The sequence below is a fragment of the Diceros bicornis genome, chromosome 27, assembly GCF_020826845.1.
Source record: "Diceros bicornis minor isolate mBicDic1 chromosome 27, mDicBic1.mat.cur, whole genome shotgun sequence".
Taxonomy (NCBI): Eukaryota; Metazoa; Chordata; class Mammalia; order Perissodactyla; family Rhinocerotidae; genus Diceros; species Diceros bicornis.
The window spans coordinates 26,879,157-27,122,949 of NC_080766.1; the positions used below are offsets into that span (position 1 = coordinate 26,879,157).

The 243,793-nt window shown below is 38.7% G+C and overlaps 4 protein-coding genes and 1 non-coding gene across 7 annotated transcripts; 3 read left to right on the top strand and 2 right to left on the bottom strand.

The window, feature by feature from the left end:
• The first annotated feature begins 42,924 nt into the window (after positions 1–42,924).
• On the top strand, positions 42,925–43,031 carry LOC131393045 (U6 spliceosomal RNA). Its single transcript, XR_009215836.1, has one exon. It is a non-coding gene; the product is annotated as a U6 spliceosomal RNA (small nuclear RNA).
• Positions 43,032–75,368: 32,337 nt separating this feature from the next.
• Positions 75,369–95,269, bottom strand: MRPL39 (mitochondrial ribosomal protein L39). Its single transcript, XM_058522954.1, has 10 exons — positions 95,188–95,269; positions 94,268–94,474; positions 92,275–92,414; positions 89,850–89,949; positions 88,757–88,824; positions 85,706–85,818; positions 82,855–82,920; positions 81,451–81,604; positions 77,378–77,425; positions 75,369–75,472 (listed from the first exon to the last, which is right to left on the bottom strand). Exons 1-10 carry the CDS (start codon positions 95,252–95,254, stop codon positions 75,425–75,427), a joined length of 1,011 nt encoding a protein of 336 aa, XP_058378937.1. The 5' UTR covers positions 95,255–95,269; the 3' UTR covers positions 75,369–75,424.
• Positions 95,270–119,508: 24,239 nt separating this feature from the next.
• On the top strand, positions 119,509–180,723 carry JAM2 (junctional adhesion molecule 2). The gene is made up of 10 exons (XM_058522956.1): positions 119,509–119,820; positions 155,717–155,782; positions 161,131–161,238; positions 163,165–163,317; positions 165,527–165,729; positions 168,886–168,985; positions 173,330–173,437; positions 175,220–175,235; positions 178,030–178,072; positions 179,718–180,723. Exons 1-10 carry the CDS (start codon positions 119,754–119,756, stop codon positions 179,748–179,750), a joined length of 897 nt encoding a protein of 298 aa, XP_058378939.1. The 5' UTR covers positions 119,509–119,753; the 3' UTR covers positions 179,751–180,723.
• A 6,663-nt stretch (positions 180,724–187,386) lies between these two features.
• Positions 187,387–196,304, bottom strand: ATP5PF (ATP synthase peripheral stalk subunit F6). Of its 2 annotated transcripts, none has more exons than XM_058522963.1 (4): positions 196,208–196,304; positions 192,467–192,640; positions 188,134–188,258; positions 187,387–187,568 (listed from the first exon to the last, which is right to left on the bottom strand). In XM_058522963.1, the coding sequence occupies exons 2-4, from the start codon at positions 192,625–192,627 to the stop codon at positions 187,531–187,533; spliced, it is 324 nt and encodes a 107-aa protein (XP_058378946.1). In that variant the 5' UTR covers positions 192,628–192,640; positions 196,208–196,304; the 3' UTR covers positions 187,387–187,530. The 2 variants fall into 2 exon arrangements, with proteins under 2 accessions (XP_058378946.1, XP_058378945.1); XM_058522962.1 differs by lacking the exon at positions 196,208–196,304 and adding an exon at positions 196,069–196,151.
• Positions 196,207–229,429, top strand: GABPA (GA binding protein transcription factor subunit alpha). Of its 2 annotated transcripts, none has more exons than XM_058522961.1 (10): positions 196,207–196,289; positions 201,864–201,966; positions 206,079–206,223; positions 209,382–209,466; positions 211,748–211,993; positions 218,991–219,185; positions 223,020–223,073; positions 224,044–224,184; positions 224,429–224,621; positions 228,980–229,429. In XM_058522961.1, the coding sequence occupies exons 2-10, from the start codon at positions 201,890–201,892 to the stop codon at positions 229,206–229,208; spliced, it is 1,365 nt and encodes a 454-aa protein (XP_058378944.1). In that variant the 5' UTR covers positions 196,207–196,289; positions 201,864–201,889; the 3' UTR covers positions 229,209–229,429. The 2 variants fall into 2 exon arrangements, with proteins under 2 accessions (XP_058378944.1, XP_058378943.1); XM_058522960.1 differs by lacking the exon at positions 196,207–196,289 and adding an exon at positions 196,349–196,805.
• Positions 229,430–243,793: the final 14,364 nt, after the last annotated feature.

The window sequence follows — 243,793 nt, forward strand, 5'->3', positions numbered from 1 at the left end:
TCATTGAAAACACAGTCTCTCTTCTCCATGAGCAGATCAGCCAGCATCCCCAACACCAGTAGTTCTGTATCATTTAACCAGAGATGCCTTCTGCTTCCTGAGCCAAACTCCAAGGCCCAAAAGAATCAGCTGGAGTCCTGGGCCATCCAGATACTGCCCCATGTGCCGATTCCTGCAGAAACGCACTGAGTTCCTGCCTTAGCTCCAGGAAAACACAGCAATAGCTGGATCACATGTCATCCAACCACAAGCCCAAGCTACCTCTTCCAATGTTGGAAACACCTCAGTCCATAAAGTGGGAATGAGCTAGAACCTTAGACCCAGTGCCAGAACAAGGGAGACTGGTAATGGGCCGGCCTCGTGGCTTAGTGGTTAAGTGCGCGTGCTCCGCTGCTGGCGGGCCGGGTTCGGATCCCGGGCGCGCACAGACGTACTGCTTCTCCGGCCATGCTGAGGCCGCGTCCCACATACAGCAACCAGAAGGATGTGCAACTATGACATACAACTATCTACTGGGGCTTTGGGGGAAAAATAAATAAATAAATAAAATTATTTTAAAAAAAAGGGAGACTGGTAATTTGGTTCCCCTTCAAATCAATATTGTTTAAATATTTTTTCAACACTCCTTTAGCAGGAATATGGAGACACTAACTTTTCATTCTCAAAAATCATATACAACTTTTTTATTTACTATTTGTATTATTACAATGAGAAAATTTATTGAGAAACATATGAAACCATTTAATATGTAAATAATAAAGTAAATCGCATGTTCCTGGTAAATTGCACCATAGTGGGCCTTAATTGCACAATGTATATAAAGCCATCATCCATATGGTCCAATCTGAACAGTGTTTCAGTCAAGGAAACAAAGTCTAGCAACTAAAATAACTCATTTGTCACTCTCTGTATCAGTTAGGATTACATTTGATTGAGCAGCTTAATTTCGCTGCATTGGCTTTTTAAAATCAACTTAGTGAAATAGTTTTAAAATAATTAAATTATTTTTTAATTATTTTTTTAAAATTTAAATAAAATTTAAAATTAACTTAATGTAGTTATTTACAGAATTGCTTAAAGTATTAAAGTGTGCTGATTAATCTCAATCTCCTCACTTACCTTCACCAATCTCTCCCCTGTTCTGTGTCCCAGGAGGATGACTTCCATGAACAGCATCACCCAAACTCTTCTGCCCTCTGGCTTAGGTGGGAAGAGAAAGGATTACATATTTATTTCCCATAATCTCCACCCCCTTACTTGCGTAGTTATAGTTCTGGCAGAGTTACTTTCCTTTGTAGCCACAGGTCATATGAGACAGCACCTCTTCTCTGACTCAAATTCTTGCTAGCACCGGTGAATATTGTTCCCTCCATTAACCTGTCAGAATCCCCACCATTTCTAGTCCCTGGCTGTTGCACCATCTCTTGTTATTTCCTATGATGGTTAATTTTATATATCAAGTTGACTGGGCCATAAGGTGCCCAGATATTTTGTCAAACATTATTCTGAGTGTGTCTATTGAGGTGTTTTTGGATGAGATTAACATTTAAATTGGTAGACTGAGTAGATTTACTCAGTCTACCTAATGTGGCTAGACTACCTCATGTGGGTGGGCCTCATCCAATCAGTTGAAGGGCTGAATAAAACAAAAAGACTGACTGTCCCCCAAATAAAAGAGAATTCTCTGGCCTGATGGCCTGTGAACCTGGACATAGCTCTTCTCGGCTCTACAGCAGCCTGCCAGCCTTCAGACTCAAATTGGGACATTGGCTTTGCAGATTTTAGACTTGCCAGGCTCCGTAATCACATAAGCCAATTCCAAGAAAGAAAATGAGAGAGAGAGAAAAAGAAGAAAGGAAGGGAAGGAGGAAAGAAGGAAGGAAGGAAGGAAGAAGGGAAGAAGGCAAGGAGGGAGGGAGGGAGGGGGGGAGCTTATCAGTTCTACTTCTCTGGAGACCCCTAAGTCAGTTCCCTTATCCTTACTCGCATCTCTGTACATAGTCTCTTCATTAAATTATTTTTTAAAGACATTTGGTCCACCACTGCCAGGACTCTATCTGATACATAAAGTTTTTCTTTTTTTTTTTCACTCCACAATGTCCAGAGGTAGGCAATCTAGTTTCAGTGCAGGAGATCTACCATGTTGCTCCTTCTTTCTCCCTATCTTGCCTTCCTTGGCAAATGACTTTCATCACTATGTTTCCAAGTTCCTCCGTGTTCTAGAGGGATAAAAGAGAAAAGGATCAAGCGCTTTCTCCCAGCAAAGCTTTATTCGGAAATATAATTTTCGCTTCCCCCATACACTTCAGCCCACATCACACTGGTCAGAATCACGTCCACGGCCTCTCCTCCCTGCGAGGGCACTCAAGAGATTGAGCACATTGTTTTCCAGTCTCTTTGCTACAGAAAGGCAAGGGATACAGGGGCAAAGTAGAGTGTCAGATCGCTAAACCCTCAGTACTTGGCACACACAGGGTTCTTGAACCTCATATCCACTTTCCTCACACGCCACAGCTGCTCTCGTATCTCTTTTACACACAGTTCCTAAAACAGGAAAAAGGAAACTTTTCCTCCTGCCCCACCTGCAAAATTATTGTCCTTTTTCTGTCATCATCCTTGCCTTCTGGTTCTGCAACATAAGAGCCAAAAAGAATTCTTCTGTCAAGGCAGCCCCCCTCAAAGGGTGCAGAGAGGGACACGATGGACCCAAAGAAACCAGAATCCTCTTGGCAGGCAGAGGGAAATGAAAGTCTGGAAACACTCACACATGAATAATGTGTAAGCCATCATATTTCACTTCAGAATTTGAGCTGCTGACAACTGCCAGCTTCAGGTAACTATCAACTGGCTGATCATACGCTGGCAACCCTGCCTGTAGTTACATTGTATAATTTGCACTCGCACAGCACCAAAATTCTATACAGAGAAATTACATATGTAATTTTTTTCTCTCAAAATTTCTAATATCATTATGGTCACAAAATGGCTGCCTGATCCCCAAGCATCACATCTACGTTCCAGATAGGCTTTATAGCACAGGAGAAGCACTCCCCCAGTTCCCAGAAAGAGATACAAATTCATACATTACCAACTATTACATATTAATAGTTATTTTGGGTGTGCTCTGTAGAAAGCTGTGTTAACTGGCACCAAATTTCCAATTTACTCTCCTGGCTGTTTAGTGACCCTTATAATCAGCTCTTTGGGCAGTTGCTCCCTACCACTCAAGGAATCAAGGAATACCAGGCATAAAAAACAGTAGCCAGGAGAAAGGAATATAAGTCAAGCAAGGAAAGAAGGTAAACCTTGTCACTGAATCAGCTTCCGGTGTGTGGTGCTCTTCCCAGACATATCAGCCTTACTTACGTATTCCTCTCTTAGGAGCACCGCCAACACTTAGATGCCTGAAATTCTGGCCTCAAATATTCTGAGGTCAACGCTCCAGAAAGACTTCCTGCATTTTCAAAGACCAGTGCATCACTTTTAAAATAATGACCTAGGAAATATCTGGAAATTAGCTTAGAGAATCAGAGGCCTCTTAGAAAAGGTGATGTTCTAATTTCAGTAAAAATATGTTGATCTTCCCCATTATGACACCTTCACATAGAATTGCTTTGGTGATTCCTAGAAGTGTTGTTCTACTGGTAACAGAACATATTAAATAAACATTCAGCCAAAATAAATACATTTAAGAATTTCTGTCAATATTTTACAATTTTTACAAATATTTACAATTTTACAAGTTTACTTCGTAAACTTGATCACGACCTTTGAATTCAAACAACATTATTAATCAACTTAGCATAATGCTGGGTACTTATTAAAATTTGATACATAATTGTTAATATAGCTATGTTAGGTAACTTTGAGTTATCAGGTAAACAGGAAAGAAGTCATGCTATCAGAATCCATACATATTCCTTCAAATCTGTGCCTCTATTTACTATTCTCATGTCTACACACTTCAGTTGCTACTGAAAACCAGCTGCTTTTTATACAAACTACCCTGTCATTTCTCCTTAAATCAACTGCAACTTCTCTTGATTAACCAAGAGTAGAATAACTCACTACGTCAATAAGTGTTCTGAATCACATCGCAGTGTAGTGGACATGGCAGACAGCAGTGGAACATACTTAAAAATCACACTGTAGTTAAAAGGCATAGATCCTACAGTGTGTGTCAGTCTCTGGACAGCAACATTACAAAAGTGTAGCTTCCCTCACTCGAAATTTACATTTTAATGGAAGCACTTTTGTACAGTACTAGGTGAATCTTCTTAGGCCACTGCCAAGCCTCATTGCTTTGCAATTTCCTACTGTTTTAGAAACCCTAGTCCACTAGATTAAAGTGGTGCCCGTAAGTGGTAAGCCTTAGTGGTATATTTTAAATAATCAGGAAGCATTTTCTCTTTAACAAAAATAGCTTCAATATTTATGAATCATTTGTAACTTACACGGAAAATAAATTGAGTAATAAGTATGACCAGAGAAAGACAAACACCGTATGATTTCACTCATATTTGGAAGATAAATGAACACATAGATAAGGAGAATAGATTAGTGATTACTAGAAGGGAAGGGGGTGGGAGGAGGGCAAAAGGGGTAAAGGGGCACATGTGTCTGGTGATGGATGGGAACTAGACTATTGGAAACTAGATGATGCAGTCCATACAGAAGCTGAACTATAATGATGTACACCTGCAATTTACACAATGTTACAAACCAATGTGACCTCAATAAAATAATTTTTAAAAAAATGAATAACCAGAGAAATTTTCCTCTGCTTATACAGGAGGAAGAACATTCTAGCCTTAAATTCAAGAAGGCTACCTCTCTGAATTCTGATAAGAATCACTATACTCTTGGTTCCACCATAGGATTGATTAGTACATCAAAAACAGACAACAATTACAAATTCATATCTCTTAGGAAAAAATGGCTGTAAAACTTTCAGCACACATGCAAGATGCCAAAGACTACAGCCAAGTAGTCAACTGTGACATTAAGTGTCCCCTATACCAAGAACAGCATACCATCCCTCAAGACCAGTGAAAGTAAACATGATAATATAGATGGCACTTCCATAGCACTTCCTTTGTGCCAGCTATTATTATAAATCCTTACATAAAATAACTCAATCACCACTATAACCCTGTATGGTAAGAACTATTACTGTCTCTATTTTTAAGATGAAGGAACTAGGTACAAGGAAGTTAAGTAATTTTGCTCACAGTCAACAGCTAGAAATGAGCAGTCTGTCCTCAGAGTCTGTGGTCCTATCTATCATGCTGACCTAAAGGTATATATTCCACCATCAAGAAACTTACAATCCTCCTGAAAAAAACATTTCAGATGAAAAAGATGTGAGAATACTCACCAGGTAAGGGATTAGACTGAACCAAAAAGAAAAAGACTAGTAAGTGACACACTATGATAACAAGGGAAGCATTTTAATTGGAGAACTCTCTGATTCTGCATGCATTAGAGATAAAGAATGCAAATACATCTTTGATTAATATGACAAAATGTTTTAAATATTTTAATATGTAAATATTTTATCTAAGAGTTCTGAAGTTATGCTGAAGATTGAGATTGATCCACAAATAGCAGTCTCGAAGCTCCCTATGTGTCAAGAGCTCGCCAGCGCAGTTATCCGGCTATTCTAGGAGGCAGCTCTCTGAGTTTTATCTTACTGATTAGAGAAATGGCCTCACCGGTGCAGATAATTTAACAGGAATAGGAAGCTTCTAGAAGAGCCGTATGGCCTTGCTGACTACCCCGTAGCCATAGGAGCATGCCTGCAGATAAAGTGACCCACTCGCCTGGGTTTGCCCAAGTCTTTCTCAAGCTTACAACTAAAAGTCTCACATTGCAGGAATCCTTCTTTCCTGGGAAAACCAGAATAATTGGTCACCCTAGAGCCAATGCTGTCTTTGGTCTTGGGCCAGGCAGCTAAAGGTTGAGGCAAAAAAACAGAGGCTTCAGAAAAAGACAGGCTTCTACTCCAACTCAGCCTCTGCCACTTCCAGTACAATCTGGGACAAGTCATTTAACCTCTGAGGCTCCACTTTCTTTATCTGTAATATGAAGATAATTGCCCCAGGCCTTTTTGAGAATTTAAGGAGAAACCATGAAAAGTTTCTGGAAAAGTGTCTGGCATAAAGTAGTTGCCCAGCAAATGGTAGGTGTTATTACTATATTCCAGGAATTCTAAAATCAAACAGTAACTATATAAGCAGCTGTGTCGAGACAGGTTTTTTTTTGTTTGAAGTAGGGGGGTGTATCTACCACCACGATTATTTCGGTTTTTAAAAAGTCAATTTATTTGATGAGATTTCTTTGTCAAAAATCCATGTTGATTCACGCCCAATTATTGTAAGATCAAGCTCTTTCAAGACATATTTATGACTAAAATTCAAATTATCTTTTCTAAAGTAAATATTTAAATTAAGAATATAATTGCCTACTATTCACAGAAGTATTTTCTTTTCTGTGGAAGTTTAGGAAGAATGAGGTATGAAGAAACAAAGTTACCTAAAATATCCAATTATCTCAGTTAAACTAAAATGTTCCACACTAACCTGGGTTTTTATCTAATGAAGCTTTGGTTCATACTAAGTACATTTCTAAATGTTAATTCAAAGAGAACCAATATATAATGCCATGCTTTAAATTCTTTAAATTGACAAGCAATGATAAGTTTCCCAGAATAAGATCCATTAAAACCTATGATTTTGATTTTGTATTGATATTAAATAATTCATTTTTCACTGATAATTACTTTTGTGTCTTATGTTGTTCAATAAATACCTACTAAAATGATTATAAATTGTTATACTTGAATTTTTAATTACATAAATAGGAGGCATTTTGACTAATTAATTTTAAAATTTAATCTATGATTATCCATCTTCTACTATACAAGGGCTTTAATTCACACTCCCAGCCAAGTATGGATGGAAGGGTGAGGCCCTGGAATCTGTTTTTATATATCTCTGAAGTCTTTTCTCTTCTATTGAGTACTACATTCAATAAAAATTTTCAAATCTTACCAAAAGTTTTTATTACTAAAATAATTTTTCTACTTTATTTTTAAGAATCATTTTATATTTGAGGCCATAAATGTGTCAGTTTATGACAGGAGACAATTTAAGCTAAGCAGTTAAAAGATTCTGGGAAGGAAACCTGAATTGCTCAGAGAAAGTGTGAAATCCCATGTGTTACTAAAATCAAAGGACTGTCTTGATCAAAATTTTCTGAATACGTTGCAAGTGGATAATTTATTGTAAAAACTCCCCACCCACATTGTTCTCTGAAGCGTGTCTCTAAGTCCCAACCCTCCCATTCCTTAGTATAGAATACATGTTGGTTTCTTTTTCTCAACATGTGCTTTCTTTAAAGTCAAATATATAACATTCGATCTTGGGACATTACAGGAAATGTGATTTAGATTCTTCTCATTACTGCAACATAACACACACAACACATAAAAAATCCCCTCTCCATCCTGTTCATGTTCTTTCTTAAATATCAGCTCTTTAAGAATTCTGTCAATATTTTAAGAATTAAAGAACTGCCTTTCTTTAAAAAAAAAAATTTGTAGATTTCATATCATGTCTTATTTGTTCTCTGCTCTCATGTTTCTGATAACTCCAGGACCTAGGAGATGAGTCCAGGTGATACATTCAATGACTACTTTAAGCATTTTTCAGCCCAGGGCTCAGAAAGTTTGAGCTTGTTTCAAATTGAGTAGAGAAGGCTCTGAATAAGTCTTTCTCTTCCTCATATATTACCCTTGTGCAGAAGCACATTAGATCTATCAAATAAGTATTTACTAACCAAATTTGTTGCCGATGTTACAAGCAAATTACTTTACAAATGGCTGATTTGGAACTTCAGGAGCACTAAAAATTGCTAATAATTGTTAATAAGTGACTGACTTACTCAGATGCTTTTAAACCGTATTGTATTACCACATTGCAGTCCCATCCAGTAAACTGAACCAGCCAAGTAAAACCAAACTCACCTGAATGCCCGAGAGAGCTCTTCGTAGATCTGTAGTTCAGTTTTGATCCTTAAGGAAAAACCAAAATCAATTAAATGGATTGCTTCAACTCTTCTCTAGTGCCCTCAGGATTTCAAATTTTTACTAACATCAAACACCCCCCACCACCAAACAGAATTCATTTATTGGAGAGACAAGGGTTAGTGGGTGGGTTTCTGAGAGGTCATAGTGAGATAGTTCTTTTCATCTTCCAAGGTTTAACTTAACTCTTTTCTGAATTGCTGTTTATTGGCTATGGAACCTGGCCTTAGTTTTAGAGGTAGATAATTCCACATGAGAGTAATCAAAGAAATAAAATCAGGTCTACTTCTTTCATCTAGTACTTGTTACAGTATATACATTGCTGTTGCTGATATCTTGAAAGTATCATTTTTCCTCATTTCTCACTTTTCATTGAAATACTATTGTATATTTCCGAGAACTTTGAAATTGGTTTATTGTAGTAAGAAAATTTAAACATTTCTAGGTAGGTTTAATTTTTGTCCACAACAAATTTAAGGTTTAAAAACTTAATTTATAGGAATGAACATTGCTTTGCCTATTGAATAAAACTTAAAGGAAAATGAGTATTACCTGTAATTAAAATAGAATATAACCAAATTGTTCAGGTTGCCATTTCAGAAAGTTGGTATCATCAGTGTGCCTTTAGGTCATTTTTCCCACCTATTGTAAATCCAGATTACTAATAGAATTAAATAAAATACTTAAATTGTATAACAAAATATTCCCATACCACTGAAAACTTTTTCAGCCATGAACTCAGTAGGTTTTTGTGATTTGGTGTGAAATTTTCATCTAATTTTTCATGTTTGCAAGTGTAAGCTAAAAGTTTCTTCAGTGTTTTCATAAAATTAATGGTTTATTTGACTGGTATTTTCTCTTAATGTTTTTTCTCTACTATCCTTTCGTCTAAGTGCAAATAGAAATAGTCTCCTTGATTCTAAGTACTTTGCACACCTTGTAAAATTTAAAATGATAATGTGCACTGCTTCTCACACCTCCCTGGCTCTATAAATCCTTCTTCATAATCCATCTCTAAAATTGTTCTCACTGTGGTAAAGCTAATTGAAAAATAAAGCAATGAATCAGCCAGCATTGAAATTTTAAGAACAGCAGCTATTACTGCATAACACTAAGCAGAAGGACAATACCTGTCCTTTCTCACAAATGGAAACTATAGGAGGGCTCATTGCAATCACTCACTATGATTAACTCTCTACATTTTAACCACGGAACTCTCAACATTAGGAAGAAGTTAATAAGGTGACTTGCCCAAAGACAAAGGATAAAATGTGTGCCCAGAATTCAAAACTGTGGTTGATAGTAGATGATGGGGAAGGCAGGCCAGAAAATGTCAGGCCTGGGAATCAGCTAGACTGATGGGAATGGGAGTGCGTGAGGTACAGAAGGGAGGAGGGGCCCACAGGAAAGAGATCAAATCCTCTAGAGAGGGGAGTGCCTAGAGAAAAAAAAAAAGAAGAAATCAGAGTTTCATGTCACCCAATAAGAAAAACAAGAAGCAGATTCCAAGGGATCATGTAGTAGATGGAATAATGACTCCCCAAAGATGTCCATGTTCTAATCCCTAGAACTTGTGAACGTGTTCCGTTACACGGCAAAGGGAATTAAGGTTGTAGATGGAATTAAAGTTGCTATTTAGCTGACCTTAAAACAGGAAGATTTCCTGGATTATCTGGGTGAGCCCAATGCCATCACAGGGGTCCTTAAAAGTAGAAGTGGGAAACAGAGGAAGGGAATCAGAGAAAAAGATGTAACAAGGGAAGCCGGGTCAGAGAGATGCTACGTTGTTGGCTTTGAAGATGGAAAGGGGACCCCCAAACCAAGGAACATGGGCAGTCTCTAGAAGCTGGAAAAAGCAAGGAAATAGATTTTCCCCAGAGCCTCAAGGAAGGAATGCAACCCTCCAACACCCTGATTCTTAGCCCAGTGAGATTGGGGTCAGACTTCTGACCTATAGAACGGTGAGATAATAAATGTATTGTTTTAAGCCATTAAGTGTGTGGCAATTTGTCAGGCAGTAATAGAAAACCAACAGGTCTGTGCCCAAGAATTGAGAACAAACTGAAGGGGACAAACAAGGTGTTCAACAAATGTTTGTTGAAAGAATGGAGAAATGAGTGAATAAAGGAATATGGGGCTGTTAGCAACCACACTCTGGGGTCCATCAAAGATAAGAGAGTCTTCAGAAACCACAAAACTTGATGATAACAAGTGATCCAGAGACTCACCTTAGCATCCTTTTCCCTGAACTTTCCCATTCTATTGAGTGTGGATAAAACATGCCTAGTGAAGATTGTGTGTCAAAAATCAGGCCTAAACAATTACATGAAGAGGTGCTCAACATAACTAACCATCAAGGAAATGCATATCAAAACCACAATGAGATATCACCTCACATCTGTTAAAATGGCTATTATCAAAAAAAAACAAGAGATAACAAGTGCTAGCGAGGATGTGGAGAAAAAGGAACCCCTGCACACTGTTGGTGGGGATGCAAATTGGTGCAGTCACTATGAAAAACAGTATAGAGGTTCCTCAAAAAATTAAAAATAGAACTAGCATATGATCCAGCAATAGCACATCTGGGTATATATCTGAAGGAAATGAAACCACTATTTTCGGGAGATATCTGCACCCCCATATTCACTGCAGCATTATTTACAACAGCCAATCATGGATACAACCTAAGTGTCTATCAATGGATGAATGGATAAAGAAAATGTGATATATATAGGAATATTATTCAGCCATAAAAAAGAAAGAAATCCTGCCATTTGTAACATCGATGAAACTTGAGGGCATTAGGCTAAGTGAAATAAGTCAAACAGAGAAAAACGAACACTGTATGATCTCACATGTGGTCTAAAAAAACCAAACTCATAGAAACAGAGAACAGATTAGTGGCTGCCAGAGGCAGAGGGTAGGGGCTAGGGAAAATGGGTGAAGGTAGTCCAAGGCTACAAACTTCCAGTTATAAGATGAATAAGTTCTGGAGATGTAATGTGCAGCATGCTAACTATAGTTTACAATACTCGATTGAATATTTGAAAGTTGCTAAGAGAGTAGATTTTAAAAGTTCTCACCACAAAAAATTATAACTATGTGAGTGATGGATTTGTTAACTAACCTTTTTGTGGTAATCGTTTTGTAACATATATATATATAAAATTACTACGTTGTACACCTTAAACTTACACAACGTTATATGTCAATTACATCTCAATAAACCTGGAAAAATAAAAATCAGTTTTATCTCCCAATTCCCTAAGTTATTGTGGCAGTTTATCAAGACTGACAAAATGCTATAACCTTATAGCTGCTGATTGTTTGTCCAGCAATTAGCCCAACCTCACTCCACTCCCTTCCTCCCACCATATAAAACATCTGTCAGTCATACCACCTTACCATGCTCTCTGTATTTCCTAGGTCTCAAGCTTGCTGCTGCCTCTGCCTGAAGGCTTTCTGGGTCTCTCCTCTGGCTACTGGTTAACTTTTAATCACCATTTATCTTGCAGATTTCCTTGAAGAAATCTTCATTCGTCTACTGATTAGGTTTAGTCCCCTGTTGCATATTTCCATAGACGCTCACATACTCTACTTCATGACATTTGTTTAGCAACTGGTATTTCCCAGTATACTCTAAAGCAGGAACACGGGTACAGCCCAATAGTACAGAAGAATGCCTGTATTCATATCAACACACTTCCAGCCTTGCTGATTTAATTGGACCAAATTCTGCTTTCCTGGGCTATCACAAATGCTCCAAAAAGGCAGGGATAAAGTCTACCTTGCTCATCATTGACTTTTCAACATTAGCACTGCATCTGACACAAGATGGGTGCCCGGCAAATTTTTGTGGAATGAAAAAACTCAAAGACCAAAACAATAAAATCTAGGGTCTTTTCAAGAAATTCATTCTTGTGTTCTAATTTTCATTCTTGTCACCAAGATGAGTCTTTGGTGTGACCATTGATATTCTCTTCAAAGTTAAAGTGATATTGCTTTTTATACTTTTCCTTTCCAGCAAGAATATTAAAAAATATTTTGTAATCTATATTTTGAGCTTTAATATATGAATAAACTGAAGGTATATCATGTCATATGCATGTGTACATATACATACATACATACATACGTATTGGTCAGGGTTCTCCAGAGAAAGAACCAATAGGAGATAGATAGATAGATAGATAGATGATAGAGATTTATCATAAAAAATTGGCTGATGTGATTATGAAGGCTAAGTCCCACAGTCTGTCATTTGAGACCCAGAAAAGTCTGTGGTGTAGTTCCATTACAAGTACAAAGACCTGAGAACCAAGACAATCAATGGGGTAAGTCCCAGTCCAAGAGCAGAAGAAGACCGTTGTCCCAGCTCACATAGTCAGCCAGAGAGAGCAAATTACCCCTTACCCCACCTTTTATCCTATTTAGGCCCTCACCAGATTGGAAGATGCCCACCCAAATTGGGAAGGGCAGTCTGCTTTACTCAATCTATGATTCCAATGCTAATCTCTTCTGGAAATACCCCCACAGATACCCTCAGAAATAATGTTTAACCAAATATATGGGCCTCATGGCCTAGTCAGGTTGACACATAAAATTAATTACCACACACACATACATGTATATAATATTTTATTTTCAAATAGTCTTTATTTTTACTGATGTGTTTTGATTCTCATGGAATGCTCTTTCACTCTCATTTCTGGTGATTTGGTGAACCAGACATTTCAGGATTCAGATGGCTGAATGAAGTTATAATGATTCTCTCCCCTTCAATACCACATGAATTAAAGCACATATACTTCAAAATTAACAAAAGGGATAATTAGGCGCATGTGTGTGGTGATGGATTGCAATTAGTATTTGGGTGGTGACCATTAGAACATGTAATCCACGCAGAAATAGAAGTATAATTATGTACACCTGAAATTTATACAATGTTATAAACCAATGTCACCGCAATAAACAAAAAAACACAAAAACAAACAAAATAAGTTCGCCGATAGTACTCAAAAAAAAAGAGTATAAACTAAATATATCAATTTCCAAAAAAAGGTGCCCAAGAAGAAGAGCCTGAAGCAGAATCAGGTACCACAGCATGGTGAGTCCTCCCCCACCCCCTCACAGCCTGATCACAGACTAGTCAGTCATCGAAATCATGACGTTTCTAACTAACATCTCCATGTATTTACTTTCTATAGCTACCATAAATTACCACACATTTAGCCACTTAAAGCAGCACAAATTTATTATCTCACAGTTCTGTAGGTCAGGAGTCTGGTGAGCTCAGCTGCTTCCTCTGGCCTGGGTTTCACAGGCTGAGATCGAGTTGTTGGCAAGCTGGACTAATCGGGAAGCTCTCAGGGAGAATCTGTTTCCAGGCTCGTTCAGACTGTTGACAGAATTCAGTTATTTGGGCTGCAGAGGGGAGGTCCCTGTTTTCTTGCTGGCTGTCAGCCACGAGCCTCTCTCAGCTCCTTAAGGCCGCCTGAATTCCTCATCATGTTGCCCCTTCCATCTTCAAACCAGCGACTTCCTGAGTCCTCTTCACGCTATGAATCTCTGAATTCTCCTGCTGCTGCGTCTCTTCTGCCTCCAGTTGGAGAAAGTTGTCTGCTTTTAAGGGCTCATGTGATTAGATTGGACCCACCTGGATAGGACAATCTAGGCTAATCCTGTTCTGGGTCTGTAAACTTAATTACATCTGCAAAATCTCCTTTGCCTTGTAACACAACACATTCACAGGTTTCAGGGATTAGGGCATACACATCTTTGAGAGAGAAAGGAGACATTCTGCTGACCACACCCTACATCTAAAAGGAGCTAAAAGCAGAGGAGTGGAGGTATCATCTTTCCCCTCTTCTGACTCAGGAATACTATAAATGATTTCTAGAGAGAAATTGGTGAAAAATTGTCAAGAGAGAAGATCCAGAGCTACATACATCAAACTGGGGATCCCACCTGAAATGCAAAGATATTCTTCCCCAGGAATGGAACACAACCCCCAACTAGGTAGAGTGGATCCTGGAGTGGCTCCACTGGGTTGACACAATCTTGGAAGTGACAGCAGAGCTCAGGTCTTCCAGTAATGGAGGCACACTCCCTTAGTTGAGCTCTTCCTACCAGCCACCACTGTGCTTTGTTGCTACAAAAAGTAGATGGATCACCAAAAATCCAACAGTCAAACTGTGGAGCAGTGGAGGAAGTAAATATGTCAAAGGCATGGCAGAAAGGGAAGTAAGAATCCTCCCACACTCTATCAGATTAAATAAAATTTAATCTAGTAGCAGAGCCACCCAAGCATGAGTAAGCTAGAAAAAGGAATGGCCTGGCAAACATGTAAGCTACACATAAAAAGGAAGGAAGGAAGGAAGGAAGGAAGTAGGGGAAAGGAGGGAAGTAGGTAGAAAGGGGGAAGTAGGGGGAAAAGGGGAAAGGGGAAGGGAGGAAGGAAGGGAAGGAAGGATGGAGGGAGAGAGGGAAGAAACTAACATATAGAAAACAAGAAAAAATATATATATAACCTAAGGGGAAAAAATTCTCTACAAGTGGGGGCTGGCCCGATGGCGTAGTGGTTAAGTGTGTGCGCTCCGCTGTGGCGGCCCAGGGTTCGCAGGTTTGGATCCCGGGCGCGCACCGACGCACCGCTTGTCAAGCCATGCTGTGGTGGCGTCCCATACAAAGTAGAGGAAGATGGGCACAGATGTTAGCCCAGGGCCAATCTTCCTCAGCAAAAAGAGGAGGATTGGCATCGGATGTTAGCTCAGGGCTAATCTTCCTCACACACACACACAAAAATTCCCTACAAATGTTTCAAATTAATCAGAATATTAACAAAAATGCTCAAACATAGATTTTTTTTTAAAAAAGAATGACATCACCCCTATGTTCATTGCAGCATTATTCACTATAGCCAAGAAGTGGAAGCAACCTAAGTGTCCCTCGACTGATGATTGGATCAAGAAGATGTGGTATATATATACAATGGAATACTACTCAGCCATAAGAAAAGACAAAATTGTCCCATTTGCAACAATATGGATGGGCCTGGAGGGTATTATGTTAAGTGAAATAAGCCAGAAAAAGAAAGACAAACAGTGTATGATCTCACTCATATGTGGAATATAAACCAACACATGGACAGAGAAAACTGTATGGTGGTTACCAGGGGCAATGGGGGTGGGGGGTGGGCACAAGGGGTGAAGGGAGACATATATATGGTGATGGACAAACAAAAATATACAACCCAAAATTTCACAAGGTTATAAACTATTAAAACATCAATAAAAAAAGAAAGAAAGAAAGAGAGAGAGACAAGAAAGAGAGAGAGACAAGAAAGAAAGAGAGAGAGAGGGAGGAAGGGAGGGAGGGAGGGAGAGGGAGGGAGGGAGAGAGAGAGAGAGAAAGAGAGAAAGAGAGAAAGAGAGAAAGAAAGAAAGAAAGAAAGAAAGAAAGAAAGAAAGAAAGAAAGAAAGAAAGAAAGAAAGAAAGAAAGAGAGAAAAAGAAAGAGAGAAAGAAACAAAGGGAAAGGAAAGGAAAGGAAAGGAAGGGAAGGGAAAGGGAGGGAAGGGAAGGGAAGGGAAAGGAAAGGCAGAAAGGAAGAAAGAGAAAGACACGAGAAGATTGCAGGTTTAGTGAAACAATCTGAGGACCTAAAGAATATTCTCAAACGCCTAATGGGTGAACCAAAAAAACAGGAACCATAATATACATGGCTACAGACTGAATAATTGACATCGAGGAAAGATGGAGATAGTCACACTGAAGACAGATGAAAAAGATAGAGATTAAAGCAATAAGAGAGAAGCTAAAAATGATGGAACCTAGGTAAAGACAGTCTGGCATAATTGATGTCTGAGGCAAAAAAAAATCCTAAATAATGTCGGGGAAACCCCATTAATGAAGAAAACATTCAATGACACTTGTTAACCATGGTAAGACAGAACCCGTTCAGGACCACTGCAATGGGATTTTACAGTGGGGGAGACAGATTGAGCTCAACTCCAAATACAGCATGGGCAGATGGGAATTTATAACCAGGGAGTAGGTTGGGGGTTCACTGGGTGAAAAATTACTAAGAGGAAACATCAGGGGTCGGGGGGATTCTGGCTAAACCAACTTGACAGGATTCTTTGCTGAAGACAGGCCAGAGTGATCAATATCCTGGGGGATGGTAAGGAGTGAGGAACCTGATCAGATATCCAAGGCGATCAGATATTGAGAGTGAGGGGTTCTAGTTAAACTGAGCTGTCAGGGTTCTTGCTGAAACTGAATCTTACAAGGAAGGGTACAGATGAGCCTAGGAGAGGGTTCATGAGCCTAAGTTTTGGTCAAGCAAAGAATCTTTGCCACTCCTCACTTCCCCTTGCCTCATCTCTCTACGGAGAGGAGGGAAGCTCTACTCAGTTCCCCAAGAGGAAACAATACGGAACAACAATTTCATCTCACTCTGTCCTTTCATTCCATTTTCCCCAGGGACAGAGTGATTTACCTGACAGGTGAATTTGGAATAAAGGGCCGGAAACGGGTGGACTGTGCCTTTTGGCTCTCGCTTCTGATCTGTCTGTTTGTGGACACGTACAGTCTGCTGTCCATCTCAGAGCAAGTTAGAGGGACATCGGAGGGACACAAGACAGGGCGAGTAATCTGTCTAATTCAGGAGGAATATCATAAATCCACTTGGCTTCAGCTCTCAAGTCATAATTTCAAGCCTTACAATAATAAAGATAACATATTCAACTCCATCAGTCTGTCTCCTGGGTTTTATTTCTTTCTTGCTTTCAAACTTGGGAGGGAAAGAAATGGGTGATATTCACTGGTCCTCCTAAATCCAACAAAATATTTTATATTAAAAATATTCAGGGGCCGGCCCAGTGGCATAGCAGTTAATTTCTCATACTCCGCTTTGGTGGCCCTGGGTTCACAGGTTTGGATCCCAGGTGCAGACCTACGCACCGCTTGTCAAGCCATGCTGTGGTGGCGTCCCGTATAAAGTAGAGGAAGATGGGCACAGATGTTAGCCCAGGGCTAATCTTCTTCAGCAAAAAGAGGAGGATTGGCAACTGATGTTAGCTCAGGGCTAATCTTCCTCACAAAACAAAAGATATATATCTATTGAGAAGTTTGGTGAGCCAGGTTCATTATGCTGACTTCTCTTCAATACATCATTGATCATAATTAATATGCACAAACACACACACATCTATTTCTGGACTTTCTACTCTGTTTCCTTAGATTGACTGCATAGTCCTGGGCCAGAAATGCACTATTTTTATTACTGTAGCTTCACAATATATTTTAATACCAAGAAGTTTAAGTCCTATTCCTTAAGGTCCCCTCTCCACATACACACACACACACAAACACACACACACACACACACACACACGTATTATTCTTCTATTTAAAATTTTCTTTAGCTATTCTAATTAAATTTTCAAAATGAGTTTTAGGTGCATGAAATTAGATTAATCATAATTTTTGGTCAATAATAGTTATTGGAATAACCTATTTTACTTCATTTATTTATTTATTTAGCATTTATTCTTTAATAATGAAATGGATTTCCATTAATCCATCACCCAGCCCAAGAAGGAGAACATTAACGTTAATTTCCATCTACCTATGTCTTCCTCATCCTATTCTCCTTCCTCACCTTCCCACACACACACCTGGAGGTAATCACTATCCTCAACTTTGTGTTTCTGATTCCCTTACTTTTTAAAACAATTTTTACCTATCAGCATATTTAATCAAACACTGTTTATTTGTTTTTTAACTCTGTAAAACGTTGGTTTTCTAGATGCCTTTAAAATCATTTTGTCAAATCTGCCCCCGAAAAATTTTTACAACTTTAATTGAAACACATTATATTTATAAATGACGTGGGGGAAAATTACTACCTCTATAATAATGAAACATCATATATTAGTGGTTATGACCATTTTCATTTATAATGTGTATCTCTCTCTCTCTCTCTCTTTCCTGTTGCTGTTATTGTATTTGTTGTTTTGGTTGAAGTTTGCCTAATAATTGATCCTTTAATGAACTGTGTTTTGAATGCATATACTAGAATTTGTTTTTGTTTTTGTTTTGTGAGGAAGATCAGCCCTGAGCTAACATCCATGCCAATCCTCCTCTTTTTGCTGAGAAAGACCGGCCCTGAGCTACCATCTATTGCCAATCCTCCTCCGTTTTTTTTTCCCTTTTTCTCCCCAAAGCCCCAGTAGATAGTTGTATGTCATAGTTGCACATCCTTGTAGTTGTTGTATGTGGGACGCCACCTCAGCATGGCCGGACAAGCAGTGCATCAGTGCGCGCCCGGGATCCGAACCCGGGCCGCCAGCAGCGGAGCACGCGCACCTAACGGCTAAGCCACGGGTCCAGCCCCTAGAATTTGTTTTCAAATTCATAATTTTCTGCTTTAATCTTTTTAGTTCTATCCTAGTGATGTTCTTAGATTCCTTACATTGCCCTCTTTTAACTTCTCATACTAACGCTCAGCCTGTTTAATCTTCATTTTTTCTAATTTAATAAATAACATTAAAAATTCTTAAGTACAATCTTACTATTCTGGTTGTCACTCTATTCTAAACATCTAGTTGTCGCAATTTTGTTTTCCTCTAGACCTTGAAGTTACTTAGGATAATTTTTTATTTCCAAGTGATTGAGTCTTTAAATCAAACTTATGCTGTTGATTTCTTTTCCTACGTTGTGTCCAGGGGCTGTGTTCTGCAAACTTTCAGGTTTTTTTTTTTTTTTTTTTTTTTTTTTTTGTGAGGAGATCAGCCCTGAGCTAACATCCGCCAATCCTCCTCTTTTTTTGCTGAGGAAGACGGCCCTGGGCTAACATCGGTGCCTATCTTCCTCCACTTTATATGGGACGCCGCCACAGCATAGCTTACCAAGCAGTACTTCGGTGCGCGCCCGGGATCCGAACCAGCGAACCCCGGGCCGCCGCAGCGGAGCGTGCGCACTTAACCGCTTGCGCCACCGGGCCGGCCCCTTTCAGGTTTTTTTTAACACATTGAGTTATGTCTTCTAATATGTGATCATGTTTTAATGTTCTATGACTATTTCTCTGTGTATAGGATACAAAAATTGATAATAATATCTACATTATTTAAGTGGTTATTAGTGAAAGAATAAGATGTCTGGAATATGATGTAAAACACAATAGTGATGACTCACTAACTAAACACACACATACATAAAGAGAGACAGATGAAAAAGGATGGCAAAATGTGAATTTTACCCCTTTTCAATATACATTGGTAACGGTTTTGCTTTGAATGCCAGCTTTCTTTGTGTTTGCATCAACCTTTGCTCATTCTTTAACTTTTAACTTTTTAGGTGATTTTATTTGAATGCTATCTTTTTTTTAATATTATCTTGTTGAATTTTTAAAATCCTACATGAAAGTGTTGTTCTTTTAATAAAATTTAACTCATTTATAAATATTGTCATAATTTATATATTTCATATTAATTTTATCCTTTGATGCTGTTTTTAATCATTTCTTGTTTACTCTTTACCATGTGATTCAGCTATCTATAGTAGTCTGTAATATATAGGAAAAAATGTCCTATTTTTTAAAATTCTATTTAGAGTGATGTTTATGTTTTTAAATGACTTTTTAATCTATAAATCCAAACTTCAGAATCAAGAGTGAAACTCATATACTCAGCCAACAGATACAGACAGTCCCCAACTTACAATGGTTCAACTTATGTTTTTTCGATTTTATGATAGTGCAAAAGCAATACACATTCAGTAGAAACCGTACTTCAAATTTTGAATTTTGATCTTTTCTTAGGCCAGTGATATGCAGTACCTATGCTGGGCAGCGGCAGCAAGCACCGGCTCCCAGACAGCCACATGATCATGAGAGTGAACAACTGATACACTTACAACCATTCTGTACCCAGACAACCATTCTGTTCTTTACTTTCAGTATAGTATTCAACAAATTACATGAGATATTCAACACTTTATTATAAAATAGACTTTGTGTTAGATGATTTTGCCCAACTATAGCCTAACGTAAGTGTTCTGAGCACATTTAAGGTAGGCTAGGCTAAGCTATGCTGTTTGGTAGGTTAAGTATATTAAATGCATTTTCAATTTACAATAGTTTCAACTTACGATGGGTTTATCAGGACATAAATCCATCATAAGTCGAGGAAGATCTATGCATATGAGTCCTTACTCTATGCCAACTACTGTGATGGGATTTGAAAATCAAACAGCAAAAAATGATAAGCCTAATCCTTGTCCATACATAGCTTAAAATCTAGTTGAAATATAAGTAAGTGAACAGGTGTTTACAACTCAGTATTTTAAGAGCAATTATGAGAAACCAAGAGATGCTGTGGAAGCATAGAAGAGACCCCACCTTGACTACGATGTTCGGAGAACATTTTGTGGAGAAAGTGACGTCTAAATCAAGACCTTAAGACTGAGCATGAGTCAGCCAAGATCTTTTAGGCTATCTTATTTAACTTAGAACATGTTTAATCCTCACTCCTACCATCACTACTTCTCAGTTGTTATTAATATTGTCTTATGTTTTATATTTAGATATTTTCTATTAGTTTAACATTTTTGCATTTTATATTCTCACTTTCAGGAGAAAATGTTGACATTTTTTCTCATATTTTAACAAAATAAGTTAGATGTATCCTTATTTCAACCAGCTTTAGTGCTGACATCTAGGCCTTTTAAGCGGCTATCTCCCTATTCTTTGGTTATTATTTTCCCTGGGAACTTCTGGTTAAGTACTTTTCCCTGAGCTCTCATTCTAATTCTTCCTCCACATCTTCAGAGATATTACTAAATTAATTATTCCTTCTTGACTGTATCTCTAGCTCTCTCTAGCTCTCTCTCTCGCTCTCTCTCTTTTCCTTCAGCATAGAAATATTCTTATCATTTTTTCTGTTTGAAAAGTCTGGCTCCTTGACCCTCTTGTTTCTTGTAGCCACAACCTTATATCATCCTCTTCAATGCCAGACTACTTCCTATATGAAAAAGCTGTCTACTCTTACCCCAATTTGTAAACATCTATCTGCTCTTCACACCACTGCTGTAAGCCAGTTTCGATCCTCACCTCTCTCCTGACACTGCTCTCGCCAACATCACCAAAGACCTTCTTGCTTCCAGATTCAAAGAAAAATTTTAAATTTTTATGTTACTTGACTTTCCTGCCACACATAACTCTGTAGAACATCTCCCTGTGTCACAAAATTCCCTCCTCAGTGGTTTTTAAGACTCTTCTGTGGTTTCCCTCCTTTCTTGACCCTCTACATTTTCCTCTTCCTTCAATCATCTCGTAAGTATTGGGGTTCTCAGACTTTTGACAGGCCTCTCTTCTCATCTCTTCTCTTCTCACACTGACACTTTTCCTAACTGATATTATATAATCTCCATGGCACCAACTAACATCTATACGCCAGTGACACCAACATATATATCTGAAACCAAAATTAATGCTCTGGGCGCCAGACCATTATATCTAATTGTGCACTCACCTCTCCACTTGGATGTCCAACAAGCATCTTAGTTCAGTGTGATCATCTTCCTCCCTACACCCTTTTCACAATTCCCTGGGATTTCCTCTTCTCCCAAACCAGAAACCTTGACTCATCCTTCTCCCTGACCCATATGGTCAGGCATAAATTACCACTATTTATACCTTTCAAATTTATACCTTCTTCTCTGACTCTCTGCTAAAAATAAATAATTAAATAACAATAAGAATGATAAATTTTCAGGTTCTTATAATTTACCAATTGGATCATTGTCAAGGTCTTCCATTGTCTCCATTCTTGCTCCACTCCAATGCTTTAATTAGATTCCTCACAAAATTGTTTCCCTAAACCATAAAAATGATCATGTCACTTATACACTTACATCTTTCAGTAACTCTTAACTGCTTTGAACATAAAATTCAAGTCCCTTAACCTAGTGTACAAGATAGTTCCTGATCTAGCCCCTTCCATTAATTGCAGTCTTATTACTACCCAACTCACACACAGGCTCACACAGCAATTTTCCCTAAAAAGGCACTTTCTCACTTTGCATAGGTAGTTCCCTCTAACTGAAAAAAAAACTACCTTTCCTTCTTTACCTGACCAATTCCCACTTATCCTTTCAGATAGTTCACATGTTATCACCTATCCTCTCTACCAGGAGGCTGTGTCTGAAAATTCCATCTCCCAATCTGAGTTATATGTTTTTTTCAAGTGTTTATATCACTCTTATAATCAATTTTATTGTAACAGTTATAACATTTAAAATTATTGTCTCCAATATTCAACTAGGAATTCCAAGAGGGCAGAAATCATGTCTTATAAATCTCTCTGTTTTGAGGGCCTATCGCCAGTGCCCTGCAATCAAGATATAGATATATATTTTTACATGAATGAAGAGCAAATAGTTTAGCATAGATGTATTATAAGGACATACAGGAAAATGGCCAGATCATGAAAAAGCTTGTAGGTCAGATAAGGTCTTTGCAAGTCATCAAAGTTATTTTAACAGGAAATGATAGGATCAAATGTACATGTTTGAAACCTCATCCTCATGGCCATGTGGTGAATAGACCATAGAAGGACAGAACTGGAGGAAGCAAGAGGCTTTGAAAGGGTAAGAGTGAAGTTATCAAAACCAAGTTGATGCAGTGAGGATGGAGAGTGCCAGGTGCTAAGACCACAATATAAATAAATAAAACACAGACCCTGCCCTCCACAGTGTGTAGTGAAAGAGATATGCAATCGAAGGTAATAAATGTCATTATAGATCTATAGGCAAGGTCCTATGGGGAGAAAAAAAGAAAATGCTTAACTCTGCTTGAAAATAAGTAGTACATAAAACTACTCAGAGTCAAATAAATTCCAAGAAGAATGAAGTATAATCAACTGACATAAGGAATTCAGGAAGTGGAGCAGAATCTGAGGAAGGAAGGGATAATGTTTTCTATTTGAAGTTGAGATTGAGTGGCTTGTTGGGTGATCCAGTGACAGCCACTCAGGATCCGGGGTTCATGGAAAAGAGCGGAGCCAGGGACCTCTCGTGCCAGGATTATCACAAGGGCCTTGTATTCGTTTCCTGTAACTGCTGCAACAAATTACCACAAAGTAAGTGGCTTAAAACAACAAAAATCTATTCTCTCACAGTTCTGAAGGCCAGGAGACTGAAATCAACGCATGGGCAGGGCTGTACTCCCTCTGGAGGTTCTAGGGGAGAAGGCTTCCCTGCCTCTTCCAGCTTCTGGAGGCTGTCAATATTCCTTCATTTGTGGCCGCATCCCTCCAATCTCTGCCTCCATGGTTACACTGCCTCCTCCTCTTCTGTCTGTCTCAAATCTCCCTCTGTCTTTCCCTCATAAGAACACTTGTCATTGGATTTTGGGTCCACTTGAATAATCCAGGATGATCTCCTGGTCTCAAGACACTTAATTATACCTCTAGAGACACTTTTTCCAAATAAGGTAACAGTCACAGGTTCTGGGGATTAAGATGTGGATATATTTTAGGGGGGAACCATTCTACCCACTATAGGCATCCCAACGGAACTCCTGTTTTCACCACTGCCTCCTTCAGGCAATTCTCAATACTGCAGCCATCAGGACGCTAAAAACTTACATTGAATCACTTTTCTGTACAAATCCCTCTATTGGCTCCCGCCCTGAATAACAGCCAAATGGCCTACCAAGCTCAAGTATATCTGGCCCCCATTACCTCTCTGACCTCATCTCCTCCTTCCCTCCCCCATGTTCACTCCACTCCAGACACACCAGCCTCCTTGCTGTTCCTCAACATGACAGACACACTCCATCTAATATACCATATTGTAATAATCAATTTTAGGTATCAACTTGGCTGGGCCTTGAGATGCCCAGACATTTGGTCAAATATTATTCTGAGTGTGTCTGTGAGGGTGTTTCTGGATGAGATTAACATTTTTTTTAATTTATTAATGATTTATTATCAGTAAGAAAGACTGGCTAATGGTAGTTTTCAGTAAAAACCTTTATAAGAACATTGAATCACAAATATACAGACACTATAAAAAACTGTGTCCTGGTGGTTTTGATTCCAAACGGGTATGCAGAAGGTCCCCATTACACCTTCCAATAATGAAAAACGTTTATAGTTCTGAAATACAGCAACCCATTTAAGACATGTCCACTTGTCCACATGTCCATGTCAGATTTTTCCTCATCCCATGTTCAGCTAGAAATGAATGACTATATTGAAATGTATTAATAAAATGTCATACTTCAGTGGAAAAGAATGTATAGTGACACCCTTGTTATATTAAAAAATCCAAATGCTAGGTAATGATACCAACACCACCAAAATTCAGTCAAAAACAAATGCACAAAATATCTTGAAAATCTAGTTAAAACTATGAAAAATCAAATCTGTACCTAAAATTTACCCAAAAGAAGGACAGGAAAATTAAAATAATCAAATCTATATAAATACATGAATCATGCTAACAAAATGGTAGAACTGGTTTTCATTTTATTATATTAACACAGACAAATGTAAATGCAAAAAGAAGTTCAGAAATGGCACCACCAACATGAATCTCATCCAATTACAGTAGGTTAGGAAACTGGAAATGGCGAAAATGTCAAGAGGCACACGATTCAGTGCAGCCATGCTCATTTTAGGTCACCAAAAATAAAGTGCTTAAGCACTGCTGCAAAGAACAGTGTAGAAGATTATTTACGTAATCTCTAGGTTCATTAAAGTCCAGGCACTTTGGGGGGAATTTGAGCATCAGACTTTTGTATGTTGTTGCAAATGCAGTGGAGGAATCGTCACCTCTTCAAAGTGGCCATCGCCTACATTCTCATGGTCACTCATCATGACGCAGACTCCACGGCAGGCTGACACACCAGAGCAAGAAGCTGTGAAAGCATACACAGACATGGGCATGTTTCCTACAGTGGGGGCTTTGAAGTTTCTGTGATACCCTGGAGGTCAAGGGGCAAAGGGATAGAAAGTAGTCAGCTACTCATTCAAATTGAACTTCTGCTGGTTTCTCAGTGAAGAACCCAAACTACCTGCAGCAGGCATGTCTCTTGGCGGGTCTATGGATTCAAACTGATTACCGAATTCTGGAGATAATGGTGGCAGTTCGTCAGGTCTGGGAAAGTCTTCTGGTGGTAGTAGAAGATCACTTTCAGTGTCGTAACCTCCAGGGCAATAGTCTGTATAGATGGCATTTCAATCTGCTGAGTACAGGGGTGTCTGCTCATCCAGAACCTCATAATTGGGGAATTCTTGTATATCTGGCAGAGGACACTTGGCACCCAATCCGACGTATCCCAGGGATGCACACAGTCGCCATATGACTCAGACTGAAAAGAGCTAAGGGATTGCACTTCAGACAGGTTTTCCCAGCACTGTGAGGGTGAGAAGGCCTTTCCTCTAGAGGTTTTTTGGAGAGGTGGGCACTAAGATCCAATACTTAGTATCATAGTCAAAGTCCCAGTTAGGTTTCTGTATTGAGCCACTGTCAGAAGGAGAGTTTAAAGGAGGAGAAAAAGTAAAGCTTAAGGATACACTACAGATGGATACTGCTTTTCAGTGTCTGTGCACAGGATTGTTCCTAGAGTCACTTAGAATGCTTGGAGGTTAGGAAACAGGATGGACAGACACCTGGGGTGGTATGTCTGAGCAAATGTTCTTATTTGGCTTTGAATCAAAATATGGTCTCTGCAAGAAAACTCTATTGGTCCCACATGTTCGTCTTCAGGTTCAGCCTGGTGTTTCTTCTTTCAACTAATCATCTTGAGACAAAGGACAAACACCACCACCAATAAAAATATTCCCATTATAAAACCAGTAATTCCTATTCCTTCAGTCAATCCAATATTCCATGGCGTTGACACATATTGATTGGGAGTGGCATCCTCACAGTGTTTTCCTTTGTATTCACAGCCGCAGTGACAGTGATAGAGGCCATATGTAGTCTCACAAAGGGCCCTGTCACAGCAAGGGTTTCCAGCACATTCATCAATGTCTCTCTGACACTTTCTCCCCTAAAACCTGAATCACACTGACAAAAAGCACCATCCAAACTATCAAAACATGTTCCACCATTTTTACAGGGTTCGTTTTTGCAGCACGGACTAAGCTGGCACCTCTGACCAGTAGATAATCCTCTACATTAGCAAACAAAGTCTCCATTGTCCACAGTGCATGTACTACGGATTGACACTCACTTCACAATATGTCCCCATGTTTAAAGCATTGCATTTGCAGTAATAACCTCCAGTAGGTGATGGATTGCAAACGCCTCCATTCTGGAAAGGGTTACTTGAGCAGTCTTCTGTAGCTGTTAATGAGCACCCAGGAGACACATGCACTGATTCTCCAATGTGTGCATAGCTTCTTGGTTTGCTATTTAAAGGGAGCTCCTGCCCATTCAAATAAATGGAGTCTATACAACCCCTGAAACCATTACCAACTTGGGGGCGTCTTCCATGCCTTGTGCCTTGCTGACCGATATGGCCACCAAAAATCATATGACTGGTTATCCAGGTTTAGGGTTTTCAAAGTCCCTGGGGCTGTGCCTGTTGCAATGTGAACTTGGTCTAGAACAAATCTAGCATAGTTTCCATTCACCTAAAGAGAGAATGCATGTCACAGGCCATCATTGACTTGAATGCTTTGAACAGAGACAATCCCAAAGCCACTTCCACAATCAAATTTGTGTTGTAGTCTTCCATTATGAACCTCCAAGATGCTATAGTTAGTCCCTTGAGCATACATTACAACTGCATGAGTAGAATATGTTCTAAGCCTCACGGTCAGTTTCATCTCTAATTTGTTTTCACTATCAAGATTAACATTTTAATAGACTGAGTAAAGTAGATTGTTTTCTCTATTCTGGATGAGTCTCGTCTAATCAGTTGAAGACCCAAATAAAACAAAAGGCTATCCTCCCACACAACAGGGAACTCCTTCTGCCTGACTACCTTTGAGCTGGGACATTGGCTTTTTCCTGCCTTCAGACTCAAACTGAAACTTAGGCTCTTCCTGGGTCTCAAGCCTGCCAGAACTATACCTTTGGCTCTTCTGGTTCTCAGGCCTTAAGACCTAGACTAGAACTAACCCATCAGTTCTCCTGGGTCTCCAGCTTGCTGACTCATCCTGCAGATCTTGGGATTTGTCAGCCTCCATAATCACATGAGCCAGTTCTTCACAATAAATCTTTTTATATATATATACACATACATCCTATTGATTCTTTTTTCTCTGGAAAACCCTAATACACATATCTTTTACTTATTTATCTTGTTTGTTGCCTGTCTCCCACTAGACGTGAACATCATGAGGTCAGCGATTTTTCTGTCTTTGTCACTGGTCGCTTGGTCAATTTTGGAGCCTAAAATATGTCTAGCACATTGCATGCATTCAAAAAATTTCTTGGGGCTGGCCTGGTGACGTAGTGGTTAAGTTCACGTGCTCCACTTCAGCGGCCCGGGATCCACAGGTTTAAACTCCGGGTGTGGACTAACGCACCACTCATCAAGCCACGCTGTGGCAGTGTCCCACATACAAAATAGAGGAAGATGGGCACAGATGTTAGCTCAGAGCCAATCTTCCTCAGCAAAAAGAGGAAGATTGGCAACAGATGTTAGCTCTGGGCCAATCTTCCGAACCAAAAAAAAAAAAAAATTCTTATTGGATTAATTCATGGATGCATACAGATCTAAGAGTGTTCAGTAAAACACTATATTTTCCTTTCAGTTTAAATAACATAATATACAGAATATTTCTTATAATTTTTCATCTATTCTGGTTCACCTAAATTATCAATGGTCTTTGGCAGAAGAGTCATGTAAGAAAAGAATTAAAAGTACAGTAAAATTTCAAAGAAAGAGGGGAAGGTTTTGAATCATACAGTATTAAGGAGTTAAACATGCAACCAAAAAAGGAGGAGATAGATAAGAATATCTTGTGAGAAGAAAATAAGTTAAAAGTAGAATGTAATTGATAAGAAGTTTTAGATTATGTCTTCCAGATCAAATACGTTTAAAAAGAAGTTAATTAGAAGCTTCTGTAAATGTGTATGTATAATTATATTTTTCGACTGCTTTTTCTGAAAGCTTTCTGATTTATGGACTATGAGGATTTTATTAAAAGAGAAAAGGTCATTTAAAAATTTGAAAGTTCCAGCTTCCAGTTGAAGATGGTTGACTAAGCATACACATTTTCTTTTCTCCCCTCCACAATCCCTTTGAAATGACAGAATATAAAAATATGAATAAATATAGTGGTACAGGAAAGCCAGAAAGGTTTGGATAGAAACAATGAGGAATTTCTTGAAGATATAAAGAAGATAAAACAGATGCTGAAACTTAAGAGCTGAATGTCCTCCAAAACAAGATATAAATGAATGAGGGTTTCACTCCAAAAATGAGTTTTTTTCAGAAGAAATCCTGGAAAACCCCTAAAAGCATAGGCAGCAAAAGCTGAGCCATCTATTAAGCTATAAGTTGGCGGGTGAGGAGATTAAAGCATCACAGGGCTCCAAGTTCAAGGTGCAGTTGAGTACACATTAATTTCCTCCATCCACCAAGGCCCTGTTCCAGCATAGTAAACCCAAGGCTGAGAGAATAGGAGGGTAACTACCAGTAAATAGAGAATTGCAATGAATTTCCGGAGGATACAAAGAATGAGGATCAATAGCTATTGATGATGCAGAACTGAGGAAGGTGCAGCCAGAAACACACACAAAGAGGCTGTACCAACAGAAGGAACCTACCTGGTCCGCTGGTAAGACTTGAAACTACTATACTGTACTTGGTATGTCAGATAGCATACATGAGGTGCAGGCCCCAAAACAAGAGGCTACATGGGGCTGGCCCCGTGGCGTAGCGGTTAAGTGCGTGGGCTCGGCTGCTGGCGGCCCGAGTTCGGATCCCAGGCGCGCACTGACGCACCGCTTGTCAGGCCATGCTGTGGCGGCGTCCCAAATAAAGTGGAGGAAGATGGGCACAGATGTTAGCCCAGGGCCAGTCTTCCTCAGCAAAAAGAGGAGGGTTGGCATGGATGTTAGCTCAGGGCTGATCTTCCTCACAAAAAAAAAAAAAAGAGGCTACAGAAGAAACAGTCAATCCTCTCCTGACAACGAGGTGTTTCTCCCTAAGAAAGAAAAAATGGGTAATTCTTCTCTTTAAAAATTGAGTGAACTTTCTGCAGAGAACTGAGGCAGCTGGGGGTCAACACCTCAGAGACACCCCCGCCTTCAGATTCCCTGAAAGAAAACTTGCAGCTCACAGTTCCCACCCATGTTCACAGACCTTATAGTCAGCCTTTCTATTTTCTCACTTTTAAATATGAATGGAAAACCAAGGATCATTGGACATTTGTGGGGATAAAACCTAATATACTAACCAAAAAATTACCTCAAGGAAACAGATAAAACTCAAAAAATAGAAAAGAACTTAGAAAGATGCTAATTAGCACCCTCAGAGAAATTAAAATAAGATGAAAATCTAGGTTTTATGTAACCTAAAGCTTAATCAATACTGGGGGTCTTCTATAAAATAAAAAACTAGAAATACAGAAATTAGGTGCAAAAATGAATATTTATGTATGAAAAATATGTCACAGTTTAAATTATAGAATCAGAGATTCCAATCCCTCTCTTTTGAGATCTATTTAGCCAGAAAAGCTTTCATAGAACTGCTTCCTGATTGTAACTTAGTTTTACCTTCCCACTGGGAACACTCTACAACTCCCAGCAACTTCTGGAACTCAAGTGTCGCATCACTAGCTTCTTGGCAAATCTACTCTGGCCAAAAAAGAGGGGAGGGAGAAGGTTAGAGAGCAAGAAAGCAGTATTTTAAAATGTTACTGCCAAAAAACAAACATCAATAAAAGTTTTGAGAGATATAGTTGAGGAAACCTCTCAAAAAACAAGATAAATCCCCCTCCCAAAAATGAGAGAAAAGATTAGATACAAAGAGGATTAATCCAAGTGGCTCATCATCAAACCAACAAAGGTTCCAGAAAAAAAGATAAGAGACAACAGAACAGAGATAAGTATAAAGTAAAAGTGGAGAATTTCCCTGAGCTGAAGAAAGACTCAAATTCTCAGACTAAAATATCCCTCCACATGCTCAGAAATAAACAGCCACATCTGTACACATTATTGTGGAATTCTAGAATGCAAGAAATAAAGAGAAGATTCTAAATGTTCTCAGTTAGGGGGAAAAAAAAGGAAGCCACATACAAAGAAACAAGGATCCGTCCAGCATCAGACTTCTCATTAGCAACACTAGATGCTAGAATACGAAACATGTCTTCAAAGCTCTAAAGCAGGGAGTCACATACTACATCCCAGGGGCCATACCCAGCCTGCTGCCTCTTTTGAAAATGAAGTTTTACTGGAACACAGCCAAGCTCATTCACTTACCTCTTGTCTATAGCTTCTTTTATGCTACAGGGGCAGAGTTGAATAGTTACAACAGAGACCACATGGCTCACAAAGCCTAAAATAGTTACTATCTGGCCTTTTACAGAAGTTTGCTGACCCCTGCTCTAAAGGAAAATGATTCTCATGCTAGATTCCTACAACTTCCCAAATCATCATGCAAGCTTGAGGGTAAGACGCACTTACAGACATTTAAGAACTAATACATTAATCTATCGTGTGCTCTTAGGAGGTTATTAGAGAATGGAATACACAACGTGGGGACGTACACAGGAAAGGAAAGGATATGTGAGCCAACAAATGATGGCTTTAACCTGGGAGAGTAATGAGAAAGGTGTCAGGATGACAACTGTGTGGCAAGTCATGGGCACCTAGTCTGTACTGGATTGGGACGATGGAGGAAAGGTCTCTAGGAAACATAGGGCTTGACAGAATAGACAATATGATGGAGAGATTGGGGTAGGGGGTAAATGAGGCTATGGTGAAGACAATACTATTGAAGGAAAGAACTCTATCATCTCTAAGAATTTACACTAATAATGTAAATACTGGCTATTGAGTTTCAACTTGTAGCATCAACCTGTAAGCAGACACAAAAGATTTAATCATGGTCACAAAACAGAAAGTAAATGCCATCCATCATCACAGCATAAAAGTAAAAATACAGATCAAAGAAGTTGAAAGATTAAGGGGAGAGGAGACTTAAAAGAAAGCTCTCTCTCTTTGTAATATCTCTTCTTACAACGTGAGGCATGATTCTGATGTAACAAGTAATAAAGGGGTACGACGGTAACTAATACAGAAATCAAAAGTGATGACAGAACCACATCGAGAAGTGAGGAAAGAGGGAGTGTATGGTGTAAGTGAGCTAAAATGCCTAAATATAATCAAGTAAGTGACAGTGGTATAAATACATCATTTAGAAATATGGTTGAAATCACCTGGAAAAACTTGCAAAAGTATTTAAAATGGCTCTCTGGGAAGCAGAAGTGGGAGCGGACTTAGAGGACTGATGTCTCTAAGTATAAGTCTCTCTGTATTTGATTTTTTAAATGATGTGCTTGGTAAATGTTTATTTTAAATGAGTAGCAAAGTTGTTATTGACTTCTGGATAATTAAAAAAGAAAAGAAAGAGAAGAGAAGAGAAAAGAAAAAAAAAGAAAAGAAAAGAAAAGAAAAAAGAACTGCATGCAAAATAGATTCACAATTCCCACCCTATGGCCCCTATGGCGGCTGGCTGCTACAATTGCCTCTAGAGTAAATAAAGTAAATTTGCTCCAATATTGCTTCTGAACTATAATTATCAAATATATATTGTCAAATATATATTTCTTCAAATGTATATATTTTCATATATAATATTTACTCAACAGTATGGGGTTATAATTATTTAATTATTGATTTAAAGATTCCTATATTTTTTAAGAAAATTAAGAAAAAAATAGAAAATATATATATGCGGTCTTTTATATGTACCTATATATTTCACATTTCCTATAGTCTTCATCTTTCCTGTGGACCTGAGTTATATCTGGTGTCATTTCCTCCCATTCTGGAGGACTTCCGTTAGCATTTCTTGTAGTGAAAGACTGCTAGCAATGAATTCTCTCTGTTTTTGGTGATCTGAGAATGTCTTTATCTCACCTTCATTTATGAACAATAGTTTTGTTGGCTATTGGCAGGTTTGTTTTTCCCCAGAACTTTGATTATGTCATTTTACTGCCTTTGGGTCTCCATTGTTTCTGATGAGAAGTCAGCTATTTACTACTGTATTGTTAACACTCTGTGTGTGGTGGGTTGTTTTTCTCTTGCTGCTTTCAAGATTTCTCTTCATTTTTGGCTTTCACTAATTAGACTATGATATCTCTAACTGTGGTTCTCTTTCTAACTATGATATCTCTAACTGTGGTTCTCTTTCTGTTTAGACTAGTTAGATTCATCAAGATTCTCAGATGTGGAGGTAAATGTTTTTCATCAAATTAGGGCCATTAGCTCTTCAAATATTTTTTTCTATTCATTTCTCACTCTCCTCTCCTTCTGAGACTCCCACCTCATGTGTGTTGTACACTATATGTTGTCATAAAGTTTTCTTTTTCTTCAATCTTTTTTCTCTACATTTTTCAGATTGAATTATTTCTATTGACCTTTCAAGCTTCTTATTTTTTTCTCTGCCATTTGAAATCTACTGTTGGGTCTGTCTAATAAATTTTTTATTTCAGTTTTTGGATTTTTCAACTCTAGAATTTACATTTGTTCCTTTTTTATACCTTCTAGTTCTCTATTTATAGTCCCTGTATGTTAAATCATCCTCATCACATTTTCCTTTCATTATTTGAACATAATTGTCTTTAATTCTTTAAATATTTGCAAGAGCTGCTTTGAAATTTTATCTATAACCCATCATCTGGGCTCACTTTGACTGCCTTTTTTTTTTTTTTTTTTACTGAGTCTAGGTTATATTTTCCTATTTCTTTCATGTCTACTAAATTTTATTTTAAAAAATGAACATTTTTAGATAAAAATTGTAACAATTCTTGATTCTGTTTTATTTTCCTTAGAGTAGTGGAGTTTTTTAAATAACTTTTTTTAGTAACTTACTTGGACTTAAAGTGTGGAATCACTGATGTCTCTACCCAGTTTTTAATTCTTATTTTTGTTTTTTAGTCTATTTCCTGAAAGTCTCCCTTTTATGTGCATAGCTTAGAGATAAGCCACTGATTTGGGGAGAGGTTAAGCTCAAATACTTCATTCTGATACATCTTCCACCTCTGTCAATTGATTTTTGTGTTGCTTAGGAAATATATGCAAAGTTACAGCCAGTTCTCAAGTCTTCCTTGGCTTTCACTTTTCACCAGGGTCTCTCAGGTCTCCTTCAAGCATGTGTAGTTTTCTAGTCAGCCAAGAATGTATGAAGAGATTATCTTAGTCTTTCTGTAGATTTCCAATTACCAGGATCTCCCCATTAAATTTCTGACTAGCCCACCATTCACTCCAACCAGGACCACATTGTCAGGCTTTCAAAGTTCTAGCTTTTCCCAATTTGTTCCCAACCACATCTACCCCTTTTGAACAACAAAGCCAAGTATTTTCACCCCCACTCAAAGTGAATTCACCTCCTATGCAGCAAAGCTGTCAGTTTTCATGATCATCCCCATGCTGATAAAACTATCATTCTTGCCAACCAAGTTGGGGTGGAGGGTAGGGGAGAGGAATGAGTGCAGTCCCAGTCCAAAAGGGCACACTCCTACTGTTCTTACCTGAAGTTCTAGCAATTTTTCAAGAATAAATGCTTCTCAATTTGTTATCTGCCTTTGGTTGATTTCTAGCGCCCAACGTCTTCACAGCTCCATAACTGAAAATACCTTCCCTCAAAGATATTTGAGAAAAAATTCTACCTAAAAACACAAGAACACACTGTTATAAAACAAACCGCACCAAAAAAAAAAAAATCTAACCACCTAGAAATGTTTAAAAGTCTTTTATAAAGTGCTTGAATTAGAAGAAATCTAAAATCTAACTATGGACTAATTAGAAATTAATAAAATCAGGACAACATAAAACTAATGACATTGTGCCAAAGTGGTACTCAAAGAAGTATTTTTAGCTTTAAGTTTACTTATAGGGAAGAAAGGAAGGAAAAGAAGGAGGAAGGGAGGGAGGGAGGGAGGAAGAAGGAAGGAAGGAAGGAAGGAAGGAAGGAAGGAAGGAAGGAAGGAAGGAAGGAAGGAAGGAAGGAAGGAAGATTAAAATTCAACATCAGGAATTAGAAAAAGAATGATAAAATAAACCAAAATAAAATAGAAGGAAGAAAAGCATAAAGTAAAAAGAAGAAAGTAATGAAATATGGAAGAGAAAACAAGTCTTGGAAAATAAATACAATAACTGGTTCTTTGGAAAAGATCAATGAAATACACAAACTTCAAACAAGTCTAATGAAGGAAAACACCACTAGAGTTAAGCTCCATGAGAGGCTTGTTTGCCACTGTATTCTCAGCACCAAGAAAATTGCCTGGTACATATGGGTACTCTGTAAATGTTTGTTAAATGAAAGAAAGAATGAAAAAAATTAATTTTTTAAAAGAGTACAGAACAAATACCAAAGAGAATTTTTACAGCATTATAGGACAATGCTACAAATCTTATAAAACACTCCTCAAAGACACAAAAGCAAACTTAAATTAATGTAAATACACTTGTATTAATCAGTCATGGTAGCCATAATGCTGCATAACAAATAACTCAATGCGTTAAAATAATAACCGCATGTTTCTCACTTGTGGGTCTGCAAGTTGGCTGCTTATCTGCTGGACTATGTTGGGTTCCAGCCTTGGGGTCAGCCTCAAAGTTCCAGGCTCAAGGCTAAAGGCTAGGTTCAGTTCTAGTCCATTATCTCCATCTTCACCTTGCACCAAAGACTACTCATTGCATGCTCTTCTCATGACAGATCACCAACACGCACAAGACACCAAGCCAAATCACGCAAGCACATTTAAGGCCTTTACAAGCATCCATCCGCTAACATTCCATTGTCCAAAAGAAAACACTGGAGCAGTGTCTTAATCAGTTCGGGCTGCTATAACAGAACACCATAGACTGGTATTAAACCACAAACACTTATTTCTCACAGTTCCGGAAGCTGGAAGTCTAAGATCAGGATGCCAGCATGGTTAGGTTCTGGTAAGAGCCGTCTTCCCAGCTTGTAGATGGCTGCCTTCTTGCTATATCCTCACATGGTGAAGAGAAAGAGCGTCTCTTTTGTGTCCCTTCTCATAATGACACTAATCCCATTCATGAGGGCTCCACCCTCATGACCTAATTACCTCCCAAAGGGCCCCCCTCTAAATACTATCACATTGGGGATTAAAGCTTCAATTTATGAATTTAGGGGCATTGGGCCGGCCCCGTGGCTTAGCGGTTAGGTGCATGCGCTCTGCTGCTGGCGGCCCGGGTTCGGGTCCCGGATGCGCACCGACGCACTGCTTGTCTGGCCATGCTGAGGCCGCGTCCCACATGCAGCAACTAGAAGGATGTGCAGCTATGACATACAACTATCTACTGGGGCTTTGGTGGAAAAATAAATAAATAAATAAAATTGAATTTAGGGGCATAAACATTCAGTCGATAGCAGGCAAGAAATATACCACACCCACTCTAGTGAACAACATGGTTATGTGCCAGAAGGAAGTAGGAACAGATTAAGAACAGCAATCCAACCTACCACAAAGCCCAACTTCATACATAATAAGAGATATGCAAAATAAAACTAGAGTGAGGTAACATTTCTGACCTATCCAATTGAGAAAAATCCTAAATATATTTTCTTAGTGAGGCTGTGAGGATATAGGCATTCTCATACATTGGTAGTTAACGGGCAAAATTGTCCAGTCCCTCTGGAAAGGAATTTGGCAATCTCTAGAAAAATTATAAATGTATTTATCCTTTGACTCAGAAATTCCACATCTAAAAATCTATCCAAAAGACACATTGGTGTGACTGTCAGTTTTATGTGTCAACTTGGCTGGACTATTGTCCCCAGTTTTTCACACTAATCTAGGTGTTGCTGTGAAGGTATTCTGTAGATGTGATTAAAGTCCATAATCAGTTTACTTTAAATAAGAAAGATTACTCTAGATAATTTGAGTGGGCCCAAATCATCCATTTGGAAGGCCTTAAGAGCAGAGGTTTCCCCGAAGAAGAAGAAATTCCACTTGTGGAGAGCAGATTAAGCTTGTGCCCAAGATTTCTAGCCTGCCCTTTCTGACAGCCTGCCCTGTGGATTTCGGACTTACCTAGCCAGTCTCAACAATCACTCAAGCCAATTCCTTGCAATAAATATCCTAGTGGCTCTGTTTCTCTGGTGGAACCCTAATAAAATTAGTAAAAATACCAAATGACATAACACAGGAGTATTCATTAGAACACTGTTTATAATTGTAAAAAATTGAAATCCACTCAAATGTCCATCAATATGGGGACTACAACGGAGGACTATTGCTACAGACTAAACGCTTGTGTCCCCACAAAATTCATATGTTGAAACCCTAATCCCCAATGTGACGGTATTTGGAGATGGGACCTTTAGGAGGTAATTAGGTCATGAGGGCAGAACCCTCATGATGAGATTAGCGTCTGTAAGAAGAGACAGGAGAGAGCTTGCTTCCTCTCTCCACCATATGAGGACACAATAAGGGGACAGCTATCTGCAAACCAGGAAACGGCCTTATCAGACACTGGATCTCCTGGCACCTTGATCTTGGACTTCCAGCCTCCAGAACTGTGAAGAAATAAATTTCTGTTGTTTGCCCACCCAGTCTATGGTATTTTGTTACAGCAGCCCAAACTGACTAAGACAATTATGCATCTGTAATAAGGAATAAAGACTAACTCTTATCTTCTGCTATGGTGTGATATCCAAGATATATTGTAAATTAAGAAAAACAAGACGGAGGGGCTGGTCTGGTGGCATAGTAATTAAGTTCACGCAATCCACTGCAGTGGCCTGGGGTTCACAGGTTCGGATCCCGGGCGTGGACCGACGCAACACTCATCAAGCCATGCTGTGGCAGCATCCCATTTACAAAATAGAGGAAGATGGGCACAGATGTTAGCTCAGGGCCAATCTTCCTTGGCAAAAAAAGAGGAGAATTGGCAACGGATGTCAGCTTAGGGCCAATCTTCCTCACACAAAAAAAAGAAAAACAAGATGGAGAAAAATTTAGACAGCATACAGACATTTATCTAAGAAAAGAAGGATGAGATATATATGCATATATTCAAAAAATCAAAAGATAAATTATAAAAATACACTTTTAAGGAAAGGCAAGAAAAAACAGAGAGAAGACAGAGAAAGAAGACTGCTCAAAACATATCTTGTTTTATAAATCTGAGTTTGAAACCATGCAAATGAGTTATGAAAATACATAAAACAAAATAACTCAAAATAAAAAAGCGATATTAAAAATTGAAAGCAAATTAAACAAGTGAACTTAATCGTGTATTAATAACTTAATACAACATGGCAAACAGGGAGAAATTACTTCAAAACAAAATAATTGGACTACACATCCCCTATGAACTATATTCTAAGGACAAAGAGCACTGAAACATAATTTTAATGTTTTCAGTAGCAATATTCAGCAATAGTATTGGTGTTATACGTTCTGGAGTGTGTGTGTGTGTGTGTGTGTGCGTGTGTGTGTGTTTCTGTGTGTGTCTGCGTGTGTAGTAGGATAAAGCAGACATGGTAATGTTGACGCTTTTGGGAGCCAGGATATTTGACATAAGAAAGAAGAAATGCAGGTGTAACATCAAAGTTAAGTAATATTGTGTAGTTCTAAATTTGAATTAGGAGTATTAGTGAGAGGTAAGAGTTAATGATAAGGGTTGACTTGTCCAAGAATTGTCACCTGCAGGGGGAAGGAGCTGGCCTCTGCAAAGCTCTGTGACAACTGGATACAACCCAGCCACTTAAGGGAATCAATTCTGGTCAAGCATGAGGTTTATACCTCAGCAACTCCATCTGTCTCGGTTTCCTATGCTGCTGTAACAAATTCCCACAAACTTAATGGCCTAAAACAACATAGATTTATTAATTTACAGTTCTGGATGGCAAAATTCTAAAATGGGTCAGCAGAGCTGTATTCCTTTTGGAGGCTCTAGGGAAGAGTCTGTTTTCTTGCCTTTTCCAGCTTCTAGAAGCTGCCCACATCCCTCGGTTCATGGTCCCCTTGCATATTCAAAGCCAATAATGGCCAGTCATGTCTTTTTCACATTACTCTATTAACTTTTCTGCTTCCCTCTTCCACATTTAAATGACCCTTGTGATCACATTGGGCCCACCTGAATAATCCAGAATAATCTCCTAGTTTTAAGGTCAGCTGATTAGCAAACTTAATTCCATCTACAATCTTAATTCTCACTTGCCATTTGACATAACATATTCACAGGTTCCAAGCAGTAGGAGGAGGACATCTTTGAGGGGGCCATTATCTGCTTACCAAGCCACCCCACCCAGAACATGCAAGGAAAGAGGTTTATGCTTCCCCGACTATGAAGGTTAATGTGATGAATTCTGTCACTAGCTTGTTATATCATATAGCTGCAACCATAAGGATGGGACTCTGACCCCTGATCACATCAAGAGAATGCCAAGTGCTTCCCTAGTCACAATGCTTAAAGCCTCAGAGCCCAGAGGTCAATGCCATTCTCCCAGAATCTAACATCTTGCCCTATCAGGTTCCTGTGTGAATGGCAACAAGAAACCCTTACATCTGCTACTGCCCATGTTCCCATGAATTTTCCCCTGTGAACACTAATCCACAGGTTTGGTGCTATTAAACTATTTGCTCCATGGAAACCAACCACAGCCTAGTGCATAACACAATCAGTCATGGTCAGCCACAATGCTTGGACCCTATTCCATTAGATAATTTTGATGAGAGCAAATGAAGGCACTTAACACTCCAGCAAATTAAAGCAAAAGTTTTATTACAGAAGATAGTAATGCAGTAATGGAGAAGAGAATAAGAACAATGACAGAAAAACCCACACTGCATTCAGATCCCATATTCACATAACCTAGAGAGACAGGAGCGGTAAAACTAATGGGTAATCAGCTGCAGCAAGAAGGGGGCGCTATAGCTTCTTTCACTGGGATGAGACAAAAAATGATCTTAGTACCCTCGCGGTACTGGGCTTCTTATAACCCCAGAAATCTCATAATTAGGTACACACGTAACTAATTACACAGCCATTTCTAGAGCCAAATTTGCCTGTTACATAACAGATTTTTTAAAACTTCAGAGTATGCAACATGCACAAAAGTTAACTCAAAATGTAGCCTAGACTTAAATTTAAAATGCAAAATTGTATAAGGATTCAGATGATGGTAAAGCATAATTATGTATAATGTATATAAAACTTCTAGAAGATAACATAAGAGAAAATCTAGATGATATTGGGTATAGCAATGACTTTTTAGATACAACGCCAAAAGCATGATCCATGAAAGAAATAATTGACAAGCTGAACTTTATTAAAATTAAAAACTTCTGCTCAGGGGTCCGGCCTGGTGGTGTAGTGGTTAAGTTTGCTCGCTCCGCTTCAATGGCCTGGGGTTCGCGGGTTTGGATCCCGGGCACGGACGTATGCAAGACTGATCAAGCCATGCATCCCACATGCAAAATAGAGGAAGGTGGGCACAGATGTTAGCTCACGGCTAATCTTCCTCAGCAAAAAGAGGAGGATAGGCAATGGATGTTAGCTCAGAGCCAGTCTTCCTCACAAAAAAAATTTAAAAAAAGACCACTTCTGCTCTGTGAAAGACAATGTCAAGAGAATGAGAACACAAGAGAAAATATTTGTAAAAGACATATCTGAAGAAAGACTGTTATTCAAAGCATACAAAGAACTATTAAAACTCAACAATAAGAAAATAAACAAACTGATTAAAAAATGGGCCATAGATCTTAACAGACACCTCACCAAAGAAGACATATAGATGGCAACTAAGCATATGAAAAGATGCTCCATATCATATGTCTTCAGGGAAATGCAAATAAAAACAACAATGAGATACCACTACACACCAGTTAGAATGACCAAAATCCAGAACACTGACATCAATACCACCAAAGGCGGACAAGGATGTGGAACAAAAGGAACTCTCTTTCATTGCTGGTGGGAATGCAAAATCGTACAGCCACTTTGGAAGACAGTTTGGCAGCTTCTTACAAAACCAAACATATTCTTACCATATAATCGAGCAATCATACTCCTTGGTATTTACCCAAAGGAGTTGAAAATTTATATCACACAAAAACCTGTACATGGATGTTTATAGCAACTTTCTTTGGAATTGCCAAAACTTGGAAGCAACCAAGATGTCCTTCAACAGGGGAATAGATAAACTGTCGTACATCCAGACAATGGAATATTATCCAGCACTTAAAAGAAGTGAGCTATCAAGCCATGAAAAGACATGGAGGAACCTTAAATGCGTATTACTAAGTGAAAGAAGCCAATCTGAAAAGCCTTCTTACTGTATGATTCCAACTATATGACATTCTGGAAAAGTCAAAACTATGAAGGCAGTAAAAAGATCAGTGGTTTCCAGGGCTTGGGGTGGGGGGTAGGGATGAATAGGCAGAACACAGAGAATTGTTAGGACAATGAAACTACTCTGTATGATACTATAATGATTGATACATGTCATTGTCATTTGTCCAAACTCATAGAATGTACAATACCAACAGTGAACTCTTCAGGTAAACTATGGATTTGGGGTGACTGTGAGGTATTATTGTAGATCCATCAATTGTAACAAATGTACCACTCTGGTGAGGGATGTTGATAATGAAGAAGGAGATGCATGTGTGGAAGCAGGGGGTATATGTGAAACCCCTGTACCTTCCTCTCAATTTTGCTGTGACCCTAAAGCTTCTTTTAAAAAAATAAAGTCTTAAAAAAAAAAAAAGAATATGTAACTTGTCCTGGATTCTCTTGTTCACCCTTGGACGCTTGCCCAGTAGACACATGGTCCCAGAATATTTAACTCCCTGAAAGATTATATTAGTGTTCACACACAATTTATTTCTTCTGGGGGCCAAAGTTGTTTATAGACTAATCTATACACACCTTTTCTGCATATGAGGTTGGATCTTCTGTTTTCTACAAATTGACCCAATGGGATAGAACTTCTTGAATTCTTTTATACATTTCTCAATTAGGATAATTTGTGAATACGATTTCAAGTATAGTGGTAAAGACAAGATGTAAATACAGCAAGAGTGATCATTTAAAGGTTGGAGAAACAACAAAAAGAGAACAAAGGACTTTAAGAGTTAAAACTGCAAATTTAGATTACCAAGAAAAGTAGCCAAAATTTTAAAAAGTAGACAGGCGATTTTTCTCATCAGTTTCATTTACCTCCTGTTAATAATAATTTTTCCAATGGTCATAGGTTGGCAGTCTACTTCTGGAAGTCATCTGTTCTGTTGATCTGGGGTTAGCAGTCTACTTTCTATCAGGAAGGCATTTGTTCACGGATCGAAATATTCCTATAAATCCTGAGACTTAGAGTCTTGGTACAGCCCTTTACTCTATGGTTCTAAGTCAGCCTTTCTTGGGTGTCTCTTTCAGAAGACACAATCACTAGCCTGTAGCTTATGGTAGAGGCCTTCTAGCAGTGTGAAGGGAAAGCAGAAGCCACATCACTGAATGGCTTGGGTTAACCGATTACAGTAACTGAAAAATACAGACTGGAGAAGAGGGAAGTCCTCTATTTGGGTAACATATAAGTATGTGGGCCTATATTATTTCTTAAGGACTCAGATCATGGTAAAGCATAATTACATATTAGAAAATGTTTTGTAGACTGCAAACACGTTGACAAATCTTGAGGACTTTTCAATTTGACCTCTAAAGTATGAGCCACAATGGTCACTAATGGAATTATTTTCACTTAGAAATGAAATTTTCTTATAACTCTGTTGCATCTTTGTGTCAGTTCTTGCACGTGAGTAGGAGTATATTTCTACCCATCCTAAAAAAAAAGGTATACATCACTGAAACATGTTTATATATACATTTTCTATGTACCTTTTTTAATTCACTAACTTTCAGTGTTTATCTCTAAACTATAGAATAGCTCTTATAATATTGTTGAGATAATTTAAAAATATGGAGCATACCAAATACATTTCTATATTTACAGCATTCTCCTTTTATAAAATGAGGGGCTAAACCTTTAGTGCTGCCTGGAAACCACCTGGGAAGCATCAAGGATGAATTGGGTGTCAAAGACACCTGACACTTTTATTTTTCTGAATTTAGCATCTGATCTTGGGAAGGCAATATCAAAAATTATTGTTAGAGAAGATTGGTCCTACTAACAAAAGATAAATATAGCCTTAGCTATTTCTTTAACAAAGTGACGATGCAGTATTTTAAAATAAACAGAGCAGACAATAAATTATAATCATTAAGAACTTGAGTACTTCCTGAATAAAGAGTCCTTGTTGTTTAACTTAAAACAAGCCAGGAGCATGATAAGGGGCAGCGTAAAAGCACAAAGTTAACAAGCGCTCGAAAGTTGAAAGAATTCATAAGGTAAAGCCGAATGAAATTTTTGCTATCTGAGTAGAATATATAAAAGATAAAGAACAATTACTTCTTCACATGGAGAGCAGACTGAGATCATTTTGTAGTTATTAGTCCTTTCTTTTCTATTATATTTAAGCATCTTTTGTTTATTATCTACATAGCATTTTGCCTGATTGTGTGTGTGTATATTATGCATATAATATGCATATAATATATTAAAAAAAGACAGAGATTACAATGTTAAATAACTTATAAGTAAAGGACTCTTGTGCTCACCTCAGTAGCACATACACTAAAATTGGAATGACACACAGAACATTAGCATGGCCCCTGTGCAAGGATGACACGCAAGTTCGTGGAGCATTCCAAATTTTGTGTAGTTCCCGAACGTCATGCCACCCTTTGCTGGTAGCTCTGAGGAAATGATAAGAGTCAAAGTACAACATGTGGCATTCAATAGTGAAACTGTAATTTGTCACTATTAAATATACATATAGTAATAAACTTTTGTTTTAAAATATGTAACTACAACAACTCACTACAGGTGGGAGTGGGAAGGGTGGACCTCTGTGGGGCAGCCCATGGATAGGTTGCTCCCTGAGTCCTCAGAGGTACCTGGTGGGGGATACGAGTCCTGCCATAAGCTGTCCTCACAAGGATGTGACCTTGTGATGTGTCCTCACAAGGTCACATCAGCACAGTGACATCCTAGAAATGAGCAGCTTGTGGGAAGCAGTGCCTCTCTGATTAGCCACCTTGCTGAGGATTTACCTCACTTTAGGCTTTTTGTGACATTGCCTTCTAAAGACATTCTAGCCCTGTGATGTTGGCGTATGGTGTAGGGAGCAACAAAGGCCCTCCCCACCAGAATCTGTAACCTTCCATGTGAGCACAAACACACTTAGGGGACTCTCCCATTACCACCTTGGGACGCTGTGTTTGAATTGGGAGGTGAGAAGGAATATCTGTGGTCTGAACCCAAACCACTTTTGATGATTAATTCTATGTGTCAACTTGGCTAGGCCATAGTACCCAGATATTTGGTCAAAGAATATCCTAGATGTTTCTGTGAAGGTTTTTTTTTTTTTTTAGATGAATTAACATTTAAATCAGTAGACTTTGAGTCAAGCAGGTTACCCTCCATAATGTGCTTGGGCTTCAGACAATCTGTCGATGGCCTTACTGACCTCCCCCGGAGGAAATGGGAATTCTGCCAGCAGACTGCCTTTGGACTTGAACTGCAACATCAACGCTTCCCTGGGTATTCAGCCTGCTGTCCTGCTCTGCAAATTTTAGACTTGCCAGCATCTGCAATTATATGAGCCAATTCCTTAAAATAAATATATCTTTCATACATATACAAATACATACACATACATACATACGCACTTACAAATATCCTATTGGTTCTGTTTCTCTAGAGAACCCTGACTAATGCACTGCTTAAATTTGCATTAAGAGAATGCTAGCATTAGATCTACAGATGGGCCCCGACTTACAATGGTTCAACTTAACAATTTTTCGACTTTACAATGGTGCAAATGCGATATGCATTCAGTAGAAATTATACTTCAAATTTCCAATTTTCATCTTTTCCTGGCTTAGCAATATGTGTACGATACTTTCTCATGATGTGAGCAGCAGCAGAGAGCCACAGCTCCCATTCAGCAATGTGATCATGGGATAAACAAATGATACACTTAGAACCCTCCTGTACCCATACAACCATTCTGTTTTTTACTTTCAGTACAGTATTTACTAAAGTACATGAGATATTCAACACTTTATTATAAAATAAGCTTTGTATTAGATGACTTTGCCCAACTGTAGGCTAATGTAAGTATTCTGAGTACATTTAAGGTAGACTAGGCTAAGCTATGTTGTTCGGTAGGTTAGGTGTATTAAAAGCATTTTCGACAACGATATTTTCAATTTATGATGGATTTATTGGGATGTAGCCCCATCATAAGTTGAGGAAGATCTGTCCTATTTTGCCAATACCCAGGAAATGAGTACTCAAGACACTGAACACTTTCGGCATGAAACTGAGGAAATGGTCACTTCGTGAAAACTGGATTATCCTATGGGAAAGAAAATTTAATCTCTGAGCATCGAGGATTCTGTGGGGCTTCAGATATACTCCTACTGTGTAAAATGTGTTAATTCTTAGAGCAGAAGACAAGTGCTGGGAACAGCAATGACCCGGGACCTAGGAACTGGCTATCCAGCACCAGGGGTATTTGCTTCCTCTGCTTTGAGGTAGAAGGCATATGTGGTAGAACAAGATTCTGATCTCTATCAAGCTACATTCCTCAGATCTCTCTCTTTACTCATCCTTGACCTCCTTTGGATCACTATGTCCTCACAAAGAAGCCAACTTATTTGTAAAGATGCACTAAAACCTCTGAAAAGGTTTACATTACCTTTTCAGAGAAGTCATGTGGGTCTCCCGCCCAGCTTAACCACGGGGAGAAATTCCACTTTACTAGGAACAGTGAAGTTTATTCCCCTAGAGGACCAGGGTTAGCAAAAGTGTCCGTCCCACAGTTTTGTTTGCTTATCTTCTCAGAAACTTCTCTCTTGTTGCTTAGAGAACGTAAAGTCGGACAGAGCACAGTGGTCACGGTAGTGCAAATTCTTAAGATAGAGGCAGGGTCAATGAATTCCAGGAATAAAAGTAAGGCCACTGTGGCTGAAATACAATAAGAATGGGAAATGCATGGGAGATGAGGTCCAAGGGCTGAGTGGAGCCTAGATGGAATAGAACTTTGCAGACTAGGTTGGAAGTTTGGAATTTCTTCTGAGTGCAATGACAAGCTATTGCCGAGTTTAGAGTAAGGATGTGACATCTGACTTAGGTTTTTAGAAGACCACCCTGGCTATGTATGCATTACAGGAGGGGAAAAGGGGAAGCAAGACAGTTGACTAAGCAAAAGAGGATGGTGGCTAGCACTAGGGTGGTAGCAATAGAGATGGACAGAAGTAGGTGGGGTCAGATGATGGTTTAGAGGTAGAGTCTACAGAACTTTTAATGAATTGGATATGTGGAGTAAGAGAAAGCAAGAAAGCAAGGATGCTTGAGCAATAATGTGGATGGCGGCACTAATTACTGAGATGAAAAAGACTAGAGAGCAATAAATTTGGCCATGTACATCAAAAGCTCTGAGCATTTTCACCTGAAAACTAATTTCTGCTATTCTTGAAAATTAATTTCTGTTATTCTTCAAGTAAGGCATTCACGAATCAATGCAATTTTATTAATATACATTTACAAAAATATACCAAATACTTTAGTGTATTCTAAATGCTTTATCAGCATCCATAGACCTTCAATTGGTTGACTCAAAATTGTACTCCTGTTTAGATTACCATCGAATATATACACTTGCTATCCTTCTGTTGACCTGTTGTCTCCTAGCAAAGTTAATTTAATTCAGGACTTATTAATTAACTACTCTGTGCTTAACACTAAGTACTATGCTAAGTATTATGAGAAATAGTAATTTAGTAACTAAAACATACATCCAATTCTTGAAGATGTTACATTTTCATCCTCAAGACAAAAACAAACACTGAGAATGCAGCTAAATAATGAAATCAAGTGATACACTATTAAATACAAAAGCTAATAATAGAGAAATCTGGGCATCAGTGCCATAAGAGTTAGGACAAAAAGTTTAGACTGTGAAGGCTGGAGAAATCAGGGAAGACTTTTTGGAAGAATAAATATATGGAACTCTAATGAAAAGCTGTGTTCAAAAAGTAAGATAGAAATCAGCATGACTAAAGCTCCATTTCTAATATCAAGGATATTGGTCAATTCTATGAAAGGGAAAATTTTAGCCACACAGTCCTCTGAGGCTTGGGTGAATATAGTATGTGGGAAAATAAGGTCTTTCTATTACATTTATTTAATAATAGAAATCACCCAAAAGGATTTTGTTGCTATTTCAGAGATAATTGAACCTGGAACACATTGAGTCATGTGTGTGCGTGTGTTTCCTACTAAATACAGGAATGCTAAGTTATCTTCTGGGTATTTCTCTACTATGTCTATTACCCATTTGTCTCCACCAATGATAACCTTGCAGCTCAAGACTAGCTCTCATTTCCACTGTTCACTGTCACTACTTGTGCTTCTCTCTTGGATCCACTTTTTCCCATTCCCTAGGCCCAGCACTGGGGTCATTCTTAAATTATACTCAACAGAATGAATTAGAGTACTGTTCTTCAAACAGGCCTGCAACTGCAGAAGAGGGTGCAAAGGAGCCACTGGGAATATTTAAATAATTTAAAAATAAATCTCTGTAAAGAGAAAACTGGGATTATTTTATTTATGTGAAAGAATACAAGGAGAAAACCAAACACCATTATCATAGTCAGTGAGTGCTATGGGATGAATTATGTCCCCTCAAAATTCATGTTGCAGCTCTAGCCTCCAATGTGATTGTATTTGGAGATGGGGCCTTTAGCAGGTAATTAAGGTTAAATGAGATCATAAGGGTGTGATCCTAATCTGATAGAATTAGTGACCTTAGAAGAACAGAAAGAGAGAAAGAGAGAAAGAGAGAGCACTCCATGTGCACACACCAAGGAAAGGCCACGTGATGACATAGGAAGAAGGTGACCATCTGTAAGCCAGAAAAAGACCCAGGAACCAGGAACGGAATCCGCTGGCACCTTGATCTTGGGCTTCCCAGCTTCCAGAACTGTGAGACATGAGCTCTGGGAGTTGAACTGCTGACAGAGCCTTGAAGGCAGGGTCACCCAGAGCCTTGGGGATAGGACCTCTGCCCCACAGAGCCTCAGGGGTGGGACCCCCAGCTAGAGCCAAAGGGGTGACATGCCACCCCAGTGGACATGCAGGGCAGAGCATTGAACCAAAGAGGATTACTCTCAAGCCTTAAACTCGAATGGAATTTGCCATGCTATGTTCTGAACTTGCTTGCAAGCCGTTGCTTCTTTCCTATTTCTCCCTCTGGCAGTGGTAATGTCTATCCTATGCCTGTCCCACCACTGTATTTTGGAGGCACATAACTTGTCTTGTTTCACAGGTTCACAGTTGGAGAGGAATTTTGCCTTAAGATGAATCTTACCTTACATCTCATCTATACCCGAATCAAGTGATATTTAGATGAGATTTTGGACTTTAGACTCTAGAGTTGATGTGGGAATGAATTAAGACTTTGGGGGCTATTGGGATAGAATGGATATATTTTGCATGGGAGAAGGATATGAATTTTAGAGGGTCAGAGACGGAATACTATGGAATGAATTGCATCTCCCCAAAATTCATATATTGAAGCCCGAACCACCAATGTGATTGTATTTGGAGATAGGGCTTTTAAGAAGTAATTAAGCTTAAATGAGGTCATAAGGGTAGGATCCATATCCGACAGGACTGGTGGTTTTATGAGGAGAGAGAGAGAGAGAGAGATCTCGCTCTTTCTCTGCGTACATGCACCAAGGAAAGGCCATGTGAGGACATAGTGAAAAGGCAGCCATTTGCAAGCCAGGAAGCGAGTCTTCACCAGGAACCAAATTGGCCAGCACCCTGAACTTGGACTTCCCAGCCTCCAGAACTATGAGAAATAAATGAGTACTGTTTAAACCACCCAGTCTACAGTATTATTATGGCAGCCAGAGCTGACTAAGACAGTGAGCAACATCTGAGTGGCACTGAGTCTGCAGGGGTCTAGGTGCCTGGTTTGTAGACATTGGTCTTCAGGCAGAAACAGAACACAAGAACAGACAGTGCTGGTGCTAAGAGAAGTCTCCCTGTTCATTTCAGGGAGCAAGAAAAAAAAGAAAAGACGGTGGAAAGTGATTTACTACGAGTGATTCATCAATTCACCAACTGAAGCTGAGAACACTGGGCCAGGCCAGCAGAGATAAGAACAGGGCTGAGGTCAGATACTGAGCGAAGTGAGTGCCGGGGGCGGGGGGGGGGTGACGGAGGAATTTGCTCTATATGCGGTGACGGTAGACAGGGAAGCAGAACGGTTCCTTGCCCACGTTGTTCATGAACCGAAATATTTTCAGAATCTCAGTTCAGTCCCGAGACCCTAACTCTTCCTCCATTATATGAAATTCTCCAACAGACTATGACAACCTGGCTTCCCAAAACATAAAAAAAGAAAAAGTGGGCCAAAAGCAAAAAATCTTCAATACCAAAAGGTTTAACTATTAGGGTTATAAAAGAAGTTATCTATAGATAGAAGGCGGGTGTATATATAGACAAAAGGATTCTCATGAGACAGTTGGTGCATACAAATGATTACACAGTTAAGCATAGATAAACAGAACCCATAACTGGTTGCAATAAACACTACTCTCCCATTCAGAGGTTTGCCTTCAGTCCACTGTGCTTTGGGAGGGAGTGAACGGGAAAGATCAAGTTGAAAGGCTAATTCTCTGCAATTTGTAAATTTCATCTTTTTGGCAAAAAGAGACTTGAAGGGAAAAAAAAAAAGGTCACTCCTTTACCGTCTCCAGGAAAAGGTGTCCCAGCATTTACGAGTGTCGCATAACATTCTAAACCAGTAACCCATTTCCAGAGGAAATGTGGATGAGAAAAACACAGACTTCAGATTTGAGCTTCCAGGATGTTATAGACAGCGAAAGGAATAAAAATTAAATTACGGCAGGAAAAAAAAAAAACCAACTTCTGATGCTTTGCGTGTGAGAAATAAAAACAAACGCCGTTTATTAAGTTTAACGTCTTATGGAAGCAACAATTTTTGGCGCAGGCATTAATTATGGTTACGCCACTGACGGGGTCTAGAGGAAGCCAATTCAACCACTTCTTCCCCAGGGACAGAGAGCATCCACAAGTTCACAGAGTAATGAGTTATCTCCATTCTACTGTCCCACAGCGGAAAGAGTGAACCGAAACCTTGGGCTACCTTCAAGAAGCTGTGCAAACCTGAAACGTCAGCCGATTTGCTTCAGCCACCATCTAAAAAGGATTAGCCACTCAGAAGTGTCTCTCTCTTATATTCCTCCAAAGGGGCGAGCTTCAAGACGAGCTTAGTTCTAAACCTCCAGGAACTATTTTTAATTTTTTCCAGGATTAATTTTTTAAGGAGAGAGATGGTAGGCTGGTTCCTCATCATTCCCTGTGATTATTGTGGGTTTTGTGGCACGTCATGAACATCTGGTGTTCACAGCAAGACTTCTTCATTGGTATGCGGTTCTGCTGTTGCCACGATCTAGTCATCATTCTCTATAATAAGTAATATCATGAAGTGTCACTCTTATTTGGGAGGTCTTTGGTCTGACCTGCTCAGCCTCAGGTGGGCATGAGGAGGAACAAGGATACTAGTGGAGGGCCGGCCCCGTGGCTTAGTGGTTAAGTGCACGCGCTCCACTGCTGGCGGCCCGGGTTTGGATCCCGGGCGCGCACCAACGCACTGCTTCTCCGGCCATGCTGAGGCTGCGTCCCACATACAGCAACCAGAAGGATGTGCAACTATGACATACAACTATCTACTGGGGCTTTGGGGAAAAAAAAGGAGGAGGATTGGCAATAGATGTTAGCTCAGAGCCGGTCTTCCTCAGCAAAAAGAGGAGGATTAGCATGGATGTTAGCACAGGGCTGATCTTTCTCCCAAAAAACAAACAAAAAAAAAAAAAACAGGATACTAGTGAAATCAGCCCTGGACACACACCTGGATTAGTTTGCTTGGGCTGCAGCAACAAAGTACCACCAACTGGATGGTTTAAGCAACAGAAATTTACTGTCTCACAGTTCTGGAGGCTACAAGTCCAAAATCAAGGTATGAGCAGGGCTGGTTTCTTCTGAGGGTTGTGAGGGAAGGATCTGCTTCAGGCCTCTGCCCTTGGCTTATAGATGGCCAGCTTCTCTCTGTGTCTCTTCACATCAGCTTCCCTCTATGCATGTCTCTTTCTGCACGTATGGCTTTTTTTTATAAGGACACCAGTCATATTGGATTAGGTGTCCAGTATGAGCTCATCTTAACTAATTACATCTGCAGTGACCCCATTTCCAGATAAGGTCACATTCTAAGGGACTGGGGGTTAGGACTTCAACATGTAAATTTGAGGGAGATGCAATTCAACCCATAACAACATCCATGGGACAATACTTGGGCCAGCAAGTGGCCCTTCCTTTCTCAAGCTTTCGTGTGGAGCAGGCACTCTGTATCCATCATCTTATTGAATCATGATATCCCTGTCTTAGTCTGACAAGGCTGCCATAACAAAATGCCATAGACGGCTGGCTTAAACAATTTATTTTCTCACAGTTCTGGAGGTTGGAAAGTCCAAGATCAGGGTCAAGCAGGATTTGGTTTCTGGTAAGGACCCTCTTCTTGGTTCGTGGAGGCCACCCTGTGTGCTCACGTGACCTCTTCTTCGTGCAAGTGTGGAGAGAGAGAGCTCTGGAGTCTCCTCCTCTTCTTACAAGGGCACCAGCACTATCAGATTAGGGCCCCACTCTTATGACTTCATTAAAAATTTACCACCTCCTCACAGGCCCTATTTCCTCATACAGTCACTTTAGGGGTTGGGGTTTCAACATACAAATTTGGAGGGGACACAATTCACTCCATAGCATCCCTAATAGAAGACATTATTATCCTCATTTTACAGATGAGGAAACCGAGGCACAGAGAGCTTAACCCCCAGGTCTCAAAGCTAGAACTAGTATAAAATGCAAATCAGTTTGACTCCCAAAAACCATTTATCTGTCTACCATCAGTGGGTGGCCCAAACTAGGACCTAACATGAGAAAAGGGAAATTTGGAAAGGCTTTGCAGGTGTCTGTAGCCTGGTAGGGATCATGATTCTTTCCCCCCTGCACACTGCACTGCTCCTCAGCTCCCAGATGCAACTAGATCCAGCAAGCAGGGAGAGTGGACTATGGAGCCACAGGCCTGGGGCGGAACTGGCTTTAAATCTCAGCTTGACTTCTTACTATGACCTAAGGCAAAGTGCTTCATCTCTCTGTGCCTCAGTGTCCCTCCCTCATAGGATCATAGTGAGGACTGAAAGAGTTAATACATGTAAGGAGTTTTAGAACAGGGCCTTGGGGCCAGCCCGGTGGAGGTGGCACAGCGGTTATGATCACGTGCTCTGCTTTGGCTGCCTGGGGTTCGAAGGCCTGGATCCCAGGTGTAGACCTACGTACCGCTCATCAGGCCATGCTGTGGCAGGGACCCATATACAAAATAGAGGCTGATGGGCACAGATGTTAGCTCAGGGCCAATCTTCCTCAGCAAAAAAAAAAAAAAAAAATAGAACAGGGCCTGGCACATAGTACATGCTTTATAAATGTTACTTGTTATCATTTTGGTCGTTCTTTTTTGAATTATAAGGAAGAGGAAAAATATAAGCCTTAAGAACAGAGAGTTTTTAAATGCTCCCAAGTTCTTTAACCAATCTGGGCCATCTGTAAGTTAAGGAAAATGTGCCCTGACACGCAGGCAGGGTTTCTAGAAACTAATTTTCTGACAATGGCTTAATACAAACTATTCTAAAATGTGTTCTGCCCTTGGGATGGAGATCCAAGTATAGCAAATGTGCTGGAAACCAGCAGTGGCCCCGTCTTATCTACAAAAAGGCATGAGTCACATGCTGATGAGGCTAAGTCCATTCCTGACTTCCCTCTTCCTCCTCCCTCCCCCTCATATTTCTTTCTTCCTCCTCAAGGTCTAAAAGTTTATTGAACTGAAGTTCAAGAATGAGTTACTCAACCAGGCTTGCAGTATACACGTGCCATCTATTACATCTATTTTATTCATTTCCATCCAATGTGTCAAACGACCGGCTCCAGGAAAACGCCCTCCTTTTGGTGGGATGGGGGAGGGTAAAGAGGGAAGTGATAAAACCAAAATTAAAACGACTGAAGTCCTATATGCTCCAGGAATACATCCTGGGGCGTGGGATGGGGGTGAGAAGGGAATTTTAGGCCAAAATTAAGGAAGATTCCAGCCCTATATCCTCGCATCGCCAAGTATAGATGTGAGTAACAGGCGAGGCACGAATGTACTCAGATCCGAGGTGTACATCCCAGTCCAAACGCTGACTCCTGAAGGGCACCGAGGGGAGGGGTCACGTGGAGGAGTCACTTGACCATTTCCTCCTCTCTTGGGGACCCGCTGGCATCCAGCTGATTCCGTGGGGGAGGAAAAGTCTCCCCCTTGCTTCTCTCCGGCTCCCTCCTCTTTCTCATCTGCAGGGATTGTGTCAAGACACCCCCGCCACCCAGTTGCAAAAAGTAGCAACTTCCCCTCGGGCCGACGGAACGCTCGGGCGACACGTCTGGGCCGCCGTCATTTGAATGCGTTTCCTTTTCATGAAGAACAAAGGTTGGAGCCCGAGCCTGGCAGCGCGGGGGCAGGAAAGTACACGGCGTGTGTCGAGCGAAACACACACACACACACACACACACACAATGACCCACGAGAAAGGGAAAGGGGAAAACACCAATCCTCGGGGCGCTGGGCTTTTTCGACTTTTCCTTTAAAAAGAAAAAAAGTTTTTCAAGCCGTAGGTTCCAAGAACAGGCGGGAGGGGGGCGAGGCGGGGGGTTTTGCAGAAAAGGCGCCTGGTCGGTTATGAGTCACAAGTGGGTTATAAAAGGGTCGCCCGCTCGCAGGCGCGGGCTTCCTGTGCGCGGCCGGCCACGTCGGGCCGCCGGCAGCCCCGGGAGCCAGCAGACGGCGGAGCCGCGCCGCAGCGCGCCAGCGCCGGGAGCGATCGCAGGCCGCCCGGCCCCGCAGGTACGCCGACTCTGCCCCGGCCTCCGCCCGCCGCGCTCCGCCACGAGCCGGGCCGCGGCGGCGCCGCCACCGGCCCCCGCCGGCCAGGGCGCGGGGGCGCGCGCACGTGGCCACCGAGCGCCCGTCGGGGGGCGCCCTCCGCCACCTTCCGGGACCAGGGGGCGCTGGGGGTGGATTCCTGCGGGGAAGGGGCGAGGGGCGGGGAGCGCGCGGAAGACCTGGCGCCGGGCTTCGCCGCGGCGTCCTTACCTGTGCCGTGGCCCTGGACGCGCTTAGCTATTGCAGCGGCCCGAGAAGTGTGCAGAACACACTTGCGGGACACGGTGGATCACAAGGGGCTGCCTTCACAACACGTGTCTTTTCTATTTTCTTTTGAAAAAATAACTACTGATAGACCTTAATGGTATAGAAGCTAGAATCATAACTTAGTAGATATCAACGTCTTCATTTAATAGACGTGAGGACTGAGCGACCGTTCGGTGAGCTGCTGTTTCTTTGCGCCCATTGTGCCAGGGTGCGTTCTGGCAGAGCACGTTGCTTCTCTTTATTCTCACAAAACCTCTGTGGGTGTCTGTCCTCCACATTTTACAGCTCCCAAGGGTGGACCAGGTCTTCTACATTTTGTATCATCTAAAGCAGGCAGATTGGGCTGATTATGTATAAAATTAAAGCTGGAGATACTGAAGTTGACAGTTGACGAAGATACAAGGGAAAATCCAGTCCTTAAAAATGAGGAAACTGAGGCCCAGAGAGGTGAAGTTACTTCTCCAACATCACACAGCAGATCCAGGATCCCGTGTGATTTGAAGAAGCCAGTAGTATCTAATGATGCTCATAATTTCACTTATATTTTGTGTCAAATAGATGAGGTCAAGTGGAGATATACTTTTTACATGACCTTGTGTAGCTATTTCAAAGCCAAAGTTACTCCTTCTTATCTCTACTCATCTCTCTAAAGAAGTAGCACCTTTTTTATATGTGGCTTTAACATAATGTATAATCTAAATGAAGCAGGGCAGCTGAACTTTGAATAATCCTAGCACTGATCTTTTAAAAATGCATATGTTTAAAGTATGTAATTGCTTATCTGTGTGAACAGTAATATGAGCTATAAAGTTGTCAAGGCAATTTCCTGCGCATTGTCTAATTTGATAGTGACAATCGATAGGAAATTGGCAGGGTAGGTGGCATTATCCCCATTTGCCTGTGAGGACTTGTGGCTCAGAGAATTTGTGTTTTCTCTTGTAAGGTCACTAGGTCCTTAGTGGAAAGCCTGCTTTTAGGCACGGATGTGGGATGTGGGATGTGGGATGTGGAATGGGGGGTGCAGACCGTGGGGCCTTTGACTCAGTTCAGGCTCCTTTCCAATATACTTTGCTGCCTCCCTGATTTCTTTCAGAGGACCAAAGCATACTTGGTAATTACTTCTGCTGCATGGACTACTCTGTAACGGCCTGTAATAACCCAGTTCCTTCACGCCGTGGGTCAGCTCACCCTGGCACAGACCCGGTCCCGTGAGCATCCTAACCACACATATTAAGAAAGAGAAACCTGAGCACTGGCTGAGCCCTACACTGTTTCAAGGCAGAACAGTGTAGAATTTGCACAAACTTCTACTCTTGTTTTTACCTGAGTAATCATGTGTAAAAAGTATGACTTATTGGTCTTTAAAAAACAAAATCCCTAAGTGCCACGTTCTCTTTATGGGAAGGCCATCATCACATTGTCTGCGCCAGACACTATGCTAGATGCTGGAGAGGAGGCAGAAGCGAGCAAGACAGCACAGCCCTGCCCTCATGAATCTTAAAAGTGAGAGGAAAGGCTAACAGAACTTGCTAGGCATTTGATATTTCAGTTGCAGTAACATAAATACTTAAACTAGTTAGAACATGCTGTGACTTTTGCCATTCTTTACAATGGCAAACATGGAAAATTAATAACTTTCCTCTTTCTTCATATCTCATCAAATCAGCCTTCTGTGAATCAAAAAATCCACCCAAAAAAGCCCTACATTTTAACTTTTGAAAAGTTTTTTCATCAGCTATTTATGTCATGACGAAGATCTACCATTCACTTTAAAAGAGGTTTTTCATTTTAGAGTAACTCTTAAAAACTCTTAAGTTCAAATTCTTTAAAAAAAAAAGGTCTTAGACCTCTTTTTTCCTACCTAAATCTAATGGAACTTATGTATGCTTTTCCCAGAAATTTAAAAAAGAAAAAACGTACATCCTCACACACAATTTTGCATTCATGTTAGCGGGCTCTGGGCTTCCTTAAATCTCAGCCATGACCCTCCCGGGGTGGACGTTCATAATCCCTATTCTAAACCTAGTAGGACTAAATAGCGTGAATGGTGGAGGGTGGTGTGGGGACTCTACCTTGCACCTAGACTGAGCACCTCTGTCCTTGACTAATTGGCATCTCCACATTTTTGTGAGTCATTCGCTATGAATCATAACTGAATCTATTGATTTTAACAGCTTTATAGCTTTGATGTTAGGCCTCCAGCCCACAGTGCAGAAGCCTAGTATTGTGGAAAGAGCATCAGCCTGAGAACCATGGCAGGTCTCTAGTCCCAACTCTGTGCAAATGTGCCTCATTTTTTCTCATCTCTAAAATGGGTGGCTGGGACTGAGTCATTTGTAAAGTCCCTTAAACTGATGAAATTCTATGATTCCAGCGTGACTACCACTTCACTTCACTTTCATGTATCTTTTAAGACACGGCTGGACTCAGTGAATTCATATCCTCTATGTCCAAAGGGAGTCAGAGTAAGTAAGTACCGGTGTAATTGACTGGAGAATGTGTGTTTGTCTTTCACTAATCTTAATGGCTTCAAAACTGTCACGTGTTTGCTGAAATTGGATAGAATAAGAAATTGTGAAACACTTTTTCTCAAGGAAAAATATTAAAATTTTAAAAGCCTCTCTTTATCCCACCTTTTCACTGACTACATCTTTCACATATATATATATATATATATATCTCCCTTTTATCTCAGACTCTCAAGGAAATATAACACTTTTAATTTGATCACTGCTGTGTAATTTGCACCTGCCATGAAACACTTAAGCTCTGTCCATCAATCTTGTCTTTGGGCTTAGAATATTCAGGGCCTCGAGTAAAACCTCCCAAAAGCACATTTATCCTCAGATTAGCACATCACGTGTCCGAGCAGTTTGACATCCTCACTCACAACTCCTAGACTCTCAGCAAAGTGGAAGAATGCTTCGAACAAAAGGCACAGTTCTCACCCTTACACACGAGGTCACACTCGCCAGAAAAAGAGGCTTAACATCCATCAAGTGGTGTGGTTCAAGCCAGACTGTGAATATCTGGGCTGATTCTGAAAAACAGTACCCATGTACGGGTAGATGGGGATAAGGCACTGGCCGGAGGAAAGATGAGTGAAGAATATCACACAGCTGATTTAAAGCAATTGTGAAGCTGATGTTTGGATAAGATGAAACGACGTAAATGATGTTTGTGCCATTTCTCCGTAAATGAGAATGTTCTATACACAGTGTAGGTTCCTGGTTGTCTTAAAATGCTATGCTCCTTCATGTTGCTCGTCCACGCCAGGCAGGCCAGCATAGTGGTTCAGAGCATGGATGCTTGTGCCTACCCACTGTTGAATAACCTTGAGCAAGTTACTTCACCTGCCTGAAACCCATGCCCCGGGGTGTAAATGGGGAGGATGACAATACTTATTCCTAAGGTTGTTATGAGGAATCAGTGAGTTAGTGTACATCAAACAGTCAAACTAGTGCCCGGCCCGAGGGTGCCCTGTACAAGTGTTTACACTATGTATACATTTATCTAAATGTATACATTTACGATCTTGTGTATTTCAAGAAACCATTTACATATACACTTATGATTTTGTATATTTCAAGGAACACTAATTTGGAAAGTGAGATATAAAAACTGTGAGAAAGTAACGTATCTATGTATAAAATGGTCTCTAAAAATTCTTGACAAGGTAAAAAGTTGTTTGGGTTTTAAAGAGTTTTTACCAGTTTCAGAATGCATTTTTCTCCTTAACCCAAAGAAAAACTAATAAAACATGTTAGAAAAATATTTCCAAGGAAACATTTTGGCATACTTTTTAGCAGTTACTTATGACTTACAGATTAGAATTATTTTGACTTGGTTTGTACTGTTTTTCGATAACCACTAATTTATACAATGATTCGATTATACAGCAGTAAATGCATCTGGACTTGTACTTTTAAAATGACAAAAAGTGCAACATGTGACAGATGTACAGGTACTCACAGGTACTCGGCAGGTATTTGTGACTGATGTCATTACTACCTGGCTAACATCCACTGAGCCCTGGTCATGAGCCCACCCCTGACTAAATGCTTTACAGTCATTGTATCGCTTCATCTTCACAATGACCTTTTGAGTAGGTTGTATCATTATCTCCATTTTTAGAGAAGCAACTAAGACTTCAAGAGTTTAATTAAATTGCCAAGGATTACACACCAGTAACACTGCAGGAGTCACAAATGGAACCCAGGCAAGTTGAAAACCACAGAACAATAACACCCCTGGACGTTTCACCTAGATTCACTGATTGTTAACATTGGCCACATTTTCTTTATTTCTCTCTGTCCCTATCCATCTCTGTCTCTCTGTCTATATCTATACACAGACCTGGCATCTTACCTCTAAATGCTTGGGCATGTATCTCCTAAGCATAAGGACATGCTCCTACACGATGGAAACACGTGATTATGGCATCCAAATGTGGTTTTAAAAAACAAGAATGGAACCTAATTGTTACCCACAGCTTCAGATGATTATTTCTAGTCGTAATCTCCAGCTTTATCCTATAATGATTATACTTGGTGGACCCAGATCCAAGCCTGGGATCCTCTAAATGTAAATTGTCCATTACTAATCTGGAATACCAACAAACCAAATTAATATATTTCCACATCTACTAGCTGCTACTACACTAATTCTCCAAGAATCTGCATATTATTTAAATCTTACTGAAACACTCCAGTGCCAAATCCAAGCCAACTGTGCAGATAGAAATGCCTTTGGAATACCTCGAGCATTTATTCAGAGAGTGTACTGAGTGTCGGCTATTATCGAGCACTGAGGTAAGACCTGGCCGGTCTCTGCCCTCAGGCACACCTCCGCACTAGAGGAGAGACACGTGAAGTAATCACTGTGCACTGTGAGTGGTGCTCTGAGAGAGGATGGAGAGAGGACCGACCACCTTCAGGGAAGGGAGGGTCACACCAGGAACTGAAGAGAACCCAGCCTCCAGGAGTTTGCTGTCTGCGAGAGAGAGAAGGCAAGGTGGGCAAGTCCGTATTTGAGGAGCAATTGGAAATAGGTCTACTAGGGCCTAAGTGTATGTGTGAGGTTATGTCTAGAGATGGCACCTTGAGGAGCACCACACATAACCCTCATTTGGTATGTTACGGCAGGGAGGAAAATGCTGTGGGGTGTACAGAGTAAACAGTATGGTCTTTGCCTTGTAACACAGGGTATCCCACACATGTGGCATCATAAGAAAACTCACTTTTAAAGAGGCAAAATGAAACCTTTTGTTCCCAGAACTTACTTAGTTTGTCTAACATAGTTCTCAGTACACAAATTCTTCCTTGCTTGGGACCATCACAGTCTATAGAAGTAGGAAAAAATGAACTGTGGCTTGTAGAAACAGAAAAGAGGACTTTTTCCTAGGATGCCAGACATATGGGACCCTGCACATATAGCTAACAAGCAGGTTACACATAGTAAATTCCAAAGGAGGCATTTTATTGAAATTCAGTGTTGAGAATAAACACTGTAAACTCAAGTGCACAGAGGAGGTCTCCTAGAAGAGGTGACCCTTAAAGGATAACAAAGCCCCCCAGAGTTGATAACTGCCATCACGTTTCCTTTTTCCCAAGGTGGGATGCGGCGGGGGGTTGGAGGGGGGGAGAAAGAATATTAAAAATAAATTATAAATGAAAAAGAGAAAACTATTAAAATTCTTTTACGGAAGTATAATAGTAAAAAGTTTAAGTTGTTAGGCGTACGGAAAACCTTTTGTGTAAATATGAAATAAGAACGAATGGCCATGATGTAAAGCAGTAGAATGCAGCTGCCCTGGAACTCTCTCCTTCCCATCCTTTGTTTTTATCCACGTTTGTCTGATAACATTTTCCCAAAATTTGGGGCCTGAAGCTGCGCCAGTGTGAGGTCAGGGTGTTGAGGAAGCACCCCTTCTGCCACGCGCTGGTCCAGGAGGGGCAGCTGGACGCGGGCTGCTCTCCACCCACTTCTGCTTACTCCACAGAATGACTCTGGGGGAAAATATTTCTAACCTGTTTTTTTTCCACATCCTTATCTGAAAAGTGAAGGTATTAATCACTGTCCATAATAAAACTATTGGGAAGGTTACTCGCTTGTAAATAAGTTCCACAAGTTGTATCAGTAAAAACTTCCTGGTTTTAAAATCGGGAAAAGCAGAATAATCCTCTAAGGCTAATATTCTTTCTCATTTGTGCGTTCACAATTAAATGGTCACTCAATATAATGTTTCCATAATGATCCTGTGGTGTCCACATTGGCTGTCTTCTGACACAGTTCAAAAGTATGTCACGCTGAGTTTTCTGTGTTAATATCATTCCTGGCATATATCTTTAAAAACACCCATTTTCTGAATTTCAGAATACAGAAAGGTATGTTGTATTAGACCTGTTCCACGTGCAAACCAGTCTTTTCAATAAGGAACTCTTAATTTAGAAATAATAGGTATTTTCATTAAAGAATTCTTAATTAGATCAAGAGAAGGGATATTAGATTTTTGTGGAAGTAAATGAAAGAAAATATCATGACATGGTGAGTTCTTAATTTTTTTCCCAGCAATGGCTTATACAGGGAGTTTTTCTTAAATGTAAAGTTAATGATATGGAAAGTAATCTTATTCTTCACCAAGAGATCAGGAGATGGGTTATTGCTATGGAAGAATCCATTTTACTTGTAGAAGATGCATTTGTGTGCTTTTGGAGATGTGATCCCAGTTAGTTACCACCTCAGTCAGTAGCAGGTCACACTGTCAATCCCTTTTTGATGACAGAACTCATGTGAATTCAAGAGGAAACGTATTCCTCTTTGCCCCATTTCCTGACAGCTCAGGAGTTGACTTACCTTTAAAATCAGTTGTGAGATGTGACAGAATAATACTCTATAGAAAACATGTGATAAAAAACTTCATGAGCATAAACACACTTTAGAAAACCAGTCCCTTGAATATTTCTTTTTGGCACAGAATATTAAAGGTCTTTATGAAGAATTACTGAGAAATTAAACATTTCGTATGAGGTTTTATAGCATGTAGAGAGGTTCAAACACAGAGGACCGAACTAAAACTCAGGTGATGCTGTTTTAAATACTTATTTTGTGGGTGTTCTATGCTGGACATGAAATGGATGAGTTCTCAAACTATTTTGGGTACATCCTCATCTTTCCTCTAAATCACTCGTTATCCCCATTAAAACTTACCCCCCCGGGGCTCCTCTCTCCTCAGTCCTTGATCTCTGCTTTCAGAGATGACTAGCTAACTTACCTAATAAACAAGCCTAAGTTGAAGTGTCAGTGAGAGAGGCTTCAACCTCATCCTTTTCCTCCTTCTCCAAATAACTTATTTGCGTTTCAAGAACAGTTTACCTGAAACCTCACCTGCCATCTTGGTTCTCCCACCGAAAGGAGATGGTTCTAATGGTAAGAAATTCAGACTAAGTGGAAGGGAAGGGAAGCATTATAACAAATGTAGAATTTTCAGAGGGGCAGGACCTTGGGGCATCATGTTTGCAGCCACCTTCATCTTTTGATCTTAGGTCAAAAAGTAATCAAGGAATTGTTATTCCAAAGATTACCTATGACAGGTCCAAATTGTCTCAGGATCTTGATTTGTACATCCCTGCGTTCATCTTCACTGCTTACTCTCATGACGTAAACCAAAACAGCAACTTCAGAATATAGGGAATCAGAATAAGTTCTGGTGGAAAAGCCAGATGCTGCTTTCTTATGCAACTAACACTAGTTGCTTTTAGTGAATGGATCCAAATAGAAATCAACATTGAATTCCATTTTAATGATTATGTTTTTGACTGGTACACAAGAAGATTAAATAAAAATGGGGAAACATTTAAAGGAAATTATCTAAATTTAATCATCTTCATTTTCAAAAGCATAATTACATTACTTTTCACTTATTAAAATGGCTTTGGGGCAGGAATTTCTATTGCTATATCAATACAGGATCATGACTTTCAGCAGAAATAAGTATACGTTCACTTTGTAACAACAAATTAATAGTTTCCAAATATTTGTACATTTCAGGATGAATAAAGTCAGGGCTATCTCATGATGGCTTGGTTATGAAATTCAACCATTGTGACTCTTTTTTAAAGAAAACTTTATGGCATGCAGTTCTTTTAGTATGCAGATATTAAGGAGCTGGTGCTGAGAATAAGCAGCAAAATAAGAAAATATAGAGAAATATAAAATTGTAGAAGGATATAACTTATGATTCATATATGAAAAGAGATCCTTAGTGACAAACTTAGGACAAGCTCTGAATATATAGCTGATATCATCTTTCTTGGCAAATCAATAAAGTAAGAATAAAAGGATATATTTAAATTATATGGCCCCCCTCAAAAAAAAAAATCATCCTTCAGAAAAGCATAGGTTAAGGAAAATTTTCCCAGAGTGCTGCCTTCAGTTCTCACTACCAGAGGAAGAACAGGCCTGCCATATAATGAAAGATAGCTGGTATTATTATTTATCTAGTATATATCTAGTGCTTCATCTTGGTATATTTTTATCCAAGGTGAGAAGGAATGGTTTTGACACTCAATTACTGAGTAACAAATTCCTTCAAGTACCAGATTTACCTTGGAACCTATCCTCAGCTACTGAAAAAAACTGTGCTATAGTAAAGCTTATATTGACAATGGCTATTTCGTGTTGTGGGCCTAAAAGTATTGTGGAGGGGGTTTGAAGCATGTCTTTAGAAGTACCCTAGTCAAGACCCCCCACTCTAATTTATATTGTATAATCCATATAAATTTCTCTTGTATTGCAAATTATGCTTGTTACATTCTAATCAAATGGTTAGCAGCTGTCACTGTTGATGGCTAGGTCTGTACTTGTGTCTAATTCTGCTGCCACTCTGCCAAGCTGGGTGGCTATACTGATTCCAGAAAGAGCCATTTCATTTCTTATTACCTCATGACATCCTCCTGTGCCCAAGGCATTGGGTGGTCTGTGATCACTAATTTCCAGTCAGACACACAGCAGTTCTGTTGGTTAACTTGGGTGCTCCTTGAAAGCCCAGTCAAAACCACTGCAAGTGAGCACAGCTGCCACTCAAACGGCAGAATGATCGTCTAGTCATTCTAACGTCTAATAGTCTACTGAATATACTTCTTAAAAAACTATTCTGGGATATTTCTCCTTTATTCTGTTTACTGGGGTTTATGTTGTTCATCTCTCATTATGTTTTTAAGTGAGATTTAAGATTGTGTAGTATATTTAGACAAACTGCTCTTCTCTGCAGTTTTAGGAATTCATCATGGAATTCTTTGTGCCTGAGAAGTCTTGTCTAGATAAAACATTGAGAATGAATGTGCACCTGTGTGATGCTTTTTATTTCAGCATACCTTTAGAGTTTGAACCAATAAAAAATAAAAGCTGTTAGAATTTTTAATATAGTATAATACTGTGAGGAACATTCGTCACTTTTCTAAGCACTCTAATTGGGCAATTTGTGAAAAAAGATGAAAGAGAAAAAATCCAGTTATTATATTAAATGCATTTCTTTTAATACCTGTGCTGAGATGTCACCTTTAAAGAATAGGAGTAAAATTTATGGGTAGAATTGTATGCAAGCAATTCACCTTAAATGTGAATTAGACATAGCTCTTTAAGAGAAGGTTGAATTATTCTGGTTGAGGAGGAACTAACATTAGGATACTAAAGTGTATTTATTGAGCATTTACTGTGTCCAAGGCACTGTGGAAGGGAAAAAAAAAAAAACTTTATTTTTATCATCTTTATTGACTGAAAATCTGTAAAATGAAAAAAATCCTGAATTGACATCATTTACTTCAAAGCTCTTCATCATTGAACTAATTCATCTCAGAAAACAGCAAAGTTAAAAAAAAAATTACTATCAGTAAGAATGATATATTTCCTTGGTCTGGAAATTTCCAAACCACCATGTTCTGCCCTGTCAAAACATATTCATTGGGGAATTTTTAACTTTATACACTTCTTTTGAACTTAATCACAATTTTACATCTAGCTGGTTTCATGATTAAATAAAAGAGAAGGTGATTCCCCTCTTGCACTGGAGGAGACCACACACTTGAATGGTACTCTAACTTCTAGGTTCTGCTGTAGTAACACTGAAACCAGAAGCTGTGGGAGAAATGTCACTTTATCTGAGAGAGTAAAATCAGACTCTAACAGGAAGTAGCAAATTCATCTTTTGCTTTTTTTGATCCACTCTTTGCTAAGACAAGCAGTTTGAGACACAGCACTCTTTAAGTCATACTTCCCTTACGTAGATCAAAACCAAAGCCACTGGGTAATGCTTTCCCCAGAGAATCTCTAAATAGCAGAGACGGGGACATTTCATGACGGATTCATTTGTGGGTGAGACCTCCGTTGCCTGTATCATAGCTCCTGAAAAAATTAAGGTAAAACCTCAACTTTTATTACAGAATGAAGAACTAGCCCAAACTCGACCTTTCAGTTTTAATTTTCATCAATCATAAAGTACTATTTTGAATATTTTGGCCTTTTACTTAAATTGTCTGATTCCCAGGTGAGATATAAATCAGAAAACAGAGTAGTGTGTCAGAACTCAAGATCCCCCCTTTGCATTTTAGCATTTGGGGACTCTGAAGCGTGGTTCTGTTTTTGTCTTAAAGAAGATGATACATATGTGTAAATAATTCAGAACTACAGAATAGAATTTAAAGCATAAATTTAAAAATAGTCTTCAAATACACGTAAAGGTGAAAAGATTATCATCTTTTAATTGCCAATTTCTCTACTCTTTTCAACCAATTCCTTCCTAGGATTTAATGAGCTCTTTCCTTTAAAAAGAGAATGAAGATGATTTTTGCCTTCAGATTTACATTCTATCACTCCAACTTTATAACTGCCTGTGCATACACAACCATTTCTCTCTCTCTTACAGGTGGCGCGAACCAGGAAGGGGAAATCGGTGGTTAAATTCTTTATGCCTCATCCTCTGAATGCTGGAGGCTCGCTGTAGGCTGTATGCTGTTAATGCTAATCGTGATAGGGGTTTTTACCTCGCACTGACTCCTACATGTTAGCATTAACAGGGTATGATGCCTGTTACTAACATTCACATGGAACAGACTGCTGCAGTGGGAGGATGACAAAGAAGCATGAGTCACCCTGTGGGATAAACTTAGACTTCAGTCTTTATTATTTTTTTAATTTGTTAATCATAATCTGGTCACTGGGATGTTCCACCTTAAATTAAGTTTTAAGTGTAAGGTCACTTAAAAGATTTATCAGCAGTATTCTGAATGCAAATATTTTTACTTTAATCTTCAAGCCCACATCTTTGTTTTTATCTTTAATGGAAAATGTATTCATGTCATTTTTAATTCAAAGTTATGGTTTGTTCATTATAACTGTTCATAAGCACTTTTAATAATGAAGAAATATGGACTAAACACATTCTGAAATAAATTTCTAGAATATCTTTGTAGTTAAAAATTACAAGGTCTACTGTCCTCCACTTACATCATGGATTGCCTGGCAACATTTTTTAAAAGATTTAGAAATTGGTATTTTCCCACATGTAACAATTTTCTATTGAGACAACTTTAGTCTAAAATTAAAACTTTTATTTGAATATTAAGGGGAAATTGAAAGGATATGGAATGAATTTGTTTTTTAAAAATAAAGATTTTTAACTACTTGCATGGTAAATGACGTCTGAGAGCTACCTCCTGTCCTTTCCCTACAAGATGCAAAGATTTAGTCAAAACTTTCATATTTGAAATTTAAGTCCCAAATCTACGTTCAAGTTCAATAGCTTAACCACATAATAATGTCGTGGGGTCAGAGAATCCGCTTTTCCTCTCTGAGAGTCTCTAAGTCCACAGAATGGGGCTAATGCTTTACAAGGTTGGTGTGAGGCCTTCATGAGATAAGAGAATTATTTTGTAAAATATAAAGTGCTACATAAATGTTATAGTGAAATTAAGCCAGGAACTAGTCTCCCCACTTTGTTAGAGAAGAGAAAAGCTAATGATTTGATTTGCAGAATTTTTAAAGTTTGGATTTCTATGCAGTTTTTCTCCATAATTAACTATATCACTTACAAATAAATAGCCAATTGTAATTATTAGCATATTTAATGTATAATTGTATTAGCAACTCTTTTCAACATTTTGTTGAATAGTTATACACTGTAACCAAATAAATCTCTTGAGTCTTTAGTTGATTTAAAATAATTTTTTGTTATAGATTTTTTTCTTTTGCAAAGTACAAACTGTAATTTCAGAAGTTATTTACACAAAAAAAGACAATGGGAAAAAATTATGAGAATACTAAGGGGAGCATTCCTGACTCCTAGGACACAGTATTCTCATCTGAGGGCATCCCCTTGGCCTAACCTCCATTTCTTGGCAGTTGTGTGTGCTGCCAAGATAAATTTCTCCTCTGAACCCTTGGAATGAACATTTGGCCCCATGGAGCCGCCATGTAGGTACATCACATTCAAGGGTGTTTCTTCAGACTATTCATTTTATCTGCACTGTTTATCTACAAAAGGAGTCCTTGTTTTGAGTCCCAATTCTTCAAACCCTGCTTGCTGCCTACAGCCACAAAGTCCCAGAATGTTAGGCCTGGAATAAACTAATCTTCCTGCTGTTACAATGAAAAGCTATGATCATCAAAAAGGCAGTTTAAGAAAAACTGTGCTGTGAAATGCCTTATTTGAAGAGCACTAGACTACACTACATGACACTTAGGCAAGTTACTTAATCTCTCTAACCTTCAGTTTCCTCATCAGTAAAATAATGAATATATTTCATAAGGGTAGTAGGCTTAAATGAAACAGTGCATTTAAAGAGCACAAAAGCTATTATGTATTAAGTGTTACAACACTAGCATGAAAACTTTTAAATTTCAGTCATCTAAATCAAATGATCTACCATAGCAGATCTTCCCACGGACACATTAGCTCCAATCTAACCACAATCCCATGACAACAACCCGGAGAACCTAGATACTGCCCGGGTGCTGGGGTCTCTCTGATGCCCGACCCTCCTAGGCTCTAGGTCCTGGTCCCTTGGTCTTAGATGGAGTCCTCCTGACCAATATATTCAGTCATTCCAAAACTTCTTGGAACATGAGTAGGACTGGGTGTGCGTTTGGATTGGAGGAAGGGGTAAGTAGCAAGGAAGTGTATGTGTGTGTGTGTGTGTTTCGAAGTGACAAACTAAGGGTGGTTGAAATGAAAGTGGGTTCTGTGGTAGATGGAGAAGGTAAAAGGAACCCAATTTGTGTGCAGAATACTGAATTGAATGAAGCACTAAATCATGCTGGAAATGGTTTCTTTAAAAAAAAATTGAAGGTCAAGAGGGTTGTCTGGGATCTGACCCACTTCCCCAGAAACTTGCTGAGTTAGAAACCAGGCCTTTCCTAGTCACTGTCAGCAGCTAGGAAGATCCAGCAGCTAAAAAATAAAGGGAAAAAAAAAAACAGAGTAAAGGGGAAAAAAGTGAAGTCTGGGGATTGAAGAATATATAGAAAACATGGAACATTAGTATTTTTCCAAAAACAGATGACCAGTACCTCAAAGAAATCGGGAGAACTTGAAGAGAAAAAGGAGCTTGAAGAAAATCAATAAAAAGAGTCCATAAATGGGAAGCTGACTTAAAGAAAGCTGACCCATTATGTGGTTCTCCACTAATAATGACTAGAAAACACTGAAACCACCAGGTAAAACTTGCTGATAAGAGTTCAGCTTCCCACTTTGGATTTCAGATTCTCTCATAGCAATAAGGATAAAGAATTAATGTTCACATCAAGGTTTTTTTTTTTTCTGTTTCTATCGTGTTTTAACAAATCTAAGTGTTCCAGTATTAGTCTTCACCTGGCTAACACATATATTCCTAATCAGTTAAGTAATGGATTTTTTTGAGGTGGATTTCCCCGATGTCATCCCAATGGTGTCTTCTCTATCTTCAGTCACTTTTCCACCCTTCTCTGCAGCATGCGGGGGTCTCCCAGTTCACTAGCACTTAATGCACTGGATCATAATTAGTTCGGTGTGTGAATGACTGCACTAGAGGACATGATTCTCTTGAGGGCCGATCCACCATCTTGCATACTCGTATCCCACTCAAATGTTTACTGACTTAATCACACCATTAGTCTTCCAAGTCTAGTTGTAAGAACAGAAAAAAATTTAAATACAGTGAATATTTCACTTTAACTATATCGACAGGCTCAAAGAGGTGATTTTTGGTAAATAAAATTTCATGATAGCCAACAAATGACTGAAAAGTTCTACATGTAACTGAAGAGCTAGGGCAGCATGGGAAACATGGAAACACGTCAAGGTGCAGGTTCCCAGGCTCCCACTTCCAGAGATTCTGATTCTGTAACGGAGCTAAGGAAACTTCCTTTTACCAGGCTAACCAAGAGATCAGATGCAAGTGCTTCATAAACCAACTGAGAAACGGGTTTATACGCAGTGCTACTATTCATGTGGCAACGACGAATGGTGCTCAGCAGAAATCCTGCAACACACAGAGCTACTGTCTGTTTCCACACCATTCTCTCTGTGTATTGAGAGGTTCTGCAACATGGGCTGAGTGATGAGATGCTCTGTCATTGATATCTTTGGGAAATAAGCAGCAATTAAATTTCAAGTCCCATCATCCCTCCCCACCAAAAACATCCTAGCCATCTCAATAAAATCCTCCTGACTTTAAAGTCACCCACTGAACCCAGTTGCCCTGTGTTCTACCACCAGCTGCAACCAACGAATGACCTTGCCCTATCTAGGCCCAAACTATCAGCTGCTGCTTGGAACAGTAGTAAGGGAAGGTCAGTGAGAAAGGATTGGGTGCCAGTTCCTGCCTTGCAAAGACTGGGTTGACTAGTGAAACAGTCACGAGATGTCACTGCCATCCTATCTTGCCCTTTCACCCCTGTGCTGCCAAGGCTTCAACAATCATCATACCCAGTCTCCACTTAGGAAAATCCTACCCTTTCCCGAATGCTGACAGCTCAACAATTGCTGTTCCCTTAGCCCATGCCCAGCACATAAGAAAAGAACTCTGAAAAGGGTTTCACCCAGAAGTGATCTTTCTCCTCAGTCCTCCCGAAGTACAGTTTGTAGCTCTCCTATAAAAGTGCTTCACATTGTGCCCCACATTTGTTATTTGTGTACATGTTGTCCTCTTCTAGATCATGAGCTCCTGTAGGAAAGAAAGAATCATTTTAAACTTTTCTGTATTCCACTGAGCTAAGGTCTTGCTCACAGTTGCTTAAGTGGAATGGGAAAATGTATCCAAGTCTCCACTGACTTTGGAAATACAGCTTGTTCTGCTATTGGAGACTATCTGTACCTGGCATATGTGTGTCTAGATTTGAGGGACTGTTTTTCAAGTTGACTTGCATGGACTCATTACAGACAGCTCAAACATCAATTTGGCTTTTCCTAAATTCTGCAGATCAAGAAGGCAGTCTCCATATCCATTTGAAGAAATTCCATTATTAAAAATATATATATGAAAATTTGTCCTCAGTATTTTTCTCTCTACAGGCAGGCTGACATAATAATACCCAACTTTGAAATCCTTAGAAATAAACTTGCAGTAGTAGCCTCAAATATTTTCCTTTCTTTCAATATATTTAAACATGTATAAATCTAAAATCTTCTTAGTGGATAAATTTATCTTTAAAAAGATGTTATCTACATTTATGAAAACTTAAAATACACATACTCTTTGATGTATGGGATCACATATAAGAATTTTTATCACAGATCTACTAGCTCACATGTAGAATCATATGTACATGACTAATTGATATATTATTTTAATAGCAAAAATTAAAAATCAACCATCAACAGAGGACTGATTAAATAATGGTATGTCTATAAATCGAATATTATATACTGAAGGAATAGAAACAGAATGTGTAACTTCTAAAATGGAAAGTAAAAAGGAAGAGAAAATAAGGAAGACTGGATCAATCCACTATACGGCAAGAAAGGAGAAAAAAATGCAAAGAAATGGTAATCACAGTAAAGTGTATATGAATTAAAACTTACCTATCATAAAAGAATAGTTCCAAGACTGGATTAAAAAGAAAATAACAGTTTTATGCTGTTTACAAAAGACAGACTTAAAACATAACGACATAAAAAAGTTGGAAGTGGGGCCGGCCCGGTGGCGCAAGCGGTTAAGTGCGCGCGCTCCGCTGCGGCGGCCCGGGGTTCGCTGGTTCGGATCCCGGGCGTGCACCGATGCACTGCTTGGTAAGCCATGCTGTGGCGGCGTCCCATATAAAGTGGAGGAAGATGGGCACCGATGTTAGCCCAGGGCCGTCTTCCTCAGCAAAAAAAAAGAGGAGGATTGGCGGATGTTAGCTCAGGGCTGATCTCCTCACAAAAAAAAAAAAAAAAAAAAAAAAAGTTGGAAGTAAGGGGATAGAAAAATATATACCAGGTAAATACTAACAAAAACTTAGTGTAATAACAGAACCAGATTAAAGAAAAAATAGATTAAGGAAACCAGATTAAGATGGAAAAAATCACTTTTAGGGAAAGGATCCGTATTTAATGATAAAAAGAAACAATTCACCAGCAAGTTATAAAAATCCCAAACCAGAATACACAGCGCTAACAAAACAGTCTCAAAATATAATTATCAAATACTGATTTAATTACAAGGAAAATTATCAAATCCACAATCATTCTAAGAGAATGAATTTAAGGAAAAAAAAAGATTCCTGGGGCCAGCCTGGTGGCGCAAGCGGTTAACTGGGCGCACTCCGCTGCGGCAACCCGGGGTCCGCTGGTTCGGATCCCGGATGCGCACCAACGTGCCGCTTGTCAGGCCATGCTGTGGCGGTGTCCCACGTAGAGTGGAGGAAGATGGGCACAGATGGATGTCAGTGCCAGTCTCCCTCAGCAAAAAGAGGAGGATTGGCAGATGTTAGCTCAGGGCCAATCTTCCTCACACACACACACAAAAAAAAGACTCCTATATGCTTTTTTAAAGAGAACATCTAAAATATAAAGACATGAAAAGTTGAAAGGAATGGAAAAATATTCACCACTAACCCAAAAACCTCATGTAGAAATATCAGTATCAGAAGAACAGATTCTAAGACAAGTCAGTCAGAAGTTGACAAGCTGATCCTACAATAACCATGACAAATTTTGAAAAAGAATTATAAGGAAGGACTCACCAGACCAGAAATCAAAACGTGTTATAAAGCTGTAATAATTAAAACTTTGTGGCAGTGGTACAGGAAGAAACAAATGGACCAGTGAAGCCAACCCCGGCATTTAAAGGACTCTGATATATAACAGTGTGGCATAACCACTAAGAGTAGGGAGACAATAAATGGTCCAGATAACTGACTATCCATGTGGGGGAGGGGATGGTTTAAAATAAGATCCCTTCCTTCACTCTACAACCCAAATTAAACTTCGAATAAATTATACAATTGGATATGAAAAGCAATATCAGGTGTGTGTGTGTGTGTGTGTGTGTGTGTGTGTGTGTGTGTGTATACCTTATAACTTCAAGTTAGGAAAGGCTTTCTTAAATTTCTTAAAACAAATATAAATCATAAAGGAAAAGATGGATAATTTTCACCACATTAAAATTAAAGACAGCATAAACAAAGTCAAAAAGCCAGACCAGAGAAGATACTTGCAGTAACAACGGTTTAACTTTCTGAATATATAAATAACTCCTATTAATATAAAAGGACCAAAGACCCAATAAAAAATGCACAAAGGTTGTAAACTGGTAACTCACATAAGAAACCTTATTGGATAATAAACAAATGAAGAGATGCTCATTGTGGCTATATGCTCGGTATTAAACAAATTAAATGAGATAGGATCACGCATATCCAACTGACCAAATATTTGAATGTCTGACAATGATAAGCGTGAGGGAGTGGAGAAACAGGAACTATCCCACTGCTGATAGGGAGTAAACTGGTACAACTATTGTGGTGACTAACAATATTCAGTAAAGTTGAAGACGCAGTGTTCCACTTCTAGGTGCATACCCTAGAGATACTGTCAAATGTGTACACAAAAACACACACATAAGAATATTTTCCACAGTAGTGTCTGTAATATTAAGAGGTCAAGATCATCCTCACTGGTCATCAATGAGAGAACAAATTAATCATGGGATTAATCATACAGTACATGGTGTATGAATACTATAGAGCCCTACGTTTATCAACCAACTCTGCATGGATACTAGGCTCTACATGTATCAACACGCTAAATGTGAAAACATAATGCTGAACAATAAAAGAAAAATGCAAAAGAATATGTATCATAAAACCAATTATGTTTAGTATTAAAACATACAGCATACTATACATTATAAATCATGAAGGGTAAGGATATGCACAAACAGGATAGTGGTTCTTCTTGGAAGGAAATGACACAAGGAAGACTTTCAATGGATAGGTAGCTTTTTCTTTATTTAAAAACAAAAGGATCTGAAGTAACTAAGGGAAAAGGTTAACAGTGGTTAAATTTGGGTAGTAGCTATAAGTCAACATTGTTGGTTCCTTTTTCTTATTTAAAAACAAAAGGATCTGAAGTAAATAAGGGAAAAGGTTAACAATCGTTAAATTTGGGTAGTGGCTATATGTGTCAACATTCTTGGTTGCAAACAACAAGATCTGCTCTAGCTAGTTTAAGCAAAAAAGGAATGGCTTGCAAGCCTCAGGCTCAGAGATCAGGCAGCACGGCTCTAAAAAATGCCCATTATTACACCACAGAGCAGCTGCTGGGACAAAATGCTGAAAAACCAGGACATGGGACCTCCGCTACTGCTGCCTTGAAAGCCACGTCACTGCTCCCCTCAACAAAATGGATCCCATGTGCCATTCTGTCTTCAGTGTTGCTTCCAAACTTCACACAGGTGTGTCTAATTGGTGCACCTGGGATACCTGTCTGAGCCCTAGCTGCAAGGAAAGTCAGGAAATTGTTTCACTCTTCTGCTTGGTGAGATAAGATCCATGAGGTGGGAAGTCACAACATTGGGTGTTCAAGCAGTATTAGGTGCCCAAAAAGCATGAATCATGTCCACTCAAATAGGGGTTTGCTAAATTATTTTCTGTACTTTTCTGTATGCTCAAAATATTTCATAATTTTTTTAAAGAAAAACATTTCAAAGTATAAATTCACAAACAAAAAAAGGAATGGGAAAGGAAATCAGGAGCAGATAAGAAATTCTGACCAATTTCTAAAACATGGAAAGTGAACGACTAATCCAACAGTAGAGGATGTCACCACCTAGAATACATGTGGAGAGAGTCCATCAGAGGAGGGAGCCCACCTGCCCAGCTGGAACCTGGAGAAGCTCAGAGATGGCAGAAGACAGAAGCAGAGAGGGGCTAAAAAAGAAAGGGGTTAATTAAAGGTCCAGATACAAACCAGTTGACTTCTACCTGTATCCCCTATCTCCAAATACACAAGGGCCTGAATCCAGGTATTTGCCCCCAGGCCAAATATTGGAGGGATCTCAAAATAAGTGAAAGAACTATCTGGGGATAACAAGGGCAGTGAGTGTAGAAATCAGTTGCCAAGACTGAAGATCTCTTCCTTCTAGCATTTAGAAAATCCCCATCAGAACAGCCAGCCTCACCTATTCTTTTTTAGAGAAGCCAAACCTCACCGGTACCACAGAGCTGCCACTCAATCTCCTGACAGGCACATCTTCAACTATAAAAACCAACAACCACTGTTTTTCAATCACTAATTTGAAAAAGTCTGAAACATGAAAGACTGATATAAGCAAAAAATCTGTCACTAGAGGAAAGAGATAACTCAGGTACCAGGAAATAAATGAATAAATGAACAAATGAATGAATATAACTCTATTAGTATCTTCAGAAAGATTCACAGAGATACACTGTCTCTGTTAAACATGAACAGGATGCTACCAAGACGCAGAAGAAAGAGCTTTCAGAAATTAAAATATGCTTGACATGCAGGGCCGGCCCGGTGGTGTACTGGTTAAGTTCGCGTGCTCCGCTTCAACAGCCCGGGGTTTGCGAGTTCGGATCCTGCGTGCCAACCTACACACCGCTCGTCAAGCCATGCTGTGGTGGCGTCCCACATACAACATAGAGGAAGACTGGCACAGATGTTAGCTCAAGGTCAATCCTCCCAACTGAATAAAAAATGTGCTTAAGATAAAAAGAAGTTTAATTGAAAAGATTAGAATATAAATGCAAGAAAAACGCGAGGAGAAAAATACAGAAGACCAATACAGAAGATCCAAAATCCAACTAAAAGGTGTTAGAGAAACAGAGAAAGGAAAGATGAATAAAATTTAAAAAAAGAAAAATTTCCTAGAGCTCAAAAGGGATGTCAAAACTAAAAGTACCAAGGAGAATAACTGATGAAAGATCTAGATACAGATATGAAATTTTAGCACTTTATAACACCAAGAATAAGAAAGCCCTAAAAGTGTCTTGTGTGTGTGTCTGTGTGTGCGCACGCACATGTGTGTGGCAGGGTGGGAGGTGAGGAGAAAGGCAGGGTTGCAGAGAACAGGTTATATATAAAAAGGAACAAAATCAGATTGGTATCAGATTTCTCATTAGCAACATCAGAAGCTAGAAGATAACTGAGTTGCTTTCAAAGACTTATTTTTAATCTAGAGTTCTATATCTAGCAAAACTGTTGACCAAACGTCTGTTGCAAAACAAAGCCACTTAGGCACTCCAGAGCTCACCTCAGACACTTTTTCTTAGGATGGAACTTACTATGGACTCCAGCACAACGAGCAAGTTAATCATGGAACAGGAAGATCTGGACTCTAGGAAAAAGTAGATCCTACCCAAGGAAGAAACAAGATCTTCAGATGAAACCTGTGTACCAAGCCCAGAAAGCAAAGTGCTCAGACTGGAATGGGAAGAAATTTTTTGGCAACACATTTTTAAAAGAGCGGTCATCAAGACTTGCCCAAGGCAAGGGGAACAGGCACTCTCAGACACTGTTGCTGGGACTGTCATTTGGCAAAACCTTTTGGAGGCTAGAATCTGGTAGCATCTGTCAGTAATTCCACTACCAGATATCTCTTCCTACAAAATTCCTACACGTGAGGCAGTGTAGAGTACATAAGAGCAGGTGAGTGAAACCACCTGCGTCCGAATTCCAGCTTTGCTGCTTGCCAGCTCTATGCTCTCAGTTTCCTCGTTTACAAAATGGAAACTCCTTCTCAACAGGTTGTTGTGAGAATTAAATAATAGGCTCCATGTGAAAGGCTTAGCACAATGGCCAGTGTGTAGGAAATATTCAGTTAACTTAGTAAATACTCAGTTTATCTATCTATCTATCCAGTAAACACTTGCCATTTTGCACAAGGATGTTTACCGCACTGTTTAAAATAGTGAAAAATGGAAACAACTAGTACCATCCTATTTGTTTTTAAAAGATTACATTTGTATTTGTACATATAAGTTTATACATATAGAAAAAAGGACTGCAAGGAGAAAATACACCAAAGTGTTACATCCAGGAAGGACGGGGGGAGGTCTGTTTCTGTGTAAAATTTTTATTGTGAACAACATAAGTTGTTTTATCCTTTAGAGAAAGGAAAAGGTAAACCTCAGTATAAATCTTAGGGAGAAAATGATAATTAATCTTTATAAGCACACCCAAACATTACATAGGAAACTTTTATTTTAATTCACTATACATATTTAAATTTTAGGAAGTTACTAGGAAGATGTACTTTCCTCTGCAGGTTTGGTTTGATCTTCAGTTACCTGTAAAAACATGAATAGCTTTACTTTTCTAATAAACACTTTCGATTTTACCCTTCACCCACCATTTAAAATCATTCCACAGTCCTTCTCTTATAATGACCCTTTGTCTTCTCCTTCAATAGTAATTAGTATAGAAAGTTAAGTAGAAAGAGAAGAAAACTTACAAGGCCAAGTTCCCAACATAAATTATCAAGTAAAGGACAATAATTCCATTAAAAATATAATCTGAGGCATATATCTAGGCTTCTTGAGTTTGTCATTTTACTTTTCATCTATAAAATGAAATCATTAAGACAAGAAAAATACCAGCAGTGCTACAACAAGGTATTCTAAATCAGTCTATTTTGTTGGGAGATATAATTATATTTTGAACATATAGCATATTACAGGTTTATTAGAAACAGCTATCTGTATGTCCATATTTCTGTTTTATGTCACTCAGAACACATCAAACAAACAGAGCTGAGCTGTATTCTTCATCACCCCAAAACCTCCCCCACCTCCTGCATTATCTATTTTAGTGAAGGGTTCTATCCAGCTGCAAACTCAGCATTAGAGAATCCACAATTCTTTACCTGTATATTCAATCAACAGTCATATTAATTCTACCTAAGTAACTCTCACAGCCATTCTCAGTGCTATGCCTGAAGTTTAGGATCTCATCATCGTCTATCTCCCTAGTAGGACTGCTGGCTTCAGTGGCAGCTATCTTCCACGCTGCCCCCAGAATGAGCTTTTAAACAGGAACAGCTTACCAATGGGGCACTTGCTTGTTCAAATTCTCCAGTTACCTCCAATCACCTTCAGGAGGGGAATGCAAATTCCACATTATGGAAGACAAGCCCCTCATATTCTATTTAGGATAAACTTATTGTGACTCATCACCCACACTACAGGTGACTGTACATTCAGATTCATCTTACATTCACCATGCTCTCCACTCCTCCATACCTCTAGGCAAGCAGCTTCCTCTGAGATAACCCCAAACTCATCCCCTAGCAAATTATCTACCTGGCCCACTTTTATTAAAACCAACTTAAGAAACAACAACTCCTGGGAACATTCCTTAACCAATCTCCCAGCTTGGTTTGGGCCTTCTCTTCTGCGAGCCAGAGCCCCACATGCACATCTGAACTGTCTGCCTATAAGTCAAACGATTCCATTAAAGTGACTTCCTTGAGGGCGGCAAGTAGGCTTTGCTCATTTTTGTACCTACAGTTCCTGGTACATAACAAACACTCAATAAGTCTGTGTTAGCTGAATCATGTATGCTTGCAAGCTTGACTAGAGTGGAAAATTAGGGTGACTAGGAAGGGTTCATGAGGCCAGATTACACAGGACCGCTATCAGATAATGTAAGTAAAAGATGAACACTCAGACTATGAAAGAGTGAAGAGGGATAGTCGTGGTCAAGAAATGGAATCATTCCTATTTGTGAAACCTAAACACTAATGACACAGAATAAACTACAAAACACAAGTACTCAAACTTGGTTTTTCAGGACATCTGCACATTTAATACGTCAAGAATCGAGACAGCTTTAAAAGGTGACAAATCTTAATCTTTAAATGTTCATTAAACTTACAAAAAAATTATCATGAGACCTAATTAACACCACTACAACCACTGAGAACTATAACTATTATATAGAAATATTCTTATTTCTCTACAAGAAAATGACAGTATCATTTTCATGATATTAACAAATAAAAAACAAGAGAATTGCCAAATTACAACTTTTCTCTTGCCAAAATAGTACTGGAGTCAACACCCACAACACTGCGTTAGCTACTGAGACAACTAATTATTTTCTTTCTTTCTCTTTCTGTTTTTTTATTGTTGTTGTTGGTTAATTTCAATGAAAATTTCATAAAAGAGTACTCCTTGGCTGTCAAAAACACTTACCATTTTCCGAGATCTCTCCAATAGCTTATCCCAAATCATAAAATGTGCCTTGAAAAGAAAAGATTTACTATGAATTAAATAAAACAGTAAAGTTAAAATAAAAAGGTTTGAGTCTTTATATAGGTTTTAAAGAAAACAAATACATAAAGTTAGTACTGATAAGGCTAAGTTGTTGCAAAGCAGATTAAAGTAGGAGAAAAAGGTACTTTATAGAACAGCTGCTTTGCTTAGTATTTAAGGAAAAAAGACTGAATATGCCCTTCTTCCTCTTTTGTCCTTCTTAATCATTACCATCTTAGAAAGCATTCCTTCTAATGGGAAGCAAAAATCTGCCCCACTTTCTCATAGACTGCGGTTCTTTCCTTAAACAGCTAATTTCAATATGCTAGAGGTCATTCTTCAAATTATAAGCAATCATAAGAGGTTCATTAAGAAGCAACTGTGACATCTTCACACTGAAATGACAGATCTAGAAAATTTAGCAAATTACCCTAAAGAACAACTAAAAACTAACGAAGACAATAGTAAAATGATAGAACCAATTTCGTAAATCCACAATCTTATGTAGCAGAGAATGATGAGAATGCATAAATGAAAACTGTGCAAAGCGCATAATGACCATATCAATTTTATTAAGTCAGTTGAAGGTGATACTGAGGGATATGGGTGGGCCAGTGACTATTTCACACTGAATGAGCTGGTAAAACCTATAATAAAAGGTAAAGTTACTAAATATGCACATGCAAACCCTTCTGGAGAAAGAGCAGCAGGGTGTGTTTAAAGGGAAAACCATACCTGACTCAGGCAGAATGAACAGCAGGTGCAGAGATCTTAAGGTGTGGCTGGAATGTAATGGGTGATGGAGAAAGTGGTATGAGATGAAGTCAGAGAGACAGGCAGGGGCCAGATAATGGAGGGCTTTGTGAGAAGAAGGGTAAAGGGCTGGGATTTGTCTACGACAAGCCATTGGAAATTTCGAGACGGAGGAATTACATGATCTGATCTGTGTATCAAAAAGATCATTTTGGCTACGGAGTGGAGAAGGTGCTGTAGCGGGCAAGAATGAAAGCAAGGAAGAGAGTGAAAGAGGGAAACAGTAGTAGAAGAGATGCTATGCAGCGGATGGATTCAGGACATGTTTTAGAGTTAAGAGTTGAAAGGACCTGCTGATGGCTGGGATGGGGCATAGCTATGAGGGAAACAGAATCAAGGAGTACCTCAAACAGCAAGGCAGATGATGGTGCTGTTTACTGAAATGGAGAAAGCTAAGAAAGGAAACAGGTATATTGAGAAAAATCAAACACGTAAAGGACACATATGCTAAAAATTACAAAATGCTGATGAAAGAGATGAAAGAAGATTTAAAAATAAATGAAAAGATACACTGTGTTCATAGATTGGAAGACTCAATATAGTAAAGATGTCAATTCTCCCCAAATTGATATACAGGTTTAATAAAATTCCTATCAAGAGCCAGCCCTGATGGCCTAGCAGTTAAAGTTCGGTGACCTGGGTTAGGTTCCTGGGCATGGAACCACATCACTCGTCTGTCAGTAGCCATGCTGTGGCGGGGGCTCACAATAGAAGAACCAGAAGAACTTACAACTATACACAACTATGTACTGGCACTTTGCAGGGTTGGAGGAGAAGAAAAAAGGAGGAAGATTGGCAATAGATGTTAGCTTAGGGCGAATCCTCCCCTGCAAAAAAACAAAAGAAAAATCCCAGCAAGATTTGTTGATATAGAAAAGATTACCCTAAAATTAAACGGAAAGGCAAAGGACCTAGAATAGCTAAAACAATTTTTATAAAGAATAATAACATGGGAGGAATTATTCTACCTGATTTCAAGACCTATTTACAGCTACAGTAATCAAGACTGTGTGATATTGGCAAAGGGACAGACACATAAATCAATGGAACAGAAAAGAAAACCCAGAAATAGACCCACACAAATATAACCAACTGATTTTTAATAAGGGTGCAAAAGCAATTCAAAAGAGGAAGGACAGCCTTTTCAACAATGGTACTGGAGCAATTTGACATGTATAGGCAAAAGAACAAGTAAGCCTCAACCTAAATCACACAGTTCATACAAAATTTAACTCAAAATAGACCACAAACTTACATATAAACTATTAAACTTGAAGGAAAAAGAACAAGATAAAATCTTTGGGTTCTAGAGCTAGGCAAAGAATTCTTAGAATTGACACCAAAAGCATGATCTATAAAGGGAAAAACTGATAAACTGGACTTCATCAAAATTAAAAACTGCTGATCTGCAAAAGCCTGTTAAGAGGATAAAAAGACAAGCTACAGACAGAGAGAAAATATTTGCAAACTATGTATCTAACGAAGGACTAGTATCTAGACTATAAAAAAACTCCCAAGACTCAACAGTAAAAAAGTAAACAATCCAATCAGAATATGGACAGAAGACATGAACAGACATTTCACCAAAAAAGATACAAAGGTGGCAAATAAGAAAAGATGTTCAACACAATTGGCCAATAGGGAAACGCAAATTAAAACTACAATGAGGGCCAGCCCCGTGGCTTAGCGGTTAAGTGCGCGCACTCCGCCATTGGCGGCCCCGGGTTCGGATCCGGGTGCACACCGACGCACCGATTCTCCGGCCATGCTGAGGCGGCGTCCCACATACAGCAACTAGAAGGATGTGCAACTACGACATACAACTATGTACTGGGGCTTTGGGGAAAAAAAAGGAGGAATGCCAATAGATGTTAGCTCAGAGCCGGTCTTCCTCAGCAAAAAGAGGAGGATTAGCATGGATGTTAGCTCAGGGCTGATCTTCCTCACAAAAAAACAAAAACAAAAACAAAAAACAAACAAACAAAAAACTACAATGAGAAATCACTACCAACCTATCAGAATGGCTAAAAGAAAAAACAGTGACAACAAATGCTGACAAGGATTAGAAAAACTGATTATTCACACATTGATGGTGGGAATGTAAAACAGAACTCAGTTTCATAGTTTCTTAAAAAACTAAACATGCGCTTACTATTTGATCCAGCAATTTGCACTCTTTGGCATTTATCCCAGAGAAATGAAAACACATATTCACAAAAACCTGTACACAAACATTCATAGCAGCTTTACTCATAATAGCAAAAAAACCAGAAACAACCCAAATATCCTTTAACGAGTGAATGGTTAAATGAACCATAGTACATCCACACCAAGGAACACTACTCAGCAATAAAAAGGAAGGAACTATTGATATATTAATACGTGCAACAACTTGGATGAATCTCCAGAGAATTGTGCTGAGTGAAAAAAACCAATCCCAAAAGATTACATAGCATATGATCTCATTCATATGACATTCTCGAAATAACAAAATTATAGAAATGGAAAACAAATTAGTAGCTGGCAGGGGTAAGGAGGTGGGGGCAGGGCAGAGGGGAGTGGGTGTGAGTGGGTGTGGCTATAAAAGGCCAACATGAGGGAACCCTGTGAAGGGACTGTTCTGTATCTTCTGTGTCCACGTCCATACTCTGGCTGTGATACTGTACTATAATTCGAAAGATGTTACCATTGGGGAAACTGGGTAAAGGTACTTGGGATCTCTCTGTATTATTTCTTATAAGTGCATGTAAATCTACAACTATCTCAAAATCAAAAGTTTAATAAAAGAAGAAAGGATTAGCAAGCGCTGCAGCAACAGGGAAAATGATAGGCTTTGGGTCATGAATAAATTATCAAAATTAGGGAGAAAAACATGCCAAGTGTAAGGCCAAAAGGCATTCCAGAAGGTCTTATCAACACGCACTCCAACACTCCTCAAGGCACTCTCCCCTATACTAATTCGAAAAATTAAAAATACTATCTCAATTCGATTTAATTTTTCCAATTAATGTTTCTTTTGTGAATTATCTGTTTACATCCTGGGAAAAATTGTTTTTAATCATAAACCTGAGTTTACAAAATATTAGTGTCATGCAATTTAATGAAAATTAAAATATATATCCTTCAAATTGGTATACAATCAAGACCAGAATCATACCCACACCCAAACTGGATGACCTGAAACTTTAAGCTTTACTTACTCTTAAGTGAACAGGTAAAGAGAGACCCTGGAATCTTCGTACAAGACTCGACTGGGTGGCTTGAAGATTGTGAACTGCTGATACTTCATACTGGACACAAATACTTGTTCTTGGAATAAGAGGACCCTCACTCACATCAATGAAGTCACCAAATCTAATTTGATTTTAAAAATAAACAAATAAAACCTCAAAATCAAATCATTTACAATAGTTTGAAAAAAAAGTATTCATTCTGTTTTGCTGCCACGTCCCTAACCCATGTCCCTATGTAGTCCCTAAACTAGATCCCTATGTGGATCAATTCAGTCTCTAATAGCCCCTGTCATAACAATCTCAAGTGAAAAGGCTAAAACTTTGAAAATTAAAATCAAGGGAACCTTTTTCTTAATTAGCATTGATATAACTTTAAAAATTTTTAAGATCACTGAACACATCATGCTATCAAGTGGATCCAACGCCTAAAACTGATAATCTACAACCTTATAATAACTCACTGCAACAGAGTTTAGAATTCAGCATGTAGGACAGATTGTGTCCAAAGAGCAGCTTTCCAGAGGAAAAAAGCTAAGTCTGAGTCAAGAAAACATGAAGTTGAGAAAACAGACACAGGCCATGATGTCATTTTTGCATAACGCATTGTCCAACCTCTCATCCCTGCGTCAGAAAGCACATTCAGGGCCGGCCCCATGGCTTAGCAGTTAAGTGCGCGCACTCCGCTACTGGCGGCCCGCATTCGGATCCTGGGTGCGCACTGATGCACCGCTTGTCCGGCCATGCTGAGGCCGTGTCCCACATACAGCAACTAGAAGGATGTGCAACTACGACATACAACAATCTACTCGGGCTTTGGGGGAAAAAAAAAAGGAGGAAGATTGGCAATAGATGTTAGCTCAGAGCCAGTCTTCCTCAGCAAAAAGAGGAGGATTAGCATGGATGTTAGCTCAGGGCTGATCTTCCCCACAAAAAAAAAAAAAAAAAAAAGGAAAGCACATTCAGATATAACTTACTTATATGTAACATAAGTAGTAACTAATTAGTTAGTATTCATACTTCTGTATACATGAATTATATTCAATTCATAATAATGAATATTTTGCCCAATTTCAAAATTAACTTTTAAAAATTACATTTTTAAACACTGGTTTTCAACTCTTGAAATACAGAAATAAAAATAACAAACAGTAAAACAAGGAACAGAAACCACAACTGTTTCTAAAGATAATTTAAAGCTTCCAATTAACACCATTATCAAAACAATGAACAGAGTAACAGAAAATAAGGTAATAAGAATAAAAAATTAAGGTACAAATTCATCTTTTTCAGTCAGACACTCCATTCAGGTAACAATAAAGCTAAGCCTTCCTATAAATTAGCATAGCAGCCAATGTTTTCATTTTTACTTACCTGTGTAGCTTGACTATTCTCTCAGGGTTCTGAGATGCCTTCTCTTCTATGAAATTTATTTTATACCTAAAAAGCAGCAAGGAAAAAATTTTTTTAATTCTAAGTATACAAAAAGGTGTTTAAAGACACCGTCCCTTTCTCTTCCTCTTCAGCTGCAGTTTTTGAAAGAGGGGTTTGCACTTGCAGGTTCCCCTTCCTCACCTCCCACTCACACCTCACCTCCTTCAATCTGGCCACAGCCTCACAACTCCACCAAACTGTTCTCACCAAAGCCACAGGTGCCTCCTCAGTACCAACCTAATGGACACTTTTTGGTCCTTATTTCCACTGCTCACCTCCACTTCTCCAAGTGCTCTTTTCCACCGGCTTCTGTGGCATTCTCTACTGCATGTTATTTTAACTCTCTAGTCACTATTCTCTTTCTCCTCTCTTCGAGAGCTCTGTCCTAGACTCTCTTTCACTGTAAGCATCCTCCCTGGGCTAGCTCCTTGATTTGCACAGCTTTAATTACCACTTATGTGTCTATATTTTCCACATCTCTGCTTCTAATCCCCATACCTCTTCTGAGCCCCAAACTGTATATCCAAGAACCTTCTGCACATCCACTAGGGTGTTCCTGAAGCAACACACACTCCCAAATTCTCAAACCCAACAAAAACTTACTCCCTCTTTTCCCACCAAATTTGTTCTTATTTCTGAATTTCCTTCCTTAATGAATGACACCACCAACCACCTACATGTCCAAGAAAAAACTTCACAGATTTCCTTGATTCCTGCTTTCCCACCACACTCTCTCCATCTAATTCATCACCAAGTCATGTCAATTCTACAGCCTAAATGTCTCTCAAATCTACCCAATTCTGTTAGTATAGCTAATACACAGATGAAACTGCACAGCCCAGGTTCAAATCATGACTTTACCACATACTAGTATGAGCCTTGTCTATTTACCCCAGAGTGCTAAACATATATTACCTGTACGTGGGGCAAGACTGGGGAGCATTCGTTTATGCAAAAACATCCACTTACTGCCACACCCCTTCTCCAGAGGCCCCCATGCATCACTGAGGGAGCCGATTCATTTGAATACTTGTCCCTCTTGACCCAGCTCTAAGAGATGCTCCTGTCCCCTGGGAGCCAAAGACACTGAAAGCTCCCCCTGCAGAGGAAAGGCCAATCACTGTGCCACCTTCAACCATCCAAAAACTCTGGACCCTCACACTTTCCCCCAAACCATCCCCTACCTCCCTCCACATATTCAACTAAGTTACCAAAGTCCTACAAGCCTCTACTAGACTTTGACATTTGAGTGGGGAAAGGAAAATCTCAGTGTATGTGGAATGAAAGTCTGGAGTATGCTGTCCAGTATGGCAGCTATGGAGCACTTAAATATAATTAGTCCTAACTGAAATGTGCCTTAAGTGTAAAATACACACAGATTCTGAAGACTTAGTATGAAAAAGAGAATGTAAAATATCATTACTTTTTTTAACATAGATCACGTGTTGAAGTAACATTTTAGATATATTGTTTAAACAAAATGTATTATTAAAATTAACTTGGGGCTGGCCGGTGGCAGAGTGGTTAAGTTCGCGTGCTCTGCGTCAGTGGCCTGGGGTTCACAGGTTCAGATCCTGGGTGCAGACCTACACACCACTCATCAAGCCATGCTGTGGCAGGCATCCTACATACAAAGTAGAGGAAGATGAGCACAGATGTTAGCCCAGAGCCAATCTTCCTCAGCAAAAAGAGGAGGATTGGCAACAGATGTTAGCTCAGGGCTAATCTTCCTCACACACACACAAAAAAATTGACCTTTTCTTTTGACTTTTTTTTAATGTAGCTACTAGAAAATTTAGCTATACTATAGCTCATATTATATTTCTACTCAACAGCACGACCCTAGAATTTTGGCATGGGAGGTGACTTGATATGTTCTGATAATCCAAGAAATTTTCTTATAGAATCAATGGTGGTCTGGTTCTATAGAACTATTTGTACTCTAGTTCAGTTAAAGTAGTATTTTCCTACCACTTTCTAAGTATACTGGTCCCAGCATATACTAAATATTATAAACTATCCCCATGAGAATTTGTGTCTCGATTTATAAATACCTAAAGAAATCCCAATCTATAATCTTTAACAACTTGCAGTTGCATATTTTGGCTTCAGAATCTACTGTCTATGTTATGGGGTTTTTTTGGCAATGCAGATTTCCCTTTCTAATTAGCTCTAATTTCAATTACATTAGTATTAAACTTTAGTTTATGTTCTTACAGTTTGTAAAATAAGGTAAACTGGAAGTTTTCTGAGTGACAAAGGGAACTGAGAAGCCAGGCAGAATTTAAAATGTTCGCAAAGGAAATCCATCAAATGGATAATTCTCGTGTAGAAGACTAAGACTTGGCTGTGTAAACGTTCTACTTAGCTGTTAGCTCCCTCCCAACCTCTGGCATTTTCTCTCTTACCCTTTTTATTTAAAGAGGGGAAGGACTGACAGGAAAGGCTGCCAAATGCACAAAATAATAGTTTCTTAATATATCCTATCATTTCACAGTGGAAGGAAAAAGGAAAAACACACCGCTATGTTGATATAAAGAGAAGGACTGGCCAAAGACTCAGAGAAGTAAAATAAAGTGAGAAAATTATCATGGGGGGTGCTTCTTGTCAGTGAAATAAATAATGAGATTAACAAAAGTAAATAGGCTGGTCCAGAAAAAGAGATCTTAGAGCTAAAAGTAAAACAGTGTCCTATATACAAATATGTATAAAAATTCCTAGGAGTTGAATTTTTTTCATTACATACAACTTTGCGAAGTTTAATCTTGCTTTAAAAAAGGCTGACACTTACTTGTTGTGTTGAAATATTTCTAATGCCACTTTTGCTTCAACTTCCAGAGTTTCAAATGGAAGATCTTTATAAATTAAAGCACGAGCATCTTTTGTGAAGGAACGCAGGTTCTCCTTAAAAATGGAAGTATTAACCTTTTGTTACAATTTACTTAAAAGCATTTCTCTATAAGGCAGATAAGATAAAATTGTATGCTTAATATTATAAATACAACTAAGACAAAAAGCAAGAGCAAATTTGTTAGCAAAGCAAGTTATTAATTTACAACAATTAAATATTTGGACCATAAAATGTAGGATTAGCAATTTCTCCCAACTCCATAAAATATAAATCTTGTAATTTACTTGTAATTAAGATAGCCTGTATTAATAATAATTATTAAAGATAATCCTACAAAGAAATTTTAATAAACATTTCATTCAAATTATACAACTTTATTAAAATGATGATGCAACAAGTAGAAACACTACTAAATAAATAGTAAAATACAAAAATTTGTTTACACTTTGAGTATAATTAAGCTTTTCAAATGCAAGGGGAAAAAATTACTGTTTATGTGATTCAGAAAGTTTCACTAGGAAATGTAATGTCATTATTGGTCCTGTCCAAAATATAGCATAGATCCAATATTATAACTTTGTATTTAATGAAAATGTCAATTTTACACAATGAAAAGAATTAATAATACACATTAACAATGTTTATGAGATTTTTAATAAAAACTATAATTGAGTTTTCAAACTACAAATCATTACTAATACAGAAAAGATTAAGCACTATTACACAAACAATTCTGTAATAAAATTCTTTCCATAAACATCCTGTTAGACTGTTTTGTATTAAATGGCACTTCTCCTCTTTCTTTCTTTTTTTTTTTTTTTTGGTGAGGAAGATTGGCCCTGAGCTAACATCTGTTGCCAATCCTCCTTGTTTTGCTCTGGAAGATTGGTCCTGGGCTAACATCCGTGCCCATCTTCCTCTACTTTATATGTGGGATGCCGCCACAGCATGGCTTGATAAGCAGTGCATAGGTCTGCAACCCAGGATCCGAACCTGCAAACCCCAGGCCACCGAAGTGGAGCGTGTGACCTTAACCACTACGCCACTGGGCTGGCCCTCACATTTCTCCATTCTTAAAGGGATAATTTACTGTATAACAAATCCACACTCATGCTTTAACATAGCTGTTACCTGAATGTGACTCTCCCCTACTTTCTCTAAGTTGTCCACCCAACCCCATGGTGCCTTCAATTAGCTAGGACATTTCTTTTTTAAAGGTTCATCTTTAAAAAAAACAAAAAGAGGCAGCAAGTTTCATAGATAATGAGAGCTGAATCCTGATCTCATTAGTGTTTACCTAACTCCCCCAATCAGATAAGAATCTCTTCTTAAATGTGGGGACATACTTGAAAAAGAAGAAATTAGCTTGACACGAGTCCAGAGATCATGAAGAACAGTTCTGATCCCTTCCCTGGTCCCCCTCCTCATCTCTCTCTCCACCTCTCTTCCCTCTCACACCTTCTCTCTCTCTTCCTTCCTGTTTCCCTCCTCTCTCCCTCTTGATATTAAGCAATATGGGCAGGATTATATAAGAAATGACTTCCAAAGCCAGAATTTAAACCAGGGTCTCCCTGACTCAAAAATCTTTGCTTCTTTATTTTACTAAACCTAAGATGTACCACCACTAGCAAAGCCCTGGTGGTCTAGTGGTTAAGATTCGGTGCTCTCATTCTGCGACCTGGGTTAGTTTCCTGGTCAGGGAACCACACTACCCATCTGTCGGCTGTCATAGTGTGGTGGCTGCATGTTGCTATGACGCTAAAAGCTATGCCACCAGTATTTCAAATGCCAGCAGGGTCACCCATGGTGGACAGGTTTCAGTGAAGTTTTCAGACAGACTAGGAAGAAGGACTTGGCCACCTACTTCCAAAAAAATTCGCCATGAAACCCTGTGAATAGCAGCAGAGAACTGTCTGATATAGCAGGGAAAGGTGAGAGGATGGCACAAAAAAGACCGGGCAGGGTTTCAATCCACTGTACACAGGGTCACTACGGGTCAGAATCAACTCGATGGCACTAACAACAAAAGATGTACCACGAAGGAAAAAACACTACCAATTATAATCATAAGATGCTATCTACTGTAAAACATTTGTTTTCAGATATTAAAATGTGAAAAAATGTACAGGGTGGAATTGATTAAATGGTATGCTACACCACCTCCCCATTTCTGATCTCCAGACCGCCAGTCTGTAAGACACACAGTTTTGCTTAATTAAGAATTAGGCATTTGCCTATTCTCCCCAATCATAGCTAAGTCTCTAGGCCTGACTTTGGAAAGCTGTCAGCACCCCTACCTAGAGAGCACCTGATCTAGATCGTCCCTGTAAGCGAGGCCCCTATTGCTACTCAAGCCCCAGACCAACAAGGAGCCCCTCATTATGAAGGCTGACCATTCACAAAGAGTCCAGTCTGTTGCTCTCTAGTGTGGTGCTATCTGGGTTAGCTTTGTCCAAGTCTGATTCTTTAATTCACGACTCCCCTCCCCTCCACCCCACCCCGCCCCCGCTCCCGATGTAACCCTTGTACACAGGGAGATGTCACGGTACGCAACAGGCTGAAATGGTTTAGGGCAGTCGTTTTCACATTGTGCTCTGGGGATGCAAGGAGGTAAGGCTCCAGGGCCCCCCCACCACATCAACCGAGACAGGTAAGCCTCTGCACGCCATATTCTGGGCATCTTGAAAAGCACTATCTTAAGGAAGAGAAGGAGCAGTACAAGGAAGAAAGTGCTTCAAGAAAAGGTCAAGCAGGACATAAAGCTTCCACACAACTGACCACGCTGTTGTAAATACCCGCATTCACGTGCCTCGGTCTTACATACGCTGAAAAAGTGACAACAAAGACAGACAGACAGACAGACAGATAGACAGACAGAGATATTTTCTTTTAAATATCCTCAACATGCAGCGCCATTCAACAATACTAACAGGAATCATTCTAACAAAGAAAGACACAGACTAAAATTAATACTCCAAAGAGCATACTTACTTTTGTTGGCACCCATTCATCAAGTCTCTTATCCAAAACTACATCATAGCAGAAGGCTCCAGCTATTACTGTAAATCCAATCAAAATAAAGGCCAAGTCAAATCTGTTAGGGTAGAAAATTACTAATTTGCAACAACTGAAAATTTTGACAATAAAATGAAGGGTTAGCAATCTGTCCTAACCCCACAAATTACGCAACTGTTGCCATTATCCCAGCTGCTTGCCAGAGCTCCACCAACTTTCCCTCATCCAAAAAATTAACTCACTTTTTGTTAACCCAAAATCACCAGGATTTCTGAAATGTCAAAATTTCTTCAGGAATATTACCACTATAGAAATTTCAAATAGTTACTACATATAAAAATTCCAAAAGAACAAAATACTTAATAAGGAGATGAATGACTAAATGGACATGAAATGTTGAATTTCTTTTTTAATATCTCCTACATATCCTTATTTTTGTTGTTTTGTTCTTCTTAGAATCATTTATTAAGCTTTACAAATATTTTTGGGGTATATACTTCCACCTTTTTTTAAAAAATATGTGATCCCACTACACATACTGTTGCAAAATCCTAGTTTTAGCAAAATTACAAAAAGTATGAACTCTTCTATCGCCTCAAAATGGTGTCCCTTCCAGAGTCACGGTCATTTATGGTGAAATGGTACCACCTAAGTATAGCTTTCTCCAGAAGTCTATTTATACTCCCATCTCCTCCTCCACACACTCAATTTAGAAATAAACGCTTAAAGTGGTAAGAAATAAACACTGAGACAATGTAATTACTTGAAACTCACATTCAAGAGAAACATTCTCCTCTAATTCTATTAAGTATTGACCTCCAATAGTTAAATAGGATGGATTTTGTTACCTATAATAAATGGAACGTTATGTATGACAGTAACAGAATGGATCCTGTTACCCATAATAAATGGAATATATGTATGATGATACTTGATATTAGATTAGAAATGAACTCTATACAACACCAAAAACAGGTACCAAAATATTCAAGGATTACAAAAGGTATCTATGTATATTTAAAAAGTATGTGTGTGTGTATATATACATATATTTATATGTATACATTACCAGGAATTTCTGGAGCTCTGACCAAACTGACCACATATTCATCTTTGAATGCCCTCTCTATCACACAGCCCATCATCATGGCACAAGAACGCCAATAAGCCTACAAAAATAAAATGCACACAAACATAATACACACTAAGATTCACTAAAGTTTCTTCAACATTAAAATTTAGGTTGACTTTTGACTCAGGAAATATTTCTCAAATATGTGTCCATTCTCAGCATGTAGCAACAGATACCACCAGGCCATGAAATTCCCTCTACCAAGCAAAAGCCATGAAAGAATGAAGTACCAACTTCGTGTTGTTAGCCAAGTTTCTGTGCACGGCATCAGACACCATAATGTTTATGACCAAGAGACAGTTTTACTATCTGGTAGTAATTTTATTTTTATTTATTTTTGTGTGTGTGTGTGTGTGTGTGTGTGTGTGTGTGAGGAAGATCAGCCCTGAGCTAACTATCCATGCCAATCTTCCTCTTTTTTTGCTGAGGAAGACTGGCCCTGGGCTAACATCTGTGCCCATCTTCCTCCACTTGATATGGGATACCGCCACAGCATGGCCTGACAACGGGTGCGTCGGTGCGCGCCCGGGATCCAAACCTGGGCCGCCAGCAGCGGAGCGTGCACTTAACCGCTACGCCACGGGGCGGGCCCCTAGTAACTTTATTTTTAACCCAGGACAAAGTTAACTTGTTAACAAACTTGTGCTAAAGTAAAATAAACATATTAATTTATACCTATTTATGCCAGATATAAATATGGACGGAAAACTCAACTTTCAAGATTTATGAGGCCTATCCCGTACCTAACATCACACACATCACTCAAGTTACTCATATTCATAGCAACGCAACTTCACTAACTGGGCTTTCCATTTATTGGCACGTTTTTCACCAGGCACCTACCTACCGTGAGTATCCATGCAACGACCTTACCAGAGTCATAAAGAGAAACACGCGTCCTGCACCACACCTGCCCATCTTATGCCCTGTCCTGGCCCTACTATAACTGGGCACTTGACGTGCGTGAGCTCTTCTCCACACCTCAGGACTACAAGAATGGACCCACTTGGTTGTGTGTGGCAGAGACTGCTCCAGAATGTATTCTACAAAACCACATAACACACACTAAAAATAAGAACAAACCAGACTTTGAAGACGAGTAGCAAAATGTACTTCCTCATCTATCCTACTTAAATGTGTTTAGTGTCTACTGAACTCCAGAGTCAGAATGCCTAGGTTCAAATCCAGGCTCCACCTCTTCCTAAACTAGCTGGTTCAGTCAAGCTACTCAATCGCTCTTTGCTTCAGTTTATTTATCTGGAAAATGGGGATAATAGCTCCTATTTTATGGGATTTTTATGAGGATTAACTGAGTTAATACCTGCAAATCACGAGAGACAGTGCCTAGATACATAATAAATATTCAATGGTAGCTATTACTGTATCACGTCTATCATTTTCTTGCTTATTTCACTTCAACAAATATTTATTAAACACCTACTATATGTAAGTCAAGGACTAGGTTCAATACGGGACACGATCCCTGTCTTCACAGAGCCAAGAATCCAATGCATTCAACAGTGCATATTACAAGACAAAACTAAAATATTATATCTAGAGACACTAGCCAAGTGTTGTGAGGCCCTAAAGAAAACAGGGATCCATTCTGACCAGACGAAAATGAGAAGGTTCCACAGAGCAGATGGCATCTTAATTGAAGTACGGAAGATAAACAGGATTTTAATAGGGAGGAAAGAAAATGCTCAGAGTTGAAGGAAGAGCATCAGCAAAAGCAAGGAGGATAACACAGCATAAACCATTAGTGACCAAGTCCTCTAGTGTGGCCGGAGCGAAGAGGAAGTGGAAAGACGCAGTGGAATGTGAAGCTCGAAAGGCAGCCCGGCGTGAGATCACCCAGGGCCTGGAAGGTTATGTGGACAGTTTATCGGGTAGGCAAGCTCTTGAGGGGTGACATGATCCTTAGCCATGTCACTCAATAAAACTCCTATAGGACTAGCAAGGAAGACTTCAGTATGTTACAAAACGGGGGAGGGGAGGAAGAGTTAAAAGGTTATTGAAATAATCCAGAGACGATGGACAAAGGCTGAATTCCACCAGAAGCAGTGCGAATGAAATCACCCACAATATAGAGGATGATCAATAAATATAAGTCGAACAAAGATATGAATGTAAAGACGTATCATGTAACTTTCTCAAAATACAGAGAAATGGACGCCACTGGTATTTTTTGAACTGTGAAAATGCCTAACCTAACAAGTAAAACACAGACTATCTAGTACAGTACAACAAGTGACCTTGGCCATATTAGCACATCTCACAGTCCATAGAAAACAGACTTTAATAAAAAGGAGAAGAAAAAAAAAACTGTGACGGGGGGAGGAGAAAGTAGAGACAGAAATACCTTATTCACTTCTCCTGGATCACGATCTTTGAAAGTAAGAAATTTAATCTCACAGGACTTGGTCAAAGGCTTATACATGTCCCAAGGCTGTCCGTCCACAAGAGCCAGGATGGACTTCCTGCAGTACCACTCACTCAAATCTAGGAATTTAAAATAGATTGAAGGTCTAAATCTAACAAAACTCAAAGTGAAAAGTTACATTTTTAAGTGATATGTTAAGAAATAAAACAACAGAAAGACAAGATTCTGCAAGCCCTTTTTTGGGAAAAAAAGTATTATTACACATTACCTCTGTAATCAATAAAAAAATAATACCCCACACACCCAATGTATTGTTGATTATTAACCAAATTACCCAAACCATTTACAAAAATCATTAAGGCTAAGTCTACTTTGAAATTAGTCCATTACTAAGTAATAAAACAATTTCCAAGAGCTACACTTAAATATTCAGAGAGCAGCATCATAGATATATTTGGGTATATACACACACAACTTAGAAGAAAAGGGAAAATATATAAACACACATCCACAGTAAATCTGTTCTAGATGGGTTTGAAGTCTTCCTCCCAAACCATCTCTTGCTTCCCTTACGTGGACTCTTCAAGTTAAGTACTGCAGTCACCAGTTTTTAATTATTAGTATGAAGTTACATAAAAGCCAATCAGCTCTGGTCTGTTCTATGACCCCAGAATGCAATTCCAACCCTGATCAGCTGTTTTTCAAGTACACAGCTACTCACGGACATGGTCAAACTACAGGGTCTAAATTATCAGCCACTACAGAAGTTCCAGAAAGGCAGGGATCAGGTCTATTTTTGCTCACTCATCAGCATATCCAGAGCCGAGTACCAAGCCTGAAATACAGCAGATACTCAATAAAAGTTGACTGCATGACTGAAGGTATGAATGATGAGCGAGTCTCAGGCCGGTGTCACGCTGAGGGTGGTTCAGAAGCTTCATCTCTACCTGTGACGTGTATAAGGCTCCTTAAGGGCCTGAGCTTTGTCTTATCCTTCTCTGTAATCCTAACATCTATCATATCGCAGAGGGTCAATAAACGCACACTGAACAAATAAATAAATAATGATTTTAAGTACTAATTCAAGTACCACAGTAAAGGAAGATTGAGAGAGTACACTCTACAGGCCCACTTAAGCTGATGACCAAAGTTGTTAATTACTTAAACGGAATCATTACTCAGTTTTCCAAAAGTTTACACAGTGCCGCTAGTTATATATATGAATGAGCACTCGGGTATATATATCTATTGGGGGGGCTTCCTAAATTTAAATATTACCAGTTCTATCAAAGCTACTATAAAAGCACTTTGATCAAAAATAATATAGAGAGGCCCTGTTCCCTTAATTTCCACACCAAATCACACGCAGGGCACAGTTACCTCCCTTAAGATATGAACAAAACAAATATTTTTACCCCCCAAATCACATTCACCCTATTGCACATGTCCACTCACACATTTACCACAAGTACATGTAAATGCAAACAAAAACACAACACACACACAGAGACGCAAGTGGCAAGCAGATAAACGATTCAAGTTAGGCTATAAAGAGCTAGAAAGGAAAGGAGGTCCAAGAAAGCTCGGCATCTGAGGCCAGGGCAGTCCCTTTATCCCAAAATCCTTTACATCCTGCATGGTGACTGCTCCCATTGCACCGGAGTGCTGCCTAAAAGGGGCAAGTGCACTGGTAACAATGCTTTCAGGTCTGCCTTCTTCTACCAGAAACAATTAGAGCACCCTAACTTAGCCAGATTCAGGCAGGTCCCAGGACAACCTGAGCATTACAGAGCCAACCTTGCAAGACCCACAGTACCTTCAAGAGCTAAAGCGACAGTGAACAGACAGTAAGATGCCAGATACAGGAGAACTTCTGGGAAGTTCAGGAAGCAATTACAGCATCCTGTCTCCTCTGCACCACTTCTGCACAGCTCACATCAAACAGTCAAACTCCAGCCTGATTGTTACTTACGCATGGCACAGCTATAAGGAGTTGAAACGTTTTTATTCATCACAAAGATAGCACCAGGGTCGGTTTTCCCGACGTGTTTAACTTCAATCTTCTCAGTTCGGGGAGTTAATGATAACTGCCTGTTTTTCTCTATATTAAAGAGATCATTCTGCATTGCTATCAGTTCGGTCGGCGACAGCTGAGAAGCTGGCGATGTTGCTATGAATCCTGTGTAGAAGTTATAATAAATAATATAATAAATAAATACATTTCTATATATAGTAAATAAATAAATAAGACTGACAAAATGAATAAAAATACTGCCAACCCCACCCTGTTCCACTCCCACATCTCCATCCCCCAACAAAGAAAGAAGAGGAGGCAAAAGAACTTCAATCGCCAACAGAAGAAAACTGCGGCGAGCCCAGATCCCGTGTCTTGTCTTGAACTTTGCTCTTTCCCCATCAGATCACCATTTCCCACCAATTTCCTCTGTCACGTTGCAATCTGTGCTTTACAACGAGGGGCAAAAAGCAACTAGGAAGAGGAGTCAAAACTAGAAGAGTCACGGGGAAGGCGAGCAAAGCTGTGGCTGTGAGATGTCTTGGGGAGGACCAGCCAGCTCCAGGAGCCTGGAGGTCCCGGGTCAAGACTGTCGCCGTCCGGGGCGACAAATGCAGCTTATTTCAAACCCCAAATCAGCGGACTGGGCGAGTACAGGGATCCCAATGGGAAGAGGAGAACACGCCTGCACCGGGACGGGGGCTCCTCCCGCGGCCCGCCCCGACCCCCCGCGCCCCCAGATCGGGAGCCCAGGCCGGGGAGGGGCGGCCGCCCCGGGGGACTGGGGGGCCTTCCTCCCAGCACCCGCCTCGGGCCCCCTCTGGACAGACACCATCCTCCAAGCCTCGCTCCCCGTCCCCACGGCCACTGAAACTCACTCCAGCCGACCCCGCCGCCGCGGGGGGCGGCCCGCCAGAGCCGCAGGCCCCAGGCCCCCGTGGCCATTGCCTCCTTCGCGGCCGTAGGAACCGCGGCGCGCAGGTCCTTCTCCGTCTTCCTTCCCGGAAACTGAGCGCGCACGCTGGGTTCCGGAGGACAGTTCCGTTCCGGACCCGGCGCTCGGGCTGCGCGCCGCCACTAGGGGGCGCGTTCGCGCCTCGCTGAGGGTCAGTCGCCGGAGGCGGGGCGTCCCCGAGCAGCCGCGCTGCCAGGGACGCGGAGGGTGACCCAGAGATGCTGGGCGCCCGGGCGGCGGCGATGCCACCTCGCGGGCTCTGCAGGGAACAAGCGTCTTCTCTGGAGGGGCGGAGTGCGACACACGCCAGCCGCCTCCGCGGGTTCGAGTTCAGCCGGCGGGGCGAAGCTCTTGCTTCCCCCAAAGAGCATCTCTGGGGAGAAAAACTGGGAGAAGACGACGGCTTCTGTTTACTCCTGCTTTCGTGGTCACCACTCTGACGACATATTCTGGGTCTTGGCTTCAGTCTCGGTTTTGCAAGGGTGGGTTCTTAGGTCGGCTGGAGGGGGTCTGCGCCCGGGTTCTCCGTTTAATTGGCTCTATTAATGTGGACCTGGAAACACATCCTGTTGACCTTGGAGGGAACTTTGTGATCCGTAGAGCTCTTTACCAATTATCCAGATTCCTTTATATAGTAGAGAGAGCCTATTAAAAGGCATCCTGGGGCTGAATTTTTGTCTCTTGTTCGCTGATGTATGTTAAGGGCCCAGAACAGTTCATGGCACACAGTAGGCGCTAAATAGGTACTTGTTGAATGAATGAATGTCCTTGCAAAAAATTCCAGAGTGGTGTCTAATTCCTTTGTCGCACGAGAATATTATTGCTATTGAAGTAAGCATTCCATAGGTGAAGCATGGAAATGCTTTTATTCAAAGTCGTTTAATGCTGTGGCTTTACTTAGGTCGTGTAAATTTACAGTCACCCCCTGCCTTTCCCCCTCTGCTCTTTGACTTGCAATCGGAATACCACCAGGTGGAAGTACCCGCTAAGGAACAAGTGCTAAGATAAGACTACTGTCTCCTTGTCCCAAATTTTACTTTCACAACTGCACAGGAAAAGTGTAATTATCTTCACTTTTAAAATAAGAAATGTAAGTCTCCTGGCTTGGATTTAAACCCAGTCTACATTTTACTACGCCACCTCACATTTAAGATCCTAATTCAAACTACGAAATATACATACATATATATGTGTGATGTGTATGTATGGTGTGTATATATATCTTTTGCTTCCTCCTTAAATTAGCATGCAATTATTCCCTTGAAAGCTCTTTGTTTCACCAGTCTTTTAGAGTCTGTCCCCATTTAACCCCATCTAGTTGCCTTCAGAACATTTTAGAGCAATATTTAAAGAAAACCTCAGAACATAAATTTAAGGGTGTTTAATCATAAATCACATTGGGAGCAGTAATTGAAAGTCGCAAGTATCACAGAAATTAACTTGGTTGTTAGTAATGATAATGTCCAAGCAATATTGGACATATGCCAGTCATATTGAACATATGCCAATCAATCAGGCTTATTAATTCTCACAATCTACTTGTGCAATAGGCATAATCATCATTTTCCAGGAGAGGAAATTCAGGTTTGAAGAACTTGAGAGACCTACGCAAGGTAGCTGTTTGGCCAAGAATTCTCCAAAATATTTCCCTACTCTAAATCTCCTTTCTTGCCTCCTTCTTTATCAACCTTCTTTCCAAATCTTAGTCTCACACTGTTTCAATCTCTCTCCCAAATAAAAGGAATCAGGTCTGCGGCGGTAAATGTCTAAGGTGAGCCTGGAACATATTATTGTGCCAGAAAGCAAGAAAATTATAGACAGACAGAAACGTGTTAAAAGACACAGGATCCAGCTTGAAAGGGGCTCCCGTTGTACAAATTTAGGACAGTTTAAATAACAAAAAGACTAATGACAAGGGATTATAACATTATATATGTTAAAAATCCGTGAGTCGATAGTGGTACTCAAATGAAAATGGAGTGGAGAGGAAGTTTTCTTTACAAAAGAATGCCAAATAATACATACAGTAGAAATAATAGACAGGGGGAAATCACCATTCTGCAACTACCAATGTAATAATTGATTCTGGAAGGGATCATCCATAAATGCCAAAACCAATGGTGAAAGTTTGTTGGGGATCAAGATATTCACGTAGTACCTAAGTAACACCCCACAAATTACTGCCAAAACACAAAGGGATAAAGGAAACCTCTCAATGGGAAAATCTGGTGGATACACCTAACACAGTGATCAAACTTACCATCACCCAATATGGGACAATCTGACTTTATCTGTGCCTCCTGGTTGTAATAGAAATAACATCACCCGTGTAGTATTCCTACCATAAATGCTTAACCCAAATCTAAAGAATTATGAGGAAGAGAAATCAGATGTATCCAGAAAATGATACATTCGGCACAACAACTGGCCTGAACTCTTCTAATATAGCAGTTTCATGAAAGATGGACCAAAAAAAGATTAGGGAACTGTTCTAAATTAAAGGCGACTAAAGAGACATACAACTAACAGCTGTGTGTGGTTCTCGGCTCTTGGATGAGGAAGAAAAAAAAATTTACAAAGGATATTATTATGACAGAGAATTTTGAATATGAACTGTATACTAAATAATATTATGGCACCAGTGTTATAGTTCCTGGATATGATAATAGTGTTGTGGTCATATAAGCAAAAGTCCTTGTTCTAAGGATATAATGTTGAAATATGTAGGGCTGCAGTATCGTTATGCCTATAACTCACTCTCAAATAGTTCAATAAAAATAGGGCTCTATAGCCAGAGAGGGAGCAAGAGAAATTAACCAAACGTGGCAAAACTTCACAAGTGGTGAAGCTAAGTGTGGGGTTGATCATACTCCCCTTTCAACTTCACTCTGAAATTTTTCAAAATAAAAAGTTGGGGGATTCATCACAGTAGTTTTCAATCACAAAAGTTTGTGTTGCTCACATAGCATGTCAGTGGCGGCAGTTACAGGCCAGCTGTGGCTCTGCAACTTTATTCTAGAATCCAAGCTGTAGAAGTGGCCCCTACTTGGGACTTGTGCTTCTGTGGAGGAGGGAAAGCCTTGCACTGGCTCTTTAATGCTTCTGGTCAGACTCACCTAGTTCCCAGCCTCACAGGCCGCTGATTCCAGCAAGTCCCACAGCCGGTGGAAGGTGTATGCCTTCTACAGGGAGCCAGTGCATGAGGGTGTAGAATTCCCTTGCAAGGAGGAAATCAAGAATCCGATAGTACAGTAACCTTCCCATGATCACACAGATGAGCTGGGACTCAGACTCAGATAGATCTCCAAAGCCTATGCTTTCTTTTTTCCCAAACTCATATTTTTTTAATCTAAATACTTGATTTTACATTTTCAAATTATTATACATTTCCTTGCTTAGAAAATCAGAAAAAAAATATTACGAGGTACACGGTGAAAAGTTTCCCTCCCAGCTCTTTTCCCCATTTACAAGTTCTTACCAAAACCACACATGGGATACCATTGTTATTAATTTCTTGTGTATCCTTGAGAGTTCTTGATGCCTCTATCAGCCAATCCAAATATATATCCTTATTTTCTCCCCTTTTTGACCCAAAATGCAATATACCAAACACATGGTTCATTACCTTGAAAAGTTGTGCTTTTAATCAGTTTGTGTTAGTCTGGGTCCCCTGAGGAACAGACGCCAAGATAGAGTTAAATATGCAAGGATTTTATTAGGGAAAATCCCTGTGAGAGAAAAGGGGAAGGAGCCAGATAAGGCTGACCCCACATGAAGCAGAGAAGGAAAGGAGAGAGAGTGGAGGCATTCTCGATTGCCATGCAAGCTTAAGAAGCTTCATCAAGGCCACGGGGAGAGGGAGGTCCTTGAGCCAAAGTCCACCATCAGAGGGTCCCCAGTCTCCCAGAAGCCGGCTGCCTTAGCATCCCCTTCCAGTCTTTGGCTGGAAGCATCGGGTAGGAACCGGGAGGTGTGGCCTCAGAGCAAACATGGCCGTAGAAATCCATCAGAGCTCAGCGGCTGGGGCTCTCTGTCAATGACGCTCCCTGTAATTGGAGTGGAAAGAGACACACATGAAAGAAGTGGTATTTAAGAAATCGAATAATTAAAGAAGCACTTGCTATGTATTTTACATTTCCTACAGAATAAACACACATATACATCTCTATCAATTAGCTCACATCAGGCCTCAACACCCTCCACTTCCACCTGGCCTAATAGGTGAGGACAGACATGCTATGTGCTAATAAGAAGAGAGGAAGAAGTAGGTGAACCTATGGCTTTTCTTTGTTGATTTTTTTTTTCTAGATGATAAATTTTTTTTTTTTTCTGTGAGGAAGATCAGCCCTGAGCTAACATCCATGCTAATCCTCCTCTTTTTGCTGAGGAAGACCGGCTCTGAGCTAACCCAGATGATAAATTTTTGTTATCTACTTTTTTTTTTTGAGGAAGATTGGCCCTGAGCTAACATCTGTTGCCAATCTTCCTCCATTTTTTCTTTTTTCTCCCCAAAGCCCCAATAGATAGTTGTACGTCATAGTTGTACATCCTTTTAGTTGCTCTATGTGGGACACCGTATCAGCATGGTTTGATGAGCGGTGCACAGGCCTGCACCCAGGATCCAAACCGGCCCAGGATCCGAACCCACAAACCCCACACAGACGAAGCAGAGTGCGAACCTAACCGCTACGCCACCGGGCCAGCCCCATGGCTTTTCTTTCTATTAGTGTGATACCATGGGGCCAAATGGGACCTTCACTTCAATATCGTTCCTTACCAGCTCCTTAATGGGCTGAGGTGGCAGTGGAGTGTGTGTGCGTGCGTGTGTGTGTGTGGTGGGTTTCTGGAGAAATGAAATGCGCTTGAATATAATAATGTACACATAGGCCACTCCTTCTGCCACCACCCCTCCTTAAAACATCCTTTTTTTCCTTACAGCACAAAAAAATCTTATCAGTTCTTTCCTAATAGTAGAGAACCAAGGATACAGATTACCAAGGTATATAGTTTCTTGGTAATAGTTTCTGTTTCATTTCACTATATAGAGAGATATATAGATATACGTGTGCGTGTATGAATTGTGTTAAGAAAGTAAGTTTTTTGTTTCTAACCCCCATTAATAAATACTGAATAATATTTATTTAAAATACTAAAGATTCAGTACGTCTTGAAAACTATAATTAAATCACAAGTTGAAGGGATAGTAAGGATCCTTTATTCCACCTCCCCCCTTTAATAGATAGAGAAGATGAGTTACAGAAAGGCTGGTATTTGGCTCAAGGTCATACAAATGCTAGGGTAGCATCTGAGATAATTGGAAACAACAGGGCATGCAGAAAACGCCAAGACTCCTGACATTGGCATGCACTCCTTAAAATGCTCTGATCATCCCACCCTGCAGCAGCCACACCAGATCCTTCATTTCATAGATTTGTGAACACTGCAAGAATTCTCCTCCCATTTGTTTAGGATTTCAAAGATGTACTAATCCCTCAAACACATGTTAATATGGACTTTCTTTGATGAAAAGGGACAGAGATATTCTCCGGAAGCAAGCTCCTCCTTCAGCCCCTCCATCCTATTTCAGAGTAAGAAAACCTGTTAGACTACCTGGAAGCTCACTTAGAGTTTTTTAGAAAGGGGGTTCATGGCTCCTAGCTGGAGGGGCAAAGGGGCTAAAGTAATGCTCTTTTGGTGAAACAAAATACTTTCCTCCAGAATCCCTCTTCCTTAAGGATACATAACCTTTTATCCACTTTTTATTGTTGTTTTAAACTCTTGACTTCCCCCATCTTATTCTTTATCCCTTGGCTATGACACTTGCCTGTCCTCCCTCCTCTCCCCACCATCCAATCTTGAGCTGCCCTGGGGAGAACACACAAGCTGAGTCCTGATCACCCAAAAGCCACCTACACCCGGTGACTAACTCATGACGTGTAGGATCGTGAAGGAATCACAGCCCGAGTTAGACCCCAGATCTCCACTGCTCAGCCCTGTGACCTTGGGCAAGTTGGACCATAATTTACTTAACCATACTGTCTTTGAGGTACACTTAGGATATTTGAAATGTTTTGCTGCAGTGAGCATCAGTCTATCTCACATCTGTGCACTGGTGTAAGTATTTCTTCAGAAGAGGTTCCTAGCAGTGGAATTGCTTGATCAGGGATATATGCATTTGAAATACTGGTAGGTGCTACCAAAGTGTCCATCAAAGCCATTGACACACAAGACAAAGCAGAGACATGTTTATTCCAGATGATAGTTATGAATATTATCATAGTGGTAAAAGGCAACACTTTCACAAATTTTTGAATTTGTGACTGAGGTCCAGGGTCACACCCTCTAATCTTCCCTTTCCTGTTTCATATGCAAGAGCTTTTTTAACCTGGCCTGGCATTTACCTGTTTGAGTCTGGCATTTATCTGTTGGAGTGATTGAAGAAAATGCAAACCCAGAGCCAATAATTTTAACTTCTTGTCAATCTTTGGTTCAAAGGGCTGGATTTTATCTCTAAATCCTATTATGAAGGCTTATTCCACACAATTGCATATCTTTGAATAGAATGAGTTGACATAACTAGACTTTTCTTAGTGTTTTCTTCTGGATTCACTCTCAACCGTTTTAACATTATTATTGTTGTTTTACATTACAAAAACGACATAGTCTTTAAATTCAAACATGAGGAATATATAGAGAGTGAAGCATGAAAGTCATCCTTCCCAATCTTGCTACATTCTATATCTATACATCTATAGCTGTATCTCAGATACTCATATTTTTCAATCCATTATTTAATATCTAACTGCTCCATCCTGAAATTATTCAGGTTATTCAAATAAATCTCCAAGTAGAAGTGGCAAAGGCAAGGAAATATAGGGCACAACGAGAATAAAGAAATAGCAACTTCCTAAACAATTCTCTCTGTGACAACTGTGGGAGTATTTTGATAACTGTTGGCAGCAGGACACTGCATGTGACGTGGGGAAGGAAACCTTGGCATTCAAACAAGCAAATGGTTTGGCGACAGTTTATTAAATTTCTGCCATGCTTGCAAATGCCAGTAACAATTTCTCAGACTTCGGAATTACTCCATGTGACAGGTTTGAGAATGTTTCACAATTGTCATCAAATAAGTCACCTTTGAAAATTAAAAATTATATGAACTCGAATAATTGTCACTACTGAAACAAAAGCTCACTGGAGTTTAGGGATTTAACTTATGCATTTTCGATGCTTCTCTGCCATAGAATCAGAGGCTAAGCAAAGGCATCCAAGTAAAATTATAATTCAGTCTTACTAGTAGGTGTCTATCAAAGTATTAAATCTTCTTCAGGCCAAAAATAGTCCACATTCTTTCCTAAATTTATAGCAGTAAATGCTTAAATTAAAAAATATTTCAAATCAATAGGTAACTTTATACCTTAGGGAACTAAAATAAGAAGAGCAAACTAAACCTAAAGCTAGCAGAAGGAAGGAAATAATAAAGATTAGAGCAGAGATCACTGAAACGGAGAACAGAAAAACCATAGAGAAAATCAATGAAACCAGAAGTTGGTTTTTTGAAAAGATAAACAAAATTGACAAACCTTTAGCTAGACTGACCAAGAAAAAAGAGAAAAAACACAAATTACTAACATTGAGAATGAAAGAGAGCACATTACTACCAACCTGATAGTAATGAAATAGAGTATAAGGAAAGCTATGAACAACTGTATGCCAACAAATTAGATAACTTAGATGAAATGGACAAATTCCGAGAAAGACACAAACTACCAAAATGGACTCAAAAAACTTCCCACCAATAAAAGACCAGGTTCTGATGATTTTACTGGTAAAGTCTGCCAAAAATTTGAATGAGAATTAATACTAATTCTGTACAAACTCTTCCAAAAGATAGAAGAGGTAGGAACACTTTCCAATTTCTTTTATGAGGCCAGAATTACTCTGACACCGAAACCAGAAAGAGATATCACAAGAAAAAAACTACAGACCAATATCCCCTATGAATATAGATGCAAAAAATCCTCAACAAAATACTAGCAAACTGAATCCAGCAATATGTAAAAAGATTATATACCATGACCAAATGGAATTTATCCCAGGAACTCAAGGGTAGTTTAATATATGAATATTAATCAATGTAATACACTATATAATAGAATAAGGGACAAAAAAACCACATGATAATCTCAATAGATGCAGAAAAGACATTTGACAAAATCCAACACCCTTTCATCTGCAGCTACTATTATACATGATGGTGAAAGACTGAGTACTTTCCCTTAAATCAGGAACAAGAAAGAAAAGGATGCCCACCCTTTCCACCTCTATTTGACATTGTACTGGAGGTAACATCCAGGGCAATTAGGCAAGAAAAAGAAAGAAAAGCATCTAGATTGGAAAGAAAGAAGTACAACTATCTCTATTTGTAGATAACATGATCTTATATATAGAAAATCCTAAGGAATCCACTAAAAAAGTATTAGAACTAATAAAAGAGTACAAAAAGGTTACAGGATACAAGATCAACATACAAAAATCAATTGTACTTCTACTGACTAGCAATGAAAATAAAGTTAAGAAAACAATTCTATTTACAATCAAGAAGAATAAATTATTTAAGTATAAATTTAGCAAAAAAAGTACAAGATTTGTACACTGAAAACTACAAAACATTGAAAGAAATTAAAGACCTAAATAAATGGAAAGACATCCCATGTTCATGGATCGGAAGACTTAATATTGTTAAGAGGACAAGACACTCCAAAGTGATTCACAGATGCAATGTAATCCCTATAAAAATCCCAGCTAGCTTTTGAGGAAATTGACAAGCTGATTCTAAAATTCATAAGAATTGCAAGGAACCCAGAATAACAAAACAATCTTGAAAAAGAAGAACAAAGTTGGAGGACTCATACTTCCTGATTTGAAAACTTACTACAAAGCTACAGTAATCAAGACAACATGTCACTGGCATAGGGATACACATATGGAATAACAGAATAAATTAAGAGTCAGAAATAACCCCTATATTTATGATGAATTGATTTTTGAAAAATGTGCCAAGCCACAACAGGGAAAGAATAATTTTTTCAATGAATGGTGCTAGGACAACTGGATATTCACATGCATAAGATGGAGTTATTTACTGAGATATAATTCCCATACCGGACAGCATGCAGAAAAGTTATACCTCAACCTCGCAACAGATCAAAAATTAACTCAAAATGGATTAGACACCTAAATGTAAGAGCTAAAACAATAAAACTTTTAAAAGAAAATATAGGAGTAAACCTTTTTGACCTTGAGTTAGACAGTAGTTTCTTAGATAAGACACCAAAGCACAAGTAATGAAAGAAAAACTAGATAAATTGGACTACATCAAAACAAAAAAACTTTGTGCTCAAGACAAGAAAGTGGAAAGACACCCACAAAATGGTGAAAAAAATTTGCAAATCAAATATCTGCCATGAGACTTGCATCCAGAATATATAAAAAACACAATAACAAAAAAAGACAACTAACCCAATTTTAAAACAAGCAAAGGATTTGAATAGCCATTTCTCCAAAGAAGATCTATAAATGGACAACAAGCAAGAAAAGCAATGAGAAGATGCTCAATGTCATTAACCATCAGGGAAACGTGCATCCAAACCAAATGAGATATTACTTCACATCCAGTAGGTTGGCTATAACTAAAAAGGCAGACATTAACAAGTGTTGGTGAGGATGTGGAGGTATTGGAACCCTCAAATGCTGCTGGTGGGAATATAAAGTAATACAGCAGCTTTGAAAAACAGGCTGATAGTTACTCAAAATGATGATGAACATAAAGTTATCACCTGGGGCCCAGGGCAGGCCACCCCAAAATATCCCACAATAGCATATTGATTATTTTGAATTAAAGTTACTGGAGAAGGAAAAAGGGCATTCTGACCCTTCTGACTCTGTTCCCCCTGAAAACAGGAAATAAATCTCCCAAGTGAAAGGTGCTCTCCCTGCATCCTTATCACCAGAGCTAGGGAATTCAGGGCCAAGAAGCCTGCATAAACAAACCTTGCTAATTTACTACCTCAAGCCTAAACTCTGCTTAAATTCCTCACTATTTATGTACCTCGAATCTAAGTTTCTTCGTCCTGTCATTCCTCACAAATTTATTGTTTCTTCGTGTAACAGATATATATATACTGCCTGCTTTGTTCACTCTCAGAGCATCATTTCTCTATGATCTCCAATACGTATGCATTAAACTGGGTTTTTCTCCTGTTAATCTGGTCTTTTGTCAATTTTATTATTAGTCCATTCATAAGAATGCAAGAAGCGTAGAAAGGGATTTTCCCCCACCCCAACATAACCTAGCAATTCAATTTCAGGCATATACCAAGAGAAATGAAAACATACATCCACACAAAAAATTGTACATGAATGCTCATAGCAGCATTATTCATAATAGCCAAAAAGTGGAAACAACCCAAATTTTTAAAAAATTCCTGACCAGTCTGGCTGGCCTTTTGAAAGGATGCCTTATTCTTCATCCCTCGGTCATAACACTTGCCTGCCTCTTCCCATCAAATTTGACATGCCCAGGAGAGAAGACACAAGCTGGGTCTTGACCATCCAAAACTGCCCCAAACTAGCTGGATGCAGTAACATAGCAAAGAGATTTTATGTATTTTACTAGTATTTTGAAGAGCCAGCAAGTTAGCATGGAGGGAGAGGATACTGAATTAATTCAATACACTTTGGTTCCTTATTTACGAAGATGACGTTAATTTTTTATGAACTTTTGTTATACGTATGAAATTTTGAAATGTATGTGAAACGTTTCAGTCATACAGAAAAGAAGAAAAAATAGTATAACAAATGCCATATACCCACCACTTAGGTTAACAATTTGCCACATTCTGCTTCTTCCGTGTTTTTCTGAAGTTCTTTGATATAAATTACAGATATTAAGACATTTCACCCCTAATTTTTCAGTGCGTATCATTTTAAAAATGACATTTTCTTACATAAAAGATGGGTTACACTTAGCTAAAACTTTTGAGGTTAAAACTGGAGATATTTCCAGTACCACAAAGCTTCCATTATTATTCCCATCACTTTTTCCTTTACTAGCAGGAGATGAGGGAAAAAAACTTGGATCTGTTAGAATTGGTCCAAGTACTAGCTGAGACTTTATTTTTTGGTGTTTCAAGAGGGGCCCTGACGGCAGGAAGCAAAGTTCTCTTTGACTCTAAACTATTGACAGACTGTGGTCAAGTTAGGCCAAAAGCCAAAGCTCTCCACATTGAAAAATGCTGTGGAAAGATTTGGCTAAATACCAGTAGCTTTTTCTTAATTAAGAATCTCAGTCAACATATTGGAACTTTTGAATGAAGAAGGGAAGGGAGTGTAGAAAAGAGAAAAGTGGTGATAAGAGGAAGATCAGAAGAGAAAGATGGTCTTATAAACTCCAACTCAAATGCCACAACCAAAGCATCTCTTTCTTCTATCCCCCATATCCTCTAGTCTAACATTCTTGACTCACCAGGATAAAATTAAGTATACAGTCAAGTGTCACTTAACGATGGGGATACATTCTGAGAAATGCATCCTTAGGTGATTTTGTCATTGTGCAAACATCATAGAATGTACTTACACAAATCTAGATGGTATAGCCTACTACACACCTAGGCTATATGGTACTCATCTTATGGGACCACCAACATATATGCGGTCTGTCATTAACTGAAATGTCGTTATGCTGTGGCACATGACTGTACTTTAAACAGTTAGTGAAGGAGACTCTGCGTGTGTGTGTGTGTGTGTGTGTGTGTGTGCGCGCGCGTGCGCGCACGCGCACGAATGCGTTCAGTGACTCGGGGCAGGATAAGGAAAAAATCTGTTGAGTCGAGGTTGCTTATTATATCGACAACTTTCCAGCAGCAACATGATATGGTATTGTTATCAGAAGACTTGCTTATTCTTCATTTCTGAATTTGAAGACTCAAACACAAAAGTAGTCTAGTTTTATAGTTGAAGATGCCTTTAAAATCACACACCTCAGTTCCATTTTCTACATATGAGGAACAGAAGTGCCAGAGGTGTTAGATGGCTTATCTAAGAGTGTCTCGAGGAAAAAAAAAATGTTATTTCTGGAACGGCCAATATATCTCCACTTCAGATTTTCAGAACTCCAGGATGTTTAGGCCCTGTCCTAGGAAGGAATGACAAGGATGGCCATTTCCACCATGGGCTCTAACCCCTGCATCCTGCTTGTTCAACAGCATCCACCCCACAGGGCATTTTCAAAGTCTCCACTGTTCCCTGCCATTGTGTTCACTGGCTCCACGCCAGCAGGCCAGCATTTGAACTTCTGTCCCTGCGACGATTCCTGGCACTTCAGGGAATCAGCAGCCTGGCTTTCTTCATAACATTACACTTTCAGGAAAAAAATATTTTTGAAAACTGTTCCAATTACTAGGAGCACTCATGTCTATAAGGAACAAGGCAAGACTTAAAATTCAGTGAAACAATGGGAGGGTTTTAAAGATGATCATATGAGATAATATGCCTTTTCTTGACTTCTCCAGAGAAACATAAATCTTGGTTTGTGTGGTGGACAGAATATTGTCATGTACAGCGTTATCAGTTGTGAAACTAAATATTAATCTTCCGCAGCTCTTCCACTCAGCAACTTTTCATCAGGGCCAAAAAGAACATTCCGGAAAGACTAAAACTATCCACCTGGCTTAAAGGGGACGGATACAAGAACACAGTGGAATTCCTAAATCTTCGGGAGTGAAAAGACATCATCCTGTTCCTTGTCCATCCCATCCAATTTTCGCTGGAGCAAGGTAGATCAAGTTTATTCACGGTCTCTAACGCCTTCCCAAAGATCTTAAAGATGAAAGAACGCAGCTGAGATGCTGGTAAGAAGTTATTGTAGGTATAAAATTTCATCAGCATTAAGAATTTGTTTATGCAAAAAAATTAAAAGTTTATACAGATATATTAGAGAAAAATGTGTTCAGGATACACAGTAAACACCAAATAAATCATAAGCAACCTGTTTTTGCTACACGTACTCCTATTTAACCACCTTAAGTTGGAGTACAAACTAAATTCCGTACTTTCAAAGAATGCCTTGAGGATGGGGCCCAAGGAAAAAGGGCTACAGTGGATTCTATCTTTTTTTCTGTACTCCAAAACAAATTAACCAAAACGCAAAAAATATTTTTAAGTCATGTTTTTCTTTGTTGGCACAATGGCAGAAATACTCCTTGGCAAATAGGTGCGTATTAGAATCCACTAATAAAAATTTAAGTAATTTTTGCTTAAATTCATATAGCCAGCTGTTGCCAATTGGCTATACAAATCAAAAACTTCAAAAGTTCCCTAATTTTTTTTTTTTTTTTGTGATGAGGAAAATTGTCCCTGAGCTAACATCTGTGCCAGTCTTCCTCTATTTTGTATGTGGGAGGCTGCCATAGCATGGCTTGACGAGCAGTGTGTAGGTCTGCGTCCGGGATCTGAACCTGCGAACCCCGGGCCACTGAAGTGGAGCACATGAACTTAACCCCTGCACCACTGTGCCAGCCGCAAAAGTTGTCTGATTTTTATACTCACTAACTACTCTGAGGAAATAATCAGACAAGACTACAAATATATAAGGATGTGCACCACAGCTTTCTTTATAACGGTAAAAAATCGAAACAACCTAAAAGTAAAATATTGATATGTTAAATAAGTTATTATACCCCTAGAGTAAACACAATGACTGATATCACAGTAGATTGATTGACTTGGAAAGACGGTTATAAGAGTAGAGGTAACAGGGCCGTGTTGTATAGCAAAGACTTTAGATATAGACAGTTCTGGAACCATGTCTTGTTCTGCAATTGACCAGCTGGGTGTTCTGGGGCAATTTATTAGACCTCACTCCTACCCTCAATTCCTTCATATGTAGAATCAAAGGAGATAATGAAAATAGAGCACTTAGCAATGAGATTGCCATATAGAGATACTGAAGCTTAAAAGTACTATTAACTTAAGGGGCTGGCCCAGTGCAGCGGCCCGGGGTTCGCCAGTTCGGATCCCGCACACACACTGACGCACCACTTGGCAAGGCCGTGCTGTGGTGGCGTCCCATATAAAGTGGAGGAAGATGGCCATGGAGGTTAGCCCAGGGCCAGTCTTCCTTGGCAAAAAAAAGAGGAGGATTGGCAGATGTTAGCACAGGGTTGATCTCCTCACAAAAAAAAACAAAAAAAAAGTACTATTAACTTAAAAAAGACAATGTTGGTATTATGGACTGAATGTTTGTGTCCCCTCAAAATTCATATATTGAAACTCTAATCCCCAATGTGATGATATTTGGAGGTGGGACATTTGAGAGGTGATTAGGTCTTGAGGGTGAAGCCCTCATGAATGGGACTACTGTCCTTATAAGAAGAGGCCAGAGAGCTAGCTAGCTTTCTTTCCACCACGTGAGGATACAATGAGAAGTTGGCTGACTGCAACCCGGAAGAGGGCCCTCACTGGAGCCCAATCATGCTGGCACCCCGATCTCAGATTTCTAGCCTCCAGAACTGTGAGAAACAAATTTCTGTTGTTTATACGTCACCCAGTCTATGGTACTTTGTTAGAGCAGCCTGCACTGACTAAGACGTTAGGTTAGAAAAACTTACAGAACAATCACACTCTTGTCAAAGATGTATGGATCTATATGTTCATCCACTAGCCAAATACTTATTGAGCATTTACTAATTGATAAGCACTTTGTTAGGCAAAGAGAATAAAATAATGAGCCAAAAATTAGATGGACCCTGCATTCATGGAATCCACAGTCTACTGATTGTGATCAATTGAGGGTAAAATCCCAGCTGTGATGCCAGAAAGGAAAGGGGTAACAAGAGCTTGCAATAGCAGAATGTGATCCAGTCAGGAAGGGCAGGGAAGTTTCCTAAGGAAGCGGCAGTTGAGCGGAGACAGAAGGATGAGTCAGCATTGACCAGATGAGATGGAGGTCAACGGGGAGCAGCACACATAACAGTTAAGCACATTGAGTCTGAGTCAGCCAGATGCTGTTCCAAACCTCACTCTACCGCCCACAAGCTGTTGTGTTACTGGGCCTATCACTCACTCAATCTCTCTGTGTCAATGACCTCGCTTATAAAGTGGAAATAATAGTTTGCTTTATTTCATATGGCAGTTATGAGGATTAAATTAGATAAGACGCAAAGGGCTCAGCATAATGCCTAATATGAAAATATTCAATGAATGCTAGATAATACTAAGGAAAAAAAAGAAAGAAGATCCAAGTGCAAAGAGGGAAGAGTGTATGCAAAGGCCCTGTGGGAGCATGATGAGAAAAGGGAATAAAGCCCTGGTGTATATTCTGCTTTTATTCTAAAAGTTGCTAGAAGCCATTGAACATGGGGCACTCCATGGTCTCCATCATTCTCCCTCTCAATCTTAGTGCTACAGCCCCACCTGCCAACTCTTACTCTCTAGTACTTGTGACAAGGTCTTTGCACGTGAGTTTCTGTTTTCACAGACTGCTCTTTCCACCTGTCTTCTCCAGCTTCCTTCAGATTTTACACTCAGTGTCACTCCCTCAGAGAAGCCTTCTCTGACCTCCCAATTGGGCAAACCCTTTTATTAATTAGCTCCCCTAGCATACATGCTTGCTTTGATGGTTAACGTCTATCTCCCCCACCTACATCTGCACAAGATGAGACACTGTCTGTTATGGCACATAATTGTGTCCCCAACCGTTAGCACAGTGGTTGCCCTCTAGTAGGTGCTTACTGCATATTGGGTAATGGAAGACAGAAACGAGGGACACGAAGGTGGGAGGCAAAAAAGTGGAGAAAAACGAGATTTGGTGGAGAGGTGATGAGATCAGTTCAATTTTAGACTTGATTTTAATTTAAAATTTTAAAATCAATTTTAACTGATTTTGAGTGATACACGTAGGCACAGATGTTCTAAAAACAGGGAATACTGATTTGGAGTTTGAGAGAAAGAGCTGAGCTAGAGAGATATAGAAAGACTAAGGAGTCACAGAACATGGGAGATAATTGAAGCAAGGGGCTGGGGAATAGCAGGGTCTTTATAGACAGATGGTTTGGGGTCACTAACTGTGTGAAAGAGAGGATGTTATTAAGTCTCTAAGTCTCCTTTAAGAACCAGAGAGAGATAGGACCCTATTACAGCCAGCCGGACTCCCGATAGCATGCTTCCCATATCCTTAGGCTGCTTCATACCTGGAGTGCTCACTCAGAGAACCTGAATGTTGATCCTACAGAAATGAGACTCTTGATTGGTTTGTCATCTGGAGTTTTCCAGGTACTTACTGATATCAATCAGTTATAGATACGGATGTTAAAATATGCGTAATCATATCTTTCCCAGCTCCCTCATTGGGTTGTTGCAGAAAACCAAAGAGAAAATGCATATGAAAGGACTTTCAAATATCAAGTATCAAACAAATGAAGATGACATTATGATTACAGAGTTCAAGTGACAACATTCAAGATGGCTTTTTCTTCTTCTTATGAGAAGAGAGAAATGCATTCCATTGGAGTCCATCTTTTCAGATACCTTAGTGGTTAAGGGTCCTGGAAGTCAGACGAACCTGGGCTTAACTCTGGCTCAATTATTTCCTAGTTCCCTAGTCCCGGGTCACAGACTTAACTTTTCTAAGCCTTTGCTCTTATTTATAAGATAATAATAGTACCTCCTCACATAGTTGATTGTTAGATGATGCCTATAAAGTGCTTTGCACAGTGCCAGACATATAGTACTTAATAAATGTTAATAGTTAATATAATCACTATCTGTAGGAGTGTTCTAGAGAGCAGCGATCAAATGGAAGAATCACTGAATCTTTCCCAAATCCTTTCATTATTCTCTTATTTGGGCTGTCTCACCCCATATCCAAGACGTTGAGTTAGACTGCAGAGCTCCCTGCAACCCAATGGAGAGTTCTTCATCTCCCCACTCACTTTTTAATTAAGGATGTATATTAAGTGTAGTTGTCCTAGGCAAGGGATCTCTGGGGGAAAATAATGTACAACTTGGGTCAAGTGACATCTGAAAAGCAAATCTGTTCCCAGCCAACGCAGAGGGCACAATGCTGTTTGGGGGACTGCACAGGAAAGACCTAACTAGTGTTCATTCCAGGCCTGGCTCTTTTCTTATCTTGCTGTGTGATCTTGAGTAAATCACTACCACTTTGGGCCTCATCATTCTTAACTGTGAAATGAGAGAGGGGGGAATGTAGGGAGGGGACGGCGTTAGAAATTATCTCTAAGTTCTCCCCAAGTTTTAGTTCTTATGATTCCACGCTTATAGACTAATTAATGCCTGTCCATCCTTTGTTTGACTCTGGAAAATGTTTGTTAAATGCTAGCTCCTCCTCCAAGGAAATTCCATTTAAAAAATCATTTTCATATTACCTAATTCCCTGTGAAATTGCTAATCATCATTCAACAAAGAAACCAACCATTGAGTTGATAATAGATGTGCTTTAAAAAAAGAAAGAAAGCATTAATAACTAATTTACTGATGGCTGGTGAACTTGACTTAAATGGCAGGCAGTACCACCTTAGTGACGTTAAGTCATTTAGGAGCAAAGAATATGAAAGAAAGAACGTTCCTGGTTGTAGCAGTTAGAACCAGGTGAGGCTAGTGAGTTTCTGTTCTTGTTTTCTTCTAGGAAGAAAGTTTTGAGCACTGTATTGGTATAAGGTACCTGAAGAAAGATGTCACTTTGAGAGAGTAACAAAGGCTATGTGCAGGAGATACTGTGGGCTTCTCCAAATACGTCTATTTAGCTGGAAAGGGCTGTGGTTTGAGCACAAGCCACGAGTGTGCTTGTGGGTGTATCCGAATGGAATGTTGAAATCAGGCTTATTCCAGAAAATGATCTGAGGAGGCAATGATGAGGGATAAGTCATGAGGATCCCATTAGTTAAAGACCTTAAATTCTATCCAAGGAGTTTAAAATTTATATGAGAGATACTTGAGAATTTATGTGGTTTTGGAAATGCAAGACTTTTTTTTTTCTCTTTTCTCTAAATTGCGGAGTGTGGGCACATTTTCCAGCACCTTCTCCACACCCATGAGGAAAAATAACCCATCCAACACAAAAATACCAAATCTGAGATGTTGTGAGAAGTCACTCAATTTAAACTCAGCCCTTCTCTTCATTGCTTGTTTTAGGAAATGTGCCTCAACACCTTCTCAACATTACCTTGAACTCAGAATTAGAGTAAGTGGAAAGAATAAAAAAATGGCAAAATGTCCGAAAACACCAAGTCCCCATTTATGTTTACCTGACAAAACTGCTTACAGTGTCAGTGAAAGTGGTTATAACACGTGGGGCTAGGGGAGGGGCCATATGATCATGGAGAATGGAGCAGAGTTTAGAGGGCCTCCCGTGGTATTTCCTCCCCATTCCTCCCTACAAGTTGCCCCATGCTTCCTGGGGTAGGGATTCTTACAAGCAGAACAATAATGAAACATACTCCCAACCACTCATCAACGAAGCAGTATTAACTATTGCTATTCCTTTCAGCATCCTGCTCCTGATGTTTGTAATCAGTTCATTATTCGTTCTTACCTTGTGCATTAGTTTTATACTTTATTAAGCATAGAACACAAGTCTGCAAATTTTTTCTACAAGTCTTTGGGAGGCTTGCTTTCTCTATTTTCCAAGTGGTCAATGCCCTCATAATTACGAAATGCAGGAGATGATTCTCAATCCTCTTTTTAGCATTTGACACTGAAACACTTTCGCCTTTGACTCCTGATTCTCTCCCAGTTCCTCTCATGCTTTTTAAACGGCTCTTTCTTGTGTTTTTTCTCTTCTTTTTTGTTTGTTTGTTTTAATTTAGTTGTGAGACTTTATTTTTTAGAGCAGTTTTAAGTTCACAGCAAAATTAAGCAGAAGGTACAGAGATTTCCCACAGTCTCCCTCCCCCAACAAACACATGGTCCTCCCTATTATCAACCTCCGCCCCCAGAGTGGTACATTTGTTACAACTGATGAACCTACATGGACACATCACCACCCAGAGTCCATAGCTGACCTTAGAGTTCACTCTTCGTGTTGTACATTCTATGAGTTTGGACAAATGTGTAATGACACGTCTCTACCACTGTAGTATCGTAGAGAGTAGTTTCACTGCCCTAAAAATCCTCTGTGCTCTGCCTATTCTTCCCTCCCTCTCCCCTAATCCCTGGTTACCACTGACCTTTTTACTGCCGCCATAATGTTGACTTCCCCAGAATGTCATATAGTTGGAATGATACAGTACATAGCCTTTTCAGATTGGCTTCTTTCACTTAGTAATATGCATTTAAGTTTCCTCCAAGTCTTTTCACGGCTTCATTTCTTTTTAGTTCTGAATATCCATTGTCAGGATGTACCACAATCTATTTATCCATTCACCCAGTGAAGGACATCTTGGTTGGTTCCAAGTTTTGGCAATTATGAATAAAGCTGTTATAAACATCTGTGAGCAGGTTTTTGTGTGCACATAAGTTTTTGACTCCTTTGGGTAAATATCAAGAAGCATGATTGCTGGATTATATGGTGTGATATTGTGGTATCACAAGAAATATATATTTGGTCTTTGTGCCTGGGTCCATGCACAGAGCTCCTAAAATCCTTGTAATTTCCTTACTGATGGGATGATAGGAGCATGTTTTGTTATAATATTTGGTCTTAGTCCCAGGTTCATGACACAAGAGCTTCTAAGACCCTTGGAATCTCCAGAGTGATGAATGTCTTTTGTATGCTAATGAGATGACTGGTGGCTGGGGGGCCCTAGACAGCTTCAGGTTGGGGGCTGGTCACCAGGAAGACCAAGGTATGATTACAGGATTGAAATTTTCAGCCCTAACCCTCAACCCCTCCACCCCCCTTCAGGGAGGGGAGAGAGGCTAGAGATTGAATCAATCACCAATGACCAATGATTTTATCCATCATGCCTACTTAATGAAACCTCCATAAAAACCCCTAACCTACAGGGTTCAGAGACCTTCCAGGTTGGTGGATGTATCCATATGCTGGGACCATGGCACACCCCAACTCCATGGGGACAGAAGCTCCTGTGCTCAGGACCCTTCCAGACCTCACCCTATGTACCTCTTCATCTGGTGTTAGTTATATCCTTTATAATAAACAAGTAACAGTAAGTAAAGTGTTTCTCTGAATTCTGTGAGCCATTCTAGCAAATTATCAAACCTAAGGATGGAGTTGTGGGAACCTCCAACTTTGTAGGCAAGTCAGACAGACGTGTGGGTACCTTGGGTACCCAATACTTGCAATTGGAGTCTGAAATGAAGGTAGAGTTGTGGGACTAAGCCCTTAACCTACTGGGTATGCACTAATTCTGGGTAGTTAGCATCAGAATTGAACTGAATTATAAAACACCTACATGGTGTTTGGAAAGTGGAAGAATTGTTTGGAGTGAGGGGGAAAAAAACCCATACATTTAGTGTCAGAAGTGCTGACGGTAGAAACAGATCATATATGCTAGGAGTATGTTCAGTTTTGTAAGAAACTGCCAAACTGTCTTCCAAAGCAGCTGTGCCATTTTGTATTCTCACAGTTCCTTTTGCTCCACACCCTTGCCAGCATTTGGTGGTGTTGGTGTTGTCAGTGTTCTGTGTTTTGGTCATTCTAATAGGTATATAGTGGTATCTCATTGTCGTTTTAATTTGCATTTCCTTGAAGACATATAATGTGGAGCCTCTTTTCATGTGCTTACTTGCCATCTATATATCTTCTTTGGTGAGGTGTCTGTTAAGGTCTTTAGCCAATTTTTTAATCAGATTTATTTTCTTATTGTTGAGTTTTAAGGGTTTTTTGTATATTTTGGATAACAGTCTTTTATCATATATATATATATTTTTTTTTTTTTTGCAAATATTTTCTCCCAGTCTGTGGCTTGTCTTCTAATTCTCTTGAAATTGTCCTTCACAGAGCAGAAGTTTTTAATTTTAATGAAGTCCAGTTTACCAATTCTTTCTTTCATGGATCATGCCTTTGGTGTGGTATCTAAAAAGTCATCACCAAACCCAAGATCATCTAGATTTTCTCCTACGTTATCTTCTAGGAGTTTATAGTTTTGCATTTTACATTTCGGTCTATGATTCATTTTGAGTTAATTTTTGTGAAAAGTGTAAGATCTGTGTCTAGATTCACTCTTTTTGCATTGGTCTTCTTCCTACCTCTTATTGGATTTATTTCCTTGGATTTATCTCCACATAAATATTCACTTCTTTTTCTGATTGATCTCCTTCATTCACTCTCATGGCTTCTCTTGTCTTCTAGAAAGGTCCTCAAATAGTCCATAAACTATGTGCATCAGAATCAACCAGGGTGCTTGTCAGAAATACAGCTTCCCAGGTGCCCCTGAGATGGAAACTTCTGGGACTCAGAATTTTGGCATAATTTTAAGCAGAGAATCACATTTGAGGATCTCTAGGGGATTCTGAGGAGCAGAATCTTGGTAATCACTGTTCTAGGAGATGTTGATGATATCTACATTTATTTCTTGAGTCAATGCTGAGGGTTTCCTAAGCTCTAGCCCAATCTTTCTAACAGTTTGCTGGTCATCTAAGCTGATAACCCTCAGTCAACTCATCCCAAACCTGCCGGAACTATGTGTGCTCCCTATGTTTCTTATTCAGTTAATGATGCTCTGTATAACCACCCCATACATCCACCTAGGCTAGAAATCTCAGTTACCTACAACTTCTCCCTTTTCTCACATATCTAATTGATGACATCATCCTGCTGACCAGGTTTGGGAAATATCATTTGACTCTACCTGCTTCTTCATTTATCCCACTGTGACCATTTACTTCATGCCTCATCTCTGTCTCAGGACATCACAACAGTTTTCAGACTTGTCTAATATTCTGATTCTCTTATCTCGAGTCCATTCTCTACATTTCCATTTGCATCATCATCCTAAGGTGGCAATGTCTCATAGAACTTTCTGTGATGATGGAAATGCTCTACATCTGCGTTGTCCAGTAGGGTAGCCACTACCCCCATGTGGCTACTGAGAACTTCAAACGTGGCTAGTGTGACTGGAGAACAGAATTATAAATTTAATTGAATTCAAATTTATATAGCCACATGGATCTAGAGGCCACCATATTGGACAGCACAGTTTTAAAATATGGGTTTTTTCATATCCTACCTTAGTGCTTTCAAAAAGCTCTTTACCTACAGGATAAAGTCTAGAGTCTGTAGTGTAATACTGAATGACCCTCATAGTCCAACCCTCTTTTCAGTTTCTGTCACCTCTCTGCCCTTAATTCCATGTGTACCCTAGAGCTATTGAAACTTACTTTTCCTAAACAAGCCATAATTTTTACATCTCCCAGCTTTTGATCCTGCTCTTTGCTCTACCTAGAATGCCCTTCCCTTATTTCCTTCCTTTCAAAATTTGACTCCATTTTCAATGCCTAATAAAGAAAGCCCTGCACCCATCCCCAACAGAGGAACATCCCCTTATCCTTGACCTCAAACAAGCTATTTAGCATCTCTCAGCCTAGTTTTCTCATCTTTCAAGTGGGAATGATAAACTTTCTCCCTCACAGAGTTGTTGGGGGGTTAGATATTGCACAATTCAGACTCTACCACTGAGGAAGCACTCAATAAAAAACTGTTGTTACTATTTTCTGTCCTCCCGGAACACTTACCACATGGTATCAGAGGTCTTTCCAGATGGGACTCCCTCTCTCCTCAAGACTGTGAGCTCATTAACAGCAAAGACTTGATCTTGTTCACCATTGTCCGCCAGCATCCGGCACAGTGTAGCTATTTGACAAATGCCTTGACTGGGTGACAAATAAGCAACTGAGTGAATCAATTATTCACGTAGGTCTCAAAGAACAATAATTTTTTTAAAGTATGCCTTTTTTGTGTGTATCTTTAGGGAGCACCAAAAAAAGACATGCAGATGTGGCAAGAATGAGAAAAGAGGATGCCAACAACTTTTCTTGTGGAGCATTAAATCTTTCTTGTTACTGCCCAGAAAAACTGGCATATAAGCCTGTTAAATCTGTGTCCCTTCTCCTTACTTGACTGGAGTATGAACTCTAACATTTTTGCCATTTTGACTTTCCTTTCTGGGCTCCCTGGTTCCTCTGCCCCTCTCCCCACCATGGGTATTAAGCTTCCATCACTGTCACCAAGGAAACAGCGGGGATGCCTCATTCCTCACAGCTCTGCATATTTAAACTCTGGTCGCCTTTGTCCACTGAGCTAGCTAAATTGTTCCCTCGCTTGCCACTAAATCTACTGTCTTCTATACAGAACTTTATCCATTATTCTACCTCTAACAACAACAACAACAAAAAGATGTATAACAAGTTCTTCTCTTGGGAATGGCCTTTTTCTAAACCTGTCAATACTCTTGAATGCACCAGACATTTTTGGTCCCTAGGAGCAAATATAAAAATGGCCTGTTCAGCCTTTGTAGTGTGTGCAGTACAAGTGCGGGTCAATTTTAAAGCACGCAACAGAGCATTCATAATGGGTTTCCCTTTTAAAAGCACAGTAGACCAAAAATAAATCTGACGAAGGTCAGCTGTAGAGTTTTAACATGTGGAAAACTCCACAGGCGGCAGTTATGTAACTGGAAAGAAACACGATAAATATTTCACACCGTTAGATGAACTTCCAACTCTGACACGTGAAAAGCAAAGAACACAAAACACACCTTAACTCTCTCCAAGGAGCAAAAAGCTTACACTGAGAAGGGGCCAAGGCGATTGCTAAATTCTGAGACTTGCCTTCCAGCACGAGTCTTGATTGCTGTTTTTACCCCCTCGCGTCCAAGGCGCGGCCGGCGAACCCCATCCCCCCCAGAGCGCCTCCCCCGCAGCTTCGCCCGTTGGCCAGAAATTTTCCAAAAATCTCCACCCCTAGGCTGAAAATCCAGAAACAAGTTTTGTGCCAAGGAGGGGAGGAGAGGAGTTGGAGCAAGGCAAGCGGAGTTCCCCGCTCCACCGTGCCCCCCCACCCCGCCCAGCAGCCCGCGCCTCCTGCCCGGGGCTCCTCGCCCTGGGGACAGCTGGCAGCCCCCCCGCCGACCAGACACAAAGCGGCTCAATCCGAGCGGCGCGGGGGCGGGGGGACGCCCAGCCAGGGCTTTCCTTCCGCTGTTCGCCTTCTGCCTGCTCATGAGGACCCAGCTGACACCTCGTCCGGCTTCCACGACCCGCCCCCCTCTCACCCGCAACCCCCAAAAAAGAACGCCCCAGACCCCCCAGCCCCCAGCCAGGCCAGACCTGCCTCGTAGGCAGCCGGCTGAGAAGGCGCCCCTGGAAGGGGAAACTGACACCCTATCAGGGTCCGCCCTTCCCCTCCCCTCCGCTGCACGAGACTCTCCTCTCCCACCCCAGAAGTTGAGGGTCCCTCCGCCCGGCCTCCCGCGCTCCGGCCACCGGGACCCTCGAGACCCCGGGAAGATGGCGAGGAGGAGCCGCCACCGCCTCCTCCTGCTGCTGCTGCGCTACCTGGTGGTCGCCCTGGGCTGTAAGTTGCTGGGGTCCCTCCACCCTCCCGCTCTCTCCTGCTGGGACCAGCTCCCCGAAACCTCCAGCGCCTGCACGCGGCGCTCGTGGAGAGCTGTCTCCGGGGCTCTGGGCTGAGGGTCTGCCGCGGGGCATCTGACTTGGCGCCCAGCGAGCGGGCAGGCTCGAGGGCGGGAGGCTGGTGTCTTCGGTTTATTGTAAATAGCATCTGATTTTGTCATTTCTAGTTAGAGAAAATTAACGGTGCACACCAGTAGGTTCTCGTCTTCGTGCAAAGTTGGGTTAAGTTTTCAAAGACACAGGGACGTGAACAGAATGCAAAACTCACTAACGCGTTATAAGATGCTAAGATCCCAAGATGGCATCGCTCGGAGGCAGGCGCCGGCCACACTCTAAGTACCAGAGGAGGGGGCAGTGTTCGAGTTTTCTGGGCTTCCGAGGGCCCCAGTTGTGCCGGCAATACGCAGTGCACTTGTGGGGCGGGGGGTGGGGGAATTCGTGGCTGCTGTGCCAGAATTACTTTTATCCTCTCCACCTGCGCATCCACATTCAGTTAGAAAAGTCTGGTCTGGGGACTCCAGCCAGCTGCTGTGTCCTCAGGGGACGTCCGACGGGATGATTGTTAGAAAGATGCAGAAGCTGAATGATCGAGGAGCAGGCGGACGTCCCAAAGCCAATTTCACGGGATGGTTCTAAACAAGATTTTCACGGATTCTGGACTTAAGAGATTTAAAATCCTGGGAACGTTTCCTATTATTGTGTTTTCTTCGCGTTAACTTTTTAGGAAAATGGAAGAAATTACAATAGAATTTAAGCACTTAAGCAATGAAGCCCTCCTTTTTTCTTTCGGTTTTCCTTTTCTTTTTCTTTCCTTTTTTTTTTTTTTTAATAGTATGGATTATTGTTGCTATTCAAGTTCTGGTAATAAAATACTTAAAATAGCCAGATGAGTGTCTAATACTATAATCCAGTGACTTTTTCTCACGCTCTCATTGCCGAAGTGAGTATTGCTCAGCTCAAGGTGATGTGGGCATTGTCCCTCAGTGGGGGAGGAAGGTGCCAGTTGTCTCAGTGAAGGGGCGTGTGCTGACCTGTATTAGAGAAAATCAAACTAGAAAGGCAAGGTTTCACAATAAAACCATTATGCAGTTTTGAATTATCAGTTGGTATCATGATGGACACACAGGGGAAAAAATGCACTAATGCTGAAAGGCAACAAAGACGCAGGCTGAAGGAATTGTAACAAAACTACTGGGAAAGTTATGTATTCCACTGACAATCTTACGTTTCAAATAAAAAAGACTGACTTTAGTGTAGAATTGTCACTGGTTAAAAACAGAAAATGGTCTTACTCTGCTATCCCTATTTAGTAATCAAAACAGAAACAATACACCCTAAATTTGAAATTGTAGCCAAGAAACAACCAAGAGGTAAACTAAGGTTTAGATGAATGGGCAGAATAACCTCTTCTTCAAGCTTTGGGTAAATCCAAGGCATTGGCTCTTCTAACTCTCACTCCTCTAGGGGATTAATTTGGAAGTGTGTGTGGATATTTTCTATATTGTTCTTGGTATGCCAAAAGGTCTAGCATTGCAAGAATGTTTTCTTTTCGTTTTTAAAATAAATTTTTAAATTTTAGAATAGTTTAAAGAAAAATTGTGAAGATATTATGGCGAGTTCCTATATACACCACACCCACTTCCCCCATTGTTAATATTTTACATTAGTATGATATGTTTGTCACAATTAATGAACCAATATTGATACATTATTATTAAGTAAAGTCCACACTTTATTCAGATTTCCTTCATTCTTACCTAATGTCCTTTTTTGTTTTGGATCCCATCCAGGACACCACATTACACTTAGTCATCATGTCCCCTTAGCCTCCTCTTAGCTGTGACAGTGTCTCAGACTTCTCTTGTCTTTTATTACCTTGATGGGTTTGAGGAGTACTGGTGAAGTATTTTGTAGAATACCCTTAGTTGGTATTTCTCTGATGCTTTTCTCATGACTAGATTGGGTTTATGGGTTTTTTAGGAGGAAGACCACAGAAGTGTAAAGAGCTATTTTCATCACCTCATATTAAGGGTACATACTATGAACATGACCTATCACTGTTGATGTTAACCTTCATCACCTGGCTGAGGTAACTTATGTCAGGTTTATCCATAGGTCGCCCTTTCTTTCCTCTTTTCATGCTGTAATTTTTGGAAGGAAGTCACTATGTACAACCCACACTTAAGGAAGAAGAGTTATGCTCCACCTCCTTGAAGGTGTAGTATCTCTATAATTATTTGGACTTCTTCTGCTTGGGAGATGTGTCTTTCCCTCCTTCCCCAATCATTCATTCATTCAGCCATTCATTTTTATATCAGTATGGGCTCATGAATATTTATTTTATACTTTGGATTATAGTCCAATACTATTTTATTTAGTTTATTGCACAGATTGTTCCAGCTTTGACCATTGGGAGTTCTTTCAGTGGTTCCTATGTTCCCGTGACATATCCCCATCATGTATATATGCATTTTAGTTTTTGTTTGTTTTTAGCACTTCCTTACTTTTTGGCACTATAAAATGCTCCCAACGGATCTTGCATATTTCCTGCTCTAGTCCTAGAATCAGCCATATCTCCAAGGAGCCCTAGTTCCTTTTATTGGAGAATGGTGTTGGAAACCAAGATCTGGACACTAGGTGTGCTCATTGCTATTAGGGTGTTGTTGAAAAACAAGAATGTTCTTTAAGGCTCAGTTTCACTCCACCATCCTGTTTGTGATTTCTTACCTCCGGTTTCATGTCTAGATCTGAAATCAGTATATTGAAGGATTATGTATATATCAGACACTGTTCTAAGGACTTTCTTGTATATTCTCTCTTTTTAAGTTCTCAACAAATGCATAAGACAGAGCATATCTTCAGCTTGTAGATAGTGACCCCAAGGCTCGGGAAAGCTAAGTTACTTGTCTAAGCTCACTTACCTAGGCTGGAAAGAGATATAACTGGGATTTGAAGATCTGAGAGTTTGCTCCATAGATAACTGGCCTTCACTCCTCTCCTTGTTTTTCTAATTGAGCACTTAACCCTCTTTGCTGTGTTCATTCAAGAAAAGACTTGGTGGATTTCTTATGCTCTATTTACGTACTCATCTTCTTAATGTTCATCCCAAATATAACTGTACCACTGTTTTGTTCCAATTCTATTATATATAATGTCATGCTTATTTCATTCTTTCCTTTTATTTCTGTTTGTCAGCATTCTTTATTTCTTTCTTAATAGTCTGGAGGATTGCCTTTTGTTGTTGTTTGCTGTTACTTAAAACTATGATTTCAGCATACCTGTTGCTATGTAGACATTTATGTGTGTTTTTAGTTGAATTATATTTTTCTCCCTCACTAAAATTGATATTTGTTCACCATTGGATGTCCAGTGCTGAGTAAAGTACCTGGTAACAGTAGGTGTAAATATTTACCTATTAATTAGGTGGGAAAGGGATGAGGTGTAGTGGGTGGAAAAAATGTTTGGATAGATTTAATGATTGTAATATAAATCACGAAGCCCTAACTTTTGTAAGTAAATGGAGTGTCAGATTTCTCTGAGGTGACATTTAAGACAAGGAGTTGAATGTGAATGAGAGCAGTGTGATGTTCTTGACACCACGTGGCTGGTAGCAGCTGGTCCTCAGATCTGGACTGGAACCCAAGCCAGGCAACTTGGCCTGAGTCTGTAATCTCTCATTAACTGATAAGGACTGTGGAGGAGTTCTAGGTCTTCTGCAAAGTCCCAAGGTTCTGCCTCTCTGGTGGAACTGACCCAAAACAGCATTCCAGGTAACCAGTGCCGGGAAAATTCTACCCTGTGTAAACATTGTTAAGAACAAAGCATCATAATCAATTTGCTGAAAAGAACTGTTTCCATCTTGGTATGGTCTCAATTATCTGATGAACAGAAAGGTCAAATTGGGCTTGCTGGTAGATCTGATAACCATTTCAAGACTGTAACAGAAACTACAATAAATAGGAAGAAGTCAAAAACAAAAACATCAGCATAAAGAGAACAGTGAGTTCCCTGTGACTGAGAACACTCATTTGTCCTTCCACATGAGCAGTTTAACGAGAAGAGCCCATGTGAATTTATATGATTGCTCTACCCATGGTTGCCATCACATTGGTTTCCTCTTGTGGGCCTTTTTGGTGGAGAAGATGTTTTGGACTATAGAGGCAAGAGCTGTTTTTTGATGTCAGACCAGCAGAAATCTGTAAAGGACATTATTTAAAATAACATTTCTTTTCATCCCATAGCAATGTAATGGCAGCCCTGAGTCAATATTCCAGTATACCTGATTGATGTATTGCCAGATCGATGTTTTGAGAAAGATGAGGGTGAGAATGAGAAAGGGGACTCAGAATCTGAGTCTAGTGCTTTCTTTGGCAAAAGCAGAAAAAAGAAACCTTAAAACTGGGCACTGTTTCTTGGAAGGTGTTAACTTTTAACAAGGCCAGAACTTAGAAAAACAACCCAGCTGTATTAGTTCTCTATTGCTGCAGTAACCAATTACCACAAATTTAATATAACATAGATTTATTATCTTAAAGTTCTATGGGTGAAAGTGAAATGGGTCTCACTAGGCTAAAATCAAGATATGGGAAGATCAGCGTTCCTTCTAGAAGTTCTAGGGGAGAATCTGTTTCCGTGTCTTTTCCAGTTTCTAGAGGCCAGCCGTGGCCCCATTCCTCCAGATTCAAAGTCAACAATGCCAGGCTGCCACATCTCTGGTTCTCTCTCTTCTGACTCTTCTGCTTATTAGGACCCTTGTAATTATACTGGGCCCACCTCGGTAATCCAGGATAATCTACCCATCTCAAGATCAGCTAGTTAGCAACTTTAATTCCATCTACAACCTTAATCCCTGTTTACCATGTAAAGTAACATGTTTATAGGTTCCTGGGGTTAATTTGTGGACATCTTTGAGGGCCATTATTCTGCCTCCCACACCAACCAAAAGTAGTATGTGCACAGCAGCAGTGTAATCAGTGTTGTGGGCAAGAACATTCTAGATCCCATGGGCCAACCATAACTTTTACCTTTAAATGATAATTCATGGTGATATAGAACTGTACTTTTTATGAGTTGTATTTCAGATTACACAGTGTAGTGGTAGAGAACATGTACTCTGGTGCTGAACTCTGTGCTCACTTACTAGCTGTATGACCTTCACTTCTGTGTGTGTCAGTCTACCCATCTGTTATGGTGATAATCCCAATAATTGTACTTACCTCATAGATGTTTAAAGAGAATTAAATGTGTTCACATGTATAGCACACTTAGAAAACTGGTACGTTTTTATTGTTAAAATTTTGGGGCAGTGGAGTTAAACATTCACATGCTCATTTAAAATGGATTTCCTCCATTTATAAGAATCATATCCAAAGACAAATATAGATTGTTGTATAAGTATTATAGTAGTTTAAATAGCCTGTTTTATTTACTTTTATTATATTAAGAATTTATTTTAAAATGTGCTTTTTAAAGTTTTATTACAAAATAAACATACACATACATCTATCTATCTATCTATGAAAAGAATATGCTAGTAGCCAGGTAAAGAGGATGGAGGAGACCATTTCAGATGAAGGGAACAGCATGCACAGATGTCCTTGGGCAAGAACAAGCAGAAAGAGCATGAAGGGATGAATGAAGTTCCTGTGGCCAGAGCAGGGAAGATAGGGGAGGGCAAAGGGCAGCAGCCAGGTCGTGGAGGGCCTTGTAGGACATATAAATTTTGAATTTATTTTAAAGGCAAAGAGAAGTCATCGAAGGCTTTTAAACACTGAATGTCAATCAGATTTGCATTTCAAAAAGAGAACACAGTGGATAGAGAATGGAGACTAGGCAGAATGGGTGGGTGGGAAGTTGAAGTGGGGAGACCAGTTAGATGCAATTGGAGTGGTCCAGGCAATTACTTCATTAGTATTTCTTTTATATCGTTTATTGAAATATATACATACACACATATATTTAAACATATACATTCACCTACAGAAAATTATTTTATATTTGAAATATAGTTAATTAAATTTAATCAGGGATTTGAGAAAAATTGCTCTTTGGTTTTTAAGGATTTGTGTGTGTGTGAGGAATATTAGCCCTGAGGTAACATCCATGCCAGTCTTCCTCTATTTTGTATGTGGGATGCCCCCACAGCACGGCTGATGAGTGAAGTATGTCTGTGCCTGGGATCCGAACCGGTGAACCCGTGACGCTGAAGCAGAGCGCGCAGAACTTGAGCCACTAGGCCATGGGGCCAGCCCCTTACGGATTTTTTTTAACTCATGTATGCTGCAAGTGTTTCCAATTTTCTGTTCAGCTCCCCACCTGTAAACATAAAACAATAGCTCTTTTAGTTACTATTTATCTTCTTTCAGTATTACTTTCCTTTCCCACCCCTGGGTTTGTCTTCCTTCAGTATTGTTTTAAGTGTTTCCAGAGTTTCCTTGTGTTGCCACTCTGAGGAGGGTAATTCAGTTTGATTTGATGGGAAGAAGAGTGGCCTTCTTATGTTACTAAGTGTGTGAGTGTATGTGTGTGTGAGAGAGAGAGAGAATGAGAGAATGTGTGTGCTCAAATGAATGCCTGCTGACAGGACCACAAAGCCCTCCTCTCGGGATCTTCAGGCCGGTAAGTGGGTGGGAAATGCTGTGCAGTTTGAATTATTCCTGCATTTTTTGAGCAGAGAAACAAAGAACTGAGCTGGACCTTGTTCCGTGAAACTATTTCAAGAGCTACATTCTTAGCTCTCCACTATCTCGGCTCAAAAAGTCCTGAGCAAGAATCCTTGTGAGCTTAACACACGGGAGTTTTCGTTCTTAATTGAAGAATCTTTCCTTTCTTATTTCTTGGGTCACTGGCATCAAGTTTTTGTTTGTTTTGTGGGATATTTTGTTTTGTTTTAGTTTTAGAAATTTCTCACAGGGGCAGTTTGGGACAAATTTGTCTTTATATCTGTGAAGAGTGTAAAAGCCTAGCCTGGTCTTTCTCCGCTATGCGAGGCGTTTCTAGTGTGCTCGCTCTCATTTTGTCAAAACAGTCACCTGCTGTTTTTAATTTTAGCTTTGCTCAAACTGTAAAAACTTGGTAAATACTTTATTATGGACATGATCAAAGGCAGAAATAGATCATTGTTAAATGCCTTTACTTACATGTTTAAAAATAATGTATGTAGATGATAAATTCAAACTGCACAGAAAGATTATAAAATGAAAAAATGTCTCCTTTTCAGCCCTCCTGACTTCTATTCCACTCCTCACAGGCAACTCACTCCTTTTTTTTAAATTATTTCACTGAGGTCACGTTGGTTTATAACATCGTATAAATTTCAGACGTACATCATTATATTTTGGCTTCTGTATAGACTGTATCGTGTTCACCACCAAGTCTAGTTTCCATCCATCACCATACATATGTGCCCTTAACCCCTTTTGCCCTCTCACTCTTAAGTTTCTTGCATATAGTTCTAGAAAAATTGAGGGAAAAATATAGTTCCAGCGTATATGAGCATACGTGTATAGTTTCTTTAAGAATAAACAGAATTTCCTATGCTTACTATTCTACCCCTTCCAATAAATCAGATCATATTATATATAGTATTCTGTGCCTCCCTACAAACATTTATTTTTACTAGTAATTAAGCCACAACTCAAAGCTGGATCTCACAAATAGGACTCATGATAACATCTTGCCAAAATGCAGTAGAGGCTACTTTCTAGTTAAAACCACCAACAGTTAGTAGTGAAGCAAAGCGATATAACAAAATAGAGGGAAATAAACTTCCAAACCAGTGAGCAAATCTAGAAAGGGGAAAATCCCAACTCAGACTCATTGAAAAAGTCCAAAGAAGAGCATAAGAGCCAACACCAGAAAAGACAGAGACATTAGTACCAGCTAAGATTTACAGACAAGTGCAAGCTGGTCTATTTTTAAAGGAGACCAAAGAAGAAGTAATGACCACAAATAAAAAGGGAACATGTTGAACTACTGGGAAAGTGCTAAATTTTAAAAGGGAGAATTGTGTTCATGTCTGAAACATGCTCTAAAATAGGAATGGATTCTAATCAGAAGTAGAGAGGCCACAATGGAGTAAACAATATCTCAAGTGTCTCTTTGTCCAATGATCTAAACATGCAGCCAGCTATGTCATAAAAATATGATAAAAATCTACATAAGCTGATTGGAGCCACAGGATCATCGTACTTTGGTCTCATGCTTTTGGACCCAGAACAAGTCAGGTTCTTCTGTGTCGTAAGCGTGTGTGTGTGTGTGTGTGTGTGTGTGTATCTATAAAGGAGTGAACATCTCTGCCATCTAACCTAGATACAATGTTTCTCCTTCCCAGCCTCCATCTTTTCTGTTGTTATTGTCCTCATTGTCGAAATGTTCTCCATGTGGCCAAATGCAATTCCTCCCTGAAGGTCTAACACACAATCCCTTCCCTCTTCTCCTAAGCCTTTCCAATTCGTCCATTTCTCAAAGCTGAAGTCTACCACATGTTATAATCCTGGTGTTCTTGGTATGTTCCTGGGTCTTTTACGGCGTTGACTGGGCTGTACTGTTTTCATTTTCCCACGTGCATCTCTCTGGATGGGGAGTTTGTTGAGGGCAGAAACAACACATCCTTCTGTCCCTAGCACCTAGCATAGTGCCTAGCACATAGTGGTTCTTTAATAATTAGTTAAATAGAATAAGTAATGGAGTTTAATGTTTGTTTGTTTCTTAGCTTCATAAAATTACATAACTTTTTAATAATAAATGTCCCAGGACACATGTAAAATTAATAGTCCCTAATGAATGCATAATTTCACTGCTCCTAGAATTCTCTCCTCTTTTAACTATGGCCTCCCTAGAATTTAATAATTTTATTTATTTATTTATTTTTCCCCCAAAGCCCCAGTAGATAGTTGTATGTCATAGTTGCACATCCTTTTAGTTGCTGTATGTGGGACGCGGCCTCAGCATGGCTGGAGAAGTGATGTGTCAGTGCGCACCAGGGATCCGAACCCGGGCCGCCAGCAACAGAGCGTGCGCACTTAACCACTAAGCCACGGGGCTGGCCCATGGCCTCCCTAGAGTTTAGAGTTATGAGGAAATATAGAGACTGGTCAGCCTCTTAGAATTTTAAGAAATTTTGCTGATTGCCTGATGCTTCCTTGTATTGTAAACACACATGAGCTCCTCATGAATGAGTAAGCATGGATTAAAAACTCAAAAGAATCAAACAATACCTCCTCAAATTTGCCTGAGATAAAAGGCAACATAAGATGTTAGAGAGTTATAAGAGGACTCCCTGGAGCAGGAGATTCCAGACTTCCCTCTCACGGTTCAACCTTTTTGCCACTCGATTGATATCCTAGCAATCCATGTCCCACAATAGGCCAAAGTTTATTAAGAGAGAGGAGAGGACAGCGCCTGGTAAAGTGATCTTTATTTCCATATCAAAGATGATTTTCCTAGGCATTCCTGTCCAGTAATCATAACATCTTCTTATGGGATCTTGACACCTGCTCATCAGCACTGAAAAAATTTCCTCAGAATCCAGCTGACTCGTCATCCCGGTCCAAGGGTGTCATCTCAAAGTTCAGCATTAGGCAAAAGCCAAGATTAGACACATCCTAAGAATCTCAGCTCTCTTCTGCTACTACCCCAGGAAAGCTGTCTGAGAATGCTGGAATGTTCAAAAATCACTGTCCAGAGCACTGGTCTTTAAACATTTTGATTACATATCCTGCTTCTTTTAAAAAGAACATATGCCCCAACATAAGCTTTTGGTTATAATTATATACATGTATTTCTGTGTCAATATATTACATTAATTATGAACCATACATAAAATAAATATCAAACAAATGAGATAACGGAAAAATAAATACGCAATAATACCCTTGGGCAGAAGTGAGGTGGTGGTAGCCCTATATTCCAGCATCTGATGAAGCCTCTGTAATTAAAACACTGTGGGATTGGTAAATGAATAGACCAACAGACCAAAAGAACAGAATACAAAGTCCAGATATTGGCCCAAGTTCATTTGGAAATTTAGTATAGATAGACATATAAATAGATATAAGATAGATAGATAGATAGATAGATAGATAGATAGATAGATAGATATATAATCTCTATAAAATAGATAGATCTATCTATAAAATGGTAGCATCTCAAACCATAGAGAATGCTTAATAAATATTGTTACAACAATTGGGTAGCCATTTGAGGGAAAATGGATCTGAACCTGACAGTGTACATGAGGATAAATTCCAAATGGATCAGAGATCTAAATGTAAGTAAGTAAATAAAACCATACCCCTCCACACCCAACAACAACAAAAAAGAAAGCATGAGTGCATTCTTCTCTAAACTGAACTGTATATCAAAAGAGCATCTGCATGGGAAAAATAAAACACCATAAACAAATCAAAAGATAAATGACTGATTGGGAAAAGATATTTGCAATTTAGGTCTCACCCAAAGAGTATTGTCGCCGATATACAAAGAGCCCCTAAAAATGGAAAGAAAATAAAAATATGAAGAACAAAATAGGGCCGACCTCGTGGCTTAGCGGTTAAGTGCGCGGGCTCCGCTGCTGGTGGCCCGGGTTCGGACCCGGGTGCGCACCGACGCACCGCTTCTCCCGCCATGCTGAGGCCGCGTCCCACGTGCAGCAACTAGAAGGATGTGCAGCTATGACATACAACTATCTACTGGGGCTTTGGGGGGAAAAATAAAGAAAGAAAGAAAGAACAAAATAGAAAAATGATGCACACACATGCATAAAAACCCCAGAGAGTTTTCTGAAGAAAAATTTAAATGGTTCTTCTTATATGAAGCTCTGTTCAACATAACTTGAAATGCAAATTAAACCGTCACAAAGATAACATCTCTTCTCTACCGGATTAGCAAAAACATGTAAACTCATCTGCGTGCTCTGTTCCTGAAGCTGTATGGGAACGGGCATGCGCAGACACTGCTGATGGGCTGTGTAATGATATATCTGCTATGGAGGGGAATTCAGCACTATGTAGAAAAATTACATCTCTGCCCTTTGACTCATCAACTCCACTCCTGGGAGTCTGTTCCAAAGCTGACCTTGTGAAAACAGGACGTGATTTATGCATGGTACTATTTATTTCAAAATTGTATATTATAAAAAAGATTGAAAATAATCAAATACCCATCAGTAGAGGATTGCCTGAATAAATAACAGAATGGTATGCAATGTAGCCATGAAAAGGAATGAGGGTGATCTCTATGTATGGATATATCAAGTGAAAAAAGCATGGTGCAGAATAGTATAATGTAGCTGCCACATTTTGTGTGAGAAACAAACACTGGGAGATTAAATGAAACTATTCACAATGGATAGAAGGGACAGTAATGGAACAGATTTATCTTAATAACTTATTACATAGATTTGATTTTGAAAACCTAAGTGTTCTATTTGACAGATAAAATTCACTAAAACAGCCATCTCTAAAAATTGAAAACAAATGGAAAAAAATGATCTTACCATATATCAAATCAGTAATGTAACCACACAGGAAAAAAATTATTCCAGTCTGAGCTTAGAACATAACATTTCACTAAATAGTGGAATATATTTTAAGGATAAATAAAGCTGCAAATATATTTTAAACTAAAGTAGTTTAAAATAGTGGTTTTTGTCAGGGCAGGCCCAGTGGCACAAGCAGTTAAGTGCGCTCGCTCCACTGCAGCGGCCCCGGGGTTCACCGGTTCGGATCCTGGGCACGCACTGACGCACCGCTTGGCAAGCCATGCTGTGGTGGCGGCTCATATAAAGTGGAGGAAGATGGGCATGGATGTTAGCCCAGGGCCAGTCTTCCTCACAAAAAAAATAAATAAAATAGTGGTTTTGTCATTTTGAAACTACTTTATACTACAGGATAATGCAAATCAGTAATTATGTTTATATAGCTAGATATCAAGATTTTCAGCATAGAAAAAAAGATACATGCATAATGTTTTTAAAAAGTTAAGTAAAAGTGCTATAATGTTATATTTGAATTGGAAATATCAGTATGAACTCATGATGCGTTTTTCTTTACAAACTACGTATTTCCTATCTCTGTCCACTAAAAAGGCCTAGATGAAATCACAACTTGTATCAGTGAAGTAACAGCCGAAAAAATCCCAGTAGTCTGCCACCATACACATTTTTTGCTTGCGTTCCATTTTGGTGACTCCAGGTCAGCTGCAGAATCTCTGCTCTGCGTGTCTTCTCATTCCAGGCCCCAGCTGAAGGAGCTGGCCCTGTTTGAGACAGACGGTCTTTGTGGCCAAGGGAAAAGCAAGAGGCAGAACTAAACTGTGTAACTGGCTCTTGAAGCTCCCACTCAGCATGGTATATGGCCGTTGGTCAAAGCACATCTTGTGGCCAAACCTGGACCTGGGGTGCAGAAGTGTATTCTGCCTGCCAGGCGGCCCTGGAAATCATGTGCTAATAAGTGGGAAGGGAATGAATACAGTCATGCGTGGCTTAATGACGGCGATACTTTCTGAGAAATCCGTCATTAGGCGATTTCATCACTGTTCGAACATCATAGTGTGTACTTACACAAACCTAGATGGTATAGCCTACTATATACCTAGGCTATATGCTACTAATCTTATTAGTACCACCGTCGTATATATGGTCCGTCATTGACTGAAATGTCGTTATGCAGTGCATGACTGTAGTTGGGAATAATATAATCTATCCTACAGCCCCATAAAATTGAGCACACAGAGTGTGATCTTTAAATACCATTCCACACTAGCGGTGACAAGGGATCTTTAGAGGACTATCTGATTCCGTGCTTAGGCTTGGGCATATATAAGATGAGCTTGGGACATTTTACTGCACCAGAAAGCAAGTTACCTCTCAAAGCTAATGATGTTGTCTAAATGACACAGGAATCAGTATAAAAATGGTCCTTTTGGCTAAATTGGAGGCAATTTGAGAATCAAAAATGAAAAAAATATTAGATGCAATCGATTTAAAGATGTTGAACATATTTTTAAAAATATATTAATTATACAGATACTAAAAAGAGAGAGAAAGTCAATAAAACAACAACAAAAAAAACAGTCACCACTCTTTGGTCCCCATTAGAACTGGCTAGGTCAGTTGCTCTTACTCTGATATTTGGCAATCAAAATGAAGAATTAGGCCTTTACCCTGCTTTCCTTTATGTTTGTATATATAACCACATAGCCTTTTTGATAAGGAAAAGTTCTTTATAGAATTCAAGCAAATAAATGTGCATAGATAATAGATAATAGAAAAAATAATAGAGTCTAATAATCATCATCTTGCAACATGTAATTGGTTCAGGATATGATTATTAATAGGTAAAAACATTAGACAAAATGTTGATGGGGGACTTTACAATGGAAGGATTAGTCTGTTGTCACCTGAAACCACTAATTAATCTGAGCATCATTAAAAGTAGGACAACCAAACTTTGTGTGAGACAATAGGAAGCACATAGCATTCCCTATGTAGTATTCTTGCCCATCTCTCCAAAAAAAAAAGAAAAAAACATTGACCTTTACTTCGAGTCAAGCCTCTTGGCAAGCTAACTTCTTTTCACAGGATGTAGATGCACAGATTAAATGACACCACAAGGCTGCACCCAGACAAACTCAGAAAGTGGGTTATTCTACCGAATAACTGACCAGGTTTCTGCAACGAGTCAATGCCATGAAGGGAAAAATAAAACGGGAAGGGAGGAAAGGGCAGGTTAGCTCTGGATTAAAAACAAAGACTGGGGCCGGCCTGGTGGCGTAGCAGTTGAGTTCACACGCTCCGCTTCAGAGGCCGGGGATTCCTGGGTTCAGATCCTGGACTTGTACCTACATACTGCTTTTCAAGCAGGCGTCCCACATATAAAAAGTAGAGGAAGATGGGCATGGATGTTAGCTCAGGGCCAATCTTCCTCACAGAAAAAAAACAAAAACAAAAACAAAAAGCCTAAGAAGCAAATGTAATGCTGAGACATGGATCCTGATTCAAATAAGACATTAGGAGACTTTGACTATGCTGGATATTAGATTATACTAAGGAATTATTTGTAATTTTATTAGTTGTCCTAATGTTGTAGATATATGTCTTTACTTTGTATTGATACCTACTGAAAAAATAAACAAAATTGTTTGATGTATATGATTTGCTTAAAACTCCTCAACAACAAAAAGGATAGACGAAGTAAATGTGGCAAAATCTTTATAGCTGTTGAATCCAGATAATGAATGTGTGGGGTTTGTTGTTCTGTTCTCTCTATGTTTGTGTATATTTGAAAATTTTTTCATAAAAAACTATTTAAACCCATAAAAACAAAAAAGAGAAGAATGTGATAAATACATAGTAATTCTAACATTCTTTTCTTCATCCCTCTGGGTTTTCTTGTACACTCCTCCTTAGAGTCTGCTGGTTTAAAGAGAAAATATATAGACCAAAGTGAGTCTATTTGAAATATCTGTTTTCAAACTCTACACCTTCAGTATATGAAACCCAAATTCTGTTTGAATAGCCCCCCTTTTAATCTGTTTAGTCTATTTCACACTAATAGAAAAATAAAACGCCTTAAAACAAACACACAAACACCCTGTCATTAACTGGAACTCCAAGATCCTGGGTTATACAGCACAGTCCATTAGTAAATCCACTGCATAACAGTTTCATTTTTCTTCATGATGTAGCATGGACCTTTCAGTACATTTCTTTTGAAAGGGACTTTAATATTTTATTCCCTGAAATGTAAAAGTACCCATTAGATAAGTGCATGTCACATTCATAGACTGATAGCAAGAAAAGATGAATGTAAAAAAGAGTTGATTAAATTCCTAAAAATTTACAATTTTTCTCTTGAAATTATTGAATGGAGGCTCGTTCAATCAAGCCTTTCTTGTCAACCCTCTGGCTCTTCTAAACAACCAAAGAGAACACTTGCAGCCTTATTCCGGAGTTAGGGCGTATCCAGATTTTGACATATCAACTCAAGCACACTTCAAGATTACTCATACTTTCTAAAATATTCATTTAATGTTAAAACCAAATCATTAATAACTTAATATCAGCTTCCAAATGAGTTCTTTATATGATTTAATTTCTCATAGTTCCTTTAACCCTGAAGACTCGAAAGCGCTAAGAATTCTCTAGAGAAGTCTCCGGTTGTGGGGAAAGAATGGAAGAAATGAAGGCATTTAGAAGGAGCCTAGAGCCTGTGTCAGCAGCTTATGCATAGTACCAATGTAGTCATTTATGTCAGAAGCTATTTCTATGCCGGATAACACTTGCCCCAAATACGCTATGAATTCATGAGCAAGAGAATGTAGATGTTAATAGAAGAAGGAGTTTCCCTTCACCTCCCATTCCAAGAAGGGAAGCAAGATTGCGTCACAGCTCTCTCATAAAATTTATATTTAGAGTCCTAATTATTTGAACAAACAAGTCGTCTCTCTCTCGCTTTTACCATTTTACACGTTCAATTATTTATCTCTAGCGGTGAGATCCTAAAATCTGAATAATGATGAGACCAGTCAAGACCAGCCTTTTTCATTATGTGGTCTAGAATGTCTGGGGAAATTTATTCCTAATTATTAGAAAATAAAAGGACAAATAATTTTGGAAGTGGGATACAGAAATACTTCTTTTATAGAGCAAAGTTATTTCACCAATGAGTGTGTTAAAATATAAATGTTTCTTTTCAGAGGACAATGGAGTCCCATCTTTTACCTGAAAGAATATCAGTTACATCTTCCCTGACAGGGTGACTCAGGGGCTTGTTCACACTGACTGGGATGGTGAGCAGAATCACCTCCACTTTTTTAATTGATTAATTTTATAAATTATATTTGTGATGTATATTTGACAGTCACACATTATTGAATTCATAGGTTAAACGTCCATGTGAAATGCCCCTACTAGGTGTTCAGAGGACTTCCTTATACTTTAAACCGTAAGTGTCAAGTTTGTTCACAAAGAAGCATCAAGTATGATATAAAATAAGACGGAGCTTGGGAGCCAAAGAACTAAGATTGTATCAGTTTAGCTCTTAGTAATGATATGGCTTTAGAAAACTACTTATTTTATTCAGATCTTATTTTCCTTATTTGTAAAATGAGGGGGTTTGATTTAATGATGATTAGTGTTCTTTATAATTTAACGTTTCATGTTTTCGAATGGGAAAAAAGTGTACCATACTTAGCCTGTGATGATAAAATTATTTTACATGGAGTGTGAACATGTTTTAATTCTAAACTGCCTCTTTCAGAGTTGTTATTAGTTAGAACACAGAGTTTGTTTTGAAAAGGAATAAAAAATTGGCTCCAAAAATGGCTTGGTATTCATGGTGTTGATTGTATGTTATGTTTAAAGTTTCTGTTTGATGCAGTAGGCAACAGAAAGTTGCTGGAAGTTTTGAAGAGTGAAGCAATATGCCAAAAAATGGTATTTGAGATAAATAATAATTTTGACCCCTACATATAGGATAGACTTAGGAGGAGAGGTGAGGATAGTCCAGGTATTGGGTAATAGGGTCCAGGATTTAGGTGGCAGCTGTCAAAATTGTTTAGGAAGAGTTAAATCCAAAAGACATTGAAAATAGAAGTTGGTAAGATTTGGTGGTTGATTAAATATGGGGGACATCAAAGAAATCAAAACAATACTTCCAAGTGTTGTAAACTTGAAGAACCAGAGAAATCATAGTATTTACATTGAAAAGAAATGATTATTTTCTACATTTCAGGAGGCAACAAAATATCCGTGTAAAAATGTCTCTACAGACCATTGGAAAGAGGATGAGAAATGTAAATCATCTGTATCTATCCCCTGTGCTTAAGTGGGTGTTCTAAAAATAGAAAAGTAGATTCACTCCAGAGAAAACACTCTCTCTCTGGGAGGATACGTGGAGGTAGATTAGTGGGGGGCAAAGGATTGAACTATGGAGAATGTGCCCAGTTAAAGAATATAAAAGAGCAGAGACAATGAAGATAAAGCGCCCAGGGAAATAATAGACAGCCAATAGAACCAGTGCCCTGGGAGTGGGGAGGAATTTTGCCAAATCGGTTGTTATTTGGAGGCCAGGAACCATGAAGGGAAAAGATCAGAGTGAACTAAGGGCCAACCTGAGGGATTAAATAGTAAAGAAAAACAAAATTAGCATTTGAATGGAACTTTACGATGGACAGAGTACTTTCACGGGAATTATATTGCTTAATTCTCCTGTTAACATCCCTCAAGGTACCTAGAACTATTTTTATCACAGTTTTATGAATGAGAACTACAGGAGTAGAATATTTTTAGGAATACACAGAGGGAGGACTTGAAGAAGTGGAACTGCTGACTCCCAATCCCGTTTTTTCCCCTATATTGGAGACAGTATTCTTACTGGAAAGTGGAAGAAAATGTAGAAGGCTGAGATTTTAGGGGAAATGAATTTGTTCTGGTGTTCACTTCAGCAATATAAAGGCACGAGGAGAGACTAGAGGGAGCCTCTGTCTTGTTATGTATAGATTTAGAATCAGCACACAGTATCCTGCAGGGGCACTGCGAGGATGACTAATTTTTTCTGTCATAATAAGCAAATAATTTGAATGTTCTGTTTAGAATGTGGTTAACAGTTTAAATATCTTAATGTGTTATTAAAATACATTTTGACATTTATAGTGTATTTGCAGTGTGGTTGTCTCAACATATATGAATGTCTCCCACATTCACAACTCAAATTGAATTCAGAGCAATATTAACCTGAAGGGTAAGCCATAAGCCTGTAATAAATATTTCATGATCTGAAAATACTGTTTAACTACATGGGAAAAGTATCTAAACACGAGCACATCCAACATTATCAGGGATTTATTATTGAATTTAGTCACCCTGACAGCATCACAGATCATTTAAAAGAAAAATAGAAAAAGTCCCCATAATTTTCTGGCCTTTTTTCTGAAAGTTAATATTAAAAGAAATTTTGTAAAGAATATTTTCTTAATTATTAAGAAATAAGCAAATATTAGAAGAATATTTGCCTAAGTGTTACCTTAAGCAAAGATAAATATTTTGATATATCACGCATTTCCTAAATTTTGTATATGTATTTTTTTTTTCAATTGCTATGTGTTATCTGGATAGTAGACACAAGGATGCTTTTTCCTTTATTTTGAAATAAAGAATAACTCTTTTAGCTAATTTGTTTGGTACCATTTTGTAATTTCTTTTGTCTTTTACTGCTTCCCAACTTTAGTTTCCATGGGAACAGGATCAGTCAGAAAGTATCTGGGACTCTTTCAAAATGTTGAGTCCAGGATTGTTAATTAGGTTTCAGGCACTTATAGCTTAATTAGTTTGAGTCTCTGTGTTATATCTTTGAAGCTGGAGAAAACTGAGTTATGATTTCATGATATGTTTACCTTTTCAAGGATTTTTATTAAAGATTTATATCAGAGACCTTTAAGATCATTTAAAAGTGTGGTAGTACGTGCCTGAAAAAATGAAATATCTTTAGGCATACTATTCTTGACGGATAAGGAGACTTAAGGGATAATAATTATCTCAGTTAAACTTATCAAAATTAGTTAAATTTTTCATAGCAAATGTTATCCTTTGAAATACAGCATATTGTGAGTAGGAAGAATTATATTGGGCTTTGATTTGGAGCAGTGACTAATTCAAAGTCAAAAGAAGTAAAATAGAAAATAACAGAATTGAAAAGCTTCCGAACAAAAAAGGTCTTGAATAAATCCTGTGTCCTCTCCAATACCTCTTTTGTAGTTTTTTTTGTGAGAACAAGTACCACCAGTGGAACGTAATATAGATCATAGTTTTCCCTCTTAAAAAATTAACTATATAGTAATGTTACATCAGCTGTCCACGTGGAGAACACTCTGAGTTTATAAAACAAAGCTTTCAAGTTTGTTAGCTGAGAGTGTGTTCAAGGAATTCAATTGGGAACTCCCAGCAGGAGGGATATTACTGAGTTCTGTGCGACCTATTTGATTGTCTGTCACAATGATGGGCAGTGCTATCATTGCTGGGCAGGGACCAGGCTGATAAATATCTGTGTGCCAGACAATGTTGCAGAATAAAGAATTTCCCTGTGTCCCTCACCTTTCATCCTTCATGACTTTCCTAAGTCTGATTGCCTGTTCATATAAATGTGAACTTTATAACTCTCTGAGCCTGTAATTTACACTATTTTACCTATAAGCACAAATACTTTTTTTGGTGCACAGCTTTAATATATAACTAAATATATGTTTCTATTCTAATGTCCGCAGTAACCCTGTTCTTTATTTCCCTGTACCATTTGGGATGCTGTCTAGTCTTACTTCTATGAAATCCAATTTAATATATTTTTTTTTATGAGCTTGGTTTTTTAAAATTTTTTTTAGGTTCCACATATAAGAGAGATCGTACGGTATTTGTCTTTGACTTATTTCTCTTAGCATAATACCTTCCAGGTCCATCCGTGTTGTCACAAATGGCAAGATTTCATTCTTTTTTATGGCTGAATACCATTCCACTGTATATATATACCACAGTTTCTTTATCCATTTGTCTATTGTTAGGCACTTAGGTTGTTTCCATATCTTGGCTATTATAAATAATGTTGTTAATGTTATAAGTGTAGATTAATATCTGATTACTGTGTCTTCTAGTGTACTTATGTACAAGTATTTATAAATTGAAATATATATTATTTTACCATAAATTGTTTCCCTTTTATTTCTCTTTAATATTAAAGGCACATTATATTTAGTTTTCCAAATTCTACATACATATAAATATATAAAATATCATATTATCTATAAATTTTGTTTCAGGATAGTAAAGGAGGCATAAAAAATTTATTATAAAAAGAGATTCTGATAGTATTGAGAACCAATGAATTAAAATAAATGAATGCCAATTACATGTACTTCATTATTTCACTAAATTCTTCAGTTTGTGGCAATGGAAGAGAGGAGGTTTAATTATATATTTTATTTTTAGGGAAGCAGTTTTTTCCTTTCTAAGATCCATTTTTAGCTAATGTGAGATAAAAAAGTTAAATGGGAGAAAAACGTTAAAATATAATGACTCTACAGAATGCACAGCAGAATAACTGTATGTGTGTGTATGCATGTTTCATTAAAATATGTTTAAGTAGTTTTTTCCTTTTATAAGTAGTAAGGTGAGGATAGTTTAGAGTTATGCAGTGTCAAAATTACTTTTAGATTTTTGTGCAAAGAGGCTATAAACCTTTAATATTATCAAAGAAATGTTAAAATATAACTAAAGCTTAATACTCTATTTTAGTTCAACTAGTATTATTTGTGGGTCTAGTATGCCAGGTGTTGTGCTTGATTAAAAACATATACAATTTATACTATATTGAAAATACATTTTATATTAGAGATAAATATAGTTTATATTATACATAAAATACAGAAAAAGAAGTTTATAATCTGATTTGAAGAGAAAAGGTTCAATCTCGTTTACAACAGACATTTACTTATCTCCTACTGTGTGTTAAGCACGATGTAGATACAAACATGTGTCAAACAGTTCCTAACATGATCATGTTCCTCACACTATCCAGTGGAAGAATCAGATATGTAAAAGATAGTTTGTAATAAAAAAAATAAAGGCTAATAAAAAGAGCTGTGTTAGAGGAAGGGATGACTATGGATAGAAGGACAGAAGAGGACGAAAAAGGCTTTACCTTTTCTGACATTTGAGTGGGGTGTTGAAGTATACATAGAAGTTCACCATTTGTCAGAGGAGTAGTGGAGGGAGGGGATTCCAGGCAGAGAATGGAGATTACAAAGGCTTATAGAGTGCAAAGAGCCCATGGGAGTGGAAGCCCTATGGTGGGTGACTTGAACACAGGATTTATGGGGGGCAGTGACTGAGGGGGAGACTGGATCCAGTTCTGAGAGGCCATTCGAAGGAATTTCAAATTCATCCTAAAGGCAAGGGGAAGCTCTGAAGGAAGCTAAATATGATCAGATTGTGTTTTAAGAAGCTAACTCGTGTAGGAGTGAGGCAGATGAATTACAAACTTATCCACATCTGTATTCATCCTTAGCAATTTCCCTCCTGAATCAAGGGAAGAAGAGTCTCTCCTGTCGAAAGCTAATTCCTGACCTGTGCTCACGATGCTATTCTTTAGTCTCCTTGGGTCCTTTGCTTCAGCAGTCATCCCGTATCTCATATTTCTTCAACTTACCTTCATTGTGAGCTCTCTCTTCACAGGCTATCCACACGTTCAAGTCTCTACAATTTTGAGAGGGAAAAAACCCACCATGATCCTAGAGCCAAACATCTCAAATTGGTGGTTTGCATTTTCTCCAATTTTTTACTGACCAGTCAGCCTGATGCAAACTGTCCCTTTCTCCTGCCATTGAAATTGCTATCGTTGTATCAGCAGTAATTTACTACTTCCTAAATTCATGGCTCACTTTCAGTCAAAACCTTGCTTGACCTCTCTAGAACATCAGACGTTGTTGATACTCCCTCCTTGAAAGTCTGCCCATCCTTAACTTCCATAACATCACTCTGTCCTAGTTTCTCTCATTTCTCTGATTGCCTCTTGTCAGTCTTCTACATGATTTCCTCTTGGACTTTTTCTCTTTTATTCTGCTCTAGTGTTTCATGCTCTAAATGCATTTTCCCTCTTGGAGAGTCACAATTTCCTTAGCATGTTAAAGGCTCTCATAATTCCTACAAGAGAGTACTTGGTTTAACTTGTTAATCCAGTGTTTCTCAAATCTCTATGACCATGGAACCCTCATTGTCCTATAAAATGCTGAAAGTCAATGGCCGGTCTGAAGGAGAGGAGACAGGAAAGGAGCATCAGAGAAGAGAACCAGTAGGGAATGGTGTCACAAGAGCCTCCAAATGTGACAAATCATAAAATGCTATTTTATCAAAGTGGATTGGAAAGGAAAGTTCCATGAGTAGTCAAATGTTACTTAGATCTTTCATAGGAGAACTTCCTAGAAGTGGTGAGATTAAGGAGGGGTCTGGAAGATTGGAAAGAATTTTAATGGAAAGGAGACAGAGCTCCCACTCCTGCCCACACCTCCTCTCCAAGTGAAGACTGTGTGAAAAAGGATAAGGAAGACTAAATAAACATGTCCTTGTCCCTCAGGATATAGACATGGCTCTGAGAAGGGTGTTTGTTAAGGTTTAAAGGGATGTGATTGACTATGTAAGGTTGTTCTAGATCAGCTTTCTTGGAACATAGTTGACTATGGAACAGTTTTTAAAATCACAGTGTTTGGGCCGGCCCCCTGGCTTAGCGGTTAAGTGCGCGCGCTCCACTGCTTGCGGCCCGGGTTCGGATCCCGGGCGCGCACCGACGCACCGCTTCTCCGGCCATGCTGAGGCCGCGTCCCACATACAGCAACTAGAAGGATGTGCAGCTATGACATACAACTATCTACTGGGGCTTTGGGGGAAAAAATAAATAAATAAATAAAATTAAAATCACAGTGTTTGCTGAACCTCTGAAAGAAACTCCTAAGATACAAAGCACATTTGTATTAAAGTAGACACCCCAAATTAATTTATTACTGCAATTCATTATGATGCTTATATTAGTCAGAGTTCTCCAGGGAAACAAAATCAATAGGACATGTATATATATTTATAAAAAGATTTATTTTAAGAAATTGGCTCATGCCATTAAGGAGGCAGGCAAGTCCAAAATCTGCAGAGTGGGCCAGTAGGACGAAGACTCAGGAAGAGCCAATGCTGTAATTTAAGTTAGAAGGCTGTCTGCTGGCAGAATTCCCTCTTGCTCAGGAGATGTACTGACTGGATGAAGCCCACCCACATTAAGGAGGGCAATCTGCTTTATTCAAATTCTACCAGCTTGAATGTTAATCTCATCTGAAAACACACTCAGAGAAACATCCAGAGTAATGTTTGACCACATATCTGGGCAATGTGGCCCAGCCAAGTTGACACAGAATTAACTACCACAATGCTATTTTAAGTCTTATATCAAAACTTTTAAAAGCAAGTAATTTTATTTTAAAAAATAAAACTTCTTACCTTGTGTTATTAAAATTAGTATTTTTATTAAATTTATTTTTACTCTTAAATGACAAAGATATTTTTAAAATAAGAACAGTGATTTATGGCATTTAAAATCACATTTTAGGTAACTACTCAGAAAGATATTTCAGGAGTTGACTCCTATCATTTTTAGCATCAAGTATATTCATATATTTAATTTTTTGATGCAGCACAATATGAAAATTGATTCTGCACAGTGATGTTGTGGTAAACTAAATGTTTTTAGTTTCAAATTGGCTGCTTCAAAATCTTTTGTTGTTTAATCTTGTGCAGCTCATCCCTTCATTTAAAAAATTAAGCATAGCTCTTTATATTCCATTTTCATTTTCTTCATAAATAACATAATTTCCATTCATTTAGCGAATATTTATTGAGTATCTACTACATGTTAAGCATTACTCCTGGCCCTTGGGTTGTAGGTAAAGAAAATAAAGGCCCCTGCCCTCAATGCGTAAATGCTTTATATAGTGGGTTAGAAGGTGGATAGGTACTATGGAAAAAAGAAAAATCCGTGTAAGATTAAGAGAATCAGGAATTTGGAAGGGAAAACATCAGATGAAGGTGGGGTTGCGATATTAAATAGGGTGATCAGAGTAGACTTCATGAAGGAGGTGTCTTTTGAGCAACAACTTGAAGAAGTGAGGGAGTTAATAGACCTCTGAAGGAAGAGGCTTTCAGGCAGAGAAAATAGCCAGATCCTGGCCTGTTTTGAGGATGAACATGGAGGCCAGTGTCTCTGGAGCAGAGAGAGGGAAGAGTTGAGGAAAAGAGGTCTGAAAGGCAATGAGGCCAAATTGTGTAGGGTCTTACTAGGCCAACGGAACGGCTTTTACCTTGACTTTTGGGGAAATGGAGAACTAGTCCAAGTTTTTGAGCAAACGAGTGCTATGATCTAATTTAGCATTTTAAAGAATCACTCTAGTGAATGTGTTGAGATTAGATTTTAGAGGGACGGGATAGAGTAGAAGGCCAGTCTATTGCAGTGATCCAGGCAAGAGAGGATGGTGCTCATAACAGATGGTAGCAATGGAAGTAGTAAGAAGTGGTCAGACTCTGGATGCATTTTGAAGGTGGAGCTAGTAGGATTTGCTAATGAATTGGATACGGGCTATGATAAGTGGAATCATTAAGGATAACTAGAAGGGTTTTGGCCAGAGCAACTGGAATAATCATTTGAGGTGGGGAAAGTAGAGCAGGTTTAGAAAGAAAGAGGAGGTTTGGACAAAGTGTTTGAAATGTCTGTTAAACCTTCAAGTGGCGAAGTTGTATAGGCATTTGGATCTGAGTCTAAAGTTCTCAAGTCTAGAGCGGAGACATCTAGACTGGAGATATATATTTGGGAGTTGTTAGCGTCTTGGAGTGTTTAATACCGTGAGTCTGGATCACATCATTAAGGAAAGAAGTATAGAGAAGAGGAGATGACCAAGGATAAGATCCATGAGAAAGAAAACTAGAAAAGCGTGTTCTGGACGCTAAGTGCAGAAAGGGTGTCAAGGAGAAGGGTATGATGAATTGTGTCAAATTAAGGGTAGTTAGGGAAGGCTTCATCATCCTAAATTATGTTTTACAGATGATGAAACACAGCCCAGGGAGTCTGTAACTGTCCCAAAAGTGTCATAGCAAGAACGAAAGAGGAGATAGAATTTACACCCAGAGCTTCCTACTCGAAGCAGCCACTGTAATGAAATCATGCTAATCATTTTAAAAAGGAGGAAAAAGATATAACCCTAACAATTCATTCTCTATTTTTGTAGTCCATCCTAATACATGATTCTTGTGGAATCATTTGTGAAACACTAAATTTGCATTACCACGTTGGATAAAAAGCAATGTGCAGTGAGGAAAGGGAGACAAGAAACAAATATTATAGAGAATCTACCATGTGCCAGGAACTAAGCTAAGCAGTTATGTACTTTATTTAATTTAATCTTTACAAGCAATAAGGCAGGCATTATTCACTTCATTTTACTTAAATGGAAATGAAGGTTTAGAAGGTTAAGGCTGTAGCTTGCCCAAGGTGATGTGACTAGTAATTCATAACACTAGGTTTCAAACCCAGCTAGGATTCATTTCCTCTCTTTCAGTTACGACTTCCTGAAGACAAAGAATGATTCGATTTCCATCTATAATAAAGACTTAGGTCACCTTTATAACAAACTACCCTTTCCCTTACCCATCTGGACTTTAATGTGGCTTTTTGTTTGACTTTAGATAATAGTCAAAAAGCCACGCTGTTGAAAATAGTGGTGGTGGTGGTGCAGTACTGTTTATTTCTTTATCCCAATGGGTGAGATATCAGTTCTGATACCATCTCATCAGAAACTGAAGTGCTAAGACTGACTCTACATGATTTCAAAATATCTGGTAGATTCTGTCACAAATCCAGCATCCTCATGCTGTACAGTATATCAAACAGGCATTTTACCTGAATTATATTATGACAATTAGACTTTTGCATACCATATTTGGACACAAATACCTTTGTCTATCTTTTTGATACTTGATCTGAATAAGTTTCAAAAATTGGGTGTCTCATAGCATATGTTCATTTCTTGACCATTCCAGGATGCAGCTCCGAGAGCCCCACTAATTTGAATGTATGTAGTTTGTCTTAGTGAGTTCAGGCTGCTGTAACAAAAATACCGTAGACTGGGTGGCTCAAACAGAAGATATGTATTTCTCACAGTTCTGATGGTTGAAAGTCTGAGATCAAGGCACTTTCTATGTCTAGTGAGAGCCTGCTTCCTGGTTGCAGACTGCCAATTTCTCACTGTGTCCTCACGTGGTGGAGAGGGCGAGGGAGCTCTTTGGAGTCTCTAAATTTTATAAGGGCATGAATCCATTAATCCCCTTCCTGAGAGCCCTATCTTCATGACCTAATCACCTCTCAAAGGCCAGACCTTCTAAAACCATCACATTGAGAGTTGGGATTTCAATATATGACTCTTGGGGGGACACAAACATTCAGTCCGTAACGCAGATGTTCATTAAACCATTTCTTTTACTGGTCTAGTTGATTGACCCTAAAAAGTGCATTTTGGTGTTAGCTCACAGTTGGCTGTGTAGGACCAGTTTTGGAATAAAAGAGTGAGTCAGAGAGCTGTCTTTACCAAAAGAAAAGAGAAATTATTGTCCATGGATGTAGAGTACCTGAGAAATCAGGGTAACTAATTCTGAGCAATCTTGCCTGACAGTTGTAAAATATGACAGTTAAGCAATGCCAAACTATTGTTTCCATGCTCTACCCTTCAAAATAAATGGTTCTGGTTCCTTTGGCTTCCTGAAGACCAATCGAAGGAAATATGAAGCAACAATAAGCAGGATTAGTTTTCAAATCTCTTCTGGAAGCATTTATGGTAATAGAATTTAATTAATAACACATGTATGAAATGTTAGGGCTAAAGTTTTTATGAATCACCATCTAGCAGGAGAATTGAAAAATAAAATTCATACAACTCTCGTATTTTAAGAATTGGAGTTTGAGAGAGGGTGTGTGCTAAGTTATTGGTCGTATAAAATCTTAAGTATTTTAAAGGTTGATATCAGGGCCAGCCCCGTGGCTTGGTGGTTGAGTGCGCGCACTCCGCTGCTGGTGGCCCAGGTTCGGATCCCAGGCGCGCGGCAATGCACCGCTTCTCTGGCCATGCTGAGGCCGCGTCCCACGTACAGCAACTGGAAGGATGTGCAACTATGATATACACCTATCCACTGGGGCTTTGGGGGAAAAAATAAATAAATAAAATTATTTTAAAAAAAAAAAAGGTTGACATCAGAAGATGGACTCTAGAGACCACTTTCTTTATTGTGGGTGGTCAAATCCAGAAGGCTAAATAAACTCATTAATAAGGAGAAGCCCATAATTTTGTGCAAGGATTGGTTACTAGAGCCCTCATTAAGAAAATTATACAAAAAAATCTTATTCTTGCAAATTTTACAAAATGCGCACACATTCCTAGGCCCTCCCCACCTTACCTCCAGAGCCTTGGGAGATGCCATGCAAGTGAGGGCCCCAAAGCTTGAGACTCATTAAAGTCATGGTTAGTCTGCCTCCCTTTATGTGCCTACTCATTATATTTTACAAATCTTCTAATTCAGAAAAAGATTGAAAACAGTAGTGCTCTGTCTTCATTTGAGAAATGCAAGGATAACTTCATTTGCAGATTATGAATTTAACAGATTGGTTATATTAGAGAATATCTTTGGTACTTTTTGTGTTAATCCCTGTAAAACACAATCTATATTTATAACTGCATTTTTGTGCTTTTAAAAAATGGAAACATCTGACGCATTAAACTGTTGTAGTGATTTCTGAAATTGATTCAGCAAGGCAGAGAAATAAACTCTGAAGATATAAAAAACTAGAGTTGGGGGTAGAGAGAGCTTAGTACATAGTAGAGTGCTATCTTCTCACATATGTTGCTTAAGTGGATTTATAAGTATCAAATGACTGCAGAATAACCATTGCGCTATGCCCTGACCCAAACAGCCGCTGAGTAATCTGTGCGTGTATCAGCTGTTAGGACATATCGTGCAGGGATTCCCAGATTTGCATACCTTGGTGATTCAGAACCAGACTTCAGAACCCAGATTCAGAAACTTGGGTTTAGCTATTTGCCCAGAGCTGACCTAAACTCTGGAGAAACGATTTACAATACCTGCTCTCAAAAATTATTGATTTGACAATTATGTTAGTGTGCTCTTTTCTGCTGAGAAATGTGATTCAAATACTTTTGGTGGTTCTGGACTTTTAATCTTGAAAAACCATATTGCAGTTTAGGAGTTAGTAACTACAATTTTAGATTAAAGGGCAATGAATATCATAAATTAAAATATCATCAAGCTCTCAAAGCCTGATGCACCGTCTCTACCGTAAGGATATACCTGAGACATAACCCAGACCACACTAGTCAGTTAGTGAAGAGAGACACTCAGGTTTGTTATTCTTCACCTCTCCCATTTTAATGCTCTTCATCATTACACCATGTATCTATTTTGATATCTGACATCTTTAGTAATGATTTCTTATTTTACACTAATAAAGTTTTAGGGCCATTGTTTCCTGGTACCTTAATCTTAGGGAGAGCCAATTAGAGCATAGAATCGTCAAGAACCATGCCTTCCATTAAGTATGTGATTCTTATTGGCATCAATTTTGGAAGATGACATTTCTTCATCTTGTTTTGAGAGTTTACTGGATTTGAGTTGACTATTGTCATCTATCTAAAATCTATGGTTAATGCCACTGGTGAAAAAATTGTGTTTGGTTGAAATTGTCACTTGGGGTATGTTAAAGAAAGATCTCAGAACCCTAAAATGGTTTCTTTCATGGCCTAGTGGGGAGTACCTGGTGAGAAATTCAGCCATTGATGACTTTTTGATGCCATTGGCCACCATTAAACATTTGAAGATGTGATGAAGGACATTTCTTTGAAAATTTTGAGAATTTATTTTACTGTAAGAAAATTTATTAACTTTATCTAATATCACCTTAAAAACTTAATTGTGCAGTTGTTTGGGTAACAGAATGCCCTGAAAGTTTCCTTAAATTTACTAATGCATATAACTTATATGAAAACAACTTTATACTGGGTTCTGAAACGCTAATCATCCTTGTACACAAATGACTAAAGGGGAGGGGGCATAAAACTTTTGTGAAGTCTATAATAATTATACAAGGTTTATTCAGATTAGTTCATTCACCATAAACATTTGCCCATTAACGCTTTCTCTGTTAAAAATGCCAATTTGTTATATACTCTCTGAATGATATTTTTACAAGCTTAAAGATTGAAAATGGATATGAAGCTGTCCACAGAGTGTCTGACAGTATTGTGTTTGGTACTACTTTCTCACAAAGCCTTATGCTGGTTTGAGAAGGGGAGGTGGAGGGCGGGGGTGTCTGGGGAGTTGGACTAACTAGATATAGCTGCACATCTTGGTTTCCCTGCTTTCTAGCATTGTGACTTTGAGCAAGCTACTTAACCTCTCTCAATCGCCACATCTGTCAAATGAGGATATTAACACAATGGAGTCACATCTTGCTTAGATGCTAGGTTCTTAAGGGGAAAGTTTATTCATAGTCAAAATCATCCTTAAATTCTTTAGGTCATCGTTAACTCACCAGGACATCAGCCATGGGTAGCTCTAAGTCAAGCACATTTTTTATTTCCCCTTGCATTTTGATGTGGCTTCTCTTTCTCTGAAAATAGGACATCAATATCTCATGAACAGGAAGGGCCAGAATGTCCAGTTTGAAAAACTAGAAGGACATATCTGTCTGTTTGTATGTCTGTATGTCTGTCTCTTGCTCCCTCTCTCTTTCTTCCTCTTCCCTTCCCCTTCCCTGTCCCCCCTCCCCAACTCTCTAGACCTGCTATGGTTGAATGATAGTGAGATAGATGAGTATATTATCCAACTGCTAATTCCTACCTCATTGGGTTACTTTCTATCCATACAAATATTTATCCATAATAAATATTGGATGGTATTATTTTATTTGTTACTGCTAGCCCTGTGCATCTTTTTAATATTTGTTAGTGTAATAATTGTATATCAGTGATTATCAAAACCACATGGCTATTAATTTTTATTCTTGAAAACTTTTGAAATAATTTATATCTACAGATTTTATAACTTACTTTTATGCATGGTACTCTCTGTAAAGTACTTTTAAAACAAACAGAAAACCTCTATAACATGTCAGTTTTCCTAAGCCTGTTTTCAATTAAAAGGGCTAATTTAAACAAACATTTTTATAGTAAATTTAAAAATTGTGGTAGTATAAAGAGAGTATTTATTCTTAGTCAAACCAGATTATTTTAGAAGAATGAAAGACGATATGAGAACTTTTATTCTTACAGTTGGGGAGAAAAGAAACACAAAAGATTTCATTTGACTAGGAATTACTTGACTTGGAGTTGCTTGCAGTTGTGGAAATAATTATCTCTTAACCTCATTTTGTGAACTTCTGCCAGCAATTTTGGAACACATCCATAACTATTAAAGATGTTTTGTAGCTAACTTTAAAACAATTGTTGACCTCAACCAGTGGACCTCCACCACAATTTTTTCTTTATTTTTCTATTTAACTTATTCTGGAAAAGTGAAGAAAAAATAAAAATCAGTTCAAGAAAGCAGCCAACAGAGACTATTCCTAACATCTGTTAAGGAAATGTTGATACAAACCCAACATTTTGTTTTCATAAAAAGAGTTATTGGGTGCAAGTTAAAAAAAAATAAAACTGAATTCCAAGACTGGAAAGGCTAAAACAAGGTATAAATCTTATAATAAATAACTTTTTTTAAGATTCAGAACTTTCTGTTTAAATACGTTCATCATAGGTCACCATGCATTTTAAATATTTTTGCTTAATCAAGAGCAAACCTTGAAGTAAATAGAATTAGAGGAAACAACATAGCTAGAAGGAGAAGACGCTTAAAATCACAAAAAGACATATTCAGCTACCAAGAAATACTACCTTTCAATTAATTCTATTTATAATTTTTTTGCCTTCATAGTGTTGCCAAATCATATTTTTTGAATTGACTTTTTTTTCTATTCAGATATATACATATAAAAGTTACGAGGAAAATAATAAAATTCCTGAAGTTAATGGCTATTTTCCATAGAATGTTTAAAGTGATTTTTGAAAACTTAAGAAATCCTTACCCAAAAAAGTTTTAGCAAGTACAAAACTGAAATTGAGAAAGGAGGGAAATGATTCAACCCAGTCCTAAATTTTCCAGTCTCAGATTGGACTGCATGTGCCTCAATTGAAAGGAAGGCCCAAGCCTCCTGAAGAAAATAAACATTCTCAGTAGGCAGTTTGGTGTTTGAAAAGTTCAAAGATATGATAATGTGGTGGGAACAAAGATTATCTTTTCCTATTTTGCCCAGATTTTTCCCTCCACTGTTTCTAGGGAATATGTGTCTTCATTGTTTTGTCTTAAAAGTGTACTAAAATAGTTCAAAAATCGCAAGAAACGCCAGTCATAATCAGGACTTCTCTGCGGGCACTAATTTACACATTGCTAGAGGAGAAAAGAGACTTTTTCAAAGTGCAATTTGAAAGTTTCACAGAATAATGGTTTGGAATCAGAATCATTGGCAAAACATTCGGCTATCATGTTATTTAAATGTAGGTGTGATGCAGCAAGTACATATAAGGGCCTGTCTTTTCTCCAGCTCACGTAAGAGGATTCTGGCTTAGTCAGCTTAGTCTCTTCCCTCCCCCTGCTCTCTGAAGAGCCAGGCCCTACCTTTGGACTCCACAGAATAAAACTGGGGAAGATGAGGAGGAGCTGGAAAAGAAAGGCATGACGGGTAGAGGTGGGGTTCAGAGGAATATGGGACATATTCAAGTATGTGACAAAAGTGTATGGAAAAGGGAAAATGGATATTTAAAAAGATAGCCTGGGGAGGGGCCGGTCCAGTGGCGCAAGCGGTTAAGTGCGCGCGCTCCGCTGCGGCGGCCCGGGGTTCGCTGGTTCGGATCCCGGGCGCGCACCGACGCACTGCTTGGCAAGCCATGCTGTGGCGGCGTCCCATATAAAGTGGAGGAAGATGGGCACAGATGTTAGCCCAGGGCCGTCTTCCTCAGCAAAAAAAGAGGAGGATTGGCGGATGTTAGCACAGGGCTGATCTCCTCACAAAAAAAAAAAAAAAAAAAAAAAAAGATAGCCTGGGGAGGCCGGCCAGGTGGTGCAGCAGTTAAGCGCACACTCCGCTGCGGTGGCCGGGGTTTGCAGGTTCGGATCCCAAGCATGCACCGACGCACCACTTGTCAAGCCATGCTGTGGTGTCGTCCCATATAAAGTAGAGGAAGATGGGCATGGATGTTAGCCCAGGGCCAATCTTCATCAGCAAAAAAAGAGAAAGATTGGCATCGGATGTTAGCTCTGGGCTGATCTTCCTCACACACAAGAAAAATAAAAGATTGCTTGGACCGCTTCATGGTTTTTGAAATACACAAACAAAAGAGTTATTTCAAAATTATTCTTTGGTGGCCTTGACACCTCTCTAAGACTGAACCACGTGGCTCACTGTATTATACAAATATATTTACAGCTGTCAATTAAAAAAAAGGATCAGTTCAGTCTTACGTTCTTCACATAGACACCAGGTTTGGTAATTTCCCAAATGAAGATGTTTGCAATTTAAAGATATACAACCTAAATGGTTGAACAATGTTAGACAGAAGAGCTAACAATGTTAGCCATTTGAGGCCTGTAGGTTTTTGAGATTTTTAATTTCACAGTTAGATTTGCTGTCCAGGCTTCTAAGGGAGAGAGAAGAGAAAAATAAAATTATCTGGAATAGTATGTATTCCTTAGGAGTGATAAAGTCTAGCACAATGGAAGACTAATTTACACATCAATGTACATATAGATGAATAAATTTTTAAAAATGCCACGGCTTTTGAAAGATTTGTCTCTCCTTTCCCAAAGTATAATAAATTATTTCAGAGTTAAGAAATTCTGATCTCATAGGAATTTTCAAAATCCTTGAACACATGGTTCTTTGCCCACCTTTAGTTTATTTGTTTATTTCTATTTCTGGTTCTTAAAACCAGCCTAGCTGTAAGTCTAGAGCAGTGGTTCTCAGCCAGGTATGATTTCCCCACCCTTACTCTCAGGGGACATTTGGCAGTGTCTAGAAACATTTTTGGTTGTCACGACTTGGAATGGGGGGGCGGGGCAGGGATGCTACTGGCATCTAGTGGGTAGAAGCCAAGGATACTGCAAAGCATCCTACAATGCACAGGACAGCCTCCCACGAAAAAGAATGATCCAGTCCCAAATGTCAGTATTGTCCACACTGAGAAACCCTTGGCTGGAGCCTTCCCTCTGAGATTACCTGGGTATCCTACTCTCCAGTCACAGCCTCTTAGCTTCTACCTTCTTGTTATGCTTCAGAGCCAGTCTTTTGCCTTCATTATAACCACCAATTTCTCAACCTATCCCATCTTCATTAGACCAATGGAACTTAACATCTTTGTTAATCTACAGTCCTTCCTCATAGTTCAGCTTGGTGGGAATGTGACGTGGGGCCCAGTACAGTAGAGTAATAAACAATGTGGGCTTTGGGTGTAGACTAGATGAGTTCAAATCCCAACTCCACCACTTACTACTTGTATAACCTTGTCCTAGTTTCTTACTTTCTCTGTGCCTCAATTTCACCAACTGAAAAATGTAGATAAAAATGGTACCCTACCACAGATAATTGTTATGAGAGTTAAATGAGTTAATACTTGTAAAGCACTTGGACTATTGCCTGACACCTAAGTGCTTAATAAATTGTGCTTAAAAACATTGATAAGTGTTGGCTATTGTTGTTCTTTCTTAAGAGCCCCCTAAGGTCCATGTTATCCAACTCACTTCCTCTTCTCTACCCTGAGTCTGGGGGGAAGACATACTTTACTCATGATGGTTTCTCTCAAATGTTTGCCTAAGCTATGAGTCGTTTCCATTTCCCTCATGGCCAGGGTTTCTAAATATGGAGAGGCAGGAGGTCCTCTGCTTTTCTCTGTCTGATTTTGGCTTCCCACATGGCCTCCCTGAGGCAAACACTTGGCTGCATGAACGTAGGGGAGGGCAAGGAGGGGAAAAGGCAAATATTTCAAAACATTGTCATGGATGGCACACAATTCTGTCTATAGACGGAAACTGATGAGTTAAATAGATGAGAGGACGGATACATCTTGGACAATGCCTGATTTTCTGGTAAGAGTGAACATGTGGATTGTGGTACCTTTCGCTATGATAGGAACTGTAGAAAGGAAACAAAGTTTGGGGGCAAGCAGAGTTCAGTTTTGGCCATGAGTTTGTGGTGCTTATAGGAAATGGAGATATAGATATGCAGCAGAAAGAGGAGTCTATGGATTTAATCTCAGGAGAGAGATTAGGGCTGGAGGTACAGATTTAGGACTTGTTAGCAAATAAATGACAGTTGACTCAATGAGAGTATAAAGGATTATATAGAAAAGAGTTAGTTGAGTCAGAAAAGCAGTGGATGGATGGATGGATGGATGGATGAATGGATGGATGGATGGACGGACAGAACAAGGAGGAAGAAGAACCCTTAGGGACACAGAACGAAGACTAGGAGAGAGTCTAGAATTCAAAGGAGTCAACAGAGCCCGATGTCAGAGAGATCGAATAAGATAAAGACTGAAAAGTGTCCATTGAATATGGGAACAGAGAGGTCATTTTTCTTTTGGTGTAAACTGAGTCATTAAATCGTATGAAGACAGATGATAGCGTGAGCAGAGAAATAGCATTTTAGTAAACTGTGGAAATATATCTTCAAGAAATAACCTTTAGATTTTTATGATCAGTGTAACTTGGTCTTAGGTTATTTCATATATGATTTTTGAGATGAATAATGGAGGACAGCACTTGGATTGTTTGGCCTAAATTATTTACTCAAGATAACCAGCAAGAATGCTTTGCATTATTCTGATTTTGAAATAAGCAACACCAATCCAATATTATATATTTATAACACCCTCCCAAAAGAATTGCTTGCCTTCAGGAACTCTTCATTAGTATCAGTTTGATCTGACTCCGTTTACTGGATTCTTCTCATTAGTATACGGTAAGGAGTGGTCTCATTCATTTGTTCAACAAATATTTATTGTACCTTGATTTATGCCAGGCACTTGTTCTAGGTGTTCAAGCTATATCAGAGAATACAGCAGGCAAAAATCTTGCCCTTGTAGCATTTATATTTCAGAGATGTATACTTATAGGAAGTGATTTAAATTATTTTTAAACATGGTCATTAAACTGAACTATAAGAATGACCTCCGTAAAATGAAATAATACAGAGTGATACATATCAAAGATTGGATTAGAAAGTTTTAATTCCTGATTCTGTTACTTTGTTGTTTAAGTTTTAATAATGCCTACCACACCAGGTTGTTTTGAATATTGAATTTTATCGAATTTTTAAAAAGTGTGTATAAGCACTTTTTTAAATGAAAATTTCTGTATAAGTTTATGGGAGTGGTGATGATGTCACCATCATTATCATCATCATCACTGTATAACTATCAGATCACATTAGCCACAATAGTCATAATGACTCATTTCTTTATGATATAGGTATAGTCATGGATTTCTTAAAGCAATTTATACCCTTGAATAAGGCACTAAAAATAATTAGCTTTTATTTGGAGCATAGTACCCTGTGACACTAGATTGCATATTAAGCTGAATTAAGGATTTAAGCTCTTATTCACAATTAGCCTTGTGAAAGAGTGTTGTCTGTTGTGGGGCCCTAATAGATCCAGGGGTTCTTCTTTAGGAAATGCTTAAAGGCCAAAACCACAGTACAGAAAATGAAAGAGACGTATGTGGTGTGACTTGGTTTTTTCATTTTGGTACTTTAAAACTTATTTGTGGGGCTGGCTGGTGGCGCAGCGGTTAAGTGCGCGCGCTCCTTCTCGGCAGCCCGGGGTTGGCAGGTTTGGATCCCGGGCGCGCACCGTTGTACCACTTGTCAAGCCATGCTGTGGCGGCATCCCATATAAAGTAGAGGAAGATGGGCACGGATGTTAGTCCAGGGCCAGTCTTCCTCAGCAAAAAGAGGAGGATTGGCATTGGATGTTAGCTCAGGGCTGATCTTCCACACAAAAAACAAACAAAAAACTTATTTGTTATGAATTGTGTAAAACTGTCACCAAACTTTAGGCCAATTTTCTTTAATTTTGCATCCCATTCAAACATTTAAAAAGAGACCTTTTGTACTATTTTAATTGTCCTATCTGTTTTAATCTTTCAGATCATAAGGCCTATGGATTCTCTGCCCCCAAAGACCATCAAGTAGTCACAGCAATAGAGTATCAAGGTAGAGTACCTTACTCATTTTCATGGATTATATTATTTAAATGACTCACGAGGATGACATGTTATGTTATCTTCCTGTCTGTCTAGAGCCTCTGCCTCATACTAGTTCCTCAGGCTGAAATGCTGTTTCCCTGCTGTTTCCACCTTGAGAACTCTTTCTCCACCTCCTCGGTGGAAATTTGGGGACATGCAATGAAAGACCTGATGTACAAAGAAGGTCTTTCATTACATAAATTATCTGCAACAAAGCAAATCTAATTTGTGAAACTGGGAGATGGAGATCTTGCAGTTTCCAGCCAGCTAGATATGGTAAATGGAAATTAACACTGCAAACCCCACTCTACGTATTTAAGATGACATTAATATAGCCTGTTTTGGAGTGCCACTTTGTTATTTATTTTAGCTTCTTAAAAATATTCGTAAGGAGGATTTGGTGTTTAATGGGTGTAAAGTTTCAGTTTTACACGATGAAAAAGTTCAAGAGATTAGTTGCACAACAATGTGAATATACTTAACACTAGTGAACTGTACAGTTAAAAATTATTAAGATAAATTTTAAGTTATGTGTATTTTGCTACAATTAAAATTTTTTGAAAAGGATCAATAATCAAAAAAAAAATTCATAAGGGCTTTTGTAAGTTTACTTCACATATTGGCCATCTACTACTTTTCTACTGTGTTTCTACAGAACATAATTAATATTACTAGGCAACCAGAAGAATTACAATTTCTTAAATGTGATGCTTGTTTAGGCCAGAGATTGTAAACATTTAAGACAAGTCCCAAATGTCTGATCCCTCTTCTTCAGGTATGTCTTAAGTTCTGGAGTTGAAGAGAGATGGGTTTGAAGAAAAGAAAGAGTAAAGAAGAGGACTGGGGTGGGGAGGAATTAAATGAATTAGTGTTTAACCAGTTCTTTCAATAGTACCTGGCACATAGCGTTATATGCACTCGCTCAGTAAAAATATGCTGTAATAGGAATCAGCCCATCATTCAAAAAAAACAAATCACTTAAGTAACTGTTTAGGTTAATCTTCTTTTAAGTCCTAATATTCTACATGATTAAGCAAAGAAAACACTCTTTATAATGAATTAGTTTTAAATGGGGATAGGTAGGAAGAGGAAATTAATGATTGGGAGCAATTTGGGACTATGGAGCTCTTAGAGAGAGGATGGACAGGCTGAACAAGATGCCAATAAGGAGACGGAAAGGCCCAAAGAGTGAGCACAGTGAGAAAAGAAGGGTCAGGATGTCCCTGAAGGACAAAGGAGGTGAAGTTAATTTCTCCTACTTTTTACTTTCCTGGTGGTTCTTACTGTTGGGTCCAACTGGTTTCCATGGAAACACATCCCTACCCCCAGGCCCTATGCCGTGATATCTGAATTAGGATGCCAATGTTATATTCTTTAGTCTTACGTTACTTAAAAAAAAATTTATTGAGGTGAAATTCACATAACAAAATCCACCATGTTAAAGTGAACAATTCAGTGGCATCTTGTACATTCACGATATTGTACAACCACCACCTCTGTCTAGTTCCAAAACATTTCCGTCACTCCAAACTAAAACCCTATACCATTTACATGACTTTTTAATGTATGTTTTATTTTTAATGTAGAAAATCCTTCTATAATTTATTGCAATCAACTGTTAATCTTACTTACTCCCAAATAAGTATTTTCTATTTTTTTGTTTCACCTCTGCTCCTTTAATTAAGAATTACATTTTGATTCCATTTTGTATGTGCCCCAGTCATTCCAACTTGGCTCTCCATAAAGCAAAAATAAATTTCTATCTTCGTCCACATTTTAGTTTTGGGATATTTAATGCAGTAACTTAATTTTAGTTAAAGTCTAAAATATTTTATGATTTGTATATTTGTGTATGTGTGTTCCACCCAATTCATTCCATTTTTTGTCTCTTGTCTCTCTGATGTTAACAAATCGTGAATTAATTCCTTCTTTGCAGTACTTCTGTTCTGTATCACTTCGCATATCAGTGCCAAAAGCAGAATGAGGGTGAAATGAGGGTGGCTCTGCCAGGCTTATAAATTATGTGAGCAGCGTTGGACAGAGAGTATCCAACCCTGAGAGCTATAAATCAGAGCTTGATAGCATGCTTTTCCTCACAGAAATAATTTCTGATAATTCTTCAGAACTAGGTGATAGTATCAGTTCTCTTTTTGTGTTATGTAAGATTTTGATGATTTTTGCCTTGAGCACAGGGAATAAAATCAGAAGATAGTCAGCAGTACAGAATCCTAGAAAAATCCAAATTCACAATGATTTTATCTATGTGATTCCTAAAAGGGGCTATTTTGCTACATGCAAAAATAGTCATTGCTAATGCTTTTTCTAAACAAAGAATTATCTTTTCTCAATCCAAAGGAAACATACTTTTGGCAATGAAATAATCATATTAATAGAAAAAGTTGGTGTATTTTTCTGTTTTAATATGCCTTGTTTTGAGAAAATATCATTTATGTCTATATTATATTCTTTGCTGTCTAAACAGAGGTAACATTTTAGTTCAAATTTGAGTGATTTTTAGGTAAATTTATGATGTTTAAAGTGTGGATTTCTATCATGTCAAGGCAAGCTTACAGCTACAACTCAGAGAAGTTCCTCATGGGTGAAAGTAATAATGACCATTTATGGAGCACATACAAAGCACCATGTGCACCCAAGTATGTAAATACATTATCTCATTTAATCTTTACAACAACTTTGTGAGATGAGTATTGTTATTTTTTTTTTCATTTTACAGATGTGAATATAATTTTCAAAAAAAGTTAAGTAATTTACCCAATATCACACACCTCGTGTGTGGCAGAGGTCTGGCTCCAAAGCCTGTGCTTTAAACCACTATATTATCGCAAATAATCCTGAGCGCTAGATGCAGAATCACGCTGGCCATGGGTGATGAATGTCGGCTGAAAAGAGAAAGCAGAATCCATGGTAGTTAGCTTCTAAGTTTACTTGGTTCTTTATCCTCAGAGTTGACCCCATGAGTCCAGTGGATCTACTGTTCCACACAGTTCTGGAAGTCAAGGTGTTGGCGCCTTAGGATCTGGGCACTGGCTATTCCCTTGATTGGAACACTCCCAAAGAACCACATGGCGAATTCTAAATTTGAATTCTAGGGAATTCTAATTCCCTCTTTTAAGTCTTGGTTAAATGTTACCTTCTAAATGAGATGAACTGTGACTGTTTTTTAAAATGGCACCCCATTCCACAGCACTCCCGACCCTCCTATACTGTGCCTACTCTCGTTCCATAGTGCTCATTGCCTCTCGGCATTCTATATAATTCACTTCACGATGTTCCTTGTGTGCGTGACTCCCTCTGCAAACTGTAAGATCCGAAAGGGCAAGGATCTTTCTTTTGCTCACTGATACAGCTCTAGAACAATGCTGAACACACAGTCGGTACTCAACATATTTTGGACGAATTGGATAGACTATTTTTCCACATTTTACATAGTCAGTGAGAGTTAGGCTGGAGTGGAGTCACTGCACTTAGGAAAACCATTGGTGGCATTTTCAAATATAATTTCTCCAGAGATTTTCCATAGAGCAATGAGTACAGAAATCAGGAAGAATTTACCAAAAGGGGCGTGTGTGTGTGTCTCTAGTTAAATACATGAAACAATGTGATTATTTGAATATAAATTTATTCTGAAGACCTAGGAGTGTGAGCTAAATATGAGTGTGGGTGTGTGTTTAATTGTTGGAAACTCAACAAAATACGGGAAGGAAACCTATCTAAAACTCAAGACTCCGGAAGGTCACCACCCATTCTCCTTAATCAACAGAACAGAACCGTGTTTCCTCAGACAAGTCCCTCAGCACGCATTTGTCTTTGGAGCATAATTGTAAACACGACTATAAAATGATGCCTCTTTGAATCTAAAACCTGCTTTAAAAACTTTAGACATCCTTGAAAACAACTTTTGTTTGTTTGTTTTTTTCCTTGCCTTTCTTTTTTCTGTCTTACTTTCTGTTTTCCATTACCTTTTATTCTATTTCTGTATTTCCAGCAATATGTGTGGAACTAAAAAGAAAATTAGAAACTACATATAACAAAAAGAAAAATCATAATTCTGTCACACAGAAAGCATCACTGGGTTAATATTTTCATATTCAAAAAGAGTACATATTCATATACTCTTTTTGTCTATATCTGTGTGTATATTTTTAATAAAACCTAGGATAATATTATAGGTGTTGCTCTCTGATCTACCATACCATGTAATATCCTGAATTCTTTTTAAAAATGACCTTAAATCTGCTTAACATCAAAATAAGAGGTATGGAAAGGATTTTAACATAATTTGTCTTCTAGTCGAAGATACTGTGCTTTTTAGGTCAAACTATATGCATTGTGGGGGAAGAATAGTCTCAGAAATATGAAGTTGACACTCGAGAGCCTGGCTGAAACATACTTTAAAAATATTTAGAACTGGGGGTTTCCTTTTGGCAACTTGAAGCAGCTGGCAGACAGACACTGGATTTTTCCCTCCTAAGTCATCTTGTTTGGACAGTTACAAGAGGGGTTCCTTCAGAGGTTCCAGGAATTCTTTAATGACATAACAGCAGTAAATTTCCTGTAATAAAGCAACATTAGTGAGCTCCAGTGAGGCAGTTAAACTTGATGCCAAGGTTAAATCTTTTAATAATTTATCTGGATAGAGTTAAGGGGTAGGAATCAATGATGTAGTTGAAGACCATATTGGGTTTGTATTAATGTATTCATAGGGAGGGTTAGCAAAGAAGGGATCTGAGTGAGAATGTAGCATGTTGAGGGAACGTTTGTGGGTTCCACAGCACGACGGCCAGGGCTGGTCTAAGTGCCTTTCTTAGGCACTAGGTGTGAAGCACTCTCTGCTCACCTCCATCCTATCACACTCATCACGTTGGACTGAAATTACATTATCTTATTTGCCTCTTCTACCAGACTATGAACTCCTTGAACACTGAGACTGGGAAGAATAAGATAAATAATTAATCATTGCTGCCATTTTTAAAGTACTTACTATGTCCAGGCGTGTGTGCTTTGCATATATTATTGTATTTGAAGGCTCACAACAAATCTGTGAGATACTATCTTCTTTTACAGACGGTAACTGAGGCTTAAGAACTAGGGAAATTAGCACAGTGTCACACAATTATTATGTGGAAGAGTTACAATGCTTTTAATTCATCTTTGGGTTAAGCCAACGTGGTAATTTATGAACGAATGCATGAATGGCAATATAAAGAAACAACTTAATGATGTTTAAAATTTGTTAAGTAAAATATAAATTTATAAGGACAATTAGAAAACAAGTATTTTTGTCACTGTTCCTAGAGGTTATTTTAGCCTGTAAATATCCAAAGAAGACCATTTCCTCCAGATTAGAGTGGAAGAAACTGGGGCGGAGTGTCTCCTTTGTCTACTATCAACAGGCTCTTCAAGGTAAGAAGCTGTATACTTGAGGAGGTGAGAGCAAGAGAACACAAGTACAGCCTGGATACTTTAATTTACAAATGAGAACAGGGCAGGGCTGATTACTGAAAATGTGTTTCTGGAAGCATGAGATGAAACCAACAGTGACTGAGACCTAGAACACAATAACCACAGAAACAGAAGACAGAGAATGGAAGTAGGTGAACTCTGTTGAGGCCCTGGACCCTTCATTTCTCAGCTCAGTCTTAAAGGATGTAAAATGTAATTGTTTTTGCTGTCCCAGTAAAATTAAACTCTTGAGAGAAAGGAAGAAAAGATGGTGCGGGGTTGGGATGGAGGGTCAGTTCTCAGTTGTAATAATTTCACCCTATTTCAGTATCTCCATTGGGAAAGCTGGGCCATCACTGAGAAGCCTAGGGAGTTAAGACTTATGGGACAGAAAATATGACTACCTGTACCTAGAGCTTTCTTATTTTATTTTTTATTTGTTATACATTTCTCTCTACTCCCTACTCTTCCTGTTGAATAGCTAATGAGCTTTTAATGTAAAGTGTTGATAATGATGGATGAAAGGCTATGATGTCTGAGATTTGCTTTAAAATAATCCAGTGGTTAGAGGTACAGATGATGTACGATGGGCCATACATTGATTACTGTTATAGCTGGGTGGTGGGTACATTGAGGTTCATTTACTCTACTCTCTAATTTGTGTATGCTTGAAATTTTACATTATAAACATTTTAAAAGTTGGAAATATAATTTAAGAAGTATAATAAACATTTTTAATGCTATGTATTGTTTTAATTTTAAATAATTAAACAAGTGAACAAATATTTAAAGTTAATAGAAAATGTAAAATATCCCTCTGCACAGCTGTCTTTACTTGAATTTCCTACAATTGCCATTCTGGCACCTGAACGTTATGCAAAACACTATTTTAATTCCATGCACATTACTAGCAAAAACTAAGCAAAAGAATGTTTTTAAGACCCCCTTCATCTTTTCTTTTGTGGCGGGATCATTTGGGCCACTTACATGTAACATGTAAAGTTACTGTTCTAGCTAATTAACCTAGGTTTTCCAGTATCTTTTTTTTTTTTTTTTTGTGAGGAGGACTAGCCCTGAGCTAACATCTGATGCCAATCCTCCTCTTTTTTCTTGAGGAAGAGTGGCCCTGAGTTAACATCCATGCCCATCTTCCTCTACTTTATGTGGGATGCCGCCACAGCATGGCTTACCAAGCGGTGCGTCGGTGCGCGCCCCAGATCCGAACCTGCAAACCCCGGGCCACCGAAGCGGAGCACGCGCACTTAACCACTTGCGCCACCGGGCCGGCCCTCCAGTATCTTTTGAAGATGGGAATTTTCTTTTTTTTTTTTTTGTGAGGAAGCTTGGCTATGAGCTAATGTCCATTGTCAATGTTCCTCTTTTTGCTGAGGAAGATTGGCCCTGAGCTAACATCTGTGCTCTCTTCCTCCATTTTGTACATGGGATGCTTCCAGAGAATGGCTTGATGCGTGGTGCATCAGTCCACGCCCACGATCTGCCTTTGAACCCCAGGCTGCCAAAGCATAGCATGAGAACTTAACCGCTATGCCAGCGACGGGCCCAAAGATGGGAATATTTTTATAAGCATACTAGAGAGGGGGTGAGGCAAGAACGATGGTTGAATTCTTTAAAATAAAATATGAGAATATAAAATATGAGAATATGGAACTGAATGTTCTTTTGTGAACAGTATGTTCTAAAAAAAAAAAAAAAAAGAAAGAAAGAAATTTGAAATAGTAGCACCCAAGTGCAATTTTTAAGTATTTAAATTGAGTTTATTAATAGGAAAATAAATCCATTGGTTACTAAATGAAGTGACTTGAGGAAGGCAGTATATGGAAAGTTATTTGCAGTATGATTAACATCATTGTCTTCTTTTTCTAAAAGGTGATTTTAAACATCGAGCTGAGATGATAGATTTCAGTATACGGATCAAAAATGTTACAAGAAACGATGCCGGGAAATATCGTTGTGAAGTTAGTGCCCCATCCGAGCAAGGCCAGAACCTGGAAGAGGATACGGTCACTCTAGAAGTACTAGGTGATGTGTTTGTATCCGTGTGATAACTGTTCCCCACCGTCATCCCCATCACCCAGCCCTGGGGCAGTGAGGCAACTCAGGGCCGCAGTTACAGAGACCACCAGCACCACCTTTCCTGCAAGGTCTCGGCTATTTCTCGCCTTCATCTCATACGCTGCTGACATTTTACTGTTACTAATTCATTATGATGAAATCTCTTCATTTAAGGTTGAGGCAAATCTTAACAGTCCTACACTGTGCATAGGAGCATTTTCCCCAAGAGTTTATTTTTCAATAGCTTTCAGTATATGTATTATTTCTCCTGCCAAATAAAATAGTATCACATCAGATGATAGAAAAGCAATAAAACAAAAGAGTAGGCCAGGGGAAATATTAGAAGTTATTCAGTAAAGAAAGGAAATTAGCATTTATTGTGCAGCTAGTATGTGTTAGGCTCTTTCACATATCTAATTTTACTTAATCTTCACTGACAACTTGATTTTTTCCAGATGAGGAAATAGAAGCTAAATGATTTTCCCAAGGCTACAGAGCTGGGAGGTGTCTGGACCAGGATTTGGATCCTGATGGGGTTAACTCAAAAACCAATATATTTAGTTACTGTAAGAATCCCTGATAGATGTTAACAGCTCATGATGACAATGAGTGGAGGAACATGATCTTTGCTTCTCCATAGATGTTAAACTACCAAGCAAAGAGAATAAAGTAACTCCTCTTCATCTTTCTATATAGTCCAGGCTCTTCCTAAAATACTAGTGATGCACTAAAATAGAAGAAATTTAATTCAGAAAATATTGCAGGAGATTCACCTGTTGTATTATTATTCTTTTGCTACATAACAAATGATCACAAACTTAGCAGCTTAAAACACCACCCATTTATTAGCTCACAGTTCTGTAGATCAGAAGTCCAGTCTGACATGGCTGGGTTCTCCACCGGGGGTATCAAAAGGCTGAAACCAAGGTATCAGCTGGGCAGAGTTCTTGTCTGGAGGCTCTGGGGAAAATCGGCTGCCAAGTTGTTCGAAGATGTCAGTTCCTTGTGGTTGTAGAACCGGGGTCCTCATTCAATGCTGGCTATGAGCTGGGGGCCACATTTCAACTCCTAGAGCCACCACATTCCTTGCCACGTGGCGCCCCCGCCATCTACAGTCCAATGAAAGTATGTCGAATCCTTGTGCTTTGAATCTCTGACTTTCCCTTCTGTGACCAACCAGAGAAAACTGCTTTTAAAGGGGTCATGTGATTAGGTCAGACTCATCTACATAATCTATCTTAAAGATAATGGATTTGGGACCTTAATTACATCTCCAAAATCCCTTCAGAGTAGTACCTACATTAATGTTTGATTGAATAACTGAGAGAAAGTGTGTATACACCAGGACGGGGGAACTTGGGAGACCATCTTGGAATTCTGCCTACAACTTGGAGTTCTGGGTTTTCCTGAATTTAAGTCACCTAGTAATGTCTGATTTACTTTACAAATTCCTGGGATCAGAATAACCCTAACTCAGGTATTTTCTAACTTGGCCAGTTCTAGGCAGAATGGGATTTTAGTTTGAATACCAGGCCTGAAAAATATATTCAGATTTGACTTCTTTTGAATATAGTTGGTAATGAAGCATTAAAACCATTGGTGAGGAAAAAAGTAGACTGTTTATCTAAAAAATAATAGCTGTTGTAGAAGCTAACGTAATGCTTGCAATAAAGCTCTGAACTCTCAGTGAGTGGCTGAACATGATAGAAAATTCTTTCTTATATAAGTGAATTCTAAATAGTTGGGGCAGAGATAGTAGTGGAACAGTATTGCTTTACTTCACAAAATCATTAGAAATCCAACCTAATGTAAGTTTGGCATCTTCAATACATGGCTTTCTGAGGTCACCATGGGTGTTGACACCTACTTGGTAGTAGGAAGGGGCAAAGGGTGTGAATGAATGAGAATCATGCAGGAGGCTTTTACGGGTCAGGCCTGGAAATGGCATATGTCACTTTTCCCCACTTTTCATTGACTAGAACTTATGCATATGACCCCATCTGGCTACAAGGGGCCTGACAAATGTGGTCTAGAAGTGTGCTCCTGAAGAAAGGAAATAGGTCTGAACAAGCAGCCAATCTCTCTCACAGGTGTCCGATAAGTCCATCTTTACCTGGTTGTTAAAATCCTTGTTTAACGTATAAATAACCAATCCCATTTGACTTCCATCCTTCAGTGGCTCCAGCAGTTCCATCGTGTGAAGTACCCAATTCTGCTCTGAGTGGAACCGTGGTAGAGCTACGATGTCAAGATAAAGAAGGGAATCCAGCTCCTGAATACGCATGGTTTAAGAATGGCATCCGTTTGCTAGGGAATCCAAAAGTTGGCTCCCAAAGCAGCAACAGCTCATACACAATGAATACAAAATCTGGAACTCTGGTAAGGTCATTTCAAGCACTGGCCTAATGACTGTCCTGCATTTGGAGAAAAAAAACTTATTAGAACTAAAATGATGGAGAAGAGAGGACTGATACCATTGCTTGTTAAGTGGAGAGAGAAGGGGGCAACAGGAAAGATGGCGGCACATGCACAGAGAAGTGATGGAAAGGGCTGCTCTAGGAGCTGGGAAGACAATGCAGAGAACCAGGGGCCTGAGCACACAAAGGTTTGCACAGTGACTTGAAGCAGACCAAGTTTGATACATGATGATGATCAGGCAGTTCACTACGGCTGCCTTCCTGGCCTGGAAAGGTGCTAAGTGGAGTCTCATATTTATAATATGAGGGGGTTAGAGGTGGGAGAAATGGGTGAACTGTTTTTTTTGTTGTTGTTGTTGTTGTTGTTTCTTATTTTGTTTTGTTTAAATAAATTGAAATTTAAAAAAAACTCCAAACCTTCATATTTACAATATCAGGGAAATGCACAAAAGCTCGCTTGCGGATGCCCTGACCCCAGTGCCAGCCATGTCAGAATAGTCACTGTCACCAGCCTGTGACAGGATGTCTGTGTCATTAAACTCTTCCATGACTAGATCATCAACAATTAGCTCTGTGACTTGCGTATCTGTTACTTTAGATTTAGTCCAGATTTTCTGATTGTTTTCCTCTTAAAGTAGCCTGATTGAAAAGCCTGTCTGGGAATACTGAAGGGAACGTATCAATAAGCTCTTTAAAGTTAATGATATTTAGGGCTGGCCCCGTGGCTTAGCGGTTAAGTGCGTGCGCTTCGATGCTGGCGGCCCGGGTTCGGATCCCGGGCATGCACCAACGCACTGCTTCTCTGGCCACGCTGAGGCCGCGTCCTACATACAGAAACTAGAAGAATGTGCAACTATGACATACAAGTATCTACTGGGGCTTTGGGGGATAAATAAGTAAATAAATAAAAATTAAAAAAAAAAAGTTAATGATATTTAAAAATAAAAGTATTTTTACTTTTTCATCTGTGACTTTTCAGGGTAGAGGTAGGAGTATAAAGGAAGATCATTAAGCTTTTTTTTTTCGACCAGAGTACTACAAGTTGTCAGTTTAAAAATATCTGATTTCCGGGGCCAGCCCCATGGCCTAGTGGTTAAGTTTGGCATGCTCCGCTTTGGTGGCCCGGGTTCGGCTCCTGGGTGCAGACTTACACCACTCGTCGGCAGCCATGCTGTGGCAGCAACCCACATACCAAATAGAGAAAGACTGGCGCAGGTGTTAGCTCAGGGTAAATCTTCCTCAGCAAAAACAACAACAAAATAAAATAAAAAAATATCTGATTTCCAATAATGCAGAATCACTACCATAGCTATTATCAAAAAATCTTAAAGGCTTGGTAATAATAATAATTTTTAGAAATTTTAAAAGGAAGGTATAGTGTTTCTTTTCATTCCTTCAATCTACAAGCACACAATAACATTTAAAAACTAGATCCTCTGGTAAATAATATAGCATATGGATAGGTGTGGCTGCTCCTTGAGGAAGGCCAGGCTCTGGCCCCTTCAGCGTCAGCAGGCTCAGTCAGCAGGCCCGAGTGATTTTACACTGAGAAATTGGGCAGAAAACCTGCTGTCACACTTGTCTATATTTACTTTTCAAATTTATTTTTTCTTAAAAAAGGTGATAAGGTGATAAAAGCCCCAAGGCAAGTCTGAAATGATGGATACTCACTTTCCTCAGTTAGCCTCAACCCTTGAAATATCTTTTGATGTCAAAGGGATGCACCAGGGCAGAACTAGGAGGGGTTATTTTCTGAGAAATGAGCAACAGACAAAGACCCCAGTGTATAGATGACAATGACTTCCTTTTAATTACCGGTTATAACGTGCCAAAAGATCATTTTTGGTTTTAGTCTAACTTATTGTTTACACATAACCTTGGCCTTGAGTTCGTGGGGAATATTTTTAAAGTAGTCTGGCTCTGGGGACAGTGAGAGATGATTCCATAAAGTGAAAAATACACACGGAAAAGCTTTCTATCCCACAATGAAGTATACAGAAACAGGGGGGATGTAGGTAGTGAGTAATGAAAAGTGAGGGAAGAAAAGGAGCTAATAGGTCGAAATCCTGGCTGTTTTCAGGATCAGATATAACCTGAGGATCTGTCACAGTGAGGAGGTGCTCCTTAGAGGTTCATGGCTCTCATGGATGCTGTTGGCAGGGACCACTGTGGTACTGGGGATGTGACAGGCGACTACTGAAAGAATGATTCTGAGCACCCCCTCCCCCTCTGTACTGGTCCTTGCAGGATCCTTTAACGTGTCCATGACCCATTGCATTCCCTCCCTCCCTCCCTCCCTCCTAACTCACTTCCTTCATTAGTTCGTTCGTTCGTTCCTTCCATCCTCCATCCTTCCATCCATCCCTCCTTCTCTCCTTCCTTTGTTCGTTCGTTTCTTCCTTCCATCCTCCATCCTTCCTTCCCTCCTTCCTTCCTTCTGTCCATCCTCCTTCCTTCCTTATTCCCTCCACAAATTCTCCAAGGGGATAAAACTACTATTAACAATTATGAAGCCTGTTATATCAAAGTCTTACCTTTCAGTTGCTTTCGCAGGGAGTGGAAGGAGCAAGGGTTAGACTTTATCTTTTCAGAATTTTCAAATATTTTGTAACTGATAGAATTTATAATTCTATAAACTACATTGAGTGAGATTTTCCTAGGCCCTAAGCTACTTCCTGGTAGTAACTCTGGCTCTTTAGAGGAAGTGTTAGTTTTTGGCTGCCGCGGTGAACTCGCTGTGACTTAGAAAACTGCATTAGCCCTTTTAGGCCAAGGAGGCCTTCATTACAAGTGGCGTCTCCTAGGAATTAGACATACCTAGAATACGTAATACTAAATGCCCATGGCCTGCCTAACTGTACTACTTTCTCAGTATCACACAAAAAAAGACACTTCTCCATATATATTTAAGTTTTTCTCTGTCAAATTAAATAGGAGGCTTAGCTACGTACTCCTCGAAGGTGTGGCAGATTTTTGAATTCACAGTAAAGATATAAAGTCCTAAGTCATTAAAAAGGAAAGACCAACTTAATGCTAAAACACAAGGGACAAGATTCTTTTAGGAGTCTACTTGTAGATTTAATGCTTAAAAGTGTATATATTTTTCTTCCACAAATAGCAATTTAACACTGTTTCAAAACTAGACAGCGGAGAATACTACTGCGAAGCCCGTAATTCTGTTGGACATCGCAGGTGTCCTGGGAAACGAATGCAAGTAGGTAAGCATGAAATATTGGGAGGAATGGTTTGCAATTAGAGCATGCAAATATTTGGGGATGGAAGGAACCAAGGGGTAGGAAAGGGCTGAGTGATTTGAAGGATAAATGGGAGGGAATGTTTAAAATTAGCTTGACATAATGTATTGCAAAGAGTAAAGATGCTGTTTTTAATCCATGTCCCAAACAAGCCGAGACTATTTAGCATTGTATTTTATAAATTTTTGAATTTTTCACATAATTGTTTATAAAATATGCTCATAGCAATCTTTCAAACAAATGGTAAGAGTCCTATAAGTTGCTCAGGGTCAAGGATTTGGTATGGGGATTCAAATTCTGGCTCTGCCTCTACTGGCTACATACTCTTGGGCAAATTATTTAACCTCTGTGCCTCAGTCTCCCCAAAATGGAAGTAATAATATGCCGTCTTCATAGGGTTGTTATGAAGATTAAAATAATCAATATTTGAAAGTGTTAGAATGGCACTGGCATATTGTGAGCACTATATAAGTGGTAGCTATTTTAGTTGTGGTTATCAGTTGTGGATAATTTTTTCAATCCCTGAAATACTATGCTTACACTTATCTCAGAGTAGGCTCTCAAAAAAGACACGTTGTATATAGTTACGGATCTAGTTTGCTGTAGAACATAGCTGCCGTATATTATATTTCACAAAATAAGCTTCTTAGAATCCAATAAAATTAGTGCTTAAGAATCTTTTCAGGTTATATAAGTTTCAGAGCAAATTTCCTTTTTCATTTTATTTTTAATAATTTGGTTTAATTCTTCCTTGCGTGAGAGCCATGTGTTTTGAAAATGGTTGTGTGAAAGAGAGGCATAGCTGGAGATGGTACCAGAGGCATTAAAGGTCACTCAAGAGGACTGTACCCTAAAGTAGAATACTGAGGGTTCCCCTTGGTTCAGAAGCTTGCCCTCAGCTTTGTAGGGTCAGAAATTTTTCATTGGACTTGGAGATATGCAGATATGTGCGTACTAATTTGTATTGTCTATGTACAGTTGAACTCTTAGCATTATTTTTTAAGAAAATATAATCTTATTAGACTTCAGGGTGTCCTGAAGTATAGGATATTCAATAGTATATTCCAATTTCCACAAGTAAGTTGGAATTTCAGGTCTTTTTTAAATTCAGGGATACATATCATCCACTAATTTCACTCAAGTGTTACCATTTATAGTCAAATATAAGTATTGCTTAAAATAGCAGAAAGTATCCCTCTCAATGCTGCTTTGCAGTTATCATTAGAAAAATTCATCAGAACAAGTTTAGAAATGAATGCATTAACCCAGTGTTTTCCTGACTTCATTCATTCACACACTAGTCTCATGGTTTTTGCTGTAACCTTGTACCACCTGCACTGTTACCATTTTTTTAAGCGGTCATGCTTAATTTCAATGCCTAATTTATCCTCATCTTAGGAAATAATATCTGTGATGTCATGGTTTCGACATACTAGTTACATTTTTCCTAGCATGCAGTAAATAAATATATAACAAATAAAATTTACTAGATTGTGTTTTGCTGGTAGTACTAGTTCAATTTGAACATGATTTCCACATATCTACTCTTTCTGGTATAAGTCAGCTTCAAAATTAAAATTTGTTTAATGCTCATCCATTGATCCTAGGTGGTTCACACCCTTGGTTTGGAATTTACATCTTTTGAAATACATAAGAATTCATGAAATCTCATGTCCAATTTTTTTTGTGAATTATCACTAATGACTTATAACCAAAAGCAGAATCTGTTAACTGTTCTAAGAAGTCCTTTTTGAAGTATAGAAAGTAAATCATGGATTTGCTAATTGTTCCCAGGCTGCCTCGTTGCACAACTCCAGAAGACCCCACTCACACTTAGCATTTTAGCTGTTTGGTTCCTTTCCCTCAATTAGAATAATGATAACTTCCTTCTATGGTGGCCGTTTTTTTTCCCCAAAGAAAGAACACAAAATATTTTCCTGTGTGTTGTTACATTTTTCTCTTTAGTGAGGCATAAGGTGTTATATGACTTGCTCAGTATCTCACAATAAATCCCAAATGGGATGAAAACAACTTACCTCTAACTTACAAGTCTTCTATCTTCCATTTCATTGAAGAAAATAAAATAAAATTTATACCATGACTTAGCACTTACCAGATAAGACAGTTTTTTGTCAAAATTTGCCATTAGGTTGATTCCTTCATAGATGTCAAGTTCATTGACAAACCACAGGACAGTTTTTTGTCAGATAATAGCTCTTAGGTTGAACCCTTTGTAGCTGTCAAATTCATTGACTACTACAAAGAAAATAGTAGGCACAGTCAGTTCTCAGGAGTTTCATTAGTTACTAATTTAATTTTGCCTTAGATTTGATTATTGTGGATTTTTTTCCCTCTCTGCTATTTTTTATCCCAGTAAAAAAAAAAAAAAAGCTAAATCTCACTGACCTCTCAGTGCCCAAGCAAATATGAACTAAGTTTATACCAAGCAATAATTAATGTTGCCTACTCTGGTCAAATTACTCAGCCTCTCAAAAGATTTATCAAGTTTCCTTTTTAAAAAACTAGTTAATATTTCAGAGGTACCTGAGAAAATTAACAACATTTGGCATTAGGAAAGAATCCTAAGACCAGAAAGTTTTATGATAAGCAGACTCAAATAATATTTCTTTAAAAATCTTAAAATGCATACTGCTTTAAAATATCTAAAATTACTGTTTAGAAAATGCCACCTAATATTTTCTCCAAGTTGTTTAATCTTACGATAATTAATACTTGCTTTTAAAAAGAGCCCTTTGAGGGGCCGGCTCCATAGCTTAGCGGTTAAGTGCGCGTGCTGCACTGCTGGCGGCCCGGGTTCGGATCCCGGGCGCGCACCGACACACCGCTCCTCCGGCCGTGCTGAGGCCCCGTCCCACATACAGCAACTGGAAGGATGTGCAGCTATGACATACAACTATCTACTGGGGCTTTAGGGGAAAAATAAATAAATAAATAAAATTAAAAAAGAACCCTTTGAGGAATGGCTCCTTTAAAAAGTGGAAGTAGGGGCTGGCCCAGTGGTGTAGTGGTTGAGTTCAGCGTGCTCTGCTTCAGTGGCCCGGGTTTGCAGGTTCAGATCCTAGGCGTGGACCTACACCACTCGTCAGCCATGCTAAGGTGGCAACCCACATACAAAATAGAGGAAGACTGGCACAGATGTTAGCTCAGGGCTAATCTTCCTCAAGCCAAAACAAAAACAAAAAAAAGCAAGATTGTCAACAGATGTTAGCTCAGGGCGAATCTTCCTCACGGAAAAGAAAGAAAAAAAAAGTACAGGTAATTTACATGTTAATCAATACATAGGAAGTATCTAAATGACAGAAGAGTGTGGCTCATGAAATCCTTATGGGCAAGATGGAGGAATGTAACACAAATTAAATGTTTAGAGAGATTCACATGTAGATTGATCTGTCACCCAGAGATGCTAATAAATTGCTTCATGTGAAGAGAGGCGTCTAACAGCCGGTTACATAGTTCTTTCCCTAACAAAGTCATGTTCCTCATTTTATTAATGACTTGAATGAGACTATTTTTGATGCAGTTCCCAACTGCAGAAATATGAACCTTGGAAGGTTAATCATCTAATTTTTGGGCAACAGACTCTATAGCTGAACAAACTTCACAAGTTGGTAACATCGTAGTGATTTCAAACTTGGGTCCATAAAGTCCAGTTGTATTAGGTTAGAGGGGAGATGACTCAACAGCAGCAGGAAAAAGCCTTGAGGAGTTTAATTCATTTTTAACTTAATGGGATGACAGTTTAATGGCATATATGTGTGTGGGTTTGTATATGTGTGTGTGTACACATACATACAAGCCCATTTAAATTCCAGAAAGAAGTTTCTGACACGTAGTTTTATAGAACAACAGTAGCATGAGCTTTCTTTGCAGCTGAATGAGTTTTCCATATTTGTGAAATTGACACAGATGATGATATAGAAGAATTTTAAGTAGAATTTGGGGGGATGTGGTAGTAGTACTTGAACTCACTGAACTTCAAAGGTCATTTTCAACCTATTTAGTTGTTTGAATTATCACATCTCCAAATGAATGCAAGAGAGTACTGTACATTTTATTTCTGGATCAGAGGACTTTTGTAAATTTAAGATTCTTGCAAAACTTAGTTCTGTTAATATTTTCAATCAATTTTGAAACGTGTCCCAGAAGTGCGTTAGCTGAACAGGCTTCAAAAGCATGGGTAAACATGGATATAGCAGCAAAGGGGAGATTTTTGAACTTTCTCAATTTAATGACTGCATCTGTCCATCTACTAACACAAATTCATGCATGCTTTATTTTGCATTCCAGATGATCTCAACATAAGTGGCATCATAGCAGCTGTAGTAGTTGTGGCCTTAGTGATTTCCGTCTGTGGCCTTGGCGTGTGCTATGCTCAGAGGAAAGGCTACTTTTCAAGTAAGTGAGTTTCACCCTTCCTTGCTAGACAACTCCCTGTGGATATAGAGTTTTCTTACGAGACACTGTTTCTCCAAAGAAGTTCTAAGAAACTGGAGAATATTTTTCATTGATTTTTCTGCAGTAGAAAATGTCCAAGAGGACATGCAGGTGAGTCATGAAGCACCTGCAAACATAGGGAGGAAAGGCAGAGCTGCCTCTTTGCAGCATTCCCGGAAGCACCACAGAACAAGCGAGAGGCACCCTGGAGTGGCATAGTGCAGCGATCCTGAGCGATAGTCAATGTGGACAGATATCGGTAGTATTGACATATATTTAAGATCCTTTTAAGTTAGGAATTGTGTATCTCAAGATGTAAATTGATTCCTAGATTTGTGATAAGAAATTTTATTGAAATAAATGTGCAAAATGTTTTATCACTATGGAACAGTGGAATGTTGAATGTCAAATTTGGCACAACTGTATTCAGAAGAGAATTGTTCAGTAAAAACTAGAAACCTATTGTATTAGAGTTACTTCTAGGCAAGGTTTTTAGTTCTTCAAATTTAGACCTCCTGTAACTCCAGACCCTCATTTGGTGATGCAATAGGTTTGATGTAAATGGATGAAATTAAAAAATAAGCTGTTTTAGTCTCTTAATGCATTTCTTCACTCTCAGTTTTTAAAATTATTTGAGAGCTCAAAAGCTGCAGAACTCTATCAAGTCTGTTGGGAATAGTGTATAAAGTAGAATTTTTTAATAGAATAGTAAATAAATTTACAGTATGAACAGGTTTTAGACCCTTTGTTTTACAGTGAACATTTGGAATTTAGGTTTAAAAGATATTTTATACCAAAAGAAAACAAATTTAAAAGGCGTTTCTAGTAATACCTAGTGTCATAAAATGTTTCCCTGAACATGGTTTCAAGGATGTTCCCTGTGGTAATTAAGAATAACTGCTCTGTAAGTTAATAGCAGTTCTTTTGTATGGTGCCCCAATCTAGTCCAGTGTACAATAACTTTATGAATGGAATTGGGCTGAGTCCCCCTGCTGGTCACCAGTGACAGCACAGACAGATAAGACCACTCATTCAAAATGCTTGTCATGTTTATCTATGCTTGCAAAGAATACCTGAGTATTTTTAATGAAGACTTGGTAAACAAATTTTTTTTAATACTGAATTAATTAAAGCTTTGACTTGAATATTTGTAGTTCATTAGTTAAGAATGTCACTCCCATTTTCATCTGGCAGAAAATTTATCCAAGAGAACCATTTTCTTGAACTTGCATTTTGGACAGGGGTTGGCAAACTATGACCTGTGGACCAAATCTGGGCTGCTGCCTGTTTTTCTATGGGCTACAAGCTCAGAATGGTTGTTACAGATGAACATTTGCAATCTATTTGATAATAGGGAATAGTAACTTCAAACTCCAATTAAGAGAAATGTTATCCCCGCAAAAGAATTCCCTGCTTCTAATTAGTAGACCTGTACTACAAGACTTTGATTGTTATTATATTTTGAATTTTATCAATAAAAGTTTTTGGAAATTTGTTTTCTCTCTTGTTATATAAGTATATACATAATATCCTTGATTTTACGTCTTGGCCCACAAAGCCTAAAATATTTGGCATGTGACCTTTTACAGAAAAAGTTTGTCAACCCTTGATTTAGAAGGTACAAATGTCAGCAAGTGAGAATCAAATTGAGAAACACAAATTAAGCCAAAATTCACTTTTATATGAATCTGTATCATACCATATTAACTCTTGCATTAATGACATGTACTTATTCTTTTGTAGAAGAAACCTCCTTTCAGTAAGTATATTTTCTTAAAATGCATGTCTTTCCCTCATATTTCCCCCAATATCAGCTAATTTTCTGTTAATTATCTGTTTAAAGTCAAAAGTGGGAAGTTGGGTTATTTGTGAAGGTTTAATCCTATGGGAAGTTACTCAAGTTTATCGAGAAATATATTGCACCTCCTGCCTTGTCAATGATGTTTAATTACCCAGAGAAGAAATATAGTTACTAATCTGACTTCATAGGCATTTCCATAATATTACTTAAAAAAAATATTTGTTGTATTTTGCTAAATTGAAAATTTTCAAATAAAATTTTACTTAACCATCATTTTTACATTTAATTGAATACCAATTCTGTGCCCTCCACAGTCCTAGGGACTGGCGATGTAGCAGTGGACAAAACAGGACAAAAAGCCCTCTGCCTCATGGAGTTTACATTCTAGTAGAGAAAGGTGGGCAGTAACCACATACATAAACTCTACAGTATGTCAGATTGTGATAGGTATTATGGAAAAAAATTGAGCAGGAGAGAATAGAGAATGCACAGGGTAGGAGTGGTGACTGTCCTTTTAAATAGGGTGGTTAGGGAGGGCCTCACTGATGAGGTAATGTTTGAGAAAGACCTGAAGGAGCTGAGGGAGCAAGTCATGAAGATATCCATGAGAAGAGTGTTCAAGCCAAAGGGGGAGAACAAGTGGAAAGATCTCAAGGCTGGGCATGCCTGGAGTATCTGAAGAACATCAGGGGGACCAGTGTGGCTGAACAGAGTGAGGACACGGAGGGAAGAGATGAGTGCACAGAAATATCGGGGGCCAGATCATATAGAGCCCCTTGTAGGCAGTTGTGAGGAGTTGGGCTTTGGTTCTGAGTAAGATGGGGTCATTGGGGGACTTTGAGAGGAAAAGTAGCATATCTTTCTTAATTCTTTAAAGCTCATACATACTGCTCTGTTGAGAATAAACTATAGGGTGACAAAGGGTGGAGGAAGCAGAAGACCAGTTAGGCAACTATTCAATAATCTAGGTAAGAGCAAATGGCAGCTGGTTCCAAAGCGGTAGTGTTGGACATGTTGAGAAGTGATAGGATTCTGGATATGTTTTTAACAATTTGCTGATTGATTGGATGTGGGTTGTGAGAAAAAGAGAGAAATCAAAGATGGCTCCAAGGCTCTGAGAAGGATGGAGTTACCATTTACAGAAGTGTGAAAGATTTCAGGAGGAGCAGGTTTGGGAGTGGTGGTGGGGTAGGTAGAGCGGTCTGGAGTGTTTGGAATTTTAATATTTGAGATGCCTATTAGACTTTCAAGTAGAGATAATCAGTAAGTAACGGTATATGAATCTGGAGTTTGGGGAAATGTCTTAACTAGAGTTAGAAATTTTGGAGTCATTAGGAAATTTAAGGGCATGAGATCACCAAAGTCCTCAGTTTATGTGCACTTGATTTGTGACTGTCCTTCTTGTACATCTGGAAATGGCAAACCCAGCTTTGAGTCTATGGATATTCCCCTCTACTCTCAGCTGCCATGGCTTCGTATACTTTGTCATCTCCTAAGTCTTTTGAAAACTTAGCTGCCATTGATTTCCTTTTCCCAGACTTGCTGCTCAGCGCTGGTTTCTGACCCTCATAATATCCCAGTACATGTCCAGGATGAGGTCTGAGTTATCAGGACTAGCAGTAGCAAAAGGGGTGAGTTCAGAAAAGCAGGTAGCCTGAGGATATAGCTACCTCCTGTCATACCCTAGGCAAGTGTGAGGATTTCCACTTTTATTGAGTAAAATGGAAAGTAATTGGAGGGTTTGGAGCAGAAAAGAGACATCATCTTACATATGGGGAAACGTTGGCGTTACTGTGGTAAGGGAGGTTATTCTTCCCTTCAGTCACAGTGTCTCTGTTAACCCAGGCAGATCTGGGAGGCAATATCTTTATTCCTAGACAAATCTCCCATTTGTCAAATTCATGGCCTTTAAAATTTGTTGGATAATAAATTGGATGTTGTATTAGTTTGCTAGGGTTGCTGTAACAAAGTGCCACAGACTGGGTGGCTTAAACAACAGAAATTTATTTTCTCACAGTTCTGGAGGCTGGAAGTCCAGGATCAAGGTGACAGCAGGGTTGGTTCCTTCTGAGGGCTGTCAGGGAAGGATCTATTCCAGGCCTCTCTCCTTGGCTTATAGATGGCTGCCTTCTCCCTGTCTTCATATCGTCTTCCCTCTATGTTTGTGCCCAGATTTCCTCTTCTTATGAGGACACCAGTCATACTGGATTAGGTAGGGCCCATCCTAATGACCTCATTTTTATTTAATTACCTTTTTAAAGACCCTATCTCCAAATACAGTCACATTCTAAGGTACTGGTGATTGGGACTTCGAGATATGAATGTTTGAGGGAGACACAATTCAGCCCATAACAGATGACTGGAACCCTAGTCACCATGTAAAACTTTCTTTCCATGGAAAAAGTGAATTGTGAGATTATAATGATCATACTTCATTGATCATTGATAAGTTAAAAGTTAGTTAAGTCTCTGGTGTCCCCATTCCACAAAAATCTTTAGTATACCTGCCCTAGGCTACAATTAAATAGGCAGGGCTTCACACACACTGATACTTTGTTGCATGGCTTTCTCAGTGAATATTGTGTATAAGAAATTCAGTTGAGATTGCTGGCTTTTTTTCTACCTGGCTAAGATAAATGTTCCTCTTCCTGCTGCGAAAATGTATGGAGGTAGCATTAACTAATAGATGGTGTGTGTTCCAGAATTGGAGGTGATCATGTAGTAAATATTGTCTTTTATATTCTATAACCAGGAGGAGCAGTTCTGCATCAAAAGCCACTGCAATGAGTGAAAATGTGAGTATGTTTAAAGCATATTTATAGAACGGATGTGTTGAGGGAATAGGGCAGGAAAGCGAAGTAACTGTGTGGAAGGGATGAATTTTCACTTTTAATACACTTTGTACTCATGTCTACCGCTGGTCTTTAGAAAGAGCTAGCTTCCATCCCCTGTCTGGGATGGCATGATCAAGTTGCCCAGCATACGCGGAGCAGTGGGGCTTTACCATACCATTGTTTTCTCTCCTGGGGTTTTCTATTGTTAGTCAGCCTCCCTAGCATCCTTAGGTCTGGTATTATCAGCTCCATTTTATAGATGAGGAAATTAAGACACAAGTTCTCACAGGATTACAGTGGCCGAGCTGGGACTGAGGGACCTTGATTCTTGTCAGCTAAGATCACTTTTAAGCAGATCCGTGGTTCCTGCACTCTCCTTTGGTTATTCAAATCACTTGGAGAATTTTAGGGATATGGAATATCCTCTTCTATTGTTGAAAGGAGCATTTCAGAAATCCTTGAAGTGATGCAATAATTATCTGTCTCAGATGGTTTAGGGAACATAATTTAGACCTTGTGTACTTTTGTATTTGTAAGCACTACAGTGAAGCAGTAAATGCCATCGTCTCAGATTTTGTAGCTCTTTGGATAGATATTTAACCTGGATTCTTTTTCAGGAATATGGGGGGGAGGTGGGGAGGGAGGTTTCCAATGTTTTTAGAGGCCTCAGCCCTTTCTTAAGAAATGGAGTGCTGGTTTCCTGAATTTCTTAGTACTCTATGGCAGGGATTCTCTTAGATTTCCTTTCAGTAGGGCTTGGGGTTGGGGGTTAGACATCAGTATTTTAAACACGTAAGTGATTCTAAAGAACACTACATTTAAGACTCACTTAATGCTCCATAGAGTATTTTCTGTCAAAATTTTATTTTTTTCCATTGTCTACTCTAGATTCTATCACAGGAGTCACTTTATTTTGTAGTTTACTACACTGAAATCATACTATTCTTTAATTAGCAGACAAGCAATATGTAACTCCATATTTGTTCCTACAATTTGTGGAAAATACTCCTTGAGTGTGGAATGAAATAATCTCATCCCACCAAACAGTAACAGACGCTTTGTGGCTGAGTTGGAAGAATAGAAGCCTTTTACTTTTTCTTTGTCTTCCTCTCAGTTGCCCTCATCAGCTGGGAGCTAGTCTCCAATTCTAGTTTTGCCCTAGACCAGGGTTTCTTAACCTTGGTACTACTGACATTTTCTTATATAAGAATTTATGTAAGAAATGGCAATTTCTTATCATTCTTACGTAATGAATTCTTACAATTTCACATAATTCTTTGCTGTGGTGGGCTGTCCTGTGCGTTGTAGAATGCTTAGCAGCACCCCTGACCTCTACGCACTAGACGCCAGGAGCAAACCCCTCGCAAACAAGATTTCTTCTGCTGATTCCCACTCCTGCTTCTTTACTCTTTAGGCAAAGTTTCAAAGACCTTGTCTCCTAGCATTTAATTATTTAATTCCCCATAAAATAGATGTAATATATGCTGGTTTATACCTGTAAGATTCTCATAGTGGATGTAGCTTTATACTCATAAGATTTATATATATTTCTTTAATTATGAATTAATACATTCTATTTAAACTTGATTTTTCTTTCTTTTCCCAGGATTTCAAGCACACAAAATCCTTCATAATTTAAAAGAATCCCACCTTTGAGATACACCAAAACCACAGTTGTTGCACAAATTATTAAAAGATTATAAAACTCTGCTTTGTCTTACATTTGCAAAGAGGTACATGAGGAGATGAAATTGGTATTTCGTTATAAATTTTATGACCACAAAATCACTTGAAATTGTTATTTTAAACAAACAGTTCTGTCACCACCTAAAATGCAGTCTGGCTTCTTGCGTCTGGACTAAGTTAAAAGAATCAAAATACTTTGTAATATTCTGGGGTTTGTGAAATGTTAAATATTCTAACTTCTAGAGAAAATTACTAAAATATATGAAACTGATTGTGAAATTAATCCACAGAGCACGAAAATGTAAACTGCATGTACCCTCTGTGCAGGAGTCTGGTTTGGAGGGTTCAGAAAATACTCCTGACAGATGCAAAAGGAACCTCTGGTCTCATTTCCACCAGAATCCTTTTTTCTCCCCTAATATAACCCTTATTCTGCTGCTCATTTATCACTAATATATCCACAGAAGGGAAGTAGCAGGACTGGGTCTCATACCCAAGATTTGTAATTTGCGTTTACTTTCATTTCTGAGAACCAAAAGCAACATGAAGAAAAACATCTAACAACCAGAGCTCACTTACCTGGTGTGTCTCACTGATTTCTTCATTAAACATAATTTTGAGAGTCAAACACAAACCCAAGTGTCTTATTTCACCCCCAGAGCTGCTTGTTGCTATTTTCTTCCCCTAAGACTCCTTTGAAGATCAGTGACCTTGACGTCAGAACTCACCACTGGAGCCTACACACGTAACCCTGCAGATACCTTTCCCTGTGTGATGGTGACTTCACATCTATGTCTCTAAGGATTGTGCTGAGTCTCCTGCTGTTATGGCCAGTGGTTGGCCAATCCTGCTTATCATAAAGCCGGGAATATGGAGGGGAGAAGTGGTTATCTGACAAGTAAAATGAGATTAAAAAAAAAAAAGCTCATGGGGGCTCCCTGCACCTGGCGCCCCACTTGACACAGAGGGCACAGGAGAAATAGTGACTGAAATGAAACATGGGTCTAATCATCTGGTTTCTCAACTGATTGATTAATCACAAAACCCTCTGGCTAGTGTTATAAAGTGAAGATTCCAATGACCCACTTAATAGGAAGAGCAGTTAGGCCGTGTTAAAAGCATAATCATCTATAACTTATTTTGATTATTCACTTCATATTAAAACAAAATATGCATACGGCATTTCCAGTTCTGGGCAAATCTGGATGAAAAGGTCACTCACTACCTTTGACAACTTTGAGCTTGGTTAAGCTGCTTTTAAAGGAGCCAAAGGAGCCAGCTCTTTTTTGCCCAAATAGGCAAAACAAGTCCCAGGATTCCCTGGATAAACAAATGGATTAAACACTCACCGAGTGTCTACCCGTGTGCCTGGACACCAGGTCACTAGGAAGATGCCCAGTGTCAGAGTGCCTCCCTGCCCCCGACTTGTCTGTGGCATTCAATGCTTCTCACCACACCCCTTCAAACATTTTCTGTAAAGGGCCAGAGTAGATACCTTAAGCCATACAGGCGAGACAGTCCCTGTTAGAACCACTCAACTCTGCCATTGTAGCACAAAAGCAGCTATAGACAGTAATAAACAAATGGCATGTTTGTGTTCCAAAAGAATTTTATTTACAAAAACAGCAGGCACAGACAGGATTTGGCCCACACGCATAGTTTCCCAACTCCTGGTGGTAAAGCTTGAAAAAAACACCTGTCTATAACTTTTGTTAGAAATTAGGCTAAATGTTGCCCATGCTTTGATTTGCTTTGGTTTGAAGAATACTTTCCTCTTGCATTGCCAAGTGCCAAGGGGATATGTGAGTCTTCAAGATGCCTTTTCAGGCATCACAGCACACAAGATCAACTACTTCAACTGAAATTATGCAAATCCATATTGTGGGGAAAATATGTAGTGCCTTAGCTTTACTAATAGGTGAAAAGCTTCTAAGCCATCATATAGGCATATCAAGATTCATCTTATGCAGTGTTAACATCTAACACTTTCTTTGTGTCAAATATATTTTATACATTACCTTAAAATATTGTATACAACAAAATAAAAATCATTGTGTGAATGCTTTCTCCTACAGAAAGGATATGGTATTGAGCACTCATTTTCCACTTACTTATTAAAAGTATATCCACCTGTGTCTGGACATGTGTTTCTACTTACCTTTTATTTGAGGGACTTGAACACTAACAATTGGTAAAATCCCACTGTAATTTATGGAGCATTTTGACTTTATTTTCCTGCAGTGAAATTGTGTTGTGTAATGATTAGGGCTCTAGAATCTTTAATAGCAAGTTTTGTTTTCATATTCTTGTTGCTATTGTAACTAGATTTAATTTATTTTTAGTTGGGGGTTTAACCTAACTAAATCTGGAACAATCGATTGTCTTTCAAAACAACTTTGCAAAGAACTTCCTTCATCTCACAAGTGGTTTTATTTGATTAAAGTCTACATTAATAAAAATAGCTGAACTGGTTCAAGTTTTTAGCCCCACTTAATGGTGCAGAGGAAGAGTCATCCACCTATGGTTAATAAAACCCAGGAAACTACACCCTTACCATCTGTAGCCACAAGGCTGGCTCTTTAGCGGTGGAAGATTAGAATCTCATCATCTCTCAGCCTGGATGCCTGCCAACCTCTCAAAAGCTGAAAAAAATGCTCTGAAAAAAGTCAAAACTGTTTATTGAACACTTTACGTATGTCAGAGGTGGGGCTGGATGAGGTGAGGGTATATAAAATCTCACTCAAAGATATTATAAAGTGGGAAGTGTCATCATTTTACAGAGGAGGAAACTGAGACTCCAAGGGTCAGTGACTGCCAAGTTCACAGAGCTAAGTGAGGAATCGGGGTCCACGTGACCCAGAGCCCTCTGAGCCAGGATGTTTCACACAAGATGTTTTTTTCTCTGCCTTCAACATTCCTTCCTTTTAAATTCTCAAATTCCTCTCTCCTACCACACCATGCCTTCAGCTTCAGTAATCCCTGGCCCATCCCCCACTCCTCACCCCCCACCCAGTCTAAACGCCATGGTGGGCCATTTCATTCTCATCCACTTTCCCCTCATCACAGATGCCCAAATCTCTAATCTTATTTTTGAAAAGATCGAAACTAACCACGATGAATATGTTTAAATTCTATCCCTACCACTACCACTCTCTCTCTCTCTAAATCTCTCCATCTTTAACCTCCCATTTATTCATTAACTCCATCATTCACTGGCACATTTGATGACTGTCACTACCTTAATCCTTTCATCTTAGGTTTTTGTTACTATCTCACCTTTTGTCTTCTGGGACCTTCCTCCCTCAAGTACTCTCTCTGTCACAATTTCAATCTCCTTTTCTAAAGGCTCCTTTGCCCTCTAGACTGTCCTTTCCCCCACCCCATCAGTCAGTTACTGCCAGATAACCCGCTTAAACGTCAACTCCTTTCTCTCCTTCTCTTTGCTAAAAACTTTTCACTCTTTTCCTTTACATAGTCTAAAACTCCTTAGCCTGGAATCAAGGCCTCCCCACAACCCCCAACACATACACATCTTGTCATACTGTCACCACCTACCTGTCCAGCCACATGTTCCACTATTCCTCCTTGGTTGCCTTATGCATCCATCAAACTGAACTAACTGAACCACACAATTTTTCTCTATACATTTACTTTCAATGCTTCCTCCACTGGAATGCTGATTCTCCTAATCACAAGATATGTAAATCCTATTTACTCTTTAAGGGACAGCTCAAATCCGACCTTCTCTATGAAGCCTTCTCTCATTCCTCCTGCAGGAAGAAGTTTCTTTCCTCTCTGAATTTCCATAGCACTGGATTGTCTTATGGCACTTGGTGGGTTTTATTCTATCATACAGTTATGTATGTACATTATCTGGTGTCACCACCAATCTGGAAGACTTTGAGAAAAGAACCATGTTTTATATTTTATACATCTTTATACGCTCCAAAGCATTTAACAGTACCTAATGTGTAGTCGGTGTCTAATAAATGCTGAATGAATTTTTAAAAATTAAAAGATTTCAAATAGCAAAAATCAAACTGCCAAAGGACAATTTAAAGGAATATTTATTGATAAGATTTCTCCATAGATTTAAAAATATTTATAGAATATTGTATTCTGCAATGTTATCATAATCTAGTTCATTTATTATACAAAGTTACACGATGAGTGCTCCATGAATTAAGGCTGGACAGAAATTATTTTTCTCTTATGCTACTCCTTTTAGTTATTAGGTGTCCATTTCCACATAGTTCTCAAAAAGACCTTAAGATATTTTTCCAACTTTCGAGTTTTAAAATTTAATTTTCCATCCTTCATTTCTTGTTCTATAAGGGTTTGTGACACTTTTAATAGCAATAACTGGTCAGGAAATTAAAGGTAAACTATAAACTTTTATTTGTTGATACTTTCTATTTAATCTTATTACTTTAATACATGCCATATTTTTATTTTGACCAAGTTTGAAAAAAAAGTACTAATTAAGACATGCTAGAGTATAAAATGTCTTTATACTTTCCACTAAGAAAAGGCTCTCAAAACAAGTGAATAGTTGTGTCAACAAAGGACCTGTTTAACTCCTCTAAGACTGAGAGAAGACTGGTTTAAAGCTCCACCTTATGAGGTCTGCAACATTGAATGTGCTATTGTAAGTGTTTCTTCAAGATGGTGTAAAAATTGAGATTTTCTAAGATCTGTAGTTGGATTCCTAAAGTTGCCCCTGCCATTTAACTTTTCATTCTCCAAGTCACTTTCCTTCCAAATATTTAACTACTGTGAATTATACTTAAGTTGCTGTAGGTCAAGAGACTTATTTTTCTAAATTTTAGGATAACATATAACAGAGAAAATAAGGAAAAGTTTTATACATAATGATATATTCATGTAACAAAATATTGACTAGGACTTTTTGTGGCCTCAAGGCTGAAGATAAGTACCCCGCTTTCTTAAAAAAACCATTAATAATTTGGGTTCAAATACCCCCTTCAGTGTTCATGAAGAGACGGTGGTGCTACCCTGAATCATTACCCCAGTCCTCTCCCCTTTACCTCACCACACAAAGTCCATATAAACTGAAGTGTGTATGGATGGATTGCGGATGGGAGAAATGGAGAGAATGAAATGTCCAAATTGTGTGAGAGAATGAGTTTGTCAAAGTTGTGAGTTCTATTCCCCAGCTCACCTCAAACCAAGAGAATTTTAGAGACTCACTTGCAAAAATTGAAGGCATCTGCGAAGAAGGAACTAGCTATTTGAGCACGGTGAGAGTTGGAAAAAGATATCAAGGAATACAGCAGGGGAAATGGTGAAGCACCTATTTTCCCATTTCTTAGGGCAAGGATTTGTGAGTTTCCTGTGGTCAAGTAGGCATGGTTGACAGTGGTCGGCGTTGAGCCCTCTGGCCAGTGTCTCCCGAGAGCAAACATTAGAAATGAGAGACTGTGGATATACCACTGAGGTGGGAGCTGAGGGGAGTCTAGAAGAGATGGAGTTGGACTGGACCTCCCATTTAAGGTCAGGTGTACAATGCAGAGACCTCCTAGCCCACAGAACGCCCCCCTCCCCCAAAACTCACACATGCAGCACCTAACCAGAGAAGCATTTATAGTTCTGCTACACCAAGGGCAGAGAAACAGTAACAGCCAAAAACCCTACACTAAATGGATTTAAATAAGTAAAAATTGCCTAGACCAGAAGCCATCTCTGGTTATTATTATTATTAAAGGTAGCATTAAATAAGTAACCGACACATGTCCCTTTCCAGTTTTTTGTACTTTCTTCAACTCCTTCAACTCCAATTTCTTCTTATAAAGACCCCAGTCACATTGGATTCTGGCCCACCTTAACAGCCTCATTTTAACTTTTAACCCCTTTGAAAGGTCCTATCTCCAAATACAATCACATGGTGAGGTTCTGGGGGTTAGGGCTTCAACACAATTCAGCCCATAACACCACGCAAGAGAGAGAAAAGGCATTTTAAACAGCTAAAAGCCTAGAAGGTTGCGGTCACTTGTAATAAACACATAAGGTGGCCCAAATGGTCAGCGCAGGAGGCGGAGTGCACTGGCAGGCCAAAGTGATGGGTAAAGGCTGGAGTTGGCAGAGGTGGGGCAGTCGCACCAGAAAGAGGAAGGTGAGGCGTTGGTCAACATCCATGACCACTATAGGGTTCAGCTGGAAAAAAAGCGAGCACTTCCCTGGCCAAAATTTAGCCACAAGTGCACAACCCCACCATGTACAGCACGGGAGTAGGCTGCTTAATGCAGTATTGTTGCAGTGCAGTCACAAACAGAATCCTTTTGTTTACATAATGAATGAAGAGACTCGAATGCTCAAGCAAACTCCAAAGAGTTGCAAGACAGATAAAGTGTATGAGAAAATAGGTGTGAGATCATGAAAGGTAAAATTCAACTAAACTCTGAGTGGAGGCGGGAGGGAAACAGAAAGGGAGATGAAGCATGTGCTGAAAGGGTCAGTCCCTTCCCTCCTTAGACAGGCAATCGCACTGGTGACCCCAGGCTGCTGCCTGCCACAGGTGGCTGGAGTACAGCTGCTTCAGGGGAGGTCAGAGAAACCACCTGAGCACTAGACTTCCTCCATTACCGTTAAATAGTGCCATCATTAAATCAAATTCTCTGTTTCAACACCTACAATTATTTAAATACAAGGAGTTCCACTTAGCTTAGCTTCGTTTGAAGAGGACTGGGCTGTTTCTTCGTACTACTCTACCTTCCCCAAGCCCATCTCCACCCATCTTACTAGTTTAAGCACACCTGCACCATTAGGAAATATCTGTGGCTCTCTTGCAAAAGGTACTCCTCGGCAGGTTTGTCGTCAGCTAGTATGGCATGCCGTAGTAAAAATCTACTCCTCTTCTGAAGCGAGCTAAAGCCATCAAGTTGGCTGTTTTTTGACTTCACATTTATAAAGATAATCTTTAAAGGTTTAAGACCTGTACTTACTGACACAAGTCAGAGACTGTCAGATATAAAAAGGCACAGCTGTTTTCCATTTTTTTAAAAAAATAATTTCCTGGAGAGCCATCTACAGTTCCTGCTATTCCGCTTCTCCGGCGCTTATCTGCTGCATCTTTCATCACTTGGGCAAAACAACAGCATACAGCTTACTCTTGGACAGGAAGTTCCTCTGCAGAACCCTCCTCTATCTGTACAGCACTGCAATAGACTCTGATCGCGAACGGCAAGGGAAGAGGAGGGACCTGGGTTACGGGGATAAAAGCATTTAACTTTTGAGGAGATAGAAGTTAAAATACAACGGATGTTTCTATACACATTCAAAATTACACTTGAATTTCCTGAAAAAGCTATGATAAAGAATTTATAAACGACTTCTTCAAGTTCTGGGAGCAGGTGTAACATCCCTCCTCAGCAAACACTCCTTAGGTCAGGATGGCTCCCCTCAGGCAGTAAGTCTCCATAATGAAAAGGGCACCCCTGCACAATGAGAGGAGTCTGGCAGGTTATGGACAAGCTGTACCCAATTTATCCAAGGTCTCCACCTGCTTCACTACAACCAAATGGGAGGCTTTAAAAATAATGCTAACCCACAGAATTCAATACACTCAAGTGTACACTCAACATCAGCAAATAATTTATTTGGAATCAGAATTAAAAGAACATTTGACAGTTGTGAAATCTGTGTTTATTCTAATACTTCTGATCAGTGGTACAACTATCCACGGCAAATTACCAGATAAATTTTACATTATTTCTTCAGGACTGGGGTTTTTCCAAGACTTCAAATTTGGGATCTAAGAAAAGGAAAAAGAGGTTCAAGCTTAGCCATACTGCAATAAAATGCATTATCCAGAAGGCTTCAATATTTAACTCATCAATCTCCTGATTTTCTTCTAATGAATATCTACTATTTTTAAACACTTACATGTAAAATAACAATTGCTACAGATTTACACAGCACTTACTATAAGCCAGGCTCTCTATTAATTGACTTTACATATATTATGTCATTTAACTGTAACAACCATATGAGGAAGATACTGTAATTCTCCCCAAATGTCAGATGTACCCAGTTAACTATACAATACAATATCACACAGCTCATAAGTGATACTGTCAGGATTCAAGATCAAGGAGTTTGATTTCAGATTCCCACCATTTCACCTCTATGTTATGTGATCTCCTATACCAAGGGCAAACATTGATCCCAGAGCTTCCCATGCACACACCACTGTCCTAATAAATTCTCATGTAATTGTCATTTAATCCTCTAAACAATCCAAGTAAGTATAAATAAATATAAATATTCTCCACTTAAAATGATCTCCCACAAGAATGAATCTGTAATTAGAGACTTACCTTCAAATTTGAAGTTAGGGAACGTATTCATGTCTGCTTTACCGTACATTTGCTTAAGCTTAAAAAGCTCCCTCTCCAGATCTTGCTGATACTCTGGGCCAATATCAACAGGTCCTCCAGATGTCCTGTTGATAAACAAGCAAGTAAAAACTCATTTCATGCACTAGTTTACAAAAACAAAATTACTTTTCACCATCAAGTTTCAATAGCTTTTAAAGGTATGCATGTAGGAAAAATAGACTTCTGAAAGAAAACAAGTATTTCCACTTGAATTTCAATTCAAACTATTTTTATATGATGAGGTTTCACATAAATGAGGCAACTTCAAACAAACCTCTAACATTCAAGGTTTGTTAGTATCACAGATACTTATTAAGTCAGAGTCTCTCAGGATCAGGGCCAGCCCCCTGGCTTAGCAGTTAAGTGTGTGCGCTCCGCTACTGGTGGCCTGGGTTCAGATCCCGGGCGCGCACCGACGCACCACTTCTCCCGCCATGCTGAGGCGGCGTCCCACATACAGCAACTAGAAGGATGTGCAACTATGACATACAACTATCTACTGGGGCTTTGGGGGAAAAAATAAATTAATTAAAATTATAAAAAAAAAAAAAAAGAATCTCTCAGCATCCAAGTAGCAATAAAGCACAATGGTTAAATCTGTGGGCTCTGGAGTCGATAACTGCTTCTGTTTGAATGTCAGCTCTACAATTCAGTAACTGCATAAACCAGAACAAAGCATGAAGCCCTCTAAACTTTAGTCTCCACATCTAAAACTGAAGGTCCTACCTAATGGTGGTGTTAAGAGAATTACAGAAACAATGCACATGTACCACTTAGCATCGTGCCTGGTACACAGTGAGCACTCAATAAGTGTTATCTATTATCATTATCTGATTTAAATCAGCCACCACTAAATGGCTTTTAAAAGATCTTAGCAACTTTAAGTTTCTATACGGGGGCCTAACATGTTTATAAAAACATTTATGCTGTAGGAGTTATGTGATAAGCTTCAAAGACATGTTTAACAAAAAGCTACTCAAGCTGAGGAGAGAGAACTTTTGCTGAGCTAATTAGGAAAAATTTATTTTAAAAAGATAGCATTTGTGACAAATCATACATTTGGGTCAGATTTTAATTTGAGACATTCTAAGACTGAAAAGGAGAGATGTGGAGGTGGGAAAGGATTGGCTGGCTGTATGTGGGGAATACTAAACAGTCTAGATGGAAGGGCCAGCAGGACCCAGATCATGAGAGGCCTGGAATGTTAAGCCTGGGAGTTTGTATTTTATTTACTAAGCAATAAATGACAAAATCAGAGTTGTGCTTTGGGAAGAAAAAGAGCACCATGGACCAGCAGCAGGGCCAATTAGATGTAATTAATTCTTTGCATAAACTCTTCCGTGTTTGTCATGTTACTGCCCACCTATCAACAAATAAACAAAAAATTTACAAGCGAAAATTCCATCAAGGATAATAATATTTTCACACGTGCCTATGATAAAAGCACAGGGTCTTACTTATTTTGAAGAATGTCCACAAAAAATACAGAGACAGCTCTAACTTAAGAACTTGTTTATGTTTCTTGTCATGGACCCAATTTTCTTCTAGATCAGCATGTGCAACAGAACTTTTTGTGATGACAGAAATGCCCTGTATCTGTGCTAGTTAATACCGTAGCCACTAGCCATGTCTGCCTATTGAGCACTAGAAATGTGACTAAGGTGACTAATTTTTATTTATAGTTAATTGTAATTAATTAGAATTTGAATAGTCACAAGTGGATACTAGCTACTAAAATATACAGTACAGCTCTAGGGAGAGCCTTCAACCAGATACTTTAATGATTGTCTTCCCGCTCTGGGATCCATAAGCTTTGGAAAGTGCTTTGAGAAGATCCAGACAGTCTCAACAATATACTGGTTACTGATAGATGACGGCTGTTACAACTTTAAAATGTATTCTTATGATAAAAAGGGGTCAGAAACCATCTACCTCTTTAACTGAATATAAGTCTCCCAGCCCATCTTTTTTATTATTATATCCCTAAGCTCTAGCACGGTGACTGGGACAAAGTAGACACTCAAGGTATACTTGTTTATTTCACTTAAAAAATACTAGGCATGCTAATTTACTGAATCACTTCATCTTTATAACATCCTATGAAATAGGTAGTTATTATCATCCCCTTTACATACGAGGAAACTGAGGTACGGAGGTTAAGTAACCTGCCCAAGATCATAGAGCTAGTAAGTGGCAGAGCTGGATTCCAGTCAAGAGTCCATGCCCAGACCCCTTCTCCATGCTGTTGTGTGCACAAATGAATGGATCAGACTCCTCGGACTCAGGGTACACCTAAGGACTGACTTCTCACTGCACAGGCTTTTAAGGACAGTTAAAGTGCCAACAATACTATCAATGCTATTATGCCACCCCACCTCCAGACAGAAGACACTCAAATTCCCCAACAAGTCCTACACACCTGCTTACTGAATAGTGTGATTTTAGGCAAATTCTGACCTTTTAGCCTTGATTTTCTCATATAGAAAATGGAGAGAACATTTATAAGGCTGTTGTGAGAGTTTCATAACAATGTCTTCATTGTAAACCCTTCACTCTCTCCTTCCTTAGTTTTAGTAATGACAACACCTGGTTGTTAGTTGCCCAGTCTCAAAAGTCTCAGTGTTCTTTAACTGTTCCCTTTCCTCTGCCTCTCCACCAGTTAACCAAGACTAGTTCTCAGTCTCTCAATGTCTTGACTCTTGTCACTTTTACATTCCTACTGCTATAAAGATAAGCTTCTCATCAACCAATGCTTGGATTTTTTCCCTAACATGTCTGTCCTCCCTCTCTTCTGATTCCAATTTTCCCAACATACCGTGATTAAAATTACCATCCTCATATAATCTTGTTCTACTCCACCACCACTTTAATTTCTCATAAATGCCTAGCACATAATATCTTAATTGCCCAGTCTATAATCAAGGCCTTCCATAATCCCGCATTCTAAACCCACTCTATCCTTACTGCTCCCTACACTCCTCATATACCCTACAGTCCTGGGAAACAGCACTACACAATTTCCCAAATATACTTTGTGTCTTCTTTTTTCATGCCTTAGCTCACACCTTCTTTCCTCCTAAAAGATATCCTCCTCCCATCCCCATTTTTCTGTCTAACCTTCACTCCAATTGTTCATAACCTGGGGTAAACCCCTGGATGTGGGTGTCTACTGATGGCCTTCTGTGGGTTTGAGAACCCTTTCAAGCTATAAGCAAAATCGTGAGTAAATTCTTCAGTTTTTTTTAAACTGGGATAATGATACACAGCTATCCATGAGATTCTCAAGAGGGATGAATGACCTCAAACAATGCCTTCAAAGCCAAGACAAAACATTCACTCTTGCAAGCTGCCTTCCAAAATGCCTCCAGCTATAAAGGAACATTCCTTCCTATGAATTCCCCAAACACTGAGTATGTCACTATTTCATTAGCATCTAACCCATTTTACCTTACATTATATTTACTTGCTTACAAGCTTTCTACCCCCTTAAGATTTTAAGAGTATTGTAGAAACGCAGTGTGGCTTCTTTCTTTGTGGCCCACTGGTTAACAGCCCAGCGCTGTGCACATGGTAGACAACTAAACAAGAGAAAACAGAACTGGGAATTGATGTATACTACCTTCTCAAAGATTTGAATGTTGAACTTGATGATGGCTAAGATCATCATTCATCTCCACAACTCTGTGGTTCTGTAATCATGTTTTTCCTGGACTTGTTCTATGCCATTTCAGAGTCTTTTGTCCTTGGATACTCTCAGAAATATCTAACTACAGATATAGCATTAAAGAAAAAAATGCTGTGTTTATATGTTTCCCCAAATCATGATGTCACAGAAAGGGCACTAAATTGAGAGTTAGAATATTCTGATTATATGATTTTCCCCCAATTAGTTCTATGACCCTAGGCTAATCAATGTCTAAGGGACTTAGTTTTCTCAAACATAGTTCCTAAATGATTTCCAAGATCCTATGTCCTTCTATGAACTGACTGTAGTTTATAATAAATGACATAATAATTAGGATATATCTAAAATGACAAGAGATTTAATGGGATTCTCCCTTGGAACCCATATAAGGAAGATAAAAATCTAGGACTTAAAAAAAGAAAATCAAGATCCTTATCTTCTTTTGGAGTACCTGATGAACCTTTATGTCAGGGATTAGCTCAGTGAAGGTCTTACTTTCAAATACCAAGTAATTTTTTATTACCATTTCAAAACTTACATACTTTGAATATTTATATTTACACCATGGTTGATTATCGATCCACTTACTGTCTCTTAGTTCTGTATTCTCTAATCTTATCCACGAAGAGTTTCTGTATAGGATCAAGTTCCTTAAATGCCACTGCCGTAACACCAATGTTCCTCCTCAAATGGACTGAGATTGCAGACTGAACGACAGAGGACAACCTCAAGAGCCTCTGAAGAATCATGGTGATTCTGTTACTGAAAACAAGCAGCAGAATGTTAATATACTTTAAAATACATATAATTGTAAAACACTTCTACATATATCATCTAGTGGGAATCGAATTCTACTAATTGCTACAGAGCTTAAATCATGCCAGAGCTCAGGGAATGCTAAGAAGAGTCACCTGACCATAGCTCCCTTCCCTTCACTCCCCACTGCAAGTTGGTTTCTTCACCAAAAGGCCTGGGATCTAGGAGCAGTTAGGAACAACTCAGGGCCCTGTGCAGCTCCACTAGGGTTAGACTTAGCAAGAAAGCACAAAATCTGGAAGAGGGTGTTTCTTCTCCATGAACTTAGTCTTGGACCAGAGGAAATGGTCGAGCTAGGATGTTAGAAAATTGCCCATCCCCAGCAGGAAAACAACAACACTGGCCCCCAAATTAATGTCCCAGGTTTCCCTGACCTCTTCAAAAAGTCAGAAGGGAGCTGGGCAAGGAGACTGGAAACAGTTGCCTCGGCCAGGACTGATAGCCTGCAAGTTTCTACTTCACAGGCCCACAGCGGGAGAAACTGCTTTGCCTGTTACAACTGCAGGATTCCAGGCATTCAAGAAGTAACAACCAAATCTAAGTCCAAAAGAACCCACAAGGAATAATAGCAACCAGCCAAGGGAGTCCACCAACAAGAGATGGAAAATCAAGCAGTACCATCTAGTCAGTGAAATAAAATTTGTGGAGATTAAAGTCTGAATTTTAAACACAGTAAAGATTCCAAGTCCTTAGACTTTCTGAAGCTAAAATATATTTTTTCTAACTAAAAAATTTCAGTAGATAAAGTAGAGGATGATCTCAGTTGAGACCTCATTTAGTGTCTTGAAAGATGGAATGCAAAAAAATTCCAAATTACAACACAGATATATGGAAACAGGAACTCCAAAAGAGAAGGAATAGATAAGGAGGCCATAAATAATCAGAAGAAATTTCCCTCAGGTTAAGCAAGACCCAGTCTATTAAACAGAAAGGTACCAAACCCTATGTTGAAATGGTGACACAAGATTTACACCTCAATAAAGCCTGCTGAACCCCCTGAACCTTAAAGATAAGGTGAAAAATCGGATATGCCAACATGATGCTCACGGCCCTCCCACAAATTACTCAATAACAACAACAATAAGCATCATTACACTGACACTGGACTTCTATTAAGTTATAACACTACTGCTCCAAGTGTGGTCTGTGGGCCAGCGGTAGTATATAAATTGTGTTACTGGTCTATAGTAATACAAAATTGGGAATAAGCATTTAGATTAAATTTTAAGTCTTAAATTAAACTAGAGCAATTTCACAGAGTAATTTTTATCTGTTGAAATTAATAATAAGAAATTAGACTTTGTATTTTGTGTGTCTTTCATCTGATTTTTCCGGTACTTCATTTTTATTGTATTCTTCAGGAGTATCCACAAGGATTGGGGGGAAAAGTGGCCCTTTACCACTGAGAAGCACTAAGCTAGAAGACAGTAGAGTAGCACAGAGATTCTCAAATGGGGTGGGGGTATTCCCCAGCAGATATTTAGCAATGTCTGAAAACATTTTTGGTTGTCCTGACTGGGGTGTTACTGACCTCTAGTAGGTCAAGGCCAGGGATACTGCCAAACATCCTACCGTAACAATAACAAAAATAACAGCTTTCCCACAACAAGAAAAGCTGGCCCAAAATGTCAATAGTGCCAAGGTTGAGAAGCCCTGGAATAGCACATAAAAATTACCAGAATAAATCCTACAATCAACAAAATATCCTCCACCTGCCAGAATGAACACAAAACTATCTGAGGAAATTAAAGAAGTCATCATATATCACTTATACCCCATCAGAGGAAAATACCTGAGGACAGACTCGAAGCAAACAACAAATGACCTTAGGGTGCTACTTATCATCATTCTCATTTTACATTTACAGAAACTGAAGCTTAGAGGTAAGTACCTGGTCCAAGGTTACGTAGCAGAATTTGACCGCACACAAATATATTTTTAAAATTGTGCAACTTGATGTATATTTTCTCTTCTGGCAATTGAAAGGACACACAACACTCAGCAATAGAGTCATCTAACATTTGTTCAGCCCTAGGTATTTTGCAAAGTACTTCCATATATATTCTCTCCTTGTATCCTTATGGCAATACCATTAAGAAGTAGAGAAAGGTGTTCTTATTCCTCCATTACAGATAATAAAACTGTGTCTACAAAAGGTTATTAAATTGCCCATATTCCCACAGTTCATTTACTCTAAGTCTAACGGATTGCAAAAATCATGTTATTCCTACTGTAACATGAGTAAAATCCATCTTCATTTTTTTGATTTCTATCATCTAAATATTAACGATTTCCAAATCACATCTCTAATTTGGGTCTTTTTCCTGAACTCTAAATCTATACATTCAACAGCTCTCATCCCTCCATTAAGGCCTGCAGGGCCCTCAAATTCAACTTGTCTAAAAAACGCACACACAACCTACCAAAACTTGTTTTCTTTTATTCTCTTTCATTTTTTTCCAATGATTAAATATCTAGGGAGTGCAGACTGTCCATTGGCCGGCAGAAGACACACGTTATTAAACAAACAGATGTAAAACACCAACTCTGGTAAGCTCTCTATTCGAGTGACACTGTGGGGTGCGCCACGAGAGCCTACGATAGGGATGTGACATAGAAAGACCGGGAACACAACAGTAAGAAAAGGTACAGCCAGTGCAGAAAAGGGAGCATGGCTCTCCGGTTTGCAGTGACGACTGTCCTTTCGCTGCCTCTTCAGTGCACATTCCTAAAGTTAACCCACAATTTGGCCAACTTGACCCGCTCTCTTTTTCCCTCCTGGAAACGCTGTGTTCGCAAGCGCCCTCCGGCCTCTCGCTGGTTCAAGCAACCCCCACCCTGCTCCTCCCCTCAGTCGGCATCCTGTTCCTTGGGGTTGTTGAGGTGTGTGACTGTGCAAGGAAAGTGAGAGTGTAAAACGAAGCTGCGTAACCAAGTTTTAGAAATATCGACACTTTTACGAAGGTTGCAAACTTTTAAGATGACTATCACCCTTTTCCTTTTTTCGGCGCACGCTCTACTTTAACTAGTTCAGAACACTCTCCCGCGCGCCCCGGTAGCGCAGGCCTGGCGGCAGACCTCCCCGCGGGCATGACCTTGGGCTGCGGGTCCGCGATCCGCCGGCCTCCCCGCCTCCCGCGCCGCCCCGCTGTGCCCTCAGAGCGGTATTATCAGGGCTCTATACTGAGTCCACGGCAACCTTCAAGGCCTGGAAGCGCCGAGGTCAGCAGCGATCCCCGGCCAGGCCGTGAAGGTGCCCGGGACATACGGCTGCTCTCTGCTCCTGAAGGGCTGAGCAGCCAGGCCCCGCGAAGAAACCCAGAATCGAAGTCCCAAGAGGCCAACCAACCTAGCCCAGTTACCCTCCCAGTCACCTTGCACTCAGTCCCGAGCTGCAAGAGCCACCGCCGCCGCCGCCGCCGCCGTTCTACTTCCGGCCCTGGCTCCGCCCCCACCCGCCTACCCGCCATCGCAAAGCATTATGGGCCGCCGTTTCAGTCTTTCGACACTCACCGGACAGGAAGCGTCTCGGAGGCAGTCTGCGACCGGACGGCTCTAGGTGAGACAGAAACCAAACAGGAGGAGGAAGTGGAGGGTAAGTGCTTCCGGGTCTCCTGGTGACGCCTCCGCCATCTTCCTTTCGCCTAACTTGACCTGCTCTCTTTTTTCCTCTGGGAGACTTTGTTGTGAACGCATGCGCGCTGGGACTGGCCTTTCCCCTGGTTCAAACCTCCACCCCGCCCCGAGTCAGCGTCCTGTTCTTCGGGATTGTTGAGGCGTATGGTGGTGCAGGCAAAGTGACAAGAGTGTAAAACAAAGCGGATTGGGGCGTTGTGCTCCCTTGTGCCTCGCGAGCCTCCGTTGTCTCGGGCGTTCGTTTCGCGCAACCTGCTGGGAGTTGTAGTCCCGGACCCAGGGGTGCCTGGGAGGCGGGAGGGGGGTTGGAGTTTTTCAGCGCCGATTCCGCGGGAAGGGCCCAGGGGCCTCAACACTTCGAGTCGCGGGAGCTGCGGGTCTTACCGGGAGAGGCGCTGCACGTGGAGCCCGCGCCGCCGCTTTTCCCAGCCGTTTCTGGAGCGCGGGCGGGGTAACAGGGCCGATTCCGGAGCGGGTGAGTGCGGCCGCGGAGGAGGAGGGGAGCGCGGGCCCGCGCGGGCCGGCTTCGTTCCGGGGCCTTCTGCCCCACAGCGGCCCCCCCGCGGCCGCCTCTGTGTTTTGTTTCCGCTGGTCCCCGGCGCTGTGACTCCCATTTCCGTTCGTGGAGACTTGAGGGAGCCGGGTGGGGAGGGGCGGGGGAGGCAGTGCGGGGAGCGGAGGGGAGGGGCGCGGGGCGCGGGGCGCTGGAAGCCGCGCGCCCCCGGGGGCGGGCTGCTCGTGTCGCCTCCCGCCGCGCCCTTCGCTCACTGTCCCCTCCTCGACCCACCGCGTGGTCCGCAGTCTCCGCGGTCGGGATGTGATCCTGACACCCCCGGGGTTTCCGAGGAGGATGCAAAACCAGTCGCCTTGCCAACTCAGCGATCGCTCTCACTTCCAGTTCAGTTGTCTTTCTAGAATTATCCCACGGTTGCATCAAAGCCATTTATTAGCGTCTGTGGTGTCCATTGGGTTTCTTTTTAAAAAAAAGAAAGTAAGACAAGGGGGAAACGATGAGTTAATGTAGCTTGTCAGCTTTTTTAGGTTTTTGTGTACTAGAAGATAAGCCGTTTGTGCGTGCTTGTATTTAGGGATCCCAGCTTGATTAGGTTAACGGCAGGGAGGACAACGCCTAATACTGCGTTGCAAGATGATGAGGAGTAATTTAGAAATGCAGGAGGTCTGACTCGTGGGAGGAGCAGAGATTTAGAAGGGTTCACTTGAGCAAAGTGAAGAGTTGGGCAGTGATAGCTTTCTTAGGTGCTATGTCTTCCTTAAACTTGGGAAGAAACTGGTCAGCTATTTCATAGCTACTTTAAGGGATAACCTCTCTCTCTCAGGGTTTGATCCAGGCTTTCCAAGCTTATTTCTTTTTAGACATATTCTGACAGTAGGTGGACTTAAGTCACTTTTACCTGGATTGCATATACAAGACCATTTGTAATGAGAAGAAAAAAAATGATGAGGTAGGTGTTAAATTGAGGCGAGTCATGAGAGCGTGTGGAGGCTGAATACTAAATTAAAGCTGTTGACTTTAATCTCCTTCCTCCAACTTTTATTTATAAAACTTCAAGTCTACAAGAAAATTGGAAAAAAAAGTACAATGAAATTATTCACCCAGTGGAGTCACCAACCTTTCTTTTTACTTGCTTTCTCTCCCTATACGTGTACATGCACATGCATACAGATTCATGTGCTTTACTTTTTCTTAGCTATTGACTTTATCTAAAAAACAGGTCTTTTAATTTTCTCAAGTGTTTAAAAGTATCTTTTAGCTTGAAAAAATGTGTGGTTGATCAGGCAGGTACTCCCAGATTACACTTATATTTATTTATCGTTTATTCATTTAATGTGCTTTATTGGGAAAAATTATCCTAAACTGTAAACTAATAATGTGTTAAATGAAGAAGAAGAATCCTCAGATTTATCTGTAGCTCCAAAAGAGAATGTTAAACATAACTGTATTTTAAAGACTACTAGCCTTGCCTGGAATTTTTAGTTAAGTTCAAGTTTAGTTTGTATTCGTTTTGCTAAGCATTCTGACCCCAGGTTAGACTTAATCTGGGAGAAATCAGGATGTCAGGGGGCAGCCCTTGGGTAGAAAGGCTCCAGGTAGTGTTCTTCTCTCCATTTTCTTAAGTATTGACGTAGAATCCTGGGGAATTCATTCCAGAAGAAGAGTTAAGACCCACTCGAGCAGTGATATCAAAGATTTGGACAATTTCCCAAATCTCTTCATTGCTTCTCTAGGCTAAATTTAGAGAACAGAGAGAAAGAGAAAGATCAACTCAGAAGCTGAGTGATGTGGTTTTTTCCAAAAGTATGTAGGGTTCATTTTTTTCTTTATTTAGCATATTCTAGGGACTAATCTATGACTTTGGGAAGATCGCAGGATAAATTTCTTTCTTTCTTTTTTTTTTTTGATGAGGAAGATTGTCCCTGAGCTAGCATCTGTGCCAGTCTTCCTCTATTTAGTATGTGGGTCACCGCCACAGCATGGCTTGACAAGCAGTCTGTAGGTCTGTGCCCGGGATCCAGGCCGCCGAAGCGGAACGTGTGACCTTAACCACTGCTGGCCCCTAAATTTCTTTTAAATAACTCCCTGTTTTAGTGCTTATGTTGAGAGAGCTACAGATATCCCTGCTGATAAGCCTTTAGGGCCATTTCTCAGCCTCTGGTTACTTCCTCACATGCTTTTCTATTTTTCCAAAGTTCTCAGAAAATTCACTTGTTTCCTAATCATTTTTAAAAAATTGGTTATGGAGATGGGAGTAGAACCCCTTGGAGGCCCTGAAAATAAAACTTAAATGATCTTTTTAAGTGCTGTTAAAACCTTATTCTGAGTGCTGAGAAACCTTATACTGTTTCTCACTTTTTTCTGTACAGAACAGTTTTTATGATTTTGAGTGATTTATGATTTTCTTATAGGGGAGGTGTGAGAGCAAGCTTAATAATGTGGGAAAAATCAGACCATTTTTGTACCAGGCAGTCTAGATTTTGGATGCTAGCTATTTATAGACTAGGTTGTCAGAATACCAGCTCCCCAGCAGATGGAGATGCTGGGACCTGAGGAGAGTCCCAGCATTTCCCACTTTATAAAGTGGGAAAGAAGCCTGTATTCGTTTCCTTGTGCTACTGTAGCAAATTACTACCAACTTAGTGGCTTAAAAACACCAATTTAGTATTATACAGTTTTTGAAGCTGAAAGTCTGAAATGGGTCTTTCTGAGCTAAAATCAGATGTTGGCAGAGCTGTGTTTCTTCTGGAGGCTCTAGGAGAGAATCTGTTTCCCTTCTTTTTCTAGCTTCTAGGGGCTTCCTGCATTCCTTGGCTTGTGGCTCCTTTCCTTCATCTTCAAAACCAGTCCTAGCTGGCCAGTCAAGTCCTTCTCCCTTTGAATCACTCTAGATCTCTTCGGATTTCTTCTTCCACTTTTAAGGACCCTTGTGATTTTTATTGGACCCACCTAGATAATCCAAGATAAACTCTGTATTTTAAGATCAACTGAATAGTAATCTTAATTCCCCTTTGCTGTATAATTTGCGTATTCACAGGTTCTGCATCACTGTGGTGCCTGTCACAGAGACTTTGGTCCTTTGAGAAGTTGAGACATGGTAAAACCCCTTCCACTTCAAGATTAAGGGAAGTTCCTAGTCCAGACAAACCAACTTAAGTTCCTGGGGTCACTTTTGAATAATTTTGGTCTTCGTACTTTGGTGATGATCCAACAGAGGAAGAAAGACAATAAATATAGTAAATTACTGATATAGTATGTTAGAGGACAAGTGCTATAGACAAGAAGAAAGAAAGGGGTAAAGAGGAGGCAGATTGCGGAATTAAATGGGGTGGTCAAGGTATACTTCATCGAGAAAATGAGACTTGAGCAGAGACTTCAGAGAGGTGAGGGATTCAGCCAAGAGGACATCAGGGAAGGAGGTGCCAGGCAGACTGAACAGCAAGAGAAAAGGCCACAGGGCAGGAAGATGCAAGGATGAGCAAGGAGGCTGGTGTGGAAGAGCGAGTGAGAGCAATAATGAGGCGGAGATAGGGAGTAAGATCATGTAGGGCCTCTTGGCTGTTGTGAAGTCTTTAGATTTTGCTGTGATTGGTTATCTCTTAAATGAGGGCTGTCATGTAACTTCAGTTTCAGAAAGGATCACACTGGCTGTTGTATTGACTGAGAATAGACTGTAGGGGGGCAAGGGCACATACACAGGGAAAGGTTTTAGGAGGAGGCTGTTGCAGTATTCCAGGTAAGTGATGGCGGTGGCTGTTGTACTAGCGTATGCATAGAGCCTGTCTGGCATGGTTCAGCCTCAGCTGGAATAATGTGTTCTTCGATTGACACACCTAAAGTGTTACATGGAGCCAAAGGCAGTTCGCCTCACTAACCTCTGGATAGTTTTCATGTGAGAGTGGACTCAAAATAAGGTTGTTTTGTGTAAAGCATTTGAATGCATTGCCTGGCACTCAGTAAATAATGGTTATTATTAGTAGGAATGAATTTCTTCATTTTGTGAAATCTTGTAAGTGGGAGCACAGACTCCTTTGCAAGAATTAGAATACCAAATTTAGAGGACCATTCCTTATAAATCAGAGTCAAAGGCACTTATAAGTGCTTTTTTAGAAGTGGCAGTAAACTTACAAAATTCTACTCTGGACTGAGACTATATATGGAGTCCAAAGACAAATTCACTGACCTACAGTGAGGCTGTAACAACCCGGAACTTAAAGCATTAACACCTTGGAAATGGCCACAAAGAAATACCAATATATGCAGTGATTTTATGGATTACTTAGCATTTTTTAAATTATAATATTTTTGTACAAATGCTACAAAGTGTATCAGTGGTACAAAAATCAGTGGTAGTTAAATATAGAAGGTAATGACTTTACATCAGAGAATTAACTGAAGTAATGGTTTGTTTAAAATGTATAAAACTATGTCTGAATAAATCATAAAAAATTCTAGTGTGTAATCAGGGCAATAATGTGCATATCTATAATAATTTTGTTACTTTAATTTGCTGTTTTAGAATATTATATAGCATTTATAACATAATGTGATTTGTAACAAATTGCAGCTAGGATTAACTTTAATTTATATCACTATCACTACAATGGTTTGCAGTAAATTCTGCTAATAAACTGCAGCTTTTAGCTGAGCAGTTGTAGTTCATCTTTATGTTGATTTTTAAGTTGCAGGTTTAAATCTGTTGTTAAGACAGTTTCTGTAATATAGTTGACATACCTTTCACTTGACTTTGAAGTAACTTGAGTTAATTATTGACTTGAGATTGGGCCAAAAAACATCCCAGTAAATCCAATGGAATGATGAAGTCGTCATGTCAGACTGATAAACACCATTTAAATAAAAACTCATTTATAAATATCATTTGTGGATTTTCTTTTATATGTGAAGATGACTTCTCTTCTACTTACCCTCTGTTTTTATTTGAATTGGGTCTCTACTTCTTGTGTAGCGTTTCTGTTTATGCAGATAATTTCAAAATGTCTTGAAATTTAACTCTTGCAGGGCTGAGCTTTTGAAATACTTCAACCATGACTAAAAGAGAAGCAGAGGAGCTGATAGAAATTGAGATTGATGGAACAGAGAAACCAGAGTGCACAGAAGAAAGGTTGGTGTTTTCTGAATTTACTGCTTTTTATATTATCAACACATCTAATTAAAATTAAGAATCAAGCCCAACTTCTTTTGGGGCCTTTCTTATTCAACTGATCTCAGCATTTTGGGGGACAATGTATTCATTTTTTCCTTTGACTTGTAATGGGTTTGTAGCTGGGAGGGAAAGATAGTTTTAAACTAAAGATAGTGATAATATAGCTGATCATGATTAAGCAGTTGATTGTGATGTTTTTTTCCCCAAGACACTGTTGGATTCTTTTTTGGCTGGATATTTTATTTTACTTTATTTATTTTTTTTTTTTAGTTTTATAATCATATTATTGGTTATATAAAATATTCCATAAGGTATCTTTACCATAATTTAGTAAACCCCAATTGTTTCACCAACATAATATTCTTTTTTTTAATTGAGGTAACATTGGTTTATAACATTATATAAATTTCAAGCGTACATCATTATATTTCAGTGTCTGTGTAGACTACGTCATGTTCACCACCCAAAGACTAATTACCACCCTTCACCGTACACATCTGCCGTATTACCTCGTTCACCCTCCTCCCTGTTGGATTCTTTTTTCCTTTTGTCAATGCTGGTTACTTTTATTTCAGAAAGAGTTTAGTTTACAACCTGAACTAATTTAACAAATATTTATAAGTAACTACTATGAACTAGTAACTGTCAGGAGTATATGAATAAATGAGACAGTAACCTGGCCTTGTAGAGGCCACACTGTATTTGAAGAGACAAACAGGTATATGAGTAATTATGTGCACTGTACTCAGCATATAGAGTAGTGAAAGGTGTTAGTTCTTGGAATAGTAATAGAATATTACTTACTCCATTAAGGAAGGAGGGCAGTGGTAATGAGTTCAGAATCCAAGGAGAGGATGTGGGTAAAAGTAGAGATTTGGGAATCAAGAAGAAGGTTAAGGAAGGTCATGGCCAATGGTCCTCCTTTACTCTAAAGCAGGAAATGAGATAATATGCTGAAAATAAAAGGGACTAAAGAGTTGTAGAGAATTTCTGTAGAGTAACAAAGGTTTAGAAGAACTGTGGTGGGAGTGGACAAGATTACTAAGGTTAAACAAGATGCTGAGTGTTGAGAGTGCAGCTGAGATTTAAGACCTTAATTGTATTGTGGTAAGAACACAACATGAGGTCTACCGTCAGCAAAATTTGTAAGTGTACAATGCAATAGTGTTAACACAATGTTGTACAACAGATCTCTAGAACTGACTCGTCTTGCATAATGGAGATTTTATGCCAGTTGATGATCTGCCCTCGTGCTGTGGTTACTCCTGCCACCTTCTCTTCTGCTCAGAGGAGCGGTCTGGCTCTAGCTCAAAAGACAAACCCCATTTAGTTGTCCTCGGTCCTGTCCTCCGCCACCATGCCCTGGCACAGGAACATTTTCCTGACAGAAAAGGTCTAAAATGTCTTGACGTGACTGCCTGAGAGGCCTTAAATTTTTAATGGAGCGTTTCAACGTGTTTGGTTATGCTTTTTTCTCCAGCAGAAGAAACAATAGAGAGACTACATGCCTCTCTTAATTTTCATATATATATATGTATGTGTGTGTGTATACATTATGTATGTATGTATATAACAAATTACCCCAAAACTTAGCAGTTTAAAACATCCAACACTTGTTATCGCACAGAGTTTCTGAGAGTCAGGAACCTGGAAGTAGTTTAGCTGGATGGTTCCAGCTCAGGGTATTCATGAGCTTGCAGTTAAGCTGTCAGTCTGGGTTGCTGTCATCGGAAGAGTTGACTGGGGGTTGCATATCAGCTTCCAATATCACTCATGAGACTGGAGGCAGGACCACTCACTTCCTCACCACGTAGGCTTCTCTGTAGGCCGCTCATGGCATGACAGCTGCCTTCCCCTAAAGCAAATGGCCTGAGAGAGAGTGCTCACCATAATGGAAGCCACAGTGTCTTTAAATAACCTAATCTAAGAAGTGATGTTATCTCTTCGGTGCCTTAGTCTTTTGGTCACACAATCCAACCTTGGTACAATTTGGGAGGAAACTATAAAAGGGTGTAAATATTAGGAGGTGAGGATCATTTAGGCCATCTTGGAACCTGACATGCATATGTTTATTTTTATGTACACACATACACACAAATGGTCCGCAAAGCCTAAAGTTTTTACTGTTTGGCCCCTTACAGAAAACCTTTGCTGATATGTCTCGTGTAAGAGATTGGTAGTTACCCTGTTGACCTGGAGAGTAGCTGTGTAAAGGGAGCAGGTATTGCTGTCCAGCTGTAACAGATTGTCGCTGTGTAGGAATTTAGGTCCAGTGATGTGAGATCATCCACATTTTTTCAAGAGAAATTGGTAATTCTGATTGATTTTTTTTTTTTTTGGTGAGGAAGATCAGCCCTGAGCTAACATCTGCCAATCCTCCTCATTTTACTGAGAAAGACTAGCCCTGGGCTAACACCCGTGCCCATCTTCCTGCACTTTATGTGGGACACCACCACAGCATGGCTTGACAAGCGGTGCGTCAGTGCACGCCCCGGATCTGAACCAGTGAAACCCGGGCTGCCGCAGCGGAGCGCACGCACTTAACCACTTGCGCCACCAGGCTGGCCCCTGGTAATTCTGATTTTTGTATGCAGTCTCCCAAGGTTTAAATGGTGGCGACCAAATATAAAAAAATGTTTTAAGGGGCAGGCCTGGTGGTGTAGTGGTTAGGGTCGGGCACTCCACTTCAGCGGCCCGGGGTTTGCAGGTTCGGATCCCGGGCGCGCACAGACGCACTGCTTGTCAAGCCGTGCTGCGGTGCGGCGTCCCCATATAAAGTGGAGGAAGGTGGGCACGGATGTTAGCCCAGGGCCAGTCTTCCTCAGCAGAAGGGAAGATTGGCAACAGATGTTACCTATGGGCTAATATTCCTCACCAAAAAAAAAAAAAAAAAAATGTTTTAAATGTTGAGGTCATGTAAAATAGATCTTTAAAAATCTGTCTTAAATGGCATCTGACTTTTAAAGAATCATTGTTAGAAAAAAAGAAAAATATAGCCCACTGTGCTATAGCTGACGATTTGGTAAAAATGCTTACTTAGCCAAAAGACCCAATTATTTTACCTTTACTACTACTACTAATAATAATAGTTTACTATTATTTTAAAATAATCTTGTGTTTTTAATCATGAGTGGTTTATCTTATAAATTTTAAAAGTTTCAGGAAGAATTTAGACTACTACATTATTGAATATCATGTATATATTGCCTTATACTTGGAATTTAAGTGAAAATGGAACTTGACAAATTTTTAAATGCATACTGTTTTCGACAACTGCAGGTGAGATTTAAATCATATTTAAATTAAACATGTAGTGAAACTTAGTTGAGTCCCAGATTTACCAATTCAGCAGATGTTACTTGGTGTCTGTCTTCTATTTGGCCCCAAAAAAGGACTTTTTAAAAGATATGTAGAATTACTTACCAAAGATTTTACCTTCAAGGAACTTGTGGTTCCGTAGAATTCAGAGTAGGAAATAACAATGCAAAAGAGCACTAGGAGAGTTTTAAAGGAAGATTATAATTTTTTTTTGATGTGGAGCTATGTTGGTTTTAACCAGTAGTTTTCAGATTAAATTAAATGGGAAGTATTTTGTATAACTTATATTTTGATATCTTATAATTTACATTTATTAAATTGTATTTATGTTGAGAACGGGAATTGACTAGTAGAGATGGCATACAAATTTTGAGGAGACTTTTTATCTTTCCTTCTGGGCCTAAAATTCTTAAAAGTAGCTTGAAAATATAACATAAATGCAAACATTTCTCCTTAAGTATTTTATATGCAGTATTTATATGTACATACACACGTACATACATATATAGATAATGAGGTATATTTGCAAGGGTTCTTTAAATTTCAGGCTAGCATTTCCCTGTGCAATTCAGTATTCAGTTTGGCAACACTAGTTGGTGAGGAGACTACCACTATGAGCGGTATCTCTGCAGAAAAGGAATTTCAAAGACCAGAAATGTGTTTTAGTATTGAATTTTGTTTTGAGCATATTGTTAACTTTAATGTACAGGGTAAAAATGTAATTGTTAACCATTATGTCCTTTAACATTTAGCATTGTAGAACAAACCTACGCCCCAGCTGAATGTGTAAGCCAGGCCATAGACATCAATGAGCCAATAGGCAATTTAAAGAAACTACTAGAACCAAGACTGCAGTGTTCTTTGGATGCTCATGAAATTTGCCTGCAAGATATTCAGGTAATTTTTTTTTAGCTTATTTCAGCATTTAAGTCTACGTTAAAAAGATTTTTTTGTTGGCCTTTGTCTCTATAGCTATAGCCTTTATCTCAATAACTAGATTTGACCTGTTTTATTATAAAATTTAGGCATTTAGAAATAAAAAGAATTCTTTCAGCAAAATTTTCTCTATTTAAAATTATATTTAAAAGATTGAATATTAAATCAAACATTGATCTTTTTACTTTCACAAATATAAAATGAGAAGTTTAAATAAATTTGAGTCAGAGCTTAGACACAGAGTAGTGGGAAGCACGTTGACCTTGGAAGCTGAAGAAGTGTGTCCTCGCACCGTTTCTAACTGGTTTTTAACTTCTTTGTGCATCAGTTTCCTCATCTTTAAAAAGAGATAATTTGACCAAATGATTTTTATATTCCTTTCCATTTTTATTCGCTCCAACAGTAAATTTTGGATAAGAATTTAAATACCAATGTATATATTTCTTGGAGTTTATTGCAATAGGATTTTACCTGTGATAATATTATAACAATATATTATGTTTGCAGCATGTTTATAGTCATGTTTTATGGTATTCTTTCAAGAAAGGTAGTATTTTTATGTCTATAGGGTAGTAGCCTAGATAGGATTACTCAAATAGTTCTCCTGACCTTCCTTGAACATCTGAGTTGGGTACTAGAGTTTTATACTGTTTTTTAATACTAACTTATACTAATGTGTATTATGTCATCTTTTGAATTGTTTGGCTTGTTTTATTCTTTACTTCTCCCCCTCCCTGCCTTATGATAGCTATTCCATATATTATAGAACTTTTGCCTTAGTTTTTTAAAAATTCAAATCATCATGTCAACTATTTTTAAATAAGATTTTGATGCAGAATAAGTTGAAATGTTTTAATGAAATTTGTGCATTTTAGCTGCCATTTACCATACTTTTGTCTTTTCCTTTCAATAAGTCTAGTAAATGTTGGGGCTGGGAGGGAATTGCTCTTCTAAAACTAGAGAATGTAGGTAGGTCTAGTACTATTATCGTTTTAGGATCTGAGGTTTTTCTTCTCTCAACAGTGAGAGGATAAATTAAGCACAGTCCTTTTGGAAGGTAATCGAGCATGTAGTATCTGTTAATGTTGAATGTGAAATACCCATCAGTTCCACCTCAATGAATTATTCTTACAGAAATGGTCTCCTGGGTGAGCAAAGGTGTACCTCTCAGATGTTCGTTGCATGATTGTGCAGAAACTGAAAATAACTCAAATGTTCCAAAAACAGGGAATTAAATAAATTCTATAGATTGAAATTCAAGGCACCATTAAAAATTGGTAAACTAGAACTATATGGGCAGTTTACATTGAATGAAAAAACAATTGCTGAACACTCCCAAATTATCTCATTTAATCTTCACATCAGTCTTTGAGTAAACATATTCTGATCACTTTCTGCAGATGTAGAAACTGAGATTTAAAGATTTTAATTTGCCCAATGCATAGCTACAAAAGGGTGCATTGGAATTTGAACCCAGGCCTGTGTAACTCCAAAACTCTTCACTTGTTTGAGGCAGACTTGTAAGAAAGTTTGTACGGTATTCAATAACTGAGTGTCCCTGGACTTGACCTGATTTTTCTCATATGTAAAATAAAGGGGAATCTGGACTTGATGTGTTACTTATCTTTCAGCGGTAACATTTGTTGCTTCTTTTGTAATACAAATGAAAGCCAAAATGAAAGATGACCTGCAAAGTACCCGACCTATCTTAGGTTCTCAGTAAACATTAGTTGAATAAATGGAATTATGCATAATTCATAGCATGGAATTCAGAGCTAGTCTTGTATCTAAGGCATTTTGCATTCCTCCCTGTCTGCCTTCCTCTCCTCAAAAAGGATATAAGGCTAGCAACTTCTGTTCTCCATGTCAGTTAATGCAAATATACATTTGGAGTCAGAATGCTTGCTTCTTGTGGTAATGCTGTTGCATTTTCAGATGAATGCAGACTTGAAAGCTGATGGAACAACAACTGAGTGCAGTTCTTTGAGGATTATGACGCAGGATCAAATACCATGCTTGACTTTTGTCCTTGTGCTGGCTCTTACTGAACTAGCTGGTGTACTCAGTACCTGAGAGCTCACTTTCAGAAATATGCCTACCGTAGCTTCTGGTGGATAAAACCAGTGTCTACTAGAGAGGAGAAATCTTGATAGTAGGAGAATTTTTAACAACGTGTCAGGCAGAGACTTATATTAATGAGTGAAAGTGCCGTGTTTGACCTGTCTGTCTGCAGGGTTACACAGTTTGTCTTGTCCCTGTTTAAGTTAGATGCATGGTCACTTAAGATTTTAGGCTTTATAAGTATGACATTTTTAGTAATAGAAAATGTGTTTGTACCATGACTACAGTACTGACTAAATTCTTGGGAATGAGAGTGGGAGGAGCTTTGTACCTCCAGCTGTATGATAGGCAGACACAGAGAGAGATACATTATTCAAGATAATTGCAATGGAAGCCTATCTTTAAACTGGTGACAGAAAATGTCTGGAAATCAGAATTACTTTTTGTCATCCATTTGCCGTTGTGTGAAATGCATTCACTGCAAGGAGACATGAAGGAGTAAAGCCCTGATATGGAAAGGGTATAGAATTATGATTAAAGATATTCATAGTTAGGTCAGGTAGTAAGGTCATAAGTCCCTTAACTTTATTAACTTTGTGATCAGAGAGTTAAAGTTAACCCTGATCTTCAATGTGTATCATTGATTACAAGGGAGATATGTCAAGAATTACGGTAATAAATTTATATAAATTGTCTTCACTAATTAAACACCCTTGCTTATTCGTGACAGATAAATTGCATTATCTTCTGCTTTAAATACTTTACAGAATAAACAATTGCCTTTTGGTATTATTTAAAATCCTAAATTAGACTCCAGAGCTAGGGAAAACCACCACTTAAAAAAATTCTGTTGTATATGTTGTCCTTAATTACTACCACAGTGGTTAAAATATTTTCAGTTTTGGCAAAGAATTAAATGATATGACAACTTGGGTGATTAAATGTGTTCTTATAATTTAATTAGTATGCCTCCATAATTAAGTCGTGTTTGGTACATCCATTTTTATTAAATCAGATGATTGAGCTAAAATAATCTTATTCATTTTATGCATGTTTAGCTGGATCCAGAACGAAGTTTATTTGATCAAGGAGTAAAGACAGATGGAACTGTACAGCTTAGCGTACAGGTAATTTCTTACCAAGGTAAGTTACTTTTAGTGTAGTTATTTAAAAGTTTAGCTCATGTTTTTATAATATGGGAATTCAATTTTATAAGTTTTAGATGGTTGTCTAAATTACTGAATGTGATGTTATACCCAAATATTTATACTTTTTTTTTTTGTGAGGAGATCAGCCCTGTGCTAACATCTGCCAATCCTCCTCTTTTTTTTTTTTTTTTTGTTTTTGCTGAGAAAGACTGGCCCTGGGCTAACATCCGTGCCCATCTTCCTCCACTTTATATGGGACGCAGCCACAGCATGGCTTGCCAAGCAGTGCCTTGGTGCATGCCCGGGATCCAAATCGGCAAAGCCCGGGCTGCTGCAGCAGAGCTCACGCACCCAACCGCTTGCACCACCAGGCCAGCCCAATATACTTTTGATTTAATTATTTTATCTGCAAGGGTGAAGTGGATAGTATAACACATTGTATGTAGTTTAATCAGGAAGGGAGTATACTACAGGGTAGTAAATAACAGGATCACAGAGAGGGCTGGAAGAACAGATTCTAGTTGACTTTCTAAGAATGCCTCGGCCACACTTCGGAACTGGATTGCCAAGGAAGCTGCTTCCCTGCCATGATCTGGTAACTGCCTAATCTGAAAGCCACCACTGTAGCTGTCAGCTTGGAACCATGTTACCTTTTCAGTGATCCACAGTAGCCAAAAAATGAATGCCATGTGCCTGCTTGTCCCCTCTTAATTCATTTCCAAATAAAAGGCTCATGCCAGTGATTCTAGAGCCTAAACCATATCTGGAACCCTAGCTGCAAGGAATTCTAGTCTACAGTTTAGCACAGAGAAAGGAATTTGCAAAGGATGTTGAATGACCCAGTCAGCCGTATCCATCACGGTATTTTACTAGTCTTATGTAGGTATACAAGTTAGAAAGAAAATTAGGAAACCATTTTTGGTGTTTGAATTTTAGTTTTTTTCAATGTGGCTTGTTGGACTTTCTAACCAGAGTTAGACTAATTTTAATCTCTAAATGTATTATATCACTTACAATTATGTTTCACAAACTGAAGTTTTCTTCAGACTATGAAAATGGTAGTTATCTACTTTTGATCCTTAATTTCCCCAGGATTGGCTATTGTTGGGAATAAGAAAGAAAATCTTTGTTTTTATCTTTAAAAGCCTACTGACCTCTCAATGCAAGTGTGTTTAAGAAGAAATGACTTGATGAAATTTCAATGGGGGATTAGGGAATATATCTTAGGAAAATATTTTTTTCAAAAATACTAATTTTTTTTCTCATGTGTATTTGAAAAAAGTGACTTCTGTTTACACCACCTAATGAATGATAGCAGTACATTTTCTTTTAATACTGCTTTTCATGGGAGATTGAAGTTGACTTTTGTTTTTTCTTTCAAATGGACTTTGATAAAATTTTGATATAGATTGTAATAGAATCAGTGAGCAAACAGTAGCTGTTAAGTGGTATGATAGTTTCTTGCTGTCATTTTAACAGAAGTATCTGAGATTATTTCATAAAGGGTTAGCTTATTCTATTTTGAATATCTTGAGGATTTGGATTTTTGTTCATTCAATTAAAAATGAAAATTAGAATTTAATGATGTGAATTTAATTTAACGAACTCAGTGTCTATTTATTTTTAAAACATGTACTTTGTCCTTTAAGAAGAAAAGCAGTCAGTAAATAATTTTAATTTGCTTAGAAGGACTTTTTAAAATTCTCAAGGTGGGTAGCTACTCATACTCTCCATACTGGTACTTTTTTCCCCTAATGTTTGTAGGTGGGGGTGTGTGGGGGAGGGGGTATTGTTTTTAAATTATTTTAGACTTAATAGAAAAGTTGCAAGAATAGTAAAAGAATTTCTGGATATCCTTTACCCGGATTCCCCAAATGTTAACTTTTGTTACATTTGCTTTAATCCCTCTCTCCCTTACCCCCATATTATTTTTTTTGACCTGTTTAAGAATAAGTTGCAGACATGATCCCCTTCTATCCCTAAAGATATCAGTGTTTGTGTTTTCTAAAACCAAGAATTCTTCTACATGACCACAGTACAATTATCAAAATCAGGAAATTAATATTGGTACAATACTATTATCTCATCTGCCAAAGTTCTATTGGATTGTTGTTTGTATCATTTAGTGGGAATGTCTTAAATTCTCTAGACATATTGCTAAAAATATTTAAAACGGAGTTTTGCTCTTGCATTTGAGAACAGAAACTAAGCTAAATTTTATTTGTTAGTGACTTTCATGTTTTCGTTTAGATTTACTTTTTTTTTTCGCTGTTAAGGAATTGAACCAAAGCTAAACATCCTTGAAATTGTTAAACCTGCGGAAACAGTTGAAGTAGTTATTGATCCAGATGCCCACCATGCTGAAGCAGAGGCACATCTTGTTGAGGAAGCTCAAGTGATAACTCTTGATGGCACAAAACACATTACAACGATTTCAGATGAAACCTCAGAACAAGTGACAAGATGGGCTGCTGCACTGGAAGGTTATAGGAAAGAGCAAGAACGCCTTGGGATACCCTATGGTAATAAAATACATAATTACATGTTAGGTAGAATAATAAGAATTAAGCATGACATAGAAGAAACTAGGGTAAGTAAGTGTAGTCTATTTTAAACGTAAAATTGTTAGGAAGGATGTTGATTTTCTGAATTTTTCTTTTTTTTCTTTTGGACTTTTAACACATGATGGACAAACACTGTCCTAGGTGCTGGGAATACAAAGAAAAAAAAAATTTATGACCTTAGGGTGTTCACAGTGTAGTTGGAGAGAGAGAAGAGAGATGAAAAGAGATAATTGCCATAAAGGTAACATGTTTTTAAGTTGTCGGTAACTGGTATACAGGAAATATGCTATTAGAATCTCAAAGGGATCATGGTGGCTTGGGGGAAAATTGGAAAAGGGTTTGTTGTAGACAAAGAAACTGCTGGGCAGAGAAGCACATTCCAGACAGGAAATGTACGTGCAAAGCCGAGAAGTGGGAGTATGCATGAGTAGTGAGAAGATTTAGCGGGTAAGGAGTCATTCTGTAGCGTTGGGTTGATGGAAGTGATAATTGAAAATGAACATGGCAGTGGTGTATGGCATAAGTTGGAGCGGCTACAGATTGAGTGAAGGGAAAACGAGCATATTATAGTAGTTTAGGTGTGACGAGGAGATAATGTCTAGGTTAGTCAACTGGGTGATTTCTGTGGGAGTAGAAAGGAGATGGATCAAAGCAGTGATAGGACTGAGCAACTGATTGACGGATTGTGTGAGGGTAGAGAGGGGAGATTCAAGTATTGATCTAATGTCTCAAGCTTGGGTGACTAGAGCAAGAATAATATTGATGAGAATTAATTACATCTTCATTACATATTTCGTGAACTTCAGATGCCAGGCACCATGTTAAATGCTGGGCTTTCGATGGTGCACAGGGTGCCTTCCTCAGCTTAGTGGGGGAGGTAGGAAGGTCTGGTACTGGGAAGATTTTTCAAGGGAAGGTATTGATAGTACTTGATTTTGAAGTAATAGTACATATTTATCTGGAGGTAACCAGAAAGTAGTTTCAGGTGCACAAGATTTGGACTGGAGATAAAGATGTTATCTGGGCCTCAGTCACGTTGAATTTATATTGAAGCTATAAAGGTGGAGAGAGAGAAAATGGAAAAGAATACGGCATTAAAGACTGGTTCCTGGACCTTGTCAACATTTAGGGTTGAGGAAAAGGAAGGAAGACGTGGAATAGCTGGATAAAAGGAAAATAAGAATTGTGTATAGTTATCACTGAAATTGAGAGAGAGCTTTAGATAGTTAAAAGTCTTGATGCTTCTGAGAAAGTCAGAGAATGCCGACTGAGTAGTGTCTATTAAATTTGGTGATCAGAGGCTCGTTGGTAGATTTAGATAAAGGTAAGTGTAGAATTGGAGAGACAAAGCTGAATTATAAGAAATAAATAGGGCTGGCCCCGTGGCTTAGCGGTTAAGTGCGCGCGCTCTGCTGCTGGAGGCCCAGGTTTGGATCCCGGGCGCGCACCGACGCACTGCTTCTCCGGCCATGCTGAGGCCGCGTCCCACATACAGCAACTAGAAGGATGTGCAACTATGACATACAACTATCTACTGGGGCTTTGGGGGAAAAATAAATTAATTAATTAAAAAAAAAAAAGAAATAGACATTATAGAAATGGAAAAGATTTAGTCTTAACTTTTTTGAGGGGCAAGTGGGAAGAGGCTGGGGGAATAAGTAAATAATGTTGACGTTTTGGGCCGGCCCGGTGGCGTAGCGGTTAAGTGCGCTCGCTCCGCTTCGGCGGCCCAGGGCTCGGATCCCAGGCGGGCACCGACACAGTGCTTGTCAAGCCATGCTGTGGCAGCGTCCCGTATAAAGTGGAGGAAGATGGGCACGGATGTTAGCCCAGGGCCAGTCTTCCTCAGCAAAAAGAGGAGGGTTGGCAACAGATGTTAGCTCAGGGCTGATCTTCCTCACAAAAAGAAAAAAGATAGTAAAAAAATAAAAATTAAAAAAAAATAATATTGACGTTTCAAGAGTTGGTGGTGACCTAAGTGTATTTATAGATAAATGGTCTGGAACTAGTAGAGGAAGGAGAGATGCAAGAAGCAAGGAGAGGGGTTGTGAATTGGAGCATAACAAGATAAAATAGCCCAGTTCAAAGGATGAGATCTAGCCATTTCTCAGAGATAAGATGGTTGAAAATATTGAGTTATTTATTTTTGACGTGTGGGAGCTAGTATGGATGGTATACTTGACCTTACTGTTAGCAAGTTGGGAGTCATCTCTTGAGAGGAGAAATGCTGAGAAGGAAAGAAGGAAGCATAAAAATGTTTGACATAATGTTTTATAGAGTTTGCTATGCTTTCAACAAGAACTCTTCAGTAGTAGAATCTTTTATGGAAAGTAGTATATAAAGATGAATTGTAGATAGCAAGATTATGAACTCTCACTAGAGTTCCTGCCAAGAATATTATTTACTTAAAATGAAGCTCTTTCAGGACATTTGAGATTTATTTAGGTATAGGAAGGCTTTTTAAAAATCATTGGTGATTTCTTGTTATGAAGTTGTTACCTAATAGAAAATTTTAGAAACGATTAGTGTTTTCTTAGGAAACTATCGTTTCAGGTTTCTGTTTCTGCACCTAAGGTAATTATTTTGCTAATTGCTTAATTCTGTGCAAAATTTTGAAATATGGTTAACTGGTCATAGCTACTTTAAATCTCTTTGGAATATTGATCCACATTGGGAAATTCCTTCAAGTTCACTTTATACACATCAGTTTATATCTTGACTGCTTAGAGCCAGCTCTTCATGTATATATAGTATGTATAGTATATATACATCATATATACTATACATTACATATACATATATAGTATGTATACATCATATGTACTATACATTACGTATATAATCCCTTCAGTTTTAGATTTTTTTCCTTACTATTTCACATTAAACAACTGTAGACGAAACTCAAATTAATGAATTTCTAGTAGTTAGAAATCTGGTCAAAGAGATGTGTTATAGGAAATGTTAAAACTGGAGAAAAGTAAAATTAAAGTAAAAATATTTATTCCTGTCTTTTATTAAATAATAATATTGAAAAGATGGATATATTGAGATTGTTTGTTTTTATTTTTTCTTCCAGTTGTTTGAATAATCAAAAAGAAACACATACTCATATTTTTGGCTCCCAGAGTTGTCAGATATCAACGTTTAGAAATACTATATACTCGGGGCTGGCCCAGTGTCATACTGGTTAAATTTGTGCGCTCTGCTTTGGGGGCACGGAATTCATGGGTTCGGATCCCAGGCACAGACCGATGCACCACTTGTCAGGCCATGCTGTGGCAGCGTCCCATATAAAGTAGGGGAAGATGGGCACGGATGTTAGCCCAGGGCCAGTCTTCCTCAGCAAAAAAAGAGGAAGATTGGCAACAGATATTAGCTCAGCACTGAACTTGTTCACACACACACAAAAAAATGAAATACTATATACTCAAAAAATAAAGTATTACAGATACAGTTGATTTTTATCTAACTAGCTATCCAGTTCCATAGCTCTCCCCATCCCCATAGGTAAGGTCTGTCATTTATTATTTATCTTTCAAGTTTGGTTTAAAGAAAGTCTTAGGGAAAACAGTGGTTATCTAACATGATTTTCCTTTCTTCTGTCCTGTTCCCCAGTTGCAGCCACTTTTTGCTTTACTGCTTTTAATCATTATTGACTTCCTATTACAGTAATGAGGTTTAGTTCCCTTATACTTCTCTCCCTTAGAAAACAAAATAAAACCTTATCTCCCCCCATTTTGTTAATATTGTTATGTAACTTTTATTTAAATCATTAGTCATTGTGTACATTATGAGAATTTATGTCTTATATGACCAAGCTTTCATTTATACAACTTTTAGTTTTCCTGAAGTTCTTGACTTGTTTTTTAGTTGTGTAGATTTCAGTGTATACTGAGACTTACTTTCTCCTGTTTCCATCAGTCTGTTTTGTGCCTGTTGTTAGTTTTTCCCAAATTCTCAAATATCTCTGGAATGCATCTTTTCTAGATCTGCTGCAGAGCTGTCATCCTAGGGCATCCTTGACTTTCCCTACAGTGCTGGATCCGCTGTTTTCCTGGATCTCGTAGTTTCTTTTTTCTCAGTTTTATTGTCATTTACTCATTGTTCTCTCATTCTGTCTTATAGGTTTCTTGAGAAAGGGCAGCTAGGAAATAAATTTTTTTTTTCTCTTTTCCGGTAGGAGGGACACTTTACATATCTGAAATTATCTTTATTCTGCTCTCTCTGATTGGTAGTTTGGGTATAAAAATTAACTTTAACAATTTCCTCAAAATTTTGATGACCCTGTTCCATTTTGTTATAGTGTGAGAAGTTCAGGGGACATTCTGATTCTGGTTCCTTTGTATATCCTATTTTTCTCTTTCTGGAAGCTGTTAGGATCTTCTTTTTATCTCTGGTCTTTATCTTGGTTTAGTGGCAGTGTGGATCTTTTTCCTTTGCTCTGGATTTATGTTTTCTTGTGTAGCATTTCAGTCTAGCCCTGCATGCCCAATGCAGTAGGCAGGAGTCCCGTGTGAGCACTTGAAATGTGCGTGGTTTGGATTGAGATGTGCTGTAAGTGTAAAATACCCAGTTCATAAAGAGAAAAATGTAAAATCTTTCAGTGTTTTATATTGATTACATGTTGACATGATAACATTCAATGTATTAAGTTAAATGAAATTATTATTAAAATGAATTTCATCTCTGTTTACTTTTTTAATGTAGCTATTAGAAACTTTAAAAATTACATATTGGCCTGTATTATATTTCTTTTGGACAGTGCTGATCTAGACAGTTGTAGCCTTCAGTTCTGGGAAATTTTCTTGTTATTGTTTTGTTAATTACTTCTGTGTTTCTCTCTTCTTCTGGAACTCCTGTTGAATCTCCTCGGTTGATTCCCTACGTCTTTTTTCCTTTCTTTCCTGTTTTTCGTCTCTGTATCTGTTTGTGCTACTTTTGCCAAATTTTCTTGTCTTTATATTACAACCTGTCTGATTTTTATTTTCAATTTACAGCGGTTCTTTATTTTTGGTTGTTTCTTTTCCATGGCATTCTGATCTTATATTATGGATATCATGTTTTCTCTTCTCCGAGTACGTTGATTATCAATTTGTTATTACATTATTTTTCTTCCTCCAGGTTTTGTTTTCCTGTTTATTTTTGTTTGTTTAATGGTTTGTTTTTAGTTTTCTCAAATATCTGATTATTCTTGACCGTCTGTCCATATTTAAGAGCAAATAACTTTAAAGCTAATTATAATTAGTTTGACGTTCTGGAAGGAGTTTGTTGACTATACACTGGTGAAATGGGGTATTGGTCAATTCATTAAAAGATGTTCAAGTGTTATTGTATATAGATCTTTTTCCTGAGACTCTTCAACTTCTCTGAAGAATTGACCAAACACCTGTCAGGAGTAGAAGGTTGGGGTGAGGATTCAGGGTTGATGTGTATGTGAATGCTGCGTTCTGGAGGTGGACAGGGACGTGGAGGGGGAGGAGGTGGAGAGGGTCTCACTCTTCAGTTTGTAGACTTTTATTACTGGGCTCTGTTCTCCCAATATCTACTTCGTGTCTCTCCCTGATCTGAAGTGTTCTTGGTGTCCCCTAAGGCGTAGGGATGCTTCTATTCACTTGGCTCCTGAGGATGAGGGAGAGGCCCTGGAGCCTGGAGGTTCTAACCATACCGTATACTTGAAATCAGTCACATCATTTTCCACTTAAGCCTCTCCTGCTACCTGGAACCACCACCACCTGAGCCACTAAGGAGGGTCTGCAGGCAGGGACACACTCACTTCTTATTGGTATCCTCCTTGGTAAACATTTTAGGTCATAGCTTCTCCTGTGCTACTTGATATTCACTCTACTATTGTCTTCAAAAGTTAGTTGAAATTTCCCATCCGTTTCTGTCATTCCCCAGCTTTAGGAGCTTAATGTTTTATGAGCTAAGTAAATAGGCAGTTAGCATGTTGTGTTGTAAGTGCCACCGTGAGGGTAAATGCAGGAGCAACCAGCTTTTTACAAGAAGCAAAAAGGAGGAGAGAGTATATTTTTCACATTTTGGAAAATGAGTTTAGCAACCCAGAAACCCCTTATATTTTTTTTTCAATGCAACAAATCGTAACACTGCTACAAAATAACTTTTTAAACTTGGATAATTTACTTTGTCCTCTTCAGGGTAATCACATATTTTCCATTTGGCGCACTGCAGAGCAATTTTGCATTTTGTTTTTCTTGATAAAATTCCAGACGAACTGATACAGAACCAAGTGAATCCATCAAAAATTTAGACTAAGAGGGGCCGGCCTGGTGGCGCAAGCGGTTAAGTGCGCGCGCTCCGCTGCGGCGGCCCGGGGTTCGCTGGTTCGGATCCCGGGCGCGCACCGAAGTACTGCTTGGTAAGCCATGCTGTGGCGGCGTCCCATATAAAGTGGAGGAAGATGGGCACCGATGTTAGCCCAGGGCCGTCTTCCTCAGCAAAAAAAAAAAAGAGGAGGATTGGCGGATGTTAGCTCAGGGCTGATCTCCTCACAAAAAAAAAAAAAAAAAAAAAAAAAAAAATTTAGACTAAGAAATTGAAAAGGAGCTGAGGATAAAATATAGCATAAAAATCTTTTTACCTCATATAATGAGTTTTTTTACTTCATTTGTGGGGGCGGCTGTCTGAATCTTATCTACGTGTGTGTATTATGTTAACTGTAAATTTATAATTTTATTTATTTATTTATTTTTTCCCCCAAAGCCCCAGTAGATAGTTGTACGTCATAGCTGCACATCCTTCTAGTTGCTGTATGTGGGACGCGGCCTTAGCATGGCCGGAGAAGCAGTGTGTCGGTGCGCGCCAGGGATCCGAACCCCGGGCCGCCAGCAGCAGAGTGCGCGCACTTAACCGCTAAGCCATGGCGCTGACCCTTTAACTGTAAATTTATATAATATCTAAGATGGAACCAGGCTAATGGTAATATTTTTCTTTTTAGATCCTGTACAGTGGTCCACAGATCAAGTGCTGCATTGGGTGGTTTGGGTAATGAAGGAATTCAGCATGACTGATATCGACCTCAGCACACTCAACATTTCGGGAAGAGAGTTATGTAGTCTCAACCAAGAAGATTTTTTTCAGCGGGTACCTCGGGGAGAAATTCTCTGGAGTCATCTGGAGCTTCTTCGAAAATGTATAACATTGAAGTTTTTATCTATTTACATTGTAACTTAAGTTTATTTCTTTATAGCTTTGTTTTCATCTTAATTATTCATTGATAATAGCAATAATAATTAACAACTATCAACTGTATAAGACTGTGTTGAGAGCATTATATGTATTATTTAATCTCTTGAGAGCATTATATGTATTATTTCATTTAATCTCTGTACTAATGCCACAAATACTTCCCTTATTTTTTAGGTAGGAAACTGAGGCTTAGAGAGCCCCACAAGGTCACAGAGCTAGGGAGTGGCAGGGCCAGGATCCAAGCACAGGCTAACAGTTCTTAAGTTCTTAAGTAAGATGCTATGTCCTACACTTAGTTGTCTTCATATATTCTAGTTGTTGACTTCTCTTTCATCAGTCAGTTCTTCCATTTACTGCTCATCTAGAAATTAGAGATTGTTCATAAATGGCTTCCCTTTCATTCTCTTCATTATTAGTGAAACTAAATCTCTTTTAATTGAATGGAGTCTTAAGGAGAAAGGAGAAATGTAAGTGTGCAACCCACCATCTTGAATTGGAAGCTGCTGGTTGTTTCCGTGTTGCTCCGTAGACATTATTGTTATGATTAAGTGACTGCACAGAAATTAGAAACTCCTTGGCTCTCCAACAAAAAGAGCTCAAATAAATGTAAATTATTTTTGAATTTTAATCCATCTTACATTTTCAGTGACTATCTGATAAAATATCTTAGCAGCAACCCATTCCCTAACACTGTTTTACTGAACAGAAATGCTAGCCAAGCTCACATATTTTTCAGAATTTGTGAATAGGACGCTCTGACTTTGTTTTTGTAATGGTTATGGATGAAAATGTAACTGGTAGCATTTCATTCTACTGTGTGCCCAATCAGGGGACAGCTCTGGTGGAGAGATTTTCCACAGTCAAATAATGCTTAGGGTTTTCATCCAGGATGCATTCTCTGCTATTGAATAAGAGATGAGCTCTGGAGAGTGGCTTTCCTTCGTTGTTTATATCTGTAGTTTCTCTCTTATATTGGTTCTCTTAAATATTAGGGGGAAAAAAGTATGACACTAAAAGACTTATTGCATTCATTACATTTACAGGGTTTATTTCCAGTTTCAGTTATTAGATGAATAAGTTGAATATTCTGGTTGAAGATTTGTCCTTGGTTTCACAGGCTTTCTTCTTGGCAGAGCTTTTCAGATGAGTAAGGTAAATTCTGAATTGTTTCAGGCTCTTAACATGTGAGTCATGTTTAGGGAAACATTTTCTTGTAGGAACTCTTAAGAATAGAACAAGGACAGTGCTTAGACTACGGTTTAGTTTTTCTCAAATTTGTGCTTTTCGCTGTCTCTCCCAGGTCAGCACTTTGTTGTAGTTCTCTCTTTCTGGTTCTCCTAGTGCTTCTCAAACTTGAAAGCTCATTGAGAGACTTTTCCTAGTATAGGGGCAGAGGAATCTTATGTATCTTTGCATGTCCTTGCAGTAGAATGGGTCTTCTTCAGAAAAGCTCTGCTCTGGAATTGTTTTGTTTTCAAAAATAGCAATGCCCTGCAGCGTTAGATCAGTGTCTCAGTGAATTCCTTGCTTCTTCGGCGGTGGTTCTTTGCGCTGCCCTAGCAAGGAAATCCCATGTGGTGTGGGAATCTAATGCTCAGTTCAGAATTTGGGGATGGGTAGGATGAAGTACGAAGCTATTTCTGGCAGACTTTCTATAATTCATGAGCTTCACTTCTCAGAACAGGCTCCTTTGAGCACAGTCCAGTTCTCTGGCCCTTCCTGTAGAGTGAAGTCTACAGCATGTCTCTGAAAGGCACTTATTAACCCAGCATCTATTACCTATTCTTCCTCAATGATCTTTCAAGGAGAAGCAGTAGTGAACAGGTAGAGCTCCTTCTTTAGATATTTGTCTTAGATTACCCACTTGAACCACCACCTTCCTGCAGTTCCTCTTATGTTGAAGCTTCATCCAAGTGCTCCAGTACTTGGGGAGGATAATTAGGCAATGTTCCTGTACTACCAGCTCTATGATGTTCTTCTTAGTGTGAACATGTCTTCTGTTACCAAAGGAGCAAAGCTTTCAGTTTGTTGAGGATTTTCTTTAGGAAAAAGAATTGCCTTATATCTTTAGTGTCTAAAGTTTTTTACATAAAATGTCTCCATATCCCCCCGAGCTTTGCCTCTCAGAACTCTGCTTCCCTCATGCATGGCCAGGATTTGAAGGCTACAGAGGAATATTATATTTAGAGTGCCTGTATGGTCTTGCACCAAGCTTTCAAAAACTCCTCTCTTTTGGTGTCCTGTGGTCTATCTTGAGAGTTCCCAGGAAACTGACCAAACTCCATTCTGAGGGTAAGGGTTGAAAAGCTGATCCTACAGGTTGGTAACACCTGTGCTGTGTGATGGTGACTCTCTTTTGCCTTTTTTTGGGCTAGGGCACTTGCATTCATTTATAGTCACGAATGAAACAATTTCATTTTCAATAGCACTTTGCCTCTTCAAGGTACGTCTATAAAATTTTTGGAAAAGTCTAGCACAAACAAAAAGCATGGATTTTTCTTCAAGAGAAACAGCAATTTGAGGGGGAGAATGCTCAGAACTAGGAATCTGGATAAAACAGTGGCAACTTCAGTTTACAGGAAAGTTGAACTGTGTTTCCGGCATTGTGCTACTTTAAAACATTTTCCTTTAATCCTCACAACAACCTTATGAGGTGTGGTAGATGAGGATATTTCATTTAACCATGAGGAAATTAATGTTCAAGTTGGTTGAATAATTTACCAAAGTCACACAGCCAGTAGGTGAATGCTAAGATCAGAATCCGGATCTGAGTCTAGTCCCATATAATTGTTTAAGCCCCCAAACTTGGAACCCCCCAAAAAAGCTCCATCTGATGGGTAGGATTCAGACCTCTTTTTAGTTTTCCAGCCCTTTCCAGCTCTGTGTGTCTGAAACTGGATCTTGGCATGGCACCCTAAGTAAAACTATGTTGGGAGCCCAGGCCCAGGACTCACTCAGAACACAGATGAGTGCTTCTCAAGAGAGAAGCATCTGGTCTATGATGGGCACTAAATAGGCTGATATAATATATAGCCTGGGAAGTGTAACTCTTGTTTAAGAGGTAAAGAAGGGCATTTGAGTAGGGAATAGCAGCAGGTGAGTAATGAATGCTTCTCTGTAAGATTATTGTAGGACCTTTTACAATGTAGCTCTTAGGTTGAAAGCTGTATTTGTAGACATGTTCAATTATTTAGTTCAGTTGTGACAAAACAGCTACAGTTGATTGAAAATTTACCTCTCTTTAAGAAGGAGCATTAAAAAGTTAAAGGAGTTTTATTCAAAAGTTAGATATTAAAACAGATTAGTAAATTATGGAGATCTCCCAAATCATCTTGAGGGAGCCTTTTTGGTGAAGAATGTATATTTAAATAATTCCAGTGTGGTATATATTCTCATCTTTGATCTGATCTTGAAGATTTCCATGTATTACATGGTTTTATATAGAGATAAACAGATAGATTTAGGTACAGATATTTATATTTAGAAAACCATGGTTCTCTGAATAACTTTTCTGAACACGAAAAGAAACTGGAGCTTTCCCTCTGTTTCTTCTCTTAAAAATATCTTTTCCTTATAAAGTAACTATCAGGTATTTTTTTAGGTTATTATGCCCCTAAGTTTCAATTGTTTAATGTTTTGATTTTGGTTGGTTGGTTGGTTGGTTTGGTTTTAATTGTGAAGGTTCTTTTAAAATAATCATGTTTATTGAGTTTTACTGGATTTGGGTTTGTATTTCTGGTTTTAAATGAAAACAAAAATTTTTATGTGTGTTCTTCAGATGTATTGGCAAGCCAAGAACAACAGATGAATGAGATAGTTACAATTGATCAACGTGAGTATTCATAGCCATGAAATATGGCACTTTTATCAATAAGAAATATTTTCTTTATTTAGTACTGCAAGGTACTGCAAGGAAGACTAATTTTTAAATTTTTTATGAAGTATTTTAAATACACAGTGAAATAAAGTGTACCCAACATCTGTGTACACCATAAGAATTAAAACTTTGTGTATCATGGTTACCTGTTGTAGATCCCATTTTAAATGAGTATCCTGAATTTGATGTTCATTATTCTATGCATATTTTATATTTTTACCAACTGTGTAACCATAAACACTTTATAGCATTGTTTTGCACACGTTTAAACTTTTTGGATAAATGTTTAATAATTTTTGTTGAACAATTTAACAATTTTTGTTTAACAATTTTTTTGTATAACAATTAGGAGACCTTACCCATGTTGGTACTTGCAGCTCGATTTCATTTATTTTCACTGCTGTATGTTATTTTTAAAATTTTGTGAACACTATTGAATGAACGTTTGTAAGAAAGTTTGTGAAATTTTCTGGTTGTAATATCAGGGTTTCTGCCCTTCCAACCTTACTAGGTGTTATCAAAGCTTTTCTCAAAGTGTTGATAGGAGTTTGTACTCTCATCAGTAGTGGAATGAGAGTCCTCATTTGTCCACATTTTCTCCAACATTTGATAAACCACTTTTTATGAACAAATATTTTAAAAGTAAATGTTTTTATAACTTTGTCAATGTGTATTCACCACCAAGTTATTTCAAAATACAGTAACTTTTATGCACTAGGTTAAGATTCAAAAACCGTAATGCAAATATTATACCTTATCCTCTGAACATTTTTTGTTGTGGATTAAGGCTTTTTTGAAATGAGGCCTTTTGTTGAGGTAATTAGAGGGGCATTAGTTAAACTAATTGCATTTTATGTCTTTCAGTATGTTTTCACTGCTTATATTGGAAAGAAAAAAAAATTTTTTCCCGTGTCTTTCTTTGCAGCTGTGCAAATTATTCCAGCCTCAGTGCAGTCTGCTACACCAACTACCCTTAAAGTTATAAATAGTAGTGCAAAGGCAGCTAAAATACAAAGAGCTCCAAGGATTTCAGGAGAAGATAGAAGTTCACCTGGGAACAGAACAGGTATTTTTGCATTATCATCTGGTATTTATAAAATTTGTCAAATTATATATATTTTGTTTCATTTCACTGTATGAAAATGTGAATATGGACTATTTCTCTAGCAGTGCTTAGATAGCACTTGTAAAAAAAATTTGTGTTTTCAGCATGGCTGAGACATGAACCAGAGAACCTGTTTGTTGCCTTTTGCCCTCTGTTAATCCATAGCACTGTGGTCAATGCTTGTCGTTTGTTCTTGTCAATTTAGGAAACAATGGCCAAATCCAACTATGGCAGTTTTTGCTAGAACTTCTTACTGACAAAGATGCTCGAGACTGCATTTCTTGGGTTGGTGATGAAGGCGAGTTTAAGCTAAATCAGCCTGAACTGGTTGCACAGAAATGGGGACAGCGTAAAAATAAACCTACAATGAACTATGAGAAACTCAGTCGTGCATTAAGGTAAGGCTTTATTATTATTATTTTTTTTTAACATCAAGTCTTTCTTTAAAATGACTTCTTCTGGGTGTAAGCATTATTATATAATGATGTTAAAATACTTGTTCATAAGACATTTTTAGCTTTTTTTATACATAAAACATTTTCACACTTATGTTAAAAAGTTAAAAATAACTTTTTAAAAAGACCTTTAGTAATAATTTTGTGGTACATAGATTTCTTTTTAAAGATTATGCTAAGGTTATTTGGTTTTATCTGATTTAAAAGCATATACCACTCTAAAACCAACATGTTTAATCTTTGAGGTTTCTGTCATTTACATAACATAAAGGTGCTGTCATTTGCATAGGTGAATTGTGTGAATGTAAATTTTAATAAATATGCAGAGATTATCTGTTTTTATAATTAGATGCAAAATGTTGACCCATTCTGTTTTTTCTTCCTCTACAATCTGCATAAATCTGAATATCCAACCTTTACATGACAGAATTGGAATAGAATAAAATTATTTGTAATTTCCCATAAGTAGCATGAAATTTTTTGAAATAATTACTATCAGAAATTCTGCTTGCTACGGTGATGGAAATTGAGTTTGTGCATTTACGTATCAAGAAGTAGGACATAGAGGAATATCATGGAATTATGTCTGGTTTTTTGGAAGAGTGGTTATAGTAAAATAGTTCTGCAGTTTACTTCTGTATTTCTAAAGAACATACTTTTACTGCTACTTCATGTTTCACGTGGACATTGTCTATGAATTTCACACCGAGATGATGATTTACCTCTCATCACTGCACACACACACAGACATACATACACACACACACCCTTCCCATCCCCTCATCCCAGTGTAATTAGATGGAAATTTTGGTTAGATCAGTATGCATTGTTACAGGGTCGTGGCCATGTAAGTACTATTACATGGTTTACTATGATTACTTTTCTTTTCCACAGTGACGTTTTGTTTTCCTTAGCGTTCATATGTAACTAAAATACTTTATTTTCAATGTGGTTATCACTTTATCAATCTCAAGCACTTTGCCAACTATCTAAAGATAAAGATCCTTTTCATATAATCAGAATTAAAACTGTCATTTTTGACAGTTGATATGATTGTATACATACAAGTCCCTTCAAAATTACAGGTGAATTATTAGAATTAATAATTAAGATGTTGGTTCTCCCCAGATTGATGTAAGTTCAAAGCAGTAACTGTCTGAATAAGTTTTTTCGTAGAACTTGACAAGATAATTGTAAGATTTATATGGGAATATAAAGTACCATGATAACCAGGACACCTGAAGAAGATTAACAAAGTGGAAAGACTTGCTTTCTGGGATATTGAGACTCACTGTAAAGTACAACAGTAAGACAGTGTGCTCTTTGCTTAGGATAGACAGATAGACCATGGATTAGAATAGGTAGCCCAAGTAGAACCAAGAATGTAGGAGCATTTGATTTAAAGAAGGCAATGGTGAGAAGACATAGGAGGAAAAGACCTACTTTTCACTCAGTGGTGCTGAGACAGTTGACTATCTGTATAGGAAAAAGTGAAAGTTTACCCTCTTCTCATAGACTATTAAAAATCAGTTCCATGTAACTTATAGCTCTAAATGTGAGAAGTAAAATAGGGAAGCATCTAGGAATATCTGCATTACTTTGGTAGGTGAGGAAAAGTATTCAACAGAATCAAAAGCCCTAACTCTAATGGAAAAAATCAATAAATTGGACTACATTTAAATTAAGAACTTCTGATCATCAGGAGCCATCATCAAGAGAGTAAAAGGCAAGCCAGCATATCTGATATAAGACTCATATTTGGCATATCTAAAGAACTCTTACAAATCAATAGGAAATACAGAAAAAACGGGCAGGAGACTTAAATACACACTTCAGACTAGAGATTATCCAAATGGCCAATGAATATATGCAAAAGTACACAACCTTATTAGTAACCAGGGAACTGCATAAAACCACAATAAAATGGTGCAACATATACCCCAGAATGGCTAAAATTAAAATGATTGGCAGTACCAAATGTTGGTGAGGATATGGAGCGGTGGGAATGCTTCTGCTCTTTTGGTAGAAATGTAAACTGTAACCTGTAACCCAGCAGTTTCTCTCTAAATGTTTACCAAACAAAAACGTATGCATATGTCCACACACATGCTCATAAGCAGCATAACATCCTAAAACCAGAAACCACCCAAATATCTATCAAAAGTAAAGTGAAGAAATAAATTGTGTACAAGAGTACGCTGTGTATCCATGAAAATACACTGATAGGGATGAACCTCACAAACATAATGTTCAGTGAAAGAATCCAGACGCAAAAGAATATATACTGTATGAATGCGTTTATACAGTAAAGTTCAAAAAACGGGAAAACTAAATTACAGCTTTTAACGAAGCATGTTTGGGTGATGAGAATATACGTAAAAGCAATGCAATTACTATCCTGAAACAAGTTTGTGTTTAGCCTTTAGAGCAAGGGAGGGGTGATGATTGGGAGTTGGCTATGGAGGGATTCTGGGGTGCTGGCGGTTCTGTTTCCTGACCTGAGGCATAGTTAACAGGTGAATGTTCCCTTTGTAATAAATCACTAAGCTGTTCACTTTTGTGTCCTTTCTGTTTGTGTAATATATTTCACAATAAAAGGTTAAAAAAAAAGTTTCACATAAAAGAGGGAAGAAATCATATCCATGAAAATACAGGTATTGTGGACCGTTCTGCTGCTTCATTTTAGGGAGGGAACAAATGCAGTGAATGCTGTTGTATCTGGTTGTGCGGATGCATCTACTAGATTGAAGAAAGTATTGAGTAAGATTAAAACTTAGTGTGTGTATTTTTTATCACCTCTCAGCAAGAAACATAAGATTATACCAACTTCATTTTCCTCCTTAAAATATAGAACAACTTTCCTTCTTCATTTTGCTTTTTTCTCAAGTGTCTATTTGTTACAGCTTTACATGTTATATGGAAATTTTCTTAAGAAATTGAAATTCCAGTAGCATTTTAAACTGAATGACAAGCAATTGGTGTCTTGTGGGCTGAGATCTAAATTCTATATGAACATAATTGGCACAAAAAGAAACACAAGACTATGCTTACTGTGTTATATCCCTTACTGGGAAGTGAACATAACTATTGTACTTTTGCTGTTGTGGTATTAGGGAAAGATGACAATTTCCTGCATATAGGTCAGTCTTTTCATTAATAGACTCTTGATTCGCCTGAGTGACTTGTATAATGAAATCCTGCTAAATGTGGTAGTTTACACCACTTGTGCTTTTGCAAATAGTTGTTCCTTTTTTATCTGCTCATTGTCAAATGGATGCAAATGGGTGGTGCGGTTTTAAAATAAAGGCTTCACAATCTGCCAGCCCAGAAAAGTCTTGACTTACCTTTTTTCCTGTTATTGGAATTGGCAATGTATAGCGGTAAATAAAGTCTGTTTTCCAAAGTAAATATAAATCCAACTCTATTTCCATCTCCATAGAAAGCAGCAGTAAACTAGACTTTTGAAGTGATTTCCCCAAATGTGCCTATGTAGGTTTGGAAACATTGTTTCTTTATAATGTCCTCTTTCCTGTTTTTCTGTACCCTCTCTTCCTTCTTGCCCTTTTACTTATACTTATTGAGTTTGGAGAATTTCTCTGAAAGGAAAGACTTACATATTAGAATGATGCAAGTGAAGGCATAATAAAGGATTTTGTACAAGACAGAAGTGGACATTCCAACTTCAGTCCATAGAATATATATATAAAAACTTCTTCATGCTATATGAGTTCTTTATTAACGTAGCTTATATTTTATAGAGGGCTATGTGCCAATCATTTTGTGCTACATGCTGTTTGCAAAGATAACCCTTTTAATCCTTAACAGTTCTATCAGGGTAAGTACTTTTTTAACTTCATTTTATAGATGAGGAATAGAAGCTGGAGAAAAGGTGGCTTTCCTGTGGTCACACAGATAATAAGTCAAGATGCTAGATTTTGAATCTTGGCATTCTGACGCCAAGCTCTTGTTCTTAGGTTCTATTACTGCTCCCAAGGTTTTTTTTTTGTTTTATTTTAATAATGCTTATTTTTAAGTCCGTGTTTTATCATAGTTGAAAATATGCTTTGAAAATTTAGTATGTAGAGTTTTAGAGTACTGAGCATTGAAATTTTAGTAAATAATATTTTGAAGTTTCCTTGGATAGTAACATTAAATATTTCTATATAACTCCAGTGTTAATTGCTGTCATAGAACATGCAATACTCTACTAGGCTTCTGCTTATGGAAGAGTCTGAAATATTGTAGGAAGTCCAAATTTGTGATTTTTTATATAGTCCTAATGTGTTTTTCTCTTTTTAAAGGTATTACTATGATGGGGACATGATTTGTAAAGTTCAAGGCAAGAGATTTGTATACAAGTTTGTCTGTGACTTGAAGACTCTTATTGGCTACAGTGCAGCAGAGTTGAACCGTTTGGTCACAGAATGTGAACAGAAGAAACTTGCAAAGATGCAGCTCCATGGAATTGCTCAGCCAGTCACAGCGGTAGCCCTGGCTACTGCCTCTCTGCAAACAGAAAAGGACAATTGAGTCCAGGACCTTCTGGGAATGCGAGGTCTTTCTTAAATATTAGAGCAAGTATTGCTCTTACCTTTATTACTGAATTTGAATCTTCTTTTATTTCTAGACTGTACAATCTGATGCATGATTTTTTTTATAAATATTTCATACTCTTGTGAATTTGGATCTTTTTACTTTGAGCATATATTTTAGAATATGTATATATTAAAGGATCACCACAATGTCTTCAGTGTGAAGGCAGATTCATTGTGGGATAGTTTATTAACAGTCAGGAAAGCTAAACTGGTCAGTATTAATGTCTAGCCCTACCAAATATAGCCAGTAGCATCTGAGGATGAAAAATAAATGAAGTCTCTCTAGGAAACAGTCTGGCTTAACTACAGTAGTCCCTCCTTATCCGCAGGGGATGCGTTCCACGCCCCCCAGTGGATGCTTGAAACCAAGGATAGTACCAAACCCTATATATACTATGTTTTTTGCTCTACATACATACCCATGATAAAGTTTAATTTATAAATTAGGCACAGTAAGAGATTCACAATGACAGCTTCTCTTTGGCGTATCCGAATTGCCAGCATCACTGCTGTTGTGCTTTGGGGCCATTATTAGATAAAGAAAGGGTGACTTGAAAACAAGCACTGCCATACTGTGACAGTCGAGATGCTACTGATCACTGGCAGGACACATGTACAGCATGGATACTCTGGACACAGGGATGATTCACATCCTGGGTGAGACAGAGTGATGGCGAGAGAGTTCATCACGCTGCTTAGAACAGCACACAATTTAAAATTTATGAATTATTTCTGAAATTTTTCATGTAATATTTTCAGACCACGGTTGACCACTGGCAACTGAACTGCGGATAAGGGGGGAATACTGTATTTTTGAAAATATAACTGGTTCCCCTCTCTGCTGCATTAGATGTTGCTTTATATAGAACCAGAAAATGGAATTTTTCACTGCTAAAGCATGAGTGCCTGTTTCATCTAATCAAGCAGAGCTAAAATATTCATATCAAATAAAATTATAATATTAATAAATTACTAAACTAAGAATATCGAGTTATTAAAATAATTTATATATTTGCAATCAAAGGACAATAAGTCGACTGGGAGAAGAACATTGCTGAAGAAGGAGATCCAGGTTTAAATCAGGCTTAACTCAAGCCAATTTTAAGGATTTTCTGTATAGATTATTCATAATGTCAGGACAAGAATTTAAATTATTTTGAGAGGCATTTAATTCTAATAAACCAACTATTGAAAAAATTCTGAAATGATCTCTGTTTTTCCTGTCAGAGATTTAAAAAACTGAAAAGGTTTACCTCAGCCAGAAAATAAAAGGTTGGTGTAGTGTGGTTTGAGATGGCTTGCCTTCTTTTTTTTTTTTAATTACCCTATAGTGTTGGTTTATTATGCAAAGCAGCTTATATAGTCATTATGTTTCTGATGATATGAAGACTTTAAATCAGTCAGCAGTACTTTACCTTTCAAGATTAGTAAATTACTTGCAAATAGTTTTAAAAGGAAATTTTGACCTCTGGTATAGGCAGTCTTCTCTTAAAACAAAATTCCCCATTTATTTAATCTCTTCTTTTTGAATGTTATATATGTGTGAATATATAAATATCTATATACAAGTTTAATTGACCATTTTATATATACACACGTATGAGGCATAATGATATTCAAAAGGAAACATACTTCGAAAGGTAACTTATTTGAAAAATTCTTTAAAAATTAAATAATTCTTATATATATGAAACTCTGCTTAACCACAAGCTAACACTAAACAGAAATGGCTGGAAGTGTCTTTTTTGCTTGCTTGCTTGCTTTTTTTTCATTTGTTTTAAGGTATTGTGCACGAATCATGATATGAGATACTGGCAAATAGCTTTTAATTCTCTTATAGCAGAAGATTGATTCTCAAATATTACTTTATGCACCTTCTCCCTCATCATTTCCTCTAAATTCATCCCCCAAAACAGCCCTCTAAGACCTCAGTTAAGGCTTTTGACTAACAAGGAGGAAAGGGCCCTGGTAATACAGGCAAGGCAGCGAGGTTAGCAGTCATGCTCCCAATACTAAATAGTGGTTTAGAATGAACCACGGGAGGCAGGGATCTCAGGAGCAAGGAGAGGAGGGAGCTGTGATCTCGTTTTCTGGTAACCTCAGATCTTAATTCTAAGTGCCGTGTTAGTGGACTACAGTGTGTGATGTCAGTTTATTTATATTGTATTAAGTCCTTTAAAACCATGTAGTAGATACATAAAAAGAATAAAATTTGTAACTTTCATTTTTACCTGTTTATAACTACATACAGAACAGACTGACAAATTATTTGTTTAATTTGGTTGCTGTGATCACAAGAATATCTGAGTAGGATAGCAATATGAAATAATATATAGAAGCTCTAGTTTCAGATAACAGATAGCTAAAAAGAAGGTTTTGCACCATGGCCTGGGGAGTTGACAAGTTGCTTATGGCTTTAAAAAATTATAAAGTTTAGTCTTCTGGTATATTATCAAAAGCTTAAAATTCTTGACTTTTAGATTTAAAATGTTTTTGGGGAGACATTATGTTACACTTTTAGGCAAGATTGACAGACTTCCTTTGTGTCTCAATTTTATGTATATATATATTTTAAGGCAAGGAACACCAGCATTTCCTTTAGATCCCTAAAATCAAACTGTTACTTCTTTTCTCCTTAAACCGTTCTTCAGATGCTTTTTTTAAAAAAAACCATTCTATCCATTTTCTTCCTTTGGCAGTTTTTATTTTATTCCTCATTATAATTTGAACAGAGACAGTTCTTGTACATGATCAGGTGCTGTTTCTTTTATCTTCTTCACCTCTCACCATTTTAAGCACCGTAACATAGGTAAAGTACTATTTTTTTTTTTTTTTTTTAATTTCCCCCCAAAGCCACAGCAGATAGTTGTATGTCATAGCTGCACATCCATCTAGTTGCTGTATGTGGGACGTGGCCTCAGCATGGCTAGAGAAGCGGTGCGTCAGTGCGCGGCCGGCATCGAACCCGGGCCGCCAGCAGCGGAGAGCGCGCACTTAACCACTAAGCCACGGGGCCGGCCCATAACATAGGTAAAGTAGTGAGACTGAGTTCCCCAATAGATTCGAGAAACTTCCGTTACTTTGCCTCAACTTGCATATAAACCATTTCCATTGTCCTTATTGAGGTTACAGTCATCAGAAAGCCAGGTAGTCTTTTCTTTTATTGAAAGATAACTAGTGTTGTGCAAGAAAATATAGTTCATGCTATGCATTCTTTGCTCTGTTTTTATGAATGGATTTTCCATAGGAGAATTTACAGTATATTCAAAGGAAGAAAGATAAAATTATTGGTCATCTTTCGTGCCGTATAATTACAAAAATAACGAAATGCTCATTTTCCTTTTAAAACTTGTTTTCCACACGAGGTTCTCATTGAGCCAACTTGCGTGCGCATCTTGCTAGCCTGGAGTTTGGAAATTTGTGTTGGCATCGGAAAATCAAACAGTAGGCAAAATTCCTACATGTGGTTGATCTTCACATGAATTGACATCATATTCATATTTTTATCAATCCATGTCAATTAGGAAAAATTGTTTAGTTGTTTTTCTCCCCTGACGAAACTCAAGTATGATATTTCTTTAAAGAGTTGTGCCTCCAAATGTTTTTGGTGAGGACTGCTGTTTTCCGTATTCATCATTTTATGCTACTGCCTTTAAAAAAGAACTAGTGTATCTTTGAAATAGCACAGAAATGTTTTAAAATTCATAATTGCAAAACAACCTGTGACTAACTTAATGTCTTCATATCTAGAGGATGTAAAAATATTGATATTCAGTGATATTTCACTTGCTGCCAGAAAAAAATATTCTCAATCTTTTGTAAAAGGGAGGAGGATTTTTGCATACATTTTTACTCTTTAAATAAAGACACTTATACTGTCATAATAACAATTATGTATTTCTTTGTGGTTTTTATTTTTTTGGTAATTTTACATAAGACAGTTATTTTCTATTTTTACTCAGATAAAAATATTTGTGCATAAAATGTAAAAATAGTAAAATGAGAAAAATAAAACTATTATACAGTATATTGTTGTGTTTTTAGAAGTTTTTTTCCTGCATACAAATAGTCTCAAATTCCTGGGATATTAGGTTGGATAAAAATATGATAGTCCACAACTGATGTATTGTACATACAATACATATAATTACTTAAAAATTATCAATTTGAGAAGAACAGATTCCACTGAACTAGAATTAGGTGTTAGAGGTTAGTCTTTTTAAGAAAATAAATGAAATTCTATCCACAAAGCCGAACTGTTTTCAGAAGAGCAGGAGAAGAAATGGTAACACTGAGTACCTGTCAAAAGGCAAGCTGATGACTGTTAAACTAAAGATTCTTAGTAAAGCCTTTTTTTTTTTAATTAGAAAAAATTACCTGTCCATGTTGGCTGAGGAACAACAGGGTGCTTCAGCCAGGACCTGAGTATAGAGGAGTGGAAGGCGGCAAGAAAAAATGGGACTTCTGCTTTTGTTCATGGCCAAACAATGATCAAACTTTGGCTGACACGCTTAATAAGAAATTATGGTTTGAGTGAAATAAATTGTTTTAAAAACAATCTAATTTTATCTAGTTTGATTGATGAAAATCATCAGTTAGGAAATTAGTGAGGTATATTTGTTCTCCCGAGGCACTGATATTTTTTGTGTACGACTTTAAAGCTTAATTTGCAAGCTAAGCACTTGTTTAAAAGGCTTTTTACTACTAGTAAACTGACTGATTTAGAACACTGCTGTTAAAACTTTCTGTGGTAAAGGACCACTTGTTATTTCCAATTTGTCACAGATGTTTATAAAAAATGAGTTAATGGGGGAGGAGGAAAATAGGGAGTTTAATGGGTATAGAGTTTCAGTTTTGCAAGAAGAAAAAGTTCTTGGGATTGGTTGCACAACAGTGAATATATTTAACAATACTGAACTGTACACTTAAATATGGTTAAGATGATAAATTTCATGTGTATTTTACCACAATTAAAAATTTTTTAAAAAATGAATTACTAGGATAATTTAAGAATTCAGTGTAATTTACCAAATTAACAAAATATAGGAGAATACATGACCATCTTAATAGATGTAGGAAAAGTGTACAATAAAATTAAACATCCATTCATGATAAAAACTCTGAGCAAACTACAGTTAGGAGGGAACTTCTTAACTTGAAGAATATCTATGAAAAACTTACGTTAACATCATACATAATGGTTTTTTTCCTCCTAAGATTTGGGGAAAGGCAAAGAGAGATGCTGTCACCATTCTATTCAACACTACTGAAAATCCTAGCCTGTGAAATAAGAAAGAGAAAAAGCATACATATTATAAAAAATAAAACTTTCCAGAAGACATGACCAAACATCGAAAATCCTAAAGAACAAATTTTTAAAAACTATTAGAATTAATAAGTGAATTTAGTAAGGTAAGGTATAAGGTCAATATACAAAATTTTATTTCTACATGCTAGCAACAAAAAATTGGCAATTTAAATTTAAAAGCTACCATTTACAATAGTATTTAAAATCATGAAATGGAAAATATAACAAAATTTGTGCAAGATTTGTCCAATGAAAACCACAGAAATTGCTAAGAAATGAAAAAAATCTAAGTGAACAGAGAGAGAGATGCCGTAATTGTAAATTGGAAGACTTGATTTTATAAATATTACCTCAAAATTGATCTATAAATAATGCAATTTAAGCCAAAATTCTGGCAGTCTTTTTTGAAAACAAGCTGATTATAAAATTTATATGTGAATGCAAATGACCCAGAACAGCCAAAACAATTTGAGAAAGAAAATATTAGGGAGCTTGCGCTATCTATATAAAGCTTTGCTGTTTAAAGCTACAGTAATCAAGATGTGGCATTGAGGTAAGGATAGACATGGACAAATGAACAGAGTAGAGTCCAGAAATAGGCTCACACATAGATGGCTAATTGATTTTTGACAAAGGTATCAAGGTAATTCAATATGGAAAGGATAGTCTTTTCAACAAATGTTTCTAACAACTGGATATCTTTATGAAGAAAAATGAAACTCAGTCCTTACCTCATATCATGCATAGAAATTGGATGGGTAAAAAATGGATCATTGATCTAAACACAAAAGGTAAAACTCTAAAACTTACACAACAGAAGAAAATTGGCGTGACCTTGAGGTAGACAAAGATTTCTTTTTTTTTTTTTAAAGATTTTATTTATTTATTTATTTTCACCCCAAAGCCCCCAGTAGATAGTTGTATGTCATAGCTGCACATCCTTCCAGTTGCTGTACGTGGGACGCGGCCTCAGCATGGCCGGAGAAGCGGTGCGTAGGTGCGAGCCCGGGATCCGAACCGGGGCTGCCAGCACCGGAGCGCGCGCACTTAACCGCTAAGCCACAGGGCCGGCCAAAGATTTCTTAGATAAGACAAAAAAGCAAAATCATAAAATCAGTAAAAGACGACTTCAACATTTTTTTAAAACCACTGTTCTTTGAAATACACAGTTAAAATAAAAAGGCAAACACAGATTGGGAAAAAATACTTGTAATACACATATCTTACAAAGTTCTTATTTCAAAAATATATATAGAACTCTTAATAAGACAATCCAATAACATATGGCCAAGGATTTGAACAGACACTTCACAAAAGATACACGAATAGCCAATAAGCATAGGCAAAGATGTTCCGCACTACTAGTCATCGGGAAATACAAAATCACAATTCAGTACTACTAAATACCCATTATAACTGCTAAAAATTGAAAGTCTCACACCAGGTGTTGGTGATGACATGGACTAGATGGTAATCATGCACATTGCTGGTGAAAATGTAAAATAGCACACTACTTTGGAAAAGTTAAACACATTTTTGTTACAACCCAGTAATTCCAATCCTACGCATTTACCTAAGAGAAATAAAACACTGAAATGTTTATAACATCTTATTCATAATGGTCCCAAACTGTAAACAATCCAAATGTCCATCAACAAGTGACTGAATAAACAAATTGTGGGATACCCATGCAATGGAAAAGGAGTAAGCAATTGCGACACCAACAGCTCTAGAGCAAGCACATCTAATCTGTAAGGACAGAAGGAAGATCAGTGGTCACCCAGGGCTGGGGGTGGGAAATGACTTTCTGGATTGGGCACAATGAAATTTTGGGGGGTGATGAGCATATCCTATATTTTGTTGATGATTACATGGGTGGTCAGATTTGCCAAAACTCACTTAAATGTACACTTAAAATGGCGGCATGAGGCTATATAGATTACACCTCAATAAAGTTAAAAATTGAATTACTAGAAAAATTAAAAAGATAAAAATACATAGCCATTTTATAAAAATTATTAGGTTCCACAGACATAAGATTACTCTGTCAAACTGCTGTAATTGTTTTGATGTCTGTCCTTATCTCCTTGTGGACTGATAAACAGTTCAGAGATTGACACCCATCTGCAGATCACACTGCTGTAGAATATTTTGTCATTAAATGATGAGCATCAATTTTAACTGAATGATTATGGCAATGTCAATGGTATATGAAAATTTCTCTGTAATCTGGGAAAAGCACTTTCTCATATCTGCTAACAAGGTAATCGTTTTGGGGGTCTTTATGACACAAATAACATCCAATTAATACCTATGCTATTTCTATAGGTGACATAACAGTAACTAGATATGAATGAAACAGAACAACACAAAGATAAATTATTGATCAGATGTATGAGCAACTCTTTAATTCACTTGCTTAGAACTCTATTTATGCAAAAAATTTGTTCTAATACTTTCCATACTAAAAGGAAAAGTAAAATCTCTCATCTCTAATGTTGGTTTGACTTTATGAATGAAAGGGTATGATACGCCTTTCTTTAGTACATTGATCAACTTAATGTCATTGTGAAGTTGAACCAGAATGTTCACTTGACTTAGTGGTTAAATAAAAAAGCCGTGTATTAGGCCGGCCCGTGGCTTAGCGGTTAAGTGCAAGCGCTCCGCTACTGGTGGCCTGGGTTCAGACCCCCGGGCATGCACCGACACACTGCTTCTCTGGCCATGCTGAGGCCTCGTCCCACATACAGCGACTAGAAGAATGTGCAACTATGACATACAACTATCTACTGGGGCTTTGGGGAAAAAAAAGGAGGAAGATTGGCAATAGATGTTAGCTCAGAGCCGGTCTTCCTCAGCAAAAAGAGGAGGATTAGCACGGATGTTAGCTCAGGGCTGATCTTCCTCACAAAAAAAAAAAAAAAGCTGTGTATTAAGAACCCCATCATAGGATTCCTATCTTCAGCTCTCAGATTATAAAATGGAGAGGATATTTTATTTTAAAGAAAATTCTTTAAGTGCTAAAATCTGCTCTGTTGGCCTGAAATGTATTGATTAGTTGTTTAAACAAATACTGAATACCTAATTGTGGAGGAAATGTAAAGCACTGTGTCAAGGAAAGAGCCAGAAGAAATAGATTATAGTCCCAGCTTTACCACTAACTAGATATGAAACAGGGCAAGTCATTTAGCCTCTCTTCTCTATTTTCTCCTTCCTAAGCCAGGATAGTTGATACACTTGGCTACAGTGCAGGTCTATTGAGAGGACTAAATGAAACCATGTATGTGAAAGCATCTTACAAATACGTAACACTACATAAGGAAAGGGTCTGGAAATGAAAAACTACCCTCCAAAGAATCCAGTTCTCTTGGTGCTCATCTCATTTAATGATAAAATATTGTAAAATGATAAAGTATTATAAAAATGATGAAATATTGTTGAATGGCTGAATGAGTGACTAAATGAATAATGCTAATTCTGATCATTTACATTGTGTCAAGCACTTTATCTGTATTCTCATTTATTTCTCTCAACTCTGAAGTAGATATGAGTTTTATCCATTTTACAGATGAAGAAACTAAGGCATATGGTGGTCAGACAAGTCAATCAAGGTCACTTGTATAAGGCCAAGCTAGACTTGAGGCCAGTGCTGGTGCTTTTCATTGAGTAGCTCTGTCTCCATAGAAGATTGCTGTAACACCTATAGTCAATGAAAGGGGGATGTGTTCAACGCTCGTAACAAAGAAGAATTGCAAACACTGGGTACCTTTCTCATTTCTCCTGGCTTTTATTTGTCATATCCAAAGTGAGAAGCTTACACGAATTTTTTCTTTAAGCTCGTGCATTTCTAATTGTATATGTCAATGAAGTTTTATAAAATACTATCACCCAACCAACCCTTAGTAAGATCCTGGATCTAGGCAATCGAAATATCAGAGACAGAAAAACTGTTGTTACATGGATGCAAGCAGCAAAATACAAATGAAGACAAAAACAAGTATGAGAAAAAATAATTAGAATAAAAAAATCAATTTCAAGAAAAAAAGGAGGAAGGAGAATATATAGATTACTAGACATTTAAGAGTCTTTTTTAAAATTGAGGTATAATTGACATATATTAAGTCTCCGCCCCAAAGCCCCAGTAGATAGTTGTATGTCACAGCTGCACATCCTTCTAGTTGCTGTATGTGGGACACGGCCTCAGCATGGCCGGAGAAGCGGTGCGTCGGTGCGCGCCCGGGATCCGAACCTGGGCCGCCAGCAGCAGAGTGCGCCCACTTAACCGCTAAGCCACGGGGCCGGCCCTTAAGAGTCTTTTTTAATCAACCAAATGAGATGTGTGGTGTTGTTTGGATCCTGATTTCGACAAATAAACTATAAAAGACACTGAGGCAATCGGAAATTTGAACACTGGATATTTTAAAATATTAAAGAATTGCTGTTAATTTTTTTAGGTATGCGAATAGTCTTGTGGTTATAGGGAGGAAAGGAAGGAAGGAAGGGAGAGAGGGAGGGAGGGAGGGAGGAAGGAAGGAAGAAAGGAAAGCGAAAAGAAGGGATCTTTATCTTTTAGAAATGTATACTGAAGTAGTTAGAGATGAAACAATGTGATGTTTAGTATTTGCTTCAACATATTTCAGTGGGTAGACTATAGCTGAAAAAAAACGCCATGTGTTGAAACCTATTGAAGCTAAGTAATGGATACATGCAGGCTCATTATCTATACTATTCTCTCTATTGTATATATGTGAAACTTTCCATAATATAAAGAACTTTTAAAAAACACTATCATAAGAAGCTTTCTCAAAACAAATATCTCAAGTGTAGTAATGTCATCTACAAAACCACATCACTTTTTTTTTTTTGGTAAGGAAGATTAGCCCTGAGCTAACATCCGTTGCCAATCCTCCTCTTTTTGCTTGAAGAAGATTGCCCCTGAGCTAACATCTGTGCCAATCTTCCTCTATTTTGTATGTGGGACACCACCACAGCATGGTTTGATGAGCAATGTGTAGGCCCGTGCCTGGGATCTGAACCTGCACACTGCAGGCCACCAGAGCAGAGTGCGTGAACTTAACCACTATGCCACAGGGCCAGCCCCCTAACATCACGTTTTAAAAACTGGGTCACTATATGAAGAATACTAATTTCTCTTCATCAAATGGGAGATACTCTATGCAACAAATGGGTTTCTGGAAACATGAGAATAAATAAAATGTTATAAATGTAATTGCAGTATTTTAGACACTGTTTCCTCAAAAAAGTTGCACAGTATTTTATATACTTTGCTCAAAAAAAGGTGCATTCATAGTTCTTAAATAAGAGAAGAAAAGAGGTTTATACTTAAACCTCAATTACAGAGAAGTGACCTGAAAAACATTTAGTACGTGGAAACTGCAACTATAATAAGTATTTCTACACACTTGCAACTATTTCACGAAAAACAATAGACAGGAATTACCACAAGGTAACACATTTTACTAACCTGGAAATTGGATCCCATTCACACCAATTTCTAAAATTCTTTCACTGCTTCCTATTGCCCTTGGAAAAAAAGTCCAATCTCCTTAGCATGGTGTACAAGGACCTCCTGCTAGAGTTGGCGTCTATATTTAAGCAGGTTTCAGTTTCTATGCCCCTTCCTCCAGGAAGCACTGCTTATCAAACCTTAGCCTGGGGTTCAGGTTTGTGCATTATAATGATTTGGTTACTTTGCTCTCTCTCTCTCTCTCTCTCTCTCTCTCTCTCTCTTTGCATATCATATAGTCAACCCCAGTCCTTGACCTCTAACAGGAGCCCTATCAGCCCTCCTCATAACATCGGGGCTAGTAACATGATTCCATTACAACTCAGCTTTTCTACTAACCCTGGGGCTAACAACCAACTTACTAACTATATATCAATAATGACGAGACATTATTCGAGAAAGCACATTCCAAGGTCACCACACACCCACCGTACAAAAAGGACTCCGATACGGCATAATCTTGTTTATCGTCTCAGAGGTATTCTTCTTCTCCGGCTTTTTCTGAGCCTTCTACCACTCAAGCTTGGCCCCAACACCTGAACTCGGAGGTTGTTGACCACCCACAGGCATCCACCCTTTAAACCCCATAGAAGTGCCCCTTCCTTAACACTTCAGTTCTCCTAGCATCCGGAGTCTCCATTACCTGAGCCCATCATGGCCTGATGGAAGGCAATCGCAAACACACACTTCAAGCCTTATTCATCACAATCTCACTAGGCATCGACTTCACACTACTTCAAGCCTCAGAATACTATGAAGCACCATTCACAAGTTCAGACGGCGTCTATGGATCGACATTGTTCATCGCTACAGGCTTCCACGGATTACATGTAATCATTGGCTCCACTTTCCTTATTCTCTGCTTCCCACGCCAACTAAAATTCCACTTCACATCCAGCCACCATTTTGGATTGGAAGCAGCTGTTTGATACTGACACTTCGTAGAGGTAGTGTGACTATTCCTGTACGTATCCATCTATTGATGAGGTTCCTATTCTTTTAGTATCAAGCAGTACAATTGAGTTCCAATCAATCAGCTTTGGTCAAACCCGAAAAAGAATAATTAACCTCATAGTAACATTATTTATCAACATGTTACTAGCCTCAGTACTAGTACTTATTGCATTCTGACTACCCCAATTAAATATTTACACAGAAAAATCCAGTCCCTACGCATGTGGATTTGACCCAATAGGATCAGCACGCCTACCTTTCTCCATAAAATTTTTCTTGGTAGCCATCACATTTCTGCTCTTCGACCTGGAAATTGCACTCCTCCTACCCCTACCATGGGCATCTCAAACAACTAACCTAAAAACCATACTCACCACGGCACTAATCCTAATCTCATTACTAGCTGCCAGCCTAGCCTATGAATGAACTCAAAAAGGACTGGAAAGAACTGAATATGATAATTAGTTTAAACCAAAATAAATGATTTCGACTCATTAGATTATGATTTATTTCATAATTATCAAATGTCCCTAATCCACATTAATATCTTTCTAGCATTCACAGTATCTCTCATAGGACTACTAATGTATCGATCCCATCTAATATCCTCACTCTTATGCCTGGAGGGTATAATATTATCACTATTTATCATAGCAACTACAATAGTTCTAAACTCCCATTTCACACTAGCTGGCATAATACCCATCATTCTTCTGGTATTCACAGCCTGTGAAGCTGCACTAGGATTATCCCTACTAGTTACGATCTCCAACACTTACGGTATAGACTATGTACAAAACCTTAATCTCCTTCAATGTTAAAAATCATTATCCCTACCCTAATATTAATCCCACTAACATGACTATCAAAAAACAACATAATCTGAATTAACACCACAACTTACAGCCTATTAATTAGCCTTATCAGCCTATCATTCCTAAACCAATTTTATGAAAACAGCCTTAATATCTCCCTGACATTCTTTTCCGACCCCTTATCAGCACCTTTACTAGTACTAACCACATGCCTGCTTCCACTCATAATTATAGCCAGCCATCATCTATCCAAAGAACCTCTAGCCCGAAAACAGCTCTATATTACAATACTAATTATACTCCAAGCATTCCTAATCCTAACCTTTACCGCCGTAGAATTAATCTCCTTCTACATTTTATTCGAAGCAACACTAATTCCAATACTAATTATTATCACCCGATGAGGCAACCAAACAGAACGACTAAACGCGGGCCTTTACTTTTTATTCTATACACTGACAGGATCACTGCCACTCCTAATCGCATTAATCCATATCCAAAACCTCACAGGCTCACTAAATCTCTTACTAATTCAATACTCAGCCCAAACACTATCCAATTCTTGATCCAACACCTTCCTATGACTAGCATGCATAATAGCATTTATAGTAAAAATGCCTCTTTATGGCCTCCACCTCTGATTACCTAAAGCACACGTTGAAGCCCCCATCGCCGGCTCTATAGTACTAGCAGCCATTCTACTAAAACTAGGGGGTTACGGAATACTACGAATCACAACAATTCTTAACCCCTTAACAAGTTATGTAGCCTACCCATTTCTTATGCTATCCCTATGAGGAATAATTATAACTAGTTCAATCTGTCTACGCCAGACAGACCTGAAATCACTCATCGCATACTCCTCCATCAGCCACATAGCTTTAGTAATCGTAGCTGTCCTTATCCAAACACCATGAAGTTATATAGGAGCCACAGCCCTAATAGTTGCCCACGGCCTCACATCATCAGTACTATTTTGCCTAGCAAATTCAAATTACGAACAAACCCACAGCATGGAGTGGGTTCGTGAGTTCAGGACTTGATTCTCTCTTGTTTACCAGTGCATTTTACTAACAGATCTTATTATTTTTTTTGTGTGTGTGAGGAAGATCAGCCCTGAGCTAACATCCGTGCCCATCCTCCTCTTTTTGCCGAGGAAGACCGGCCCTGGGCTAACATCTGTGCCCATCTTCCTCTATTTTATACGGGACACTGCCACAGCATAGCTTGACAAGCAGTGTGTCAGTGTGCGCCCGGGATCCGAACCTGCGAACCCTCCGGCCGCCGAAGCAGAGCACGTGCACTTAACTGCTGTGCCACCGGGCCGGCCCCTACCAGTGCATTTTAAAACTTCAGCTCTGAAGATGATTAGCAAACAGCTGAGAAAAGAGCAAGAAAAATCTACTAACACTCTGGCCCAGGAAGTCCCTTAGAAACATGGCAGACTGGCAGAGTTGTTTCTTCGAATATTGTCTTGTACTTATTTTGTGACATATCCCTTGCCAATTTGTGTCAAGAAGGAGCTTTTATCTGTGATTATATCCCTTTTGATTTATTATGAACAGTAGTGTTAATCCTATCATATCAGGAATACATCTAGTTTGAATTTGACTTCGTAAACAAAATGCCAAGTTCTACAAAATTTAGCACTTTACTCTTTCACAAAGTTTTTGAAATTATTAGGCTATATCTTAGAGTATTATATTTTATTAATTATGCCTTTCTTTTTCCTTAGCAGTTTCTAAATTTTTATCAACTTCTCCCCTTAAATATTGAGTAAAACCTGTTTAATTTTGGTCAGTATTCTAGGCAAGACATTTCTCTCCTCTCTGATTCCCAGGTAGGTGGATATTGGGAGAAGAGACTGCCAGGTAGTTCAAGCTCCTGGTGGTGGCTCTGATGTCCTGGGCTGGGGG

Excerpts from the sequence above, each read along its gene's own strand:
- JAM2 (XM_058522956.1), top strand. The coding sequence starts at position 119,754 with ATGGCGAGGAGGAGCCGCCACCGCCTCCTCCTGCTGCTGCTGCGCTAC. Across the intron at positions 119,821-155,716 it reads CCTGGTGGTCGCCCTGGGCT|ATCATAAGGCCTATGGATTC; the intron begins GTAAGTTGCTGG and ends TTAATCTTTCAG. Across the intron at positions 165,730-168,885 it reads ATACAAAATCTGGAACTCTG|CAATTTAACACTGTTTCAAA; the intron begins GTAAGGTCATTT and ends TTCCACAAATAG.
- MRPL39 (XM_058522954.1), bottom strand. The coding sequence starts at position 95,254 with ATGGCCACGGGGGCCTGGGGCCTGCGGCTCTGGCGGGCCGCCCCCCGC. Across the intron at positions 88,825-89,849 it reads CAGAGCTCCAGAAATTCCTG|TAATAGCTGGAGCCTTCTGC; the intron begins GTAATGTATACA and ends TTGGATTTACAG. Across the intron at positions 85,819-88,756 it reads ATGAATGGGTGCCAACAAAA|GAGAACCTGCGTTCCTTCAC; the intron begins GTAAGTATGCTC and ends TCCATTTTTAAG.
- GABPA (XM_058522961.1), top strand. The coding sequence starts at position 201,890 with ATGACTAAAAGAGAAGCAGAGGAGCTGATAGAAATTGAGATTGATGGA. Across the intron at positions 219,186-223,019 it reads TCTGGAGCTTCTTCGAAAAT|ATGTATTGGCAAGCCAAGAA; the intron begins GTATAACATTGA and ends TGTGTTCTTCAG. Across the intron at positions 223,074-224,043 it reads GATAGTTACAATTGATCAAC|CTGTGCAAATTATTCCAGCC; the intron begins GTGAGTATTCAT and ends CTTTCTTTGCAG.
- ATP5PF (XM_058522963.1), bottom strand. The coding sequence starts at position 192,627 with ATGATTCTTCAGAGGCTCTTGAGGTTGTCCTCTGTCGTTCAGTCTGCA. Across the intron at positions 188,259-192,466 it reads GAATACAGAACTAAGAGACA|GACATCTGGAGGACCTGTTG; the intron begins GTAAGTGGATCG and ends GTTTATCAACAG. Across the intron at positions 187,569-188,133 it reads CCCTAACTTCAAATTTGAAG|ATCCCAAATTTGAAGTCTTG; the intron begins GTAAGTCTCTAA and ends TCCTTTTCTTAG.